At 41.0% G+C, this 227,500-nt stretch overlaps 2 protein-coding genes across 4 annotated transcripts in view; both read right to left on the bottom strand.

The window, feature by feature from the left end:
* Window positions 1-9,806: 9,806 nt before the first annotated feature.
* On the bottom strand, window positions 9,807-202,701 carry FNDC1 (fibronectin type III domain containing 1). 2 transcript variants are annotated; one of them, XM_075597092.1, is made up of 20 exons: window positions 202,399-202,701; window positions 139,349-139,538; window positions 134,344-134,451; window positions 130,110-130,227; window positions 123,486-123,673; window positions 108,240-108,347; window positions 106,246-106,434; window positions 92,491-95,802; window positions 86,546-86,658; window positions 61,222-61,333; window positions 53,741-54,097; window positions 52,098-52,178; window positions 50,758-50,901; window positions 47,827-48,057; window positions 30,499-30,607; window positions 20,618-20,697; window positions 14,655-14,684; window positions 14,238-14,399; window positions 13,365-13,487; window positions 9,807-10,748 (listed from the first exon to the last, which is right to left on the bottom strand). In XM_075597092.1, the coding sequence occupies exons 1-20, from the start codon at window positions 202,483-202,485 to the stop codon at window positions 10,633-10,635; spliced, it is 5,958 nt and encodes a 1,985-aa protein (XP_075453207.1). In that variant the 5' UTR covers window positions 202,486-202,701; the 3' UTR covers window positions 9,807-10,632. The 2 variants fall into 2 exon arrangements, with proteins under 2 accessions (XP_075453207.1, XP_075453206.1); XM_075597091.1 differs by having other exon boundaries at window positions 9,808-10,748; window positions 139,349-139,543.
* An 8,978-nt stretch (window positions 202,702-211,679) lies between these two features.
* SPAST (spastin) overlaps window positions 211,680-227,500 on the bottom strand; it is an 84,235-nt gene continuing 68,414 nt past the window's right edge. For both annotated transcript variants that reach the window (XM_075597090.1, XM_075597088.1), the window contains 7 exons: window positions 227,364-227,455; window positions 225,348-225,427; window positions 220,026-220,068; window positions 219,230-219,309; window positions 218,857-218,927; window positions 217,568-217,608; window positions 211,680-215,941 (listed from right to left, as the gene is read on the bottom strand). In XM_075597090.1, the coding sequence (XP_075453205.1) occupies window positions 215,819-215,941; window positions 217,568-217,608; window positions 218,857-218,927; window positions 219,230-219,309; window positions 220,026-220,068; window positions 225,348-225,427; window positions 227,364-227,455 (530 nt within the window). In that variant the 3' untranslated portion in view covers window positions 211,680-215,818. The remainder of the gene's footprint in view (window positions 215,942-217,567; window positions 217,609-218,856; window positions 218,928-219,229; window positions 219,310-220,025; window positions 220,069-225,347; window positions 225,428-227,363; window positions 227,456-227,500) is intronic.

Raw genomic sequence — 227,500 nt, 5'->3', positions numbered from 1 at the left:
GTAATTATAAACCATAGAGTCAGGGGACTAATAACTTGTGACCCATGGATTCTAGTGAAGGCCTTCATGGTCTCTGAAGAAAGTATTTTTGTCTTCTTTCTTCTTGTCTATAATCCTTGGATTGTATAAAGGCAGGAAGGCGCTTTATATGCAATTATTCAGTCCCAAATAGGGGTTTACCTTTTATGTCTTCTCTTCTTTGAAGAGCTGCATAGTCTTCAGCACGACCTGTAAGATACTGTATTCTTGTGCCATTTATGGTGTAGAGCAGGGTTCTTTTGCTGCCCTCCCTTGCATCCACTCCCCCGGTGCTCGCGCCCCCTTACCTTCCTGTCGGCGTCTGTGGGGTCATGTGGCGCCACAACGCGTTGCCATTGCGATGGGTGTCAAATGACTCCGCGGGTCAGGTGACATCACGTCACAGGACCCTTCGGCATCATTTGACACCGCGTTGACATGGCAACGCGTCATCTGATGCAAGCTGAACCTTGGTAAATTCAGTTGCAGAGGCCTCACGCGATCCCCCGGCATTTAATTTTAATGCCTTGAGGAAGAGCGTGGGGCCTCTGCAAACACCGCCCCCCCCCCCCTAAGTCAAACCTGTGCCCCTTAATGCCCCCAGCTGTTAACAAGCTGTTCTTGCGTCTTTAGAGAACTATTGTTTCATGTCATCAAAGTTCTGTAGGCTAATCCGGAACTCTTTTTTCATACCGGGCCCAAATGACCCCTACCCCAGTGTAATCTTGCCTGGTAATCCGTGTTCTTGCCAGTACTGGTGTTAGACACTTCTTGTTAAGGATTTTAAAAAAAAATCAATGTCTGGACTCCAGAGAGAGGGAAACACTGCCCTCAAAGTATTGCCCTCAGCAAACGAAGCTACAATCTGGTGATTTAGATGCAACTCAGACTTTAGACTGTGGAAAGTAATCTGATTTGAGTGACAAGTTGAGGAGCTTTAGTTGAGCCGCCTCCCAGAAGCCAGCTGATGTTTTGTTAAGGAGCCTCAGGGATATAATAAACTATATGGAGAACTCTGTCTGGACAAACGATTGACTTAGAAGTTGTGGAGAATTCCTTTTTAGTGCAGTCTTTACCAGCCAAATCTCAGTTTTGTTTTTGCTGATTCCAAATCTTTTTGTGCTGTCTTCAGTAACTCATCCTTAGGACCATCTGCTCTTATTGTTTACTATGTTTTGTCATGTTCTCTGCTGAAGCTATCCCATGCCCGAAAATAGTGCCTCTCTGGTGCCACCAGACTTCCAGCATTGAAATGGTTACCCTTGATATAATTAAAAGTTTCTATCCTATGCCCTCTATCTGTCCTCTCCTCCCAACCAAATCTCTTTTGTAATAAGACTATAAACTGTTGTATATGCAGGGTGAATCTTCATCCAGAGGCTTTCCCTTTTGTTGTTTTGTTGAATGAAGCCAAAATAGTTTACAGACAAACAGGAAAGAACAATATTTACCAGATAACAGTAAAATTAAATGGGCCCTGAAGAAAATAGAAACTGCAATATTTATATACAATAGGCAAAAAAAATAGAATTTAACTTCAGGAGGGCTTGAATCTATCTAAGTAAGTCAATTACATTGATAAGAACAACTTTTGCATGCTGTGGGGAGCCAATTCTTTAAATTACAATAAGTTTTGCTTTGCTGTGTAAAAAAGAAAAGCAATGTATCAATAAGGATGAAGCAGCTTAGCTTTCAACTTATATAATTACATAGTAGATTAGGTTGAAAAAAGACATATGTCCATCAAGTTTAACCTATGCTAAATTTAGATGACAGATACATGTTACCTTGTGTATATGTACAAAAAAAAGACAAAATACCCTATTTAATATGCTGTCAAACCATCTACTGTAGCTCCTGCTCTGGAACATTTCAATCCCATTAAATTAATGGATCCTAGACCTTTCGAAACAAGGGGAAGATGACAATGTTCCATTGAGAGAGCGGTTATATTTTTACAAATTTGGTTGAACATTTTGCTATCCTCTTTAGTCTTAAACTTAGATCAACATTCCATGTTAATCCCCCCCCCCCCCTCCTTTCTAGGTGGAAAGCATGGGGTATCCAGAGCTGAAGCACATTCATTTTAGCTCCCGGGGACCCCATGCTTCCATATGCTCCATAGTGGTTTGAACCTTCCACATCAAGCGGTCCAGAAGGATGATATTCTGACTTACAATTGGCTCCCGTGCCATGAGATATTTAAGCCTCCACACTGTTCACCCAGCTGGAAATGCTATCGTCAGCACCTACGGAGTTAAGTATCTCGGGAAGCAGGATGTCTCCAGAACGGAAATTAACTACGTTCAGCTCCGAAGACCCCTACTTCCCACCTATAGGAAAATCTAGGAATCGCACCATTAATAAGTCCAGACTATTGTACACAGCCAGTATGCTACAATACAGGATATCACCCCACAAGCCCTCTTAAACTGCCATTAAAGTCAGTGGCAGTAAACACAGGCTTGCAGTGTGATACACCACAGTGAAACTTAGAGAATTCCGGCAATTGTTGGCCTCGTTCCTCCTGCAGAATTCTGTGCTGTGGATAAAAGTGAAAGGTGAAGACGTTGCTTCTAGTGGAACCTCCTTTGGCATCGCTCCAAGACCAAAGTCTGTTACTTCACTAGCTCTTTTCCAGATAATTAATGCTCTGGTTTGTACAGTATCTGGAGCAATCGCAAACCCTCCTGGTGGTACTTGCATGTAAACTGATAAAAGCAAAAGAGGGAGACACCAATATAGTTTAATAGCCCTCAGGCTCAATAACTAGTAGTATTAATTTTGATCATTCATATTCAGCTATTTGATTACTTTTTTAAATTATTGTCCTAGATAAGATTTGAATTCATACGGAGAATAAATAAACATACAATTTGAGCCAAATTAGTAATTTACAGAATTTCATATAATCTGAATTATTAATCTTTGTTTGTATCTTCGTTTTGTATTTCAATTGTATGTATATCTTTGTTTATACTGTATATGCAGTAATATGACTTAATAGGAAAAAACGCTTCAACATAACGGTAACAATTGGAAAAGGAGTGCCGCTCCTAAGAGCTTACAATCTAAAGTGGTAAGTAGAGAGTATTTACAGAGACAGTGGGAGGGTGTTATTAAGTGAATATGCAAAGGGTCATGTTTCGTTTCATTATCTGATCAAAGTAGTACTTGGCTATTGCTGGAAAAGTGCATATAATAAATTATTAAAAAGATAGTATTATGTAAATTTAGATTTGACATCAAAAACATTTTTTTTTAAATTGTTTTCTACTAGAGATGTTCAAAAGTGTCCCAGCTGTATTCACAAACATTTTTTTTTTTTTCATGAAATATTTCACCAAGCCTCACAGGACTAAAGAAAAAAAAGTGTCTTCCTAAAATGAGTTTAAGATGCTGCAGGAATTGGCAAATCTTTTCAAGACTGAGAAACAGTTTTCCTAGAGAGGATGAGAGAGAGGATGAGAGAGAGACCATTGACTTGTAAACCTCCACACTCACTTACTGTATATTCCACTTTGCTTTTTTGCCAGGTATCTTTCCACATAGAGTTATTCATACTGTAGATGTAGAAGTGTTTACAGAGCATGAAAACCACAATGTCTCTTCTATATGTGTGCCAATGAAAGCTCTATATACACTCGACACCAAGTGGGAATCTTGCTGCTCCATTACAAGGTGTATGAAAATTTAAACATACTGTACTGTATAAGCGTAGCATTTTTATTTTCATATTCAAAATGTCACCTAACTAATAAATAAAAAAATCAGGAAACATTTTCATTTTCTAAAATAACATACTTTTAATTTCAAATAATAATAAGAAACAAACATTATTGTGCACTTAAGTGAACTGGATTGCCCAATCCCTGAACATAGACTGGATACTTCTAAGTTTCACACTTGACAAATGATACCAATACAAGCTATAGCACCAAACAGGTACTGTGTTACTTTAGTGAAGTCTGAAAACACACTGAAGCCAACACTTATGTACCTTTTGAAAAATGTAGGAGGTCATTTATCAATGTCCCAAAAGTTCTGTGAATTACTAAAACGATGCAGCTACTTTTCTGTGTGTATCAATATCAAGAGGCAACCTGTAGTGCACAGTTCAATGGCCAAGATCCACAACGCTCTGCTAAGTGACTTAGCAACGTTAACCTACAGCAACTTAACATCACGTTAAAAGACCAATAACAGAACATTATGTCATATTTTCTCCCGCAAACAGCAATGTTATTGTACATTAGTGATAATGTGATGTAAGAGAGGTGTTTACCTTAACACTGCATACCTATTAAAGGGTTAATACAGGGACATAACGTTACGTTAGTTAAGTCACGGTACTGGAAGCTCGCATTACGCTACAATAACGTGACGTTACGCTTATGCTAATGAGATGTACAGTACAACGGCCGTTATTTTTTGCATATAATTAGCTTTGTGGATATGCGTTGACCTTAGGGAAAGTAATGTCCGTCACTATTTTACGCAACATCCCATTATAAGCCCCGATTTAACAGAGCTTTGTGGATATGGCCCAAAGTATATTAACACCACATAGACCCAGAAAGTATTAAACATCAAACACAGATGTTTCATACTGGCTACTCCTGTAGCCTGGATAAATCCTCCTCGTTGTATATTTAAATTATATCTGTGCCCGTTGTGCCCACGTATTGTTTTTTTTTTTGTTATTCATTGAGCTGTGCGCTAGTTTCTTAATATTGCTATACTGTTCCACCCATTGAGGAACATTGACAGTATACACCAAGTTAAACTGATTTTCATCAGCAGTAACAATGTGGGACTGCTCAGGTCAGGAACAACTTCAAGCATGTAACTTTATTTATGTCTATTGCAGCATTTTTTATGTAATTGTGTCAATCTGTTGACGTGATCTGACCCAACCAAGTAAAACAGACTGACACGACAAGATTTCAACTGTCTGCACCGTTTTATAATGCGTCACCTCTTCCCTTTGATACATGCCTCCTATAGTCACCACCATTTTAAAGATGCTTTATTAAGAATTCTGTGACAGTCTACTGTGTGTTTTGTGAAAGCAGGAGCCTACGGGATGCCAGGGGATCAAACATTGACCTTATGATTGGAAACGGTCTTGTTCTGAAGACCGTGAAAATTATGATTTATTAAATGTACATGACAACTATTTTCAGACAGGTACTGAAAAAGGGGCACGATTCAACAATCACAGACAATGGTGCCCTGTCAAATTTGAATAAGGCACAGCTGGTTTAGTGCAAGAAATACAAACAATTTTATTAAATACCATGTAAGTCCTATTACTTCATACAATTACCTACTGTATGTTACTGGCAGTTTTGATTCTTTAAGCCAACTTAATCTCTGCCACTGGAGTTTAAAAGGCCACATCCATGGCTTTTACAACCAATTGAAATGTATCAAGCATCAGTCTTAAGGTGAGCCAAGATGGAATACAGGTTTTATGATGTTATCAGTACGGCAAACTTTCATTGTTCACACATCCCAACCGATTTCAAATCCAGTTTGAAACCCAGAAGGAGAATTTTCTGTGAATAACTATATTTTGATTTTCAGTTTAATTTACTATTATAATATGGTGGAAGATGGGATTTTAAGATGAGGAATATCAAATGTATCCATCCGATTATGCCAAAGAGTAGCCATGCATGCACGTTTGATTTGTGATTACTGAATACGAATTTCACTAACTGCTACCAATTTATATCAACTGTGTGATTTAACAGCTGCTTCAACAACCAGCAAAATTCAAAAATTATGCCATATTGTAAAACTGATCTTAGCCATTTAGACACGGCACTAGACTGGTGGAAAACATTGTATTATTTTCCCCTCTATAGCAAGTACAATAATATAGGTAAGGAAAAAAAGAGTGGTGTGAAATGAGCGCTAATGTGAAAGTGGAGCGGTAATGTGACCTAATTAAATTCAGGTGAACCCCTAATGTGGCTAGGCTGCCTGGTACAAAACTGACTGAAACAAAATCAGAAAATAGTATACAAAGACAAATATAACCGGCGCCTTACAAGTCCATAAGTATGTGTCTTAGAGTTCAAAAATTGAAGGAAGTGTCCAGAATTCTCCTGATCTTGTGCTTCCAGGTAATGGGATGACCGTGTGTCCTGTGATATATGATTCAAACACAGAAAAAAATCATAGTGCAATAGTGTTAATACAATACAAGACTGACACTACAAAAAAAACAAAAAACACACAATACAAATGACACTACAGACAGGACATACAAAACCAAATGACAAATAACAAATAAGGACAACAAATAGCAAGGCTGAAAATATTAAAAAGCTAATTTAATACATAGTTACATAGGTATATAGTAGATGAGGTTGAAAAAAGACATAGGTCCATCAAGTTCAACCTATGCTAAATTTAGACAACAGATACTTTATCCTACATCTATACTTACTTATTGATCCAGAGGAAGGCAAACAAAAAACCCCATTAAGGGGAAAAATTAATTCCTTCCTGACTCCAAGAATTGGCAATCGGATTAATCCCTGGATCAACATCCTTCCCATGTATACTTATTTGGTATATCCCTGTATACCTTTCCCATCTAAAAAGGTGTCCTACCTGTTTTTGAACAAATCTATTGTATCTGCCATCACAGTATCCATGGGTAATGAATTCCACATTTTAACTGCCCTTACTGTAAAGAATCCTTTCCTTTGTTGCTGGTGAAATTTCCTTTCCTCCAACCTTAAGGGATGGCCCTGAGTCCTTAGTACTGCCCGTGGGATGAATAGTTCTTTTGAAAGCTTTTTGTATTGTCCCCGAATATATTTGTATATACCGGTAGTTATCATATCCCCTCTTAGACGTCTCTTTTCTAATGTAAATAAATCTAATTTAGCTAGCCTCTCCTCATAAGTTAGATTGTCCATCCCCTTTATTAATTTGGTGGCTCTTCTCTGCACTCTCTCTAGTTCCATAATGTCTTTTCTTTTGATTGGTGCCCAAAATTGTACACCATATTCAAGGTGTGGTCTTACTAGTGCTTTGTAAAGGGGCATAATTATGTTTACTTCCCTTCCATCCATTGCCCATTTTATGCAAGATAAGATCTTGTTTGCCTTTGCAGCTACTGCATGATGTTGGGCACTATTGCTAAGCCTGCAGTCTACAAGCACTCCTAAATCCTTCTCCATCAAGGATTCCCCCAATATATCTCCATTTAATTTGTAAGTCGCCTTTTTATTCTTGCATCCTAAATGCATAACCTTACATTTATCTGTATTAAACCTCATTTGCCATTTACCTGCCCAGGTTTTCAGTCTCTCCAAGTCCTTCTGAAGAGAAATTACATCCTGCTCTGATTCTATAACCTTAAACAATTTAGTATCATCAGCAAAGATGGAGACTTTGCTCTCGATCCCAACCTCAAGGTCATTAATAAACAAGTTAAAAAGCAGGGGTCCCAGTACCGATCCCTGAGGTACTCCACTCACGACTTTAGCCCAACCAGAAAAAGTTCCATTTATGACAACCCTCTGTCCTTTTAACCAGTTTTCAATCCAGGTGCATATATTATTACTGAGTACAATTTTCTTTATTTTGTACACCAACCTCGTGTGAAACCGTATCAAAAGCCTTTGCAAAATCTAAGTAGACCACATCAACTGCATTACCCTGTTCTAAATTCCTACTTACCCCATCAAAGAAACAAATACGGTTAGTTTGGCAAGATCTATCCTTCATAAATCCATGCTGACTATTACTAATAATTTTGTTTTCCATTAAGTATTCCTGAATGTTATCCCATATTAAACCTTCAAGTAGTTTCCCTACTATTGAAGTCAGGCTTACAGGTCTGTAATTTCCCGGTTGTGATCTAGCTCCCTTTTTAAATATAGGCACCACATCTGCTTTACGCCAATCTTGTGGTACCGAGCCTGTGGAAATGGAGTCCTTGAATATTAAATATAATGGTTTGGCTATTACTGAGCTTAACTCCTTGAGAACTCTTGGATGTATGCCATCGGGGCCAGGTGCCTTATTTACTTTAATTTTTTCAAGTCGCTTATGAACTTCTTCCTCAGTTAACCAATTGTTCATTAATATGGAGGTTGTGGCTTCCTCCTGCAGCACTACTATTGAACTTGATTCTTCCCTGGTAAACACAGAGGCAAAGAATTTGTTTAATAGCTCAGCTTTTTCCTTATCTCCAATAATCTGCCTACCCATCTAACACTGAAAACGTCCTATATTTTCTTTTCTCATTTTTTTGTTATTAAGGTACTTAAAGAACTTTTTAGGGTTGACCTTACTTTCTATTGCAATCCTTTTTTCATTATCCATTTTTGCTAATTTGCCCTTTTGCAATTTTTGCTACATTCCTTATAATTCTGATACGATGTCTCCGTCCCTTCTGACTTAAAGAATCTAAACGCCTTCCTCTTCTTGTCCATTTCCTCCCAAACCTGTTTATTTAGCCACATTGGTTTTGACTTATTTCTTTTATACTTATTACCCAAGGGCATACACTGATAAGTGTGCTTTTCTAACAATGTTTTAAAGACTGCCCATTTATCTTCTACATTTTTCCCTGCAAAAATTATTTATTTTACATCCCATTATTGTATTACTACTAGATTAGACCTCAGTTTATTAAAATCTGCCTTACTAAAGTTTAAGGTCTTTGTTGAACCCAAGAAATCTATTTTTTGATAATTTATTTCAAATGAGACCATGTTATGATCACTGTTACCCAAATGTTCCAGGACTTGAATATTTGTTATTACTTCTACATTGTTTGATACGACCAAATCCAGTATTGCCCCTCTCCTGGTTGGTTCCTCAATAATTTGGGTCATATAATTGTCTTTAAGCACCCCCAAAAACCTGTTTCCTTTTGTTGTAACGCTAATCTCATTGCTCCAGTCTATGTCTGGATAATTAAAATCCCCCATTATGCGAACATGACCCAGTTTTGATGCCTTTTCCATTTGGAAAAGTATTTTAGCTTCCTCAATCTCACAGATATTTGGTGGTTTATAGCATATTCCCACAAACATTTTCTCAATACTTTTACCTCCACTGCTAATTTCTATCCACAAGGTCTCTACATTTTCATCATTCCCTTCATAAACATCATCCCTTATAATAGGTTTAAGATCCGGTTTAACATATAAACATACTCCACCTCCCCTTCCGGGGGAGATGAACCTCTTCCTGCTCGCACGAAACGCGTAGGGTCAAAGTTCATTAGCTATACCTGACGGCATTGACTCGAGACATGCGACAGGCGTGTTTCAGATTGCGAGCAGGAAGAGGTTCATCTCGCCCGGAAGTTCACCCCCAGCATTAGAGCATCCGTCCTGGGAAGGCAGGAAAGCACTGGAGTGCACTCACAAACACTCCAGTGTGATCGGAGGATTTGCGGACACCTCACCGCCGTTCATTCACAGTGCCTGTATACTCATACCATCTTGTGAGTAGAGTCCTGGTTTTAACCCACCGGACCAGCCATCTTTTTGTCATCCTTATTTTAGCAATTTTATTGTTTTTTATGTTGTATTAAATTAGCTTTTTTATATTTTCAGCCTTGCTATTTGTTGTCCTTATTTGTTATTTGTCAGTTGGTTTTGTATGTCCTGTCTGTAGTGTCATTTGTATTGTGTGTTTTTTGTAGTGTCAGTCTTGTATAGTATTAACACTATTGCACTATGATTTTTTTCTGTGTTTGAATCATATATCACAGGACACACGGTCATCCCATCACCTGGAAGCACAAGATCAGGAGAATTCTGGACACTTCCTTCAATTTTTGGACTCTAAGACACATACTTATGGACTTGTAAGGTGCCGGTTATATTTGTCTTTGTCTCTTTAAGTACAATAATATGCCACATTTAGAAAAGATGAAAAGATACTGTACCTGCCCAGTGCAGATATAGTTTGACTAAAAAAGTCAAATGGATCCCTGATTATTCGCTGCACCCTTTCGATCCATCTAACTAGTGCACGTGACCTCAGCATAATTTTTTATGGATAAATACAACAAATGTAAACTGACATTAGGTACAAATGGATGACTTTTACAGTATTTCCTGTTGATATCTAATAAAGTAAGCGTGATTGCAATGTTTAATTCTGAAGCGTAAAACTCTGCCAGTGGTTAATGACGAAGGGTTTCCATTAAAAATAATGGTAAGTGTTTAGCTTACAAGTAAGCAAGCACAGCATGCTTAGGTGGTCATTCTTGCAAGTTATATGATCATTCCAGGTTTTTGTGGTTTAGGGTTCCCACCGAGTGTGGGTTGTACCCAGGCGACCATGTCTTTACGCAGATGAATGCAAAAAGAAACAATGGAACGTTATAAAAGAGTCACACTTAGGCTTCTAGGGAGAGTTAGAAGCAGCACCACATATTTAGATTGACACAGTGTTTTTGTTTGATTTTGTCTTGAAGCATGTAGGTTTATTAAGTTACTTTTTTTGTTTGTCCTTTTCTTTCAACACAGTGCTGTGAATCCTTTTGTTACTAGCCAGTCGAACGGCACCAGCTTGGTTAGGTGCGAATGTTCAGCGAAATTCTTGGAATAAGACTGTGGTTGGTGGTTACCATTTTCCTGGTATAGGCACTCCGCACTCATACCAACCCACATAGTTATGGGGCGTGCCATAGCCAATTTGACCAAACATCACTGGCTCTTGGCGGTATTGACGATAATAACCTTTAAAAAAAAATGAAAGAGAATAGTTTTAGTTTTCATTTTATTTTGCATATATTGACCACAACAACATAGGCTCCTGGTGTCATTTTGTAAAAAAAAAAAAAAAAAAAAGGGAAGGAAACTGGTAAATACCCAAGTCTTGAAACAACAGATTATTGGAGAAAACTGATTTGTTTATCGGCTAACCGATCTATAAAACGTACTCAGAACTTTGAAGTAACCTTGAAAGTTCTGAATTGTAAAAATTAGTCATGACTTTAATAGACTATGCTCACACTCTAATTTCATGTCTGTGTATGTGTGTGTGTGTAATATAGGAAACGCTCCCAAACACAAGCTCATTAAGACATGAAGCGCATGCTTCCTCAGTTTATTATATTTACTTAATGTATTCAAGTTGATCGCACCCTAAACTGCTGCTTGGGACTTTATTTAAGTTTCGAAAGTGCCCTGCTTATATATATTAAGAGTGTGTGTGTGTGTGTGTGTGTGTGTGTGTGTGTGTGTGTGTGTGTGTGTGTGTGTGTGTGTGTGTGTGTGTGTGTGTGTGTGTGTGTGTGTGTGTGTGTGTGTGTGTGTGTGTGTGTGTGTGTATAACAAAGAACAGATCTGCAGCACTCACTGTGGTAATTGATAAAGATAGAAACATTTATTGCATCAGTATAAAAATAACTAACAAACTAGAGCTCTAATTTGTTGGTTCTTTTTGTATTGAAGCAATACATTTTTCTATCTTTATCAACTACAACAGTGAGTGCTGCAGATCTGTTCTTTGTTATTCTATTTTATTTGGAGTTGGAGCTTCACTGCGTGCACCCTGAGACTCAAGTTAAGCATTTTTTTTATTTTCTCAGTGTATAGTCTACTGTTGAGTGCCCTGGACATACATACATACATACATACATACATACATACATACATACATACATATATATATATATATATATAAAATATAAAGAATGTATAGATGATACCGTTCTGTGGCTAACGAAATGCTTTTATTTGTGCGAACTTCTTCCGGCGATGTTACATTGAATAAAGCAGGCAAGGGTTTTACTTAAAAATAGTGTTACTTGGAATGTTATTTGTGACCAGAGCTTATTCCTCCCCCCAGTGTAGTATGCGATTTATGACTTGAGGTGTTAAATAGTCCCTGAATGTTAGTGTGTGTGTGTGTGTGTGTGTGTGTGTGTGTGTGTGTGTGTGTGTGTGTGTGTGTGTGTGTGTGTGTGTGTGTGTGTGTGTGTGTGTGTGTGTGTGTGTGTGTGTATAAATAAATTAAGTGCCCACAGTGCGTGTGTATATATATATATATATATATATATATATTTTTTTTTTTATACACACACACACACACACACACACACACACACACACACACACACAGGGTTTCGAAATCCGCCGCCCCTAGGCACTTACATATGCTGTCCGCCTCCTTTCTGCCACCTTCCTCCTCCTTCCAATTCGCAGCTTCAAATGACACCAAGGTGACGTTACACGGCATCTTGTTGCCATGGTAACACGACATGACGTCATGTTGTATTTGTTTAATAACATGCAATGCTTTATTGCTAATGGACACACATGGAGACACATACATACACACACCCCTCCCCCTTACACTATGTGGGAATTGAATCCATGAATTCATTTTATATAATACACATACAGGAATCGAAACCATGACATTTCATATGCTAGTGCAATTCTCTAGCTGCTCCATCATGGTGATGGACTGTACTGTGCAGTAGATGTTAAGTTTGTTTATAGAGTCAGATTCATCCTGTGTGAAGCAGCTAGAGAATTGCTACTAGCATATGTAGGGTCCTGGGTTCGATTCCTGCATGGTATGGTATAATTTATAAATTATTATTTTATATGATAATTTATAAAAGAAATAAAATAATTTATATATGCCGAGTAAGTCCTCGTGCGGCGGCCATTTCGCGATCCCGGTTATAACGCGGTCTCATTATGTGGACCACGAGCACCGTGGTATACTGGGTTCAGCTGTGTTACGATTTGAATAAACTAATATGCAAGTACATGCAGACCACTGTTCATCAACCTTAGATAGCATCAGGCTCCTGTAAAATGTGTAGAAAAGTGTACGCACAGGAAACCTTTTTTTTGTAAACCGATGTTTTACTATTTCATAGTCCATTATACAGAGGTCTTGACTGAATAGCACAACATTCAAAGATATCAAGTGTTATGTTTAATTTTATGACGTACATCACATGACTCCTCAATTAATCTCTTTCACCACAAATTGCAAGCTGATGGACATGGGACTACTCCAACCTGGATACACCAACCATAGTAACTAAGAGATACCTACATGACATTTCCCTATATTAATATATAACCTACTGTAGATACCATGGTCGGGGATAAACAAGGCCGTAATTCGTTTTTACTGAACTCGATCGAGCCATAACTGCCATTGACTTGAATGGTAGTTACCTTTGGATCTGTATGCGATACCCGTATCAAAGCTTCATGAACCCTGGCCATTGTAAGCACAAAACAAAGGAGTTTGTATGTTGTATTAAATAACGTATGATGGAAACTAGAGGGATTGAAAACACCTGCAAATTGTTAATCTGAATTTACCATTAATAGTGGGCATTATCGCTAAATCAAACTGGGGTCCTGTTCTCCCCTCCATGTGAGAATCCACAAATTGACAGTGATCCTCTCCGCCTCCCCAGCTGTCGCCAATGCTGTAAAACGTATCTAAATAAAACCAAATATATATTAATAACTATGTTTAATTAAACTTTTTTGCATGCAACAATGTTCTTTATTAAAGCTATACAAGTTCAAGGATGGTTCCATTGTGCCGTGAAATTAGTTGTTCCAAAATGAGTGAACATTAAATAAAACACTACAACCATACTTCCTATGGGACGCGGTAAACATATGTTTTTACACATTTACTTCTAACTAAATTGTGATTGAACATGCAAACTCAACCCCATGGTTACAGGGAAGCTTAAAAACCTACGACATTTTTCAGATCTTATGCAAAGTATTAAACAAATGCTATTCATGTTGTATTTATGCTGATCAGTTCTCATACAGTATACCATGTGTCTGTGATAAAACTCCACAAGCATACTGTATATGTGCATTTCCCTGTCCTTTAGGCCAGAGGTTTTCAAACTATGGTTCCTATACCAAAGATAGTGGTGTCCTTGGAACCCTTCAAATTCACTTCATGCCGCTTTGTTGATGAACAGAGCTAAGTGTACAAATGGCAGTCTCACAAATGATTATTATTGAAGACATCCACAATAAGGACTTTTTGAGAGCCCCTGCTTTATGTATTAGTGGTATTAATGGATTAATGGATTAATATTTATAAATAGTTTCTGCAAATATTAATATTAGGTTTCACATTTAAATGTACTTTTTATGCAACCATAGGAAATATATTTTATATTAAAAAATATCAACCGATTGTGCCCCAAATCATCGACTTACCTTTAAGATTGTCGCTGAGGTAAATCTTATATCTCAAAGAGTTACAGAGAACAACACCCACAAACTTCCTGTACCACGTGCGTTTCACATATTGTTTGCCATTGCAATCTGTGAAACCTGGGTCATGTTTAAAAGCAAAGGGGATCCAAATGGGCTCACCGCCTTAAAAGAAGAACGCAAAAAAAAACAAATCATGAAAACATTATTACTGTCATTTTAAATAATAATGATAGTCATGCACTGCCCTTACTGAATTTAGAAACTAATATTTTGTTCATCATTTTGGCAACAGTGTTCTATAAGAAAGTTTTCCTCTTTGCATTTCAGATGTCACCTCCCCTTCACAACCATCTTTAAATAGCTAAAACAAAAAAAATAACATCCCAAATAAAGAGCTTTATACATTAATTGGATTACCTGGTGGTCTTACAATGAGCAGTGGGTTATCTGTGAAAAAGAAGGTGAAAATCTGATAAGTACAAGCTGCATCTCATAATATAAAACTGTTTAACATAGTTGTTGGCAAATGTGAAGCACACTTTAAACGTAATAGGCCCACTAAGTAATTTTTTTCTAACAAGCTGTTTGACACAATCTTTTGAATAAAGCTGTACAGATTTTGTGAGGCCATCTGTGGAGTTCCACATGTTACGCTTAACCCGTACTTTCCTAATGGTGACCAGAAACATGTAGTATCTGATTTTTTATACACTTTTTTAAAATACAGAAAGTTTCAAATAACTTGTGTTACATGACCAGTGCAGGCTAATGAGACACAAGTTATTTGAAACTTTCTGTATTTTAAATATCAATACACAGCTCTTCTATGGGGTAACAAGGCCACAGCTTTACCACATTATTTCAACAACACTAAGAACTTGCTGGTACAGCCTCGGTGATCTTGAGCTCCCAGCATTGTGCATCTCGAGATCCCTGCTGCTGAACTCCACAAGGTTAGACTTTCCCAATGTGACCACCTTGCCTGAAGACACTGCCCAAAGAGAACTTAAGTAGAAGAAAGGAAATTGGAGGAGCACTACTATAAGTATCAAAAAGTAGGGAAAAGAAGGTGCGTGTCCTATAAAAAATTATTTATTGGTCATGGATAAAAAGGAGCACAGAGCACTTTCTGTGAAGCGTGAAACGTTGGTGGGGCTCTCCTGTGCTCCTTTTTATCCATGACCAATAAATAATTTTTTATAGGACACGCACCTTCTTTTCCCTACTTTTTGATACTTATAGTAGTGCTCCTCCAATTTCCTTTCTTCTACTTGTCTACCCCGGGGATGGAAGCACACCTGGGGACTCCTCACCTGTAGATCGCATGGACTATGCAGCACTCAAAGTGAGTTATTCGCTTGCTACATGTTTTCCTGTTCAGGACTTCATTTGTTTAGACACTTTGATACATTATAGGGTGTCATTATACTCAATTGTCCTGGTATCATTGTTTACCATAGCGTCACTCATCAGTGAGCTTACTATCCAGGATAGCAACCCAGTACCTGTCTTCTATCAAGCTTATGTTTAGGGGTCCCCCCTCACAAGTATCTGGTTATTTATTTATTCATTTACAATACGGCTGTGAAGTCTATAGCACTACGCATATACCAGGTCTGTCAAAGAGAACTTAACCCTTAGCCTCTGTTGTGAACTGTGGAGGGAGGGGACAGGGCCACCTGGTCATGTTGCCCCAGCCTTAGTCCAGTTGAAACCTAGTATTCAACTTCAATGTCATTGTAACAGGGGAGTTATCCCTGTTCAGGAAATGTGCCTCTAATCCAGCAGTGTGGTGGATAACTGCTGGTAGTTAATTATCCAACACCACCTGCCCGATTAGCTTCTTAGAAAAGCCTGTCTTTTGAGACAGGGAGGGAGATTGTTCCTGAGTCTCAAAAGTTATGAGACTGGCTATGGGGACAGATGTCTTGAGCCTGACAGAAGAAATAGCAGAGCTGCTTGCAAGACACAGGGGAAGCACCTCTAAACCTGAATGCTGACAAAATCTGAGGAAAAAGGCAGCAACCCAGGAACAGAAAAGACTTTCCCTCCAACCACAAGAAACAGATAAGACTTTCCTTTATAAGACTTTTGGTATATCTGCTCATATCAAGATATGTTTGGGGCTGGGAGACATGCTTATCTAAAGGGAGTTGTGGAGTGCATAGGTTTCGCTAGAAATACTCCCAAGTGAATAGAAGCTTTGTTTGACCCCTTTGTTTTGATGGTTTTCTGATGTTAAGGAAACAGCCGCAATAAAAGCCTTATTTAATTTCACCATAACAAGTCTCCCTTGCATACCTCTGTGCGCGTTCCTCCTACAGTCATATTATTATTTTAGACATTGAAACATATACTGGAATTTGACAGCACAAAAGAAGCACTTGGCCCATCTTTCCTTTTTTCCTGTCTGTTGCCAGATCTTATATGATCCCAATTTGCCCGATCTAGCTACTGTAGTATCACTTATTAAAAAGAAATGCCATACAAGCCACTTCATATCAGCTTATGAAGCTTTATTGTCTGTAAAAAATCCTATGTACAATGCTGCGTTCCACGCGCTATACTGTTATTGTGAAGCGCTTCGGGAGAAAAACCCTATATGATATAAAGTTATTATTATATTAAAAAGTGTCCAATTATATATGATACTATATTACAGCTCAACCGCATTGTAGCGCGATCCTGTACAACACGGAACGCTTATAACGCGGTGTAAGCATGGCTCCTGTTTTCCCGTTTTAAAATGTATTTATTTTTTGTCAAACTTTAATAACTAATACACACACACACAGCAGGAGAGAGGGGGGCTGGCTCTGGGCTGCGGACTCAGAGACAGCTAACATCCCGGCTTCTCCAGACTGCTTGAGATCCTCCCCTCATGCGCTTCTCCTGCACTACTGACACACACACACTCCCCTCCATGGTGTCGGATCCCCTGTGAAGTTGCTCCGGGTAATTAGCAAGACTTGAAATAGCTGCAGCTTTTTTTTTTTTTCAGTGTGATATTTTCCTTTTATTTTTATGATGTTGCACTCTAAAATCACAGATGACAGAAATTAAGATGTCTGCTATTTCCACCCCCAAGCAGTCAATGGGATGAAGGAGTGCTTGTGATCAATGCTTATTTTAACATTTCTAATACTGACTGAGAAAAAAAATACAGGATGTATATTTTTAGGTGTACTTTAATGTTACGTGCTTTCATTTTTTTTGACCTGCTACATGGGACTGCCACTTTAATAAAGTTGTATTTTTATTTTATAGCTGGGTAAGGGAGATAAGTCGCACATGACTTTGGGTGGTGTATAACTGCAGCCTTGCTAAGTGGGAGTTCTGGAAGGAAATTGAAATCAAGGGAAAGCACTCAGCCATTAAACATTGTGAACAAAACACCAAAGGAGGGACCTAGTGCTAATGTTACTGCCTACGAAAAGTACCAGCATTTTCCCACACAGCCACTGAGTGTCAAGGGCTGATGTTTATTTGAATAGAGTGACGATGATACGCTGGATTTAATGTCTTCCCTTCACAGTAAACACTTCTGGCCTGTGATGTATGTAAACCCAGAGTGTTGTTGTGAAAAGTCTTCATATGACGGGCTTAGCGTGAGCAAACATGCTCATATCGCCTGCCTCTTTTATCCACTGATGGCTCGTCTTGGGCAAGCCCTGATAACCCTCACACGGGGACAGTGCAGAGACACTGACGGCAGACAGGGACCATTTGGTCTTACTATTTTAAACAGCCTCTCCCTGCACAAACACATTTTCCTTTAGCATCCAATAGGAAATCCAGAGCAGATATTGCCATGTTCTGTAATGTACAGGGATATACTGACAGAGAGGAGAAATACCACAAGCTGTTATTAATTAGTTGTGCAATAGTGGAGGTAGATATGCAAAAGCTTCCCCAACACTAACACACCTCCCTCTGTGGTGTCAGATCCCCTGCAAAGCTGCTCCGGGTCCTGCGTGGGGGTGCCGCTGCAAACCCGGGTTCAGGGACAGCTGGGAGAGTTATCCCAGCTCTCCCCTTCCGGTTGACACGGAACCCCTGATCGCAGTGGCCATTTTTTTTTATCGTGATCCCAATTATAACGAGGTCTCATTCTGTGGCCCAGGAGCACCGCATTATAACTGGGTTCAGCTGTATATTGTTGTGGCCCATCTGATCTGTCTTTTTACTGTTTCTTACCAGATATTATGTGATCCTTGGCTTTCTTGCATATTTAGGATAGACTTTCCTCTGTCCAAGCATTTTAATTCATTTTTTTTTACTCCCCCGACTGTATTAGGCTCTACTACCTCTGATGTGAGGATTTTCTGCAAATCTACCTCTCTTTGTGAAGGGCTTTCTCACATTTCTCCTGAGCCTCCAACCCTCCAGCTTCAGAACCTTCCCTGAAATGTGTTTCCCTCCTGTACATTAAGTGCTTGAAATATTTGAAACTTTAAATCATATCCCTTCTCTACATATTGAGGTCCTTTAGTCTTTCCTGAGTTTTTAAATCTAGAAGACCATGAACCATGGTTTCATATTATCCATGTACTGTGTCATATCTGTTTAGGATTAATTTTAAATATGCAGCATAACTATTAGCAACAGGGTTAGCAGGTTCAGGGTCAATCGCCACCAAAATAAAAATACATTCAATGCTAGCTAAATTTGCGTATGCTATACTGATAAGGAGATCTGTATGAAATGTTCTTTCGCCAGTTGTTATAAAATGTTACATTCAGGTTTATTTTGACATTGGTGCGATTAACAGCAATCATTATTCACTTGGAATGGGGCTGTGTGGGCAGGAATAAAGAAAAAGGGGAGAAGTGAGGAGGACAATAATTGTACAGGTGTCATATAGCACATCATTTAAGACGCCCTAGAGTCTAACAAGAAATATTGAACATAATTATTGGTTATATCTGGGGGTTTTCCACAAGATGGTTATGAAAAATACTTGGGAGAAGGTGGTGTATCACTTGTTTTAAGGTGATGTCACTCACTCCCCAATACACAGACTGTACTTTGGTACAGTGCATTTCCGAAAACTTTCCACCAACCAAAACGCCATCTCCTTAGAGAAAACAGTTTTGCAAATGTAGATCTTTTCTTATACAAGAATGAAGATTTAATGGGAGAACTTGTGGTGATTGTAGAGGTTAAACTCATTAAGTACATTTTTGACAAAGACACACTACAGTAAATGCACTTCCTAGCTGAATTTCCTGATATTTCTATTGAAAAACTCATTAAAGACAACTAATCTTCAGAAATTATCACATCAAAATACCTTCCTTTTTAAAGACAGAATTTTTCCTGTCAAACAGAACATTTAATCGCCTTTTCCTCAGTACTCAAAGAATGTAGTTAATTACTTTTACCTCTACGACGATATCAACTGTCACTGATTTTCTGTGCATCTCACTGATTTGGAGTCAGTCTCACAGATTTTAATCATTAGGAGTCCCATAGACTTCAGTGGAGTCTCGCTGATGAAGCACAGTACATGTACTTTACAATGTAATTTTGACCGAGAACCACAAAATCTCACAGATGTTGGTCCTAGTAGCTAAACTTGACAATTAGATGATATCATTACTGCAATACTACAAGAATGTATATAGAAAGTGAAAAATTATGTTGGAAGAATACATTTTTCCACATCCTAAAGTTAGAAAGTATGCAGCTATCAGGCTTTTCTCCAGGTAACTTAACCTAAAAAAAAGTCGTCTTCCATCAAATGTTGCTTTATGTATGGAATATTCAGTATCCACTGCAATAGTTATATTTCTGGAGTGTCTTCCTACATATTGAATTCACTTGACATTAAAATTATTGAAATAGAGCAAATATAAATCATATTTATTTTGATGCAATATATGCGTTTAAAAAGGTTACTTAAATTAGATCAGGAAGTTTCTACTGGAATGAAAATGAACTAATGGCAGCGACATGTTTAAGGGATTAACTCTCAGTGCGCCTTTTGATGTTCACTGAATGCCACTAGAGCTGGCTTGCTGGTGGCTCTTATAATATTCATGCCTTTTTGATTGTTTCTGGTAGAGATGTGAGAAATTTCCCAAAATACAGACACCGTAAAATAAGCTATGTACTGTACAATGCTGCTTACCGCACATCATATTGTAATTGTTAAGCGCTTTGAGTCCCATCGGGAGAAAAGCACTGTACACTGTATGAAATAAAGTTAGTAATATCTTTAAAAGTCTCCAATTATATATGATACTATATTATTTTATATAATTAATAATATATAATATGCAGTGTTGTATATTAGCAGCAGCATTTGACAAGAAAAGCTACATTTTACAATAATACGCAATGTAACAATATTTGTATGAAATAATAATTGCACACACCTGATTCTGTAACAAACGACACATGGGGACTCACAGGTCCAAAGCCATAGGGATTCTTAGCTTGAATTTTGAAGTAATACCTAATAAAAAAAAAACAAATAAGAAAAACAAAGGAATTTCCATTGAATTATCTTCAGTAAATTTTCATGATCTAGTGGCATACAATATGTCATTCTGAAATAATAATGGTATGTGATTTGTTGCAAAATAGAGTTAAAATGATGAAATAGTAAATATGGTCAGTTCTCAAAAATATATCATGTATGTTTTACATTCTGCTCCAAATTTCTTTGAATATTACTGATGAAAAACAATGGAGAGAAAGTAAACAAGTAAATTAGTCAACCACATATTACATAATCCCATGGGGGTTATAGGTCAGAATGTTGTGAATGTGGAATCTGTGAAGGAAACTCAACTTCACACTGGTTTTCAGCAGATTTCATGAAAACAGCAATCCTGGAGAGATAGTGTGGTCCTTGTTGCTGCTAACTTGTATGAAGTGTCAGTCCTTCCGTCCAATATCCTACTGTATGTCCTGTCTAGTACAGAGTTGTTATTTGCTCACTCAGGACTGGTGCTACCACTAGGCAACTTAGGCCGTCGCTTAGGGCAGCACATTTTGGGGGCGGCAGCAGCAGAGGAGGAGGATGGCGGGTGGCAGAGAGAGAAGAGGACAGAGGAGGATGACGGAGGGCGGTGGCGGAGCTGGGTGGTAGAGGATGTCAGGTGGCAGAAGCAGAAGAGGTCTGCGGACTTTGGGAGCAGAGCAGGGCGGCACAGGATGATGGCCCGGGGAGGAGTGCACCCTAGTGGTCTGACCCAGAAGCCTTCACTGACTTCCGGTGTCTGCAGCTGCTACAGTGCAGCTCCTCCCCGGCCGTCCTCCTGTGCTGTCCTGCTCTGCTCCTGTTGTCCTCAATCCTAAGAGAGGAAGAGGAGGAGGGAGGTGAGAGGAAGAAGAGGAGGGGGTGAGAGAGGAAGAATAGGGGGTGAGAAAGAAAGAGGAGAAAGAGGGGGTGAAAGAGGAAGAGGAGGTGGTGAAGTTGGAGTAGGAGAGCATGAGTGAAGAAGAGGAGGGGGTGAGAGAGGAGAAGGAGGGGATGAGAGACACAGGAGGGTGAGAGGTAGACGATTGGGTGAGAGGAGGAGGGTGAGTGAGGAAGAGTGGGAAGGGGGTGAGAGGAGGAGTGTCAGGAGGCTGAGAGAGAGGAGTGTCAGGAGGCTCAGAGAGAGGAGGAGTGGCAAGGGGCTGAGAGAGGAGGAGTTGGAGGGGGCTGAGAGAGAGGAGGAGTGGCTGAGAGAGGAGGAGTGGCAAAGGGCTGAGAGAGGAGGAGTTGGAGGGGGCTGAGAGAGAGGAGTGGCAAGGGGCTGAGAGAGGAGGAGTGGCAAGGGGCTGAGAGAGGAGGAGTTGGAGGGGGCTGAGAGACGAGGAGTGGGAGGGGACTGAGACGAGGAGTGGAAGGGGACTGAGAGACGAGGAGTGGGAGGGTACTGAGAGACGAGGAGTGGGAGGGGACTGAGAGACGAGGAGTGGGAGGGGGTGAGAGACGAGGAGTGGGAGGGTACTGAGAGAGGAGGAGTGGCAAGGGGCTGAGAGAGGAGGAGTGGCAAAGGGCTGAGAGAGGAGGAGTTGGAGGGGGCTGAGAGAGAGGAGTGGCAAGGGGCTGAGAGAGGAGGAGTGTCAGGAGGCTGAGAGAGAGGAGGAGTGTCAGGAGGCTGAGAGAGACGAGGAGTGGGAGGGGACTGAGAGATGAGGAGTGGGAGGGGGTGAGAGACGAGGAGTGGGAGGGGGTGAGAGACCAGAAGTGGGAGGGTACTGAGAGACGAGGAGTGGGAGGGGGTTGAGAGAATAAGGCTATAATAACATTACAACAAAAAAATCTTAAAGTTCAAGGGGGTTGGGTGGTCGCAGAGCTGGAGGTTGGCCTAGGGTGCCGAATACCATCGCACCGGCCCGTGCTCACTTATACAAGATGCTGGTGGGCAGAAGCAGCCGTTTCCTATTTTGAAGGATATAACTTAATTGATGGGCAGCTTACTATACAGTAAGTCATCATGGGCTACGTTTTACCTCTTCGGTACTGTGTAAATTCATTCTAATTATATGATTCACTATAAGAATGTTGTAAAAAATCAATAAAAAAGAAGAGATTGTATTAACTTTGTAAAGTAGACTATTGATTTCCCCAATATGGAACTTTCTAATTGATACATTGAAATGTATCACATCATTTGACAAATCTAAACAATTTAGACAGTTTTCTGGCTTAACATCAACCCAGATGCTGATTTTAAGCCTTCTATCATATTCTTCCACCTCACATGAAAAAAATGCACTTCTGTAAGCAATTGCTGCATTTGCTGCCTAGCAACATTCTTCTCTCAACAGACTACCACAAGAGGAACTCAAATTAATTTGGTTTTGTGCTGGTTATTTTGTTGCTTCTATACAAGACTAGTCCTTATGAGTTAACATGGACATCCATGTGCTGTGAAACAGTGACTGTGCCAAAATATTTGGCAAATATATATTTTTTCTCATTACGACAGATGTCCTCAACATGATTTATGCCCCTCTCCCTTCCTTGTTTTCACATTTTTATTTTCAATTCTTCTCCTCACATCTGCAACACATACATCAGCATATCAGTTTTTGTTCACACCACTGCTGACCTGTGGAGCATTGGAAGGGCTTGCAGTGCATGTTAGAGAAGTGCATTGAATGACCCTTCTTTCACCCTTAAATTATGTATGTACATGCAAATTTTCCAAAAACAGCAGTGACCCTTACAGTAGGTGCTGAAAGATGTAACATACTGTAAATGTTGGCATGCATTTACTCTAGTAAAGCAGACATATTGGACTAAAACCAGAACCTCCCCAATTTTCATCAAATAATCAACCATCATTGCTATGCATTGCACTTTTAAAAAATTACTTCCCAAAGTTAGTAAAATATTGGCAGTAAATGCGTCTTTATTGCATAATGTTTCATATTTTTTCTATTTCCCTCTCCAGGATTTAGACTGCTCCCAACGTACATTTGAAATAGCCAAATAGACTGAGAAGTCTGTCTCTTATACATGTAACGGTGTTTCCTCTACCCTCTCGGAGATTCCCCTGTTACCAGGTGTATTGTGCTGGCTACCTGCTGGTTCACAGGATGCGGAGTCGTCCGCCGGTGGTAGTGGACACATCAGGACAGGTTTCTGGGGTATATGACTGGTCTTTATCTCATGGTGATCAGTGCCTCCATCTGCTGCAGGCTCCAGTAGAACTCACAATACTCCCCAGACAAATTGCACGCCCAGGCAGAAGTATATTGTATAACAGGGTGGCTCTTTATTCTTCTCTCAGCATATGAAACAATACTGTATACATTGGATCTGCATTCACAGTTCTCAGGCTCCAGCCTGGATGGTCCTGGAAATCCACCCCTGACCAAGGGCAGTCCTTATTCTTCCCTGACTCGCTAATAGAGTCAGGGGTAAGGTAATCACTCCTCACTCCCCCAAAAGGGGAGGGGACAGTAGGTGCAGTGCTTGGTACACCCCTGTGTGACACCTATCTCTCTCAAGGGGGAAGAGACACTGCCTAAATTTAGGTGTGCAACCCCTTAAGTACTTGGGGGAGAAAGTCCAAACCCTGAGCCCAGGATTGGACAGAACAGGTTTTGGCCTGCCTCCTCCCCTGTCACTCAAGGAGCTGCTTCTGTGGGGAAAATCCCTGGATTGGCCTGACACTGCCCGCACGGTTACCAGGGCTTACATGTCAGGGAGGGCTACATACATAAAACATACCATTGATTATTTGGATCTAATAGGTGTAACTTATGACCTTATCAGTTTCTAAACTATTCTTTTCTGTTTCCATGTTTTAAAAAGGTGTATAGAAAGAAGCCATTCTCGTGAACCTGATTTCAGTCTTACAGAAGGCAGAACAGAAGGATAATGGTTTGTGTTATTTCAGTAGAGTGTGCAGTTTAAAAGCCTGAATGTGGAGATTCAGAGAGTTGGAATTGAAAAGGTTAATTGTGCTAGAATATATACCAAATATTCAATAAGCTTGGGAGCAAAAGGAAGTAGTGAAAGAGTGAAAGCTATAAATAGGTGTTTTTAAAAGATGTAGTTATCAGGTTTAGTACTGATAAATATTGACAAATGTCACTAATATTTTAATAGAAAAAATTGTTAAGTATGTATTATTTGACCCATCAAATAGACATATAGAGACTTATTCTAATAGCTCCAAAGTCGTCACTGCCAAACAGCACGGGTTGGTATGCTCACAGGAAGCGGAATGAAATGTGAGAAAAAACGATGTTCTCTATTGCAAGTCACTTCTTCTAAACAGCTTCCAAAAAAGTGACAAACCACCCAGTTTAACAGCCAATCCACCCGGTTTGTACTTCCTTTAGAAGCGGAATGACCAGAGGTGGTGCTAACTGCATCCCCAGTCTGACAACGGGTTTTGCTCTCTCAGTCAAACCATATAGTATTTCAGGCTCTGGATGCAACTTGAGCAAAAAAAAAGGGCCCTTAGATGCAGTAGAAGGACAGAGGGAAATTCCTTCCTCTGCAGAGCTTCTGTAGGTGGGTGGGGCCTAGGTCAAGGGATGGGTCCTCAAGTAGTGCAGCGTGGGACTGCAGCCAGAGAGACTGGCTAGGAAAGGTGAGAGGGAGGGGAAGTGTTAAATCACAAGGGGTGAAAACAGACATGAAAAGGAAAGGATACAGGAAGCAAGAGACACAAAGAGAAAATTAAGTAAGAGAGAGAAATACATGAGGGAAAAGAAAGACATGAGAGAGAGAGCAGAAAAGAGAGAGCGCAAAGAGAGACACAGAGCAACGAGAGAAAAGAGAGAGAGCACAGAGAAAGAGAGCGCAGAGAAAGAGAGCGCAGAGAAAGAGAGGGCAGAGAAAGAGGGGGAAGAGAAAGAGAGGGCAGCCTAAACGGCTGACTGGACTATCGAGAGGTGTCTACTTCTTTTTCTTGCATCAATACGAGGGCACAACTTGCCTTACCTCCCTCTGGCAACGTCAATTACCCGGAAGCTCAGCTGCATGCCGAGACAGGAGGACGAGTGAGTTGGTGATTGCTGGAGCAGAACCTTGGCAGCCAGTCTTCAGTCCCTGGGTGGTCTTCATGCCTTTTACCTTTTGGGAGCATGTGAGTGTCTTTCCACTGCTCTGATATGTTTTTTTATTTATTAATGTTATTTGCACCGAGTTCTTACCTGCATTGAGATCATATTCATCATCATAGTAAAGATCAAGACCTTGTCCACACTGTGTTGGGGAAACGCTCTAATTTTCGTTAAACCGCCCGAGTGGGAATTTCATAATTTATTGGATCTTTTCCCACATATTCAAAATATTTTTAAACTGCATATATTTTTTTTCATGCAAACCCCGAGAAAGTTTGCACTTTGGACCTATTGCTGCAATACTCTGGATGTAACTTGCAATACCAATCTCACCACGATTTAGGTGGTGTTAAAAAAATTGAGTTTTTACAGTATAAGTGGTTTATATAACAGAGCTTCTACAATAGGAGTTGTGGGCAAAAAATGAGAGTTTGAGACTTTTTTGACAAATTGATCGGATTGTCAGAGCAAGAGTGAAACTGCGTCTAAAAAAAGCTGTTTACACGTGGTTAGGACATGCAATAAGGACTTAAAGAATAGCAAAGCATGCCAATCAATTTCTAAAGAGCTCTGTATAAGCGGTTTGTCACACTTCGGAGTTACTAGAATAAATCCCATAGCCTTCAATCGTACATTTCACTGATTTCTGAGTTTAATAAAATAAAGTCACAGAATCTTCTGAAAATCAGAACAGGTTCACACATCTCTAGTGTGGGCATTGCTAAGAGAATTGCGCAATGTTCTTGTTCACTCATTAAAATATAATAGCACAAGTGGAAATGCCGCTTTAAAACAGCAGCTGGACATGGTTTGTCTCACTCTCTAGCTCAGCGGTGCGCATACTGGGGGGCAGAGGCCCCTGTAAACTCCACTTCCCTTTCTTCTGGAGATGCGTCGCTATTGCAACGCAGCGTCAAATGACGCCGCAAGGTCATGTGACGTCACGTTGCAAAATGCAGAAGGATATATAAAATGTAAATGGTGTGTAAATTCTGTAGCAACAAATAAAGTCAGTATCCTATTTAGACTTTTTAACTCTTCACTGCAAACAAAAAGACTAAAGTCAGTTGCAAACAGATGCAGCCACCAGTATTATAACTCTTGCCTGGGTAAAACCTAGGGATTCCTAGGGAATCTCACTGTAAATGCCTTAACATTTCTGTGAGATTCTTAATGGCCCATCGGATTAACACAGCAGGGGTCCCTGCAATCCCATTCCGTTGAATGGGACTGCAGGGACCCCCCGCTGTGTTAATCCGATGGGCCATTAGTCTGGTAGCAGAATCTCACAGAAATGTTGAAGCATTTGCAGGGAGATTCCCTAGGAATCCCTAGGTTTTACCCAGGCAAGAGTTATAATACTGGTGGCTGCATCTATTTGTGATTTCATTGGGCAGCAATAATTATGACCTTTGGAATACATTCGACTTTTAATTCCCATTACTGTAGTTTTGATTCCCATTTCTTCTGTCACAGACCTATCAATACTTACTGTATTAAATCCACATCTCAAGAGTTATGATGTGAACATTCAATTATCAGGGTGATAATGTACAACCAACACCTGGTTTATGGCCTATTTATGATAATACTTTGTGTATGAGTCAGTTAGACAGCTAACATGGTTTATTTACTTGCTAATGATGCCTGTCCTAACTGTCCAAATAAAGTCTCGATATGTACTCATTGCAGTGACGCCTAGCCAGAAATTAATAATGCTGCAATAAAAAAAAATAATGCCACCTGGGCTAGCTTATGTTACTGCAGACCTATGATTTCTAGAAAAGATTCTATGAATTGATTGTATACATTCTTTTAACTCTGCATGTGATGATGCGCTAACTACATACTATATGTATTGTATCTACATGAGAATTACAGCTCCACACCACCAGACCAAAAAGTATAAGACTGCATTACTGTATTAGTACTGCCTTGTTTTTATTTATATGGGTGAAACGGATATCACTTCGTATCTCAAGTCTAAAAGGATTTAGATAGAGGGGGTTATTCACAAAGTGCGATTGTGCAACTCGGGCACTGTAGCATGGAAATTCCCATAGATTGAATTGGAGTTTCTATGTAATAGTGACTAATTGACACTATTGTTGTAGAAGAGATCCGAAGATTCCAGCGGTGCACAGCTCACAGGAATGGGAGACCAGCAAGGTGTTGATTAAAAATATGTTTTTATTGAAAAAGCATGGTATGGGGGACACACTCTGACGCGTTTCGGACTGGCGTAGTCCTTATGATTAAGGACTACGCCAGTCCGAAACGCGTCAGAGTGTCCCCCCCATACCATGCTTTTTCAATAAAAACATATTTTTAATCAACACCTTGCTGGTCTCCCATTCCTGTGAGCTGTGCACCGCTGGAATCTTCGGATCTCTTCTACAACTACATTGCACACTGAGCGCGGATGCACGCACCCAGGGAAGCAGCACTATGTGAGTATTGCATGTCTCTTTCCATTGAGACTTGATGACCGGTAACAGTGCAGCAACACAAGGGTCATGTATGGCGAAATCCTACAAATTAACGGTATGTTAACCCTTACTTATCCTTTCATAAGATAACGTTATTGTGGATGCATTTATCAAGCACTGGGTCCAATACCTTGCTGTGTTCATAGGCTGACTTCCCGAAAGTTTATGGACTTTATCATCTATTCAAGTTCTGACTTAGATTGAGCACTGTATTTGGGACTCACGCCCCAAAACTACACATTATAATTGACACTATTGTTCTTTACGATTAACCTGCAAAGAGTTTTAAAAAGAAGATACACTCCGACATTAGCCTGGCATTTCTTCTGTTCATATCATGCATGTTTGTGTAAGGTATTCAGGATTTTTAGACCCTATTGGAGGGTAAGAAAAAATCAGCAACGTATATTATTCACTTGAAGCTCATAAGATATAAGTGTATGACAAAAACTATTGATAGAGAACTCAAACCAGAAGGCAAATATCCTTAGCATATATTAATGTAAACAATACAGTGCAGAGGATTCAGTAAGGTGCAATACAGGTTATTGCATTGAGTTCCTGTGTTAACCGCCATTCAAGTCAATGGCAGTTAACATGGGATGAATATGCGATAACCAGTATCGCACCTCAGTAAATCCCGGGGAGTGCATTATACAACTCTAAATACAATGTAAATAACATTGCAAAATAACCAAATTAAATGTAACCAGAAAATTTGGATCTAATAATTATTAGAATTAAAGAGCAGTTTATGTGCAAATAAATAATGGTTTTGTTCATCTTTCTTTTGCCTCACTGGGAAAGATGTATCAAGGGTCACAAACTAGTAGTAGGGGGAAAAGTAACAATTTCAACATAAAAGTATTTTGAGTTTCACCATAAATGCTTACGATCTAAATTCATTCCAAATTTCTGGAAACAATATCTCCTCGCCACCTGCAAATACCAGTCAGTCTTCTAATGTGATCAAAGACATTTGTGGGTAATACTATGCTTAAAGGGCTGGTCACGCCATTAACCCTTCGAGTGCCCGCGGGTTCGTTGCACCAGAGTGCCACAGCCCTTCTAGCACATCGCAATCACGTTACTGCTCCTAGGAGCAAATCATGTGATCGCAGCGTCACTAGTGAGACGATCATTCCTCCTCAGGCTAGATCGTGTTTCCTAGAAAATTTGCAGAAATCCTATGACAAAGCTACTACGTCCTCATGGGGTTACCGAAGAGGTTACTAGAGCTGCTTTAACTTACAGGTGGAGATGGGGCAGGCTTCATCATTTCCCTGTGCATTATGTTGGGATATACAGTAGTGTGGTATTCTGCGGCCATATTACTACTGCATCCTATGGAAACTCTGGGGTTGTCAGAGAATGTCTAGTGATTGATACCTGTCACTCCCTTCATCTGTTCAGTGACATTCTGTGCCAACATTGCCATTGAATCCTATGGAAACTCTGATATTCTGAGTTTTACTTTAATGTGTTGTAATATATGTTGGAACAATGTCTGTATATTTCTGCTGGAAAAAAAAAGCTCACCATCAATAGAGATACCTGTTTGAACATTCTGTAACATTGTTATCTTATTGTGAAGTGTCAATGACAGTGATAATACGGTGTAACCGTTCACTGCTCAGCAGAATAAATATGTGATTACTCATGGGAAAATGAACACACTGCAGCTTTGGCTCAAAGCACAAAAATCACCCCAGCATAGCCAATTTAAGTGTGGGAAAACTGTCTTTCTAATATGATGAATTACCTCTAATTTCCACCAATCTCTGCAAATCCCTACATATATGAATTTTCACCCATCTCATGCTCACACAGCTCCTTAGCAGTCAAGTCGCCTACTATAACCCTAATGTATTTACACCACTGCAATGGCCCTTAATCATACAGCACACACCAGATGTCTTCCGAAATTATCCCAGATGACCGACCACACACAGCACACACTGTTTGCAACTAAGGATTCAAGCAGGTGTTAAGTTTTACAACTATAATAATGGCACCGACCAATTCAATTTTCACCAAAGGAATAATGTATGGATCCAGTTACAGTATACTGTGTATGAACATAAACCCCATAGTGAAACGCACAGTTATTGTAAGGTCTACTAGAACTGCTTATTTTTTTATAACACACTTACCTTTATTGAGAAATACAGTTGGTGAAGGAGTTGCTAAAGGCACCTCTTAGGATGATGGATTATTAGATTAGCCCAACAGTAGAATCTCACCTTGTGTTTGGCTTCAGGTTTTCGATTGGAAAATTGTTTGCTCCTGCAGTTCGTGTTAACCATTTGTTCCTCAAGAAGTCATCATAAGACGCGCTGTAAACCAAGTATCCTGCCAACAAAAAGGATGACAGTAGCTTCAATAGTGCGTTATATGTCTGAATGCTGTCACAGGATAAAAGCTATAATGTTTTTAGCTATTAACGTCTTCCAGCTTCTTCTTTTTAAGCAGATTTGTAAGCATTTTAGTTTGTGCTCTGGAAGGGTGAAGAGATTTGGAATATTACAGCAATCTGAGAAAAGATAGGAAGCTGGAGATCATACAAGCGTTTGTTTATTTGATACCCAAATGCATAATAAGGATCTGACAAAAGTATTATGATTTTCAAAAGCTCCTAAAAAATTAGGCACCTCAATCTAAAAAATATTTACCTGATTTATTCTTCATAAAAACGTATAATATTTATTTTATGTCATATTTTAAAATACATTGTAAATATACTATAGGTGTATTTAGAGATATCAGTTTCAGTGACTCTTTACAGTATTTGAAGCTATTTAAAAGCCAATCTATACTGTAATTGTACAAGGTCTTACATACCTCAATACTTAAGAATTTTTAGATTCAGTGTCTATTCTCAAAACAAATTATTTGAATTTTTGTGGAAGGGAGGTTTTAAAGTAGTGCAGATTAATAAAGGTCAAATGCTGCATATATTTAAAAAAGACAACCCATAAAACCGACAATGAATTGAGAATAAATCATATTACAAAGACATGTCTGTCTCTCTGTGTGCGTGTGTGTGCGTGTGTGTGCGTGTGTGCGTGCGTGCGTGCGTGCGTGCGTGCGTGTGTGCGTGTGTGCGTGTGTGCGTGTGTGCGTGTGTGCGTGTGTGCGTGTGTGCGTGTGTGTGTGTGTGTGTAGTGCCAAGTATAACCTTCACTTGACTTCATTTGCCACTAAATCAAAACTGATCTTAACTTAACCTGAAACACCAGTCATCTTTCATACAGTAAGTACTGTACAGCATGTAGAAAAAGAAAGGAAAAGTCAAAAGTTAGAGAGCACTCTTGAATTATGAACTAGAAAATTAGAATATTATGATTGAAGACATACTGTACAGCGAAGTATTCATCCATCTGCTAAGTGTTTTGGAAATCCTTGCCTGGGTTTTATAACTATACATAGAACCTCTGATCTTACAAGATTTAGTATTAAAGTTAGGACGTGAACAAAAAAAAGGGCCGACTTATTTTTCTAGAATAAAGAATACCGTTACACTATAAGACTTTTAGCTTCCTGGTATGCACCAATGTGTATGTAATAAATATTATGTAACTTGCTATGCTTTGATATGGAAGAGATAAAAATAGTAAAAAGAAAATATGAAACTGTAAGCTACCAGGTTATTTCCTGTTACAGTACAGAGAGTAGGATAATGGCGCAGTTACTGTCAGCTTCATAAAGCATTAAGCATCTATTACAAAAATTATCTAAAAAATAAGCAACATATAGGGTGCTGGTCATAGAAAAAAGTTTAAATTTTTTTATTTTATTTTTTTAATAAACTACAGTAGAGGCAACTCTTATTCGAACAAAAACCAGTGGCAATTCCCCAAAAAACCCAGGAAACACCCAGGTACATTCTGAATACATGCCTTAAACTTTCCTTAAACTAGCCCCAGCATTTCTGCATTGATTAATGGCCTATCAGATTAACAGCGGGGGTCCCTGGCAGTCCCATTCAAACTGAATTGGAATGCCAGGGATCCCTGCTGTGTTAATCCTATGGGTCGTTAGTCAATGCAGAAATGCCTTAAACGTGCCTCAAACTAGCCCAGCACATACCCAGCACATACCCAGCACATACCCAGAATGTAACCCGGCTAGTTTACGGCAAATGTTAGAATAAACGTTGCCTCTACTGTATGCACTCTAACAAATTGCCAAGGAAAATGTCTAGTTGCTGGATAAATATAATATTTATATTGAGTAGGAAATGTTTAAGGGCACAGGTTTTTACCATTGTTTATGCCGCTTTCCTCTGCATGGGCCTTGTACATAAATGCGTAATGAAATACATGTATTCAATAGCCTTTCAGAAATGCTTCCAAATAAGTTGATGACGTTGTGGTCAATGCTATTATTTTTGTGGTACTCTCCCATGACATGAAGAAAACTGAGAGAACTGCAGTAATATATATGTGTGTGTGTGTGTGTGTGTGTGTGTGTGTGTGTGTGTGTGTGTGTGTGTGTGTGTGTGTGTGTGTGTGTGTGTGTGTGTGTGTGTGTGTGTGTGTGTGTGTGTATGTATATATATATATATATATATATATATATACACACATGTATGTATGAGTATATATATATATATACAGTGTTCGACAAACCTATACATTTGCAAGCCCCGGGCGAGTGGATTTAACATAGTGGCGAGCTCCTATTGGCCCAAGCAGCACACGTGTGGTACTAGGTGGCGAGTAGGTTTTTTTTGTTCGGCGAGTAGATTTTTTGGTGATTTGTCGACGTGTGTGTGTGTGTGTGTGTGTGTGTGTGTGTGTGTGTGTGTGTGTGTGTGTGTGTGTGTGTGTGTGTGTGTCAATGTGTGTGTCAATGTGTGTGTCAATGTGTGTGTCAATGTGTGTGTCAATGTGTGTGTCAATGTGTGTGTGTGTATATATATATATATATATATATATATATATATATATATATATATATATATATATATATATATATATATATATATATATATATATATATATATATATATATATATATATATATATATATTAGACAGGTCTGCAACCCTGCCTTTCAACCATTATCACCTAGCATACAGTACTCCCACTACAGCAAGGTATTCTGGGAAATGACATGCAAATGAGCACACGTGTCACCTTTTGCCTGGAAAATCCATACACATGGAGCCCATTTAAGCAAATGCATCGCTGTTTGCTGAACTGGTGCACCACCTTGAGAAAGGTCCAGTTTAGTGTCATTTTGTTTCCAATAAAATCATCGCTTTTCTGACTTACCGGAGTGTTGTAACACATATAGAACACCCACAAGCTCATGTTGAACCCCCAAAATAACCAAAACATATATATAAGCGTATAAGTGTCACAGAGGAGTGCTACTGAGCATGGCAATATACATTTAAAACCAGAGACGGACATGAAACACAGACAGAGCTCAATGCACATCCAGCAAAACTTTATACATGGTACAGTGCCAAAATATACATGTATTGATATCTATGAAATAAAATGGTCTTTTAGTTTAACATTTTGGCCAAATTGTTGTAAGCCCCTGAGCCACTGCACGGCAGGCCACACCTCAAGGGTCCCTACACTAATATAAATTCTTAATAACCTGTGCATTGCCAGGAAGAATGATTTATAATAAATCTGTCAAAATTAGTTGCAAAGTTCTAAGTCTGATTGAAGCTTTTATTAACCTGTACATTACCAGGAAAAGCACTCTGTATTAGAGTTGTCACAATCACACTGCAAGCAGGCAAGTTGCCGTGAGAGTGGGAGATGCTATGGACCGAATCATTCAGACAGAAGGGATACAAACCTAAGACCATTGCCAAAACTATTATATCTGCACTAAAAGCCCCACGAGAACACCTGCTACAATACAGACAGAGAGAACCTACAACAAGCATACCACCAGTGGCCTCACACAAATCTACCCTAGAGGGAAAACGAAAAATAATCAAAGATCTTCAACCCATGCTGGAAGAGGATGTGACATTAAAAGAAATCTTCCCCAAACCTCCCATTCTTGCGTTCCGGCAACCACCAACCCTCAAACAGAAATTAGTCAACAGAAAACTTCACAACGAACTTAAAGACACTGATAATGGCACAAAACTGTGCAACAACACACGCTGCAAACTCTGCAAACATATATGCCAAGATCCCACAGCCAGTCACAACCATGGAACACTCAATGTTAAAGGATCATACAGCTGCACATCCAGGAATGTGGTATATATGATTCAGTGCAACAAATGTGACCAAGGATGCTACATTGGGGAAACCAGCCAAAACCTACAATGCAGATGAATATGCACAGACACTCTATACTCCATCACAAAGAAGGAAGATACTGCTCACATGTGGGATATTATTTCTCACAACCAGATCATTCCATAAATGATTTAAAAATCAAAATCCTCAATGGAATGTTCAAACGCACCCAAGAACGGAAAACATTTGAGCTCAGAATGATAAGACTCTTTGACACAAAAACAAGTGGACTTAATGCAGACATGGGGTTTCTCACACACTATCATAATTTGTTGTAATGGTCCTCCCTGCTATTGTGCCATCCTATACCTCCCCCCCCCCCCCAGCATCCTCTTCCCCCTCTGTGCTGCTGTGGATGTACAGCCCCCCCCCCCCGCCACCCATGCCTAATTTTCACCTTTCTTATCTCTGTTTTAACACCCTTCCAGTGCCTCTCTGTTCTTTATTCCTCCTTTTTTTTTTACAATCCCTGTCTAAGTCACAGAAACCTTTGTATATCAGTATTGCTTGACATGAGGAAGAGAGGAAAACTCTCGAAAGCTTGTCCTATGACATAAATTGTTAGTCCAAATAAAAAAGGTATTATCTAATGCTGATGAACTAATTTATTCTGCACTATCGCAACTGGACTAACACGGCTATTGCCGTTATATATATATATATATATATATATATATATATATATATATATATATATATATATATCTGTACTGTGTTAGCCGAGCTTAATAATCAAAAATGAATAGACGATATCGTTCTGTGGCTAACGATATGCTTTTATTTGTGCGAGCTTTCGAGATACACTGATCTCTTCTTCCAGCGGTGTTACAATGGATAAAGCAAGAGAGGGTTTTACTTACATTCCAAGATACAATGTTTATCTGTGAATGAAGCCTATCCCTCCCCCTGTGCAGTATATGATTTATGACTTAAGCTGTTAAATGGTCCCTGAATGCTAGTGATGAAAGTGTGTGTGTGTGTGTGTGTGTGTGTGTGTGTGTGTGTGTGTGTGTGTGTGTGTGTGTGTGTGTGTGTGTGTGTGTGTGTGTGTATACATTTATAAAGCATCCACAGTGTATTCAGTGCTTTACAAAAGGGGTGTGTGGAGTGGGAGTGTATACCAATGGTGTGGGTAGGTGTAGAAATTTAAGAGAGTATAGCATTACTATTAGTGTGTGTAGATACTATGTAATCCCTATTGGTATATAGGGATAGATTACATTGTACATTAAAATGTGTAAGAGACAGCAGTGTGTGCATTCATATAGCGCAGTATGTATAGACATGGCCTTTAGCACTCATGGGAAGAGAGTTCTCTTATGTCAGGGTAGTGACTCATAAGACTGCGGTCACGGTTCAGGCCACCACTAAGTGTCCCGGACAGTTGCATTAATTTGCATTCATGCAACCATCTCTCTTTCGGTGTTCTAAGATTACCTTTGAGTATGGCCACCTTTTGTAAGGAATTCATTCCCGGGTTTGGTGGAAACCATTTCATAACAGAACTGTGCTGTTTACAGACAACCTCCCCTCACATCCACCTGTGCTGGTAATTACTGCAGTCCTGCCTCAGTGCTCTCTCTTTGGAGGAATGCCCTCACACCTCTCTCCTGTGATTGGCCCGCTGGCCTTTCCTATACTATTCTCTCACACTGTCTCAGTGCCGAGCATAGTCCTTTCTCATAGGATGTAACTGTATTTGCCACAAGCTACCTGTTTGGCCGGCCTGTTCATGTATTATTGTTCCTAGATCTGGTTTCTGTTCCCTATTCCTGGTTCCTGTGACCTGCTGCCTTTTCCCATAGCAGAGGTCTGCCTTCTGAGTCCTGAGGTCTGCTGCTCTCTCTCCTCGCAGAGGCCTGTTTTGGACTCCTGTGCTGAAGCGCTGGTTTGCCAGCGCTGCCCTGCGGTGTGCCTAGTCAGGTCTGCCTTCTCCCTTTGCTGTGACCGGTACCATGGGCCGTTCCCGCTCCTCGTGCGGAGGCCACTCCCGCGCTGCTGCTGCTCCTACGCTGAGGCGGAGCACAACTGACTCCCCGATGCCGAACCCTTGCTTGGATATCGATGTTTCTACTGTCCCATCAACCTATGTAGTAGCAGCCCCCATGGCATTTCATGCACACAATGAGGTACACGACATTGCTGGAGGAACAGGTGAACCTTCCTCTGATTTTGTACTCCAGATTCCTGTGTGGTATTTGTATTGTGCCTGCTATGTGGAGCATTGCGCAGGTTTTGCATCTTGTGTTCTGGCATGGTCTTGTCCCGCATTCAGTTGTACTATTGAATACTTTACTCCTACCATAATTTTCTTGAGATTATCAGGTTGTCTGTATGATAATAAGGGTGTTTCAGGGAAGACCTGTTGCAGTCTTGTATCTTCCTGGAGAATGGGTTGTAGTCCCCTGGCGATCTCGCATAGAGCTTCTAAGTGTGGGTTATATGTTACCACCAAAGGTACTTTGTCCCTTGCCTCTTTCTGCCTGTATTCAAAGAGATCACTTCTTGGTATTCTGGTGGCTTTGTTGGTCAGTAGCGTCATTGTGTTCAATATTTAGTACCAGTGTGGTTACTTTATAAACTTCAACAAAGTGCCACACTGAGTACCTACCCAACTAAACTGTTTTAATCATTAACAGATTAGTGGTAAGAGGTCCACATACCGGGCTCCTTCTTAAAATACGTGTTACACCCTAGACACACCTCAATTAGCTTCACTTACCTATTATACTGTACCTATTAATAGGTAATATACCTATTACTGTACCTATTTGCCTGTCGCTCCGGCACGGATATAAGTCCAGTGACGTCATGCTCGCTATCTCGCGAGACTGGAGAAGCAACTCAGGAGTACTGGAAATCAGCTGCAGATGGATCGGTCGCAGAATCTCAGCGTTCCACGTGGAGAGGAGCAGACCGCCATACAGACCAGCAGGAAGGAGAGCAACTTATGTGTCCTACATGCCTAAACTTTTGGCTACTTGAGTACTCATCTCCAAGATATCGGACACTGTTTCCATTCATATTATGCTCTCTTTTTCTTATATATAGCGATTTTTTTTGCGTCTTTGTTTATTATATATATATATATATATATATATATATATATATATATATATATATATATATATATATATAATTGCAAACCCCAGGACCACATGCTGCCAATTAACTCCAACGTAACAGTTTTAAGATGATCCACACTGCTCTTTGTTTCTTTTATACACAAGTTGCCCACGTATTGTATCTGCTAGTGGGAATACCAAACGCTAGGAATCGATCATTGTCAATGCAGTGCCAGGTATGTTGCATTGCCAAGTTTGGGGATATACTATACAGAGCAGAATCCAGTAACTGATTAAATATATATATATGCGCACGCGCACGCACACGCAAAAAAAAAAAAAAAAAGAAAGTACACCCTCTTTGAATTCTATGGTTTTACGTATCAGGACATAATAACAATCATCTGTTCCTTAGCAGGTTTTAAATTTAGGTAAATACAACCTCAGATAACCAACAATCAAGTTTTTCACACATGGCTTCTCCATTTTCGCTTTATTTTTGTTAAATAAATCATGACACGGTGTAATATGTCATGTGTTGTTGTTCATCTAAGGCTGTATTTCCCTAATTTTAAGACCTGCTAAGGAACAGATGATTATTATGTCCTGATATGTAAAACCATAGAATTCAAAGTGTGTGTGTGTGTGTGTGTGTGTGTGTGTGTGTGTGTGTGTGTGTGTGTGTGTGTGTGTGTGTGTATATATATATATATGTATGTGTATATATATATGTATATATATATATATATATATATGTATATATATATATGTAGGTAACAGAGCAGATGGCACACAAATACAGATGAAGACAGGTGCTTAGTCCCATATGAATGAATATAATCAAAGGCTCCTTACCAGGCAGACCAGAGAATCCAGGGAATCCAAAGTAGGCACAGCAAGGAAGAGACAGCACACTTGTTAGCAAAAAGAATTGTATTAGTTGGTGTTTTGTGCCTGCTTCACTAATACAATTTTTTTTGCTAACAAGTGTGCTGTCTCTTCCTTGCTGTGCCTACTTTGCATTCCCTGGATTCTCTGGTCTGCCTGGTAATGAGCCTTTGATTATATATATATGTATATATATATATATATATGTGTGTGTATATGTGTATATATGTGTATGTATATATGTACTGTATATATGTATGTATGTATGTATGTATGTATATATATATATATATATATATATATATATATATATATATATATATATATATATATATATATATATATATATATATATATATATATATATATATATATATGTGTATATAATAATCAGTTACTGGATTCTGCTCTGTATACTATATCCCCAAACTTGGCAATGCAACATACCTGGCACTGCATTGACAATGATCTATTCCTAGCGTTTGGTATTCCCACTAGCAGATACAATACGTGGGCAACTTGTGTATAAAAGAAACAAAGAGCAGTCTGGATCATCTTCAAACTGTTAAATTGGAGTCAATTGGCAGCATGTGGTCCTGGGGTTTGTAAAAGGGATAAAAGGTAACTTAGTGTAGGTCCCTTTTACAACCACAACGATTGCCGAATTTTATGGACTTTATTATGTGTTAAAATATTGAAAACAACTGCTACTTAGCAATTATATTAAAGCACCCATAAAGTGAAAATAACAATTCTGGGTATCCTGTAATAAATACAGTGTTCTGTAAATGTAGTTCCATTTTCTAGGAAAAAATCAATAGATTTATTACAGTTCAAGTCCATCCAAATTCTTCATGGACAGACTGGCAGTTATCCAAAATGACTCACCTATCGCTAAAAGATTAGAACTCTTAAATGTCCCACGTTTTCCACCATGCTAGTAGTAGATAACATTCATAAATGAAACGATTGGAAGTGGATATGGGAGTAAATTAAAACTACAGAGATCACATTCTTTTGAGAATTGAAAACATTTGACTTATTTTGGCAACTTTCCAGATTTTGTTCATGCTTTTTATGTTTAATTCACCAAGGAGGCATGATAACTCCTCGCTTCCTATAATAAATAGCAATACAATAACTTATTGCAAGGAGAAAGTTTAAAAGTGCAGACGTCTCATCAAGTAATGAATTGTGCATACAATATCCTTCTTGATTCATCGGCAAATTAGGACGTTTATCTCTACCAGTTACTGGTTCAAATACATAGACTTGAAATCCTAGACTATTATTCACACTAAAAGATTATGAACTCTGTTGAAATCCAAGACGTTCTTTCTGCATAGCACAAGGGCGGTATATCAACCAAGTTACAGAAATTCTTAAGGGTTTTATATGCTGAAAATGTCTAATGCAGAGAAGAGCTCATTACAGTTTTTAAATGAGATTAATATGATAATAAAGTAATAGTCATACCTATAGTACTGAAAACACAGGAAGAGAAAAGAGGGTCAAAAAGGAGCACTCAAAAAATATATGGTGAAAGTAGAAAAATGGATTTTATTAGTAATGCCAAGATAAAATAACTAAAACATACCAAAACACATACCACATAATAAATAACTGCTGTAAATGATGGAGCTAATGATATCTAAACAAAAAAAAACCCAAACAAAGAAAAACCATATAATAAGGGTCCCAATGAAACAAAAGAAAACTAGGGGAAAAGAAAATTCCCTTAGAAATGTAGTAACGATCGGCCGATCATAGGATGGATAGGGACTCAGAAAATAAATGGAAAAACCAAATAACACAGTACTAAATAAAGAATAAGATAATAAATCAAAAAAAATAACACTTTTTTACGCTCCCGGAAGAAGCCTCACGGCGAAACGGCCGTCTGAGTTGTCATACCTCCACATCCCCCTGACCCGTACATGCTCTGTACAGTGTGATGTCTGCGGTTATTCAACTACAAATTCGGACTGATGCTGGGGCGCCCTACGCTTGCTGCTGGCTACTACTCTGTTTTGGGACTGGAACGCTGGGGGTCTGTATTTACTGCACGTTGTGCTCCACTTTGGACCTCCTCCCTATCCTACCTATTACATGCCCGCAGTGTGTTATCAGCATCAGGACTCCTCTGTACATCTCAGCATCCTCAGGGTCTCCTTCATCATACCTCTGTTGGCTTTGTTTACATTATTTACAATCATTATTCAAGCTACCTAGGTCACTGCTGTTTATCTTACAATTGTCCCCATGTTAGTACCTTTTTGCCTCTTATCTCATGTGCTATATTATGCAGCATTTAGTTATTTTCTAGTTGCTTTGCATGTAGGTTTTTGGCTCACAGTGTTATTTTTTTGATTTATTATCTTATTCTTTATTTAGTACTGTGTTATTTGGTTTTTCCATTTATTTTCTGAGTCCCTATCCATCCTATGATCGGCCGATTGTTACTACATTTCTAGGGGAATTTTCTTTTCCCCTAGTTTCGTTTTGTTTCATTGGGACCCTTATTATATGGTTTTTCTTTGGTTGGGTTTTTTTTTGTTTAGATATCATTAGTTCCATCATTTACAGCAGTTATTTATTATGTGGTATGTGTTTTGGTATGTTTTAGTTATTTTATCTTGGCATTACTAATAAAATCCATTGTTCTACTTTCACCATATATTTTTTGAGTGCTCCTTTTTGACCCTCTTTTCTCTTCCTGTGTTTTCATTGTCTTTGGGTCGGTAGCACCGCCACAGGGTATTATCTACCCTGACGTCTGGTTTTGTGTATTATTTGACTATTTTGAGCTGATTTGACTGCGGCATCTATTTTGTGTGTTGATTATACATATAGTACTGTTTATGCACTGTGCAAGCCATTGACAGATAGGGCAGAAGAAATACAGGTTTATTAACATCTATACAATGTGACTATTTTATGCTCCATGAGTTGCACAGAAGCCCTGAGTTTGTAGGAAACACTCATCACTGAGGCTAGAGCAATGGTTCACAAATCCAGTCCTCAAGTACCCTCTACAGATCAAGTTTTAAGGATATTTCTGCTTCAGCGCAGGTGGCTCAGTCATTCTTGTCAATCATTCTGACTGAACCACTTATTGAGCCCCCTGTGCTGAAGCAGGGATATCCTTAAAACCTGACCTGTTCGGGGGGACCTGAGGACTGGAGTTGGGAATCACTGCTCTAGAGGAATACCTCTATGCATTTTTGTCTATGTAATGAGTTCACGCATACAATATTTGTTTTTGACCTTGGTTACCCTAGTATGCTGTTGAGCCATTTAGTATGTATGAAATATGTGAGAAAATTGACTTGTGGCCACAAGCAGATGTATTGGGAGAATCCTGCTGAACATATACAGTATATCAAACGCTTCCATAAATCCTGTTTTAAATGATCATTTGTAAAGTCGAGCTTTGCCTTGATTGACACAGTTCACTTGCTCACTTTGATGTATGCACTTGAAGTTAAAAATAATAATAAGCTTCCTGTCTCAGCTCTGAAGAGTATTTAAAAAAATAGGTTCAATTAAAAATAACCGTCATGCAACTGCAGAATTGGTATTACAGCAGAGCTATTGTCTCATAGTCACCACAACATAATTATGCTCCAGTATAAAGAGTCTTTTGTCAAAGAAACCAACTGCAGCCTTAAAAGGGAAGGTTCCAATGTCTATCAGTATAGACTTTTTATCCTGAAATACAGAAAGTCTACAGTAAGGGATGTGTTTATTAGTTATCTGCTGTCACGAACGGCACACCTGTGACAACGTAACCTACATATGGGACAAGGGTTAATACACAGATACATGTACCTGGCTGACCCACTTTTCACCTTCCGCAAAGGTCCCTCAAATGAGAAATCTCTCCCCTCACGCTGTCCGTACTTTCAATGAGTTAATATTTACCCTTAACTCAATTACAAGTATATGTATACGCTGTCACCACTCAATGAAAATTTGCAGTCTCATGTCCCTGTTTATTAAATTATAATAAAATGTGTCAAAGAATGCAAACAGTTCATTCAAAACTGAAACCATCACTTCTTAAAGTTTTATTTGATGTGTGTGTGTGTTTACAGAATGTTATCTGTACCATGTTAGCCGAGCTAAATAATCAAAACTGAATAGACGATACCGCTGGGGGGTGGGGGGGTGTTTATCACTTGACTAAATGTTAAGCACAGAGTTGTTTTCACTGCACAATGCCGGAGCCCACCACCTCCACATTATGTAATCGCTCCTGGAGTGATCACACAACATGACTGGTTACCTAGATGCTGGAAACAGAAGTAGAAGGAACTCGTTATGTACCGGCCACTAGTAATGTACCTGCTTCTAGCGCTGGTCAATCAGAATCCCGTGGTGGCAGTGAGCGTGTGTGCAACAGGGGAAACCTAAACCCAACAGGTACGTCAGAGCACTGCAGACTGCTCTGCAGAGGGTCCCGCTCTGTAGGCGCACCCTGGGAAAGACTTCACTGAGGAGTGAGGTGCTGACTGTGGAGGCAAGGAGGCTGCAACTATGTGGTACGGTATGGGAAAATGTATAAATAATAAATAAAGGACTCGGGTATGGTGTGTGTGTGTGTGTGTTTCATGGTGCAATGTGTTTTAATTGTGCAAATCCTTTTTTAATGCGTATCATAAGTGCAATTGGTTGTTGGTTCCAATTGCAGGTCACATTGGCCTTACTAACTCATTCATATTATCTAGTGATGTCTAATCATGACATACTAATGTCCTCCACTGAGGATGATACATGTGTGTTGAAACTGGTCAGAAACATAGGAACGTTCATGTCCTGATCTGTGTCTTTTTTTTATTCATGATGGACTCAGGAAGTTCTGTGAGAAGTGCATTGCAATATAAAGCCTTTCCAGCTATATTAATAAATTGTTGATTCTGTCATGTACTGTGTGTCATGTATTGTACATTAGCAATAAAGCATTGAATAGATGTTAAAAAAAAAATTGGGAGACGTACTAAATCGGGAGCCACACTCAGACCGCGTTATAATCAGATCTGCGTTGTAGTGGATCATGCTATAACGTGGTTGAGCAGTGTGTATACACATACACACACACACACATATATATATATATATATATATATATATATATATATATATATATATATATGTGTGTGTGTGTGTATATATATATATATATATATATGTGTGTATATATATATGTATATATATACACACACATATACATATATATATATATATACACATACACACACACACACACACACTAAGCTTAATCTAAAGCTTAATTGCATTTTTTCTTGGCTTTTTGTTTTCCCCGCCGAAATTGGCCGTGCGCCAGCTGCATCTTGCGGCCGCGCGCAGCCGTTTCTCCAATCAGCGCTAATGGCGCTGAACAAAGGAAGCACCTGCGGCGCTGGAGATAAAAAAAAACCCGCGTCTGAACGCATTTGAAAAATAACCGCGGAGGCGGCCGCTATAGACTAAGAGCGGCCGCCACTGTGTGTATATATATATATATATATGAGCATACAGTTATATTTGCATATATATATATATATATATACACACACACACACACACACACACACACACACACACACACACACACACACACACACACACACACACACACACACACACATATATATAGTGCTTAGGTTACAGAAAAAGATTGTTAGAAGAACATACAGTTACACTAAATACATAAATACTAAATACAGAACAGTTTCTTAAAATAAAAGGGTAAAACAAACAGCAAAACCTATACAGTATGTTACCATAAGTCCTACACGCAGTGTCATCATACACCCTGGATTAATCAAAAGCTATCTACTGAATGTTAGTGAAGAACTCTGAAAACCAGCCAACCAACCTCTACTCATTCTAATGGCAAACATCACAAATTTACAACTTGCAAACAACTACTCCAATTTCTATTTATACTGTTTAACCGGTGATATTGAATGTAACCCAGACCCTCCCTGTTCAACTCTGTCCCATACATCTGAGAATACTCCCTCCAAATTCTAAAATGGTCTATCTGTCTCCCATATAATATCCGGAGCCTATTGCCCAAACTGGGTGAACTAAGGGCATGGTGTCTTATGCATAAAACTAAAGCCATCATTCTCACAGAAACATGGCTAACCCCTAAAACCCTCAATGCAAATATCGCCATTCAGGGATACTCTATGTCTAGGAAAGATAGGTCAAAGAGAGGAGGAGGGGTGTTATTTTATATTGCAGACACTTTACAATTTACGCTGCTAAATTGCCCCTCATGCCCACCCTCTTGAGTAATCCTAGTTGGCAAAATCTGCCTCCCCTTTTCTAAGCCCATCTTGGGTGCTGGCATCTACCTCCCCCCTAAAGCCCCTCTACAATCCCTGACTGATATCACCCAGTTTCTTGGCTCCATTTCCTCACTGAATGAGAAGAGTGAGCTGCTGGTTCTTTGGGATTTTAACTACAACTGGCTCGACCCTAAAAATGACAAAATCCAGATACAACTTAAGTCACTTAACCTAACGCAACTCATTTCCCAACTCACAGGGACAAACCTGAAATCTCACAACCACTCCTTGCTAGACCGGATTCTCTCTTTTAGTCCCAGAAAAATCCAATCCTCATGTATCCTACCTGACATTTTCAGTGACCATGCAATAGTGTACTGTGTAAGAAAAATCAAAACACCCCAATCAAGCCCAAAAGATCTCCTCACTAGAATATTTAGAAACTTGAACCCAACACAATTTCTGGCTGACCTTACCAGCTGCCCTTGGTACAGAATCGACTTAATTCCCAACCCCGATTCTGTACTTGACTATTTCCAATCAGAGTTCTTAAAACTCTGTGATACCCATGCTCCACTATGCAGAATACGACTACCATCTTCGGGATGCCTTGTGGAAAAGCAACAAAGTAACAAGCCCTACCAAGGATCTTAAGAACTATAGATGCATGCGGAATATGTGCACAAGGCAAACAAGACATTCAAAAGCACAATATTACTCTGACAATCTTTGCCAAAATACATCAAATCCAGTTAACTTCTGGAAAGTCATCAACAATATATTCCAGCCTTCTAGCCATCAACAACCATGTAATATCAGTAAGGAGGATATTACTCTGACAAATCCCACTGACATTGCAAATGCATTCAATGAATACTTTGTGGGATGTGCTACTAACATATTAGCGAAAGTAGCCCGAACTTCAAACATGAACCTCATTCTGAGAGTATGAACTAAACCTTGTAAGAGAACAAGGAAAAAATGGGCCCCTATTCTAGCACTTCTAGTTATGAAATGATGATGTAATTAAAATCAATCTTTAATAGGTATCAAAATTGTAAAATAAAGTTGGACTAACTAACAAAAAACACATATACCACAAATTAAATTATTGGTATATATGTCTCCTCCTAAGTTGATATAGGAAGAGGAGTATAACCTACTGGGTGGCTAGCGTAAGTGCACTACAGGCTAGAGATCGTCTTGTCTGCAGGAGACCACTCGAGTAGGATTATTATGTAAATCCTAACAATATACCAATGTCTCTAGGGGTATATATAAAACTCTTAATAAAATGGTAAGAGTGAGGTATGATTAGCCTCTTAAGACAAATATAGATGACTAGAAACAAGTACCGAAGTCTATCATAAGTGAAAACCCGGATCAGGTCAATGTTACTTAGCTACTGTATATCTCCACTAGGCTGGTATAGGTGCATTAGCAAATCCTTAAGTACCTGGATTTGATACTTAGGATGTACACTGTGTAATGATATTACTTAGAAGGACACCTCAGAACAGCCTTTCTTGACATTTAAAGTCCGACTAAATATATGAAAGATTTCATATCTTAATTTCTCCAATATATACAGACACCATCTGCAACAGTCTGTCTGTGTACTACATATGTAAGTATCATTCTTGGTACATACCAGTTTTTAACTGCACTTAGTTAGAGAAGCATATGCTTTATTTATCAATCCCTTCAGGGAATATTTCAGATAATTCACTAGAATTTCTATGCATCTCTATGCATTTAGCATAGAGACCTGCTATTGAGTTACACCATGACGTTGGTTTGCAAGCTTGTCATGATGCAACCAAGTGTCTCCTTTGTCATACAGATTTAGGGCTTGAAAATGTATATTTTTCACCATATATTGTTAGCCCAATGGGAGATGCGCAGGGATTCACTTTCTGTACTTCACATGCACACCTGCATCTAAAATTTGACAGCCTAATGTCTATTTTCGCAGAAAAAACAGTTAGCGGTCTTTGGCACCTCTTACCCATGCAGTGTGCGGTATGATTTGATTCGTCTTATTGCAACAATGCCAAATATTTACCTGTTATTATTCAAAATAGGTGTCATCCTATGATATATTCATTTTTAATAAAGTCCTCCAACTTCTGTAAGTGGTGACCTGTTTGTCACCTATCTGTGATGCACAAGTGATCATTCAAGATTAATACAGTTTTCTTTGAAGCCGACAGCCCAGGATCTGGCAATGGTCTGTAGCCTTCTAAACTGTACATATTTAACCTTTAGTGGGTCATCAGTGGTAGCCCCCAATTGAGCCCTCTTTGTAGATCAGCACACACAGAAAGGGTCCTGACCCATAATAAACACAATTTCTTGTATTTTTAACCTAATTTCTAACCAATGTTATCCCCTGAAGTACCAGATTGATTAAAATACTTAATATTACCCATCATTTGTATTACATCCTCCATGCAACTAGTTAGAACTACTGGAAAGTTTGCATACACTTGTACTGTATCAGATGTTAGCACTGCTGTTAACGCTAGCGTGTTTTTTAACAATAGTATTCTTGAAGACAATAGTGCTTTATTTAACTTTTTATTTTGTGTGTTATTTAGCATTAATGGGGGAAATACAGTAACATATGCTAAATCTCTAAATGTAAACCAGGAGTGGACAACTCTAGTCCTCAAAGGCCACCAAGAGGTCATGTTTTAAGGATATTCCTGCTTCAGCACAGGTGGCTCAATCAGTGACTCAGTCGTTGACAGTCAGAGCATTGATTGAGACACTGATTGAACCACCTGTGCTGATGCAGGGATATCCTTAAAACCTAACCTGTTGGTCGCCCTTTTGGACTGAAGTTGGCCAATTGTGCTGTATACCTGTAAACTCATTCCAAATTCTCAGCACCATGTTATTCAGTAATGGTTTGGAAACTCGCATTTCTTCAAATGCTGGTATGTGCAGTCCCACTATTTAATAATAAAAAGGTAGAAGCAAGCTAAGAGCAAGGTTAATATTTAACAGAACCTGTATACATGACCCTGTACCTGTAATGTAATCTCCCTGGTTGGGTTTGGCCCAGTCTAGAATGACGAAGGAATGGCAGCCTTCAACAGCCACAACAGTGATATTGTAGGATATGTTCTGTGGTGGTAATACTTCATCTGTTAGGTCTTTGGGTATGAGGTCCTCCAGGTTCTCCACTTGGAAGTGCTCCAGTGCCTCCGTCAATGAGCAGGGCGCACTTGGGTCTTTACTGATATAGGTCACATAAGGAGCTAAAGGTAACACAAAAGGTATACAGCACATATTAATGAAGACACACAACAAATAAAAGCTCATTATCAGTTGAAGTGACTTTAAAAAGGTTTTTTTGGGTTGTAAATGGAAAAAAATTATGATATTCTGCACTCCTAGATAGAATCACACTTTGGCCTAGATTCATTATAAGGTTGTTAAAAGAAAATATTGATCTGATCAGTGTACTTACTTAAGCCATATCCCCAGCAGTAAAGTAGTGGTAAGGGGCTTTAGCACTACTTTCAGCAATATGTGTAATATGGCATGTGTAAGTAAACATGCAAATGAGTAATTAATACTACATTAGTTATTCACATGTCATTCACTAGGCTCCAATACAGCAAGATATACAGTATACTACCCCAAAATATCAGCAATTTTTATCACCTATCCCAGGCTGGCATTAGGCTGATCTTGCCAATGTGTATAAAGTCTGCTACAGACATAGGCAAGATAACACTAGCCAACCAAGAAAAGGCGATAAAAAAATGCATATTTACAATGTAGAAAGAATTCATATATTTAAACCCAAGTGGCCACATAGTCATGGTCAAGCCATGACTAGCTGGTTACTAGAGGAGTAATATCTGCACATACAGTACTGTTGGAATATTTTGATGTTTGTGTTTTATTTGTAAGGTGTTTATGTTGTATGTTAACCCACCTTGTCGCCTGAGGCCACCAGTGCAGTGGTAGCCTCAGGCATCAAGGAGGTTAAATACAGTACGTTTTGTACATAGTGTTTTCCAAGAAATCCTATTACATAACCCTACTGTATGGCAAACAGGCACTTTTTCCCACAGTAGATAAACCCTATGAGTTACAAAATTAAATGAATTAAAGGATCGCTTCAAAGCAAAGGGTTCGGATGATGAAATTCTAGAGAAGGCAGTCTCGAGGGAATTAGAACAAACACATTCAGAGAAAAGTGGAATACGTTGAATTTTTCCACTAAATACGCAAGAGCCAGTAAATACAGTACAAGAACTACTGTACATTAACATTGGCATTAACATTTAAGTTATGGCCCAATACTTCACAGATGGTGTTCTCAACCCCCAATTATAGCCTTGAAGAGAGGAAGAAATACCTCCGATTATCTCATCAAAACAGACGATATAAAATATGACATTACTGACAGGTTGCTACAAAAACGCATGGGGTGTTCAGTATGGAAAAGCATGATAATTGGAGACATCTGTACATATTCACGTAGTGGCAGGAAATTTCAGATATGATTCCCCAACCCCTTGCTTGTCTAAACGTTGTATATTTGATCAAATGCCCTTGTACCCAGTTGTATATAGGTAAAACTTTAAGAGTGCACAAACTAAGATACATAGAGCATAGAGTACTGTAAAAAGGGTACAGGTGATATTTTTCCTACAATACGGCATACTACAGTACATACACTACTAGAGATGTGCACAATTTGCACAGACAATAAAACAATTGTCGGCGTTCCGACTCAGCAGAAGACTAAAAGCAATATCCTGTGTTAGAACAGCTAGAAGGGTAAAACCGAAACCCCACAGATGAATATATACATACAGAAACCTGTAGCACTCAAGAGAAAAGCAAACTACTAACCAAAAATGCAAATTTTTCAAAGGCCTAAGAGAACTTGGAATATCACCCTTTTAGTTTGCAAACAAATTTGATTCAATACAAAAGTTCACTCAACATTAAAAAGTCAGTGGGCATTGCATTTTCGCTTACTTATTCAATTTAGTTCAAATAGTTCGAAAACAGCCCATTTTTGTTTTCATATTTAATGTAGCTTTGTGGCTACAGCAATAGCCTGTAGCACTAATTCATTTCGGAATTGACCTTCGTCAGGTCGAAAAAAAACAAAACAGTTTTTTTGCACCTGAAATGTAATCACTCTGCATCAGAAATAATTATTGGTGAGCATACTGTACATTTTCCTTGGGGTTTTTTTGGTGAGACAGGTTATTGTTGTTTGTACAGTATATCTTGTGTTTAGGAATTACCTTTACTACCTATTTTTAGTGCCAGTATATATAGGTCGTCAATATCAGAGTGCCAACCACTACCCACTTTTTTCATATCCTAGTGTCTATCCCAGGAATTTTTGAATTTCCTTCCCACTACTATCTCTGTTCCTTAAATCCTTCACACTTTCCTTAAAGAAGTACTTCTTCGCCTTTTCCCTGAACCTCCCACACACAGTTTCAGAGCATGCCCTCTTGTTCTAGCAATTCTCTTATGCCAGATTATGCTCCCCTTTTGTACGTACCTTGTTTGAACCCTTGGGTGTTTCTAAATTTCTAGAGGACCACATTGCTCTCCCTTCTCTCTTCTAAGCGTTTGAGGTCATAGTCTTTTGTGTTACGTTTTGTAAAGCAGATCATGAACCATTTTAGCAATAGCTTCCCAGCAAATTGAATAGGAGCTACAATTATGAAATATGAACAATGTCCACAAGTATCCAGGTAGTGCAGCCACATCTCAGTGCTACAATTAATAGCAGATTGGAAAAAAGGCTGCGTGGAAGAGGGTCATTTATCAAAGCGCAAATTCAGGAGACATACTGAACGTTGCAGTGCATTAACTAAATATTATGTCTATATAAATAAAGACATACAATACAATACAATTATGTCAAAGAGGTCGATATACAAATAAAATGGAAAATAAAAAAATAAAAAACTTACCAGTAAATCGCCTCTTTCCAGCTACATCAAGTTCTGACACAAGGTTGGAATTGAATGATTTTATTTCCGACCGTTCTGTGATGATTGAGGATTTTGTTGTCATTATTTTCAATGGGGGCACAGTTGTTTCAAACAGCTCATACTCTGAAAGATAACACTTAATTACTGTATTACAAAGGAGAGCTGCAGATGCACATTTGACCGCTTGTTTGCCTAAATGCCTAATAGTTCAAGACCATGCTAAATAGGTATTAACACAATGTTCTTTGTAATTAGTTATTAGATCAATTCATGACAATAATAGATGGATGGATGGATGCATACATACAGATTACATACAGGGGGAGGGGTGTTATAAAGAACCTGCTATGTTCTAGAAATAGGTTCCTCAGGAGGTCAAACTGAAGCCTCACCGCGAGTCCTGTAAATATGTTTAAGTATATAGATTGATTTATTAAGGATATCCTGTCACCATTTATTGTTTTCGGTTAAGGAATGTGCCCTATATAGATAGTGCCTATAGTAATGGCCAAAGATTGTTCTTCTTCAGGAGGACGGGTACACATATGCTCAGCAGCTAGTTCTCAGAGTAGTAGTTTCAGAGCATAATATGATTGGCCACACTGGAAGGTCCAAGTAAACTGCCAATCCAATATGCATGGGAGAGGTAGGCAGTATACAGAGTGACGGGATACTAATCTCTGAGAACAGTGTATTCCCACCATAGGCCCACCCAAGATGGGGCACTTTTTACACTATGCAGGAGATTGACAATCTAAGTATTACTATGGGAAACAAGCAGCAGTACCTCCCCAGCATAGGAGTGAGAGCTACCAGGAAAAGAAGCACAGCGTGACCATATTATTTGCCATTGTTAATGTCTGAAGTGAAGTCTGCCTTTTGTATGATGAGCATTATAAACGGCTGTGAATAAATCTGTTTGTACTATAAAAGTTCCTGGCGCCCATCCTTATTCTATTTACATATCCACACCCAGCCTGCACGGATCAAGCACCCTGAAAAAGTATGAGACTGAACATTGCCATGTATATACATCCCACTCGATGTAAACTCCTTTAGAGCCGGGCGAGGGGGGAGATGGATATATATGTAAATATGTTTAAGAATATAGATTAGATATAGATACAGTATATATATATATATATATATATATATATATATATATATATATATACAAATTGTGTAAGGCATTGCTGTATTTGTATTCAATAAGTTGTTTGCTATATTTCAGCAGAACAGACACAGTGGCTGGTAATCTGTGGCAGTCTGGTGCGGCTGAGAAAATGTTAATGCAGAAAAAGTCCATAGCTAAATATTACCTTCATCAAGATCCAGGTATGTAACACTGTCTGGAGCCTCGGTACTAACAATCAAATCTGTTTCTTGCCCAGAGAAACTATCTGTTGTGAGAGAATGACACAGGTATATCAAGTTTCCATTCCCCCTCCAAAACCAACACATCTTAATAACATTTTGGTAAAACGTGCTTTTTTTAAAGCACATACTTTGCAAAATGTGCACAAAATAGCGACAAAATAATTCATATACTGTAGTTGCTATTGTAAATTACTCATGGTTACAACAAATGTTAAAGGAATGGATTGTAATTAAATGCAAACCTTGAGAACAGCGCCTGTAAATTCTTTATTACTGTATCACATTAAATGTCAAAAGTTCACTTCAATATTCAATATGCGCTCCACGATCAGATTACAATATAATGTATGTTTGTTGTTTTCTGGTCCTCTCCAAAGCAGCTTTAGTTTTCATTTTTGAGGAATGAGGGTATAAAGCAAGATGGTTTTAACTGAGCTCAGAGCAGAGTCTGAAACAAACTGCTGGCAACCAAAGCAAACCTGACCCATAGGGACACAAAGTGCTCCTGCAAAGTCGTTTTTTTCTCATACCATATAAAGCTTCTCAGCTGTTCAATTCTTCTTATATCAAGCAGTCTGAATATTAAAGCAGATGTAGCTCTGTCTGTTTCTCACAGTTTATGAACATCACTGGTGAATAGCAGTTGTTAATCAGGATGCAAAATGACTAGAATTGTTGACCAGGGTAATGTTAGTGTCATGGATTTGGCAGCCAGTATTTCTCCTGTGGTGTCTGCATGTTTCTCTTCATAAGTACTGTTTGTTATCCTGGTAGTGTTCCAGCTATTACATAACATATCTAGGAGCAATAGTGGTTATACGGTAGGAATAGAAGCACAATTACACCATCATAATGATCAAATCTCTGTAACCACATTGTACTGCACTGCAGAATATGTTGGCTATTATTCAGACCTGAGATACAGTAAGCAGGAGATCATATACTGTAGTTGGGGTAAAACTGACACAATAATCCAGTAACTACTGTTTGGTAGCGTTAACCAATAACACGGTGATTTTGTAGTGTTGTTGGTTTATGATATCATATGCAAAAAAATATGGAAAAAATACCAATGTACAGTACAGCCCTTTTCTACCTCCTTATCTTTTATATTATGCTGCATCAAACCCTGCAATCCATATATTTATGCATCACGTACTGAAAAAACCCAACAAATTCATATAATTAACTATTTCCTACTTTTTAAAAAAAAATTATAGCTCTGAAGAGGGGAAAAGGTGCAATATAAAGCACAGGTTTATCAAAGACAAACATGCAATTAAAAGAAAAAAGGATCTTATAGCTTTGATAAACCGGTTACTCATTTTTGCAGCAGTTGTGCATCTAGAAGACTTTGCTTAGGAGCCGTCAACCCATTAAAAGCACCAACAACGCCTCTGACCTCAGCGGTCATTCCGTTTGTTAGTTTTGATTGCCCAGTAACATTGTTAAACTGTTTCACGTCATTATAGGTTTTCCAACTCAGAACAATGAAACTGTGACTGGACTGAGGCAGCATGGATACAAACTTCTGCCTTAGACATTAGAGCCATTCGTACATTACAATCACACTGATTTACATTACCTTCTGTGTAGCAATCGGGTTTATCATCAGGACCCAACATAAGATTTCCCTCTTCGTCATACTGTAAATAAGTGCCTGGAGCACAGGTAGGCATTGGAAGCTCTTCTGTAGTATATTCAACAGTTGTAGGCTCAGGAGTGGTGGTTGTCGTTGGTGGAGTTGTTGTGGTAGTTGTTGGAGTAGTTGTTATCCTTGTTGTGGGAAGTCTCGTTGTCCTAATCACTTCAAGACCCCTCAGTGGTCTCCCTCCCAGGCTCAACACGGGTTTATCCTGTGCACTTGCTACAGGCTTGCTGAATCTTCCATTTCCAAACAAGGGCAATCCATCCGGGCTAACTACTGGAGTCCCATTAAAATCTGTGGTAGCCAGAAACACAAAACTATGACATTGTCCACAAATATTTAGTATGTGGCTTTATTTTAGGGATAATGTTGAATGTAAATCTCAATACTTATCAAAATGATTCTTGTGTGTTTAAAAAAAATGGAAAAGAAAAAAAAGCATGGATTGCAATTTATTGGGGCAAATATTTTATTTATTGTGCATTGCCTGTGCTGATAACACAATATTTAAAAAGTATTTCTAAAAATAAAAACAACATAGTATTTGTTTGTATTACACATGTATTATTCAGTTTCTAGCATAGGTAACACATTGTAGAAGAAATCTGCTTGCTGTTCTGTATGACAGTAAGCAATAATCTTAGTAAAAATATAACAAAATATTGATATGTAAGTAATAAAACTTTGCTCTAGTTAAATAAATTATATTATGTCAGCCACTAAAAACTAGTGCATTAACTACTTGAGCATTCTTTGATTTAATTACAATAGCACAAAAATTGCTTACTGTATGACAAGTAGCAGTTTTTGTTTTTATTAATTAGCTTAAAAAGAAACCTTCTTTTATTCAAAAGTGAAGACAAGTCAGACTGTGGGGGGATATTTATAAAGATGGTGCAATTTGCTTCAAAAAGTAGAGCAACATTTTGTATTTGCGTCAATTTGCGCTGGTGGACTATGTATAAAGATGGTTAATCTTGTTTCTTACTTTTCATGCAGGGGTCTTAGGTGCAGAGATTCATTCTAGCTCATACCTGGTGGATTTATTTAACACACACAGCCCCCTTGTGCTCAGAACCCAATTCTACCATATATCATATATATTTATGCCAAGAGAAGTGCTACTAGGGCTGTGACCTCATGTATAGAACAAAGACAAAAAGGCCTAATGCTACATCCAATAGAATATGAGAACTTATAGAAGGTGCAGCAGTGTTAGGACCTACAGATGGGCCACACTGTGACGTAGTTCTAGGCTTAAAATACTTTGGCCAAAGAATTGAACTAAATGACCCTTGCTTATGAGAAGATAAACAGATAAGTATTTGGCTATATAATTTGTCAAGTTGGATGTAGCACTGGGGCCTTTTGTCTTTTGGATTTATTTGATTGAAAGAGAAAATAACTGGATCAGTTGTAGGGGCAACTTTTGAGCGATCTCATTTTAATATTGCACTGACTATCTCCTCCACTAATTCTTCCTATAATCACTCCCCAAAACACTGACTGACATAAGTGGAGCAAAGGACTTTGATACATTGATGCAAAGTAAAGCAGACTTTTTTTCAGCTCACTGTTTTAGTCCTGTTTTAGTTATGTTTTTTATTTTGTTACACTGCATTGATTCAGTGGACATTGTTTAACAATATTACGCTATATGTTCTTATTTTGTCTTTATTTATATGTGAATCTTCCTCGTTGTGGAGCACATCCCTACACCTGATCCAGCACCTGATTCGGGTTGTATATATGCTTTTATATTTGAGGTTATGTGCGGGGCGCCATAGATATAATATTTCACATCACATGTTGTTTCTCTGACCTGGGGGTCAATGTTATATCACAGGCAGCTGCCACTTTACACCTATTATAGCACATAAATTAGCATCTTTGAATTTTAGCGCTACCTTTTTCTGTTTTTCAAAGTAAAGTAGAGCCAAAATTACACCATTGGCACCTGTTTTCGGTGCAGTCTCCAATTTGGTTGTCTTGTTTTATAAAGTGTATTGACTTATTATTATTTTTTTCAACACCACTGGTGCAGTGATCATTTCATCTTTATTTCCCAGTACCCAAGAGTCACTTTACACCCAATCTGGAATGGAATGCCAACGTTGCCACCTTCATGAACCTGGTAACCCAAGATCTAGAAAGTCTACATATAAATAATAGACCTAACAATATCACTCAAAATGAAAAGAAGGCCCTCAGTGAACTAACCAACATGGACCACATTCCAATAAAACCATCCGACAAAAGTGGAAATATAGTCCTCCAAAAAAAAGGAGGACTACTTGGATGAAAATCTCAGACGCCTTAATGATAGGAAATGCTATTACCTCTTGATCAGGTTCCCCAGAGAGCTAAGTATTATCTTAAAAAGAGGTACTGTATTGAGAACAAAGTCATTTTGAAACAGGAATTTGAATTCATGAACATGAGAACCAGACAATAGCTATATTCTATAGCATTCCCCAAATCCATAAAAACCCTGTAAAACCACCTGGTAGACCAGTAGTCTCAGGATGGGAAATCTCATAGTGAAAACTAGCATCTATATCTATAGGGTCCTCAGAAATTCCGTCACCTCACTTCCCTCATATGTCCAAGACACGAAAGATGTCCTCAAATGTATTGAGGGTATTTACATAGATAAAAAAACACACTACTAGTAAGCTTTGAAGAATCTCTATATACAAGAATACAACATTACATAGGCACGATGGCAGTCAAACACATTCTGTCCTCAAGAAGCCTTCATTATAAGGCACACAATTCCTTCATCAGTGACCTCCTCAATTTTACATTAACACAATTACGTTCTGTTTAACAAGTTCTTTCAAAATTCCAGGGAACGGCGATGGGCACCACCTGTGCTCCAACCTATGACAACTTATAGAGGCCATGCATCATTATACGAAACATATTGATGTACTGTATGTATCCGCTACATAAACGATATTTTCTTTCTTTGGAAGGGAAGTAGAAAAGAACAAAGTGAATTCACAAACATCCTTAATTCGAATATTCATAATCTGAAATTGACTACAGAAAACAGTGACACATCAGGGATCGGTACTGGGACCCCTGCTTTATAACTTGTTTATTTATGACCTTGAGGTTGGCATTGAGAGGAAAGTCTCCATCTTTGCTGATACTAAATTGATACTAAATTGTGTAAGGTAGTAGAATCAGAGCAGGATGTAATTTCTCTTCAGAAGGACTTGGAGAGGCTGGAAACGTGGGCAGGTAAATGGCAGATGAGGTTCAATACAGATAAATGTAAGGTTATGCATTTGGGATGCAAGAATAAAAAGGCGACATACTGTACAAATTAAAGGGGATAAATTGGGGGAATCCTTGATGGAGAAGGATTTAGGAGTGCTTGTAGACAGCAGGCTTAGCAATAGTGCCCAAAGTCATGCAGTAGCTGCAAAGGCAAACAAGATCTTATCTTGCATTAAACGGGCAATGGATGGAAGGGAAGTAAACATAATTATGCCCCTTTACAAAGCATTAGTAAGACCACACCTTGAATATGGAGTACAATTTTGGGCACCACTCATTAGAAAATACATTATGGAACTAGAGAGAGTGCAGAGAAGAGCCACCAAATGAATAAAGTGGATGGGCAATCTAACTTATGAGGAGAGGCTAGCTAAATTAGATTTATTTACATTAGAAAAGAGGCATCTAGGAGGGGATATGATAACTACAGTATATACAAATATATTCGGGGACAGTATAAGGAGCTTTCAAAAGAACTATTCATCCCAAGGGCAGTACAATGGACACAGGGTTGGAGGAAAGGAGATTTCACCAGCAACAAAAGAAAGGTTTTTTTTGCAGTAATGGCAGTTAAAATGTGGAATTCATTACCCATGGAGACTGTGATGGCAGATACAATAGATTTGTTAAAAAAAACATCTTTTAGAAAGGTATACAGTGATATACCAAATAAGTATATATGGGAAGGATGTTGATCCAGGGATTCATCCGATTGCAATTCTTGGAGTCAGGAAGGAATTTATTTTTCCCCTTATGAGATATCATTGGATGATATGACACTGGGGGTTTTTGTTTGCCTTCCTCTGGATCAATAAGTAAGTATAGATATAGGATAAAGTATCTTGTCTAAATTTAGCATACGTTGAACTTGATGGACGTATGTCTTTTCCCAACCTCATCTACTATGTAACTATGAAATCAATAACCCTTCTGGATGTTACCATCACTAAATCAACTGATCCCCTCCACCTATAGGAAACCCACAGCCACAAATATCTATCTCAAAGCTGATAGCCATCACCCACAACCTCTCATCTTGGGTATCCCAACCGGCTAGTTTCTAAGAGAACGGCGCAATTGCTTCTACTACCTAGATTTTAAAAAAAACAAGCAGAGGCCATGAAGAGAAAGTTCATAAAGAGAGGGTATACCAACACACCCAAATAAAAAAGGCTGATCATAGAGCCCTAAAAAAACCCAGTGAAAGTCTGCCTGAGAATAAAATAAAAAAGGAGTCTGAAAACTAATTCAGATACATTGCGACCTACACCAGGCAATGGGAAGACATTAATACAATCATGAACTTGCATATATTGACAAACAACAATGACCTAAGAAAGGTATTTAAAGATTGACCAAGGATAGTGTGAAGACGATCTCAAAATGTTTAAGATTTACTGGCTGATAGTAATTTTTCCAGATGAGCAAGACTGACAAATGGCTACAAAAACAGATGAAAGGGTGTTACAAATCCCATCACTGTAAAGCCTGTGAATTTGTAGTACCAAACAAATCCTTACTGGGATTACACAAAGTCATACCAACTTAAAAAATGAATTAACTGCAAAACAGAGGTGGTCATCTACCTAGCTACCTACAAACGTGGCCTAAAATACATGGGCAAGAGATGAAAGCAGTTTAGAAGATGTATTTTAGAGAACATTGACTCTATATGTAAGCAACTTGACACCCCTCTTTCACGCCATATCAGAGATACACACAGAGGGGACCTCCATTTTTTCTCCTTCAGGGAATAGACCATATTCCCCCAGAATGTCAGAAAAGGGAATTAGGACAAGACCATTTACAAAGAGAAGCAAATTGGATCTATACTCTCCACACCCTGTCCCCTGGACTAATGGTATCAATGAGGGTTTTCTATATACTCCCTTTCTATGAACCGTTATCTCAGTCTAGCCTGATCTGTGTGTGTCTCTCTGTCTATTTACAAATGCATTTAAGAATACTACTGACTATACCAACATCTGGGTGAACAACCCAGCCAATGCCAGTCACAAGTCCAGATGAAAAATGGGGAGTGTTGGTTCCCGTGGCGACAGAACTGGAAAATTAGCTAAGAACTCAATGGCAGGACAACAATTATGAAGCGTGGAAACACTAGAGGACGAATTGAACATCCTGCCGCTGGCCTCTACAACAAATCACTTCCTACCTTGTAGAAGATGAAGCGATGTTGTTTACAGAGAATACCTACCTCTGGGTGAACACTGTTCACCATATTAATCTGTCAATAAATTAATATTTTCATGGACAACACATTGACTAATATTATCTAGTAACAAAGGCCCCTTACCTTAAAAAAAGAACCACACCTGGGATCCGTGAATCCCAGCTGCTAGTCAAAGCATCTCCTGTTGCCACGACAACCACACATTGCAAAGGGGTCATCCGAGACGTCATATGCCCACCCCGGAAGAAGCAGTCATGCGTGGCGAAATGTACGTCGGGTCTGCATTGGCTGATCTCAATCTGGCCGTGTTCTCTCCCACGGGTCTATAAACATGTATCTACCAATTCTTTGCCAGCAACCTCCTCTTATCGTTAGGCACAGCGGCAGTTCTCTCTTAATACGGATTCGGGTTTAGACTTGGCAACTAGCTACTCTCCCCTGCTCGAGATGCTCACACTGAGCTTCCCATCTGTGCTGTGACTAACAGAGTTGGGTCTGCACCAGCTGCTCCTTAAGTAATGAGACAGCCCCATGGATCTTCACAGCATATCTGCTCATCACCTGGCAGGTATTTCACCTAACTGCTGATAGCACCAGCAGTCCCATACAACATACTCCGACTCAGACTTTTGTTGCAGTGCTCTATGTTTTTTTATATTTACTACATTGGATTTCGCTGACGGGATGCATGCAAGGATGAAACACATGGCTCCAATCTATGAAAGCTGTCCATGAGTAAAGTGAATGTTTCCTCTGGTTGGCTCACTGCCTATGGAATTTGCATAGATTTGACCTAGAGTGACTGGTTGTTATTTGACCCCATGGGTTGTCCCACATCATTGTGAGACTCCTATTGGTTTCTATTCCAGAAACTCTTTAATTGGTCTCATAATACAGCCTTTAAATGGACTTCATCCTAATTGTTATATAAAGGATTCAGATGATACTTTTGAATGCAATTGCACTTTAAAGTTTCCTGTAGCACCACATGGAGATTTGTTTCTACTTATACACATCACCCTATTTCACGCTGGGAATTCATTCAACTGCACGGCTGGTACACGGAGGGTTTAAAACACTAGGAACCTGACACCAACCCATCATGCTGTTATCCAGTTCCTACAGGCAGGTCAGTACACTGAACTGAAACCTGGTTCACTATAACCAGTATCCTGCTATCTGACACAATTCGGTATATTAGCAGTGTACCCATAAAAATTATATCTGGATACAATAATTATGTCTACTTCAATGACTAAGGGACCCTGTACTCACTCTACCTAACACAGTACACCATGACAATCTTAAAAAACCCTGTGTTAAACAACACATGAAGTAAGGACTAACTTATCATTCCCACATCGAGAGGACTATTTAATAACCTTATTATCTCTGCACTGAGGACTACCTATAATGAGGTTACTAGACAAACAGACAGCAAAACTATTGCTATTCCAACCACAGATACATAGTATCAAGACCTAGATACAAATCAGTATTCTTTCCACTGAATTTCTATCTAAAAGACCTGCAGCCAACTCCCTATCCACAAATAAACTTTGGGAATTAGCCAAGTATTAGGGCTCTAATCTAATCCATTCCAACAGCTAGTGTAGACATGTACATCCAACAATTTAGTCGTGAGTTTGGTATCCTGGGGATGAACACCCTTTTAAATCACCATTGTTTTAGGAGCACCATTATAGTATGGCTCCCCGCTATGGTTATTTTAGTATGCCTATTAAAGTTTCAGTATTACTATCAACTAAGATCTCATTAACTACTTTTGGTGATGTGCACCCCGAAGGGATCTCTGTGCTCTGTGTACGCTCTAGTACATTTTTGGATATTCCCAATAGCAGTGCTCCTTGATCAGTGCTCCTTGATCATAAAAGGTCAATATGCCTGTCAAATAATTAAATTTCCAGCACTTACTTACCAACTATGGTCCGACCATCCCCACCCAACTTTATACGTTGGGGCTTTCCCTGGGAATCTTGAAGATATCTTCCTTCAGGGTTCAGAACTAACCCACGATTCAGATCTACAACCTAAAAGTAGACAAACAGTAAAGGAAAATATTCTGCAAATGAAACTTTTACATGTGCTGTTAATAAAAAAGTAAGATCAGATCATTTTCTCCAAGTGTGTGTTGAGCACCCTCAACAACAAAGGGGTTTAAATCCATGATTTTTAGAGTGGCATTATAACACACAAAAAGTGTACAAAAATGACTAACCGATAATCCCGTTGCTGGAAGTTACTTGGCTCATAATAAGGTAGTAAATATTGCACAGAGCTGTTTGGACCATTACATCCAGATATAGGGGCCTTTTTTTATGATTAAGGGGTTAGGGGGCATTAGATTGTATTTTTTCTTGTATTCTTGCTGGCATCGGAGGACATGGACGTGCAGTATGCTGATGAAAACGCCCTTCATTGTGACAGGGGTAAGTAAAAAGGTTTATTTACTTTATGCTGGCTGGATAATGTTTTATTTTTTTTATGGGCATATGGCCTATTATCCATATCTGGATAATAGTTATTTTGCCCATTACTGTACTGTATGTGTTGGGGGGGAGCAGGTGTATTTATTTAAATGTATAGCAAAAAAAAAAACCCATCATACTTTCTATTGAGGGGTCTGTATTATTATACCTAACATGTTAGATGTTACAAAGCACAATGAGGAACATACAGAGCTCCTACCACAACTACTAGGTATGTTCTCAATCATAGCATGTGCAGACTCATACAGTACGATCAAAGAAGTTTAAAGGCTGCTGTCTATTAATTCATGCAGTAAGTGTGGTTCACAGTTTCCCCATTCATGCGCTTAGTGATTGCTGTTAGTGATCGGGACAGGTATACTTTCTGCAGGATATACTTCAGTTTATATGCACTTCCCACTACTGTACTTCGTTAAAACAAACTATTTTCCCATTGTTAAGATAATGAAAAGCCTTGTGCTGCATGCAAACGTATCAAGGAAGAGCAATCAAGTAATGTTCATCACTGAACACACTGCAAAACACATTACAGCTATAACATGTACAAATGTAAATAAAAAAAAAACAGTGGGCAAACCTGTATAATTTAATTGCACTCTGTCTGTTCTATTAGGTCTCCTAACTTTTCCCATTTGATGTGTTCATAGTGTTTGTGCTTTGACATAAACCTTGTGTCTGAACCATGGGTTACACACACACACTATCCTTCATGCCTCTGAATAAATCCAGGAGGGCACTTCAGAAACAGACGGGCCTCTTCTAAAATACTAACATGCATCTGCTTTATTACAGTACATATCTAAGTCGTATAATAAGTGTTTGCAGACATATATATATTGAAAAAAGAAAAACACTGCACTTGTGTCATTGCTTAGAGACAACACAGTAATAACTTACATTAATAACAGTAATGTTTACATTACATACTACAAGTTTTCAAACAAATGGATTTCGTTCACATCTCTGTAAAGTTCAAAGCACTGGTAACTGCTGTAAGACCAGAGAAGTGTAGATACAATATGTTGTATCCTTTTTAATAGATCAACATGAGCGTTCTTTATATGTGAAATATAGTGTACATAGCTTTCATAACCTCCCCGGTCACTCTTGTACATGGCTCTTCAGCACGCATCCTTCAGACGGTTTGCTAATTGCTCATTTAATTGCAGTTGCTTGGGCAGTCAAGAGCAATTTTCCACACTGAATCTTACTAGAACACTAAGGTGATACAAATATATAGTAGAGTTGTTATAAGTGCATACTAAATGTTGATGTATGGCAATAAGTGTGTGTGTGTGTGTGTGTGTGTGTGTGTGTGTGTGTGTGTGTGTGTGTGTGTGTGTGTATACAAAAGAAAGATCAGGGCTGTAGTGCTTACTTATTATGTGAAAATGTGTCAATTAGTGAGGGAATTAGTGACTGAAACTTGTTCTTAATTAATTATATTATAAAAATAATATTCCGTGGAATAGTGTATTAATACAAAAAAAAAGTGTGTTATGTGCAGTGGTGGATTTAAAATGTTGCCCATAGGCACTTAACCTGGGCCACCTCCTCCGGCAGTATCACAATGTCAAATGACGCTGCAATGTCACATAATAATGCATTTCCTTGACAATGTGACACCATGTGATGTCACAGCGTCATGTGACTTTGCAATGCTGCAGAAGGAGGATTGTGGCTTTGCAGGACGTGATAAGAGACCTTTACAGAGGCCCCATGCTCTCCCCGGAAAATCAGTGAGGGAAAGCGCAGGGCCTCTCTATATAATTAAGAATAAATACAAACAAATTAACTAAATTAATACGTACAATAACTTTGTGAATCCCACTTGGGATCACAAAAAAGAGTCCCCAGCAGATTGCACTCGGGCCTTGTAAATAATGTTAGGCAAAAATAGCTCAGAGTGCCATTCTCAAACAAATATCAAGACGATAAGAGCTATGGATAGCTCTGGGAGACCCCACTAAATATATTTAAAAAAAAATTATAATAAAATGTTATTAACATATGTGAAGTATCTACAAACAAAGTGAATAATCTATATACAATGTGAATAAAATCCCCTCACTGAAACCGGACCATCTATAGTTGGTATAAATGGTGTAATAGGATTGAAGGTAACCGTACAAGGTCACAAAGAATATAACCCGTGTTAGCCTAGGCTAATTATTGCATAGTGACACAAAATAAATATATATGTGCGTATGTAACTGAAATAAAAGCAGCAGCAGAGGTGCTTACAAAATTGTCACCATCATCAAACCAGCTATGAGGAAGTAGGCGGTGGGTGGAATAGGTAGTGTAGAGAATGAACCTTAAATGATGTAAAGGTAATATATACACAGACTAGCTAAATGTAATCTTCTATACAACATCATACATATCAGCTGTAAAACGGAATGATGTGCCAGTCATATGATGCTTGGGTAAGGAAAAGGACACAAAGGGTCACTATGAATTGGTATCTAATACCCCTTAAGCCTATATAATGCCTCGCATCATGACCCTGATGAAGCATGACAAGTTCAAGGGAAACGTTCGTTTGGTAGCAGTGACGTCACGATGCTGACGTCCACACATTGAACGGACCGGGAGGAGCATCGCGGCAGGGAGACGGGTAGTATAGCACTCGCCACTGTGCCTTTTTACCATTCAGCTTACTAGATTGCAGTTGTGTATTTGTACATATGACATACATCCACCGAAGGTTATGTAGAGTTTTCGGTATGTTAGCAGCAGACATATAGCGACACGCGGCATTCAACTTTGCAGCTGTGGGCTCTCTATTGATACAACCTGATACAGACATAGAACTCAGCTCCATTGATGTTGGAGAGCTAGAGCCGGGTTGCTACATAATCAGTGTCCATGCGTTCATACATTGATAGGAGCTGCATAGTGCCATGATAGCTGATGATTTGTTATTCATACCTTTTCATATACACATTACATGATGCAAGGCATTATTGTAAGGAATCCACTACTGGTTTTGACTGCAGCCTTGCAGACCTGTGCAGTTGCAAGCTTCCTCTGGCAATCTATGGCACAGGTGCTGCCTCTCATTGCAGCTTCTGCCCTGTGCTCTTTCATTGGAGGAATTCTCACACACCCTCCTCCTGTGATTGGATCTCCGCCCTTTATATTCTAGGCGTTGGCTCTGAACCAGCGCCGAGCATAACTATTCCTACCTCTATGTTACTGGTCTGCCACAAACCACCCCAGGCCTCTCTCCTAGCGTTCTTACCTTCCAAGTTCCTGAGTATCCAGAGGCCTGGTCCTGGACGTCTGTGCTGAAGCGTTGTTGCCAGCACTGGCCTGCTGCTATCTCCTTGCAGTGGCCTACCCCGGACGTCTGTGCTGAAGCGTTGATGCCAGCACTGGTAACTGCTGCATTCCCTCCTAGCAGTGGCTACCCTTCCTGTCCAGTGGCCTGCCGCTATTCTCCTGTAGTGGCCTATCCTGGACGCCTGTGCTGAAGCGTTGATGCCAGCACTGGTAACTGCTGCATTCCCTCCTAGCAGTGGCTACCCTTCCTGTCCTGCGGCCTGCTGCTATTCTCCTGCAGTGGCCTATCCTGGATGCCTGTGCTGAAGCGTTGATGCCAGCACTGGTAACTGCTGCATTCCCTCCTAGCAGTGGCTACCCTTCCTTTCCTGCGGCCTGCTGCGATCCTCTTGCAGTGGCCTGCCTTGGACTTCTGCGCTGAAGCGTTGGTTCTTCCCGACGCTGCCCTGCGGTGAACTTCGGCCAGCCTGCTGTCTCCTCCTGCTGAGATCGGCGTCATGGGCAGAGGCCGCTCCTCGCGCAAAAGCCACCCCCGCGCTCATGCTCCTAAGCTGAAGCGGGGCACTCCTGATTTCCTGTTGCCGAACTCCTGCTTCATTAACGACGATGCTGCCTTCTCCAATCCTGACCCTGCGATGTACGACTACGAACTGCGCACTCCGGATCAGTCTGCGTGGACTAAGGTCGGTGATTATATAACCCCACCTCAGCCCCGCGGTCCGGTCCCGGTTTGTGGCGAGCATCGGCGTAACAGTATGCTCGGCCCAAAACCGGACCGCGCCGTGGCGGGGGTTGGTAAATTTTTAACTGTACCTATGTCCCAGGCTGCGGACCAGTCCCCGTTTGAAAAACAGTATCTGTTTGAAAGACTGCCTCCACCTAATCTTGCCTGTATGTATGAAGGGTTAACCTCTGCAGAAAGACTAACTCGTAAAGAAATACTTACAAGGTCTCAGGAATGTAGAGAGGTAAAGAAGATGTTACAAGCCCAGTACTCCCAACTACTCCTTCTTATGTCTACTCCAGGTCTGGAAACTGCGGATTTTGGGGTACCGACTCAGGCCATAGACACCACCCTTAAATTATTCCTGGAATTTGACAAGAACATAAGCGAGCGGGAACCTCTACTTGCTGCCCATGCGCAGAATATTCACAAACACTTTTCTGTCAGTCCTGTTGCTAAACCTGTGGGGGTACCTCTCTCTCCTAAGAATGGTCAAACCATTTCTCTGTCGCTGCCCGCTAAGGAAGAAGCTGCCACGCTCCCTAATCCTGAGTTAACCTCCCTAAGTTCTGTCCCTGAGGTTATTTCGGTCTTAACCCCTGCTAGTCAGGCTTATGCGTCCCCCACTGTAAATCCCTGTAGTCCCCAGGTCAGTGTGTCTTCCCTAGCACCAGAGAATGAATCCTGTTTGCCCTCTTTTCCTAAACCAAAAATTCTAAGCTCTGTTTCCGAGGTTTTTTCTGTATTAACCCCTGCTAGTCTGCTCTGTGAGGTCCCTACTGCTAACCCTAGTATTCCGCAGTCTAATGATAGGTCCCTAGGGCAAGAGGCAGAACCCCCTATGACCCCACTCTCGGAGACTAGCTTCTATTTCTCTGATTTTCAGGTACAGAGTAATTTAACCCTTGGGGTTTTTCTTATGTTAACACCTGCAGGTCAGCCCTGTGAACCTTCCTTGGTAGATCCCTTTAGTTCGTCAGTCAGGGACACCTCCTTAGCCTCAGAGGATCAACCCCTTTTGTCCTCTGACTCGGCTAAAATTCTCGGGGTTATGCCCCCTGAACTTTCGGCAATAATACTGGCTCCAGTAAAAAGTACTCTGGAGCCGTTTGTTTCTCTAAACCTGTTCGCAGAATCCCTACTCCTAGGTATTTCACTCACCCCGTCTGTCACTCAGAGAGCTGAGACCCCTGCTTCTGAGCATAGACCCCTTTTCGTGGAATCTGTTGTCGTTTCTGATGTCCCAGACACTCTTTCCCAAATACCCACTTCAGAGACCAGCACAGGCGTGGTTGCCCCACTTGCACTGTCTGAGTTCTCCTTTTCTCAAATCCTAGGGTTTAAAGCGAACAGTACATATTATGCTCCTTTCCAAGTGACCCCTTCTGAGATCAGCGTATCTGCTGTTGCTCCCTCAGTACCATTAAAGTTAGGGCCCTTCTTTTTGAAGGATCAGGCTTTCAAGTTTGAGACTCCCTTTATCCCTGACTTTGTAAATCTGCAGTCCCTTCTCACTGTAGTTAAAAGTTCTCCAGCAGCCGCTGAGTTAAGCTTTGCCGCTGCCAAATCTTCTGTTATAGAAGCAACCTTGCCTAGCTTACTTCTGTCTGTCCTATCTGTGATGCCTATCACCTTTACTAAAATTTCTGTTTTGCAAGGTATTTCTCCTAGTAAATCTGTGATACCTGCAATTCCTTTAATCAGTTCCAAAACCCCTGTCACTAAGTCTCCCATGGAGTCTGATGCCCTCACTAGGGATTCTCAGGGACCCAATTCTGTAACAAGCAAGATGTCCCTTGTGTCTGTTGGAGAGTTTACCCCAGTTTCTCTCACGGATCATGCCACAGCCTCCGGGATGATTAAAAATGACTTTAAGTCTGGGATGCCCATTCCTGTAATAATACTGTTTCACGCTGATTCGCCCACAGTATTCGGGGTATCCACTACTGACTGTATGTCTACTACCACAAACTCAGGGGTATCGCATTTGGAACGTTCCCTTTTTTCAGAAGATCCCGTCTTTAAAATGGACTTATTTTTCTCTGTGTCTTCCACAATACTTGGGGTACTTGCTATTGACTGTCCTGTCCCAAAACTAGGGTTACCTCTCAAAAAGGTGCCTGGAGCTACCGATGTTAAAGACCCTATGTTTAAAACAGTAACAATTTGCATTGCTTCTCCCACAGTATCATGTGAGACCTGGGTACCTGGGACCTCCACTCCGAAGCCAAGCTCTAGCTCTCTGTCTTCTTTCTCTGTGTTGGAGGCACCCAGCTTTAACCCCAAGACTTTTTTCCCTAAGGTTGATGCACCGCGTAACCGCCTGCCTTGTTTTTTGGATAAAATCTGTTTTCTCACCTTTCAAACAGACTCCTTACTCGCAGGTCTCTGTGCGGTGCCCAAAGTGCCCGTTCTGTATGGCAATTGGCCTCTCCCTAAGACGAAGACACCCTTACTGGACCTCGTCGCTTTACCTGAAGCGTCCGTTCCTGTTCTCTATGGGTCCACTATGGGTATAGACATGCTTATTATGTCCTTCGCCAAGGCCACAAATTCGGATTTCATTATCTCTAAAGATCACAAACCAAAGGAAGCGGATCCTTCTTCAACTGCCAGTACCATGACCAAGAGTTGCATACACACTGCCACAGACTCTCGCAAATTGCTTGGGATAGCAACCCTGCTTGGTATCAAAAGTACCGCTGCAATAGTGTGTAGTGAACCCTCCCGCCCCATTCCCTCGCTAACCACCACCCGGAATTCCTTGGAAGCTAAAGACTCTCGCAACTTCCTCCGTGCTGATTTTACCAAAGACATTGCCTTCTCTGAAGGTCCCTCTGCCATTTTTGTCCGACAATCTGTGTCCTGTGTCCCGTACTCTTGGACTATTACTATGCACCGGACACCTGGCTACTGCACTTCTGATGTTCCCATTCCGGAGCCCTCAGGTCCCATTGTTCATGTACCAAGAACTGCAGTACAACCGCTGTCTTTCATGGCACTCGCCAATGTACACCTGGATTGTGGACCTAATTCTCGCCGGAGACACTTCAGGAAAAACTCAATGTCTCCCAAACCTATGAATGGTCCTGTTCACCCAGGCTTCTCACCCAGTGGTGGGGGTACTGTAAGGAATCACAACAAACTATGGGCTTTCAACGCCACCTCTCGCCTAAGGAAGTTTAGGAACAATTCCATGTCCCCCAAATCTGTGATGGATCTTGTTCGTCCGGAGGTCTCACCTGAAGGGGGGGGTACTGTAAGGAATCCACTACTGGTTTTGACTGCAGCCTTGCAGACCTGTGCAGTTGCAAGCTTCCTCTGGCAATCTATGGCACAGGTGCTGCCTCTCATTGCAGCTTCTGCCCTGTGCTCTTTCATTGGAGGAATTCTCACACGCCCTCCTCCTGTGATTGGATCTCCGCCCTTTATATTCTAGGTGTTGGCTCTGAACCAGCGCCGAGCATAACTATTCCTACCTCTATGTTACTGGTCTGCCACAAACCACCCCAGGCCTCTCTCCTAGCGTTCTTACCTTCCAAGTTCCTGAGTATCCAGAGGCCTGGTCCTGGACGTCTGTGCTGAAGCGTTGATGCCAGCACTGGTAACTGCTGCATTCCCTCCTAGCAGTGGCTACCCTTCCTGTCCAGTGGCCTGCCGCTATTCTCCTGTAGTGGCCTATCCTGGACGCCTGTGCTGAAGCGTTGATGCCAGCACTGGTAACTGCTGCATTCCCTCCTAGCAGTGGCTACCCTTCCTATCCTGCGGCCTGCTGCTATTCTCCTGCAGTGGCCTATCCTGGACGCCTGTGCTGAAGCGTTGATGCCAGCACTGGTAACTGCTGCATTCCCTCCTAGCAGTGGCTACCCTTCCTTTCCTGCGGCCTGCTGCGATCCTCTTGCAGTGGCCTGCCTTGGACTTCTGCGCTGAAGCGTTGGTTCTTCCCGAAGCTGCCCTGCGGTGAACTTCGGCCAGCCTGCTGTCTCCTCCTGCTGAGATCGGCGTCATGGGCCGAGGCCGCTCCTCGCGCAGAAGCCACCCCCGCGCTCACGCTCCTAAGCTGAAGCGGGGCACTCCTGATTTCCTGTTGCCGAACTCCTGCTTCATTAACGACGATGCTGCCTTCTCCAATCCTGACCCTGCGATGTACGACTACGAACTGCGCACTCCGGATCAGTCTGTGTGGACTAAGGTCGGTGATTATATAACCCCACCTCAGCCCCGCGGTCCGGTCCTGGTTTGTGGCGAGCATCGGCGTAACAATTATATAGGCTTAAGGGGTATTAGATAGCAATTCATAGTGACCCTTTGTGTCCTTTTCCATACCCAAGCATCACATGACTGGCACATCATTCCGTTTTACAGCTGATATGTATGATGTTGTATAGAAGATTACATTTAGCTAGTCTGTGTATATATTACCTTTACATCATTTAAGGTTAATTCTCTACACTACCTATACCACCCACCGCCTACTTCCTCATAGCTGGTTTGATGATGGTGACAATTTTGTAAGGATCTCTGCTGCTGCTATTATTCCAGCTACATACGCACATATATATTTATTTTGTGTCACTATGCAAGAATTAGCCTAGGCTAACATGGGTTATATTCTTTGCCACCTTGTAAGGTTACCTTCAATCCATTACACAATTGATACCAACTATAGATGGTCCAGTTTTACTGAGGGGATTTTATTCACATTGTATGTAGATTATTCACTTTGTTTGTAGATACTTCATACAGTATATGTTAATAACATTTTATTATTTAAAATATATATATATTTAGTGGGGTCTCCCGGAGCTATCCATAGCTCGTATAGTCTTGAAATTTGTCTGAGTATGGCACTCTGAGCTATTTTTGCCTAACATTATTTACAAGGCACGAGTGTAATCTGAGAGGGATTCTTTTTGTGATCCCAAGTGGGATTCACAAAGTTATTGTACATATATGCTTCTATTCCCTCACGCACCACGTTCCTAACTATTGTAATATTGATCTATTGGTATGTCCCAGATCTGCAAGTCCTGTTTTAAAAGAACTACCACCCGGCTTGTACTATTGATCTATTGGTATGTTTGAATATCAAAAGGTGTTTTTTTTTCCCCCCTCTTAACTGTGTGCTGCTAATTGACCAACTGGAACAAGCTGATTTATTGGGGAGGGGGGAGGGTCATGTGACTGCTTTAGATGTATAAAACAAATATCCCCCCTGCATTGGCAGGGATAGCATTGGCATCTTAAGAGTGATGCATTTAAAGTGATCATTTTAAGTGACAATATATAGTTCGACTATAGTGATCATTTTAAGTGACAATATATAGTTAGACTATAATGATCATTTTAAGTGACAATATATAGTTAGACTATAGTGATCATTTTAAGTGACAATATATAGTTAGACTATAGTGATCATTTTAAGTGACACACTCTCTCTAGGTGACCTAATCACATCTTTTGGGTTTAAATATCACCTCTATGCTGACGACACACAAATTTACCTTTCAACCCCTGACCTTACACCTGCTATACAGACCAAAGTTTCTGAATGCCTCTCTGGAATATCATCCTGGATGGCCATCCGCCGACTGAAACTTAACATGGCAAAAACAGAGCTCCTTATACTACCTCCCAAACCTGGCCCTACTACATCCTTCCACATTGCTATTGGAAATACGATCATTCACCCAGTAGCCCAAGCACGCTGCCTAGGGGTCACACTTGATTCCTCTCTCTCATTCTCCTCTCATATTCAAAACGTTTCTAAAACTTGTTGCTTTTTCCTCCGCAATATCACAAAGTTACGCCCTTTCCTCTGTTACTCAACTGCCAAAACTCTGACTCAGGCCCTCATTCTCTCACGTCTCGATTACTGCAACCTCCTGCTGTCCGGCCTTCCTACCTCTCACCTGTCTCCCCTACAATCTATCCTAAACACTGCTGCCAGAATCACTCTACTCTTTCCTAAATCTGTCTCAGCGTCTCCCCTGCTGAAATCCCTCTCCTGGCTTCCGATTAAATCGCGTATCTCACACTCAATTCTACTGCTCACTTTTAAAGCTTTACATTCTTCTGCCCCTCATTACATCTCAGCCCTAATTTCTCGCTATGCACCATCACGACTCTTGCGTTCTTCTCAAGAATGTCTTCTTTCTACCCCCTTTGTATCTAAAGCTCTCTCCCGCCTTAAACCTTTCTCACTTTCTGCCCCACACCTCTGGAATGCCCTTCCCCTCAATACCCGACTAGCCCCCTCGCTATCCACCTTTAAGACCCACCTTAAGACACATCTGCTTAAAGAAGCATATGAGTAGCACTGGATAATCATGGACACATGACACAAAGCTTGGCCCCCTGCAGACGCACTTACTAGTATTCCCTCCTACTGTCTCTGTACGTTCTCCCTACCTACCAATTAGATTGTAAGCTCCTCGGAGCAGGGACTCCTTCCTTAATGTTACTTTTACAGTATGTCTGAAGCACTTATTCCCATGATCTGTTATTTATATTTGTTATTTATATGATATGTATTACTACTGTGAAGCGCTATGTACATTTTATGGCGCTATACAAATAAAGACATACATACACAATATATAGTGTGACATAGTCCAAAGATGTTAGGCAGCTTTCTGCCCCATTTTAGGTCAGAAAGTGCAGGAATAGTTAAAAATGATCCGTTCCACATCTTCCCATTAACTCAGGCAGCTGGATGGAAAATCCAGACCACAGATTACAATGGCTCTAGTTCTCCCTCACCTGCTCTTCTAATCACATGCACAGGTACTTAGAGCAGAAAGGTTTTGCATTTCACTCTCTCTCCTTAGAGCCTGGAGGCTGGGGGTATCGCTGCTCCCCTGTTTCCAGTTTCGGGGTTGACGGCCCCTCCAAGTATCACAGTCCCAGAGGAGTTGCCGGACACCTGGGTCCGAGTACCCACCACAAAACAGATAAGCCAAACAAAGATGTATTACTGTTTGTAATGGACTATGCTGTATCTAGTGACCCTAATTGAGAGGGCATTGTTTTAAACTGGGGGAACCAGGTTAGTTGGCCCAGCAGCAGTTAGAGGCTGATTCTATGTGTAGTTAGATCCCTGAAAGGGATAGGATTTTGTTTATATCATTTGGTTTCTTTTTTACTTGAAATAACAATGTGGGAAATACTGTAACACTGAAATGTGTGAACTGCTGAATGAAAGTATCTGAGTACCTCTAACCTTCACATGTTAAAGCTGCAGTACATTACTTGGATGAAAATAAAGCAGGCAGAAGCCTGAGTTAAGCAGCTTAATACTTTGCATGATCCTGTTTCTGTATTAAATAACCCTAGAAGACTGTGTCGGGAAGAACCCAGACAGGCGTCGGCACTACAAAAGAGGGGCGTTTGTCACATATGGTGGAGAATGCGGGTCGACACTAAAAAGTCTGTGGGTTTGCAAATAAATGCGGGGCTTTAAAATGGCCGCCCAGCTGAACTAAAGTACAGATGCTATGAGGGAAGTCTGTTCCACTGTGTATATCAGTTGTGCTTCTAGCATACACAGAGAATGTGCGAAGTGTGGATGCAATAGCACCCTGAACCCAAACAGAAAACCAAAATGTTTTGCTGAAGAAAAAAAAAAAAAAATTTGCATCTAGCAAGTGCTGTTTGTAAAGCTAATGCCTTTTGCTGAAGTGAGTGAATTTGCAGCTAGCAAGTGCTGTATGTAAGTTGCTGAAGTGAGTGAAATTGCAGCTAGCAATTGTCCCTACCGGGTTTCTAAAATGGCCAACTTGAAATGTTTGTTTTGTAATGTACATAATCATGCAAAACAGTATCCCTTCAGGCCATACGATGATGATGATGATGATGATGATGATGATGATGACGATTCGTGTGTGGCCCCTGGAGGAGAGCCATACCTACAGGTGAATTTGGTGTGCTGGACCTGTCGTGTAGTGGGTCACATGGAAGATGTGTGCCCCAAAATTTTCAAAGACAAACAGCTGCAAAAGCAAGCAACGCCCTGTGAGTGCAAGCAAGATGTGGAAGCTGATACCAGTGAGTGTGTGCCCAGTACCACTGATATCTCTGGAGCTAATAAAGCAAAAAGAAAGAAGAAGAAAAAGAAAACTGTTCCTCAAGTCACAGGGGAAGTGACCGAGCCACTTGAACCTGCGCTGTCAGGACATGCGTCAGAAAGGCGCCGAGATGTGCTGCAGACCGGAGGGACCGGCAGAATTGTCACGGGAACAGTGGCAAAGGAAAAGGAGGAGCAGAGGGAAGCTGAATCCTTGAACCAGGATAAAGAGGCTTTGGTTTCTGCACTCCAAGCTGCCCGCCAAGATTATGAAGTCCTGTGGCAGGATTTGGGGAAGGAGCGAGAATGTTATAAGAAGGTGCAAGAAGCGAACGCAGAGTTACAGAGGTGTATACTCCCAGCTTTACAAGAGCACGAGGCTTTGAAGAAAACAGAGTCTCTCTTACGGAGTGAGCTGGAAGAGGTGACGACTAGTCTGGAAAAGGCCAACACCGTAATTACTATCCTAAAACAGAAATACGGGAAAGCTCTACAAGAGATTCACGCACTCAGCACAGAGGTGCAAAACTCACGCCTGGAGGGCCATGGTCTGAACACAGAGCTGGGAATGTTGAAGCAAACCCATGAGATTGCCCTGAGTGAGTTAGAGACTGTAAAGCAAGAAAATGAGACTCTGAAATTCTAAAATTCAGATTTGACTGACCAAGCAGAAAAAGTAAAGAAACAGTTGACTCAGGAAAAGTTAGAAGTGCAGGAAGCACTACAGAAGGCATTGATGCACACTCAGAGCCAGCACCAGGAAGAAATGGACGCTCTGAGAACAGAATTGCGACATGTATGCACAAAACAGAATTCTCTCGTGGAGGAACTTAACGTTTTGAAAAAGGAGAAAAGCATTAGAATAATTCAGAAGCACTGCAAAGCTCTTATCCAAGGAAGAAGGGAAAGAGAAAATTATCGGCGTAAACGCGCCGCAACTATCATCCTACAGGCTGCCTACAGAGGGATGAAAATTCGTCAGTTTAATCGCCGGAATAAAGCAGCCTGTGTACTTCAATCATTCTACCGTGCCCGCATGGTACGAAACAGGTTCCTCATTATGAAAGGAGCAACTATAAAGATCCAGTCTCTGACTAGGATGACACAGAACAGGATTCGCTATCAAACCCTGAGAAATGCGTCACTGGTTATACAGCGGTATTTCCGCCTTAATAAATGTAGGCCTCAGGAAAGAGAGGCCCAACACTACATGCCTGCCAGCTGCAAAGGTAAAATGCCTCAGGGTACAGCCGGAGTTAGTGAGCGCCCCATCAAGGTAATCAGTGCTTCATCTTCTAAGTACCATATAATTGCCCCAGAGGGGAAATCCCAAATCTCTGAGAGTGATGGTCTTGAGAAAATACATGGCAGTAAGAAGTACCATAAAGGTTCAAAGGTTGCAAAGCAAAAGCGACGAAGGTCAACGCTGGCCTTGAATTTTTCCGGATCTCGCCACTCTGGGCCACAATATAAAGACAAAGACTATCCGGCCCCAGAGTTCTGTCAGAGGCTAAAGAAACAGTCCAGTCATTTGCAGGTTGCAGCAGCCTATGAAATAAAGTCAGGAAACGTAATGGACTGGAAGTCAAAGAAAAAAAAAAAAAAAAAAGTGTTTGGGGAATTGACCGATATTTTTTTTTGTTATTACACGTGTGGACTATGTCACGGACACTTAACTATGCAAATAAGCTATTGTAGTTAAGGTATATTAGACCTCTAGAATAAGCATTTTGTCAATGTTACAATGTTATATTGGTTCTCTGTGTTGAAAATGTAGCTAAACTACAAATTAATATACAGGGTTGATGGCCCTTTCGGTTGGTAAATTATATAATGAAGTTCATATTCGTGTCATGTGAATACTTAATGTTGTTCTGAAGAGTTAGCTCAAGTATTTCCGGTAGGACGCTCACCTCAGTGAGGTCCATGGCCGCTCACCCCAGTAGGTGTGAGCTGGGGAGGGGGATATGTGACATAGTCCAAAGATGTTAGGCAGCTTTCTGCCCCATTTTAGGTCAGAAAGTGCAGGAATAGTTAAAAATGATCCGTTCCACATCTTCCCATTAACTCAGGCAGCTGGATGGAAAATCCAGACCACAGATTACAATGGCTCTAGTTCTCCCTCACCTGCTCTTCTAATCACATGCACAGGTACTTAGAGCAGAGAGGTTTTGCATTTCACTCTCTCTCCTTAGAGCCTGGAGGCTGGGGGTATCGCTGCTCCCCTGTTTCCAGTTTCGGGGTTGACGGCCCCTCCAAGTATCACAGTCCCAGAGGAGTTGCCGGACACCTGGGTCCGAGTACCCACCACAAAACAGATAAGCCAAACAAAGATGTATTACTGTTTGTAATGGACTATGCTGTATCTAGTGACCCTAATTGAGAGGGCATTGTTTTAAACTGGGGGAACCAGGTTAGTTGGCCCAGCAGCAGTTAGAGGCTGATTCTATGTGTAGTTAGATCCCTGAAAGGGATAGGATTTTGTTTATATCATTTGGTTTCTTTTTCACTTGAAATAACAATGTGGGAAATACTGTAACACTGAAATGTGTGAACTGCTGAATGAAAGTATCTGAGTACCTCTAACCTTCACATGTTAAAGCTGCAGTACATTACTTGGATGAAAATAAAGCAGGCAGAAGCCTGAGTTAAGCAGCTTAATACTTTGCATGATCCTGTTTTTGTATTAAATAACCCTAGAAGACTGTGTCGGGAAGAACCCAGACAGGCGTCGGCACTACAAAAGAGGGGCGTTTGTCACAATAGTTAGACTATAGTGATCATTTTAAGTGACAATATATAGTTAGACTATAGTTTGACTAGAGGTGGACTGGGGACTGCATCTTTCTGCAAACTCTTATACTCAAGGCAACAAACAGTGAGCTTATATGACCACACTATGATCCCATGTTTGTTAGCCTGCACATTTTATCCCCCCCAACCTTTCACAACTTATTTCACTGCAGCCTCTCCCAAAACTGACTGCACAAAAATACCTCCCACTCCCACTCAGTCCACTGAAACCCTGAGTTGACTCTAGCATTGCAATGCAGCAAAACATTTGACAAGGAAAAGGCACACCCCTGCTGTTTAGTCTGCACACACTCACTTTGCTCACAACAGCTCCATGCAGCACTGCCTACCTATGGCACAATGAACCTGTTATGTATCTTAACTTTTTTCTTTCTCCTGGCCTCATGGAGATGTTACTCCCTCTATCCACTACAAACTCCTCCCTCCTGGCCCACACCCAACATCACCATACACCATAGACTACTCAAAAGCCTTGCACTATCTACTGAATATTGGTGGAGAACTCTAAAAACCAGCACACCAACCACCGCTCACTCTAATGGTAAACATCACAAATTTACAGCTTGTAAACAACTACCCAAATTTCTACTCATACTATTACTCTCTTTAGCAGGTGATATTGACCTAACCCAGGTCATCCCATTTCAGCTCTGTCCCATACCCCTGAGAATTCCACCTTTAAATTACAAAAAGGGCTGTCTGTCACCCATATAAATATCCGGAGCCTGCTGTCCAAACTAGACGAACTAAGGGCATGGTGCCTTATGCATAAACCCAAAGCCATTGTTCTTACAGAAACATGGCTAACCCCTAAACCCCTGATGCAAATATCGCCATTCAGGGATACTCCATTACTAAGAGAGATAGGTCAAAGAGAGGAGGAGGGGTGTTATTTTATATTGCAGACACCTTACAATTTACACTGTTAAATTGCCCCCCAAGCCCATCCTCTTTTGAAATTCTAGTTGGCAAAATCTGCCTCCCCTTTTCTAAGCCCATCTTGCTTGCTGGCATCTACCACCCCCCTAAAGCCCCTCTACAATCCCTGACTGATATCACCCAATTTCTTGGCTCCATTTCCTCTCTGAATGAGAAGAGTGAGCTGCTGGTTCTTGGAGATTTCAACTACAATTGGCTCGACCCTAAAAACCACAAAATCCAGATACAAATCAAATCGCTTAACCTATCGCAACTCATTTCCCAACCCACACGGCCAAACCTGAAATCGCACAACCATTCCTTGCTAGACTGGATTCTCTCCTCAAACCCCAGCAGAATCCAATCCTCTGGCATCCTTCCTGATATTTTCAGTGACCATGCAATAGTGTACTGTGTAAGGAAAATTAAACCGCCCCATTCAAGCCCTAAAGTTCTCCTCACTAGAACATTTAGAAACTTTAACCCACAACAGTTTCTGGATGACCTTACCAACTGCCCATGGCACAGAATCGATTTAATTCCCGACCCTGATTCTGCGCTCGACTATTTCCAATCCGAGTTCTTAAAACTCTGCGATACCCATGCTCCACTACGCAAAATATACGGGAGCCCCACCTTCCATGGGTTACAACTGACCTTATAGTACTCTACTAGTTCAGGGATACCTTGTGGAAAATCTACAAAGTAACTGGCACTACCAAGGATCTCAATCAATACAGATGCCTGCGGAACATGTGCACAAGGCAAACAAGGCACGCAAAAGCACAAGATTACTCTGACAATCTCCACCAGAATACACCAAGCTAACTTCTGGAAGGTTATCAACAATATATTCCAGCCTTCTAGCCATCAACAACCAAGTAATATCACTAAGGGGGATATTACTCTGACAAACCCCACTGACATTGCAAATGCATTCAATGATTACTTTGTAGGGTGTGCAGCTAACTTATTAGCGAAACGCAGCCCAAACCACAAACCTGAATCTCATTCTGGGAGTACCCACATAGCCCCACCCCCTCCCAACACTGCCCACAATTTTCAATTTGGCCCAGTATCCAAAGATGAGATTACACAAGCGCTCCTCAAATTAAAACTAAGCAGCCAATGTGGACCTGACTTACTACAATCTAAGTTCCTACGACTTGGTGCCCCAGCCATTGCCAAACCAATTATTTCCATAGTCAACTCTATCCTGTCTGCAGGCCACATCCCTAAGACCTGGAAAACTGCCAGAGTTGTCCCAAGCTTCAAAAATGGGGACAAAAACTACAGGCCAATCTCACTTTTCCCAATTGTATCCAAAGTAATGGAAAAATGTGTCCACTCCCAATTAAGTGATTACTATACCAAGACAAATTTTCCTAGCCAATTCCAATCTGGATTTCGCCCCAAACACTCCACCGTAGCTACCCTCCTAAAAGTTTGCAATGAAATCCAGTGTGGAATGGAACGGGGACAACTCACGGGTGCAGTATTCCTAGATTTTGCAAAGGCTTTTGATACTTTTGATCATGCTATCCTGCTTAAACTCCAGAGCTCTGGAATAGGGAAGCATGTTTTAAACTGGTTTCAGTCGTACCTATCAGGTAGATCCCAACATGTGTCCATCTCATGCTCTAACTCCAACCCCCTGGATATCACCTGTGGTGTCCCGCAAGGCTCTATTCTGGGGCCCCTACTCTTCTCAGTGTTCATCAATGATCTTCCCACAGTTTGAAAGGAAGCCTCAATACACATGTATGCAGATGACACAATCCTATATGCACACAGTCATAGCCTACCTGACCTTCAACACATACTTCAGTCTGACTGTTTGAGACTCGAAAACTGGATTTCCCAAAACAAACTGTTTTTAAACACTGACAAGACTGTAACAATGGTATTTGGGACCAAGACTACATTTTTAAAGCTTCCAGCGACTGAGCTCCAGATTAGAACCAACGCTAACACCACCCTAACCCCTGTCACTAGTGTTAAATACCTGGGCATATGGTTTGACTCCCACTTAACATTCGGGATGCACATTGATACCCCGACAACCAAGACCTATGCCAAACTAGGGGTACTTTACAGGAACAAATCCTCCCTAAGTCTCCTGGTCAGAAAGCGTATCGCACAGCAGATGCTAATGCCAATTATTGACTATGGAGACATAGTATATGGCTCGGCACCTCAAACCCACCTTAGCAAACTTGACACCCTCTACTATTCAATTTGTTGTTTTGTTCTCCAATGCAACTATAACACACATCACTGCGAAATGCTCAAAGAACTAGATTGGTCATCACTCGAGTCTAGACACAAAGTTCACCTTTCCTGTCTTGCCTTCAATTTTTTTATGGGCAAGCTACCCAGCTATCTGAACAAGCTCCTCACCCCTACCACATGTAGCATTTATCATCTGAGATCAAACTCCAAAAGACTGTTCATGGTCCCAAGGCTCAAAGTATCCGGACGTTCCTCCTTCTCCTTCCGTGCACCCCAAAACTGGAACAACCTACCAGAGACTCTCACATCAAACCACCAGTTTAAGTTCTTTCAAATCTAAGGCTGTCACACATTTTAATCTGGTCTGTAACTGTTTCATACGCCCATAATATCTATTATCTTTAACTGTGCATGCAATGTCTTGTATATAATGTATACCCTATTAATTTATATACCTGTATTTGTAACCATGTATTATTTGTCTTAACTCTGTGCCCAGGACATACTTGAAAACGAGAGGTAACTCTCAATGTATTACTTCCTGGTAAAATATTTTATAAATAAATAAATAAACTATATATATATATATATATAAAAAAAATTATATTGGGTTGAGCAGCAGGCTCTCTCTGTTGTTTTTGACTAAATTAATATGTGTTAGAACAGGTAGGGAAAAATGGAGGTGCAGCAGCTTCAATTGGAACCAATGGAACCAAACAATTCTAGTTAACAAAAACAAACTAAAGAAGCACATGCTCCATAGCACATAAATGTTATAAAAAGTGTTGGAATGAGAGCAAGGATAAAAAACAATCAATAATACAAAAAGTCCAGAAAAATAAATATATAAATGTTACCACTTGTGAGTCCTATTAACGACGTCCTGCTGGATGTTGAACTATTAGTATCCAGATATAGACATAGTGGCTCATAGATTGCAATGTTAAAGTATTGTGAGCATATACAGCATCAGATTATTATCAGGGAAACTAATGAAGATGTAATATTATAACCTACAGTACGTGGAGATGTCACGGATAGGGTTGATATCCCCAGATGATAATAACTGTGATATCACTACACACTTACTGATATTTTGTCAGTCAAGTACATTTAATGCATATCATTACCTTTAATAGGTAGATAGGTTTTTTTTTTTTTTTGCTCACACACTATTTGGTACATGTTGGCACCAATGACCAAGTTAGAGAAAGATGGAGGGTCCTAAAAAATGATTACAGGGATCTAGGCCAAAAGCTTAAGGCAAGGACCTCCAAGGTAGTATTTTCTGAAATACTACCAGTGCTATGCGCTCCCGCAGGGAGACAGGTTTTTAGAGCACTGGGACTCCTTTTCTGAGAGGTGCCATCTATATTCTAGGGACGGATTGCACCTCAATGAAGAGGGATCTTCTGTGCTAGGGGGGAGAATGCTAAAAAGGTTGGAGGAGATTTTAAACTAGCATGGAGGCGGGAGGGGAATGAAACAGATAATGAACTAAATGGAATAGATGAGGATACAAGGTGGTATGGAGGTAGAATGGGGGCAAGTGCGAGTTTGTCAAGCAGTGAGACACCCATAGTAAATACAGATAATACTAGAAAACTTCTAAAGACTAAACCAAGTGGGTGCAGAAAGGCAGGAGCAGATAAGATAATAGTACAGGCTGAAAAAAAACTTAAATGCATGCTTGCTAATGCAAGAAGCCTGACAGATAAAATGGGGGAGCTTGAATTAATAGCGACAAGGGAGCAGTATGATATCATAGGCATTACTGAAACATGGTGGGATGAAACTCATGACTGGACAGTTAATTTAAAGGGGTATTCTCTTTTTCGGAAGGATCGAACAAATAGAAGGGGAGGTGGAGTATGTTTATATGTTAAACCAGATCTAAAACCTATTATAAAGGATGATGTTTATGAAGGGAATGATGAAAATGTAGAGACTTTGTGGATAGAAATTAGCAGTGGAGGTAAAAGTATAAAGAAAATGTTTGTGGGAATATGCTATAAACCACCAAATATCTGTGTGATTGAGGAAGCTAAAATACATTTGCAAATGGAGAAGGCATCAAAACTGGGTCATGTTTGCATAATGGGGGATTTTAATTATCCAGACATAGACTGGGGCAATGAGATTAGAGTTACAACAAAAGGAAACAGGTTTTTGGGGGTGCTTAAAGATAATTATATGACACAAATTATTGAGGAACCAACCAGGAGAGGGGCAGTTCTGGATTTGGTCATATCAAACAATGTAGAAGTAATAACAAATATTCAAGTCCTGGAACATTTGAGTAACAGTGATCATAACATGGTCTCATTTGAAATAAATTATCAAAAAACAGATTACTTGGGTTCAAAAAAGACTTTAAACTTTAGAAAGGCAGACTTTAATAAACTGAGGTCTAATCTAGTAGTAATACAATGGGATTATGTTTTTGCAGGGAAAAATGTAGAAGATAAATGGGCAGTCTTTAAAACATTGTTAGAAAAGCACACTTATCAGTGTATACCCTTGGGTAATAAGTATAAAAGAAATAAGTCAAAACCAATGTGGCTAAATAAACAGGTTTGGGAGGAAATGGACTAGAAGAGGAAGGTGTTTAGATTCTTTAAGTCAGAAGGGACAGAGACATCGTATCAGAATTACAAGGAATGTAACAAAAATTGCAAAAGGGCAATTAAATTAGCAAAAATGGATAAAGAAAAAAGGATTTCAATAGAAAGTAAGGTCAACCCTAAAAAGTTCTTTAAGTACCTTAATAACAAAAAAATGAGAAAAGAAAATATAGGACCCTTTCAGTGTGAGATGGGTAGGCAGATTATTGGAGATAAGGAGAAAGCAGAGGTATTAAACAAATTCTTTGTCTCTGTGTTTACCAGGGAAGAATCAAGTTCAAAAGTAGCGCCACAGGAGGAAGCCACAACCTCCATATTAATGAACAATTGGTTAATTGAGGAAGAAGTTCATAAGCGACTTGAAAAAATTAAAGTAAATAAGGCACCTGGCCCCGATGGCATACATCCAAGAGTTCTCAAGGAGTTAAGCTCAGTAATAGCAAAACCATTATATTTAATATTCAAGGACCTCATTTCCACAGGCTCAGTACCACAAGATTGGCGTAAAGCAGATGTGGTGCCTATATTTAAAAAGGGAGCTAGATCACACCCAGGGAATTACAGACCTGTAAGCCTGACTTCAATAGTAGAGAAACTATTTGAAGCTTTAATATGGGATAATATTCAGGAATACCTAATGGAAAACAAAATTATTAGTAATAGTCAGCATGGATTTATGAAGGATAGATCTTGCCAAACTAACCTTATTTGTTTCTTTGAGGGGGTAAGTAGGAATTTAGACCAGGGTAATGCAGTTGATGTGGTCTACTTAGATTTTGCAAAGGCTTTTGATACGGTTTCACACAAGAGGTTGGTGTACAAAATAAAGAAAATTGGACTCAGTAATAATATATGCACCTGGATTGAAAACTGGTTAAAGGACAGACAACAGAGGTTGTCATAAATGGAACTTTTTCAGGTTGGGCTAAAGTCGTGAGTGGAGTACCTCAAGGATCGGTACTGGGACCCCTGCTTTTTAACTTGTTTATTAATGACCTTGAGGTTGGGATCGAGAGCAAAGTCTCCATCTTTGCTGATGATACTAAATTGTGTAAGGTAATAGAATCAGAGCAGGATGTAATTTCTCTTCAGAAGGACTTGGAGAGACTGGAAACGTGGGCAGGTAAATGGCAAATGAGGTTTAATACAGATAAATGTAAGGTTATGCATTTGGGATGCAAGAATAAAAAGGCGACTTACAAATTAAATGGAGATATATTGGGGGAATCCTTGATGGAGAAGGATTTAGGTGTGCTTGTAGACAGCAGGCTTAGCAATAGTGCCCAATGTCATGCAGTAGCTGCAAAGGCAAACAAGATCTTATCTTGCATCAAACGGGCAATGGATGGAAGGGAAGTAAACATAATTATGCCCCTTTACAAAGCATTAGTAAGACCACACCTTGAATATGGAGTACCATTTTGGGCACCAATCCTAAGAAAAGACATTATGGAACTAGAGAGAGTGCAGAGAAGAGCCACCAAATTAATAAAGGGGATGGACATTCTAACTTATGAGGAGAGGCTAGCTAAATTAGATTTATTTACATTAGAAAAGAGGCGTCTAAGAGGGGATATGATAACTATATACAAATATATTCAGGGACAATACAAGGAGCTTTCAAAAGAACTATTCATCCCACGGGTTGGAGGAAAGGAAATCCATCACCCTTAAGGTTGGAGGAAAGGAAATTTCACCAGCAACAAAGGAAAGGGTTCTTTACAGTAAGGGCAGTTAAAATGTGGAATTCATTACCCATGGAGACTGTGATGGTAGATACAATAGATTTGTTAAAAAAAAGGTTGGACATCTTTTTAGATGGGAAAGGTATACAGGGATATACCAAATAAGTATACATGGGAAGGATGTTGATCCAGGGATTAATCCGATTGCCAATTCTTAGAGTCAGGAAGGAATTAATTTTTCCCCTTAATGGGGTTTTTTGTTTGCCTTCCTCTGGATCAATAAGTAAGTATAGATATAGGATAAAGTATCTGTTGTCTAAATTTAGCATAGGTTGAACTTGATGGACGTACGTCTTTTTTCAACCTCATCTACTATGTAACTATGTAATTTGTGACTTTGTGTATATTTGTTGAACTTCTATTAACTGGAGGTCTTATTGTTGATAATTTCTATGCCACAGATATGCAAACTTCATGGCTTTTATTTGGTCTCTTTTTCCCTTTCTGTAATCAAAGGGTTACTAAATATACACCCATGTTTCAATCTGCAGTTTTATTCACTATAGCTGTTTTTCTTTTTTTATTCAGATACTCTGTTATTTTATTTCCATTTTTAAAGTTTCTAATTCTGTATCTGTATTGTTATAATCCTCTTTAGTGTTTATATATGGTTTTATATTGTTACTCATTCCGTTTCAGTATTTGTTGCCCATTATCCACTTAGTGTTCCTGTAGGCTGTGTTAGGAACCTCTTAGTACAATTTGTATCACCTGTTTAATGTATCTATGGCTACTTAATGGATCAGCACACTGATGACGTAACCCTGATGAAGTTGCTAGGCTACGATGCACGTTGGGATGGACTTTTACGTATTATGCAGTTTGCTTAGATAAACCCCCCCAAGACACAACGAGGCAAAGATGCTGCTCCAGGATTCCATCAGATACAGAGCTGGGAGATGCCACCGGGGAAGATCTGAAATACACTGCTACTATGCTTCTGATCTAACGACATAATAAGGGCAACATCTTATTATTTCTGTCGCAGGATTCGATACATTCTTTTTATTCTTAAAATTTTCAATTTCGATCAGTGCTCTGTTGCACATTGATCCTTGTAACCATTTCTATTCAAATATACAACTTTATCACACTATGGGGGCGTGCGCTTCTTCTATTTATTTTTACATTTCTCTCTGAATGTGGGTTTCATCCTATGAAGCTGCAGTTGACCCAGTGAAGAAGTTTGGTGATCCAGTTTGTCTCAACCAATATCTGACACGCTGGTATCCTGGTCTATTTGCCGGGTTTTTGCAGCTATATTGCTTTTCTCTGACATTGTTCCGATAATTCTGGACAGAAAGGATCCATTTTTTTGCAGCTAAAGACTTTCATAAGTTACAAAACATTAGTTATCATGTGAAACATTAAGGGCTATGTACAGTGCGAGGAACATATCGTATTTTAAAAATATGTGCGTCAAAATGTTAGTGCTAAAGTGTTACAAGCCTTCATAAACTGTGTGTCTTACATATGAAGGTCATTATGTGACATCATACATATGACGCATAGTTCGCTGTTTGAAATTATGTTTGAAATCATGTTGAATATCTGATTGATACAGTTTAAATCAAAACAGAATTGTTTATTTTTTAATTATAACTGGTTGTTAGTAAATAAAAAATATTAGTGTCATATTAATTATAATAGCCATACTGTAAAAATAATAAATGTTGTTTACCTACTCAATGAAACACCTGCGCTGCATCAAATAAATGATTTGTTTATAAAGTACATAAAAACTTAATTCTGTACTAACAACATAAAAATACTTTTTTAGTTATGAACTTGGAGAAAGATTTTGACGCAGGTCAAATGATTTTTTCAGCGCATACATGCAATTATTTTGTTGGAAATGTCATTTACATCTGTGCACTATGTGCATGCAATGTGCACAAATATAATGGCAGAAAAATATTTTTGATACTTAAGGCACACATTTAGTAAAGAAAAAGTGTGTAGGCGCACAGTGTGTCAATTGTACGCCAACAATTCAATTTGCAGCACTTTGTGCATAGGCCTCATTTTCTTACAGTAGTTTGCATGCTGGTTATATTTAACTGCTTGCAATTACTGTACATGTAACTGTGTAATGCCAGGAGTTGATTAGTAGTAGCCACAGTATAATGACATGCAACAAGGGACCCAGAAGGTAAATTGTTATCTTTGTAATCAAACATGGTTAATCCCTTCACTGCTGAAGAGATGTACAGTGCCTCACAGAACAGTGCATTTCAAGACCATTCAGCAGTGAAAGGTTTATCCTCTCCTTGAAAATAACTAAAATGATTATTAATACAAAATATCAACATTGTTTTGAATTTGTAAAGAAGATTGCCCTACCCACTTTGTTCCTTGAGGGCCATAGATTATCCTCTGTCCATTTAGGTTTCCGCTGGATGGTGCATTCCCGTTAATGTTCAGTCTTGGTGTCAGATTGGGTCTTCCATTATTACCTGCATGATAAATGCACGTGTATATGTATAAATGAATTGCTGCTGGAGGAACTAAATGACATGTTACCAGGCAAAGAAATGCAGCTCACGCAGAGACCTCCTGTATTTGCTGATGGCAAAACACAATGCAAACAAAGAAGTCATGAGCACTAGTACTGTAGTCTCTGTGGCTTCTCTAACCTTTTATCCACTAAAACATTACAGTTTTCCATCTAATTGGTTGAGATAATTAAGTCACTATAGAAGATAAGGTATCCCCAATATAATCTCCAATCTAAAAGCCATAAAGTAACACACTCTAATTATCATTTTATAACAGCTTAGCTTTAAGTATTGTTCCTATCCAACAAATGATCCATCTTTGATAGAAAGAAGGCATGATTCTATCTATATATGTGTGCATCCACCAGCTGTGCTTTTCCCACCACAACCAAATTTATTTTTGTTTGAACCGAGGCTAAACAATCTTGTAATTTGTAACTTTATTTCTGAATATTTTGTATGTTCTCTCGCTCCCCCCTTCATCTCTCTCCCCCAAGTCTCTTGCTTTCCTCTCTCCCCAAGTCTCTCTCACTCCCTCCCTCCCCAAATCTCTCTCACAAGTCTCTCTCACTCCCTCCCCAAGTCTCTATCTCAATCCCCCCACTCCCCAAGTCTCTCTCTCAATCCCAGCTCCCCAAGTCTCTCTCTGTTTATTATTTGTTACCTGTATATCCCTGTGTACCTTTAATTTCTAAAAAAGATGTCCAACCTTTTTTTTTTTAACATATCTTTTCTATCTGCCACCACAGACTCCATGGGCAATGAATTCCACATTTTAACTGCCCTTACTGTAAAGAACCCTTTCCTTTGATGCTGAAGAAATCTTATTTCCTCCAACCTTAAGGGATGACCCGTGTCCTTTGTACTGCCCTTGGGATGAATAGTTCTTTTGAAAGCTCCTTATACTGTCTCCGAATATATTTGTATATTTTTATCATACCCCTCTTATTAGCCACCTCTTTTCTAATGTAAACAAATTTAAATTAACTAGCTTCTCCTCATAAATCAGATTATCCATCACCTTTATTAATTTGGTGGCACTTCTCTGCACTTTATTTAGATCCAAAATGTATTTTCTAAGGACTGGTGCCCAAAATTGTACTCCATGTTCAAGGTGTGATCTTACTAATACTTAATAGATGGGCATAATTATGTTTACTTCCCTTTCATCCATTGCCTGTTTAATGCAAGATAAGATCTTGTTTGCATTTGCAGCTACTACATGACTTTGGGCACTATTGCTAAACCTGCTGTCAACAAGCACTCCTAAATCATTCTCCATCAGGGATTCCCCCAATTTATCCCCATTTAATTTGTAAATCGCCTGTTTATTATTGTTTCCCAAATGCATAACCTTACATTTATCTGTATTAAACCTCATCTGCCATTTACCTGCCCAAGTTTCCAGTCTTTCCAAGTCCTTCTGGAGAGAAATTACATCCGGCCCTGATTCTACTACCTTACACAGTTTAGTGTTATCAGCAAAGATGGAGACTTTGCTCTCAATGCCAACCTCAAGGTCATTAATAAAAAAAGTTAAAAAGCAGGGGTCCCAGTACCGATCCCTGAGGTACTCCACTCACAACTTTAGCCCAAACTGAAACTGTTTCATTCATGACAACTACAGTATCTGTTGTCTATCCATCAACCAGTTTTCAATTCAGGTGCAAATATTTCTACTGAGTCCAATTCACTTTATTTTGTACACTAACCTCTAGTGTGGAACCATATCAAAAGCCTTTGCAAAATCTAGGTAGACCATATCAACTGCATTACCCTGGTCTAAATTCCTACTTACTGTACCTCTTCAAATAAACAAATAAGGTTAGTTTGGCATGATCCATCCTTCATAAATCCATGCTGACTATTACTAATAATTTTGTTTCCATTAAGTAATCCTGAATATTATCCCGTATTAAACCTTCAAGTAGCTTCCCCACTATTGGTGTCAGGCTTACAGGTCTGTAATTCCCCACTTGTGATCTAGCTCCCTTTTTAAATATAGGCACCACATCTGCTTTACGCCAATCTTGTGGTACTGAGCCTGTGGAAATGGAGTCCTTGAATATTAAATGTAATGGTTTGACTATTACTGAACTTAACTCCTTGAGAACTCTTGGATGTACAGATGCAGCTGCCGGTATTAGACCACTTGCCTGGGAAAATCTGTGGCTATCTCACAGTAACTTGTGAGACAGTCCAGAGCAGGCTGAAATGGCCCATCGGGTTAGCACAGCGGTGGTCCCTGTGTTTCAATGGGACTCACAGCCCGGTAGGATTCACAAACCGTGAGTCCCATTCAAATGCAGGGACCACCGCTGTGTTAATCCAATGGGCCATTAGTCTGGCTGCAGAAATCTCACAGCGTTACTGTGAGATAGCCACAGATTTTCCCAGGCCAGCAGGGCCAGGTGCCTTATTTACTTTCATTTTATCAAGCCGCCTCTGAACTTTTTCCTCAGTTAACCAATTGTTCAAAAACATAGAGGTTGTGGCTTCCTTCTGCGGCACTACTATTGAAATTGATTCTACCCTGGTAAACACAGAGGCAAATAATTTATTTAATACCTCTGCTTTTTCCTTATCTCCAATAATCTGCCTGCCCATCTCACACTTTTCTATTTTTTTGTTATTAAGTTACGTAGATAACTTTTTAGGGTTGACCTTACTTTCTATTGCAATCCTTTTTTCATTATTCGTATTTGCTAATTTGATTGCCCTTTTTGCAATTTTTGTTACATTCCTTATAATTCTGATACAATGTCTCCGTCCCTTATGACTACAAGAATCTAAATGACTTCCTCTTCTTGTCCATTTCCTCCCCTACTAAAATGAGACCATGTTATGATCACTGTTACCCAAATGTTCCAGGACTTGAATATTTGTTATTACTTCTACATTTTTTGATATTACCAGATCCAGTACTGCCCCTCTCCTGGTTGGTTCCTCAATAATTTGGGTCGTTGTTATCTTTAAGCACCCCCAAAAACATGTTTCCTTTTGTTGTAATGCTAATCTCATTGCCCCAGTCTATAAATGGATCATTAAAATCACCCATTATGCAAACATGCAAAACATCTAGTATTGATACCTTCTCCATTTGCAAAATTTTTTAGCTTCCTCAATCTCACAGATATTTGGGGGTTTATTGAATATCCCTAAAAACATTTTCTTTATATTTTTACCTCCACTGCTAATTTCTAGCCACAAGGTTCCTACATTTGTATAATTCCCTTCATAAATATCATCCCTTATAATAGCTTTTAGATCCGGTTTAACATATAATCATACTCCACTTCCTCTTCTATTTGCTCGATCGTTCCGAAAAAGGGAATAATCCTCTAAATTAACTGCCCAGTCATGAGTTTCATCCCACCATGTTTCAGTAATGCCTATATCATCACACTGCTCCCTTGTAGCTATAAATTCAAGCTCCCCCATTTTATCTGTCAAGCTTCTTGCATTAGCAAGCATGCATTTAAGTTTTTTTTCAGTCTGTACTATTATCTTATCTGTAAAACATACAGGACACCTGCAAGCTCATATTGCACCCCCAAAATAACCACAACATATATATAAGCATATGTGTCACAGAGGAGTGCTACTGAGCATGGCAATATATATTTAAAACCAGAGACAGAACATGAAACACAGACAGAGCTCAGTGCACATCCAGTGAAACTTATACACGGTAAAAGTGCCTAAATATATATGTATAGATATCTATTAAATAAAATGGTCTTTGAACTATAAGACCATTTTATTTAATAGATATCTATATATATATATATATATATATATATATATATATATATATATATATATATATATATATATATTTAGGCACTGTACCGTGTATACGTTTCACTGGATGTGCACTGAGCTCTGTCTGTGTTTCATGTTCTGTCTCTGGTTTTAACTATTATCTTATCTGCTCATGCCTTTCTACGCCAATTGGATTTAGTCTTTAGAAGTTTTCTAGTATTATCTGTATTTACTATGGGTGTCTCGCTGCTTGTCAAACTCGCACTTGCACCCATTCTACCTCCATAAACCCTTGCTATTTCCCCTTCTGCATCTATTCTATTTAGTTTGTTATCTGTTTCATTCCACTCCCCCCTCCATCCTAATTTAAAATCTCCTCCAAGCTTTATAGCATTCTCCTCCCTAGCACAGAACATCCCTCTTCATTGAGGTGCAATCCGTCCCTACTAAAGATTGTACCTCTCAGAAAAGAAGTCCCAGTGCTCTAACAAAACAAAAAACAAACCCTGCACCACTTTCTTAGCCATGCATTAACTTTCCTAATCTCCAACTATCTCCTTGGGGTAACGCATTGGCACTGGTAGTATTTTAGAAAATACTACCTTGGCGGTCCCTGCCTTAAGTTTTTGGCCTAGATCCCTGAAATCATTCTATAGGACCCTCCATATTTCTCTGTCATTGGTGCCCATGTGTACCAAGACCGCCGGGTCAGTCCCAGCCCCTCCCAACAATCTGTCTACCCAATCCACAATGTGCCGAACCCGAGAGACAACAAACTGTTCAGTTCATGTGGTCATGGCAACAGATTTCCCTATCTACTTTCCTAATTATGTTGTCCTTAACACCACAATCTTCATTGGTCTCTGAGTATCCCGAGTCCCCTCTGTGCTGGAGGAACTATTCCATTGGCTGCATGAGGAATCAGTCTCCTCCAGCCTTGTCAGTCCTGCCCTGACACTTCCAATATCTTCACTCAAAAAGGCAAATCTATGGGGGTGGGTCAGCTCAGAACTTCCCCTTCTAACCATTACCCAGCTGCATGCGTGCTCCTCACTCACAGCTCCACCACTAGTCCCAGCCAAATCTTAATCTATCTTTTTTTTTATCCATTTATCATGGGGTTTTTTTTTCTACATCTTTGTGTAATAACATTAAGTTACAGACTTTAAATTGTAACTATAACCTGAAGAAATCTGAAAATATTATATTAATTTTTATTAATAAAAAAATATCAACCAACATACATAGCAATACACTTTGTGATTTATGTGGTATACATGTCGTGTCCATTTATCCAACATATTATTACTTGTACTAAGATCAATCATTTTAGATAATTTTTTATGTCACAGATTTAACCCAAGTACAATACCAATTTGAGAGTTGTAATTACTCTTTGAAGCCTTTTTCAAACACCAGGGGGTCTCCAGAGTGGAACAGCATTAATGTCCACTCCAGGGCCCTTGCTTGCCGAGACACTTACCTCTGTAAGTACTGTCAGATTTTAAAAGAGGTTTAAATTCTCAGCATCACACAGGCCAATAGGAAGCAGCTACTGATGATGGTGCGACTTCCTATTGGCTTTTGTGCTGTAGGAGATTTAAGTCTCCATACGGTTTACCCAGCTGGGGCAGCTACCAGCATACCTACAGAGATAAGTATCTCAGGGAGCAGGGGTCCCCAGAGCTGAAATTAACTCTGTTCGACTAGGATGAATCCCTGCTAACCCACCAATAACAAAAAAAGACCCATAGCATTCCTATTTCAGTGGCAAACATGTATGTTACCTGATGCTGAGCGGTCTACGTTTACATTGAAACAGCAACAAAAAACCCCAAGGAAAACAGCAAACTAGGCTGTTTCTATTCAGCAAATAAGGACTCATGGACAAACTAAGGGGGTTTCACACTCATACAAGTATATCTTTTTTAGAGTGGTCATTATAGGTATCTTATTGCAAACACATATGCATCGACATATACACGCCCCCAGATTTTTATATATAAAAAAGTCAGACTTTGTTACCTTGTCTATAGGAAGGCCTTGTAAATTGCCTTCGCAATGGGGATCCGAGTCTTGAATTTAGCATTCTCTGTCGTAAGGCTGATGAAGAATGGGTAGGAGACACATTACGCACAGAGTAAATAGTTGGTAAGGGTACAGTAGTGGATAATGATCTCCCGATATTCAATTGTCTAGAGCGGAATGGAAGTAGACGGTATGGCGAGACTCGAGTAGAACTTTGTGGATGACTTGTTGTAGTGGGAATGGTTGTAACTGCAATGTTTACTTTTCTTGACAAAGTAGAGAGTTTCGAATTGATATTAGAGGAAGGCATTCCTGATGATTTGGGAGCATTTTCTTTCAATGTGGGAGGGGCGCTTAATTCTTCTTCATCTAGTTTTGAAGATGGTTCTTGAGAAAAGGTGGTATGCATTAGCTTTTTCTTTTCAAAAGCATTCCTATTAAAGTTTCTGTTTTTAGATCCAACAGAGGTAGAGAATGAAGACAATCTTGTCCTTGAAGATGAAGTGGGTCTTTCCTCTTTTCTCGATTGGAGAAATTTCACAGAATCTTTATCAACATCCTCAAGACTTGTAGCTGAAAGCTGTGATTTTGACAGAGAATCAGAAACATCTTTGATATGATGCTCAGCTTCTGAAGTTGAAACATGTGGTTTGATGACTTTCCTTTCCCTCTGTGTTGTGGTCCTGCTAGGCAGTCTAGAGCTTGCTGTATGCTCTGAAGCATGAGATGTCCTGGACAGAGTGGAGGATTCTTTTCCAGATAAGACTTTTGCTGTGTGCTGGCTATGTTTATCTTTCTCATTATCAGAGCTATCGTCTGGTTGCACAAATTCATCATCACCACCTGATTGTGAGGCTGATGGATAGTATTCCCGCTTACCTGTAGATGTTCTTCTAAAGCCAATATTTCTATTAGTTGGCAAATATAAACGTGATGATCCTGAAGGTGAGATGGGCTCATTACTACTTTGGTATTTTCCCTCTGTATTCTTAGCTTGGGGACCAACTGGTTTGACTTTTGGAAGAGGCAAGGCAGAACCTAATTTAGATGAAGTGGTTGATATTGAAGATGTATGCTTGGGAAATGCAGCTTGTATTTGTTTTTCCTCAGAGTGCTCTGTTTCTTCATCATAGGCATCAAGATGTTGGTCAGCAGTGTCTGATTTCCCACGGCCAAAGCGAGAAGTGTGTGATGGAATTTTACTTTCTTTATTCACTGCAGAGAACGGAAGACTAGGGTGAAAGGATTCATCAGGAACATTCTGTTTTAGAATTTGACCAGCTGTAATTTTTTTGGAGGAGCTGGAATCATGTTGGTTAATTTTTACAGGGGTTCTAGAAGAGATTATTTTTTTAGATCGCTCTGATTCAGCACTTGTATCCTCCATCTCTTTATTAATAGGTAGATCATGTGTGTCTAGCAATCCTGTTTTTTGCTTGGAGATGATAGAAGCTGATGAAGGACGTTTTGTATCAGATTTCTTGAATGTTTGAGTAGCAGAAGATGTACTTGGTGGAGATTTTGCTTTGGGTTCCTTAACAGAAACACGTGCATGTTTATCAGTAGTTGAAGAGGGTTTTGAAGGCACCAAAGCTGGTCTCAAGTTGGAATCTCCTTTCTCAGCTTTGACATCCAATAATCTGCCATAATTATCATCTGAACTTGCAGGGGGTAATGTTGTTGATGTAGTTGTTGTAGTCTGAACAGTTGCAGTTGACTGAGTCTTTGAAATGCCATTGAGTGTTATTTTATGGCCAACATTAGAATTCACTTGGGCACTTCTTCTCCTGTAATATTCTAATATTGATAAAGCCGACTTTCCAGAAAATGATGAGCTGGACTGTTTATTAGAAGCCGACCCTTTAGAATCAGAATCTTTACTAGAATCATGTATGTTTGATTTATAAGAGCTGCTAGTGGTTTGTGGTAGAGTAGTCGTAGGAGAAACATTGTTTAAAGAACTGCTAGTTGTTGACTTTAGCTTCTTATGTTCAGAAAGTAGAGATTCTCTGGCAGGTCCTGGTTTATAGTCAATAGGGACATTATCTTCCTGTTCTCTCTTTTTACCATGAACATTATCTGAAGTTGCACTTGACTTTGTATTAGACTGCTGTGTAGAAGTCTTTCGATCTTGAAAAGATTTCTGTGTATCAGAAAGATCTGATCCTTTTGATAAGCTGTGTTCTGTGGAAAGTCTCTCGCTAATATGAAACGAACCTGATTTTATATTTCTATCTTCTGTTTCCCTTTCCTCATCTTCGGTACCATCCAAAGGGCCAGTGTTTCTTGAATTATATGTAGAACGAAAAGTTGACTGCGACTGTTTTGAATCAGGGATGACTTTACGAGAGGGAATTATTTTAGAGTTCGGTTTTATTTGACCAGTGGAGTGCGAGTTCCCATTATTTGCTGCTTTCACAGGCTGGACAGCAGAACTGGATCTAGGTAAGTTAGACGATGACCTGACATTTCCTTGCACAATTGGTACTCTACTCAAACCTTTCCCATGGTTTATGGAAGTTGTTCCTTTTTTTAAAGGAATAGATGACGATGAAGCTGGCAATGAACTGCTTACGTCTAAATCAAATGCGCTGTCGACTGCATGTCTTCTAGTTTCAGTCTCTCTGGCACTGGAATCCAACGCAGAACCTTTAGATGATTTTAAAGTACTTGTAGTTGCCACATTCTTTAGAGGAACATAATGTGGGCTTACAGTGTCTTCTTCTCTACTTTCATTAGGTATTTTATCTATATCCTTAGAAGGCAGATTACTTTCAGAGGCAGAATGAGTGTCTGAATTATCCAGTTCTGGATCCTTAGCTTCATTGTTTTCATCTATGGGCACGGTTGGGGGGACATGTTTAGGATCGCTTACTTTTCGTCCTAAATGTAAAGGATTTGTTCTGACTGGTGTCCTTCCAGAGTTCAAGACAGAGTTAAATGGTCTATTCATTGAAAGAGGATGAGTCCGTCTCCTCTGAGGTGGTGTTGACGTTTTAGGAATTGATGTTGTAGTGTAAGTGTCCTCAATAACTTCAGCTGATTGAGTGTCAGACTCCAATTGCATTTTTGTTCTGCTTGTTTTCTGAGGGGTTTTGCCAATGCCTGCACGTGATAATTTATCCTTAGATTCTAGACTTTCAGCTATTTTAAAGCTATTCTTTGGAGAAGAGTGCAGTGTAACTTCTGCAGTAGATTTTGAAGGAAATATTGACAGGGAATCCTCCGTTGGTTTCCGTTTCAGGTGTTCTCGTTTCAGCAGATCTTGTGTTCGAGTTTGATGATGAACATTCTTGGTTGTAGTGCTAGCTAGAAAAAAAAAGTAAATAAATATATATATTGCATGTTATCAAACAAGAATTCATTATATTTACACCACATATTTTAACATTTATACCATTGTTTATATGAGGTTATTCCTAACCAAGAGATAAAAAAGCAGTGCATTGATTGTCAGAATACAACTGTATTTAAAGCAGCAAAACATGAAAAATCCTACATGGTTTTTAAATTAACACTACTGCTCTGTGCTATTTTTAATGCAGACAGGCCTTTTGTACCAGTCAGATAAAATTCCCTAATTACTTTTTGCTACCAATCTCTGATAATACTTTTGCTGACGTGCTTGGAGGAGTCAACGGAATAAAGGACACGGGTCATATACACAATGTTAAAAGGAGCACCCAACATGCCTCTACAGAATGACAAATGGCAGTTGTATTTGTTACTAGAAAATGAAGCATTGTGTGGTATGTGTGGAGAGAGAGAGAGAGAGAGAGAGAGAGAGAGAGAGAGAGAGAGAGAGAGAGAGAGAGAGAGAGAGAGAGAGAGAGAGAGAGAGAGATTTTATATATATATATAAAATAAACGATACCGTTCTGTGGCTAACGAAATGCTTTTATTTTTTTTATACATTGTATATATATATATATAGGCTATACGATACCGTGTGAGCAGATATCAGAGGCAGCACTCCAGAAGATAGTCAAAAAAATGGTATTTAATGTGACATATAAACCAACGTTTTGGTCCTCCACACGGGACCTTTCTCAAGGTGATGAACAAACAGAGTGAGTCATAACACATATATATACCCTAAACAACCAAAGCAATTAGGTGCAACACATGATGTAATGTATTAATCACTTACATGCTGTATACAGGAGCTGCCCAAAGGCACCAGGCTGTCAGATGACAGTGAGAACGCTGTAGCACTCCTGCCACGTAGGCAGTGTTAACTGCGCATGTGTGTGTGAGGAGTTGAAGTGTCAGAGTGCTGAGACTCCTGTCACATGGTGCCGAGCCAGTGGAGGGCGCATCTAGGCAATGGGAATAGTTACTGCGCATGTGTGAGCATAGCGCTGTAGCAGGGAAAGCTTGGATCGTGAAGACCCATAGATTAGCCATTGCGCATGCGCGAACCGCCTGTAAATAAATAAATAATGCGGAACTGTGCGCGATCACCAGGTGATGCGCTTAGGCTCATGCTGGCACATGAAGTGTGTGATGGGAGACCCTAGCATATGCCAGAACTATGTAGAGCCAACCTGTGTCAAAAACATGAGTGCTGTTACCCATGTATGTGGCCTCATGGAGAACTTATTAAGAACAGTAAGGGAGCCAATGCGCATGTGCAAACTGACAGTGATAATTCAATGAATAATAGATGGATCAAAACACTTAAAAAAAGTCTGCTCTCTGCTAATACAAATAATGACAGTGGGACCAGGCAAAGCACACCCAAAATGATGACCCATAGTGAATTGATAAGCTGTGTAACAGCAAGACTATGTACCAGAAGGTAGAGTCTGATGCACTGCATCATGTAAGCAAAGCTGCCAGCATAGAATGTGTAGTAGCATAAGCTAATGTATAAATGGGCTATCAAAAAAGAGGACGTGACTTGGCCCCTGCACAAATATCAGCATGAAAAAATGTTGCACCAACAAAAAACACCAATGTAACAGTGCAATACAGTGATACCCAATACATGTGAACATATAAACTGAGATGAGCTGACGCATTAGTAATATGCATACATTTGTATGTACTGTGTTAGACCAGCACCATCAATATGTGGATGGACCTGTGTATTAATAAATTACACCAACTTGCCTGATAACGTCTAAATAACATCAATAAATGGGTAAAGTGTAGAATAAGCCTTCTGAGATAAACATTATCATATGAGGCATGACAACTGTCATAAACAAAATCGTAACAATATATGACGGTGGCAATCGTGGTGTCTATTGCCTATGAAAAGTAATTAGTGTCATAGCATAAAGACAACTGCTGCATCAATGAGGTGTATAAACATTAATTGGTGGTGATAACCAATGCGTTGAGACAGAATAAATCCTGTAGGATTGAGTGATAATGTGTGAGGCCGCAATAAGTAATGCAAGCCCCATTCAGTAGTTAGCTGATCTGAGGACAAAGAGATACATGAAGCAGCTAAGTCATTGATAAAAAGCAACTAGGTCCAGATTGGGCTCCGTGACTGTCATGATGGATAGCTCAAAGGAAACAGCTCAGCGACAAGTCTTCATTCAGTCCGCGTGGACTTAATGTGTCCAATTTGTAGATAGTCCGGGCCTCCAATTGAAGGAGAGCTTTGTTGCGGTCCCCACCCCTGGGGGACAGTTGAATTTGTGCAATAGGCATACACCGTAGAGTAGCGAGACTGTGCTGTTTTTTTTTAAAGTGACGAGCCACCGGTTGTTGTGTGAGGTCTTCCTTATTGTGGGTGTCTGCCAAGGCCTTCCTGATTGCAGACCGATGTAAACTGAGGCGTTCCTTAAGCATCCTAATGGTCTTGCCAATGTAGTACAGCCCACAAGGGCACCGGATGAAATACACCACGTATTTAGAGTCACAATTCATGAAGTCCTTGATGTAAATACAATGTCCATGATGTGGATGTGGGTAACTTTTGCCAAGCACCATATACTGGCAGTTGACACATCCTCGGCATTTATGCACTCCAACTGGTCTAGTCAACCAGGTCTGTTTCTTGCTGTATTTTGAGCGTGGGTCGGCCTGTGTTAGCAAGTCTCCCAAATTGCGACCTCTGCGGTAGCAGAACCGGGGAGGGTCCTTGAAATACTGTCCAATTTGCTTATCCTTGGACAAAATGTCGATGTGTTGCAAGATACTGCGTCTGATGAAACCTGACGCTGTTGTGTAAGTGCTTTTAATATTAAAGCGGTTGTCACTTGTCTTCTTATCTTGCGGTTTTAGCAAGGTGCTTCTTTGGATCCCTCTTGCCTTTTCCAGTGCCATTGTCACCTCTGCCCGGTCGTAGCCACGTTCCAGGAAGGATTTCTTCATGTCTTCCAGTGCTGCCTCTAGCCTTGATGGTTCACTAGTGACTCTGATTACCCTCAAAAATTGTGAGAAGGGTAATCCTTGCTTCATTGGTGCCGGATGGTGGCTGGTTGCCAATAGTAATGTATTTTTGTCTGTTGATTTGCGGAACAGCCTCGTTGCTAAATGACCATTTTCTTTGTACACAATAGTGTCTAGAAAGGCTACCTCAGTGATGCTAAAACATAATGTGAATCGTATGGTAGTAGGTAAATGGTTGAGTGTATCTACAAATGTGAGTAACTCTGCCTCAGTGCCAGACCAAACCAAAAACAAATCGTCTATGTAGCGAAAAAACTGGACCAGATATTTACTGTACATTGGATTGTTGTAAAAATGTTCACATTCATAGGAGTCCATGAATAGATTGGCATACGATGGGGCCATGTTGGACCCCATTGCAGTGCCAATAAGCTGCAGGAAAAAATCATTTTCAAACTTAAAATAATTTTTATGCAGGATAACGTCCATTAATAACAGCAAAAAATCGGGTGGAGGGCCAGCATGTGCAGTAAAGCTCATTAAATGTTCTCTGCTTGCTTGAATGCCATCATTGTGATTAATGTTGGTATACAGGCTTGCAACATCCATTGTTGCCAAAATGTGGTCATCAGTAATGTGTGTCAGAGTGGCTAATTGATTAATGAAATCAGTGGTGTCTTTGATATAAGATTTCATTTTGAAGACCATTGGTTGCAGAAAAAAGTCCACAAATTGTGAAAGTGGATGTGTCAATGAGCCACGTGCTGAAATAATCGGCCTACCGGGAGGTGCTGTGATGGATTTATGTATTTTAGGAAGAATGTAAATGACTGGAATGATTGGATGGGATTGTTTAAGAAATTTACTTGTCTCCTCAGAGATCCATCTATTTGAGAGGCCAAGATCAATAATAGTATCAATCTCCCTTTTGTAGTTTAGTGTGGGATCTGAAGGCAACAGTTTGTAATGTGTGGTAACGCTTAATTGATTGCCAATTTCTTGTTTGTAATAACTGTAAGGCATAACCACAACACCACCCCCTTTATCAGCTGATCTTATAATGATATCAGTATTTGAGCTGAGTGACTTGATGGCCAGATGTTCTTCCCTAGAAAGATTTGAATAACTGGTTTGTAGTGTTTTAATTTGGCTCTGGTATCAAGTCCCACTAGGTGCATGAATGTGTGAATGCTGTGGTTATGTGTCTGGGGATCGAAAATACTGCTTGGTTTGAATTTATGCAACTGTTTGCTTGTGTCACTCTCAGTGGGATCTGATGGTATTTTACTGAAAAAGTCTTTTAGTTTTAATTGTCTATTAAGACGGTATAGATCGATTTCCCAAGAAAAGGGATCTTGTTTATACGTGGGAACAAACGTGAGACCCTTTGTGAGGAGACTAAGTTCAGCAGGTTTGAGAAGATGCTCAGACATGTTGAACACTACACACTCTACGTTGTGTACTTGTTCTGACCTCTGGACGTTGTTTGCCGTAACGGATACCTTGTGCTTGTGTCCGCCCCTCCTGGTTTTGTGCCTGTTTTGGGAATGGGGGGGGTGGCGGTTTGCCTAGTCCTAAAAAAGACTGAGGACCCGCTACTGCACCTTCTGCACTATCTGATTGATCAGTGTCACTGGTGTTGCAAGTGCCACTAGTGGCCGTGGTTTTCTTATGTTTTGAAAAAAACCTTCTGGGTTTGTTTTTGGTCTGGTTTGGCTCATTAATCCCAAGCAGCCATCTATACACACGTCTGTCAGAATAATCTGCTTTGACAATTTTAAGTTTCTCCCTTTTGTATTTTATCAGATTGTCCCTATATGCATCAATGGTATTCTGGTTTTTATCCTGCCAATCAGTAGATGTGTCAGTGTCTAATGTGCCACCATACTCTTTAGTGATTGTTTCTATATTGCTTTTGATCTTTGTCAGCTCCTTGCTTGACTGCTCAATGACCAAAATCATTAAGTCAAAAGAGCATTTGTTTAAAATCCCTATCCACTTTTTGCAGGATTGATCCCCTAGGGATAAGACCTTCTTTATGGTAGTGAGAGATGGTAACACTATGCAAATAGAAATCAACCTCTTTTTTCTTTAATTTGATCAAATCATTAAATACATCCGATGGTTTATCTGGTCCAAACACCGCTTGTATGTCATCAGTGTACCTGATCTGAGCAATCTCAGTATCAGAAAAACTCACTGTATCTGAGATACCCGTGAATATGCCAGTCACATCATCAGTATACTCCATAAGTCACCAAAGGAAATGTTTCAATAGTCGCACAAAGTAATACAGTCAATGATTGAATCCTGTATGTCCTCAGGATCTATCCTGCAAAAAGTGGATAGGGATTTTAAACAAATGCTCTTTTGACTTAATGATTTTGGTCATTGAGCAGTCAAGCAAGGAGCTGACAAAGATCAAAAGCAATATAGAAACAATCACTAAAGAGTATGGTGGCACATTAGACACTGACACATCTACTGATTGGCAGGATAAAATCCAGAATACCATTGATGCATATAGGGACAATCTGATAAAATACAAAAGGGAGAAACTTAAAATTGTCAAAGCAGATTATTCTGACAGACGTGTGTATAGATGGCTGCTTGGGATTAATGAGCCAAACCAGACCAAAAACAAACCCAGAAGGTTTTTTTCAAAACATAAGAAAACCACGGCCACTAGTGGCACTTGCAACACCAGTGACACTGATCAATCAGATAGTGCAGAAGGTGCAGTAGCGGGTCCTCAGTCTTTTTTAGGACTAGGCAAACCGCCACCCCCCCATTCCCAAAACAGGCACAAAACCAGGAGGGGCGGACACAAGCACAAGGTATCCGTTACGGCAAACAACGTCCAGAGGTCAGAACAAGTACACAACGTAGAGTGTGTAGTGTTCAACATGTCTGAGCATCTTCTCAAACCTGCTGAACTTAGTCTCCTCACAAAGGGTCTCACGTTTGTTCCCACGTATAAACAAGATCCCTTTTCTTGGGAAATCGATCTATACCGTCTTAATAGACAATTAAAACTAAAAGACTTTTTCAGTAAAATACCATCAGATCCCACTGAGAGTGACACAAGCAAACAGTTGCATAAATTCAAACCAAGCAGTATTTTCGATCCCCAGACACATAACCACAGCATTCACACATTCATGCACCTAGTGGGACTTGATACCAGAGCCAAATTAAAACACTACAAACCAGTTATTCAAATCTTTCTAGGGAAGAACATCTGGCCATCAAGTCACTCAGCTCAAATACTGATATCATTATAAGATCAGCTGATAAAGGGGGTGGTGTTGTGGTTATGCCTTACCGTTATTACAAACAAGAAATTGGCAATCAATTAAGCGTTACCACACATTACAAACTGTTGCCTTCAGATCCCACACTAAACTACAAAAGGGAGATTGATACTATTATTGATCTTGGCCTCTCAAATAGATGGATCTCTGAGGAGACAAGTACATTTCTTAAACAATCCCATCCAATCATTCCAGTCATTTACATTCTTCCTAAAATACATAAATCCATCACAGCACCTCCCGGTAGGCCGATTATTTCAGCACGTGGCTCATTGACACATCCACTTTCACAATTTGTGGACTTTTTTCTGCAACCAATGGTCTTCAAAATGAAATCTTATATCAAAGACACCACTGATTTCATTAATCAATTAGCCACTCTGACACACATTACTGATGACCACATTTTGGCAACAATGGATGTTGCAAGCCTGTATACCAACATTAATCACAATGATGGCATTCAAGCAAGCAGAGAACATTTAATGAGCTTTACTGCACATGCTGGCCCTCCACCCGATTTTTTGCTGTTATTAATGGACGTTATCCTGCATAAAAATTATTTTAAGTTTGAAAATGATTTTTTCCTGCAGCTTATTGGCACTGCAATGGGGTCCAACATGGCTCCATCGTATGCCAATCTATTCATGGACTCCAATGAATGTGAACATTTTTACAACAATCCAATGTACAGTAAATATCTGGTCCAGTTTTTTCGCTACATAGACGATTTGTTTTTGGTTTGGTCTGGCACTGAGGCAGAGTTACTCACATTTGTAGATACACTCAACCATTTACCTACTACCATACGATTCACATTATGTTTTAGCACCACTGAGGTAGCCTTTCTAGACACTATTGTGTACAAAGAAAATGGTCATTTAGCAACGAGGCTGTTCCGCAAATCAACAGACAAAAATACATTACTATTGGCAACCAGCCACCATCCGGCACCAATGAAGCAAGGATTACCCTTCTCACAATTTTTGAGGGTAATCAGAGTCACTAGTGAACCATCAAGGCTAGAGGCAGCACTGGAAGACATGAAGAAATCCTTCCTGGAACGTGGCTACGACCGGGCAGAGGTGACAATGGCACTGGAAAAGGCAAGAGGGATCCAAAGAAGCACCTTGCTAAAACCGCAAGATAAGAAGACAATTGACAACCGCTTTAATATTAAAAGCACTTACACAACAGCGTCAGGTTTCATCAGACGCAGTATCTTGCAACACATCGACATTTTGGCCAAGGATAAGCAAATTGGACAGTATTTCAAGGACCCTCCCCGGTTCTGCTACCGCAGAGGTCGCAATTTGGGAGACTTGCTAACACAGGCCGACCCACGCTCAAAATACAGCAAGAAACAGACCTGGTTGACTAGACCAGTTGGAGTGCATAAATGCCGAGGATGTGTCAACTGCCAGTATATGGTGCTTGGCAAAAGTTACCCACATCCACATCATGGACATCGTATTTACATCAAGGACTTCATGAATTGTGACTCTAAATACGTGGTGTATTTCATCCGGTGCCCTTGTGGGCTGTACTACATTGGCAAGACCATTAGGATGCTTAAGGAACGCCTCAGTTTACATCGGTCTGCAATCAGGAAGGCCTTGGCAGACACCGACAATAAGGAAGACCTCACACAACAACCGGTGGCTCGTCACTTTAAAGAAAAACAGCACAGTCTCGCTACTCTACGGTGTATGCCTATTGCACAAATTCAACTGTCCCCCAGGGGTGGGGACCGCAACAAAGCTCTCCTTCAATTGGAGGCCCGGACTATCTACAAATTGGACACATTAAGTCCACGCGGACTGAATGAAGACTTGTCGCTGAGCTGTTTCCTTTGAGCTATCCATCATGACAGTCACGGAGCCCAATCTGGACCTAGTTGCTTTTTATCAATGACTTAGCTGCTTCATGTATCTCTTTGTCCTCAGATCAGCTAACTACTGAATGGGGCTTGCATTACTTATTGCGGCCTTACACATTATCACTCAATCCTACAGGATTTATTCTGTCACTACGCATTGGTTATCACCACCAATTAATGTTTATACACCTCATTGATGCAGCAGTTGTCTTTATGCTATGACACTAATTACTTTTCATAGGCAATAGACACCACGATTGCCACCGTCATATATTGTTACGATTTTGTTTATGACAGTTGTCATGCCTCATATGATAATGTTTATCTCAGAAGGCTTATTCTACACTTTACCCATTTATTGATGTTATTTAGACGTTATCAGGCAAGTTGGTGTAATTTATTAATACACAGGTCCATCCACATATTGATGGTGCTGGTCTAACACAGTACATACAAATGTATGCATATTACTAATGCGTCAGCTCATCTCAGTTTATATGTTCACATGTATTGGGTATCACTGTATTGCACTGTTACATTGGTGTTTTTTGTTGGTGCAACATTTTTTCATGCTGATATTTGTGCAGGGGCCAAGTCACGTCCTCTTTTTTGATAGCCCATTTATACATTAGCTTATGCTACTACACATTCTATGCTGGCAGCTTTGCTTACATGATGCAGTGCATCAGACTCTACCTTCTGGTACATAGTCTTGCTGTTACACAGCTTATCAATTCACTATGGGTCATCATTATGGGTGTGCTTTGCCTGGTCCCACTGTCATTATTTGTATTAGCAGAGAGCAGACTTTTTTTTAAGTGTTTTGATCCATCTATTATTCATTGAATTATCACTGTCAGTTTGCACATGCGCATTGGCTCCCTTACTGTTCTTAATAAGTTCTCCATGAGGCCACATACATGGGTAACAGCACTCATGTTTTTGACACAGGTTGGCTCTACATAGTTCTGGCATATGCTAGGGTCTCCCATCACACACTTCATGTGCCAGCATGAGCCTAAGTGCATCACCTGGTGATCGCGCACAGTTCCGCATTATTTATTTATTTATTTACAGGCGGTTCGCGCATGCGCAATGGCTAATCTATGGGTCTTCACGATCCAAGCTTTCCTTGCTACAGCGCTATGCTCACACATGCGCAGTAACTATTCCCATTGCCTAGATGCGCCCTCCACTGGCTCGGCACCATGTGACAGGAGTCTCAGCACTCTGACACTTCAACTCCTCACACACACATGCGCAGTTAACACTGCCTACGTGGCAGGAGTGCTACAGCGTTCTCACTGTCATCTGACAGCCTGGTGCCTTTGGGCAGCTCCTGTATACAGCATGTAAGTGATTAATACATTACATCATGTGTTGCACCTAATTGCTTTGGTTGTTTAGGGTATATATATGTGTTATGACTCACTCTGTTTGTTCATCACCTTGAGAAAGGTCCCGTGTGGAGGACCAAAACGTTGGTTTATATGTCACATTAAATACCATTTTTTTGACTATCTTCTGGAGTGCTGCCTCTGATATCTGCTCACACGGTATCGTATAGGCTATTTGATTTATATAGGCTTAGCACCCACCTATATCTACCTGACGGAGTGCCTTGTTCTCATTTATTCACTATATATATATTTTATTTTTATACATTTTATATATATATATATATATACATATATATATACTCTATTGTATTGGATTTATTTTTGCGATTCATTTTAATAGTGCTGCAGATCTCCATACATTTGTATACTGCTTTTTCTTTCCACCAAGGGAGAAACAACTCTGTGTACCCAGCTGGACCCATTATGTGATATTTATAAGTGTTGTTCCTCTACCTCCTTTTATAGAGTCAAACATACATGTGGTGAAAATACTAAAGAACAGTAGCTAAAATATATACGTAGTAATAGTGCAAAAGGTTATTAGTTATTTACATATGGACTCAAAAGGAGATTGAATCGCGTGTATTCTTACATAATTGGCTATAAAACTCCCCTTAAGCATTCAGCACCCGTTTCTAATCAAACAGAAGTTAACTGTGCCTTTTATTTTCATGAGCTATATAACAACCAGTGCAAGTGGTTTTGTAGAACAGCTTGTATTGCAATGAACCGAACAATAAAAAAAAAAAAGCATGACATAATAGTGAGAACATACTGTATACAGTAGGGCAAACCATACTCTGCTTACCCACTGGCATGATAACTGTAAAAGCTTTAGACTGAGGTCCCTGGCCTCGCCTGTTTGCTGCACGGATTTTGAAAATGTAACGTTCTCCTGGCTGGAGATCATCAATTATAGCAGATGTGGTGCTTCCAGGGTAGGTGGTGGATTTTCCCCCGAATGGTTTCAGTGCAGGAGTATATGATAAGATGTATTCTGAAAACATTTGGCATAAAAATACAATGATGAACTTTCAGATGTACATTAGAAATAAATACATTCATAGTAAGATGGATGAAACCTTCAGGCAAGTTTGCACATTTTGGATGTTCACAGTTTGCAAAAAAATGTGCAATGCTTTGAAACTTAGCCAGAAATCACCAACCGTAAATATCTTGGACAGTATCTTCATACTCAAATATTTTATAAAAAAAAAAAAAAGTTTGGTACATTTTGGCAAACTTTGCAAATGTTTGCATGAATAAATAGAGAAGTGCTGGTTTTAAAATCTGTGAATCAACAAATAGCTTTTGCCTCAACATTTTGTAGTTAGTGAATTTCTTTCAAAGTTGAGTGAACGTTCACAAAGCAAACTGGGACCGATTCTCACATTTCTCATAATAACAGGTATGGTTGTTTATTATTATATGCCGATTCTGTATTCAATATCACACCGTAGTAACCTTGTATACATAACAGGTTCTGGGCCTAGCAAGTTTAATTAGGTGTATAACTTCTTGACCATTATACTATGTTAGCTTACATGAAAAGATTCAGTTTAGAAGCAGGCGCACAGCCAGGATGAAAAAATAATGATTCCAGGTCAACTCCAAATATAAATGAGTTTATTAAGTATAGCTCACAATGGGGGGTGAAGAAACGCACATACACGTTTCGTCCGTAAGGACTTTATCAAGGTCAAAAAGGTGATAAAGTCCTTACAGTTGAAACGCTGGTAGGTGCGTTTCTTCACCTCCATTTCTATATGGTGTTGGTATCTATGGTGGTTATGCGCATTGTAATACATTCAGGTCAATGGCTGTGAATGTTCCTTAGTCTCAACACTGTTACACATCGGCTGCCAAATTCTGAAATTATTTCACAGAACATCTGGCTCCAAATGCATAAATATGGGCTGAGAGTATCTGTCTACATGGTTTGGCAATCTTCTCTGACCTTTCCCTGGTACAGTATATTGCTTAATCAGGAGTATCATCTGGATAATTTTTAGCGCTCTATTGCTACCACCATCTGAAGATCAGCAGTAGCATTAATAGAAAATCTGTAATTGGTACAACGGCACTTGTTATGGGTCAGTAAAGTGTGTTACATTTATATTATGTTATCAAATATATTATTTTTTTTATTATTAGCACTATTATTGTTATTTATATGATTTGGTCTTAAACACAAAGACAGACATTTTTTTTTTTTTAAATCTTGCTGTAATATATTAAAAACATGGTTAAAAATATGGTTAAAAATATGGTTAAAAATATGGTTGGGATGTGCTTACTTTTCCATTTACCTTCCGCTTCTTTGGGCATAAGAGACTATGCTTACTTGATAAAAATACTTACATTAGCACAACTAGCACAATTCTGCTATTTGTGCCGATCTGCTGCATTTACTACTTTGATATGCTCTAAAATGAGACTTGACTCATTTTAAAATAAAATGGTCTAATATGCTCTGGGACACATGACATCGATGACCTTCTGCACCAGCACAATAGTTCTTATTTACTAAGCTGTGCAATATAATAAAGCACCTTCTGCGGCTGGAAGATACTTTCTGGCCCATTCACTGGAGCCAGAAGATGTCTGTGACATAGTTTAGTAAATATAGGCCAAAATTCCATCTATTCCTAATCCCAAAGAAATGGTGCTAGTGTCAACACTAATGCAATTCATGTTGTAGTCACAATAGAATGCCAGTACTACAACCACAAAAGTACAAAATAGCAACGCCAAAAGCTTCAGTGCACATTACATGTAAATATACATTGATAACCTCTATACCTTTTATTCGGCCGTTAGAATCTGAAAGTGGGTCCCATATGGCAGTGACAGACGTTCCTTTGCCATTCAGTGGTGCCACATCTAGGTTTTCTGGTGCACTTGATGGAGCTTTAAAATAAAACAGACCATAGAGATAAATGGAATACAAGTATTCTAAATTAATGCCATTGTAGTATAGCAGTCCTCTTTGAATAGTTTTCCAAATGGCCTGATCATTAAAAAAATAATTTAGCAATCCCAGGACCTAAGAGTTTAATAATTATATCATATATCATAGCCGGAAAACAAATAGTGTAGGAGGGCTGTGATTGCCTTATTGCGGCTCTACAGAGTTAATGGAACACCACAAGAATTGATGTCAGGAAAAATTTTCATGCACTGATTCGATAGTCATGAAGCAACTTTAGCTACTTAGTCACCATTTACTGAATAGGGTGAAGAGGTTTTTGATGCTTAGTCCTTTTTTGGGGCAAGTTGTGAAAAAAAACAGACAAAGCAATCACAGAGTATGTTAAACATGGCACTAAGGGTAAGATGAATTTCAAGCTTTACTGCAGCAGTTCTAGACAAACGAGTGTAGAATGTAAAGGTAACCCAACCAGAAATGATGAGACAATGGGATTTCCCTGTTTGTTTCACTTATTCTTCACCACACTTAATTTCTGGAGTGATGAAATATTGAGGCAATAGGCAACTGTATGAAGATTATGCCCATAGCACTGTACAGAAACATATATCCTAGCTACAAAACAATAGTTTAAAATCAGTTTAATTTTATAGTATTAATGGATTATTGTAATATGTATTATATGTTGATCTGCGATTAAAATATAGAACACTTAAAAGTGTTCAACGTAGTTGGACAATAATTATTATTTGTTTATTGTTTTAACTTATCTCTGTAATTTCTTACTTTAGGAAAAATGCCCATTTAAATGCCCATTTTTACAGGGGTGTGTTTGTCATTTGTACGAATACCCAATCCTCATCCATAAGCAGTCCTGGCCACAATTTACACAAGCCATCCAAGTCAGGGAGTTCCCTCCGACCAAGTTGGTATGCAGATGTCTTTGTGACTGTTCTCTATGCTGTGGATACCCTTCTCCTTATTAAAGTGTCTTAATATCCTTCTGCCTACAGTAGTAACTTGCCCCAGTACTCCTGCTCACAGATTGCCTGTACTAATTAATACTGTGCTTCCAAAATTTAATCTGCATCCATGTTAACTCTGCATCAATTTATAAGAGAGTTTGACATTAGTAATTGAAGCCATCCTCTGACTTTTCAGTGCTTACAGTTAACTTATATTAAGTATACATATTTTCCATAAGCATCAAATACTACTGAAGTATGATCTGAAGCATAAAACTCTTAACAGAATAATGGATAGCAGAAAAGTTCTGCTCCCATCATAATTTCAGTCAGATAAAAATATAAATGCATCAACGTATTTTTACTTTTTTCTGTAATATTTTTTTTTCACCTTAAAGCAGCAGTCCCCATTTTAAAAAGTATTATTATTTAAAGGAACCAGGGGGTTCCTTGGAGCAGATCCATGATCCGCCAACCTCTGTGGAACCCCGAATTCCAGAAATATTTGGGTTTTCTTGAGTTTTCAGTGTGAGAGACAAAAAAATACCAGACAAATATGGCTGTGGGATTACCCAATGTCCCTGATGACATTGCAGCTGGAAGGAGACTCACCCCATGACCATGTTGTTTTGGCTATTGTATGTCGGAAACCAGGGGGGAAGGTGGCATGGATATGCTTTGATGAACCACCCGTTTAAGGTAGTATATACCCCCTCTCCCAACACATTTTGTTTGGTAGTGAACGGGAAGGTTGTATAACCTGAATTTTATCACTTTAGTAAGAATGTGTTATATGACATTATATATGTATGCAAAATCTGATCTGGATAAAGGAAAGATGGAAACCTTAATAGAAATGCATTTCCTACAAGTACATGGAAGTAGAATTATTATAGAAAACCTTACTCAACCTAACTATGTACAAAGATTTGGAAGTGGGTGCTACCTAGGAGATAACAGCAAACAGCGAAAGTGTACTGAGGACGTACATCAAGAAAGAAATCCTATTTTTTGTGCCCAGTACACAATCGTGAACTGCAAGATAATTGATAATAAATTAATCATTAGCTGTTATTAAAACATGGTACAGAGATAATCTACCTAAAATAGGGTAGGTCTATAATGTGACGAGAAAGACCTCGAACACAACAAAAGACTCAAACTAAACTAAACTGGTTAAGCCCAGAAGGCTAGTCTGTCCAATTGCTGGTATAAATCCTTCAGCAGGATGTATAATTAATCCTAAACAGTGATCAGAGAAAATGGATGTTAACCACCTTGCTGAGCGCTATTTAGTAGGTAGAAATCCAATTAGGCACTAAGATTAGGTGGTGGTGAATTTGGCTTAATGAGCTAAACGGCTCATCAATCACTATTGCACTATATAGCAGAGTGGTTTTTGGGGTATACGGTCACCGTCATTCTCATTGCTGAAAATGGTTTACCACCTTAGAACCTATTAATCTGTTTGACGGGGCTGACATATTTCGATCAAAGTAACCTCTGCGATTCAGCCTTTATAAATTTTGTTCTGTGAGTTACATAATGTTTCAAATACTGTTATAATGCAACAGATGTAGCAAACAAAGTGAAAAGAGCAGGGAAACCCGGGCGCTACCTGGAACTAAAATAGGAGTTGGAATGGGGTATACTATCCACCTTGAGAGTGGGCAAAGTGTCCCTCTGTTGCTGTTCCTCCTGCGACTCAAACCCCAAAGGAGGATCTACCCAGGATCCTTCAAGATAGAGGAGACAGAAAAAGGGGGATGGGGGAGCACAGGTGGAATAGTAGTCTGAACTCAGATATATGAAACTCTGAGCTGCTAGTGTGGGTGATGTGAATCTATAAATAATCTCAAACACTCACACAGCCTTGTGCAAATGCGTGTGCATCAAGGTATCTTTACGTCCTATATTCTTTTCTTTAAGGATCTCGTCTGTGCTTTTCCTTCTTCGTTGGTGTGGATTCGCCTGTTTTGTTCTGGAGTACACCCCCTCTCGTCCGGGCTTGTTCTTCTGTTTTTGGTGTTGGTTGTTACCCTCGGAATTAAAGAATTAAAGAACACAGGTTCAGCGACAATGGGATGACAAGCAAAAGAGGACAATCTAGGGTGGGGGTGTTCTATGAGGTAGACGGTATATAATCAAACACTCACACAGACATGTGTGGGTGTACTCAAGGGCTAGAGTATCTTTTAGCTCCCTGGATTGGTCTCACTGTTCCAAATAGCAAGTGATTGATTATAATGATAATAAATATAATGTATTGTTACTCACACGGCCAAGTGTGAGTGCACACTTGGAAAGGTATCTTGGATTGGTCCTGGTGTCCTGTATTGAAGAATTTCTAACCGCTCCTGTTCTGGATTCCTAGTTCGCTCCCAATAAGAGCCTGCAGCCTCCAGGAAAATAAATTGACGCTCAATTCTCTGGTCTTTTAAATCCAAAAAGCACCTGGCCTATTCCCCCAAATGTTTAACTGCACTCCAGTTTCGTCGGGCTGGGGATTCAGTATAGATGCATAGGTTGTGGTGTACCTCTTCTCATCTCAGTCCAGAAAAGATCAGAATCCTGCGGTGTCCTGTCTGTGAAGCTTGTAATATTCAGAGAGTTCTCTCTGTCTTAAGAGCCTGGAGGCTAGGCTGATGTCTGGAGACTCAACAAGCGAAGCTGAATATTACAAGCTTCACAGACAGGACACCGCAGGATTCTGATCTTTTCTGGACTGAGATGAGAAGAGGTACACCACAACCTATGCATCTATACTGAATCCCCAGCCCGACGAAACTGGAGTGCAGTTAAACATTTGGGGGAATAGGCTAGGTGCTTTTTGGATTTAAAAGACCAGAGAATTGAGCGTCAATTTATTTTCCTGGAGGCTGCAGGCTCTTATTGGGAGCGAACCAGGAATCCAGAACAGGAGCGGTTAGAAATTCTTCAATACAGGACACCAGGACCAATCCAAGATACCTTTCCAAGTGTGCACTCACACTTGGCCGTGTGAGTAACAATACATTATATTTATTATCATTATAATCAATCACTTGCTATTTGGAACAGTGAGACCAATCCAGGGAGCTAAAAGATACTCTAGCCCTTGAGTACACCCACACATGTCCGTGTGAGTGTTTGATTATATACCGTCTACCTCATAGAACACCCCCACCCTAGATTGTCCTCTTTTGCTTGTCATCCCATTGTCGCTGAACCTGTGTTCTTTAATTCTTTAATTCCGAGGGTAACAACCAACACCAGAAACAGAAGAACCAGCCCGGACGAGAGGGGGTGTACTCCAGAACAAAACAGGCGAATCCACACCAACAAAGAAGGAAAAGCACAGACGAGATCCTTAAAGAAAAGAATATAGGACGTAAAGATACCTTGATGCACACGCATTTGCACAAGGCCGTGTGAGTGTTTGAGATTATTTATAGATTCACATCACCCACACTAGCAGCTCAGAGTTTCATATATCTGAGTTCAGACTACTATTCCACCTGTGCTCCCCCATCCCCCCTTTTTCTGTAGCAAACAAAGTGTCATAGTTCTGAAGAGACACAGTAAACTAAGTATATTAGTACTAGCACCTAATGGGATATGGCTATAATGAAAATAACAGCTATAGGGGAACATTCAAAGGACTGTGGTAAGAGCCATCCATCGTTATCAGACATACCTGTTCTATACCCAGTCACGCTGGTCTATGCATGATGTATATACTTTTTGCCATTTGACTACATGATTTAGCTCTAGCAGTCTGTTTCTACAATAAAAACTGTTCCAATTCAATATACCCACTTCAAGGGATATTTATATGGATTTAGTTACAATGATTTCCAGAGGACATTTGTAGCACCCTTCCAGGACTACGATCCTATGGTCTATAATTAGCTGTCAATTATTTCACCACTATGGTACTTGCTAGTTAAAGTTAGTTAAAGAGAGCTGGTCATAGATCGGTGTATTAATGAAATGCACTAAAATAACCACAGCTCTTTAAAACATCAGCGGTTTTGTGAGATGAAACAGATATTGTTTGCATGGTAGGATGGTCTACACCAGGGGTGCGTAAACATTTCCCCATGCGCCCCGCTGCATGCTGTCCCCCCCTTACATTGGCTCCGGCGTCAAATGACACCGTGGGGTCATGCGTCATCACGTTAACATGGCGACGTCACATGACCTGCGGCATAATTTGACGCTGCGTTGCCATGACAAATTTACAGAGGCCTGGCGCGGTCTCCGGCATTTAAATTTAAATACCTTGGGGAAGAGCACAGGACCTCTTTTACCGCCGCGCATCCCCTGGAAAATCTACCCCCAGTTTACGCACCCCTGGTCTACACAGTGAAACTCACTGAAGAGAAGGTTAATTGGACTTTGATTAACTATATCGCTTATAGTCTTTCCAATGAATGTGTATTCGACCGTGTCATACTGCTTAGATGAACCACCCCAGCTGTGAAAGCAGTGGGACACCTGATCTCACGGCAGTGTAACGCCACATAGATAATTATTTGTCTGCTAAATGTTGCATCTCTCTCTGCTCTTGGCAGCATCTGGGCAGTTAGATCAGAGCCTGTTTGAGCTCATCTGCACCGCTTTGCACTTTACTAGCTAGTTTGATCCCACTGCAGACGGAGCAATCTCTGCCACTACAGACACAAGTCACTTTTGCTAGCTCCTGCCGCTCTAATCTAAGGGGTTCCTGGTGCACAGGCACCAATACTCAGCTGCGGCTCCCACAGACTGGCGGTTTGCAGCACCAGACAGTGAGAATTATTTCCCTGCTGAATTTTGCATCTACAGACACAGCCAGATTTGTAGATTTTATGGCACGTTTGTCATTGCGGGTGGTGTATTTAACGCCCCTCCCCCGCACATTCTCAGGTGCTCGCAGCTGACCTGCATATCTGTCACAGCCGGGACAATGGAGTTTTAGTGTTGGCTGCAATAACCCACAGAGGTGATAGCAGGTGCTAATGTGTTCTAATTTAAACCAGGGCCCCAAGTGAGTGAGCAAGAGGGCACTTGTTCAGCATCGGATGGGGGTGGGGGGGGAACCGCGAGACTGATGACAAGAAGGGAGAGGGACCCCCTGCTTGTTGGATTTGTCCTGGCAGTGGAAGATACTGTGGCCGCTCGTGACCTACTTCAAATTTGCCTGAACATCTGGGTTCAGCCTCTGGGCCTGGGACTGATAGTCCAGTGCTTCTTGATTACCCTCTTTGCTCCTTAATAGAAAAGTGTAATATTGCCATACGAGTTTGTGAAACAGGCAAATATTGGACGTCCCTGGTCATTGTATACATTTCACTACTGAAAATGCAAACTCCATAGGAAGACATTTGTGAATATGTGAAAATTGCACACTTTGATAATTTTTTCACTAAATGTTTTCCAACACATTTAAACCTCTCTGGCCATGAAAACCAATAACACCTTTATATATTTGCTGCCAGCTCAGATTCATACAAAAAAAATGTTGTGCTGCCGTACTGAGCACAAAAGTCATTGAGACTATTTAAACATGATACAATCTTATGTCAGTGTTAGGACCAGTATGTCAGGCCAGAATCTGCACTCGTGTTAAGCTTCCATTTTGTATGGTCATAACTAGTTAAGATTCTGTAGTCAGCCTTTTGCTGAAATATAATTCCTAAATGCACTCAGTTTCTGCTAAATTACATTTCTTTTCTTCCTGCTAAGGATATTGCTAAGATACTTTTGTGTTGTCAATTTCCTGATGTTTTAGTTAGAATATAATAGAATGGTTCTCTGCAAGAAGCAAAATAGTGTAATATAGTTGCTAAAGACTCAAGGTCTCTTTTGATAACAGACAATGAATAAGCTATGTATTCAGACATTGTTTGTGTTGGAAAAGACACGTCCCAAAAGTCATGCCACTAATATGTCCTGCACCTAAATCACGCCTCTAATCAAAGCTACGCCAAAGACACACCTAGGATACGCCTATGTTATGCCTATGTTACGCCTCTAACCAATATCTTCTTTTTTCTGTATAAAAGTCATTACCCTATGAGTAATAAACTGAGACAAAGGATTTGAAACCTGGCTTGCGTTACGTTTCATTTCGTTCGTCTACCAGGCCTGAAAAGTTCATCAAAAATCGAAGATAACAGTGGCAGGGCATGAAAGCGTCTCCGGGGAAGTCTGCTGCAAAATGGTGCAGATTGTGTATCCAGTCACAAGGCTTCAGTTTTTCTTGGCAGAGGAAAGGCTCCTCTCAGTTCTGAAGCATAGGCGAGGAAATTAGGTCTTCCTTCAGTTTTGGTGTCAGAAGTGGGATATTCACAAAGGTGGTGAGTATATATGTAATTTTTTATATATGATGCTTCACCCCTCTGGGAATTTTAAAAGACCTAAATTATGCTGTTTAGAGTCCAGATAGTTTATGAATTGTGACTGAAGATTGGGTTAGAGTCCCTTTAAACAGAATTTTTGGTTAGAGTCCAGTAAATTTTGTGCACGACTGAACTGTTATCTCTGATCTAGCTGAACGACCATTGTATATTGTGTAAGTATAAATATTGCAATTATTTGTCTGTTTTTCTATAAGCTACTAATGGTTTATGCTGGTCTCAGAAATCAATCAGGAATAATAGCTCAGAATAATGGCGTCTGTTTTAATTGTGATGGTTTTGGTCATTGGCAGAGAGTGTGCCACTATCAGTCAGAAGAAGGGAAGTGCTGCTTTGCCCGTGGGGGCTCAGAGTGAAAGTCTCTGTTAAAAAAAAACAAAAAAAAAACACCGCTACCTTATGTAAAAGAGTTTGTTTGTAACCCTGATGAATTTTTTCCTGAATGATTTCTTGTGTGATGGTGATTATCATGTGTGTACAAAAAATATGAATATTAGTTGCTCATGATGAAATCTAAATTTTAAAAGGTTTTAAAAAAGGTGTACACCGAATATAGAGAGAAATACCTCACAACAAAAGGGGAGTATATTCAGCTCTGTCCCTGGTTATAGTTTGAAAGGTTTATTCGTCCTGGCCAGGCGGATACTTTTTAAACCGGACACATTTCTTTTCGTTTGTGGTATTTCTATCTTAATAAAAGGAGGGGCACAGCCTCTCCCTTACAGTTTAAAGAATGCGAAGCATTCACATTAAAATTAACTAGCTCTGTGCTTAAGCAGTTTATTTATGAGAACAAGGTAATGTAGAACTGTCTTCTTATCCGTAAAGCAGTAAGATAACACATTTCAATTTTATTTCTACAGGATTAAGATATGTCTGGGGGTGTTTTTGTTTAAAATTCTGGTAAGAGCTCACAAGCACTGTTTGAATTAATATATTGTATTATATATGTATATAACGCCATTAATGTACATAGCGCTTCAAAAGGAAGGTGTCCGTGGTGTGAGCGGAGTGTGGTGATATCTGCCTTTAGCAGCATGGAGGTCAGTTATTTTAGCGAGAATTGTCTCCGTTAAATAAGCAATGTAGAAGCCATACAAGACAGGTAGGGTCAAGCTTGCTGTTTTTTTAGTCATGGTATAACTGTTGCATGTTTGAAGATATTTTGTTTAGTTTAAGAGAGGGCATAGTTAAAACGGGATAGCAATTGTATTGATGGAAGTTTGCCGGAATATGAGATTTCTTTCAGAAGGCATTCAGGGGAATGAGTGGAAGAATATTGCATGCTCTTGTTGGCATAGATTTGGTGTTGATAAGTAATTTGAAATATTCCCGTTATTTAATTTTTGAAAGACCATACAAAATGCAGTTTTAGGACAGCGTGGAAAGCTTCATATTTAACATTAAACTAATGTTACAATCCCCTGCGTGAGGATTAATCCAGCAGTTAATATGAATAAGACAGTGAAACCCGTTGTCTGCTATCTGTACTTTGAGGTTTCTGGCTGTTATCCCAAAAAAAAAAAAAAAAAAAAGCGCTTTGAAAATTATTATTTTTTCTTTTTAAAGTCAGAGTGTGCTGTGTGCTCAGCACTTTGCAAAGAGTTCAAAATTATTTGTCTAATGGAAATTTTTGCTCAGGATTTTTTTTTCTTATATTGTAAATGCCACAGTTGTTAAAAGACCTACTGCAGGCTTTTTCTTTTAACACAAGCAGTAAATATTTTTATAGTCACAACACATACAAATCTATTTACCAGTTTAATTTTGCTATATATCAAGCAACCTGTTTTCATAACTATTTTTGTATTTTTGTTCAGATATATATATAATTTATGAACAAAAGAGGGGAGATACATACATAGGTTATTGAAGGTCTCTATGAAATCACTATAGAGGGATTTGATATGAACTTGATATGTTGTAAATGATATACAATGCACAGCAGGTTCAGAATTTATTATAGCAATGTTAACTCCAAGGGCTCTTGCAGTAATAAAAAGTTGCTGCCATACTAACAGGGCTGACAGGCCCCTGGTAAAAAATAATAATACCTTTGCAGATGTCACAGCAAAGCAGGTAGCAAGCCGTCCCTATGTTGAGGGATATATCATATCTGCCAAATTTATAATTTTGTAACCATTTATTCGTTTTTGGGTATGTCCTGGACATAGAGTTAAAGGACAGGGGATATATAATTGCATAAGTGAACAGGGTATATATTATATACAAGGCATTTCACATTTTTAGCAGAATAGTTATAGTGGAGTGTTTGAGGTGTAAGCCAGGAGTGACTGTGGGTGTGGGACAATAGAAATGAGTGCAGGCTGTTGGGATGCTTGATTTGTGGGGCGAGTTTTAAGGTTAGTTAGTATTAAATGACTAAAAGGTTGACACCATTTGCATCAGAGAAAATGGCAGATGGCAGATGGCAGTTAGGTATGAATGAGAGTAAGTTTGTATTGGGAGAAGAGAGATTGATTTGTAGTTTGAGACAGTGTTTTTGTCCCCATATTTTTTTTTTTTTTAAGATTGGGACAACTCTGGCAGTTTTCCAGGTCTTAGGGATATGGCCTGCAGACAGGATAGAGTTGATTATGAAAGCAATTGGTTTGGCACAGGCTGAGGTACCAAGTTTTAGGAACTTGGATTGTAGCAAAGTCAAGTCCATATTGGTTGCTTAGTTTAAAATTTGAGGAGCGTTAATAGGGAATATCTCTGTGTAATATTGTGGATGCTAATAATAGTAGTAACCATATTAATACAAGAATTTATTTCTAGGTATAAATTCTCTCCCTATGAGACACTTATGGGATGAGTTATGACCATCAGTAGTTCAAAGTAACGAATTAAGGACCATGTTATTGGTAATAAAACAATTAATAAGTATTGCATGCAACTAATATATATTTTTGAGTCCTTCTAGGCACAGGTTAAAGCTGAAAGTGCACCTACGCAAGACGGGTTAATGGTCAAGCATTTTCTACGCAAGCACGCTCTTCATCCGAGATGAAAAGGCCATTTAAATACTACTCATCACCAGCATTGCAGTAAAAATGTCTTATCATCATGGATACACATCACGCGTGTCAAAACAGTGCCAGCCTAGGCACAAACAGCTAATAAAGACAAAGACATAGCACCTGCAAATAAGTGTTTTGATGGACACAATACTCTCTCACCACTAATCATCAAGGGAGAAAGGTTATAGGCAAAAATGTCCAGGCCTCAACACACGAACTTTGAACTTTTTATTTTTACAGGTTTTTATTATTTTTCAGTTACAAATGTATGCTCTATTATGTTTGTGTAAGTGGCATCCCATAAGGATGACAAAATAGTATAAGGTATTATTTGGCGCCAAATAGTCAGTGGAATGTCCTGTACTCCTCAAGGGATCCGCACACTTGCTTGACAGACCATGCAAAGAAAAGAACACAAACAAACAAAAATCATAGCGCAACACTGTAGGGTAAGCAGTACTGCACTAATACACACAGACAGTTAAGAATCCTAGCGATTATTAAAATAATTATTTATTAAAAAGAACTATGCCAAGACCGACAATGGCAAATACAAGGAACCGCAGGTCATCCGGAGCACAAAAATTGGAGCCCTACTTACATACAGCAAGGTTTAAGCTCGCATGGTAGGAACAAGTCCTAGGTAGAGATGATCTCCCTGGCGGGTGATGCCTCTGCTCCACTGCGGCTCAGACACCAGTCAGTCCTTACGATGGTAACCGGAACACTGCTGAGGGGGGGCACTAATCACTGTGACACACTGCTGAGGGGCCCCTGAGGAAGTAGAGTGACATCTACGAAACGCGTAGGGCTAGTGGCACAGCCACTATTTGACTGACTTTGGACGTTTAAGGACATTTGGCCTTGGAGCCCAACTTTCCCTTCAGCCTGCCAGCTGTTCCTTTAAGGCAACGGGCACTATCGCGCGCGGGCGCGCAGAGACTTCCTGTTGCTCCGTAGGAGGAAGTGAGGCGTGTGTCTACACGCGGTGCAGAGCTGTGGACCCCGCACACCAGCCTCCACGGCCGGAGCTGTTCCGGTTACCATCGTAAGGACTGACTGGTGTCTGAGCCGCAGTGGAGCAGAGGCATCACCCGCCAGGGAGATCATCTCTACCTAGGACTTGTTCCTACCATGCGAGCTTAAACCTTGCTGTATGTAAGTAGGGCTCCAATTTTTGTGCTCCGGATGACCTGCGGTTCCTTGTATTTGCCATTGTCGGTCTTGGCATAGTTCTTTTTAATAAATAATTATTTTAATAATCGCTAGGATTCTTAACTGTCTGTGTGTATTAGTGCAGTACTGCTTACCCTACAGTGTTGCGCTATGATTTTTGTTTGTTTGTGTTCTTTTCTTTGCATGGTCTGTCAAGCAAGTGTGCGGATCCCTTGAGGAGTACAGGACATTCCACTGACTATTTGGCGCCAGGTTTTTCTTTATTTTGGTTTATTCTGTTAGTACTGGCAGTATCACCGGGCAGCCATCCTTTATTATAAGTTTTTTGATATCACACTGTGTATTACACTTTAGCGCTAGTTCACAATTTTTTTCTTCACCATAAGGTATTATTTGTTTAACTCTGTTTATTTTGTTTGGATTTATAGGTTAATAAAATCTCCCTTCAGAATGATATCCCGTGGGAGAATGTTTTATCAGTCAAACACACGGTTATGTTAATTGCTCACACGTAGAGTTAGAAACAGAAGAGATGCACCCAATACACAAATGCTAAAAAGTAGTCTATGGGAAGAATACGTTTCAGGGAATTTATTCCCAAATGTAGGAGTTGGGTTAGTGTATGACAGGTTTACAGGGATATCCTCAATCATACAACCACAGACATTTACTCATTTAACCAAGAATAGGTTTAGTTTAAATTAATGGCCCACAGAATAAAATAGCTCTAGACTATATTTTAGCCTCAAATGAGGGGCATGTATGCGCCCTAGTTAAAGCGCATTGATGTGTATTTATCCAGGATTTAGGGACCATGGGGACTTGGTGGTTGGATTGATTTGCTTTGAGCGAAGCTAGCGAATGTTTTTGTATGTGTGTGTTTGTCCTACTCATTGCTCTCTATGTGTTAAGTACAGCAAAACTCTGATCCAGAAGTGCGTTGCAACCCCCACCGACGCTATGCCTCTCTGCGGTGATGATGTCACCAGTCCCCCAAAAGAAGAGACCGAAGAAGAAATCAACTGGGCTGATATAATGGCCGGCAAAGAAAGGAATGAAGTTATGCACAAATTGGACATCTTGGTCCATCAGGACTATGAAATGGTTAACTGTTCTGTTCTTTAAATAGGCTGTCTCTTAAGGATATGGGGGGACTGAGAAGACTGGATATGAGGAAGGTGGGAGGTCACCTAGGGACGTGAGTCAACCACAAGGAAAGGATCACAAGTCAGCCATTTTGACCATAGCATCCATCTTGGTCCGTTTTGCCATTCTGAGTAAATGCAGTATGAAAGATGTGTGCAAGAAGAATGTTTGTGCAGTCGCTCTTAGCAGAAATTAGCCCCCACCAATTCTCACAAATAGCTGACCCTTAAATTATGTGACATATTGAGATGTAAGCCATTTTCTAATCTATAGAAACATTTAATGATATATATATATATATATATTGGTTGTGTGGCATGTGGGCCACTAAGATTGTACCCTGCAATCACACTGCCCTTTGTTATCTGGGTTTCATCCTTCCCACTTTCTATGTATCTGACACGTTACCCCAAGGGAGGCTGAGAAATCAAAAAGATCTGACCAGGACCATTAGTTCAACCCGCATTGCAGCTGGGGTTTTTATACCTAGTTTAGATGTTCTGGATCTCTATTCTAAATTAAGTGATCTTATGGTAAATATTGATGATGCTCTTAATCAGACAAGTGATGCTATCATCTGTTTGACTAATGAACAAGAGCAGATCCGAACAGTATTATTACAGAATAGAATGGCTCTTGATTATCTGCTAGCCTCACAAGGAGGTGTTTGTAAACTTGTAGGACAGAAGTGCTGTGCCTATATTGAGGATGAGTCTGGCGCTATTCATAAAGATATGGATAAGTTACAGGAAATTCAGGCTAGGACGCGTAAAGAATCCTCAGGCCTTAGCTTAAATTGGATGTCAGGAATCAATAGTTGGATCGGAGAATTGGGTATGAAAATTCTCTATGGTTTTATTGTAGTGATTAGCATAATCGCAGCAATTTTTGTTATTTTTCACTGTGCTAAGTGTGCAATGCTTTTATTTGTCTCAAGGAAACCTTCAGTTTCATCTCACGCCATGTATGCAACTAATAATTCATATGTGGCCATGAACAGAGTCTATGATACTATTGGTCCCCATAAGGCCATAGTCATAGAGAAGAGTACCTAGTAAGGGTATTTGTTCTTTTAGAGAACAAAAAGGAGGGAATTGTTAGGACCAGTATGTCAGGCCAGAATCTGCACTCGTGTTAAGCTTCCATTTTGTATGGTCATAACTAGTTAAGATTCTGTAGTCAGCCTTTTGTTGAAATATAATTCCTAAATGCACTCAGTTTCTGCTAAATTATATTTCTTTTCTTCCTGCTAAGGATATTGCTAAGATACTTTTGTGTTGTCAATTTCTTGATGTTTTAGTTAGAATATAATAGAATGGTTCTCTGTAAGAAGCAAAATAGTGTAATATAGTTGCTAAAGACTCAAGGTCTCTTTTGATAACAGACAATGAATAAGCTATGTATTCAGACATTGTTTGTATTGGAAAAGACACGTCCCAAAAGTCACACCACTAATATGTCCTGCCCCTAAATCACGCCTCTAATCAAAGCTACACCCAAGACACACCTAGGATACGCCTATGTTACGCCTATGTTACGCCTCTAACCAATATCTTCTTTTTTCTGTATAAAAGTCATTACCCTATGAGTAATAAACTGAGACAAAGGATTTGAAACCTGGCTTGCGTTACGTTTCATTTCGTTCGTCTACCAGGCCTGAAAAGTTCATCAGAAATCAAAGATAACAGTGGCAGGGCGTGAAAGCTTCTCCGGGGAAGTCTGCTGCAAAATGGTGCAGATTGTGTATCCAGTCACAAGGCTTCAGTTTTTCTTGGCAGAGGAAAGGCTCCTCTCAGTTCTGAAGCATAGGCGAGGAAATTAGGTCTTCCTTCAGTTTGCGTCTGCCAATGAATGCCAATATAGATAAAACTATATTTTATTATTCTAGAGTCAAGCAGCAAATAAACCAGTACCAGGTGTTCAACTCCCAAATATAAGAGAATATTTTTCCCAAACACTAAGGCGAAAACACATTGCAATTAATTAAAAAGTGCCAAACACATTAATTTAAAAGCAGAGAGCAGCAACAATAATTTGATGTACTTTACTACTTCTTTTTGTTATACTTCTTTTATAACTGAAAGTAGGGCACCTTCATTCTCCTTACACTGTAGGTTTGACTTTGTTTAGAGTCAACAGTGAACGCAACCATGTTCACAATACAACGATTTCCTGCACCAGAGAGCTTACACTGTAATTTTGATGACTAAAGCATTAGGAGATGGCATTAAAACTGCATGCATTCCAGCATATTGCACTTATTAATAAATGCAACTAATTGCAAAGGTTTTTGTTGCTCTGGAGAGCAGACTAATTTTGGTGAGTACGCATTGGACCTATTTCACTATTATTCTATACTACTTTTATTCTTCATGAATACAAGCCTGAGAAACTTAAGTGATAAAAAAAGTTTAAATTAAATATACCAGATTCTGGGGTTCTTTGGAAAACCGAAGGGCTCCATTGTCCATCTCTATCTTCTTGGGAAATGCGGACAGAAAATTCATACATAGTATCAGGAATTAGGTGGTCCACCACGGCACGCCTGATGTTTATCTGCTTGTAATCCCATCGTGCTGACTCCCCCTTTTCTCGGTAACGAACATTGTAATGTCTAGAGAAAGAAAACGCCTGTTAGGAGCTGGCCATGCGTAATAAAATGGGAAATTATGGAACATGAAGCACATCAATTTTCAATATAAATATTACAATAATTCAGGACAGTAGCTCTCACATCTCTCCTCATCTGTAGACAAGCATTCTGGGAAATTACATAAAAAATTAGCAGACTGGGTACAGTATGTTGCATATAGCTTCCTTTTCATTTTTACGTAGACTTCGTAGAGCTTTTGACTGCTTCTTAACACAGCTTGCTTGAAGACTTCTCCAATTTCTGAAATTTGTAGCAGGGACCTTTGGTATAGAAGCAGTGTGAGCTACTGTACTGCAGCTGCATGAACGCTCCACTGCCTGTACTATGTTTCAAGACTCATAAGCAGGTGTTCATTGGAACCACCTCTCAAATCCCGTTGATGTGAACGCTCTGTTATGCCTCTCTTGCTCACTACAAGAGCTCTGCCTTTTATTGCCAGGTCAACAAGGCTTCTGGCACTCTTGTTGCTGCTAAGTGTTATCTGTCCTACCACTACTGAATCCTGCTTGCTTGGTAATTTGTTTTGCCCGGTTTGATCTTGTCTGCTACCTGCCCTGACCTGAGCTGGATTTACTATTCTCCAGGTATTTCTGCCTTTGCTTATATTGCTCTGGCCATTGGAGCGTACTGACACTGCCTGATGCCACCCATGCCCTGGCATTCCCAAAACTACTATATGTGAGGAGTTAGGACATTTAGTGCCATATTAAACCAACATGTAAACATATGTGCCTATCATAGTTGCAGTTTTCCTTTCTCTTTGCATCAAATACATCTTCCAGGTTTAGGTGGCATTAACCTCTGCTCCTGGAGATCTGCTACAAATGTAAGAAACATTAACAAGCTTCATACAAATGTCACTGGAAAACAGACTCAAATTAAAATGTTGCTTAGGGTTTTTGAGCAAATTGCTCTATCTTGATACTTTACGTATCCCTCCCCTAACTTAATTAACCCTTAATTCAATTGTCAAAAGATAATAGATACATCTTGATCCTTGTACTAATTATGGAACATAAATACAGCTCTGATTTTAATGTAGCCCTCTTTCCCCCTGACTAAAGAGACTACCGGTACTGCCGTTACCTGTTGGATCACAGAAGGCCTGAGCCTCCGCGAGCCTGGGGGGGTATATCGATTGCCTCGGTGCAGCGCATGCACCTGCGAGGGATCCCAGCGTATTGGGAGGAGACCCTCACAGGAACCAATAGTAAAACACACATGCCTGTATATAATAACAACTTTTACTATACACCATAAACAGTACCCTGTACCACACAGTGTAACAACCCCAACTCAGTACCACCAAGGAGTTTCCCCAAAGTACATTAGGTGCTAGGCACCAATACCCTGATATCCTTTCCCCCAATTTCCAGGGCCACACAAAAATGTATGGAGTAGCACTACCCCGTGAGTTGTTGGTGCATTTTGTTGAGGTACCTGCCGAGTACTCCAGTAATCGGTGTGGCCGACTTAGCGATGAGGATCTGCTGATACAGCGTCGTCATCGTCCGCGATGACGATCCGCCTCCACATGTGGTGAATTCCCATCGGATGGTATCACCATACAGAGTCTCTTTTGCTGAGGGTGATCTGGTCCCAGACCACAGGCCGCGAATCACCGCACAGCATCTGCACTGTGTCCCTGACACTAGACAGTAAAATGGGGAAGCATCCCTATCTAGGGGCCTTCCCTGAAGCAACCACAAACTCCCTTGAGTGGGGCTTATCTGGGACCTAAGGGGGTTCTCTGGCCTAGTATGAGTGCCACTGACAGTTAGACCCTACCTCCCCCTTGTCTGTCCTGGCTCCAACTGAACTTCTCGCGCTCTAAGCGCGCCAAATGTACCAATCTCTCCCTAGAAGCTTACTGCAGCCCTATTGGCTATCACAGCCCACATGATCTAGCTGCCCCAGGGGATCCTGGGATATGTAGTTCCCCTGCAGAGCATTTCTTAACATGGCCGCAGCTAATGTGAGGGTCAATACGCATGCGCAACTCTATCGTGCATGTGTGAATAATCACAAGATGGCGGCGCCCTGTGATAGGTGCCGCTGCGGAGTCCCGGCGGCCGGGTCGCCAGCCAGCCTGCCTCACACTCCCGCAGCCTGCCGAGAGGGGTCCCTACTTGATGGCGGGTCCGCCCACCACTCCGGTGGCGCCCGCGCACACCCTCTCAGCCAGCGGTATCTCCCCCTCGCCCCCGCAGCTGCAACGGAGGTAAAGGGGACCAAGAGGGGAAACCCGGCTACATCCTCCACCTGGGGGAGACTCCAACTTCCTGCTTGGGAACAATGTAATAAAAACATTTATATAATGAAAAATGCATGGTCATGTACACAACTGAACACAGACAGGCTCTAAACAATATTATACATTTCAACGAACATGTTGATAACCGAGGCCAGCTTGCGCATAGCTAGCTGCTGAGACTGAGAATGGGGTGCCCCTAGCTGATCATATTCCACTCTAGTAGGAGGGTGTCTTTCTCGCTGACTTCTGCGAGGCTCTGTCTCGGTAGCCTCATCGTTGGAGAGGCTATCGTGGCTTGAGGCCTCTACTCTCTCATAAGAGGTGAACTTGGGTGAACAAAGTCTCTTCTTGAGTGAACAAAGTTTTTACTTGGCACAAAACTTGGACTTCGAGGATCCAGCGGATGACATGTTGAAGCCGCTTGGGAGGGTAAATGGGGCGCAGGCCCATTAACCGGTGCTCCTTCGGCAGGTGCACACCAGTCTCCATTGAAGTTGGTGGAGGTTCCCTCCAAAGGATCTTGAGGGGTCTCAATTACTTAAGCTGGAGTCTCTGCAGACTCTTCTGGCTCACTATCTGTTACTACAGTTTCTGGTTCAGGATCAGTCTCTCCCACTTGTGGAATGGGCAACAAGTGGTTTCTGTGCCAGACTTTTACCCTGCCATCCACGTCTCGCATGTGGTTGACAAGGATGCCTGGCATTTGGGATTCTACTTCAAAGGTCCCTTCTCTCCAGCGATCGGCCAGTTTGTGTTTGCAGGGAATCCCTAGGTTACGTAGGAGAACAGCGTCTCCGGGCCGAAGTTCCCGATGGCAGACTTTGTGGTCAAACCTTTGTTTGTTATGCGCATTCAGTTGTGCGGTGGCTTTTTCCGCCAACTGGTATGCACGGTGCAGACTGTCCTGAAGTCTGTTCACATAGTGGTAGTGAGCCATTTTGGATACCCCATCGGTAGATACCCTGAGACGGATGTCTACAGGCAGTCGTGCCTCTCGCCCAAACATCATGAAGTATGGTGTGTATCCCGTAGATTCATGCCTGGTACAGTTATATCCATGCACCAGTGCTTCAATGTGCTTGCTCCATTCGGTCTTTTGGGAGCCCTTTAAGGTGCCTAGCATGTCCAGCAATGTTTGCTTGAACTTCTCTGGCAGAGCGTCTCCCTCTGGATGATATGGAGGGGTTCTAGATTTCTTGATATTTAGCAGGTTGAGAAGCTCAAAGTCCCATCCCTGATCAGAGTGCATCCGATTCGGCAGACCGTAGTGTATGAAATACTTCTCCCAAAGTACTTTGGCGACTGTGAGAGCCTTCTGGTCCCTGTTCGGGAACGCTTCAGAGTAGCGAGTATAGTGGTCAGTCACTACCAGGATATTGCTGATGCCTCTTGAGTCTGGTTCGATACACAAGAAGTCCATGCACACTAGATCCATCGGGCCAGAGCTTTTGACATGGCTCATTGGGGCTGCACAGGTGGACAGTGTCTTTCTCTGAATGCACCTTTGGCATTTCCGGCAATGCCGTTCTACGGACTCACGCATCATGGGCCATAAGAATCAGTCCCTTACTAACCTGAAAGTCTTATCCATCCCAAGATATCCATGGTTGTTGTGTAGAGACCGCAGGACATGGTACTGCAGACTTCTGGGTAGCACCACCTCCAGTCGGGGTGATTGTTGTATGGGATGACGCGGTAGAGGAGGCCACACTCTATTTGAAATTTGTCCCATTCTCGCATGAGGACCGCGACGGTGTCGGTAGGAGCACGTTTCACCAAGGATGGTTTATTCTGGCGTTACCCATTGGATCACGTATCTGGGCCTGTACTAATTCTTTCCACGTTAGGATAGTGTTCGGAAAGATTTCCATGCCATCTGGGTGGCAGGAGGCGGTGGGGAGTGCTTTGGGTCGGCATCCCAAGGAATCGGCTACTCTCAACTCGGAGAACGCGACTTTGTCTTCCACGATTGCAGCGGTGGAACACATTGGCCGCATCCCAGGTCCCGGGATTTCTTTCCAGGGGCCGTCGTCCGGTGCAATATTCAGCCCAGGTCTCTGAGATAGCGCCTCAGCTCCGAAGTTGAGCGGCCCGGTTTATACTTCAGGGTGAACTGATAATTGGATAAGGCGGCCAACCACCTATGGCCACTGGCATACAGCTTGGCTGACGTTAGGATATATGTCAACAGGTTGTTGTCCGTTCTTACTTCGAAGAAGACTCCGTACAGGTAGTCGTGGAGTTTTTCGACTACTGCCCACTGGAGGGCTAGGAACTCCAGTTTGTGAACCGGTTAGTTTTGCTTGCTGGGAGTCAAGCTTCGTCTCACGTACGCCACTGGGTGAAGGCCAGCAGGATACTTCTGGTGTAGCACTGCTCCCAGTCCGCTGAAACTGGCATCCACATGCAGGACGTATAATTTTTCTGGATCGGCATAAGCCAGGACTGGGGCTGCCGTCAGGCTTTTCTTGAGTCCTGTGAAAGACTGTTCACAGGCAGACGTTCACTTGTCACCAAAGGGCGTTCGTGGAGAAGTGGCCTTCTGCGGAGGTTTGTCTGTGTAGACCTTTAGTAGACTATTGAGGACTTTGGCTTTTATGGGGTACCCTTCTACGAAGCGGCAGTAGTATCCGCAGAACCCAAGGAAGGATTACCAATCCTTCACGTTGTCTGGTCTCGGCTGATTCACCATGGCTTTGACCTTTGCAGGGTCGGTAGCCACTCCATCTGTGACCCACGTAGGGGAAGGACGTCCGGCAGAACCGGCACTTGTCCAGGGACAACTTCAGGCCTTCCTTGCCCAGTCTATCTAGCACCTTCAGGAGGCATTCCTCGTGCGCTTCAAGAGTTCTTCCGAACACAATGATGTCACCGAGGTAGACTAGGCACTCGTGAGGGTTCATATCCCCAATGGTCTTCTCCATTAGCCACTGGAAAGTCGCTGGGGCACCACAAATGCCTTGGGGCATTCGGGTAAACTGATAGAAGCCGAGGGGGCAGACAAACGCTGTCTTCTCCTGGTCTTCAGAGCTCATGGGGACCTGGTAGTAACCAGATCTCAGGTCCAGCACACAACCATTGGTTTCCCGTGCGTTGAGGATCTCCTCTATTCATGGCAGATTGTACTAGTCAGGTATCTCCCCTCAACCCCACCGCTGCAACGGAGGTAAGGGGGACAAAGGGGGACGGGGGGAACCCGGCCACATCTAAACAATAATTTAGCTGCAAAATACCAAAATTGAAAACTGTTACATCAAGCAAAGCAACTAAATCAAACGTGAACAAAAATGAGGACTAGAATGTGGGCATTAAATACATTCTAGAGTTGATGAAAGCCCAAAAAGTAGCCGATGACCTTTAACCCAGCAAGTCCATTTTTGGCCTCCTCTTCATGGTCATTACTACTGCATGCTAAATGTGGTTTTTTTCAGAGATTATTTGAATGCCAACATTTAGTGTTAAAAGCTGTTACTGGATCAGATTTCTGGAGATTGTTATGCCTTCATTGCAAATAATTTTGACAAGTCAAAAAGCTCTGTTTCTGAATGATCTACAGTAGTTCAATGTTTTAGGAGCTACATGGATCCAGGAGAAGCATAGATTCATTGTTGGTTGTGGTCCCATGTAGAGAACCAACATGAAAGTTCACTGGTCTCTTCTTACAGTGCACTTAAAGTGATTTTCCAAAAGTTATGTACACTAAAATTTGTATGTACAGTACTGTATGAAAAACTATTTTCTGAAGGTTTACAAGTCTAGACACACCAAATGCTAAAGTCTTCATCGGCCCAAACACAGGAATTACATGCGTGATCTCTCATAAGAGAGCACTAGCTTCAGTCATGAACCTCGTTAGAGGACTTTACCTGCTGAATTGATGGAAATATGCAGCATTTAAGATAGCAAGTCATGTCAAACCAACCAAACTTGAACGGATTTCTTATTTTTCATTTCATGAGATGTGAGATACTACAGCCCGTATTCAATAAGCTGTGACACCGTATTTAGCCTCATTCAAATCAATGGGGCAAAAAAAATCCCTAACAAGGAAAAGAAACTTCACGACTATTAAATAGGGCTGAAAATATAGTTTTTAGGTCATGTTAACCCAAAGGTCTGAGGAAATAGGACCAACATGGTTACCTGTTTGATCCAACTTTTGATGACTTTTCGTACACTGGATCCACCCACGTGACAAGTACAGACTGAGAAGACAGGACTCTAATGCTGACATCCTTTGTTTCAAAGAGATAATCATCCTCTGAAATGACAGTGACCATTCCATATGAAACATTAGAGATGTGTGGAGATAAAAACCTCATTGTGTAATGTCCTATTGAATGCTGCAATATGTCAACATAAATGTTTCACTAATAAATGTGTGTCTACTGGAATGATTCATATATAACATAAAAGGTAAGCTTTAACACTATTAAAATAGCTTTGCTATAAAAAAAAATAAAAAGTTCAATTATCTTTATAGGTTCATAGGGCATATGTATCAAGGCAGAAGTGGTAGAATTATTGGGCAAAAACAGCACTCTAGATGTACTGTATCAAATAAAAAATCCTATTGACTTTAATGGGTTTTTATTTTATTCATATTGTGCAGTGTTTTGCACCAGAATTGCACCACTTTTATCTTGATTCACATGTTTCTACATACAGTACTAAGCAAATTTTGGGGGGAAAAACTGGGGCAAGCAGAGGCATTTTTGTCTTGTGCACCAGATCAGCACTATCCCACATTTCAGAATAAAGGGCCAAAGTATCAAAAGTACTTTGTTCCCTTCAGGCCCCATGAGCAATATGGGGAGTATCAACAGTAAGTAACAGGGAGTAATTACCCTGGGCACATATGAGATACTGTATATTAAGTTCCACATGATGTGTTGAGAACCTTCCTACTTGACAAACTGTACTAGGTGCAAGAGGCTTGATTAACAAGGTTCTAACTTATGACACATTATATGATGGTTATATACATCTCATTGTATTGACTCTGTCCACTCCAGTTTGAGACATAAAATGTGTATCCCCCTTAGACTCATCTATCACAGATTTTACTTGACTCAATTATTCTATTCTACCCTTTCAATGTCATGCCTGTTGGCATTCAATTGCCACAAGTATCCTTGGGATGTCTCACATTACAGATGTTTTACTTAACATTTTGTCATGAAATTCCCAACAAAATCACACATTCGTGAATAAATTAAATGCAATTTCTCCCACTTTCTACCTCCTGGGCCATTAGCAACATTTAGGGGCCTATGCAGTAAAGGTTCATAAAAAATAAAAAAAATCGCCGGGCCATTTAAATCACCGTTTTTGTGAGTGTTGCTATCACGGTATTCACAAAGCGTTGAATACCTTTGATAGCAAAATTCCCAAAACAGACGAGTTGCCGGCGGCAATAAGATCGCCTCTCTAAAAAGGCCTAACCGGCGATTCAATTTTGCAGCAGAGAGAGCTGCTCAGAGAGCCGCCTCTACCAGCGAAAATCTCGTCCGAAATGTATGTTTTGTAATATACATTTTAATACTAGTGTAGATGAGCAGGGGGTCTCCGGAGCAGAACCATAATGGGGCCTGTATCTCGGGAAGCAGTGGGTCCCCGGACCTGAAACCAATGCGGTTCTGCTCTGGAGACCCCCTTTTCATTTACACTAGTCATAAAAATGAAATTAAAAAATATTTAGGAAGCACCCATACACAACCAACTCCCTGTGACCCCCCCCCCCCCCCCATAAAACCACGATTTAATTTTTTGACACACACGATTAATACCCCAGGCCGGCGGGGGTCCCCGGGTGGTCCCGATGGGTGTCTGCAGGCCCCACAGTGCACCCCGGGGGGTGCCCATGGGTGACTGGGGGCCTCTGGGTGGTCCCAGCTAGGCTCTGTGGCCTCCAGGTGGTCCCCGCAGACCCCAATGAGGCCCATGGGTGTTCCCCGCGGTCCACTGGTCATACCCATGGGTGTCTGGGGGCCCTCTGGTGGTTCCCATGGGGTATGGGGCCCTTTAGTGGTAACTGTGGGTTCCCTGGGCCCCCACAGCTGTGGGGACCATGGTTCATCCCCGCAGGTGTCCCTCGTGTGTCCTCAGATGGTACCCATGGGCGTCCAGGGGTCCTCGGGTGGTCCCCATGGGTCCCCGCTGCATGCGGTACCATTCCTGTAGGTAAAAAATAAAACATGGCCTACATTTCAATCAATACTGTACACCCCCCCAAACACATACAGTACAGTAATGGGCAAAATAACTATTATCCAGATTAACATTAACCAGGCAGCATAAATAAACTCAATAAAAACGTTCTACTTACCCCTGCCAATATGAAGGGCGTCCTTGTCAGTTTACTGCACGGCCATGTCCTCCGTTGCCAGAAAGCATACTGTACATAGCAAAATACATTCTAATGTCCCCATGCCCCTTAATCACCTTAGCGGTTAATAACCGCTATAGTAATTAAGGCGGTTAACCCACCCTGCCCCTCTACCCACACGGATGGCCTAACAACCCACCCCGGATCCACTATACCCACCCTGTACCCATTGAGTGTCATAGTGGTACATCATACCCATATAATAGAGCCTGATAAGCCACTATAGCATTCAATGGGCACCCTAATCAAAAACACAAAAGACACAATAATTAAACATTGCAAAACACCTAAACTCCCCAATTCACTAAATAAAAACACTAGCCAACAAATGCAATTAATACAAGCATTAACCAATACAACAATTTATTAATTCCACCATTAACCAACAAAGCAATTAATTAATAAAACAACTCAGCTAAACAACATGGAATTAATTCAACCACTAATTAACAAAGCAAATAGTTAAGAAAACAACTCGGTACCACAACCATTAAAAGCATTACCCAGTATAATGTATTTCTATATATGCGAAGTATGACTGTCAGGAATGTTGCACTATTTCTCCCCACCCCCCTCACCCATTACCCCTTCTCTTTATTTCTGTACCCTTCCCCCTTCCCTCCCCCCACAACTGTAGGAAAAAACTAATAAAAACTTAAGGTAAAAAAAATAAAAAAACATTTCCCAAGACAACACAAGACATCATTAATTAAAAAAGAAAATCAATCGCAACAAAAATTAAAAATAAGACAGCAAATTGACAAACAATTACTGTACATCCACATAAACACACATCAAAAAAATCACACTCAATACAAAGCAAGAAATTAAAAACAAATTATTGGCCTAATAATGTATTGATCTGTACCCTAAAGTGGTAAAGATTAATACATTATTAGTCAATGTGCAAAGAAAATTAAAAAAAAAAAAATCATATCCAATCGAAAAACCTGTAAAAAAAAAAAAAAATACATTACAAACATTCAATATTTAACTTACCTTCAGAAGCGTTGGCCCTCCGACTGCCGGGGAATCAGGAAGCTCACGTACCGCGAAGGCCTGAAACTGCATCCGATGCCAACCGCCATGAAGATACGGATCAGGTAGCCCAATTCTTCTTTCTTTTCTCTTTAATCCGCCGCTTCTTCTATCTTCTTCTGTAATTATTTTTTAATTTTCTTTATCTTCTGTCTTCATCTGTTAATCCAAAAACCCAATGGTAGATCCACAACACGATGTTGTCTCGTCTTCTTGGGCTCAAATGAGGCATCACATGAGGCTTGTGATGTCACATTTGGGCGGGAAATGGTTCAACAGCCATACTGTATGATTGGCTGTTAAAACCACGTGCCCTTTTTTTTTTTATGATGTCATTTAAAGGGAATGATGCCAGCCAATCAGAATGGCTGTGCTTCATTTCCCTTTAAGATGACGTCACTAATTCCAACATGGCCGGCGTCACATTGTATTTCAGCCAAATCTGATCGTGGGAATTAAATCCCCAATCTGATTGGTTGTAGTACACCATGTGATCAAGCATGTGACGTCATCCAAAAGCTCTTTTAGGTTACATTTGGTCACTAGTTGTTGGTCCCTTTTGTCTTCTCTATTCTCCGATCTATCTCCGTCTGACTCGGAGCCCTCCTATGGTGATGGCGCTCTGGAGTCCCCCACTCGCGCCATATCACTCTTAGCAAAATAATCGTTTAACACAGAGGTAGCCTTCCTAGATTTTGCTCTGGTGGACATCTCTTATGTTTCCGAGGTCTTATCTTTATTTATTCTTCCTTGTGTGTATGTGTTTAACGCCAAATATTGCTTTGTTAGTGCAGGTGGGAATGGAGCTCACTTTTCAAGCGTCCATTCCCACATCTGTCACGCATGCGCATCACCATTTTGTATTTTAACTCGGAGGCTTTTGGGTTTAGTTCGATTTCTGTAGTGCTACTGCTTGACTGGTTATCAAAATAAATGAGCTACTGTACATACCTGCGATTGTAAGCTTAGTAACAGCTGCCCGGTACACTGGCTGACTCTTCCCTTGCGGATTCATTGACTGTAGCGAAACCACATGCACATGCTCAGAAGCTGAAGAAACTAGAAGGACAAAACAAAATCTTTATTGTGTAAATAGATATATATACACACACACACACACACACACACACAGAAATAGGAAAAAGCGCACTGTAAAAGTAATTAAACAAGTAATTTATTTGGAGGTTGACTCTTCAGTTCCCATTGGGAAACAAAACGCCGATCTCCGAATTATTGTATATACTGTAAATCTTTTGTTGTCTGTGCACTGTGCCTTTGATTTTGTCTAGAAGTACTGACAATTGGATTCAATATATAGTGTGTCTACAGTAAATGTATATTTATACAGTGGTGTGAAAAAGAAAGTACACCCTCTTTGAATTCTATGGTTTTACATATCAGGACATAATAACAATCATCTGTTCCTTAGCAGGTGTTAAAATTAGGTAAATACAACCTCAGATGAACAACAACACATGACATTGTACACTGTGACATGATTTTTTAACAAAAATAAAGCCAAAATGGAGAAGCCATGTGTGAAAAACTAAGTATACCTTATGATTCAATAGCTTGTAGAACCACCTCTAGCAGCAATAACTTGAAGAAATCGTTTTCTGTATGACTTTATCACTCTCACATCCTTGTGGAGGAATTTTGGCCCACTCTTCTTTACAACGTTGCTTCAGTTCATTGAGGTTTGTGGGCATTTGTTTATGCACAGCTCTCTTAAAGTCCAGCCACAGCATTTCAATCTGGTTGAGGTCTGGACTTTGACTGGGCCATTGCAACACCTTAATTCTTTTCTTTTTCAGCCATTCTGTTGTAGTTTGCTGGTTTGCTTGGGATTATTGTCCTGTTGCGTGACCCAATTTCGGCCAAGGTGTAGCTGTCGGACAGATGGCCTCACATTTGACTCTAGAATACTTTGGTATACAGAGGAGGTCATGGTTGACTCAATGACTGCAAGGTTCCCACGTCCTGTAGCTGCAAAACAAGCCCAAATCATCACCCCTCCACCACCTTGCTTGACAGTTGGTATGAGGTGTTTGTGCTGATATGCTGTGTTTGGTTTTCCCCAAACGTGGCGCTGTGCATTATGGCCAAACATCTCCACTTTGGTCTCGTCTGTCCAAAGGACATTGTTCCAGAAGTCTTGTGGTTTGTTCAGATGCAACTTTGCAAACCTAAGCCGTGCTGCCATGTTCTTTTTAAAGAGAAGAGGCTTTCTCCTGGCAACCCTTCCAAACAAACCATACTTGTTCAGTCTTTTTCTAATTGTACTGTCATGATCTTTAACATTTAACATGCTAACTGAGGCCTGTAGAGTATGAGATGTAACTCTTGTTTTTTTTGCAATTTCTCTGAGCATTGCACGGTCTGACCTTGGGGTGAATTTGCTGGGTCGTCCACTCCTGGGAAGATTGGCAACTGTCTTGAATGTTTTCCACTTTTGAATAATCTCTCTCACTGTAGAATGATGGACTTTAAATTGTTTTGAAATGGCCTTATAACCTTTCCCAGATTGATGGACAGCAACAATTGCTTCTGTAAGATCATTGCTGAAGTCTTTCCTCCTTGGCATTGTGCCAACACACATCTGAATGCTCCAGACTAGCAAACTGATAAAACATCGGCTTTTATATAGGTGGTCACACTTGCTGATGATCAATTAATCAAGGGCATTTGATTAGCAGCACCTGTCTGCTACTTAGCATCTTAATTCCTATGAAAGCAGTAAGGGTGTACTTAGTTTTTCACACACAGCTTCTCCATTTTGGCTTTATTTTTGTTAAATAAATCATGACACGGTGTAATGTCATGTGTTGTTCATCTGAGGTTGTATTTACCTAATTTTAAGACGTGCTAAGGAACATATGATCGTTATTATGTCCTGATATGTAAAACCATAGAATTCAAAGAGGGTGTACTTTCTTTATCACACAACTGTGTGTGTGTGTGAGTATATATATATATATATATATATATATATATATATATATATATATATATATATATATATATATACAGTGTTCGACAAACCTATACATTTGCTCGCCCCGGGCGAGTGGATTTAACATCGTGGCGAGCTCCTATTGGCCCAAGCAGCACACGTTTGGTACTAGGTGGCGAGTAGATTTTTTTGTGTGGCGAGTAGATTTTTTGGTGATTTGTCGACCACTATATATATATATATATATATATATATATATATATATATATATATATATATATATATATATATATATATATATATATATATATATATATATATATATATATATATATATATATATATATACTCAATGTATATGTATATATATGTACAGTGGTCGACAAATCACCAAAAAATCTACTCGCCGAACAAAAAAATCTACTCGCCACCTAGTACCACACGTGTGCTGCTTGGGCCAATAGAAGCTCGCCACGATGTTAAATCCACTCGCCCGGGGCGAGCAAATGTATAGGTTTGTCAAACACTGTATATGTATATATATATATATATGTATATGTATATGTATATGTATATGTATATATATGTATATGTATATATATATATATATACACATACACACACACACAGAGTTGGTCTATATAAATATATATTTTTTCTTTTGTTTTTACATGTTTTGATGAAAGTGACACACCCGAGTATCCTTTAAAAAAAAAAATAATAATAATTATATAGCTCAACCCCGTTATAACGCGATCCGTTACAACTCGAATCTGCTTATAACACGATGCATACGTGGCTCCCAATTTTCATATTTATGAATACTTTACAACACAATTATTGATATCTTAAATACTTTATTGTACATGCATACAATTGTATATTATTTCTAATGCGATCCGCTTATAACGCGATGCGATTCTTTGGACCCCAAGCACAGCGTTATAAGGGGGTTGAGCTATATATATCTATATATAAATAAATATATATATATATGTTTACTACAATATCTTTAAAATCATGATCAGGACACTGTTTACAGTTTTGCCACCTTGCAATGCATTGGGCTAATGGCAATATACAGTACTGTATCAAACACATAGAAGTGCATACAGTATATCAAGGCATTTTATTTATAAGATGTTTTACCAGGAAGTAACTCTCCAGTTGTAATCCAGGGGGAGCATGAAGGGAAAAGAACATAAAACAAGAAAAACAATCTAAGTGCAGACAATAAAATTCAAGTGATATAAATTCTGCGTTCTTTCTTGGCTCATATGTGATGTCTACTTACAAGATGTAAGTCAAAATCAAGCGGTTTTGACACTCAATGGTCTCTGCTGTGCAGGTATTCCCACCAGGTGATAGGGTCTCCAGCTCTCAGCTCCGCAGCAAAGTGTATGTAAAAGAAATACAAACCATAGTGCAGACCAGTATAATGTAAAAAAACTAGACTTTATGGGGTTTAAAAAATGAACACTTACAATAAAAACAAGTATTTCAGGCATGTACCACAATCATTGTGATCAAAGAGAGAAGATTTTTTGGTTTACACATCAGGCTCACCCGCCTCCTCCGGTGTGACTTGGTGTGGACCACCACTCTCAGGGACTTTGTACCTCCAGCGGTGGGCGCATTGATCCAGGTCTCTCTTCCCTTGTGGGTTCCCTCTTCTGTGGGTCGATCACCTTCCCATAACAGCTGCCCGCAGGCACTGTGGAGTTCTTCACTGGGATACAGCCTCTCTGATGGATGTTTCAGCTTCACTCGCACACCGATGCGTCACTTCCGCTCCGTCCCGATACGTCACTTCCGGTCGCGGTTCTGTGAGTATCTGTCAGTAAATTTCTCCTCTCTTCTCTCTCCTCTCTGGGCGGCTACCACTCTGCTGTGGTAGCCGCCCAGAGAGGAGAGAGAAGAGAGGAGAAATTTACTGACAGATACTCACAGAACCGCGACCGGAAGTGACGTATCGGGACGGAGCGGAAGTGACGCATCGGTGTGCGAGTGAAGCTGAAACATCCATCAGAGAGGCTGTATCCCAGTGAAGAACTCCACAGTGCCTGCGGGCAGCTGTTATGGGAAGGTGATCGACCCACAGAAGAGGGAACCCACAAGGGAAGAGAGACCTGGATCAATGCGCCCACCGCTGGAGGTACAAAGTCCCTGAGAGTGGTGGTCCACACCAAGTCACACCGGAGGAGGCGGGTGAGCCTGATGTGTAAACCAAAAAATCTTCTCTCTTTGATCACAATGATTGTGGTACATGCCTGAAATACTTGTTTTTATTGTAAGTGTTCATTTTTTAAACCCCATAAAGTCTAGTTTTTTTACATTATACTGGTCTGCACTATGGTTTGTATTTCTTTTACATACACTATGCTGCGGAGCTGAGAGCTGGAGACCCTATCACCTGGTGGGAATACCTGCACAGCAGAGACCATTGAGTGTCAAAACCGCTTGATTTTGACTTACATCTTGTAAGTAGACATCACATATGAGCCAAGAAAGAACGCAGAATTTATATCACTTGAATTTTATTGTCTGCACTTAGATTGTTTTTCTTGTTTTATGTTCTTTTCCCTTCATGCTCCCCCTGGATTACAACTGGAGAGTGACGATTTGTGGGACTAGCGAAACCAGTCCCCACCAGCTGGGTTTGAGCAGGGGGTTTGAACCTTTCAATAATATTATCACGTTATTTGAACACAATATCACTGTTTAACAATTAACTGTTTTGGTCAAAATATTCACTGTATATTATTAGTGTACACTAATAGAGTTAGCGCCGTTTTCTTTCACCTTCACGTAGCTCATTACCAGGAAGTAATACATGCATGGTTCCTTGAACACATACTATATGATGCAGATTTGCCTTGATACAGAGTAGACCTCGCAAATCTTTTTTGCTCAATATAATCTTTACTCTTTTCCTTCCTATTGACACATTCACATTTATTTTTCTTTCTAAACTTTTAGAAATAAAGTAGAAATGTAGTTTACCCCGTTTTCTATCTTCTTGGTTTCGTACGACCGGTTTAAATGGAGCGTAGTTAACCTTTCTGCTGCTCTCTTCATGATTGGAGAGCAACCCTCCAAATCTGCGTGGACTTCTCAGACCTGCTGAATGGAGAGCAGATGGACGGCCTTCAGAAGGTCGAGCGCGTAGTCTGAATGGTCTGCTTGGAACCTTCTTTTCTTAAAAGACACAAGACAACAATAAGTGAAACCTGGATCAAAGGACATAATATATATATATATATATAAATATATATATATATATATATATATAAATATATGTTCAAATAACGGGGGAAAAAGAGGGGGAAGGGATAGGGAAGAAAAACCTCGCATCTACTTGTACAAATTTCATGCCACCATAAGCCAAAGAAAATATACTATTTGCTTTACATGAGTAAGATTTGGCGGTGCTCACGGGTTGTGAATTATGTGAGTGAAAAGAGAAAAAAGTAACCCGTATGGGAGCACTCAGGTATGCAATTGATATATTTGTTTATTTATTTGACACAGTGCAAAAAGGGATGAATAAACAGTACATGATTAAAAACACTTAAAAAAGAGGCATGGACCCCTGTCACGGGTGCTACCCTTAAACACAAGTGAACAGCACTAGGGAACGACACAAGTTGTCAACCCTAAACATGAAAAGGATAGTGACTCAAAAAACACTAGGGTAAATCAAAAGTGAATCACAACAGGTTAATGGGTTCAAAGGCACCTATACAAGGCTAAGAATAGTACACACTACACACCAAAAAGTAGACTGGTCAAAATATAAATGACAGTCTCAGAGCATCATACATCTGCATAAGCATACAGTAATATAACCAATACCAACAGCGCAAATAAATCATTTGTAGGTAAGATGGTATGTTGGAATGAAATCCCTAGATGTGTAGAACATTAAGGTTTGTGAATAGCATGTATAGGAAAATGCCTAATGAACGCCTATTAAATAACCTTGTGTTTGTTATCAGTATCCCTAGTGAAAAAATGAAATGTCACAGTCCAGAGAAGTAGTTTGCATAAGTGCTGGGTAGCATAGTTACGTGAACCATGGGTCAGGGGTCCTGCCTAGCACCCCCACTCCGACGCGTTTCGTCCAGAGACTTTGACTAGGAGTGGTGAGGGAACTAAAGCTGGATACTGTTTATCCAATAAAAATCGAGTTTCTGGACTTGACAATCAGTATTGGCGAGGGTGGAGTGCTGTGTACTGACATTTTTCGGAAACACACCGCTACAAATTCGATCTTGCACGCCAAAAGCTTTCATCCCCCCCACCAAGTGAAAGGCATCCCCACAAGCGAGTTTCTCAGACTGAAGAGAAATGTCTCGTCAATTCATGACTTTGACTTACGATCAAGGGAAATGAAATCAAGATTTTTACAACGAGGCTATAGTAAGACCATGGTAGAGAGAGGGTACCGGAATAGCCTGAGCAAAACCCGTACTTCCCTCTTACAACCCAAGCGTAAGACAAAAGACAAAAAAGTTATCCGCTTTGTGGGGTCTTACAATCAGCAATGGCCACTACTACGTGGGGTCTTACAGCAACATTGGGGGGTGTTAATGACTGATCCTGACCTGGCACAAGCCCTGGGCAAACAAGTCACTATGACAAGCCGCCGGGCACCAAATCTTAAAGATACTTTGGTCAACAGTCATTACATCCCACATGTTGATAAAACTTTTTTGTCTGTTACCCCACGCATAGGATTTGCCAAATGTTCCAAATGCTCAGCTTGCAAACATATGGAAAATAGACTCACGTTCCCAAATAGTCAAAAGACCCATGTCTACACAATTCGCTCCACGCTCAACTGTAAATCTAAAGGGGTGATCTATTGTATCCTATGCCCCTGTGATCTACCTTATGTAGGCATGACTACAAGAAAAGTTAGATTTCGGGTTTTGGAACATGTCAGGAACATCAAGAATGCGCAAAGGGACCTTGATAGCTTCAAAAAAATTACAAGTGTCGCCAGGCATTTTTTGAATAAACATGCGGCGGACACTACGTTACTAAGGGCCTTTGCGCTTGACAAAGTCTCCCTCGGTATACGTGGAGGCGACCTGGAAAAAGCTCTCCTAAAAAAAGAGACCAGGTGGATTACACAAATCAACTCAATGATTCCGAAAGGTCTGAATGACTATATTGGCTATGCCATGTTCTTGTAACACACAACTGTTCTAACTCTGTCTGTCAATAGGTAAATGTTCTATATTCAACTTGATGAGTGCACTTACTGCATGTATTTTGTCTAATCTTCTAGATACTGCATGCTATTGAAAGGCTCAAGTTAGAGATCTTCCTGACCATAAGCCATATCAACCATGGAATTCGGAATACAGCGTCCCAATTTTCCATGCCTGTGTAATCAAGTCTCTACATGATCCATACACTACAGAACAATGGATAACACCTACGGACTAATACAACAGAGAGACATTACAAGTCATCAGTAATCATGCGGAAGGAATTCACCTCCATGTGCTTACCGTAATCGTGGATGCAAAAATATTTCAATTTTGGACATATCTGGAATTAACTTACCTGGCACATTCCTGGAATAATGGGGATAAAAAGTTGGACACCACGGACTTAAATACTATTCAATGGACTCTGTCATATTTTGACTACATTGATACATGTTGTATATGTTTTTCATTTCTCTTTTGTATTGCACAAGGTTGGATGTGTTATGTTATCTGGCCCAAATACTGAGGGTACACAGCTCATTGTAATATAACAATATGCATTCAATATGCCTCCGTTCCATTAGGGAGCGCTGTTACAGCTCCCATATATGGGTTTTTCTCTGTGGTACTCCATAGATTCGTTTTGAATTATGCTTGTTGCTCTTTTTATCATTTGTGGACTTTAATTACATTGATCTCTTTAATATCCTGAATAGATGTGATAATGGGCATTTATTACTGCCACCACAGTCATCTTTGTTGGCGCCACTGTGCAAGATCGCATGGATCAACTGACACACTCAGCGCGCATGCGCGGTGTGCGGTCCAAGCTGACACGCACTAACAGAGTGTCGCGACGCTTTGCATACTATATTAGGCGTAGAGATTAGGATGCCACATTATGCACATGCGCAGTAGACATACCTGTAGGACTTAGTACTTACAAGCCGTGCATGCGCATATTACTCGAGCCGACATCATGCGTGCCAGTCTGACACGCAGACACGGCACACTAGCAGCAATTCACTTAAGCACCTGCAGCTGCTGCCGCCCCCATCCGTTTTTGGCGCGAAAAGCAACCCTATATAAACAGTATCCAGCTTAGTTCCCTCACCACTCCTAGTCAAAGTCTCTGGACGAAACGCGTCGGAGTGGGGGTGCTAGGCAGGACCCCTGACCCATGGTTCACGTAACTATGCTACCCAGCACTTATGCAAACTACTTCTCTGGACTGTGACATTTCATTTTTTCACTAGGGATACTGATAACAAACACAAGGTTATTTAATAGGCGTTCATTAGGCATTTTCCTATACATGCTATTCACAAACTTTAATGTTCTACACATCTAGGGATTTCATTCCAACATACCATCTTACCTACAAATGATTTATTTGCGCTGTTGGTATTGGTTATATTACTGTATGCTTATGCAGATGTATGATGCTCTGAGACTGTCATTTATATTTTGACCAGTCTACTTTTTGGTGTGTAGTGTGTACTATTCTTAGCCTTGTATAGGTGCCTTTGAACCCATTAACCTGTTGTGATTCACTTTTGATTTACCCTAGTGTTTTTTGAGTCACTATCCTTTTCATGTTTAGGGTTGACAACTTGTGTCGTTCCCTAGTGCTGTTCACTTGTGTTTAAGGGTAGCACCCGTGACAGGGGTCCATGCCTCTTTTTTAAGTGTTTTTAATCATGTACTGTTTATTCATCCCTTTTTGCACTGTGTCAAATAAATAAACAAATATATCAATTGCATACCTGAGTGCTCCCATACGGGTTACTTTTTTCTCTTTTCACTCATATATATATATATATATATATATATGTATATAAATATATTTATATAAATATGTATAAATATATATATATATATATATACAGTATATAAATTAATATACTTTGTAAAGTTATGGTGGGTAAAAAAAGTGACAAAAACCCTCCACAGCAAAGCATATAGCAAATGGAAATATTACTGTATGCTCATTTGCATGTCTTAGACAGGTCTGCAACCCCGCCTTTCACCATTATCACCCAGCACACAGCACAACACTATATATATAGAAAATGAAATGTATGCAAATATTGTAGATCAACATTGATTTGTGGGTCTATGAGTGGAGTAGAAATTAAAGTTTAAAACGATATAATATAAAAAGAAGGCGGTAGGGGGGTAGGGAGGGAGGGGGGAGTTAGACAAAGGGAGGGGAGGGTTGGTATAGAGAAAGAGGGAGGGTGGAAGAGAGGGAGGGTGGAAGAGAGGGAGGGTGGAGAAAGGGAGGGGTGGAGAAAGGTAGAGGGGAGAAAGGGAGGGGAGGAGAAAGGGAGGGGAGGAGAAAGGGAGGGGGGAAAGGGAGGGGGGGAGAAAGGTAGGGGGAGAAAGGGAGGGGAGGAGAAAGGGAGGGGGGGAGAAAGGGAGGGGGGGAGAAAGGGAGGGGGGGAGAAAGGGAGGGGGAGAAAGGGAGGGGGAGAAAGGGAGGGGGAGAAAGGGAGGGGGAGAAAAGGAGGGGGGAGAAAGGGAGGGGGGAGAAAGGGAGGGGGGAGAAAGGGAGGGGGGAGAAAGGGAGGGGGGAGAAAGGGAGGGGGGAGAAAGGGAGGGGGAGAGAGGGAAATGGAAGAGAGGGAGGGAGGAGAGAAGAGACTGAGGGGGGAGAAGAAAGGGTGGGGAAAGAGGGGCAGGGAGGGAGAAAGAGAGAGGGGTTTGTAAGAGAGGGGTGGGATAGGTGAAGGTGTGAGGGAGAGGAAGAGGGGGAAGAGAGGGAGGGGGAAGAGAGGGAGGGGGAAGAGAGGGAGGGAGGGGAGAAGGGAGGGAGGGGAGAAGAGAGAGGTGTGTGTAAGAGAGAGGGTGGGATTGGTGAAGGTGTGAGGGACAGGAAGAGGGGGAGCGAGATGGGGAGAGAAATACATGGGGCGGGAGAGGACAAAAGGAGGGTGTATGAGAAGGGGAGGGAAATAGAAAGGGGAGTTTGAGAAGGGGAGGGAAATAGAGTGGTGAGAGTGTGAGGTGGTAAGGAGGCCTGAGTGGAAGAGAAAGAGGGGGGAACTCGCAAGGTCGCTGGCATGGGGGCCCGGTGGAAACTGTAGTACTGGGACTGGGAAAGCGGTTAGCAGCCCTGAATATAATTATATGATCAGTTGAATGTGCCTCTTTTCTACTCAGTTCATCAGACTCGTATATACCAGCTTGTAACTTTTTGTGTTCCAAGATCCTCATGGCAGTTGCCAAATCAGCAGTTTAAGCACTAAATTGGATATGCCTCATAAATAAAATTGTCTACCAATGCATAAAAAATAATGTTTTCTTTGCTACCTCAGATGAAATGAAAATACTGCATCTGCAATATATATATAAAAAGGGTCCACCCCATACATTTTTTTATACCTGAAACTAAAACACAGCCAAATTCCTTCCTTTGTCTCTGTTTATTTTACCATTTCATTTTTAAATAAAACTAGAAACAAGCTCTGTATTACAAACTACGTATATATAACTACGTCTTAACTTGTCTCTGTACAGCCCTGTCTGCATCCAAGCTACATTCTTTTCCAGATTGTTGAGCAAAGATCATATGGTTGGTTGAATTAAACCCACAGAGGTTCTGATTTTAAGATGCAATAAAAAGTGAATCACTTTAGAGGGTTGATGAGAGTTGAGAGAATTACTAAGGCATTCAGATAAGACCCCACACCACTTATTGATTTAGCTTGAATCATTTGAAAAGACTGTGAAATGTAGGGTAGAAATTCAAGGAATACAGATGCAGCGGCCGTTATTGAAACAATTCACGCGGTGTATACCTCGGAATACTCATGTCATGGCACAGGATTTCTTCCAACCGTACCGCCTTAAGACGCGAGTGCAGAAAATTGCATTTTAGTGGTCTGGCTTTTAAACACCTGAAATTGACACAGTAGCACAGTACTGTACAAATTACAAATTTGAACCAACACCACTTGAACCAACAACACTTTTCCTATACTGTGTGGCGACCAACAACTATAAAGATTTGTGTTACTATATGCAATGTGTATCTTTGTTGGATAACAGTACTGTAACCCTTTTTTGGCAAAGAAGAAATTAATACAAATTCTACACCACTTAATAATGGCATTTTTTTTTTAAATAGGAAAACCAGTTCAATGTTGGCGTTGCTTTATAGAATTAGACTATTGCTTTGAACAGCACTGCCTCTCATTTTAGCAGTTCATAGGATAACATTAGGGTTTCAGAAAGTCACTTTAATGTGCCAGGAACCCGGATGCAAACAAAACTGGTCAGTCATAGGGCTTTCTATTCTGCTACTTCATATTCTATTATATAATCAGTATTCTGCATATGTCCTGTGAATCTCATTGTATTTTCAAATGAATCATTGTGTTGGCCATGTTACCTGACAAGTATTGTCCTGGAAGGGAAGTGGTAGTAAGGAGCACAAAATCTATGAATAAGTGGAGAACAAAGAGTAATAACTGTTGAAGGGAAAGTCCGAATTTGACCACTGGAAGAAGTTAAGGATGTTTTATACGTAAAGACATCTTTTATCCCGTAATAATGCCAACCTAACACCATATATTACCAAGGCAGTCCTGATTCCCCAAGTTTCCAATAGAAATGCAAGGCTATTATGAACCAGAATGCAGAGCTTTAAAGAGACAAGAAAGCACAGCTATTACTAACTGGAATGCAGTGGGTTTAGAAATGGTTAACAAGGTCTGAACTATTAGCTTATGATCAGGTGGTAAAGCTACCAAAATGTTTTGCTTCATCTGGGCAGTCGTGGTTTTCAAAAAGTCAGTAGTACAAATAGGTAATAAAAACGGCTCTTTAAATCTCCAAAATCAATGATTTCTTTTTTTTTTTTAAAGTTTTTCCTGTTAAATTTTTGGAGCAGTTCACCACTATCTCCACGATATTACTGGTTCATATAAACTTGCTTAGGTTGAACCGTCTAGAACTTTGCTAGCTTTATCATGTGGGGTTCTAATTAGGTTCTCACGTGTGGATATTATTCCTGACATTGAGATGAAAGTGTGTGGGGGGCGAGGGGGGAGTATTATTCTGGACTGCTTTTTTGAAACAGGGTCAAAGTCAACATTACTTGTACGTCACCTATGGTTCTGACGGTTAATGCCGATTAGAGCTATTGAATTGCAAAAGGCTCAGGGCCTTCGTTTCCTTACCTGTAGTGAACTGGACGTCACTATTTTGTCAAGTTGCGCATGCACACTGATTTCTTCGGACATGTATTATACGCCTATAATATATATTATCTGTGCATGCAATGTCTTGTATATAATGTATACCCTATTCACTTATGTAGCTATGTATTTGTAACCATGTATTTGTCATCTTAACTCTATGCCCAGGACATACTTGAAACGAGAGGTAACTCTCAATGTATTACTTCCTGGTAAAACATTTTATAAATAATAAATAAATAAATGTGCCAGCAGTAATCTCCAGGCACACACACCAGTAAGGGATACCTAAGCCTTAAAGCTTCCTCACCGGTTTCCCCTCAAGAAAGCATGATACCCCAGGCTCCAAAAACCATATGTTTCATATCAATCCTTCAGAAACTCGGCTGTTAGATTTAGCATGTATTATTCTTACAATGAGTTCCAGTACAACATTGCATGGGCTGTAATGAAACGCATGCAACAGTTAATAAAATACTTTCCCCCCCAATCTCTAGATGCCAAGAATATGCACACTACCACTTACATGTTTCATGTACATACTATGCAGCGAATTTAAATGTACTGGTAGGAAATACAGTTATAGCTAATGCCATTAACCCATTAATGAGACAAGCTGCGTCAAAGCTGGCACATCATCATTTAACAATTTTTTACAACATTGACTCCTTAATGAGTGCAATAACAATGCAGGAGATGAAACAGCACGCCACTGAACGTGGAAAAAATAGCAAATTTATAATAGAACAGAAATTATCAACGTTTCAGTCACTCAATCTGACCTTTGTCAAGATAAAAATGAGTACTACCATGCAGCTACTTATACACACAGACGCTATGTTTAGGGGAGGGAAATTATGGGCAGGAGTTTAAATCGGACGCAAAAAAACAAGAGACAAAACTGACACTCGTTGCTAAGCAACCGATTAACCGTAAGTGACAACATATTAGAAAAATAAACACACATCACTCATAAACCTAGATAATATCTAAAAAAAAAACTACTATCATAAGTGTATGTGCATTCTCTAGATGACATAACAGATGAAGGACCCGATTGGTTCGAAAGCTTGTAACATAACAGCTGCAGTCAATCGGAACCCCTTCAGTCTACATCGGTGTCGCCCCAAAGGCGCACAGCCTTTGGTGCAGCCAAAGGGTGTGAGCTGTTTGCTGCTGTTCTCTGATGTTTATTGGTGTTAAAATTGCTGTATTTCAATCAAACTCTCCAACCCTTTTATCCCCTGTACCCAATTTTCCAACTCTATCTGTCCATGAAATGTTTGTGAATTGACTGTATAACCCTGTACATTTAATGTAACCATGTATTGTTATAACTCTGTTCCAAGGACATACTTGAAAATGAGAGGTAACTCTAAATGTATTAATCCTGGTAGAACATTTTATAAATAAATAACTTCTTTTTGGTCCAATAAAAGTACCACCTACTCCCTCTCCCTTCTTTGTTAATACACGGAAGAAAGGACCAACAGGGCTATCCACCTTTCTTTACTCTCTAGCAGACAGTGACCTAAATCATATGTAAAAAAAGATAAGGTATAGAATAAATTAAAGTGTATCTAAAATATAAACATAGTTCTTATAACATAGGGGTAGTAGAAGAGTAACCAAATTTACAAATGTAATATATAAAATAAATTAGGGCATGTATTGGAGGAGCATTTTAAAACCATGTTACACATCAAAAATTGGGCCAGATTCATCAAATTTCAATAAAGTGGAGATATTCTCGAATTGTAAAAAAAAATTAGGCGCTTCATCGATGTTTCAACAATCCTAAATAAGGTGTGAAGTGGAATAGTATGTTTCCTTATTTTGTCTATAAGTAGTATAGTAATTAAGAGATTAGCCCTGGATGCTACCCATCCGGGAGGCCTAACATCCCTCTCCGGGCCCACTACCCCCTTTTCTCACCTCCTCTATCCCCATCACCACACATACAAATGGGCAAAAACACTAGTAGCCAAAAATGGCTAATAGCACGTTTGCCCATTTGTTTGCAAAACAAAAGAAATACACAATAAAATAACATTGACATAACAGGACATTACACTTGCCAATAAACCCATTGATTGTGACTGTGGTAAACCATGCCCACAATATGGGCATGTATTGCCTCAAAGGCAATGAATGGGCATGCTAACAAAACACAAAATAAAAAAAAAATATTACAATTAAATCAAAACAAACATTTGCCAAAACACGTTGGTGGGGGCCTTTGGGCTCGTTTTGTAGTTATGCACTGATCCATTAAATGTTTTTATCATGGTACCCACTCTCCTGCAGTTTTTTCTACTGTTCTAAGTAGTGCTCCAATTCTCCTTACCTGCTCGTTTGGATCCTGCGGAGTACCGGAAGCACATGCCTGTGGAGGTATGTCTCACCCAAGACCCAGCAAATGTGAGTTATTCTACTCTCTTACACCTATTTATCCATATTGATGCCTTTATGCCTGGACACTAGCCAGTGAGAGTTCTCACTATTCAAGAAGTGGAACTCTATCCAGCTATTCGAATTATAGTGGATGTTGGTGTTGTTATCATTTCATTCATGTGGGATACTTCAAGGACATAACGCACGGTATTTAATCTGTCATGGGCTTATATGGCTGTTGATTTATGTTGGAGCCCCACACAGCTTTTGTTTCTCTTTCACTGGGCTTATTTATACCCTGAAAGCACAAAGATAAACACATTGCCAGTCAATGGGCATCCTAAAAAACGCAAATAAATCAAATGCAATCAATGTGTTTCTTACCTTTGCTGGGATGAAAATTCACCCTCCTCATCCAACCGTGGCACCAACTATTGCCCCACAATGTAATAATCCTCATTAGCATGATGCGAAGAAGTCCATGATCCTCAGTTGCTTTAAGAGGAGTCTCCTGTGAGGACTGTAGTTCATTCTTGTTTCTTTTCTTCTTCTCTTCATCTTTTTCTTCTTTCTTCTCTTCTTTGTAATGCAACAGATCCAGGAGATGTTGATCAGATAGCTTATTGTGTTCAAATGAGATGTGACATACTTAATATAAGTCCTGTGGTGTTACATTTGCAAACAAATGGTACATCACCAATCCGATTGGTGGATGTACCATGCGATGGCTTCCATTTTTTTTTAATGATGTGACCTCATCTTAAAGGGAGGGAAGCATATGCTACCTGCTTGGCTGGCTTCCCTCTCTTTAAGATGACGTCACATATGTTTGTTTTTAAAGGAAGCCATCACATGGTACATCCAACAATCGAATTGATGATGTACCATTTGTCTGTCAAATGTGATGTCACAGGTCTTATATAAAGGCATTTACATCTCATTTGAAGCCAGCAAGCCATCAGATAAACATCTCCTGGACCTGTTGGATTACAAGAAGAGAAAAAAGAAGAAAAGGATGAAAATACGAAGAAAATAAGAAAGAACTACAGTACTCAACGGAGACTCCACTTCAAGCAACTGAGGCTCATGGATTCCTTTGTATCATACTGTTGAGGATCATTGCATCATGGGGCAAGAGTTGGTGCCACAGTTCGATGAGGAGGGGGAATTTTCATCCCGCCAAAGGTAAGAAAAACATTGATTGGATATCAATTTATTTTTTTAGGATGCCCATTGACTAGCAATGCGTTTATCTATGCTCCTTTCAGGGTATAGATAAGCACAGTGACAATCAATGCATTTTATGGCAATTTTTTTTTAATGTAGTTGTAATTTATTTTATTACATTTTTTTTTAGTTTGCCCATTCATTACCATTGTGGTAATCCATGTACATATTGTAGCCATGGTTAACTACAGTGAAAAATCAATGGGTGTATTGTCAAATGTTTGTTTTTATTTAAATTTAATGTATTTTATGGTTCTTTAAAAATGTTAGGTTGCCCATTCATTGCCATTGTGGCTATCCATGCCCATATTGTGGACATGGTTTACCACAGTCACAATCAATGGGTTTATTGGCTAGTGTGTAATGTATTGTACCTTGCCTATATACTGGCTTCTCCCTGTCTGTTTCCAGCTTGTGAGTCACAGTCCTGTTCCCTAGTCCTAGTCCTGTTCCCATCCCATTTCTGCTGCCGACCTCTGCCTGTGACCCCAAGCATGCCACCTGCCACCCACCTCGCCTGTGACCCCGACCACGCTGTCTGCCTCCAACCACGCTATCTGCCTTCTGCTTCCGACCTCTGCCTGTGACCCTGACCACGCTATCTGCCATCTGCCTGTGACCTGATGAGTATTGCCTGCTCCCCACTGTTTTGGCCACCAAGGTCCTACCCGCTCTTGGGGTCTCCCTCGTGACAGGTTAACTCCTTCATTACCTTAGTGGTTACTACCTCTAAGGTAATGAAGGGGTTAACCCCACCCGCAACCTTCCCGGTAGGCCTAATCACACACCCTGGAGAAATTATCCCTTCATCCACCCCCTCTAGCCCCAACAAACCAGGTACTCATGTTTAACCCCTTCATTACCTTCGGGGCTAGCCAATAAAGGTAATGAAGCGGCTTTTATTTATTTTAATACTGTAACACAGTATTTAAGCAGGGGGTTTCCAGAGCTAGACTGCACTAATTTCAGCCTTGGGACCCCCTGCTTACCGAGATACAGGCTCTGGTATCTCCATGCATTGTTTAAATGTCCCAGTCACGTGACATAAAAATAACTCAAATTTTTGGGAGATAAACTCCAATTTTTAGGTTATTGAAATGTGATGAATCCCGGCCATTAATAGCATCTATAGCTTGAATATGGAGCGTTGATGCACGCAACCAAGGAAGCAGACCTCAGTGAGTATTGTTTTTCTCCCCAAGGAGACTTGATGACCGGTAACAGCGCTGCAGCTATAGTGACCTGCATGGCACTATTCCACACACCTATGGTATGTTATACCTTTATTACATCTCCTTATCAATACATATGATAGGCCTGCTTCCAGGGCCCTGACTGGGAGTGAATGGCCAGGGTCATCCTGAGGGTGTACGCCTGAACTGCTGTTCCTGTGTATGCTGTGCAGTGTGCAGTGGAAATAAAGTGTTCCTGATTTAAAAAAACAACTGTGGGAGACTGGAATCTCTCCTCCGAGAGGGAAGTTCTACTGTAGGGATTCCACCCCATATCCCTGGGGCCTGCAATAGATGGAGGCGCTGTCACCATAAGTACAATTGGGGCACAACCCCAGAAGCCTATCCTGACCATCCCAATAATGCCATCTAGCGGTAGACTCAGGAGTCCTGTAAGCCAGCAAGTGCACCACACTATACCATACGTAACCAGAGTCAGTTTCCACGTGATAGGGCCAACATGAGATTGCGTGGGGGAAACAGGGTTACAAATGTGTTTGGAAGTTTAAACCTAATCAAATCGACGGAATATGTAAAAAAATAACTGATGTCTTATACCTACTGTATGTACTGATATTTACATTTGGTTTCCAACTGTTCTGGTTGTTTCAGTATATGATTGATAAGAAGTCACAAACTGGGTTGGCAATGATCTGTTCCAACTCTTGGAACTAAAAGAATTGGTAACTCTTAAGATTAATGTAGTGGTTTAATAGCTTCGTTTTTAAAAACTGATCCAAAATAATGACTAAGAATTCCCAACTTCTCAGAGCATAAAGCAGGTAATAAAATCTTTATTTTTCATACCATAATTGCTAGAAAATAGAGTTACAGACAGAATATCTCAAAGTGGTTTTGGGAAACATTGGGTTTTTATTAAATCTGAAAAATCACTATCATTCTATCAGGAACCGTATTTTAATAGATGTGATTTGGTAATCACCTGCACTATAAACAGTTGACATATGTAAAAGATACAGTATAGCCATATCATTTAATCTGGGGACTTTATTACTTTTTGACCTCGCGCAAAGTTCTCCCAGTCTCATTAGATAACTTTCCATTAACCTTCTTAATATTGAGAACTTCGGGGATTGCTTAGCAGTGTCAGACTGGAGTGTCAAGGGTCAACTGGAAGAAACAGATTTTGGCCAATATATATACAGTGGCGAGAAAACGTTTGGGAATTTCAATGATAATTACAGAAATTCCACAGTTTTTCCATGATAACCTTCTTGAATCAAAATCAGTCTTTTCTTAAATATTCAAAGGGGTTTATATTAAACCATTCTATGTCTTGAAATAAAATGATGTAGGAATTAGACAAACAATGAGTCAGTGTATATGTAAAAATAAGTGAAACCCTTGTTTTAATCAGCTAAATTAAAGGGGATAATTAGAATTAGTTGTTTAAATAATTAGGTAGCTCTTCAGGTGTAAGTTTGGGAGTCCCCATTCTAAACAAAGATCAGAAACTTTGTGAGTTTTGTCTTCACTATACAGGTGTGTGGAAACATGTCATGCCATGATCAAAAGAAATCTCTGAGGACTTCAGAAAAGCGTTATTGATGCTCAGTCTAGAAAGAATTACAAAACAATTTCTAAGAATTTGGGGCTCCACCAATCCACTGTCAGAAAGATAGTCTACAAATGGAGAAATTTCAGGACCATTGTCACTCAACCAAAATCTCTCCAAGAACAAATCAGCAAATCGCCCAGGAACTCACAAAGAACCCCAGAGAAACATCCAAGGATCTGCAGGCCATTCTCGCCTTGGCTAATGTGAGTGTTCATGAATCAACTATCAGAAAAGACTGAACAAGAATGGTGTCCATGGAACGATAGGAGGCAACCACTGCTCTCTAAATTGCTGTCTATCTGAAGCTCGCCAAAGAGCACATAGATGATCCATAGGACTTCTTGTACAATGTTCTCTGGAAAGACGAGTCAAAGGTAGAACTTTTTGGCCTCAATAAGAAACTATTTTGGAAAAATAATCTGCGGAGTTTCGGAATCCTAACTTTGACAGTTTCACCCATCTTTAGTAATCATGTCATCACAAGTAATATTTATTACTGTACATTATCAAATAATTCTTAAATGTAATACTCTACTTTAACAGAGCTATACTATAATTGCTAAAAATGTCCAGAAACTTTAGAGATGTTTCTGCAAATGTAAAAATAAAAGGGGTCCTGGTTTTTTCTAAACACAGTGTATATAGCAGGAGTCCTTGATCTGTTTGTCACGTCACGTGATGAAAGAAACCAAAATTAAAAACAGTGTTTGATGCAAATAGTATTACATGAATAGGAAATTTGGGGCCTAAGCAGTGCTACTCGTTCTGGAGCCGAAAGACACTTTACAGCATATTTAAGTATTACTGTAATTGTATGTATGTCTTTCTTTATATAGCCCCATTGATGTACATAGCACTTTACAGCAGTAATACACGTGACCATCATATAAATAACAATTAATACAAATAACACATAATGGGAAGAAGCGCTTCAGACATAAAAGTAACATTTAGGAAAAGGATTCCCTGCTCAGAAGAACTTATAATCTAATTGGTAGGTAGGAAGAATGTACAGAGACAGCAGGAGGGTGTTCTGGTAAGTGCGTCTCACAAGTTACTGTGAAATGGTCGCCTATTTTCCTTGGCAAGTGGTCTAAAACAGGCAGTTGTATCCAGGGCCGCACCCTGCCCCCCCCCCCCTCCACCCCCAAACCCATAGCGCACCTACCACGAAAAATATTTTTTAGCGCGCAACTGTTTTCTTCTTATTGTAAAACGGAAAAAAAACATTACAATTACAATGTTTATTTTTATATTTTCAACAAAAGACTGGCGACTGCCTGCCTGGGTGGGTGGCTGACTGGGTGGGTTTGTGGGTGACTGACTTGGGTGACTGACTTGGGTGACTGACTGACTGGGTGGGGCTGTGTCCATTGCACCTGGTTAGGTTTGGGTAAAGGTGTCATAAAGAGAGTGGGCAGGTGCGAGCCAAAAGAGTACAAGGGCTTTGTGAGGCCATCCTCGGTGTAGGGGCAAGGTTGTATGTTACGATTTTGTTTGTCATGCAAATAAATCCATTGGGCAGCAAGGAGAGCAGCAAAAAGAACATACGGGTGAAGGTTTCTTAGAAAGCTTAGGACTAGAAAGAAGGTTCCTGTGCAGCTCTATTAGGAATGAACTACTGGAGGGGTGCAATCAGGGAAATATTGCAATTTTAACACAAAGAGAAAGAAGAATCCCTATAGAATGCACTCTGTCTCCACTGAGATAAAATAAAATATTGTTTAAAACCTCTAAAGTGCAAAAACTGGCTGCAAACATGGGGTAGGTACTGTATAGGGGAAACAATATGGTATGCTGTGTATATCAATGTAGATCTGTGTCAAGTGCTCCTAGTGCTCACAGTGGAAGTGATAAAGTGCTGTGTTTAAACAAACAAAAGTGCTATAAGATATTCATTGTCAAGTGACAAGGATATATGGTGCCTAGCTATCTCAACAGAGCCTATGCTGGTCTAAGTCTAGTGGCTACCTCCACGGTTCCACATCAATGTTAACCGCCTAAAGGGGAAGTTATATATTGGTTACCATGATGAATTTAATAAATGCTGACAATATATATATATATATATCCACTAATTATGCTGTCAGTGTTTTTGTTGAAGGTTGGAAAGAGGGGACAAAATCCGGGGCTGGCTAAGTCAAGTTAATTTTCTTAGCCAACTACAATCTGGCTCTCGCTTAAGGCACTGCACGCTAACTACCCTCATAAAAGTTTGCAATGAGATCCAGTGTGGAATGGAACGGAGACAACTAACTGGCACTATATTCCTTGATTTTGCAGAGGCTTTTGATACTGTTAATCATAGTATCTTTTTAAACAAGCTTCAGTGCTCTAGAATAGGGGAACATTCTTTAAATTGATTTCACTCATACAATACCTATCAAGAAGATCACAATTTCTGTCTCTCGGGCTCTAACTCCAACCCCTTTGATGTCACCAGTTGGTTACTGCTAGGCTTCTATTCTGGGGCCCCAACTCTTTTCAGTCTTCATTAATGATCTATAGCTTGTAAGGCAGCTTCCATGCATATGTAGCAGATGACACAATCTTATATGTACATAGCTCTAGCCTCACTGACCATGTACACACACGTCAATCTAATTTTTCAAGACGTGAAAACTCAATTCCCCAAAACAAACTATTTTTAAGCATAGACAAAACTGTAATGATGGTATTTGGGACCAAGGCTTAATTTCTAAAGCTAATAACAACCGAGCTACAGATCAGAACCAACTCTAACACCATTCTAGCCCCTGCCATTAGTTTGAAGTATCTGGGAATTTGGCTTGACCCCCATTTAACATTTGGGTTGCATATTGATACCCTGACATCCAAAACCTATGCCAAACTAGGTGTACTTTATAGAAACAAATCCTCCCTAAGCCCCCTGGTCAGAAAGTGCACCACACAGCAGATGCTAATGCCAATTATAGACTATGGGGACACAGCATGGCGTACAGCACCCCAAACTCACCTTTGCAAACTAGACACCCTCTACAACTAAATATGCCACTTTGTACTATAATGTAATCCCAACACACATCACTGCAAGATGCTCCAAAAACAAAATTGACTACCCTCGAGTCAGACACAAAGTACATTATTCCAGTCTTGCCTTCAAATACTTTCTGAACAAGCTCCTCACGGCAGAAGATTTCTCCCATACACTATATAAGTGTGAACAGCCCATTTTAATTGCATTATTGCAAGTGCACACTTTACATTTTAAACATAAAGCATTTTTGTGCCTAGCTGATCTGTGCTATGGAGTTTCTCTCTCTCTCTTTTTCATGGTGGTCTTATCCTGTTGAACACGGTAAACTCTGCTGAGTTCTACCACACCTGTCTTTGGAGTGATGGCCACTGACTACCTGCTACCTCATAACACACTTGTCGGGGAGAGATATTAATCCCCCTACACACTGCTTGAATATATCTTACGTTTTGTAAGTAGGCCTTCTAAAAGAGCCAAGACTTCATCATCACATTTACTGAATATAAGAACCTCTACACTTAGAGTATCTCTATGTTTTATGTTTCCCCTTTATGCTCCTCCTGGAATCTGAGAACCAATTTATTACCAGATTATACACATATATAATATACTGTATCTGCATGCCTCATGCTTAAAACCCACATGAACTCTGTTATCTGCACATTCTGACACAATTAAAATACATTATGCGGACATCTATTTGTGTGGAGTAACGTGCGTGTGTGCACACAGGTAAAACATGTGCATGTTAAATGCACTACAGCTTGACCTGACAATCATTTTTCATTGCGCTTCACCAGCAGCCACGGCAATACATTTTGACAACTTCAGTTGTGAGCCAAAGAGCCAAAGATAAAAGAGTCACTTGCTATTAAAAGATTTCAGGGCTATTTAGCAGCCACCCGGCTGCCAAACACAGAAGAAAAAAACCTGGAGAAAAACATCTCCAGATTTCTAAAAGAAAATAATATACTCAGGGGTTTCAACTAAATAGCGTTCCTTTGATGTACAGTATTTAGTGATGATACAGTTGTGATACTTAGGGCAATTAATTCCATGCCTCATTCAGCATTGAAGAAGTTAAAAAGATCCATTTAGGATCCCTACATTACGTTCACGGCCATTGAAAGTAGCCATTTACCAAAAGCTCTCTGCTTTAGAACAGTATTTCTCACAGCTTGTTTTTTGGTGGGGAAGTTTTTACATTATGAACTTGGGGGGGGGGGCGGGGGGAAGAGGGGGGCTTGCAAACTATCTCGACCTCCAGAGACCCCCTGTTCCTGCGATATAAGCTATTTTTCCACAGGACAGAAATACTTGCCCGCGGGACACAAGTCGGCCATATTTGTAATTTTTTCATTTCTCACATCAGCACAAACAATCAAATATATCAGGAACCGGTGTATCCTCAGAGGTTAGTTTCCTGGATCATATACGAAAAAGTGGGAACTAATGCAAAAGCAAGGCTCAAATTGGTGGGGGGAAAAATTCCAATAGAAACAGAGAATGTTTTACTGTAATAATAAATCTGCTGTATTAAGTATTGCAGCACGGTGCAGTTCTGAAGTAAAGGCCATTTCATTGACCCCTAAGACTTTAAAGCAACAAAAAACTCATTTTGTTTTCTTACCTTTCTTGATACAGGTGGTTCAACCACAGTAGTCCAAGCTCTGAGGACCCTCAAGTTGATGAGATATTATGAGGATTAATAAAAAAAATACAGCGATAGCCACAAGGCTATCTGTCAAGGCTAGTTAAACTGTCCATGATTTTTAATATCCCATTGAAAATCAATGAAAGCTTTTGAAATCTCACATTTTTATTCCAAATCTCCCTGAAAAATGCCACAGGGTCATCAACAGAACGAAGAAATTTGGTCTCCAAACTTTCTATTGGCTGCCGGAAATAGACACTTATCCATCTAGATCAATCTGTTGTAAGCCATTCCTGCTCATTAAAAGCCAAGCTTTCTGTTTATCTGATTTCCCGAGTCCTGCCTCTCTCTGTCTGTTACAATCAGTGGCAGAAGTGGGATTGAGACAACCTCTAATACAATAGGTCACTAAGGACAATATGAAGCAAATTATACAAAACTCATTGCCCAGCACAAACAGCAACAGACTGAGCACCTGACACAATGCAACACTATTAAGCACAGCTATAAACACAGCAGCAAGAAGTATGCAGCAAGTGGCTGCCCAGCAGCAGCAAATGCAGCAAATAGCTGGGCTGTTCACCATCAAGATGGAAGTTTCCCCCCAGAGTCTACGGCAGATTCAGGAGCCTCCTGCCAAGGTCTTAAACTGAGCAAAATGATCTAAAATGATCTAAAATGATGACGGAGCCTTCCTAATCCCCACAGTGGCCTCAGCAAGAGTGGGCAACAAGGCTGGCCCCTTATCTGATTGGCAAAGGAACAAGCAATACAGTATATCAAGCACTTGGCAGCAATGCCTGGATACAAGGGCTGCGTTTTTACCATCCAGGAATGACTGCTGCATGTAGAGTGTTTTCTTTAATGGTGCTCATACTAAAGGAAGCTGTTTCTGTTGTGAGCCATTCGTGCTGAGCCCCATTAGAAGGTGTGATAAAAATCTCAGAAGCCAAGCACATTGGAAAACATGGCCAATGGGGTCATCCTTTCTCCGATGGCCAATAGGCAATTATTAGAAAGTAAAACTGCAAGATTGAAAAGAACAGTAGTAAAAACAGGGTTATCCGGCATTTTATCAACCGGCAAGCTTTCGTATCTGGAATTTCTGATATATCCCTATACAAATCTTCAATGTAGTAACGGAATCCCTGCCAAAGATATCCTGCACCTCCAGATCGCTATGAGTATTTCCGAGTGCAGTCGGATGTTTGACAGTATTACAGTAGTATTAATACTTGATTGGGGAGTATGTACCGGTTTACTATTTTCTACATTAGAAAGTATTATAATTCTTTCAAAATGTGTACTATAAGTATGATGTGGTATAACTCTGAGTTAACCGAAACTTTTGCTTATCTGGTACCTCTCATGTCTGACACATTACGGGTAACAAAGCTTTTACTGTACTTTGACCACTGCAAAAAAAAACACCAGTTACTCCAAATACATTTTTGGAAGAGGCTCTGGAAACCTGAGCACCCTTAAATATATCCAACATTCTTACAGATCATTTCCATTTCTCTCTTTAGAAATTGTGTAATCACAATAAATGAGGACCATTATTTCTTTGAGAGGAAACAGCAGGCATATTTAAATCTGGTAAAATGCCAATGCAATAGATATCTATGGACAGCAAAAAGATAAAGAATCTCTATAAAGTATTACATTGCCTGGCAAAGGGTTACACACACAAAAAAACATGTATTTTAAAATCAAATTAAAGGCATTTTAGGTATTAATCCTTAATACTTAGAAACTTACTATATAAATGTAGCACCCCTGTGGGATTCTTAATTAGTTTAAGGGGTTAAAAGGGATTTAAAGAGAAGGGGGTCTCATCTGTACATACTTAAAGTATTGATGTAACTGGGGTAGAAGCACTTTATTTGTTTTTCAGAACAGGGAAGTGTCCACTAAAGAAATAGGGTCCCAGTATATGGCTCTGGAGGTAAGTTCCACCCACAATAGGGGAATACAGATGTAGCCAGGTCTCCCTTAGGTGTCAGCACCCCCCTCACCTCGAGCGCGATCGCGGGTATCACCGAGTCCAATGGCGGCCCCGCCCGGCGATCGCAGGGGTGAGGGCGGTCAGGCCCCGGCTCGGGGGTTGCCGGGGACGCGTGCTGCCGGTTGCCAAGGCCGCACGCGCTTCACAGGGCTCCCGGCGCTACCGGAACCGGGCGGTGAGGGCGCCGCCATGTTGCGCCAGTTCGCGCATGCGCAGTAAGCCCCCGGCGGCCTGACGGAGTCGCGCATGCGCAGGGCTAGCCAGGGAGTCAGGAACAGCCCAGGAAAGGTTGAGGCGGCCATTAGATATTCGCGCAGGTGCGCACGCGGCCCCAATGGGTTTCTAGGCTCCATGGGACTACAACTCCCGTGGAGCATAGCGAGGGAGACACCAGGTGCCTCATAGGAGCCAATAGGGCTGCGGGATTGCGCTGGGGACAGAAATTATACATTTCCCGCGCTGAACCCACGCTAGTTAGTTGGAGCTGGGGAGCTGTGAGGGAAGGAAGGGTGGAGGGAGCGAGAGCAGCTCCTGCACCCAGATAGGTACCCACATCCCAGGTAGGCCCCAACTCCCCACCAGTTAGTGGGTAATTATAAGGGACGGCCCAAGATAGGGACGCTGCCATTAGTGTCAGTGTGCTGTCTTGTCAGGGTCACGGCTGTCACTGCCGTGAGGTCTGACAGGCAGGCACAGTGTTGTGCAGCACGTTGGCTGAAAGCTTCCAGTGGGTCACAGCTTGTTGCTGCAGGCGCTGGGACCAGTTAGTTAATAGTGAGGCAGAGGGGATTCGGGGAGCACGGGAGGAGGTAGTGCGGGTGCAGGGGATCAGGGACCCCTGCATAAGATAGGCTACCCCGTAGGCCCTAGGAGTTTTCCCCAAAGCCATTACAGGTTGCTGTGCTGTAGGGACGGACTATAGTATAGCACGTGTCACGTAGTGCCAGGAGACGCTGTGCTTCCTGAAAGGCGACTTGGGCTCAAGTCGGTACCCAGAGACCAGAGACTATCTCCAGGGTTGGATCGCCCCTGGCGGACCCCGTGCAAGGAGACCCGGGATCAGACTGAATCATCACACGACTGATCCTTTGCGAAGCTGTTGCAGATCCAAGCACGGGAGTGCTCTGGCAGGTACTATTAAATCCACCAGTGCACCAACGGGCCCTTAGTTTAATAGTGACTGCGCAGTCACCCATATTCTCTCTCGGCCAGAGTGCGGGACATTGGGTGGGGATCTTATGGACACGGGGTGGGATCATCCTGTGTTGGGGAAGCGTCCTGCGAGACACCGCAGTTAGTGTCGCCTCTAGAGAGGGACACCCGTTATTCTGATGTAATAGTATTCTTTGTTCATTCAGTAAACCTGTTATACATAATACTGGTATATGTGGTTTCTGTGTGGGTTCCTATGTAAGTGTCATTCTACATTCCCATAGAATCCTACATAGGTGGAGGCGCTGAAACCGAGAACGTTCCAAAGGATTCACCCCAGGCTCTCACTATCGGAGGCTCAGACCTCCTGTGAGCCTGCAGGTATACGCACCACACCTGGTAACACCGTATGTTCTCCGCACCCACACCATACCTGCGATTTGGGGGGGGGGAATACCCGCTACACAGGTACTTCAGACTATTGTCCTAGTTAAGGCCTAGGAGTATCACCAGGGGATTACAGGAGGGAAAGAATCTCTCCAGTTCTGTCCCAAGTGATCAGGTGAATGCTTAGGTGGGATGGCACCCTGCCCATGGATCTCAGTGGTGAGGAACCATCGTCCTCTGTTCTCATCTTGCCTGTACTGTGGATAATGAAGTAAGAATTGTGCCTCTGGAAATGCTGCATGAGCATTCCAAAGAAGATGTATTGGACTGTTCCTGTTAATAATAAAGTTAAGCTCCTGGCGCCTTGCATTCATTTGCTTACCACACCAGGCTGCACGGATGCCAGATCCCTGAGAAACAAGGTAATAAGAGCCACTGAGCCTCACCGGCACTTTAACACAACACCTGACAGACATTGTGACCCCTCTTCTGTTAGCCAGGGGAAGAGGTGTTACATAAGCAACAGTCAGTCACCATATTAGATTTTTTTGAGACACCCTATTTTGAACTATGGAAAAGGCTTTAAACCTATTTTCGCTATTTCAAGTCTTAAGGCCTTATTCTATATACATTGAAGTAGCTGTTGGCCTTTTTTAGCCGAAACCCCTGATTGCAGTCTATTGGGATTTTTGTCAGAAAAAAAACATACCATATGGCCTCTTCAGCATATATAGAGTGACCCCCTTAGTAGCCATTTATCAAAGCAAAAGTTAGGGATATTTGTCCCCTTTTATTAGATGTAATCCACTTTCTTGTAGTCTAAAAATATCAAATACTTGAACTTGTGGCAATAAGGACTTCGAAAAAACAGAAAATCAAAGTATGGAGAGCCAGCAGGATGCAGGTCTGTATCGGGAAAGATAAAATCTCTCCTATGATTCCTGAAGTGCATAACCAATGTTGAGACGGTCCATCTTAAAACAACAAATATGGGGTTTGGTTTGCATTGCAAAACTTGGTATATCAGTAAAGGACCGAACCAAATATACCTTGGTGGACATAGGACTCTTTCAAATAAATCAGTGGATTCAGTAAGGTTTAAAATGTACCGAAGTATAGAACACAACTGGTGTCCCCAGCACTCACAATGAATACACGGAAACGGGTATGCATAAATAATGATTAAATATATATTGACACAGCAAAGTAACACACCACAACAAAGGGTGAACAAAGAACAAAGAATACAGGCAGAAGAAAAGTGGCACGCCAAGCGGGATTTTCAATTTATTTAACCAATATTTCAGTCGTGCATAATGGACCTATCTCAAGGTCAAACAAACAGTGAATGTGTGCCACAATTTAAACACCCTCTGGTTCCATAATAATGAAAATTAAACTAACACATACTGTATACTAAGCGGTCAACCTATTTACAAAACGGTGATAAAAGTAAATAGTGCAATGGTACAAAGGATTAATAACCTCTATAGTGCAAAAACAATATTAAACCCCCCAAAAACATGTGAATGAAGCAAGGGGGTGGCTGCCTAAGGACAAACAACAAGCCTATCCATATGGGCTAATGGGGAATAATGAAAACTAAGAGAACAGTCCTTGGCGCACTACCAGATCAATGAACCTGGATAATAGAGTCCAAAACCTCTGAATAACATCCGTATGTCACACTGATGTTAATCTTGGACTCTTTTGGAAGTGAATTAATATCTGAAAACAAATGAGACAGGAAAAAACATTGCGCAGTATTCCTGGTATTGGAGATCACACAAAAATAGAAGCTAACTACTTACATAAAAGCAGAAAGCATCGACCTTGAAAGGTATCTTTATCTTGTGCTTCAGTGTATGGGACTGGACAGCATTGGGTCTCTGGTTCCTCTGCACTCGTGTCTTCTCCAAAGCTCAATCGATATGGAAGTCACGACACACATAAAATGCAAAAATAATGCAAATAGTGTAGTCCCGTAACACATTTAATAAAACAGTAAGATCACAAACAATTGCACTCACATGCTAATGGATCTTAAAAACAGATGACAGACGTGCTGTCCGCAGGTGTCACGGGAGACTCCTGTGGCGGGTAGGATCTCGGTGGCCGGAACAGCACGAGCGTAGTAGGGGTCACAAGCAGGGGTCCGAGGCAGGCGGCAGGTAGCGAAGTCAGGAAACAAGCAGAGGTCCGAGGCAGGTGGCAGGTAGCGAAGTCAGGAAACAAGCAGAGGTCCGAGGCAGGCGGCAGGTAGCGAAGTCAGGTAACAAGCAGAGGTCGGCAACGAGGAGACTGGAACAGGACAGGGGAGCAAGGACAGGTCTGGGGGCAGGGACTGAGAACAGGAACAAACAGGGACAAGCCAGATTACCAGCAAGGGCTTTTACTGTGAACAGACTTCTATAATACAGGTACAGAAACAGATCAGGAATCAGAGGCATGTGCATTAGGAGTCTGACTTCAAGCAAAGGCAATTGAACAAACCAGGAAGCAGAAGCTATAAAGGACAGAGACAGGAGCAACAAGAAGACAGACAGGCAGACAGAGGAACCCAGAGGAAACAGAAGACAGCAGCACACCCAGTGGACAAAAAAGAACTATGGCTAAGCAGGAGGTCTATGCGATCCTGACAGCAGGCTTGAATACCGGGTACGTGGTGTATGGGTAGAGGCTGGATCATGGAACGGTTTCCTCCTCTCGGCCGCGACTCGCAGCACCAGACCACCTCTGATGACGTCACCAATCCACCGCCATTCCCATCCTCAGCCTGCTCCTGCACGTATCTCATGCTAGTCCTAGCTCCACCCTACGTGCGTTTCGTGACTTCACTTCGTCAGGGATGTGTAGCTCTGATGGATGTGTGTGCTACTTATAGCACATTACAAACAGTCCTGTGGCTCAAATTGGATAATTGGACCCTATGGTGCCTAATGACTATAATGATGTGATAAGCAATTCTAGCATGAAAATAGCAGCCTGATTACAAAGCACAAATGTACACTTTACCCAAAGTGTACATAACATATGGAAAATACACATAATAACCAATAGCAAAATGATCCTAAAATATCTTTAAAAACTATAATAACATTAAAAACAATTCTGGCATGTGAATTACAACCATAATACAATTATTAGCATAACCCTTATGATGACTCTGCACAACAAGTGCATGCATTAACAACCTTTAGAAGAATATATTATATACCAAATTGCAACCTATATTAGCTGGAGAACAGCAACCAATGGTGCATAAGTGCATGATGGGGGAAAAAGAATCGAGGATCTAGAGGAGGAAATCTACAGATATACATCTTAGAACAATGCAGTATAAATATAGAGACCTAACTATCCTTCAAAAATGAGGCTAGATCGAAGTCAATGTTAAGACCGCCTGGGGTTAATGTTTTAAGGGTATAAATCCAATAACAAAACGTAACTGCTCTCAGGTGGAAGCGTTAAATAAACAAGCTGAGGATTTAAGGAATAAGTTTGTCGATAGAGATTATAGCTATACAAAAGTTACTAGAGCATTAGAAACAGTGAGTAATCTAAAAAGAGATGATCTTATATCCATGAATAGTGACAAAAAGAGAAATAGGGCATCATCGACAGGTTCTGAATTTATACCATTTATCACTAAGTATAATGATATGGCTCCCAAAATAACAAAAATTATTAATAAGCATTGGGGAATTCTACAAGGTGATAAAATGCTGAGTACGATACTTCCTAAGCGTCCACAAATAGTGTTCAAGAAGGTGGACAATCTTAAACTTCAGTTAGCTCCTAGTTGTCCGCTAAATGCAGGCAAAGAGCTCAATACCACTTGGCTAAAAGAACTTAATGGTTTCTTCACATGCAGCAAATGCATCGGTTGCAAGTTTAGTTCCAAGTGTAGAGATTTTAAATCTAATATCACAAGGGCCACATTCCCAATTAAGTCTTTTATAAACTGCAAGAGTCCCTTCACGGTCTACCTGCTGGAATGCCCTTGCGGGCTACAGGGCGAGCAGGTAGACCGTTGAAGCAATGTTTCGCAGAACATATCTATCATATAAAGAGAGGTTTGGAGACACAGTGTCTCCAATCATTTCAAAGTTAAACACAATCAAAACCCAGAGGGGTTAATATGTAAGGGTATCGACTGCCCCAAACAAAATTGGAGAGGGGGAGATAAGATCAATCTAATATCCAGGCGTGAAAGCTATTGGATTTATACCCTTAAAACATTAACCCCAGGAGGTCTTAACATTGACTTCGATCTAGCCTCATTTTTGAAGGATAGTTAGGTCTCTATATTTATACTGCATTGTTCTAAGATGTATATCTGTAGATTTCCTCCTCTAGATCCTCGATTCTTTTTCCCCTATCATGCACTTATGCACCATTGGGTGCTGTTCTCCAGCTAATATAGGTTGCAATTTGATATATAATATATTCTTCTAAAGGTTGTTAATGCATGCACTTGTTGTTCAGAGTCATCATAAGGGTTATGCTAATAATTGTATTATGGTTGTAATTCACATGCCAGAATTGTTTTTAATGTTATTATAGTTTTTAAAGATATTTTAGGATCATTTTGCTATTGGTTATTATGTGTATTTTCCATATGTTATATACACTTTGGGTAAAGTGTACATTTGTGCTTTGTAATCAGGCTGCTATTTTCATGCTAGAATTGCTTATCACATCATTATAGTCATTAGGCACCATAGGGTCCAATTATCCAATTGGAGCCACAGGACTGTTTGTAATGTGCTATAAGTAACACACACATCCATCAGAGCTACACATCCATCAGAGCTCCACACCCCTGACGAAGTGACGTCACAAGTCACGAAACGCGCGTAGGGTGGAGCTAGGACTAGCGTGAGATACGTGCAGGAGCAGGCTGAGGAGGGGAACGGCGGTGGATTGGTGACGTCATCAGAGGTGGTCTGGTGCTGCGAGTCGCAGCCGAGAGGAGGAAACAGTTCCATGATCCAGCCTCTACCCATACACCACGTACCCGGTATTCAAGACTGCGGACGGCACGTCTGTCATCTGTTTTTAAGATCCATTAGCATGTGAGTGCAATTGTTTGTGATCTTACTGTTTTATTAAATGTGTTACGGGACTACACTATTTGCATTATTTTTACATTTTATGAGTGTCGTGACTTCCATATCGATTGAGCTTTGGAGAAGACAGGAGTGCAGAGGAACCAGAGACCCACTGCTGTCCAGTCCCATATACTGAAGCACAAGATAAAGATACCTTTCAAGGTCTATGCTTTCTGCTTTTATGTAAGTAGTTGGCTTCTATTTTTGTGTGATCTCCAATACCAGGAATACTGCGCAATGGTTTTTCCTGTCTCATTTGTTTTCAGATATTGATTCACTTCCAAGAGAGTCCAAGATTAACATCAGTGTGACATACGGACGTTATTCAGAGGTTTTGGACTCTATTATCCAGGTTCATTGATCTGGTAGTGCGCCAAGGACTGTTCTCTTATTTTTCATTATATCCTCTGGTTCCACCCCATGAAATGAAAATTGCCGTTCTTAATTCTGCTGAATATCTGTGTCCATCGAAAAGTTCTCTATAAGCAAAGAAAAAAAGAAATCAAATCTAATGAATAACATATAGTTGATATTCTACAATTATGTGGTATTCATGAGATTCCACACTATAATGGATATTCTGCCATTATATGGTATTCATTAGATGCAAGTTACTTTTTTCTTTGTTTATAAATGAAGATTTGCATTTTTCATTTGAAAATCAGGCTACCCTTGGGTGTCTCAGTTGAACTATGAGATCAAGGAGTTCAAGAGATCACATCGCTTATTGTGCGTTTTCTTGTTTTTTTGTCGTGTCTATGATGCACTTTCACAATTTATTGGATTAGTACTTAGCAATGGCTAGGGACGAGGTGTATGCACACATATATTTCACATAACGCTTTTAAAAAAGACCCATCCACTTTTTTATTTATTATTGGGATTTCCATTATAATTCTTTAAGTATCTGTTACCTATGATGTAACACTAAAATATTGTTGCAAACATATTTTTCACTCAAAAAATAGGCCATGGCCGTTTCCCCTTTTTATGTAATATAATATGTACTCTGTCAAACAATGTTATTATCCGCCTTCCCAGCAGCGGAATAGGTTGGGGCCAAATAAAAATAAAACAAATTATAATGTTGTTGGTTTGTCTTTAACACAAAGCCGTAGGTTAGTGGGGTTTTAGGATCCCCTGCAAATTTCAGGTCATTTGAAAATTATACCAAATACAGAAGAGTTTACAATGCATCTGATCACAGACGTGCCCTATTATAGAGGGTTGGGGTTCCTTACAATGCATCTGATCTCCGACGCGCGATTAGAGAGAGTCGGGGTGCCTTACAATGCATCTGGTCTCACACACACTATTAGAGAGGGTTGGGGTTCCTTACAATGTATCTGATCTCAGACGCGCTATTAGAGAAGGTTGGGGTTCCTTACAATGCATCTGATCTCAGATGCTCTATTAGAGAGTGTTGGGATTCCTTACAATGCATCCCATTTTCACATTATTATGATAGGGATCCTTAATCAAAAAAAAAGGTTGAAAAGGACTGCCTTAAGTACATGTATGGCGCGGTGTACAAATAAATAACTTTTTGAACAGATACAAATACACTTGAAATAAATACCAAATTTCTTAGGCAAAAAGAGAAGTAGATGCATGGAACAGCTTCAAATCTGTGGTGGTACACGCAAATAAAGCAAAAGGAATACAAGGTTGCTGGGAAATCTGGTATAGAAGCTTCGGATGAATAGCTGTGTTCTGTTTCAATTTCTTGAGCCTTTATTCCATATAGAAACAGGGTAACACCGTTAACAAGGCGATAACATTCATGTTTTTAAATGTAAGTTAATGTATCATTACGTGTGCTACTCCTACTTTGCTTCTTACTAGGGTAGCTCCCCTCTGCCCAGAAACAGGGTAGGGAGAAAGGTCATAAATAGGAGGGGAGAAAAACTCCCCCTTCAGATCCCAGGTGGTACCAGAAGAGGGGGTCTCACGTGTAAATATGTACACCGTTTTCTAGTTAGGTAACTAGGTTAAAAGCCTCTGTCATTTTCCGGACAGGCAAATGTCACTACCAATTTTAGGTCCCCCTATATGATCCTCAGGTGCAGCCTACCCACAAGAGGGGATAGCAAGGCAATCCACTATAGGATCCTCAGTGATAGGGCCTTAGAGTATCCTTCCATAGCTGCCATAAGAGATAGGTTCCTTCATACCCTCAACACAGAGGGTAAGCACTTAGCTATGTTAGAGGAATAGGGTGTGTATCCTCAAGCATGAGGGCACCCTGCCAACGTGTCCCAGTGGAGGTGGAAGCAACCATTCACTAGGCACGTGTATTGCCATGAAGTTGACCGCAAAGGAAAAATTTGTGCCTCTTTGGGAATGTGGTCTGAACATTCTAAAGAAGAAGTTATGTTGCACTGTTCATAATAAAGTTTAAGAAAAGTTACTGGCACCCTTATTTCATTTGCTCACCACACCGGCCTGCACAGACGCCAACAACCAGAGATATAAGTTTACAAGACCCACGGAGCATCACCTGCACTTTAATACACCACCTAACAGATATTGGGAAACTTTGGTGTGGCTGTGTCAGGAATATCCTGACAGTTTAGGAGTTCTCCCTTTCTGTTCCTTGTTTGTCCACCGGGTGCTGCTGTTTCTGCCTGCTCTGGGTTTTCCTCTGTTTGTCTTCTCTGTCTCGGGTGCTTCTGGCTTCTGCCTGCCTAATAGTTTCCTGTTTCCAGCACCTCTTTGCCTTTTACTTTGTTTGTGAACAGACGCCTTCTGCTTCTGCCCCTGATCTGTTTCCGTTATGTTCCTGTGGAGTTCTGGTAACATTATTAAAGGCCCTTGCTTTTGAACTAGCTTGCCCTCATCGGTTTCCCGCTCCCTGGTCCCAGTTCCTGCTCTCTTGCCCTGTTCCTGCTGCCGACCCCTGCCTGGACCCCACCGATCCTAGCCTGCCACCGAAACCTGCCTGTGACCTAGACGATCCTTGTATTCCCTGTTATTCTGGCCATTGAAGTCCTCTCTGCTCCTCGAGTTCCGTGGCAGAAAGCAAAAGCCACTTCTGTACCTCGCCGGAATAGATCCTCAACCTGCCTGCTTCAGCAGACCCCTTTTGCTTGTCTTGGGTGAAAATAAGTACTTTTGTTTGATTTTTGGAAACCCCATTTGGGATCTTGAAGGGTTTTTTTTGCCGCAAAGTGTTTAACAGGATTTATTGTGCATTTTCTCCCTGAGAAGAATTCCCTTATTTAAAATAAATAAATAAATCATTTCCCTTCAGTACCTGGTGTCACCACTTCAGACTCTCAGACTTTCATTTCCAAGACTTATCTCTTTCTCTGCTTATCTTGGTTAGACCACTGCTGTTTCACAGGGTTCCATTTCAAAAGACAAAAGTACTTCCATTGTTTGTTTGTTTTGCTGTCTGATGTTCCTATGCCTGATTCTAAAGTTAACAGCAAGCCCCTCTGTCTATGGTTTCCCCTGCAATTTATAACATTTCTATGACTGATTCTAAGGCTTCAAATATAAAGGCCAGTTCTTCTGTCTTGGGTCTCCCTGTTTATGTATGCTATTTCTGTTGTTCATTCCTATGCTTCTGCATTAAAAACACATTTCCTCTTTACTGGTTTTCTTGAGGCGTTTGGTTTCCCTATGTCTGAAGCTATGGCTCCCACTTTGAAAACAGTCTTGAGCAATAAATGTGAACTGATTCTTCAGAGCGTCTCAAAGCAAAGGTTACAGTGGAAGTTGCAGAAGGAATAAGGATGACCCTTCAACATAAGGAAAGCCTGCGTTAGAAGAGAACAGATATATGTTGCTGCCTAAGGCGACTAGCAGAATCATCCTAGGAATGGTAGAAAATAAAGAGGACGCCTTTAACCAAAGTAAAGATGCCTTAACTCTGGCACTTCAATCTGCATGGAATGGGATTGATTGCTTCTATGGACGACTTGATAAAGAGCAAAAGGCCAAGGCTGCACTACAAAGTGTCTGTCCACAGCAATTGCCAAGTGCGTACTCCAGGAAAAAGAAAAGCACGAGTTGGAGAGCGACATGGTGATCATGTCAAGTAAACTGGAGAAGGCATACACTGATGCTTCCCAGGACCAGGAGTTTCATGTATCAAGTTGGTGCAGTGCTGGAAGCATCGCAGAAAGAAGTTTACAAGCTTAGTACTGAGCTGGAAGCCTCTCAGGAGAGTATTCAACACTGACTCTGAAGTGCGTTCATGGAGAGAGATCTTCGAAAGATTTAGCACTGGTTTAGAAACTGTAAACCAAAAGTGCAAGAATCTGCAAGAAAATAATTCAATTCTCTCTGTCCAGGTCAGTGATGGAGAAACAAAACTCCATGAATTAGAAGAGGAGACGAGGCTATTGATACAAAAAGGTCAAGGGTGCAATTGGCACTGGAAGAAGCAGAGGATTCCTTGGAAAAGGAAAAAGGTAACTCCCTATGTTTCCAGTTAGAACTTTCTAAAATCAGAGCAGACTGAAAAGTTAGGATGCTCCTATTCTTTCTTTCAGAGATACTACAGAGCCCTCATCCAAGGAAGGCTAGAGAGACAGCGTTATCTGTGCAAACGCTCCAAGGCTGTCATTATACAGGCCGTCTATAGAGGGATGAAAATTCATCAGCTTTGTCACCGGAATAAAGCAGCCTGCATTTTTCAGTCTATCTGGAGAATGCGCAAGAGAAAGAGCAGGGTGGGGGTACAAAGAACAAATAGAAATATCAGTCAGATATATTATTGAAAAAGTCAACAATAATAGAGAAAATAAAAAGCAAGTGGTGTGAATAAAATATAATCTATAGGCGTAATCACACGGCCATGTGTGGTACCAAGTCCTTAGAAAGGTTTCTTTTCTCTATGCTGCTCCTTCACTGCAGCAAACAGCTAATGATCCCTTCAGGGTCTTTCAAAGGTATAACCTCACCGGTCTTGGTCTTGTATATTTGCCATTTTTATATATATATATATATATATATATATATATATATATATATATTTTTTTTATTAGTTTACATTACTGTGTATGTGCGGTTGAAAAGGAGCGTCCCAGTTTATCTATACCATACCTGGAGAATGCCACAACAAAGGAGGAAATATGAATATCTGAACCAATGTGTGATTGTACTGCAGTCAAATGTTAGAAGGGTTCAGCAACAAAAACGCTGCAGGAATACAAAGAAAGCTGCTTGTGTGATTCAGTCCAGATACAGATCCTGCGTCCTAACCAAGCAAGCTGTGAGTTCCTATAAGCGCATTCGCTATGCTGTCTCAGTGCTACAGTCTGCCTTCCACAAGATGCTGGAAAGAAGCAGATTACGACAAAGAAGTACAATTCTGGTACAGTCCTTCTACCGTGCCCACGTGGTTCGAACCAGATTCCTTATAAAGAAGGCCTCTGCAATCAAGCTTCAGTCGTTAACGAGAGTGAGAAAGGCTTCACTGGGTATTCAGTGGTGCTCTTGTCTGATTAAGTTAGACACACCCGTCGTCAAATTCCCTGCAATGCCTGATGTACCTTATTCTGAGGCCTATGCTCCTGCGATAAGGATAAAGGCACCTCTCTCTGGTTTCCCGGCAGCACCCGTGGTACATGTTGCGGATGTCTATGCTCCTGCGAAAACTGGAGGGTGTTCCGGAGGTCACTGTGAGTCGGCCTTCCATCAAGGACACCCTGCTAAGCCTGGAGGATCGTCTGGAGAATGCTCCTGAAAGGGGGGAATGATGTCAGGAATATCCTGATAGGTTAGGATTTCTCACTTTCTGTTCCTTGCCTGTCCACCGGATGTGCTTCTGTTTCTGCCTGCTCTGGGTTTCCTCTGTTTGTCTCCTTATGGGTGCACCTGTCTCTGCCTTCCTTATAGTTTCCTGTTTCCTGCACCTGTTTGTCTTTTGCTTTGTTTGTATCCAGACTCCTCCTGCTTCTTCCCCTGATCTGTTTCCGTTTTGTTCCTCTGAAGTTCTGGTAACATTATTAAAGGCCCTTGCTATTGAACTAGCTTGCCCCCGTCTGTTTCCTGCCCCCTGGTCCCAGTTCCGACTCTCCTGCCATGTTCCCCTGTTTCTGACTTCCTGCTGCCAAACCCTGCCTGTGACCCCAACGATCCTTGCCTGCTATCGAACCCTGCCCATGACCCCGACAATAATTGCATTCCTTGCTGTTCCTGCCATTGAGGTCCTCTCTGCTCCTGGAGTCACGTGACTCCAGGCTGCTCTTTTGTTGACTGGGGTAAGAGATGTTACACTAGATTGAATAGGGTCCTAGGTTTCTACAATAACATTGCTAACAAACAGACATAACAGTGAAAAAAAATCTGTGTCATGCTGTAAACATCAAAATAGTTTCCACATTGCTGAGCAATTACTGTTAGGTGATCCACGCCCACTACCTCAAAATCTTTAGTGCCTGTGGGACCTCAACATTGAACAAGATAAAGCTATCTGCATGCTCAGGCATATCCAAATTAAAACTCATCACAAGAAACATTATTTTAATGAATCTTTGCTGTTTTCTACTTCAATAACATACGCAGTCCCTTCTACAAACAGCACTGTGGATATTTGCCCTATTGTGGGTATACCGTAGGCTAGGACATTACAGGAACTGATATTATTTGGTCCTGATCTAAACAGGATCCACGATGTTTTTGCGCATAAGATGCTGTAAATATTTTAATTTACAGTAGTTGGCTGTAAAAGGTGCAATCCCACATGGAACTCCTCCCCCCCCTCCAAAAACCCCCCAACCTTTTGTAAATAATGTAACAAGCAAAGCAACTTCATTAACTTCATTCAACTTACCCAACAATGGTAAGGCAAAGATTTGGCTTCTTTTGTTTCCTGGACATTAACCACAAATGTAATTTCTTAGGGACCTCTGAATAAAGGGTGTTTGTCAACTGTCCATAAGACACCTTCAGGAGCCCGAAGACACCTTACAGCCCATTCAAGTAGGTGGTCTGCATGAGATCTCCTAGTTCTGGGATGTGTCTTATGGGATTGCTTGGTTTTGAAAAGGAGTATGTAACCCTCCTTGCCTGGCTCTTAAGGAGTTTACATTGCTTAGCTCAGTCTCTGTTACCTTGTCAGAGTGCTGGATCCGTGCAGGCTGGGCGTGTATGTGTATGAAATAATGATGGGTGTCAGGAACGTTTGTAGTACAAACAGTGGGCCTTTATTAACATCCATTTATAAGGTTTAATTATCAGTTACATACAGCATATTTGCAGGCTGCTTCACACTGTTGCATTGTTTGTACTATTACCTTCTGCTTCCCTAGGTGTGCTTAGCTTAACACCCTAGGGAAGTACTGACAGTGTGACCACACACACACCTGTGACCACACACACACCTGTGACCACACACACACACACCTAGTACCACACCTTGGTACTAGGTGTGACTTGGTTTATCTGACCAAGAAAGCCCCATCTGCATAACGTCCATTAAGCACAGTCACTAAAGAGCCCCTTGCGAGCTCTGGTCAACTCATGTCTATCAGGGGATCAATGATCCAGTCCTGTACTGTGGCGGCTACTTCTAGGCATTCAAGTGTTGTGGCCAATATGAACCTACCGGTGGGGCCGGTCCTGTAAAACCCTCAAATTGGAAACATCTGTAAAATGTATGACTCCTATGTTATGTTGTATGTATGTATGTATGTATGCGTCTTTATTTATATATTGACATTCATATACATAGCGCGTCACAGCAGTAATATACGTGACAATCATATAAATAACACAAAGGGGAGAAGTGCTTCAGACATACAAGTAACATTTTGGAAGAGGAGTTCCTGCTCTGAAGAGCTTACAATCTAATTTGTTGGTAGGGAGAATGTACAGAGACAGTAGGAGGGCGTTCTGGTAAGTGCGTCTGCAAGGGGCCAAGGTTTATGTATGAGGTGTTAATTATCAGCCATGGAGCTACTCATATGCTTCCTTAAGCAGGTGTGTTTTGAGGTGGGTCTTAAAAGTGGATAGAGAGGGTGCTGCTCAGATAATGAGGGGAACGGCATTCCAGAGGTATGGGGCTGTCAGTGAGAAGGGTTTAAGGTGGGAGAGGGCTTTACTGTAGATACAAAAAGGGGTAGAGAGAAAACATCCTTGAGCAGAACGCAAGAGTCGGGATGGTGTATAGCGAGAAATTAGGGCTGAGATGTAAGGAGGAACAGAAGAATGTAAAGCTTTAAAAGTGAGGAGAATTGAGTGTGTGATACGGGATTTGATAGGAAGGCAGGAGAGGGATTTCAGCAGGGGAGACGCCGAGACAGATTTCGGAAAGAATAGAGTGATTCTGGCAGCAGCATTTAGTATAGATTGTAGGGGAGACAGATGAGAGGCAGGAAGGCTAGACAGCAGGAGGTTACAGTACTCAAGACGGGAGAGAATGAGGGCCCGAGTCAGAGCTTTTGCAGTCGAGCAACAGATGAAAGGGCGTATCTTTGTTATATTGTGGAGGAAAAAACAACAGTGTTTTGCTACCTTTTGAATGTGAAGAGAATGTGAGAGAGGATTTGAGTGTGGCCCCTAGGCAGTGTGCTTGGGGTACTGGGTGAATAATAGTACTTCCAACAGTAATGTGGAAGAAGGAAATAGGGCAAGGTTTGGGAGGAAGTATGAGGCGCTCTGTTTTTGCCATGTTAAGTTTAAGTTGGTGGAGGGCCATCCAGGATGATATAGCAGAGAGACATTCAGAAACTTTAGTCTGTACAGCAGGTGTAAGATCTGGGGTAGAAAGGTAAATTTGTGTCATCAGCATATAGGTGATATTTGAACCGAAGAAATGTTATTAGGTCACCCAGAGAGAGTGTGTAAAGAGAAAAGAGAAGGGGTTCCAGGACAGAGCCTGTGGTACCCCCACAGAGAGATCTATAGAGGAGAAGGAGGTGTTAGCAAAAGAGACACTGAAAGTATGATGGGAGAGGTAAGAGGAGATCCAGGATAGAGCTTTGTTACGAATGACAAGAGTATGGAGAATGTGAAGGAGAAGAAGGTGGTCCACAGTGTCAAATGCTAGTTATTTTAGTGAGGGGTATTTCAGTGGAGTGAGCAGTGTGGAAGCCAGATTGTAGAGGGTCTAGGAGAGAATAAGTGTTGAGAAAATGGAGCAAGCGAGAGAATACAACACGTTCAAAGAGTTTAGAGGCAAAAGGTAGGAGGGACACAGTTTGATCGTTAGAAAGACAGATAGGGTCAAGCTTGCTGTTTTTTAGTAATGGTATGACTGTTGTATGTTTGAAGGAAGAGGGAAATATACCAGAGTAGAGGGAGGAGTTAAAAATGTGTGTGAAATAGGGATTATAGTAGGAGCAAGAGGTTTTATGAGATGGGAGGGAATGGGGTCAAGAGGGCAAGTGGTAGAGGGAGAAGAGGAGTTCAGCAGTGACACAACCTCCTCCGTGAAAGTGGATATAGAGTCAAGGAATGCAGGAGGAGAGTTAGGAAGAGGTGTGGGATGGGGGGAGGCTTCAGAGGGGATGGCCTGACGTATGGATTCCAACTTTTACTTGAAATAGTCGGCAAAGTCCTGAGGTGAGATAGAGGAAGAACAGGCAGCAGAAGGTGGTCTGAGTAGGGAGTCAAAGACAGAGAAAAGTCAGCATGGCTTAGACTTGGGCGTGTTGATTAGTGAAGAAAAGTAGGTTTCTTTAGTCTGAGAGAGGGCAGAGTTGAAACAGGATAGCATGAATTTGTAGTGAAGAAAGTCTGCGAGAGTGTGAGATTTCCTCCAGAGGCGTTCAGAGAAACGAGTGGAGGAATGCAGCACGCGTGTGTGGGAATTTAGCCAGGGTCTGGGGTTCAAAGGGTGAGAATGGCAGAGAGAAAGTGGGACATGTAGATCAAGAGAGGAGGATAGGGCAGAGTTGTAGTTCCTGACCAGGTGTTAGGGTCTGGAGGAGAGCTGAGAGAGGAGAGGGAGGAGGGTAAAGTGGAATCAAAAGCTGGTAGGTTAATAGAGCGCAGGTCTCTGCAGAATCGAGGGGTAGATAGAGGTGGAGAAGGGGAGAAGCGGGAGAGAGAGAATGAGATGAGGTGTTGGTCAGAGAGAGGAAAAGGGGAAATGGAGAAATCGGAGAGAGAAAAGTTTTGAGTGAAAACCAGGTCTAGGTAGTGGCCATCCTTTTTGGTGCTGGCTGCATTCCACTGTTGAAGGCCAAAAGAAGTGGTTAGAGAGAGAAAGCGGGAAGCCCAAGGGAGAGAGGAGTCATCAATATGGCAATTGAAGTCCCCCAGGAGAAGAACAGGGGAGTCTAAAGAGAGAAAAAAAAGCCAGGATTCAAAGTGAGAGAGAAAGACAGAAGTGGGATGAGTAGGGGTACAGTAGTAGGTGGGCGATAGAGGACCACCACATGGACAGGAAGAGGAGAGAAAATGTGGACAGTGTGAGCCTCAGAAGGAGGGAAAAGCAAGAGAGGGAGGAATAGGAAGGGTATGGTAGCAGCAGATAGAGGAGAGCAGGAGCTCCACGCCTCCACCCCTGCCATCAGGGTGCGGAGTTCTGGAAGAAAGAAAGGCCACCGTAGGAGAGGGCAGCTTCCAGAGCAGAGTCAGACTGAGTGAGCCAGTTCTCTGTTATAGCAAATAGGAGCAGATAGTGAGAGAAAAATAAGTCATGCACAGAGGGGCACTTGTTAGAAAGGGAGCATGCATTCCAAAGGGCACAGGAGAAAAGGAGAGAGGATGGCGGGGATGGATATGAGGTTAAAGGGGTTGACACCTTTTTTACAAAAAAGGTAAATAATTTGCTTTGTCCATTCTAGGACAGATACTGTATAATTAGTCAGATTATACCAGAGCAGACCCATGCACATTCAACAATGACACTGATAAATGGTTCACAATACTAAAGTAAAACCAAAATAGAACATTATCTAGAGTTCCAGTTACTTAATTTGAGATGTTGTTTTTAGTATCCACTTGATGTTCTGGTTATACAGTACCTGAACCAGTTGGTAATTCAAATATTTTCTTACAGACAAAATATTTTTTTTTGTGCAATTTCTTTATTTTCTTGTTCAAAACATCACAAGAGCACTCAGCAATTGACAAATGAGAATACGAGAGAAGAAAAGCACAGTGAGAAACAGTGTTCTTAAAATACTCATACTACTATGCAAGCTGTCAAAAATGCTACTTTGACTTTGATCTACAGTACAATAGTGGGTCCCCATGACCCGCCATGACATGTCCACCATGACATGCCCCAAGGACATCGCAAATTATTTTTCTTCAATATCAGTAACTAAGATAAAGAGATAAGGCAAAATATTGGGTAGGTCTATTGCAAAGGAAATGTGTGGTCAAGTGTGCTAGTCTTACCAGTGGCATAGCAAGGCCTGTGCGGGCTCCCGGGCCAAATGTTTCTATTGAGTTTGGCCGTGCATGCGCAACCGGCCCTTGCCTACCATGCGCATGTGTGACCTGCCCTTTCCTACCACGCATGCGCGATCAACACTTCCTGGCTGCTCGTGCACGATTGACACTTGCCGACTGCTCGTGTGACTGGCAAGCTCCGATCGCACATGCGCACTAGCGGCCAGCAAGTGTTGATCGCGCTTGTGCGGTAGGCAACACACATGCGCGGTAGGCAAGTGTCGGTCGCGCATGCGCAGCTGCAAAGATATGCATTTTTCAACCTAGAGAGCGGGGTCCCGGGCTATAGCTCTGCATCACATCTTCCCCAAATTATAATGGTACCTCCAAAACAGTGTCAAAAAATGAAGCAAAAAGGGTATTTGACCATGATCACACTCTCCACCTGTAGTTAGTTGGCAGGTGCAATACTGTATGGTTAAAGGGTTACAAAATGATTAATAGTTGCAGGATTGATTTGAATCTCACATTGCACAACACGGAAGAGCTTTATTATTTCACACATGGCCTATTCTAACTGAAGAATCTATAATATTTTCAATTCAGGTTCCTCAACAGAGTACTTTTAAAACATTCACTAATCTCACCAAGATTGATAAAAGATTTTGATAAGTTCAACAGTTCCATAAAATGAGGAGATTGTACGCTGCCGCTGACCACGCTTGGCGCAGTCAGCACAATCAATTTTAATTTGTCCGGCCACACTCCCACGGCGCGAGCTCATGAGCGTGCATGTACGCTCACGTTTACTGTGCGCTTGTTGAGACAAATTTTATTGTCTTTCAGGCACGCTGAGGGGTCACATGACCTCCTCAGCCAATCAGCACCAGTCAGTGTTTTAGCTACGCCGCCATCCCCCCCCCCCCGCCCCCAATCGCGCGGACAGAAAAAGTTGCCGGACACGAAGGCTCATGCTTGTAGAGTTAGTGACGTCACACTCTCAAGCATGAGAGCAGTCCGCGGCACACAGCCTTATTCTGCAACTCCCAGCATACAGAATACAGAATTCACTTATCTTCCAAGCCTCAGGATGGTCCCTGGACTCAACCCACAGGCATGGGCTTCAAGGGTCGGTCCTAACGCTTCCCCTACTCCTTGGTGGAGTAGGCGGTATAGTCCTCACTCCCACTCCCCTAAGAGATAGAATGGAAGGTGGCCAAAGCCCTGCGCACACTGGGACAGTCTCTCTCAGGGGAGAGACAACGGACTAAATTTACATGTGCAGCCCCTTAAGTGCCCTGGGGGAGGGTTCAAGGTCTGAGCCCAGGATTGGGCAGAACACAGGCCTTGTCCCACCCTCCCTGTCACTCAAGGGAGCTGCGCACTGCAGGGGAAAACCCAGATTGGGCCTAACACTGCCTGCACTGATACCAGGCCTTACATGCTAGGCAGGGCAGATTAGTAGCCAAAACCAGATACAGTATGGCTACATCTACATACATATACTGTATATACATACATACATATATATGGACTGCATATGTTTTTTGTTTTGTTTTTTAAATAAATCCATTCTGTAGTATTAGATAATGGTGACTAGTTTTTTTGTTTGTTTTTATTCATTTGTTTTTCAACTCCTAATGCCATTTTGATTTCTATAGCAGGATTTAGCCCACCTCCCAAGCAGTGCACGATCTTTGCAACACTTTTCCTATTTGGGATAATTTGTTGCAAATGTTCCCAACAGTTTGAGCTGCAAATGGTAACAATACGGCTACATTGTAGCTGCTGAGTTACACTGACTGAAGCAGCCATTATGACCCGCACACAATCAGTATTTTGACAGATCTATAGCAGAAGCACCAAACGACAGCTTAGGTAAGAATGTAGACTTATACAGTCAAATGTTTTATAAATAATACAAAAAATTAAGTTGGAAAGTAATTTTGCTGCTTTAAAACCAAAATGTGGCTACATTGTATACATTTTACAACTGGATAGAGCAATCTGAGACTTTAGCTAATGGTTTTTCCCTACGGCAGCTGCACCGCCTCACAACCAAGCCTCTTTACAGACCTATTTCCGGCAGGAGCATGCTGGCAGCCCCGTCCCCCCCCCCCCCCCCCCCGACAACCCACGGAACAGAGCGAGTAATTCCTTCAGCATTTTACACTCACTCCATTACAGACTTATATCATATTGGGCTTCATTGCTCTTACAACTGCAGACTCACACAAAATGTCCCTAAATGTTTAAGTTAGTGAGCCTGCCTCCAGTGTGGTTTCCTAAAGGCCTATTAGGTTACATAATGGCTTTATGATATCAGTGACAATAACGGAATCCGTGTGACAATTTATTCGGGTTTACAGACACTGTCTGTGACATCATGTACATTTTTCTTTACACTCAGAGATGAACTTTCATTTTTTGTATTATATTGACTATCATCTTAGTAGCATCGCTGCGGGCTCTGCTCCCATCATTTGTAGTGGCACAGGCAGGGCCGCCGACACATGGGGGCACAGCCAGGACTGCTGCTGCAGCGCCCGGTCTCCTGCCCGCACATCCGGCCCTGAGATGCAGCAGGGAGATCACAGAGGGGAAATCCCTTCCTCTGCAGAGCATCCGTAGGTGGGCGGCACCCAAATAGAGCAGGACGGTGTCGGGTTTGGAGCTGCAGCCTGAGAGACAGGCTGGGAAAGGTGAGAAAATACAGACATGAAAGGGAAGAAGCTTGCCGGGATTGTGTGTGTATGAGAGGGATGACAGAAAGGAAGAGGGAAAAACACAGAAAATAAAGTACAATGAAAGAAATACACAAGAAGGGAAAGAGACACGAGGGGGAGAATAAAAAGGATTGAGGGGGGAAAGAGGGAGAAACGGGAAGGAAAAAGAGAGAAAGATGCTGGGAAGAGAGAGAAAAGATGTGATAAGAGAGAAAGATGCTGGGAAGAGAGAGAAAGATGCTGGGAAAAGAAACATCAGATTGCGAGAGAGCGGATGACATAGGGGAAGACATGGGGGTGGAAAGATACATGGGGATTAAGTGAAGAGCAGGAGGCAAAAAGACATGGAAAGGGGAAATAAGATAAATACAGTACATGAGGGGAGAACAGAGAGAAATGAGATGAATAGTCGAACAAGAGAGACAGGCTGGGGGGGAGGGGAGAGAAAGACAGGCATGGGGGGTTTAGAGAGACATACATGGGTGGGAGAAGGGGGTGAGACATGCGGGGGGAGAGGAGAGAGAAAGAGAAACCTGAAGGTTAAAGAGAATGACATGAAGGGAAAAATAAGAGTCAAGGAGGTAAGAGAAACACATTGGAGGAAAGAAACAGATAAGGGTGAAACGAAAATCGAGAAGCACATTAGTGGAGGGAAAGAATAAGTAGGAAAATAGTGAGAGACATGCTGGGGGGAAGAGAGAGAAATAAATGAGGGGGGTGCGGAGGAAAAGCACATAAATACACGAGAGGAGGGGAGAGAAGAGACATGAGGGGGAGGGAGGAAAAAGGAGACCTGATGGGGCAAAGTAGACCGAATGTGATTATGTTGTAATATTTGAAGGGGTCCGATTCTTCAAGTTTGTCCTGGGCCCCAAATATTATGTTGCCAGCCCTGGTGGAGGGGAGGGGGTATTATAGTTTCTGTGTGTGGGGTGGGAGAGGGTTATTGTATTTTCTGTGTGTGGGGGGGGGGGGGGAGAGAGAGTATTGTATTTTGTGTGTGTGGTGGAGAGGGTGTATTGTATATTCGGTGTGTGTAGGAGAGGGAGTATTGTATTTTTGGTGTGTGGGGGAGAGGGAGTATTGTATTTTTGGTGTGTGGGGGAGAGGGAGTATTGTATTTTTGGTGTGTGGGGGAGAGGGAGTATTGTATTTTTGGTGTGTGGGGGAGAGGGAGTATTGTATTTTTGGTGTGTGGGGGAGAGGGAGTATTGTATTTTTGGTGTGTGGGGGAGAGGGAGTATTGTATTTTTGGTGTGTGGGGGAGAGGGAGTATTGTATTTTTGGTGTGTGGGGGAGAGGGAGTATTGTATTTTGTGTGGGGGGGTAGAGAGTTTTTTCTTGTGTGGGGGGGGAGGGGGGAATTCTATTTTGTGTGTATGGATGGGTATTGTACTTTGTGTGTGGGTGGCAGTATTGTGTGTGGAGGGAGGGGGGACGGGGGAGGTGTGCGCGCCATGGGGGGGAGAGAGGAAGTGTGTGCACCCAGGATGGTAGGAAGGAATGAGTGTGAGATAGTGGGGGGGATTGAACGAGTGGGATTGAGTGAGAGAGGGTAATTAACTGAATGCAGGGGGGGAGAGAGAGTGAAAGGAGAGAGGTGGGGGAGTGAGCGAGTGAAGGAGAGGAGTGAGGAAGAGAGGGGGAAGAGTGAGTGTGTAAGAGAAGAGGGAAGTGAGTGATTGTGCTCTTACTGGTCTCCATCAGAAGCTTTCCCTTTATTTTTCTAATAAGCTGTTTAGTGCTAAATGTTTTGAATGGAACTACAAAGCTACACCCTAAATCACAGGCTAGTCAGAAACATCCTGTAATGTGGTACGCAGCCTCATAGAAAGCTGGTATTCATTATATACATGTCTAGCTCAGACTTATCAAAAACATGGAATGGTTTGAGCGAACATTTTCAATACGTTCTACCATATTAATCTTCTCTTATGGGATGTTCAAACCATGCTGTGATTCAGATTTGAGAAATACCATTCTAGGTTGGAGGGAAGGTGCAGTCTACTGGGTATTAAGATCAGAAGTAATCCAGCTATTTACGAGACATTTTTTGTAGCAAACCAGAGCCAGCCCAGTGTGTAAGACAAGTCTGCTTAACTGGAAGAGCTCCCAATGACAGCCATCCTACATACCTGCTAATTATGCAAAATGATCTCCTTTTTGACATAGGCCAGTGATCCTCATACGAAGAAGCTCTATTAATCTAACAGGCAGGTTATTAAATGTGTCCCTTGGTTGTACAGGTTTGGTATACAGGGGCTAACATAAGAACAATTAAGTTTGATTTTACAGTACATGCATCTACTGCAAGTTTATAAATGAATCCTGGTCTCTTGTTGGCCCAGTAAAAAGAAAATAAGGTAATCTACTGGTAAAATTGCACGGCAACCAGCTGCAATGCTAAACTGTCACAGTACTGTTCTACATTACTTGGGGGGAGGAGGGGGGGTCTTCACATCGTCCATTATTTCTTCTAGTCTCATTATTTTGTCCATCCCAAATATAAACTGAAGAATCAAATAACAAATGGTGCTTGAGTTTTTGCCTTCTTCATGGTGGATAGTGCCAAGTGGTTTTCCTCTACATACTATAGCATCAAACTCACAGCGGAGAGATCTGAGTCAGACGCCAAATACATTTTCATTGAATAAACCCGAAATAACACAGTAAGAGGAGCACCCTGAGCGAGTAAAGAATTGCTTAGTTTGCGCGATTTCTGCTGCTTTGTTAATCTACTAATGTATACTGCAGTACACCAAAGATTTATACATGGATACATAGATAAGGACATCTTTCGGGAAAACTAGTGAATATAAAAAGGTTTGCATTTACTAAAGTATAAACTTCTGTAGCCCTTTTTGTGAACCGGCCGACCCACCCAATCTCACATTGGCCCCTCGTGGTCTAACCGGTCCCTTTCCCTGCAACACACCTGCTCTAAAGGACTACTGGTACTGCATAACCTGTGTGGCTCCAGGAGATCTGAGCCTCCGCTAGCTGGGAGCCTGGGGAAAAACCCTTACCCTTACTTGGTGCAGCGCCTCCACTTACCCAGGATCCCCCGTGAGGAAAGATAGCCCTGAGTAAGAAATACAATAACACTTATAGATAAACAATACTAACTCTTTACTTAACACACATATAACACATTACATAACATAACCATAACCAGATGCTCTACCCGCATCACATCAACCCAATGTCTGGTGTACCCCACCCAGTGTCCTGTGATCACCCCACACCCAATGTCTCGTAACTCCTACGGAGGTCGTGGGTGACTGCGCAGTCACTATTTAAGCTAGGGCCCAGTTGGTGCACTTAGAATATGGAAGATACCTTCCGAGCACTCCGATGCTCGGGACCGCAACACACTTTCTTCTAAAAGGGTCAGACGTCCGTCTGATCCTATTCCAGGTACTCTGCCGGTGGACCCCAACGAGGGTCCCACCGCTCAACGGGAACTGCAACCGGACCACGGCAACACCAACCGCGTGGGAACAGCAACCGCCTCCCTATCAATACCTACTACTAGAGTGACAGCAACCCTAACCTAGGGCCTGTCCCTGAAGAACCCGCAACCTGGATGGCTTAGGGAAAACTCCTAGGGCCTATGGACATAACCTGCCCCCCTTCCCCCCAGCTACCCAGTCTTAACTGTAACTGACAACTAGCTATTAACTAGCTATTCCCAACTCACCTGCAGCTGACACACCGCACACACTGTCAGCCTGCAGGGATCCACACTTCACACACACCGCACGCACTGTGCCCAGCACATACAGCGACACTACTCACAGGCAGCTGCAATCACACACAGCCCCTGGATCCCGCAGCAAACACACTGCTAGCACACCGTGCCACTTTGACAGTGCCCACAGCTCTCTCCGCTGCGACACTGCCAAACCAGCACCTTCCACACTCAAGGGTCACCTCCCTAGTTAAGGCGTCCCTCTTCAGTTACCCCCTGCCCTTTACCCGGGAATTGGTGCCTGCCTGGGAATCTAGGGAGGACCCTTACCTGATGCAGGAGCCACGCGCTCCCTGCACCCTTCCTACTCCTTCCTCTGCTTCTTCCCTGACTCACGCATGCAAAGCCCGGGAAATTTATCTATATTCCCGGGCTGAGCTTCCTTCAGCCTTATTGGCCACACTCAGGCACCTGATGCCTGTCTCCCTAAGCCTCCTGGGAATTGTAGTTCCCAGGGGGCTGTCTATGTATTGGGGCCGCGTGCGCACTTGCCCTGCGCATGCGCGAACCCCTAATGGCCGCCTCAACCTCTCTATTCCCTGTCCTGCCCTCGTGCGATCTCTCTGGGGCCTTCCCTGCACTTTGTGCCTACTGCGCATGCGCGAGCTAACGCGCAATGGCGGCGCCCTCTTCTCAAGCCGCCGAGCCGGTGGCAACGCGATCGCGGCCTTAGCGACGGCCCGATCGCGTCCCCGGCAACCGGCCTGCGCCGCGATACCTAGCGCTGCTCCCTGCTCTGGCCCCCACCCTCGCAAAGTGCCGGCGGGTCCGTCGCAGCCTCCGGCGGCACCCGCTACCACACGGCACTCGCGGAGGGGGGTCAGAAAGTGAAAATATACCTCGGGGCTACACTTCTAAAGATCAGCCCACTTTAAATCACATTTTATTATACTGTAGAAGTTCAAAGATGAAAAAAAGCTCTCTCTAATGAGATTTCATCATTGAAACGGAACAAAAGGATACATTCATTTTCCAGCCCTTCGGATAGAAGGAAAAGCAAGAAAATGCCTAGTACAGTGAATGAAAATCAATTACAAAGGTTATTGTTTTAAAGAAGCTGCTTCGTGTGCCAGTAAAAGCCAACATTAACATGTAATTGCGACATTTTTTAATGTTAACCACGGTACTTATAACCTTGGCAATAAATGTGCATTTTACACACTGTAGATCAACTATTTTGGCATGGAAAAGATTATTCTAAAACAAATATATTGCAAAGACCATACATTTAAGAACATCTGATGGATTACTTCAGGAAAAGTTTAAAGCATTTGTTATGAACAAATACTGTACATTTAGGGCTATATGAACTAAGCAGGAATGGCCCACTCCAGTCCTCAAGAGCTACTAACAGGTCAGGTTTTCAGGATATACCTGCTTCAGATAATAAATGTGTATCGAGAGTGATACACCAAAGAATCCCCTTTAGATAGGCGCACTGCAGACCTGAAAATAAAGACGGTCAGGGGTAGGATGTAGTGTGTATAAATAAAAAACTTTATTAAATATTTGTGTATAAATAAAAACTTTATTGAATATTAGTGTAATAATGTACACAAAACAGTATATAGTGCTGTACTATACACTGACTAATAATAGACTGCTGTAGGTCTATGTCAACCTCCGTCAAGCGTCTCACTGTGCTCCCATTAGTTCTGTCTCCCTTGAAGTGTGAAAATCTAGGCAGATGCTCTAAATGTCAATAATCTAGATGGGTTATTGTAACCCTATGACATATTGGTAGGTATAGGCTCTACCGAGACTAACAGAGAAGTTCACGCAGCACATCAACGTAATGTGCACACTGCGCATGCGTCATGTAAGTTAAAACAGTAGAGTCTGTTTATATGCGAGTTGCGCATGCGCCGGGGCAGTGCGTGAAGTAAATGTTTGGACGGCCCGTATAAGGTTGGTAACGGGTAAAGGGAGTACTGGGTGTCGAGGAAATGTTCAATAGTGATTACACATAGTGACACACAGAGCGTAGTGCCTATGGATCACTATAGATCGTAGTTTGATATGAACCCAGTATATATGCGTATTCTTTGTACATTGGTGCGTTCATGTGTCAAAGTTTGTGCTGTATCTGGTATAGTGTGCGTCTCAAACGGGCGTAGGTACGAGGATGCTGTGCACCTTTAGTAGCAGGAGTAGTGAAAAATAGTAAACGCAGGTCTGGGCTGCTTGGTAATATTTTCAACGGGGTTTTTTGGTGCCCATGTGACCGCAGAGCTGCTCACTCGTAAACTGCTGCAATTGAGAAAAATGGTATAGCACACGAGACCTAGGTAGTCAGAGCAGCCGTGTCTATACAGGGCTGCATGGAAAAAACATGCACGGTAGTATTTAAAGCAGGCAGGCTATTTTGATAGTGAATAGCAAGTGCTGCCCTGTAGCAGCACTAACACCTCTTTAAATGGGTGTATCAAATGAAAGTTAGACACAGGTCAGCGCACTAGAGGAGCTAGTAGAGATAGCTGGCGTGGTAAGGTATGAATCATACAGCTAAAGACCCGACATGCTGCATGTTTCGTCACTTCCTGTGACTTCATCCGGGGTGGGCGTTGCTTTGTTCCCGGTCGCTTCTTTATACCCTGTAGTTGCCATAGCGATCATGGGACACCAAATGCTGTAATGTGGTGATGCATGAGTACTGCATCCTAAACTGACCTAAGTTATTGTATGTAATACAAGTAAGAATTAACTTTGCTGGATTTCAAAAAATTGGGTTGGTGGTGACAACACTAAAATGAGTTGAAATGTGACTGTGATCTGACATAGGTTCATAGGAAAGAGTTAAAGACAAAACCTTCGTTTAAGCCAGATGGATAGTGGGTATTGAGCAGATAAATCCACCTGGCCTCCCGTTGCAGGAGTTTCTTATCCCAATTCCCCCTGCGAATGCTGGGGGGAACATGGTCTATGCCTTGAAAGTTAAGCGTATCAAGTTTCCCTGCATGGTGGTCCCTAACATGACGGGAGACCGGGGTGTCCAAAGCATTCCTGATAGATCCTATATGTTCCAGGATGCGTCTCCGGAGTTCTCGCTTTGTCTTGCCAACATACTTTTTTCCACATAGACAAGTTATCAAATAGATAATTCCACTGCTCTTGCAGTTGATAAACTGTTTTATGGTGTATGTTTTATTGTTGTCAGTATTTGTAAAGGTCTTGCTTTCCTTAACATAGCCACAAGCTTTGCAGTGATGGCACTTATATGATCCTTTGACGCTCAACCAAGTTGTACTTTTTCTGTTGTTTCCCAGCGTAAAGTGGCTGTGCACCAACAAATCTTTAATATTTGGTGCCCTTCTCCAGACAATTGATGGATGGCTTCTAAGTACCTTCTTCAGATCTTCGTCGTTCGTCAGGATAGGCCAATGCTTGGTAAGTATCCTGTGGATATCTCTCCACTGATTGTGGTAAGTGGCTATGCATCTGATCTCACTCATTTTCTTGCTGTCATCCGGTGATGGAGATTTTAGTAAATCAATACGTGGTGTGTTGATTGCACGATGATACGCCGTCTTGAGTTGGCGATTAGAGTATCCCCTAGCTAGGAAGTTATCCCGCATTTTTGTGCTTTCTTCTTTAAATGCCATGATATCTGTGCAGTTGCGTCTGATGCGCAAGAATTGTCCTGTGGGGATACCTCGTATGAGGGGTTGAGGATGAAAACTGTCGGCTCTAAGGTAACTATTAGTGGCAGTCTCTTTCTTGTGGTTCGTTGTGGAGAGATAACCATCCTCATTGATAGTGATTCTTAAGTCCAAAAAGGTAATGCTGTTAGGGCTACTTTCCGATGTCAACTTAAGGTTGTGTTCGTTGAGGTTAAGTATTTTCAGAAAGATTTCCAAATCATTCCTTGTGCCCTTCCAAAGTAGTAGGATATCGTCTATGTAGCGTAGCCACAAATCTATGTGTTCTGTGTACATAGACATTCCTTCTGAAAAGACACTGATGGCCTCCCACCAGCCTAGGTATAAATTGGCGTAGGTGGGGGCACATGTTGTACCCATGGCTGTTCCTTGGATTTGTAAATAATATTTGGAATCAAATAAAAAGTAATTGTGTTCCAATACAAACTCTAAAAGCTCGACAATGAAGGCATTATGTTCAGTGTATACACAGCTACGTGATGATAAAAAGTATGCTACCGCCATGAGACCGAACTCGTGTTTTATGCTGGTATACAGTGACTCCACATCGAAGCTTACCAGCAAAGTACCCTGCGTGACTTGTATTCCTTCAAGTCTGTTAAGGACATCCTTGGTGTCCTGGACGAAGGAAGGTAGTGATGTAACAAATCCTCTGAGTACTTTGTCTATATATATACTGATAGGTTCGGTAAGTGAGCCGATGCCCGCTACTATAGGTCGTCCAGGTGGTTTTTTAATGTTTTTATGGACCTTAGGGATGGTATAAAAAGTTGCTATAGTAGGGTCTTTTTGCATCATGAAGTCATGTTCGTTTTTTGATATAACTTTCATCTCCAAACCTTTACGTAATATATTGCCCAAAGTTTTTTGAAATGGTACTGTTGGGTCACCAGAGAGAGTCCTGTAGCATTTTTTATCCTTGAGCAATCTCAAGTTTTCCCTTCTGTAGTCCTCTGTTTTTTGTATCACTAAATTTCCTCCCTTGTCGGCCGGCTTTATAGTGATTTCCTTTAAATCTTTTATTTCTTTTAGTGCCTTTTGTTCTTCTTGGTTCAAATTACTCTGTATCTTGGTCTCTTTCAGGGATTCCAAATCCTTAGTAACCAAGTTAAGGAATGTAGAGATGTTGGCGCAGCTGTCCTGGTGCGGTGTAAATCGGCTTTTAGGTTTCAGTGTTGTGTGGGGTCCATCTCCAGGATCTTTGTCCCCATCTTCCAGGAGGTTGATCAAGTTGACTAGATGTTCTTTATCTTGGGTTTGCAGAAATTCTTCATATAGATTAGGTATCGCATTTCTTCCTCGTCTCTTGAAGAATTTGTGCAGGAGCATTTTGCGTGCGAAGAGGTTTATATCTTTAATGGTCTCAAAAAGGTCAAATTTATTGGAGGGAACGTAGGATAAACCTTTTTCTAGGAGGCTGAGTTGAGCCTCCGTAAGGGTTATTTCAGAGAGATTTATGATTTCACTCTTGTTGTTACATAGGTTCTCCCTGTTTAGTGTCTTCTTTTTCTCTGCCTCCTGTATCCTGACCATCTTCCTCTTCCTCTTCCTCTCCAATACCCCTCCTCTTCTAGTCTTTCTGGGCCATAATCTATTGCCTCCTGGGCCTGGCCTAAAAAATGTTCAGGGTTGTGACTCTCCCCTTGTGCCGGGGTTTTATCCCTTTGTGATTTTGATCTCGTTGTTATCCTGTTTTGATATCCACTACTGTCTTCAGTCTCTGACATTTCCCAGTCAGTGGACGAGTCACTATGATCCTGTATTTTGGCCCTTTCGGCTTGGAAATGGTGCTTATAAATTTTGCCACTCTTGTAATCCCCACTAACAGGATAACAACGAGATCAAAATCACAAAGGGATAAAACCCCGGCACAAGGGGAGAGTCACAACCCTGAACATTTTTTAGGCCAGGCCCAGGAGGCAATAGATTATGGCCCAGAAAGACTAGAAGAGGAGGGGTATTGGAGAGGAAGAGGAAGAGGAAGATGGTCAGGATACAGGAGGCAGAGAAAAAGAAGACACTAAACAGGGAGAACCTATGTAACAACAAGAGTGAAATCATAAATCTCTCTGAAATAACCCTTACGGAGGCTCAACTCAGCCTCCTAGAAAAAGGTTTATCCTACGTTCCCTCCAATAAATTTGACCTTTTTGAGACCATTAAAGATATAAACCTCTTCGCACGCAAAATGCTCCTGCACAAATTCTTCAAGAGACGAGGAAGAAATGCGATACCTAATCTATATGAAGAATTTCTGCAAACCCAAGATAAAGAACATCTAGTCAACTTGATCAACCTCCTGGAAGATGGGGACAAAGATCCTGGAGATGGACCCCACACAACACTGAAACCTAAAAGCCGATTTACACCGCACCAGGACAGCTGCGCCAACATCTCTACATTCCTTAACTTGGTTACTAAGGATTTGGAATCCCTGAAAGAGACCAAGATACAGAGTAATTTGAACCAAGAAGAACAAAAGGCACTAAAAGAAATAAAAGATTTAAAGGAAATCACTATAAAGCCGGCCGACAAGGGAGGAAATTTAGTGATACAAAAAACAGAGGACTACAGAAGGGAAAACTTGAGATTGCTCAAGGATAAAAAATGCTACAGGACTCTCTCTGGTGACCCAACAGTACCATTTCAAAAAACTTTGGGCAATATATTACGTAAAGGTTTGGAGATGAAAGTTATATCAAAAAACGAACATGACTTCATGATGCAAAAAGACCCTACTATAGCAACTTTTTATACCATCCCTAAGGTCCATAAAAACATTAAAAAACCACCTGGACGACCTATAGTAGCGGGCATCGGCTCACTTACCGAACCTATCAGTATATATATAGACAAAGTACTCAGAGGATTTGTTACATCACTACCTTCCTTCGTCCAGGACACCAAGGATGTCCTTAACAGACTTGAAGGAATACAAGTCACGCAGGGTACTTTGCTGGTAAGCTTCGATGTGGAGTCACTGTATACCAGCATAAAACACGAGTTCGGTCTCATGGCGGTAGCATACTTTTTATCATCACGTAGCTGTGTATACACTGAACATAATGCCTTCATTGTCGAGCTTTTAGAGTTTGTATTGGAACACAATTACTTTTTATTTGATTCCAAATATTATTTACAAATCCAAGGAACAGCCATGGGTACAACATGTGCCCCCACCTACGCCAATTTATACCTAGGCTGGTGGGAGGCCATCAGTGTCTTTTCAGAAGGAATGTCTATGTACACAGAACACATAGATTTGTGGCTACGCTACATAGACGATATCCTACTACTTTGGAAGGGCACAAGGAATGATTTGGAAATCTTTCTGAAAATACTTAACCTCAACGAACACAACCTTAAGTTGACATCGGAAAGTAGCCCTAACAGCATTACCTTTTTGGACTTAAGAATCACTATCAATGAGGATGGTTATCTCTCCACAACGAACCACAAGAAAGAGACTGCCACTAATAGTTACCTTAGAGCCGACAGTTTTCATCCTCAACCCCTCATACGAGGTATCCCCACAGGACAATTCTTGCGCATCAGACGCAACTGCACAGATATCATGGCATTTAAAGAAGAAAGCACAAAAATGCGGGATAACTTCCTAGCTAGGGGATACTCTAATCGCCAACTCAAGACGGCGTATCATCGTGCAATCAACACACCACGTATTGATTTACTAAAATCTCCATCACCGGATGACAGCAAGAAAATGAGTGAGATCAGATGCATAGCCACTTACCACAATCAGTGGAGAGATATCCACAGGATACTTACCAAGCATTGGCCTATCCTGACGAACGACGAAGATCTGAAGAAGGTACTTAGAAGCCATCCATCAATTGTCTGGAGAAGGGCACCAAATATTAAAGATTTGTTGGTGCACAGCCACTTTACGCTGGGAAACAACAGAAAAAGTACAACTTGGTTGAGCGTCAAAGGATCATATAAGTGCCATCACTGCAAAGCTTGTGGCTATGTTAAGGAAAGCAAGACCTTTACAAATACTGACAACAATAAAACATACACCATAAAACAGTTTATCAACTGCAAGAGCAGTGGAATTATCTATTTGATAACTTGTCTATGTGGAAAAAAGTATGTTGGCAAGACAAAGCGAGAACTCCGGAGACGCATCCTGGAACATATAGGATCTATCAGGAATGCTTTGGACACCCCGGTCTCCCGTCATGTTAGGGACCACCATGCAGGGAAACTTGATACGCTTAACTTTCAAGGCATAGACCATGTTCCCCCCAGCATTCGCAGGGGGAATTGGGATAAGAAACTCCTGCAACGGGAGGCCAGGTGGATTTATCTGCTCAATACCCACTATCCATCTGGCTTAAACGAAGGTTTTGTCTTTAACTCTTTCCTATGAACCTATGTCAGATCACAGTCACATTTCAACTCATTTTAGTGTTGTCACCACCAACCCAATTTTTTGAAATCCAGCAAAGTTAATTCTTACTTGTATTACATACAATAACTTAGGTCAGTTTAGGATGCAGTACTCATGCATCACCACATTACAGCATTTGGTGTCCCATGATCGCTATGGCAACTACAGGGTATAAAGAAGCGACCGGGAACAAAGCAACGCCCACCCCGGATGAAGTCACAGGAAGTGACGAAACATGCAGCATGTCGGGTCTTTAGCTGTATGATTCATACCTTACCACGCCAGCTATCTCTACTAGCTCCTCTAGTGCGCTGACCTGTGTCTAACTTTCATTTGATACACCCATTTAAAGAGGTGTTAGTGCTGCTACAGGGCAGCACTTGCTATTCACTATCAAAATAGCCTGCCTGCTTTAAATACTACCGTGCATGTTTTTTCCATGCAGCCCTGTATAGACACGGCTGCTCTGACTACCTAGGTCTCGTGTGCTATACCATTTTTCTCAATTGCAGCAGTTTACGAGTGAGCAGCTCTGCGGTCACATGGGCACCAAAAAACCCCGTTGAAAATATTACCAAGCAGCCCAGACCTGCGTTTACTATTTTTCACTACTCCTGCTACTAAAGGTGCACAGCATCCTCGTACCTACGCCCGTTTGAGACGCACACTATACCAGATACAGCACAAACTTTGACACATGAACGCACCAATGTACAAAGAATACGCATATATACTGGGTTCATATCAAACTACGATCTATAGTGATCCATAGGCACTACGCTCTGTGTGTCACTATGTGTAATCACTATTGAACATTTCCTCGACACCCAGTACTCCCTTTACCCGTTACCAACCTTATACGGGCCGTCCAAACATTTACTTCACGCACTGCCCCGGCGCATGCGCAACTCGCATATAAACAGACTCTACTGTTTTAACTTACATGACGCATGCGCAGTGTGCACATTACGTTGATGTGCTGCGTGAACTTCTCTGTTAGTCTCGGTAGAGCCTATACCTACCAATATGTCATAGGGTTACAATAACCCATCTAGATTATTGACATTTAGAGCATCTGCCTAGATTTTCACACTTCAAGGGAGACAGAACTAATGGGAGCACAGTGAGACGCTTGACGGAGGTTGACATAGACCTACAGCAGTCTATTATTAGTCAGTGTATAGTACAGCACTATATACTGTTTTGTGTACATTATTACACTAATATTCAATAAAGTTTTTATTTATACACAAATATTTAATAAAGTTTTTTATTTATACACACTACATCCTACCCCTGACCGTCTTTATTTTCAGGTCTGCAGTGCGCCTATCTAAAGGGGATTCTTTGGTGTATCACTCTCGATACACATTTATTATCTATCTAGCCCATCCCCAGGCAGCACGCCTCTACCTTCTAGGGGTCTGAGCGAGGTCCCTTTCTATAGTTATACCTGCTTCAGTACAGATGGGTACATCTTCAACTGAGCCACCTGTGCCGACGCAGAGACATCCTGAAAACCTGACCTGTTGGTAGCTCTTGAGGACTGGAGTGGTCTACCCCTGATATAAAAGCACATTACCCCCATTTACTTGAATGGACTATAAGGTGCTTTATGACTTTACACCACTTAGTAAATATTAGTCAAGTTGCCGTACACTCCATGTTTATTTTTGTTACATATTTCTTTACCGTAGTTGACAGTAGGGTGTCTGTTTTCCACCGCTAGCTTTTTCCTACCCACTGATTTTTGAACTGTGTATTGTATTCCTTAGAATTGCCTGAAACTAAAATGAGTTTAGCAAGACATTCCCACTCTGTGACATCACTGGGTTTCAACAAGCCTCATCTGAGAGGCATAGGATAAGACAATTTCTTTTAAAGTCTGCATGGAAAACCGCTCTGTGTCATCTGGTGTGCTGGAAAAAGTGAGAATAAAACCGCAGAGGTAGCCAAGTGAACAATGTGCCATTACTAAATTATAAAATAAAAAACAGCTACAAAGAAAAAAGGAAGGTTGGAAATTTCTTCAAGGACATTACTGTACATTAAGTTCACTTTCAAGATAGGCCAATGTTTGCATCGGTAGTGCAATAACCCTCATCTTTGCTCTAAAAGACAACTGGGTAAGATAGCAAATGCACACACGACTTTACATAGTACTTGATTACATAATAAAACAACTGGTGCATTGTAAAATTCTAATGAGGAAATTCAACATGAATTTATCTGTGGTAACTTGCTCTGATGGTCAGTATTTCATGGCTTCTATCAGGGAGATGGGGCAGGAGAACAGGGGGGGGGGGGACTCTTCTAATACCGACCTGCATAGAGATAAGGCGATTTCTTCTTAGTGAGAAAAACATTACAAAGTTTCTGACAAATGGGGCGATGTGGTTAATACTTTCCAGACAAGCTGGAATAATGAAGGCAGAAAACATTGCATTGTGAGCCTTGTGCGTTTTGTAGCCAAACACTTTCCTAGCTTGTGCATCTCACAGTGACCTTATTCTGGATCTGGATACGTTTTTATCCCTTTTGTGCCATAGTGGCAATATGGACCATAACAATGCACTGCCAATCTCCGAGTACGAAGGGGCAAATTTGTTACAAAAAAATAAGTATTCGTGTGGATTTGCCAACTGCAATTCAAAACCACAGACAAGCTTCCAAGACTGCTACATTTTGTGGGTTGGCTCTTATTAACTGCAAGATTTTAGTCTGCAGAAACCGGTAATATGGAAGGTCTGGAATTTTTGTTCCAAAATGATGCCTGGGGCACCATTTCATTGTGACAATAATACATACTTAAAATAGTGTACATCAGGGATCTTCAACCAGTTCCTTAAAGGGGCCAGATCAGAAAACATTCAGGAGTAGAAGGGCCACAAGCTTACTATGTCATTTTAGAACTTGGAAATTATAATACAAAATACCACCTGCTTGGATTGTTCTTTTAATTTACGAGTGTGGAAAATTGTTGCACATCGCTCCTGCTAGTTTCACACTAGTTGCTTGGGCTACCGAGTCCAAGGGCCGCCTCAAGGCCCTTCACAGAGCCACAATTAGACCAAGGGCTACCAGTTGAAGAGCCATGGCTCTTAAAATACATGTTTAGCCTTCTTTTCATAATGCCTTATTTAAAGGAGTGAACAATAGAACTACTGCAAACTTGTGATGAAAGAAATGTAAGTGATAAAATTAGATTGGAGTATGAGGGGATTTCCCAGGTGTTCATGTTAAGATTAACAAAGTGGGGGTGCCTACAAATGCAGCCACCAGTATTAGATCACTTGCCTTGGAAAATCTGGGACAATCTCACTGTAAATGCCTCAACATGCCTCAACATTTCAGCGAGATTCCTAATGGCCCATTGGATTAACAGCAGGGGGTCTCTGCAGCCCCATTCAAAATAGATGGGACTCAGGGACCCCTGCTATGTTAATCCGATGGGCCATAAGGAATCTCACAGAAATGTTGAGGCATTTACTGTGAGATGCCTTAGTTTTTACCCAGGCAAGTGATCGGATACTGGTGGTTGCATCTGTAGCTGAGAGGGACCAGAAGACTGAAAGTGGTGCTTGGAGTGACAGATGGAACAAAATGATTGGGCAATATAGAAAGTGGCAAAAAAAAATAAGGTAATTGAGTGACAAAAACAAAAACAGAGTTCATGAGACAGACTGACCAGAGAGAATGAAAGCAGTTTCCCAGAATGAACAATTTAAGTAATGTATTCCACTAACTGGAATCCTTATTCTTCAAAAATGGATTTTATGAGGACCAACCTCTGGGTCATCTTACTTTGCGCAGAAAATACAAGATGGGGGTCCCAAAATGTAAAAAACTGTGGGACACAATACAAACACAATACAAACATTTGTAGAACCACTGCACTAGAGTATAAGACCTTAAGCAAACCGAGCAACTTCTTGAGGCTGCAACACAGGTGGGGCCATATTAAATATGCTGTCAGAATTATTCCATGAAAGTGTAATTTGGCAAAACCCTTTAGAAATCACTCATTTGGTTCCAGAACCTCGATGACGGGTGGGGAGAAAAAGAGCCGTTGATGTAGAGGAAAGGAAATAAGTAACAGCCAGCCCTCAACAAGAAGGTAAAAACATCACTTTTTATTTCATTCAGCTTGTAATGTCTCTGATCTTCCATTGGATGGAATAAAATAATTGTGATGGAGAGCAATAGTTGCGAGAGAAATAACAAAGATGAATGGAAACACACAAAGCAAACATCTTAAAATAAAGTATTATCCTAGACACTCACAGATACTCTGTACTAGAGTAGAGGGGAAATATAGATTGGAGAATAGAATAGTAGCAGGCAATGAAAATGATTAAAAACATATCCAACGGCATAAATAATTTGCTATTGAACCACAATGACATGGCATGCTTGATTTAATAGTTTGGCATAGAAGTTTTAATTAAACCTTGCCAAAAAATATATAAGAGAAATAATATTTCTAGAATGTAGTATATATCTTGTTTTCCTGTCTTATAAAACTAGCTATTTTAGGTCTTCTCCCTTTGCAGTTGCCATTTTAGGTTTGTTCTAACACTTCAACTTTCCGCCAATGTATACAATGTAATCTTAGATCACGTGGAACTGTTACTATTTTAGGTCAGCAAAAAAATGCACATCTAAAAAAAAGAAACACACCAGCCCTTCAAATATGTACACCGGGACGTCTACAAAACCACCACGAGGAACAGTAAGAACACTACCGACTCTTGGTATTACTGGAGTTTGGATTGTGAATAAAGAAAATGCAAAGCAAGTGAGGAAAATAGAACACATTGAAGAAGTGATAACAATACAGCTCTATGTTTTAGCAATCCTAATGGTGACATTTGGGGGGCCTAGTGAGACACAGAGTTACCAAGTGAACCATGCTGTAAGACGTCTGGAATTTCTAAGATTTTATTTCTCCTTATTGACTAAAGACTCTCTTTTTTTCCACCCTTAAAGAAAAACTTACACCGGTTTCTTTCATGTAACAAAAAGGTTTTTATTTTCACAGGGTTTCGTGAATTCTAATTGGATACTTCTTGTTCTCCACTTTCAACTGGTCGGCTAATGTGGGCATCATAATTGCGTTCCACAAGACAAAGGAAAACAAAAAAAAAAAAAAAGTGTGTGGATTAACACTTCTACATACCAGTGTTTACAAGCAGTCTGATCACAAAGTGACTAGGCAAACATTATACTAACCCTTTAAAGCATTGTGTTTTTTTTAATTAAAAGTCGAAACAAATAATTTAAAAACGCAATCCTGACTACTCATTTTTGTTTACCCCCCATGTTTTCCGACAGCATTGGACCATACAGGTTTCTGGAAATAAGTCGTGCTAGTTTCAACCGCTCCCAGGACACCCCTCCTCCAGTTCCTGCGATAAGTACCAGTGAACAAGTCCAGGGGAAACAAAATGGCAGATTAAATATCACAAGAGCCAATCAGAAACTGTAACGTCATCTGTTGTGGCTTCCTATTGGATGGCCATTCAACACACCTCTGGAATGCCCTTCCCCTCAATATCCGACTGGCACCCTCTCTTCTATCCTCCTTTAAGACCCACCTTAAGACACACTTGCTCAAAGAAGCATATGAGTAGCACCGTAGATATTACTAGACATGATACAAAAAGCTTGGCTTTGGCACTTACCAAAATCCCCCTCTCCTGTCTCTCTACGTTCTTCCTACATACCAATTAGATTGTAAGCTCCTCGGAGCAGGGACTACTCCTCTTAAATGTTACGTTTATGTCTGAAGCACTTATTCCCATGACCTGTTATCTGTATTTGTTATTTATATGATTGTCACGTGTATTACAATTGTGAAGCGCTATGTACATTAATGGCGCTATATAAATAAAGACATACAATACAACACCCAGCATAAAAACCAGGAAGAAAAGCCGGTATCTTAACTGCCAAGTATCTCTAGGGAAGCAGTGTCATCCCCGGAGATGCAAATCTGAATGGAATGCAAAAGGTGAGAAACGTAAGGCACAGTACAGTGTGTTTGTAAAAGCTGCTCGCCAAGCAGCAGCTGGGAAGTCCTTAGCATTGTAACAGAAGATAGGTGTGCACAAAAGTTCACATTGCTTGAAAATGAGTAAAATGACACCTTTTCCACCATTGTCGCCACATTTTTGCTAAAATGGCAGTATATAAAAAGGTCATATTAACTTTCCAGCCTTTTTTGTTTTTAAACAACATTTCCCGATTTCTGCAAAAATTCTCACTAAAGGGCAGATTACACTTGGCTCACAAACTTTGGCGAAACTTTTGCATCTCTCTAGTGTTGCAGTGGAGGCAGAAGGGAATGGATCCAGGATATCAGGTGGATGATGCATCCTTTTCCTGGAAGAAGTGAGTTTACAGGTCATGTTTAAATGTGCAAAGGGTGGGGGAAGAGTCGGATGTTGCAGGGAAGGGAATTCCATAGTTGTGTCTCTGTCCAGAAGAAGCCTTGGAGTCGAGAGTGGGAAGAGACTATCAGGGGAAAGGAGATTATAGGCGGGCGAAGAGGACATGTGATGTAGTATTTGTAGACTTTTACATCTTAAGCGCACTGTGGTCCATTAACATTTACCTTAGCTTCTCCATTACGAATCCTGCCCCCTTAATAACTGATCTGAGATCTACCATTACAAAATATTTAGCCTAATATGAACTGTGGTTGCAAAACCAGCTGATCATCATCTGGAGCTATGTGGTCTTTTTCAAAATTGACTTTTAAAGTCTAAATACAGTGTAAGTGCAGCTACAATAAATCTTGAAAAACAGTTTGGGAAAAACAAAATCCCACTAACTCGTTCAAGAAACCTAATATTTATTTTATTTTTTTTTCTAATTAAACTTGAGTTTGTTCCCAAATATTCAAACGTTTCCTTGGCTCTGTCTGGACATTTAATGTAACTGCACTGAACATGGTGGAGATAAGCCATGGTCTGCTTCCAAAGTGAACTCCAGCGAAAACATTCCACCATCCTTTGATTTATAAGGCAGTGTCATCAAAAACTAATTTGCAGGAAATCAGTCAGCTACACAGAACAAGTTCAGAACCGCACTGACACAACACCGTTAATAGATAGATATTACTTACACATACAGTACAGTATGAACAGTGGAGAGAGTTTGGTACAAGAATAAAACTGTGGAATGTGACTATTTGGTTGAAGGCTTGGACATAGTTAACCCTGGTTGTGGATTAGGTCCTAGATGAATAGATCTATATATAAATTATACATCATGTACATATTTGATTGTGTTTTGTATACTTACTGTACTTCTTGTAGAACATGAACAACTCTCCTCTGCAGTTTTGAATAGCTTTTATTTTCTGGCTTTGCCTTTTGTGTTAACATATCCTGGGTCAATGATTTAAAGCCATATTAAAAATATAGCAATTCAAATAGAGAAAACATGTGTTCCAAAGCACGACCCTAGTATGGTCACCAATACTGACTCAGTTATACATTTTTTGATTTGTTGGAGTTAAAAAGTGCATTAAATATCTACATTACTAGATGGATAGGCAGAAAGATCAATGCAACCACCTCTGTCCATGTTAAAAAAACACAGAAACAGAGGCTATTGCGGCTTTAACAGGTTAGTATGCCAACATACGCTAGACAACAATATTGCACACTGCGCAAATTTATTCTTTGTGGAACGCCATTATTATTACGAATACCCTTTTCTTCTATATACGCAGAGCTGTACATAGAATATCGCAGGCACAATACGCCTATGTCCATTAGGGCTTACAGTCTAAACTTGGTGCCCGAGGCACAGGTATATGACGCGACTTGCCCAGGGGCACAAAAAAAGAAACGTTCAAACTGTGTTCAACCAGCTACAAAAGGCAGTGACAAGGCTCTACTCTTTCAACCTTTAACTGCATGATGCTCAGACACAGAGACGTACAGTACACGGTTGCTTGCTGTTTCAAGCAAAAAAAAAAAAGTGGAAGCAGGAGCTACCTGAATTCGAGACATTTTATGATCTCTGCAGAGCAAAAGAACTAAGTAGCACGTGGCGACAGCTGCAAATATTCAGCAGTGTCAGACACCTGCTTCACATTACCAACTTGTTTTTTCCAACATCAACTTGCTGAGTGCTGCAGTTTTGCAGGTATTTTGAACCTTTTCAGTCCGAGCCCCTTCAGAAACGTACTGATGGTCAGACCCCAGGATGCATAGTGGCAAATATCAGGCAACAAGCAATATATTTGTATTGATTGAGCCCACATATTCATAGTACAGTAATATCTGCCCTTTAGCAAAGTTTTCATGTGGACACGCCAATCAATGAGAGAAGTTATCTAGTGGTGGTGCGAAGTATTTGGTGGACAAGCAGCAGAATTAGATTTGAAATCTCTCTTCAAAGGAGGACAATTGCAATCAGATTTCAGAGCCCTTGTTTAGGAAAAGTAAGAAACCTGTCAAAATAGACAAGAAAACATGAAACCAGGTGATTTAAGAAATGGTTTATGCAACTGACCAGTGGAATAGAATTAAGGAATAGTTAGGGGGACAGCACCAGGTGAGCAAAGGGGCATGTTAATGAGCCAGGTCAAATATGCAGAAAAAAAAAAAAAAAGAAGTGAAGGTGTTTATCTGAATTGTAGCGGGACAAGACCTCTTGATTTAAGAGTTCTTGGGGCACTGGATGTGGTTTATTCTCTTTATTGCCCACTCTGCTCCACACAACGCTGATGTCACCAAGTCCCACTGTCTCCTATATAATGACCTCACAAACAGAGCAGTTGGCTCTATTTGTCTGCTACGTTTCCACCTGCATTTCAGCTTGAATTTTTCCTAAGACACGTAGACAAGAAATTAATAGCAGGTCCACATAGCTACAGTAGCCGAGTTTCTTCATTTGCTTATTCCCTAAACTTGGATACACAAGATATAGATCTATAGATATAACCATAAGATATAGATATTTGCACAAGATATAGATCTACAGGTATTTATACAAGATATAAATCTATAGATATAGATCGCTGTTGTGCATGTGTTTACATGAGCTCGCAGAGCAGGTATTAAAATGCAGACACATATCTTATAGATAAAACAAATGTGTATGCAATGGGAAAGACTGAGGATGTTACAGTCTAATTATTGTTGATGTCGGTGCCTGAATGCCGAGATAAAGTGGTATATTTAATAGGAAATTTAAAAAAAGTTACTGATGCACATCATTCAACGAAATAACTACTATTCTCTTGGATTTACATCACCTCAGAATGAATGTCAGAGCATAAAAGCTCACACGTTAGGACAGGTTCTTGCTGTCACTTTTTTTTAACTAGCACAATCAGAAACTCTCCCCCACCCCCACCCAGTTCTCGAAAAGGAATGAGAGCTTCGCAATTTAACTGCAAATAAATCAAGGTCTAGGTTTAGAAATGTATTACCTTTCCTTTGCTCTCACAATTTAATAGCAAACACAATACGCAAATGTAATAACCCCGGATCCATCAAACTAGCCCTCTACTGTGTTTTTGGCACACAGAACGGTCTCTAAGGGGGTTGGAATGCATCCAAAAAAAGTGGATTCTGACACAAATTATATGGTTGGGCTACAGCAGAAGAATGGTTTAACAGAAATCACATCAACGGAAAGCATGATGGCATCTTTCAAGTATCAGTGATCTGCTCTTGGCAATTTATCAAGAGGCAAAAACGAAATTATATGGTAAGAAAGTACTCATTTTGGTTACCCCGAATTTTTGCTTGGGACGTGCTGCGAAGCTGGGAGACGCAGGAGGTGCCAACAAAGTAAAACAAAACCAACTCCAGGTGTTTAGGGATTGTGAGTTTGGATATGGTCTACTAGCCCCGACTATTTCTAGCGATGTTGATCTGCATTCTAGCTTCTGCTTAACCAGTCACTCATTCAACAATAATATTGGACATCATTTGTATGATCAGGAAGAGATATAGAAATGAACCACAATATAAATATGGAAAGCAATTCATCTCCGTTGCTCCTACCTGTTGGTTCTGCTGCTGATGAGCCAAGAAGAGCCAGAAGCATGATAGCCAGAAGTGAGAATAAGGTAGGAGCTTCGCTGGGTCCATTCCTTTGAGCCATCCTTGTCACTAAAACACCCAGACCTCAAGAGACTTGGGAGAATAGAGGTAGGAAAGGATACAAGCACAAGAACACCGTGTGCTTTACACAGGAAGCAAAATAGATTCCTCCTGTGATACAGCAGCACAAGCTGCTCCTAACTAATACGTCCAGACTCCAGAAGTCACATCAGCCTTTCCCTTTTTCCCCTCTGTTCTTCCTTTCTTGATTCTTCTCCTCTTCTGTAGAGAAGGAAATGATGCATTATGTCCATAAGAAGATGAAGAGTGCCATCTAGTGGGTTTCCAGGCTCTGATGCACTTAGACTTTCTGTATTAATTTGGATTTGAACTCTATGGGGTAAATTAACGAAAGTCTCCCAGCTGCAAAACCAGTAGCAGATTTATAGGAACAGTATCTTTATTTCATATACTGTACTGCTTTTTTCCCCAGTGGGACTCAAAGCGCTTTACAATTACAGAATTTTTACAGACAATCCCTTGCCAAATTAGCTTAAAATCTATGATTTTGGTGCCTGAAGTGCATGGAGCCAAAAGTGACTTGTCCAATTTCAAAAGGAGCAACATCAGGAATGGAACCAGGTTCCCCTGATTCAAACTGTGTTTACTATTGTTTATTACTCACTGAGCCACTCCTCCCATTGTAAGGAATAGTACTTTTTCCTTTAATAAATTCAGGGCAAATCTGGGGCTCTGGCTTTGCCACCCTTTTGGTGCTGGAAGACTTCAGTACATAACCACTATTTTGCAGAATATCATAATTTTTAACATTTGTAACAGTTGCATGGGGAGCAACTTTTTCTAATTGGGCATATTTACAAAACTGCAGAAACATGTAGGACATATTGCGGCCAATAATACATAATTATTTTAGCATGTTTTACATGTAGCCAGAAATACTACTGGAGTGTCATTAAATAACATACCAAAAAAAATAATAATCCAATAGTCACATATTTCATACTCCAGAGTTCTTGACAGCAGAGGCAATGAAGGAGTGGAGATATTAGACCTGTAGGCACTGCTGATTAAGACCAGTGGATTGCTAGTTTGAGAGAAGTACTACATTTAGTTGTATCCTGCGATTTACAAAATATGCAGGTGTAACACAGTTTCCCCATCCCCAATCGCAGATAGAGTGCATGTGAGGGGAATCGATATGTATTACCAGGTGTGTGGTGCTTTTACCTGTTAGGTTCACAGGAGGCCTGAACCTCCGCCATTGAGAGCCTGGGGTGTATCCTCTGGAACGATATTACATAAACACAGCGCCTCCACCTGTGTAGGATTCTAATGGCAGAATGACCCTGACACAGGACACGATCACATTACTCACACAGTAATAAAATAGAAAGGCTTTACTGTAACAAACCCACAATATAACAGTTACTGTATAGACAACACAGACAATAACATTAGCAACGGTATCACTCTATACCCCTAATAGTACAACTACCCGGTCACCTCGCAGGGGTTTGTACCCCACACCTTATTCCCAGAGTCACAAGTGTTCTGCAACCCACCCCTTAGGCGTGATCAGTGCCTGTTTGGTACCGGTAATGGTGGTGCATGTGGTCACTGTACCTGCCCGGGGCTCCTGCACCCGGGTGCCGCAGAACTGAAGAGGACCCGTCTGTATCCAGCGCTGAAGCCTCGGCGATGGCGTCCTCCTCCTGGTGGATGGTCTCCCTCTGATGACCTCACCACCAAGACAGTCAGTCTCTGCTACTGCAGAGAATGATTCCCTTCCAACACTGACCCTTCTTGTCAGAGCACGCAGCACTGCCACTGTGTCCCTGACTACACTGACTGCTAACAGGGCAAAGTCCCTAACAGGGGCCTTCCCTAGAGCAGCCACAATCCTAATAGTGAGTTGGGCCTAGCTGGGGCCTAGGGGGGTAACCTGGCCTAGTGTATAAGCTACTTGCTCCCTACACACTACCTCCCCCTACCTTATCCCAGCACCAACTGACTTGCATGGTCTGTGCGCAACAATGTATCTCTCCAGCAGGAGGAGCTGCAAGCCCTATTGGCTCCCTGGCGTCAGGTGGTCTGTATGGCCCCAAGTACTCTGGGCCTTGTAGTCCTCCATGGCCCTCTTTACAATTGGGGCCGCGTACGTGATGTGTACTGCGCATGCGCAAACTTGTAATGGCTGCCGCTAGCTCTTTCTGCTCCTGCTCCCTTGTAATGGCCGCCGCTACTCTTGCCAACCTCTGCGCATGGCCCTGCGTAGGCACGAACTCCCGCGCCAACTTCAACATGGCCGCCAGATACCTCTGCGCATGCGTGAGCCTCCGCGCATGCGCAAACACAACCAACATGGCGGCGTCCCATTGCAGACACCGCCGGGAGCCCCCGGCGACGCGCTTGCCCCCACAACAAACACGTAAGCTAACTACATCCTTCCCCTGGTAGAAATACCAATGTCCCCGCTTGGAGGTCAGCATCACAGTGCATATAGTTATACAATAAAAATGCAGTGCATATTATGAACAACTTAACATATTCACTCTAACATTCACAGTACATGGCATATCACACACAGTAATACCCAAGGCCAGCTGAGTGTTGACTGTTTGCTGAGATCCACAGTGGGGTGCCCCTAACCCCCTAAAGTTTGGGGGTACCTCACTTTGACTTTTGTGAGCCTCTGCCTGGGTAGTCTCTCGGAGATCATGATCAGGTGCTACAGTCACTGTTTCTATACTACTTCCCCCACTTGGTGGAAGGAACAGCACGGTGTCTTTGTGCCAGACCGTTACCCGGCCATCCGCGGCATGGATGCGGTAGGCCAGGAGGTCTTGAACTTTTCCCTCAGTCCACCACATGGTGAATGGAGCGCTCCATGTTGTGCATGAAGGAGGCAATAATCACCCAAGCTATCACAGCACAGTCCTGGTTTGCTCCATCAGTCACTTCTGAAATGATGACTCATGGATACATCACGAGATCTGGGTCTTGGGACAGATGAGCTTGGTGATCCTTTGAATAGTAAGTAACCACCGAGCAGGGCCTCTTCACCGGATATCTCCGTCACATCCTGCAGGGAGTAAAGGGTTGCCAGATCTGGAACACGGTCAGGTACAATCTCCGCTTCACTGGACACCGCAGTGTGGCTGAAGTTTCTCTCCACTTGATGGGTAGTGTGTGGACACTGATCCACATGTACCACTGGACAGCAATTTCTAAGGGGGACACCTCCACCAGGACGTAATGTCAAGGCGAGCCAATCGCCCTGGTGGCCATGCTTAAGGAGCAACCGTGCTCCGTGGTCACCTGGGAGCTCACAACCGACACCCCTGGGGCAGTCAACACACCCTTTAGGTCGGTAGGTACTGGTCCTAAGCCTATGACACCATCGTAGTAGGCCAGACTGGCCCACAGCAGGGTGCGCAGTAGAGGGGATAAACGTTTCTTTATCTTCAGCTTCACTTGGGTGGTCCCCCGGCTGGCGCATCACCACGAGTTACTGGCCGCTGTAATCAGTAGACAAGGATGAGAGTAGGGACACCTCAGGGGAAGAGCGTCTGGGCACCTCGCATTCACAGGTGTCAATTGGCACAAAGCAGTACTGTTCCTGTGGCATCCGTCGTAGCGATCCCCATTCTCCCTGGGCAGTCACCTTACCCTTAGTTGGCTCCGTCATCTGTGGTTCTGGTTCTGGAACGGGTTCTAGAGTTGTCTGGAACCGGGGTTAGGCCACAAGGGCCCTCCGAAACCTCCTTGGTTGAGGTAGATTGATTAACCGCATCGATCACCCCAGTAGAGAGGCCAGTCGCATCTTTCTCTGCGTGTTCCAGCTCTGGAACCACGGTTAGAGTGCTCGAGCCCTCCGAAACTTCCGTGAGGGGGGTAAGTTGATTACCTGCATTGACCGGTCCAGTTTTGAAGTCGATCACCTCTTCCTCTGTGGATTCTGTAGGCCACAGCAGCACGGCCTTCAGGAACTGTGCCCCATAGCAGGCACACTTAGATCCCCAGGTTAATTTTCCACCTGGAAAGTCACACTTGTTACAGACACATCGTATGCACCCCTCCGCGTCCACCTTTGCCACCTGGTATTCTATTGGTAGCCTACAGGGATTAAAGTCCATACCCCCAGACATAATTAAGTCCTTTTGTAAACATGGGCACAAAAGAAAGGATATGTTCCCTCCCTTTATTCGCCAGACTCCATACAACTGAGGATGTGATTTGCTGCATCCAGTACCTTCCTTATGGGGAACAGAAGTTGCTTATGGCAGTTCACTGTGCTCACTCCCCCTGGTGGAATTTAGAGGCGGGGCGGCACACTATCAAGGAGTGTTTCTGACTCTGCGTTGAGCCACTCACATTGCGGGGGTGTTCTGGTTTTCCTGCCAGACCCAGACAGATTTTTGCAACACAATTTGGTGCAGGCCGCAAGTCAGCAGCACGTGCGCTCTCCTGGCTTGGTGATAGACGCCATTGTAGGTGTGACTCACTGTTGGCATTCCGTGCTGAGTAAGCCTCCATTTTGTGCACAGTCCCACTAACTACGCTATGGCTTTCTGCATATACAAGGGAATAGCCTTGGGGTACAGTCTCTGAAGATGTTCCACAAGTTGTATATCTATCAGAGCGTAGCTTTGTTTTACGGCCCATAGGAGGGTGTTCTCAAAGTGGCCAGGGTGGTAGCTCTTACTGATGAGTCTGACTTCACTCAGACCAGGTAATGTCTGTAATGCACTGCGGACAGTGAACACAGATTTGGGCGGGAACCCCTCCTACAGCGACCACGTTTTGCAGAAGTTCTTTGAGTCTCGCTCACTTGTTGCGGCGTGCGCGCAGACATGGTGGTTGGGACAGTATCACCAATTTAGAATACTTAATAGGGCACCCCAGGTCTGATCTCAGCAGCGTCTCCAAATGTAACCCTTATTCCACTCCTCGCCCAATCTCACATAGGGTCTCCTTGGGACTATACTGCTCAGGCTACTTGTCTTAGTGTGGTGCATACCTGCTGGTAACAGGGGGCCCTGTGTCTCCCGCAATGAAATGGGGGATAACAGGACAGGCTTCAGGGGCTGTGTCTCAATCTCACTTACTGGTGCAGCGCCACCATCTAGTGCAGCCCCCAGCTGTATGGGGGTGAAGTATCTACAAGAGAATGTTCCTTCCCCTCCTCTCGATATACTTCACTCTCAGGCAGTATAGGTAAAATTGCAGTCTCTCTTTATTGGTCTCTTCTATTCAGCAGCCAGATCACACAGCAAGCTGTCTCCCTCCAGGATGTCCCTGACCTCACGCCCAGCCTAGGGCACAGGGAGTGGGTCCAGCTCTTCCCCTATCCTCTTTTAGGATAGGAGGTATCGGGTGTACCCTCACTCCCCCGTAAGGAGGCCTCAAGCCTGCCAGTCCTGGCAGCTTGGTCTGGGTCACCTTGTCCCTCTCACTCTGGGAACAGACAACTAAATAGGAAGTACTATGCAATAAGTAGCCTCAGCAGGCACCACCCGTGTCTTTTAATTGGACACAGAGCCTGATGACACTGCCTTCACTGACTCACTGCACAGCATGTAGTGGGGAAAACCCATGATAGCTCCTGGCAAACCTGCCCTTACGCAGGGATTACTGCCAGGAGGAGGGCAGACCTATAGCCCAAACCACACAGGGCGACACAGGATACATAGATTTTAGCAAAAATGGTAAATTCAGAAGTTTCAAATTACATTTACTGCTATTTTCACGAAATTATGGTGAAATGTAGTGAAATTGAGCAATGCGAACTTTAGCAAAAACAGTCGCATGTAAGAGAAAATGGCAACAACAAAAAAGTGAGATGCAATTTTGAAGGTATTTGTACTGCTCTACCAATATGTAATGTTTCTAAAAAGGAGAAGTCCGTCATTGGAAGAACTTCATATAAAACCTCCAATCTAGATTAATGGGCATATTAATACTGCTGCTCTGTGTCGACTCCCTTTAAAATATGACAATTTAGTAGCCGAGTTATTTATGATGGATTTGGAGGCTCATTAAACTTGGTGATCCGTGATAAATATTTAAGATTTTACTAGCATGTAATAGGCTGCGCTTATAGTACCGGCGACGTCACCCGAAAACAAATGTATTACCGCTGTCACATGCGCTTATAGTAAGCGCGACGGAGCGATGCGAAATTTGGAAGACGGTCAAATTAGATTTTTCAGAGGCAGTCCCCACATGCGACAGCCTCTGAACCAATCAAAGACCTGGTCGCCTGCGATGTCGCCGCAAAGTGAATTACAACTTTCGCTAGCGGCGACGGGTGACGTCACCCATCGCGTCGCGTGCACTATAAGCGCGGCCATAGGGCACGCCATAAAATGCCATCAAGGCAACAATAAATAAGGCAAGCGCTAGGCATTCATTAAGGTCAGCAAATGTCAAGGTTACTATAGAAAGGTAATCACATTGATTGCATCAGTAAAACTAGTGGAAAGGTTTTCTTAAAATAAAAAAAATAAACTGCAAACTGAATAGTAGCGAATATGTATAAGATTTGTGAAATTCAGAGTCTCCCTCTCGATCAATAGTACTCTCTCCTTTGCTTGTTCCCAGAAGGAATGCTAGGTCTGGGGTGGAATAAACTTCTCTGGCTGCCACATGTTAATACCTTTTTTGGGGCTGGGGGGGTAGGAGGGTACATTTGATTACGCAGAGAAAAAAATGTGAAAAGTTTAATATGTGCAACAGTGCGCTCAACTTACAGTTAAAATATTTAGAGGTATAAATACGATCTGTATCTAGCATTTGTTGACACACTGCTTCATTAAGGGTTTCTTGTTGATCAGTGCTTAAAACACCATTGCATGCACCATTTCTCTATAGGAGATGCAATCACGTAACTGATCCAACGTCTTTAAAAGCAAACCCTCCATAAACTAATAGTACTTTGTTTATGAAATGCAAATATACGTTTGTACAACCAGTAGACCAGTGTATAACAAAAAAAAAAAAAAGTATGCAAAGATCAAAATAAAAAGGATGTATCACTGATGCATCAATAACAGATACAAACCCCATAAGAATGCAAGGAATAGGCATCCTGCATATTTCCACCATTAAACTAATGTGGATATATATATAGATATATATATATATATATACACACATATTTCCTCAATATATATATATATATATATATATATATATATATATATATATATATATATATATATATATTTCCTCATTAGTTTAATGGTGGAAATATCCACATCACTTGTGAGCACATTCACGTGTCTTAGACAGGTCTACAACCCTGCCTTTCACCATTATCCCCAGCATACAGTGCTTCCACTGCAGCAAGGGATTCTGGGGAAATGACATACAAATGAGCACACGTCACCCTTTGTCTGAAACCATTTCTACATTGAACCCCAATAAGCAAATCCTCTGCTGTTCACACAGCTTTTAAGCACAGCATGGGATTAAATACAAAGCCAGTCAAACCACTCACAGACAGCTGTTTCTACCTTGTGAGTCTCATCAGTGTGAGGTTGGTTGTACTGGCTCTGCAATTTAAGGCTGGGTAGGTTTACCATACACATTTTACGTTATCGTGGGTGAAAAAGGCGACAAAAAAACTCCACCGTTCGCATATAGCCAATAATGTGACCACATTAACGTCTTAGACAGGTCTGCAACCCTGCCTTTCACAATTATCACCTAACAGTGCTTCCACTGCAGCAAGGGATTATAAAAATCTTAGGGGGTTATTCATTTAACAGGAAACCTAATTATTTCCTGTTAAAATCACTGAACAGGTTCCCCTGTACTGCACACATCTGTATTTCTCTAAATCTCATCACCCCATCTGTGTTCTGCACTTTGGTTCAAGCCTGTCTTGTTCTCTGCTGTTGCTTGAACTTTTTTACTTAGAAATCACGTTTACAGCTGTGCGTTGACTGCATGTTTATTATGTAAAGCATCTTATAAGCAAACTGTTCGAGTCAAATAAAGAAAATGGAAAACCAATGACAAGTCACTTAATTTTATTAGACAATAAAAATTCTGCAATATTAACTGTGAATCACCAGGCACCAACCCTTTGTACATTGGATACTGTACTTTCAAGTGAATGATGCAGATGCTTAGTTTCTCACCCCCCTGCCCTGCCCCCAGGAGCATTTAGTTATTAGAAACAAGGTGGGTGTAAACAAAAACCTCTTCAAACTCCATTCTTTAAAAATGCAAAAAAAGGTAGTCAGTAAGCAACCTAATTATATATGGCATATTCATCAGTGAATGGAAGCCCTCGGTTCAGGAAGGAGTACAGCAGGAAGTACAAAGAGACTACAAAAAAGGTGTCCTAAATAAAATCAGGGGGGAAAAAAAAGGAAGAAAAGTGGTAGCTAAAGGGTAAAAATTCTATATTTTTATTTAGATTATTAAATGACCTCCTGCATAAACATGTGAGTAGCGAGTAGGTGCCACATTTTTTTCTGCTCCTTGCATCACGACAAATAACGGTTATACTTTATATGAACTATTTCAGAGCCTTGAGCACACTTGTTTAAGTTTTGATGTAGTATTGTACCCGGTGGGACACAGAGTTTACTAGGCGAAAACAGGCACATAGTTAGGACTTTAGTGTCTGCAAAAGAGAACTTACCCTCTTCATGAAAGATGTTACCCAAACAAACAACATTTGGCCAACATGATTTTAGACATCTGAAGATACATAGACTAGAAAATTAAAGGTACCTGTAATTAACAAATTTTAAATAAAATCTACCAATCTTCAATACATCCATAAGAACTCTCCTCTACTAAAGGTTACTGGATAACTGGTAATTTCCAATAGGTTTCCACAGATTGAACAATTTTAAAACACATTATCATGATTAACGATGGTGTGATCAATCAGTGGGTATAATAAAAGGTCATAAACCTGCTGTCATGTTAAGTACCCTTGAAATTCCTCTTATCACAATATATTGTCTTCCCTTGAAGTCAGCATTATGAACAGTCTTAGAGCATCAAATTACAAACCATAGACATCAACATGTGTTTTCTTAACTTCGTAGAATCATCCAGTTACAATATCGGCAACTTTAATTCCTCTACATTAGTGCACTGACACATGATGAAACATACCTTGATGCAGCATCTTCAACTGTTAACCTGAAGCCGAACACTACAGTTTATTTCAGCTATGACCATATTCGTAAAAATAGTGCTGATAATGAATTGCCTTTATTGAGCTATAAAATCGATACACAACTTAATGGGTTAAGAAGAAAAAAAAATACAGGTCAATCTTACCGCATTTGTAATTATCACTATATTTTCCTTTCAGAATAGCTTCTTTTTTTTTTTTTAAATGTAGTCCTGCTTCCCTAGATTTTAGAACAAGTGAGTTGCCTTAGTAAATAAAATGCTGCATGTATACATTCCGAAAGGTTGGAGGCCCTAGAGAAGCAGTGCCACCTAGCCCTTTTCCCATGGAAAACTTCACCTGCCGTTTTTAACATGTTTCAAGCTGAAGTTCTAAAGGCCATGCTCAAAGCAATGGAATCATTTTATTGTAGTGTATTACTGTAACCGCAGGTGCATACATGAATAAGGAATGCATGCGGCAGTAATTCCAACAATGTTACAAAGGAACTTTGAGAAGATTGAAAGCGGGAGCTGTCAACACGGAGTTTCGGAAGTTTTTAAGTGAAAGTGACCTGTGCGGAGCACGTTTAAAAAAAAAAAAAAAAAGTCCTTTATCTGAACGGTTAATTGATCATTACTGCTATTAAAGATCCAGTTTAGGACAATATTTAGAAAGTAGTGCCAAGTCTTAAAGGATTTTGTCGCCCCATCACTTGTTAGGCCATAAGGTTTTACGGCTTAACATCCCTTACCAAATATAGTCCTTAATGGCTATTTGTAGTTAAACTAATGTATGGGGAGAGGGGGGAGAGGTTGCTTTTGGAGGTTTGCATGTGTGTGAAAATTCTTTTGGACTGAAAAGTCGATCTTCTATGAAATGAGCTTTTTTTGCAAAGCCCATGTGAGTGCAGTTAATTTTTCTGCATTATCTACAGTATATGACCTGGCTTCAGGCTTTCTTCTAGCACCCATGGCAGGTTACAGTTTATTAGCGTGATTACTCCTTTTCTTTACATTCCATAATCTATTACGACAGGTTTCCTTTGGGGCTGAATAATACTTTGTAATTTGTAAGCATATAGGATTACCATACATTTTGCAGTTGCACCTCTCAAAGATGTTCAGCACATAGTGAATAAGGAAGTACTCACATTTTCAAATGAATTACAGATAATTTGACTATCAATCTTTCTACATTCAAAAGTTACAGTAACGCACAGGTTGATATTTAAAAATGTTTTTAATTAAAATTCTCCACAACAAAAACTGGGAGCGTATTCCATAAGAAATGTATGTGATCCAGATAAAAAGCGTCATTTGTAGGAGAGAATGCTTGGAAAATTCAACTGGAACATTTGCTTTCACCCAGGGGCGGCCAACTCCTGTCCCCAAGGGCCACCAACAGGTCAGGTTTGCAGGATATCCTTGCTTCGGCACAGGTAGTTCAGTCAGTCAATGACCGAGCCAACTGTGCTGAAGCAGGAATGTGCTGAAAACCTGACCTGTTGGTGGCCCTTGAGGACAGGAGTTGACCACCCCTGCATTAACCCTTTGGGTTCCCCATGACGTATCCTGAAGTCACTAGTACTAGCACATTAGCGGCGCCCGTGACGTCGTCCAGGATACAAGTGCTTGTTTTCTTGGGGGAGATCATTCATTTACATTTCTTGCAGAACGTAAGGATTTATGCCGATTGCAGGACTAGTTTTACAGCCCATTATATATTTTAAAGGATAACTTATAAAGCTAACACAGTGGGGGATTTTAAGAGCGATTTGATCTTGTGTGTAAATTATACAAACACAAAGAAGCTATCAGGTGGGACTGCTGCTTTAATACATGAAGTGACAATGTAGGTTTCTCAGCAGATGGTTTTGTTGTTCTGTTTGCTTTTTTTTAGAACTTCTCTTTGGAAAGAAGCAACCGCATAAATAAAAAAATAATTAAATGAACTTCAAAGAATGGTCTTCAGAATTTTCACCTTTTTATACAGTATAATGTCTTTGTTGGTCTCCAATACAAACGGGCATGTTCAGTAAAAGGTAGTCAGTCATCATAAATCCTTAACACCTATTCATTTAAGAGTTCCAGGGATTGGAACATCTATTTGAGCACTCTGTTGGCGACTCCCGTGGCAATAGTAGCAGTGTTAGCCAACTTTCACTTTTCTTGAGTAGTGAAAACCCTGTGAGTAAATTATGGTCATCCAGAAGAACACAATTGCCTTCCGTCTTCAGGCCTATTTCTATATATACACGCAATCTATTGTAGTCCATGGGGGTTGACGGGCAAAAAAACACCGGACAGCCTCTTCGGTATATAAAAGATTACCTCCTTGGCAACATACTTTACAGTTTGAATGAAGTGAAAGCATTCAGCCATTTTACACCTTATGTGCTATTATTATGGTTTTAAAAAAGAATGGAGTTCTGAATAGATTTGAGCTGAAAGTCTGAGAGAAAAGCGCAATACTGTAAATCAGTACCGGTTTATTAAAGATGAGTTAGGAGATTGTGGCTTAGTAAGGAAAAAATGCAGCAGTTATTCTGAACGTACAGTGAATGGGGTTGAGTTTTTGAATGATTAGAAAATACCACTTATTACATAAATATTTATTGGCGATGCAAGTGATGAGGATAAAAACGGTAATTTGTAGGGAAAAAAGTTTGGCATAAGAGGGACTGGGACAATAATTATGTTCTGAGGAATGGAATAATCATAGGAAAATGGGCAGACAAGTGGTTCCGATCTGCCGTCAAATGCTAAAATGTAAAGATTGTAGCTTGTGATACCTTTTAGGAAACCAACATGACAATTTTTCTTCTATTAAATTGTGCAGCTTTCAAAAACATCACAAGTCTCTTCAAGTGTACACATCAGTGTACTTGAAGTGAAATGTGAGATTTTGAAAGCTCTTTATACGAATTCCAAGTATGAAAAATTCGAATTTCACCTATGAAGAACGCTTATGTTGGTCCCCAAAAACATAACACATCAAATATAATTACCACTTGTGAGCACATTCGCATCTCAGAGGGGTGTGCAAACCTAACCTTCTCCATTATCTGTTAGCATACAATGCTTCCACTGCAGCCATGGATCCTGGGTAATGATATGCAAATGAGTTCACAGTGATAACTTGCGTCTTTGTATGATGTGTCTTTCTCAATGCACAGACACTACACTTCTCCAGGACCAATAGGGTTACTGGGCATTGAAGACGGAGGATGATGTAAACACAGAGGACAACAAAGCATGATCATTGAACAATATGATAAAACAAGATGCCCCAGGGTACAGGAGTATATAGGTTTTGCTTTTTTCTGTTTTTTTTGTGCCATTGCTTTAAAGATTCACAAAAATTGATTTATCACCTACCCGCCCACCTGTGAAAAATTATCTAAACCTGCCTTGAGACATTTCAGGGAATAAATACACATACCCCATTTCACATGCTAGAATTATTCAACGGCATTCCCTGGATTGCTACTGAAATACCCACATATGACGTGACTAACAGGGTTACAGCCGAAGGACACATTGATAAAGCAAACCAGCTGCTTCACATTTTATTTGTGTGCTTCATTAACGTGGTTCAATCTCTTATTCTCTTGTACCACCAAATGCTTTAGTTTGGCACGTAATGACAACTGCTGCTATTGCTATTCCTGCTTCCCCCCCTCATTTACCCACCCTCACTGGAAAGTACACTTTTCCAAAAAAATAAACACACAATTAGTAGATGCCAAGGAGTGCACAAGATATAAAGTATTACAAATAAGGGGCAGGCACAATTACGCAGGAACGTAAACTCAAGGCACAGGTCTTCCTACAGCCAAATCGTTCGAGCCCGAGACGTAATATACAAAAATGACGGGTCTGCCCTCAATTATTAACGCCAATGTGGAGCAAAGTGTTGAAGACTACACCTAAACCAAAAGTCCCTGGAGATCTCACTTTCATAACGCTAAAGCATACAGCGAGTGCCCTTTGAGTACGCCAGGAATCTAAAGGCAAAATGCCTTGTTACCATCTCCCAAGTTCGCAGAATTTATTTTGCTTGATCAGTTTGTAGCGGTTTAGTGCACAAATTGAGGTTTTCGTTTTTTTCTTACGAAAAGTTACCCATCTCCAAAGTCTCCATACATTTGAGTTGCTACTCAGCTAGCTCGTTTAGCATCCCCATGACTCCTGAATGGGAAGAACAGTCTGCCTTTCAAACGGTAGTGTCGCCAAATTCCTTATTCCAGCGGATGTACGATTCCAGGGTGGAAGGGCTCACGCTGCACTTTATCTTCTTCAAGGAGTTCACAAAATCAGAAAACCTGATATTTCTCACCTATGCAAAAGGAAGAAGAAATGATTAACCTATTATTTCATCTTGGAAGACTTGCTACACACCTGGCAAAGCATGAGCTGTTCGTTAATCCATACTCTGAGGAAAGCTTCCGTTAGCATGCTGGGATTTGTAGTTCTATTCTTCAACCAGACATTTTATATAAGTTATGATGGGTAAACAGTGTGACAAAAACCCTCCCCCGTACAGTGTACAGAAAATAAAAATATCACTTGTGAGAACATACACACGTCTCAGACAGGTCTGCAACCCTGCTTTTCACCATTATTTCCTAGCATACAGTGCTTCCACTTCTTAGTTATATTGCTGATATTTTAGGAGAGCTGCACATTAATTCCCAGAATGCTTGTGGGAAAGCAAGAAAAATCAGGGCTGGACTAAAGCATCCTAAAAAGATGACATACAGTATTAAACGGATATATTTTAAGTCATATTTACTACACAAAACATGGAGTACATTTTGTAGCTGTTCTGTGAATTCAGCAAATTATTACATCTAGACAGTTATTGGACAAATAGTAAAGAGCAACTAATGTAGCACTAGAAACGAACAAAAAAAAAACAGAACTTCTAAAAGGTTTTTTGATTGTCATACTAGGTTGTGTAGTATCCGTGTACTGTATTTTAATGCTTGGTGGATCATACTACAATCTTGCAATGCTCACTTTGGCATGTCAAAACATCCCACCCAATTTAACATTCTTTTTTTATTTGGATTAGACCTCAAACAAAATGCTAAATGTATTTGGTTGATTCTACCTGCCTCGCGCCACAAAAGGCAAAACATCTTATAACTAGACTTTGCACAAGCATTTTGAGGTCAGCCTGTAAATGTGCAGTATTCATACAGTATGTTAATGGCGTCGGGAAGACTTACAACAAACTAGCCTTACAGGAACTATAGTTTCCCATCAGGGTGCGTTAAACAGTCAGATTAAAAGTATATTTAGAAATATAAAAAAAAACTCCTTATTGGTTTCTTTGATCTAATTTTCTAATACACCAAGCAGGTTGTAATGGTTAGTTACCAAGATACATAACCCAAAGGATACAGAAGTCTTGAAAACGCCTCATCTTTTTTCATTATCTATTGAACGCATACTGTATCTGTGAAAATCTCTATGCGTCAAAGTATATTACATCAATTTTTATAGTCATCATAAGCCCCAAGATGTTGGGGATGCAATATGATATTTCCCACTTGATACTTGTTTAACATTCCCTTTGTAAGAATATGTTAAAAAAAAAATTACATCTTCAATATGTCATGTGATACAATTGCAGACACTATATTTGCGGCCTGACAGTGAATCATTGCAAAATTAAACGACACCACTTTTCACTAAATACAGTACGGATAAGGCAAAGAAATGACAGATTGCAAGATAAATGTTTTTCATATTGATCATAATGCACATATTTCAAACAAACAAAGAGGTCGGTTTATGTGTATATGTTTCTATATACACACTGCAATGCACATGGACTTAATGCATGGTGAATCTGCAAACCTCAACTGAGCTGCTGCTTTGCTCATAACACTTAAAAAGGGCTAGTTTTGCATGGTTCCCAGATCTCTACATATCCATTACTCTGTCACATGCTTACCTCACTAGCAGACATGTTTTTCACCTGTTCGGGTTTGAGTTCTGTAAATAGAAAGGAGTGTTATAATTACCAAGGCGACAACCAGAATCCTCACAAGTATTATATACACACACACACACACACACACACACACACACACACACACATATACACACATTTATATAGCCAATAAAGAATATCACTTGTGAGCACATTCACAACCCTGCCTTTCAACCATTATCACCTAGCATACAGTGTTCCCAATGCAGCAAGGGATTCTGGGAAATTACATGCAAATGAGCACACGTCACCTTTTGCCTGGAATATCCATTCACATGGAGCCCATTTAAGCCGATGAATCGCCATTCACACAGCTTTTAAGCACATCATGGGACTAGCAAAGCAAGTCAAACCACTCACAGACATGTTTCAACCTTGATGGGAATCATCAGTGTAAGGTTGGTTTATACTTGCTTTGAAATATTTCTAGGCTGGGTAGGTTTACCATATCACATTATAAGACATGTGAATGTGCTCACAAGTGATATTCTTTATTGGCTATATGCCAACGGTGAAGGTTTTTTGTTGCCTTTTTCACCCACCATAACTTAAAATGTGATATAGTATACATACATATATATACATTTTATTTACTTTTCTACATTAAAAGATCTTTGTTCAGTTTCTAATTGTGATCATTTTAGAGCAGGTTGAGGGGAAAAAAATCTTTACTGCTAAAATACAAAACTATAGCCAAACGTTTGTGGTTTTACAGAGCACTACTGAAATATAATTAGGGATTCGTGGTTTTAACCGGAAAAAAACCCACCACCGACTGATCATCCTGCACTTTCGGTTAAAACCGATAAACACCGAAAATTAAGCATTCTTTCCAAGTTAAATTCCACCTATTGTGGAACTGTCCACATGTAGGAGAGTATGAAAGAAAAAACAAAAGTGCACAAATTAACACCAAATTCAAATGAGTTTCAATTTTTTTTCCATTGTTAACACTGATACAGATTTTTTTCATTAACTAAAAATACTGAAAAACAGAAAAAAATAAATGACGAAAACCCTAGATATATTAAATGAAAACAAGCTCTTCGCGGCTTATGATTAGTCAAAACCCACCACGATTATGACAAATAACTATTGGTAAGTAGATATTTGGCCACAGCAGGCAAACTTTCAAAGCCCTTCATCTGAAACCATTTGTTGCAAGAGGCAGATACAACACAAAGCTGCATGGACAGACGGCAAAAAGGTTCCAGTATGAAAGGAATGAGAAGCCATGTACACACACTTACCTCTGATAGGGCCAAGGGCTGCATCCTTTGCCAAGGCAGTTATATCACTTCCAGAGTATCCATCGGCCATTCTGTAACAGAGAAACAGAAGGAAGGAAAGAAACAAAGAATAAGCGACATTGGAGCTCATTGCTGCTTTACGCAACTGGTTTATTCATGTCGTTATACAGATGCAGCATTGTACCCGACAATGCATTAGTTAGTAGATCCCGGATAACAATTTTCCCCATTAATGTTTATCACGTATATTAGTTTAAATGGGGACGTGCCAATATAGTGCATTATAAATGTCCTGCTGCAATGAGTAAGCGGGTATATTACCAGCCCCTACATCTGTATCTGATGTCAGAAACACAAATCCCACATAACTTACCTTGCCAACTGAGTCAATTCTTTCTGAGTCAGGGGGTCGCCTTGTTTACTTAACAGATTTGAGAGAAGCAGAAGCCTGGTCTAAGAGGAAATGCACAGTTTAAGCATCTTATATGTGAAAACGAGTGTCATCAACAAACCATGTATTGCAAAACATACATGTGCATGGGAAAGGTCAGAGATTTGGGGAACGCAATCAAAAACCACAAAAAGTTACTATTCCTGCAAGTGCCTGATGTGGGATAACACTTGGTCACCGTCACACTGTAAAAATGTTAACATACTCCTATCAGATCTAGGAGTATCAATAATGTGTGGGTGAAAAGTACCTTGTGGAGTTATCAACAACTACGCTCTTGAAGACTGCTGACTGCTGTAAGTTACCCCATTTTGCTACAGTGTAGGTGCCTCTGAATTTCTGAAGTGGTTAAAGCTTAATTTGGCCCACATTTGACATTTATTTTTTGTACAGTGCCAGTTCCCTTCCAGGTTGTGCTTATAATTTTTATATATACATATATACATAAAAATATGGCGCTGACAGTCATCCAATAGGAAGCCACAACGTCATTCATTGCGGATTCCTACTGACCCTTGCATTGGCAGCCACTGTTTAACCCGGGACAGAGAGGAGACTTGTACCAAGAAAAAAAATGAAGAAGAAGAGCAGCCGGGATTGTGGTTTTCATTTGGTTCAAAATAGTTTCTCTCCCTCCCGCCCGATTTGCTTTTTAAAGTCAGTGTAAAGAAGAAAAAAAAAGTGTGGATAAAGTAAAAAAATATATTTCATACTTTACCTCGTCATTTGGTAAAGCAACATAGACCCTTTTAGTAAATCGCCTGAAAACAATAAAAATACATTTATTTGTTTTTAAATGATGTCTGGCTCACTGAAAATGACAACTCTAGGTGCCAATAAAAACACCCATTTCCAAAACTCTGAAATTATTGTATTTTTACCAAGAACCTAAGTGTCATTTAAAATTAAGCATAACCATTTATTTAACATTCCCACAGCAATCAATTCAGTAACTGAAATGCATATTTCCATGAAGCAAATGCTAATTAAAGTAGCAACATAATGTGTGTATGTATACAGTATGTGTGCGTGTATATAGATCTATACATGTACGTGCGTCTGTGTGCTTCTGTGTGCGAGAGTGTGCGAGAGTGTGTGCTTCTGTGTGTGCGAGTGTGTGCTTCTGTGTGTGCGAGTGTGCGCTTCTGTGTGCGAGTGTGTGCGCGCTTGTGTGCTAGCGCGTGTGTATGTGTGTGTGTATGCGTGTTTGCATGTACACATACACATATACACACACACACACACACAACCCCAGCCAGCTCTTTTTGGGAACCCCTGTGCCCCCACAAAATATATATGTATATAAGTGTTAAAAAGGAGTGCTATTGAGTATTTGTATACAACAGACGACAGAGAAGCCCAATGCTTACATCCAACATGACAAAAATACACCGTTAAAATACTTCTATATTCTGTTGAAAAGGGGTCATTTAGTTTAACCCTTTGGCCAAAGCATTGTAAGCTTGCGAGCCACGACAAGGCAGACCCTGTTCGCAAGTCCTAACTCTACCAGATAAAATACTAATATACCTCTATTAGGATTAAAATTCTCATTTACCTCTATTAGGAGGGAGAAAGACCACAGTGGGTCTATATCCAGTAGAATGAAAGGACCTACTAACTGGGGAAGGGCGGCTTAAATCCTGGAAGGAGGAGCCACCAACCTCCAACAGCTGAGAATAGGTAAACAGAACACAAAACCCCAGCAAGCTCTTTTTAGGAACCCCTGAGCCCCCACAAAATATATATATATATATATATATGTCAAAAAGGAGTGCTATTGAGCGTGGCATATGTATACAACAGATGCCAGAGAAGCCCAATACTACATCCAACATGACAGAAACACACAGTAAAATAGAAGAGCTTGCAGGGTTTTTGTGTTTTGTTAACCTATTCTCAGCTGTTTCAGCTGTTGGAGGTTAGTGGCTCCTCCTTCCCAGGATTTAAGCCGCCCCTCCCCACTTCCTAAGTTAGTAGGTCCTTTCATTTTACTGGATATAGATCCAATGTGGTCTTTCTCCCTCCTAATAGAAGTAAATTAGAATTTTAATCCTAATCGATGTATATTAGTATTTTATCTGGTAGAGTTAGGACTTGCGAACAGGGTCTGCCTTGTCGTGGCTCGCAAGCTTACAATGCTTTGGCCAAAGGGTTAAACTAAATTACCCCTTTTCAAGAGAATATAGAAGTATTTTAACGGTGTATTTTTGTCATGTTGGATGTAGCATTGGGCTTCTCTGTCCTCTGTTGTATATATATATATGTATATGTATATGTGTGTATATGTATACATATATACGGTGAGTGTATAAATATATACTGTGTGTGGGTACGTGTGTGTGTATATATACTGTATGTGTGTGTATGTGTGTGTGTACATATTCTGTATGTGTATGTGCGTACGTACGGGGGGGGGGATGTACGTACGTACGGGGGGGGGGATGTACGTATGTACGGGGGGGGACGTACGTACGGGGGGATGTGCATACGTACGGGGGGATGTGCGTATGTACGGGTGTGTGTGTGTGGGGGGGGTATGTGTGTGTGTGGGGGGGTGAGGGGGGTGTGTGTGGGGGGTGGTGTGGTGGGTGTGTGTGTGGGGGGTGGCATGTGTGTGTGGGGGGTGGTATGTGTGTGTGTGTGGGGGGTGGTATGTGTGTGTGTGGGGGGGGTTGGTATGTGTGTGTGTGGGGGTGTGGTATGTGTGTGTGTGGGGGGGTGGTATGTGTGTGTGTGGGGGGGTGGTATGTGTGTGTGTGGGAGGGTGGTATGTGTGTGTGTGGGGGGGTGATATGTGTGTGTGGGGGGTGGTATGTGTGTGTGTGGGGGGTGGTGTGTGTGTGTGGGGGGGTGGTATGTGTGTGTGTGGTGTGTGTGTGTGGGGGGGGTGTTTTGGGGGTATGTGTGGATGTGTGTGTTTGGGGGGGGTGTGGGGGGGGGGTATGTGTGTGGGGGGGTATGTGTGGGGGGGGGGGGTATGTGTGGTTGGGAGGGGGTGTTTTGGGGGTATGTGTGGATGTGTGTGTTTGGGGGGGGTGTGGGGGGGGTATGTGTGTGGGGGGGTATGTGTGGGGGGGTATGTGTGGGGGGGGGGGTATGTGTGGTTGTGTGTGGGGGGGTATGTGTGCTTGCGTACACGTACGTACACACACACACACACCCACACACACTTATTTTTAAATAGTACTTCAGAGCTGAACAGCACTATTTTTTTTTTATCACAGAGTTCTCGGTACTGGTGCACTGCCTTATTTATTTAAAAAGGCGAGTTACAGAATACAAAACCCGCAATATCATACTTTGTGGATTCCGGATAGCATGCACTTTGGCAGCCATTTTGTTTCCCTAGGAAGGAGAGGGGGGGGGGGGGGATCAGCACCAGAAACTGTAGCTATGTGGGGACCCAGAGTGTCAGTGGAGCTGAAAATAGCCTGGTTCAAATATTGGGCAGGGAGAGGGGGCTGGGGTGGGCAGGGAGAGGGGGCTGGGCAGGGGGAATGCGTTGGTGGGATTGCTGCTTGAATCATTGATCAAACTTTCAACAAATGTCTTATACAACGGTTTTTTTTCTTTGTTATTTTTCATCTGGATTTCTAACTTGCAAAATAAACAGCACTTTAAGCTTCATGTTCAGCTTTAGCGCAGGGCTCATAGTAATGCTTTTGTTTGAGCTTGACGCAGCAGCATTAAAATCCAGTGCCTGTGTTCCTAGTGAAAGACCTGAAGAAAACTACATTGCAGTTAGTTGCTGCAATGATTACTATCCGATTTCATATTTTAAAGTTAGCATTTTTTTAAATCCTCTCTTATAACATTTGTTTTTCTTATTCCATCTATGCGTCAGACATTGAAAATAGAAGATTTGAGCTCTGCAGTTTATTTTTGCTCTCATTCTGCATGGTTATTATGTTTGATTAATCAAAGACTAGCAGGGATATTCTCAATGACTTATGAGGATTTTACAATTACATCGGTGATGCTACTTGATGTTTCCAATTGGGTAACTATTTTCTTGGGTGAAATTAACCCATTTCAATGCCCAAATATCCAGCGGCAAAAAATAACACATTTTGGCTCTAGGTTTATGTGATTATCACATGAATCTGGATCCTTTCAACCCCTGCCCTAAACGGAAGAGAAAGTTCACTTTTTCCGATCAGATAGCTTCTACAGAGCCGAGAACTGGGAGACAAAGACACCCTATTGACAGCACTCGTTGTATTAGGGATGTAATGATGAATTATTTAATATGCAATAATTTATTCATATAGTATAAAATAAATGGTGAAATATTAAAGGGATAAACAACTAACACTGGTGACACAACATATAAGAACCAGACTAAAGTGCTCTATACAAAAACTGAGACATAGGGGGTAGAGGTAACAACCATCAACTTATTAGCAGAAAGGGAAGTCACAAACAGTGAGGAAACAGTCCCCTAGTCCAGCAATGAAAATAGTTAAAAGGCCTGTATAGTGAAAACAGGTAACAAAAGGACTGACCATGGAATTAAATAAAAGCGTATGGCATATGAGAGTTAACACATTGTTACACAGATAGTACGGACCAAATAAAGTCCAATGGTATAATCAGTATTGCCAAAATATCAGGGCCCATATATGGGCAACCAGCAAGCCAAGAATAAAACAATAGCAAGGTAAAAAAAACTCCTGATAGATGCAGATGCAGGAGTACTCCAAAGATGAGTGAATAACATGCATAAGAGCCACCTTTGAAAAAGCGCCTCAGCGAAAAACGTGCGTCAGGTGGAAGGCGGCTACTGGACTGACGTCATGACGCTATGACGCTCAGACGCAGGGCAGAGGGTGAGAGGCACTGTTGAGTGTCGGTTTGTTCGCAATTAAATATCATGTTGTTTTGACTGCTATACTTTGCACCTATGGCTGTAATTTACGCTGTATACGGTTATTGAGCTAAACTTTGCAATATTTGCTTCTGTAGCCATGACGATAGTCTCTAAGCATTACAACAATCACTGCAATAAGTGATTGCTATAGAGTGGTGATAATTACTCCCTCTGGAGTGCTACATTGTATTTGAATAGCAGCTGTTGCATTCAGTGTGCTCGACACACTTGCGAACCTGCCCTTGTGCATATGCTTATGTTTTCACCACAGTATCTTTATTGCAATTCAATCATCCTCAGTGTGTTAACATTGCATTTTGACTAGGAGGCTATAACTTGATACGGACTCGATCCATGCCTCAGAGCCATTAACACATTTTGTGGGCTCTTATGCATGTTATTCACTCATCTTTGGAGTACTCCTGCATCTGCATCTATCAGGAGTTTTTTTACCTTGCTATTGTTTTATTCTTGGCTTGCTGGTTGCCCATATATGGGCCCTGATATTTTGGCAATACTGATTATACCATTGGACTTTATTTGGTCCGTACTATCTGTGTAACAATGTGTTAACTCTCATATGCCATACACTTTTATTTAATTCCATGGTCAGTCCTTTTGTTACCTGTTTTCACTATACAGGTCTTTTAACTATTTTCATTGCTGGACTAGGGGGCTGTTTCCTCACTGTTTGTGACTTCCCTTTCTGCTAATAAGTTGATGGTTGTTACCTCTACCCCCTATGACTCAGTTTTTGTATAGAGCACTTTAGTCTGTTTCTTATATGTTGTGTCACCAGTGTTAGTTGTTTATCCCTTTAATATTTCACCATTTATTTTATACTATATGAATAAAGTATTGTATATTAAATAATTCATCATTACATCCCTAATACAACGAGTGCTGTCAATAGGGTGTCTTTGTCTCCCAGTTCTCAACTACTCCTTACCCCTTTTGCACCGTTGTTGCTATATCCCATTAATTTGCATTATGGGCTGATGCGAGAGTCACTTTCCCCCTCCCCTTTCCCTACATGTATTAGTCCTCACAGAGCCAGCAGAACGGAATCATATTATATGCCATGGAAGGAGTTAAAAATGAAAACGCTAACAATAATCAAAGTAATGTTGTCCCCCAAGACATGAATCCCAGTAATGTACATTGCACCTCAGAACAGCATCATCAAGCTCCTGAGGTCTGTTAGTTGCCCCCATAACAAGGACTCTGTCATCTCCACCAGACTGTACCTGCAATGCAAAGGAGATAGAGAGAGTCAGAACGTTATACCGTACACAAACATATTTTGATTAACCTCTCACTATAGTCTAAACCAAAAGCACATTTTCCACAGACTCAGTGCCTGGCTAAATACTGTGCTCTAATGTTCAACAACCTCCATGTTCTGTGCATTTGTGTTATTATGTTTAAGTTTATTTGAAATTCCAATGTTTTATTTTGAACCTTTGCCCCAATACTGACAGTTTTTCATTTATGGATCTATTTGCTTTTAATATTTCCCTCTTCCCAACTGTCCACCAATCTATTTCCCCCCAAAAAAACACAAACAGCACACTGCACAAGTTTTATAAAAAGTGGCTGTTCTATTTCACTCGATAACACTAAAGACAAACACATAACGGGTCCAAAATGATATGTATCTATTTATGTTTTAATGATACAATTCTCTCTTTTTTATACAATGTGGGCAATAGCTGTTCACATTGGTAGAACGACAGAGTGGTTAGAAGAGGTAGGAGAGTGTTTTTGTAACACCATATTAAAATGGTACCTGGTGTAAGGTTCAAAGTATTCCACTAAATATTTCCCCTTACCGGCCAGAGAATCTGAGCACTAATTAAAAGCACAGATTATATGCATAATAGTATACTGAAGGAGTGCTCGGGAGGCCACGTAACAATAAGGCTCTCGCTGCTTAATAGGGCCTCCTCTTGCCCCCAAACTATGAACAGCATGGTGTATCGTATATAGATATGTATCTTTATGCATAAACAGCCTTCTAGCGTTCATTTGTATTCCAGAAAATAGGATAAGCCATGGTTAAAATGTTGATTTCTATTTACTTCTGCTGCCATAGGCTTGCAAAATACGGCACAGCAAAGAAGGGTTCAGCATTGACCGCTTTAGCTGCTCTGTATTGCATCATCATAAACAAGAGGACAGTTCTTCCAGATATTAGATTTCTTCATCATTACAATCATTAATAAGATATTTCCCCAGGGAGAGACACGATAAGATCCATATCTCGTTTTCATCTGCACCAACGGCACAGAAAGGTAATGGGATTCATCCACTAGTCTACGCCAGCGCAAAATGCCAACTGGCAGGCCTCATCTGGTCACCACATAGTGCCGGGTGCAGAGGTAATGAACAGGAAAAGCACCTTTAAACTAGTTTGTTATTCAGACAGTGAGAACGTAAGAACTCTACCTAGATGAACTTTGGATATCTAGCTTTTAAAACCTCCCCAGTCTCTCCTTCAGATTCAAAAAGAAGAGTCACACTTGGAGTTACATGGTGAAACTACCAAATGTCCTATGATCTCCCAAACGATCATACAGAAAGGTTTATTAGGGATAAAACACAAGGTTAAAGTTGCAGACCAAGCAATATCCTTCATGTGTTTTTTTTAATAGATCAGTTCTACACTATGTGAAAATACTTGGTAGCATTTAAAACAAAAACCCTCTGAATTACATGTTTAATGTATTATAATGTAACAAGCATTTTTTGTTTCTATAGCATCCATTTACAAAGTCACATCCCCTTCCTCTTCCTCAACAGGCTTTGACACACCCCTTTTTGAGCACTGCCATCTCTCTAGCAGGGCACCAATTATATCTAGTGTCTTGTCACATGATCCTCCCCACAAAACTTTGCATCTTTGGTCCTTTTCTGAAGCACTGACAGCCATTTAGTGAACCCCCAAGCCGAATCTTCACTGATAGATCACAGGAGAACGGATCGATCGGCAACTTAGCTAATTACTTATTGTGTGGATTGTATTGAAGAACATATTAAAGGGGGAAAATTTAACAAAACAAAAACACAGCTTTAAGTGCCAGAGCACTAAATGACAAAAACATTTTCAAGAGAACACAGCTAAGCTCCTGTGGAGAGAAGTCACTTATTACAAAACAGCACATAGAAAACGGCTATACTTACACCATCAAACTCTATTAAAAATTCTGTTTTTAATCGCCTGCTAGCATCATGTTCCCCTTCTCTCCTTTCACATAAAAGGCTATCAACTTCATCTGCGTGAAAAAATAAATAAATAATAATTTATGTTATACAATCAC

Source organism: Ascaphus truei, chromosome 4, assembly GCF_040206685.1.
Source record: "Ascaphus truei isolate aAscTru1 chromosome 4, aAscTru1.hap1, whole genome shotgun sequence".
Taxonomy (NCBI): Eukaryota; Metazoa; Chordata; class Amphibia; order Anura; family Ascaphidae; genus Ascaphus; species Ascaphus truei.
This window is presented reverse-complemented; position numbering and strand designations above follow the sequence as displayed.

Bases quoted from the DNA above. Each gene is read 5' to 3' on its own strand.
- FNDC1 (XM_075597091.1), bottom strand. From the start codon at position 202,498: ATGGCTCAAAGGAATGGACCCAGCGAAGCTCCTACCTTATTCTCACTT. The intron at 20,698-30,498 runs GTGAGATTCTAC...TTTTTTTATTAG, and splicing joins AACCTGAAGCCAAACACAAG to GTATTACTTCAAAATTCAAG. The intron at 10,749-13,364 runs GTAAATTCAGAT...TTTTTTTTAAAG, and splicing joins GATAATGCCCACTATTAATG to GTTATTATCGTCAATACCGC.